This window comes from Amphiura filiformis, chromosome 9 (assembly GCF_039555335.1).
Source record: "Amphiura filiformis chromosome 9, Afil_fr2py, whole genome shotgun sequence".
NCBI classification, from domain to species: Eukaryota; Metazoa; Echinodermata; class Ophiuroidea; order Amphilepidida; family Amphiuridae; genus Amphiura; species Amphiura filiformis.
Genome location: NC_092636.1, coordinates 26,362,037 through 26,619,910, shown reverse-complemented (window position 1 = coordinate 26,619,910; position 257,874 = coordinate 26,362,037). Strand labels below are relative to the sequence as shown.

Sequence of the window (257,874 nt, the reverse complement as noted above, 5' to 3'; positions counted from 1 at the left end):
GCAGTATGCGCGCAAATTATGGCAATTTCCATTGTTCTTTGCCCTGCAGTATGCGTACGCATCGTAGTTTGCTCAGGGCATGTGTATTTTAAATTTCCCACCACATTTCAACTGTTGCCCCCAGAAAAAACCCAAAATGACGAAAATTTCCACTTTTTGTTGATTTTGTCCCCCCTGAAATTCACTTTGCCCCCCTAGTGTCCCCCGAAAAAAAATTCTGGCGACACCACTACAGTGTAGTGGTTGCATGGGGTTCACTCAAGCATATCGATATACCAGTCCCTTGCCTTTGTTGATAAACATTGAGGTCAACTCATCTATATAGGATAGACATAAAATTTGGATTGCATCATTTATAGACATTGTGTATGTCATATGGTACTTACATAAGAATTATGTATAAGAAAAATAAGTGTGATAAGTATGACTATTGTTCATCGTACTGATTGCCATTATAATGGAAGCATTTTTGACAATTGAGTTACTGATCCTGTGTCATATACTGGGGTACCCAAAAAGGTGGTTTTGTTACATTTTGATGTGCAGCTTGGATTTCAAAACACTGTCTCTTGAGTATTCCTTCACTTAGAAGATTCAATTAGGTCTTAAATTGAGGCTAATTTATTCTATATTACTCATGTTGTTATCCTGTTTTAAAATATTTTAAAATAATTTTCTTATGACGTTTGGCATGAAATGTGCCAAGGGTGGCTGAGGATTAGGGGGAGGGATTCATATCGTAAATTTGATTTTAAACCCCCATTAAAAATTTGAATCTAGTAAAAAAATGTCTAAATGAACTCCCAGACATCTAAGCCAAGTAAATAAATACAGAAGTTCATTTAAAAGACCAATACTTGCTCAGAATGATTGTAAATGTGGCAAAAAGAAGTGGGGATACATTCTCCCTGCTTTGTGATTGTTTTTGCCCGCACTCTCTCATTTTTTGACCGAATTCCATAAAAAAAGGTGTCAAAATGCTCAGGAGGATGAACCACTTCAAATGAGATGTGTAGGTAAAATGTTTGAACCATTTCATTTTTTTACTATGTAACACAAAGGTACCCCAGGTTGTGACACAGGACCTACTATAATTATTACCTTGTAACCATTAGGCTATCACTACTGATAACACCAATGGGTCAGCATACTTGGTTCTAAAGTTATGAAGTTTTGTGATATGTATTTTGACTAGATTCTTATGTATTTTATTGTTTTTTTACTCCATACTTTTGCCTTTATCTCAATTTCAAATTTGCTGCCTTTGGCCCCCATGGACCAGATCTTGAGATAGTGTCACATATCATATTGAAAGAAAAATCAGGTATTTCTTTTCTAGCAGGCAAATGCAATTTTGTGTGTGTAACCGTAAGTGTGTGGGTGAGTCAGACCCATCATGCTATATTTTCCAGATTTTGTAATTCTGCAAGGTTAAATTGTTTATTCTTTGGTTCACCTCAAGTTCGGTAGTGATGTCAATGCTTTTTTGCGGTTGCGCTGCAAGCGTGCCAACAAGCTGCCCTGGTACAGGTGCATGTACGCTCTGCGTGATCAACTTTACGTGCATGAATCAATACTGCAATCAGCGAACTTCACTACCAAACTCGAGGCTATTATGTATATTTAACAAGTACTGCCTTATGAAGTGAGGCAAAGAGCTGTAAAAAGCTCTAAAAAGCTCTCCTAATATAATGTTCTTTAGGAGAGTTTTAGAAAAACTATCAGACAATGGTGGACACCAGGGATGTAAGTTTTCTGTATTTTTACAGAATTCTGGTTTTTTGTCTCACCTGAACATGTTCAGGGAGAGACTTAGTAATCAGTATGGTGGGGGTGTGTTTGTGCGGGTGTGTGTGGGGTTGTGTGCGCTTGTAAAACCCTACGAATGAGGATTTTTTTTGTGGTTTTCCCACTAACTGGGGACTTCGCGCAAAGCGGGGACGTCCCCAGTTGTAAAACTTGGGCTAGGGCTCCCCCTATGGGTGAAGATGTCAAAAATAGCATTACTCCAACTGGGTGAGGTCCCCGGTTGTACTAAACTTAAGAACACACAGGTCCCCGATTGGTAGGAGTTTGGCACATAAAAGTCCCCAGTCGACACACAACTCATAAAAAAGTCCCCAGTCCGCGGCACACATTACAAGTGGGGGTGCGTGTGTGTGTTCGGAAAAAGCTTGTGAACGCCTTATCTTGAGAACCGTAAGTGCTATGATGATGAAACTTTATAGGGGGTAGCATGACCAAAGGGTGTCGACCTGTTCAGATTTTGAGCGTAAAATATGGTAATTAAGTACCTAATTTGCATAATTTATGCGTTATAAGCAAAATACCTTGTGAACAGATTATCTGGAGATCCGTATGGGATACAGTGACGTAACTTGGTGGGGAATAGCGTGGCCAGATGTTCTCGACCTGATTAGATTTTCAGCGCAAAATATGCTAATTAAGTACCTAATTTGCATAATTTATGCGTAACAAGCAAAAATACCATTCTCTCAGAGACTAGGGGTCGCACGTTCCTCAAACTTGGTGGGTGGGTGCATCTTGACCCCAGACTGAACAAGTTTGTATTGGTTAGTGGGCCAAGGTCATCCAGGGGTCATCTGAGGTCAAATTAGCAAAAGCTGCTGTATGGGCATGAAACTGGGTGGGTACAGTCAACATTTAGAGCCAAATTTTGGACGGTCATTTTGGGGTCATCCGGGGTCACCTAGGGGTCATCTGAGGTCACCTAGGGGTCATCTGAGGTCAAACTACTAAAAACTGTCATATGGGCATGAAACATGGTGGGTTCAGTCAACATTTAGAGTCAAATTTTTGGAAGGTCATTTCGGGGTCACCAGGGGTCATCTGAGGTAAAATTAGTAAAAACTTGTATGGGCATGAAACTTGGTGGGTACAGTCAACATGCATTTAAAACCAAATTTTTGGAATATCATTTCGAGTCACCAGGGGTCATCTGAGGTCAAATTAGTAAAACTGTCGTATGGGCATGAAACTTGGTGGGTACAGTCAACATTTAAAGCCAAATTTTGGAAGATCATTTCAAGGCCACCAGGGGTCATCTGAGGTCAAATTAGTAAAAACTGTCGTATGGGCATGAAAGTTAGTGGGTACAGTCAACATTTAGAGCCAAATTTTGGAAGGTCATTTCAGGGTCACCAGGGTCATCTGAGGTCATATTAGTAAAAACTGTTGCATGGGCATGAAACTTGGTGGGTACAGTTACCATCAGCCAGATAATCGTGCCGAGCAGATAACTGCCAAATTCATTTACCTCTCTACCAAAAGTAATCGCAAAAGCAGGTGGTCACGAAAGCAGACGAGACTCGTTGTTCGAGAACCGCCTTGTTTGTAGTCCAGATTTACGCAATTTCTTTTATTTTCAGCCCGTTTTGGGGCTTTTTAGCCCGAATTTACATGATTTTTTTCAGGTTTTATTTTTTTTCTTCAGGCTTACTTACATCCCTGTGGACACGTGTCATGCGACATATGAGGCTGACAGACTAGGTGGCTATTAATTGAAAACGTATCTTCCGATCACTGTTTTAATGCAAATTTAATACGTGATCAACATGTATGCAGGATTACTTGCAGAGATTACGTCAGGGCTGTCAACTTTTTGGAATTGCTTGGTGTGAGCGGCATACCGGGATTTGCAGACTCCAATGTTCATTGTTGAGTCACGGCGCTCAAGAATGTGAAAAGCGGAGGGGGGGGGGGGAATAGGAACAACAAATTATTCATGACGATGCGTGAGATTTTACTCATTTTCCAGCTTTGTGTGTGAGAGTTACTACCTAGCCGTGAGATTATACTACCTTGCCATGAGACCGTGAGAAAGTGACCCAATGCGTGAGACTCACGCCCAATGCGTGAGAGTTGACAGCCCTGGATTACGTGTGCATGTTAAGAAACTATGTACGCAATCATGGGTTATGTGCAAGATTGGAACGACTACGCACTTTGCGTCCAATTGTGAATTACCGGTAATGACCTCCATTTGCATTTACATTTTTACAAATAATAAATATGATTGGATCGCACATTATTCATGAGGTTATGAATTGCTCTTCACTTTCCAAAATTGAAGACATCCCAAGCATATGCATGCATGTACATACCAATGTGCCTAACAATTTGTGATTTGTATAAAGCAGTCTGCGCCTTGTGCAATATATGAGAGTGGCAATGCTTAAAGGAGTATTTCGTGATCCTAGCATCCTCTATTTATGTCATTTTTCATTAGATATCCACGAAAAAAACCTATTCCCAAAATTTCAGTTGATTCCGATTTTGCGTTCGCGAGTTATGCATGATTATGTGTATGCTCCATAGACAATGCGTTGTAATTTCGTTTTGGTGCACCAGAACGAAATTCAAATTTCACGATATCTTTGCTAAACGAATTAATCTGCAAGAAATATTTTGTACATAAACATTATGTAGCCAGAGGTTTCCAGTGATATAAAAATCTCAACTTTTTTGAGAAAAGTTGGGGGATGAGGCTGTGGATCACGAAATGCCCTTTTAATATTATAATGTAATTTAATGTATTCATGTTTTATAATGTAAGACAAAAAGGTCTATCATTTAAGATTTAGGGTTATATTAATCCTAAACTATATATGGACTATAGTAGGAAATTATATAATAATATATATTTGAATTGCAAAATAAAGGAAAAAACAACAAATAACGGAACAAAAGTTACAAAATAAATTACAAAAGCAAGTAATTTAGGATGCAGTAAATGCCCACTCATCCTGCACATGAACACTTAAGAATAACAAAAATATCAAATTCAGATCAATATTTTTTTATAATACAGTAATCATTTAAGATAAGGATAATGAACTGAGTGCAATGCATTCGTCAAGATAATCGCACGCGCCGTGGAGTTATTGCATTTAGCTTGAGAGCCGATAGGCTCGAAAGCTAAATGCAATAACTCCATAACAAGTGCAATTATCTTGACGAATGCATTTGCACGAGTACATTATCCGTCATACACTTTGAGTGTAGGCCTATTAAAACAATAGGCAATATTAATTGCTGCATTCATTATATTAGTTTTAATATTAGGAAAATATCTTACATTTTAAAAACACCGTCAGGACATTGACCAGCTACGTAGCATTTAACTGGTAAAGAAAATCAATCCCTGTAATCAATGGTATCGATTAAGCCATACGTCATACTTAGGTAACTTATTCACGCATGGTTTAATTGACTTGACTTTATGTTGTGATCATTTAATATCGTGGTTTCGAACACAGAGAGCACTGAACCAGTTGGAAACGATCGATTTAGATGTCAGACTAGTACTACGGTGAATATCAACTGGACTTTATAGCTCTATAATTTGAACTACTTATATTAAAACACACGACATTGGGATTTAACAATTTGTTCAGTATTATCATAGGCCTTCAAACACATGTGTTTGAAGGCATATGGTATTATAAAGCATGATCATGATATGATGCGCTAGTGGGTGTTTCCCGGGCCCGGCTATGTTATTTTAGATATAGGCCTACATGTGTCTAATTTGTAAAATGCTGAATATTTTGCAATGGTGTCATCTTGTATAATTATGATCCACCTGTTTTTGGCCCTTTTTAATTAATAGAAGCTCGATTATTCTCATTTGATGTTTGATTTATTTGATGTCATTAATCATAATTTATGACAATGATATTTGCAAGGGTGCAACTCTACTAGTCTTATTACAAGACTGCCCTATCCCAACCCTAAACCCTAATCCTAAACTCCGTAAACGAGGACTGGACTCAAGTCTAGCGAGTTGCACCTTATTCGGTAATTGTACACTATTATAGAACACCGTTTGTAACTATACCATTTTAACACCACAGAATGTATATTCGTACTTTTTGTTGGTATATATATCGAACAGACAATTATATAGTTATGTGATCTCTGTGTCTAAAGCGCCACCTAACTCTACTTTATGGTTATGTGAAAGTAGTATTTCTAGTATTTGAGCGTGCACGTATTATCTAGAATCTATTGTTTAGCGTGCAGGTTTTAGATAATGCATTGTTTAGCGTGCAGGTTTATATAATTTGGGCTGTGAAGGGTAGTTCGCGAAAATAATGCACGGGAGAAGAATACATAACGATGAATAGAAACGGGCACTAGAAGTGTATGTTTGAATAAAAAGATATACCATTACATTTTGTTACCTGGAGAGATTTGATCATGTCTAACCTCCTTTTTCAACCAAATCAACAGTAATAACTCTTGTAGTGAGGGATCAACATTTAACCACAAATTGCCTCATGCAAAACTCACATTCTGGGAACCAAATACCACACATATATCGAATTGCATTTTGAATACGAAGAATGTCCTTCTGATATCAAATAATTTTGATTTTTTGAAATTCGCAATGTAATACACATTTTATGGCAAATGACTAAAAATTGATATTTTTGATATTTAACAGTACTCGAAGTAAACTTTAAAAATCTGATGATTTATACTTAAAGTGTATGTAGGTGGGATGAAAAGCCGACGATCAATTGAAAATTTTGAACTTTCATATTGAAGATATGGATTTTTTTCCCCAAACAAAAAAAATTACATGTAGGTCTTTTTGGGGAAAAAATCCATATCTTCAATATGAAAGGTCAACATTTTCAATTGATCTTCGGCTTTTCTTCCCAGCTACATACACTTTAAGAATATATCATTAGATTTATAAAATTTACTTTGAGGATTGTTATATATCAAAAATGTGAAAAATATCAAATTTTAATAATTTGTCATAAAATTTGTATTATATCGTGAATTTCAAAAACTATTTGATATCAGAAAGACATTTTTCGTTTTCAGAATGCAATTCGATATGTCTGATGTGCTCTCATTTCCCACAAAAAATACTGTCGAAACACTCAAAACGCTCATTCCAGATTCCTTAAAGCCATATTATAACATTTTCATACAAAATACAGGTTGAGTCAAAAAGAAGTAAACTCATGTTTGAGGGGCTGTAACTAAAGATCTGTAAGGAATCTGCTAAAAATGAAAATATCTTTGAAAAGAGTCAACTCAACACATCTAAATTAAAAAAAAATTTTGCAATTGCTCACACAAACTAAAGTTATACAAGCACCCATTTTTGTAGCTGCACACGGCTGACTGATTTCATCCATTTCAATTTCGACGAATTAACAAAGTGCTAACAGGATTTATTGTTGAAATGACAACTTTTGCTTTTAAATAATATTCAACAAACAATGCATATGACGGTACTGTAGTTTGTAGGGATACCAATTCAGGTCTTTATGAATGATCCGGCAGAAGCTTGATTGGGAAATGTTGGGTAAAGGATTGCATTTTGAGCTGATCTTTGGGTCTTGCTGTAACTCATGTCGAACTCTAGTAATGTTCACTTGTGATCTAGCAGTTTGTGATTTGCCTGCAGCTTCGGGCTGTCTGTTCCTATATAGTCTCCAATGCACATTGAGCTTGTTCACATTCTTATATACTGCTCCCTTACATGGAATCTGATGAGGTGTGGGAAATTGGAGACAAAAAAGACGCCAAACTTCAGTGGGACTCTTAGTTTCATTATATACTTCGTCGACAGAAACGTGCGGTAATGTGTGGTGCCATGTTGTCATTTGGCCCGTTTCATTATAATGTAGTGCAATGAGGTAAAATTCATATTGAAAAGAAACATGTAGGAATTATTGATCGAAACCGCATATTCCACGTAACTTTATTTGCATTTGAATATCGCGCCTTGCCAATCAATATAATAGCTATTTGGGAAGTGACACCGTGTGCAGCTAAAAATGGGTGGTTGTATTCAAACAGAGATTTTAAAATCTATGATTCAAATGAGTATAACTTGAGTTTGCTGTGAGCAATTGCAACAATTTATTTTTTATTTAGATGTGTAGAATTTGCTCTTTCCAATGATGTTTTCATTTTAAGCAGATTCCTTACAGATGTCTAGTTATAGCCCCTCAAACATGAGTTTACTTCTTTTTGACTCAGCCTGTAGATTATCATTTTTGCCATGAAATGTTAGCTTTTACTGTCAGATATATCCCCTTTTATTTTTGAGCCAAACAACTAAGGCAAAGCAAAGAAAATTGGAATTAATACTACTATCGCCGAAGTGTTATAGTACGATCCTTTATTATCATCATCCCGCACGCCATGTACGTACTGTGTTATGACATTCGTGTATGCGTTTGACTAATAATTCCATCGTAATAATAAAACAACGGTTCCTGCGTTTTATTCAAAATCTCGGATTTTGACAAAACTACAGCACCTGGAGTCTTGATTTTTGTAGGGTATGCTGATTTAATACAGTACATTATATTCTTGTAAAAAAATTTTTTGAAAAATATTGAGAGCGTCCTCCTTAGCAAATGTTATAATATGGCTTTAAGGTGTGGATATGTGTATTATTTCCACCTTGAAGTAAACAAATTATAAATTATTTGGGCAAAAAAAGTGACATTTTCTCTTTAAATCACACTGTTGTACTTAATGTAATAGAAAATAATGTGTGAGAGACGCATGTTATTTTACCTCTTTACTGCCTCGGACACATTTGGGTGTAAAGGGTACTACTATACATTACCCTTAATTTCATAAATATAAATATATATTTTTATAGTGATTTTGTATTCTTGCCAGCTAGTGTGTGTATAATCGTATTTCTGATTCTTGATATATTATTGATGATTGCTATGGTGATTCTGCAAGGTTAATATAATGTTCTTTAGGAGAGTTTTAGAAAAACTATCAGACAATGATGGACAGGACACATGTCATGCGACATATGAGGCTGCAGACTAGGTGGCTATTAATTGAAAATGTATCTTCCGATCACTGTTTTAATGCAAATTTAATACGTGATCAACATGTATGCAGGATTACTTGCATTGATTACGTGTGCATGTTAAGAAACAATACGCAAACATGGGTTATTTATGTGCAAGATTTGGAAGCGACTACGTACTTTGCGTCCAATTGTGAATTAATGACCTCCATTTGCATTCACATTTTTACAAATAATAAAATATGATTGGATCGCACATGTCGCACATTATTCATGAGGTTATGAATTGCTCTCACTCTCCTTGCAAAATAAGAGAGAGTGCATTTTCATTAATTCATGCTGCCTCGATCACACTGAGCATGAATGAATTCTTTAGGCATATGAACAAAACAAGTCTTATTTATTTATTTTATTTATTTATTTATTTATAACATTGGGCCGAAGCCAGGCAAAGCCCAATAGTGCTCAGAGGCTACTAAATTCAAGGGATGCCTACCAGACTTTACGGGACAGGGATATGGGAAGAGGTCTATTTTAGATAAAGGAGGAAAACCGGAGCTCCCGGAGAAAAGCTTGCGAGGACAAGCATGGATCGGCAACCAAACTCACATACATGTGGCACCACGGGAAATTGAACATGGGCCGCAGTGGTCGAGAAGCAAGTGAGAAGACCACTACACTAACCTAATGTTAGACCTGAAGTAACTATGGAGGTTAGACTTAGTAAGGGATCCTTTTACTCTATTCTTTTTGTCCTTTACTCCTAGTACATCAGTCCAAAAGTTAAACAGCAGTATTTTGAATCCCAGCCGCATAGCTGCACATCCCTATGACCTAATCCAAAATTGAAGACATCCCATGCATATGCATGCATGTACATACCAATGTGCCTAACAATTTGTGATTTGTAAGCAGTCTGCGCCTTGTGCAATATATGGGAGTGGCAATTATAATGTAATTTAATGTATTCATGTTTTATAATGTAAGACAAAAAGGTCTATCATTTAAGATTTAGGGTTATATTAATCCTAAACTATATATGGACTATAGTAGGAAATTATATAATAATATATATTTGAATTGCAAAATAAAGGAAAAAACAACAAATAACAGAACGAAAGTTAATACTTGTAATAAATTACAAAAGCAAGTAATTTAGGATGCAGTAAATGCCAGTGGCATGCGCAGCACATTGAAAGTGGGGGCCAGGTTGTTCAGTTCCCCCGAATGGAGTCTGATTAGTAGTGTAAGGTGTAAGAAATGACTGATTTCCCCCGAAAATGACTGATTTCCCCCGAATGACCAACAAATGTGAGGGGCCATTGCCCCCTCCCCCCTTTGCGCACACCACTGGTAAATGCCCACTCATCCTTCACATGAACACATAATTAAGAATAACAAAAAGATCAAATTCAGATCAATATTTTTTATCATACATATAGTCATAGCGTAAAATCCTGCAGTAATGAATGAAAAGATATACCATTTTGAATGAAAAGATATACCATTACATTTTGTTACCTGGAGAGATTTGATCATGTCTCACCTCCTTTTTCAACCAAATCAACAGTTATAACTCTTGTAGCGCCACCACTGCAAGATGTGGAAGGGAAACAAACATACAAATAAACATTGCTTCCAAGGTCCAAAAAATGTAATAAATCATGACACATTCTATGGAGAGTTAGCATGTGGACAATTTTTCCGTCACTTAAGGGATGGGGTATGAACGTTTGGACAATATTTATTGTGGGACATTAGAGCACATCAGACATATTGAATTGCATTCTGAATACGAAGAATGAAAGGTCAAAATTTTCAATTGATCGTCGGCTTTTCCTCCCAGCTACATACACTTTAAGAATATGTCATTAGATTTATAAAATTTACTTCGAGGACTGTTATTTGTCATAAAATTTGTATTATATCGTGAATTTCAAAAAATGAAAATTATTTGATATCAGAAAGACATTCTTCATATTCAGAATGCAATTTGATATGTCTGATGTGCTCTCATGTCCCACAAAAATATACTGTTGAAACGCTCATTCCAGATCCCTTAAAGCCATATTATAACATTTTCTTACAAAATACAGGTTGAGTCAAAAAGAAGTAAACTCATGTTTGAGGGGCTGTAACTAGAGATCTGTAAGGAATCTGCTATAAATGAAAATATCTTTGAAAAGAGTAAACTCAACACATCTAAATAAAAAAGGAATTATTGCAATTGCTCACACAAACTAAAGTTATACAAGCACCCATTTTTGTAGCTGCACACGGCTGACTGATTTCATCCATTTCAATTTCGACGAATAGCTAAGTGCTAACAGGATTTATTGTTGAAATGACAACTTTTGCTTTTAAATAATATTCAACAAACAATGCATATAAACTCAGGATGTAATCCATGATGGTACTGTAATTTGTAGGGGTACCAATTCAAGTCTTTATGAACGATCCGGCAGAAGCTTGATTGGGAAATGTTGGGTAAAGGATTGCATTTTGAGCTGATCTTTGGGTCTTGCTGTAACTCATGTCGAACTCTAGCAATGTAAATCTTGTAATCTAGCAGTTTGTGATTTGCCTGCAGCCTTCCGGCTGTCTGTTCCTTATCTCCCATGCACATTGAGCTTGTTCACATTCTTATAGACTGCTCCCTTACATGGAATCTGATGAGCTGTGGGAAATTGGAGACGAAAAAGACGCCAAACTTCAGTGGGACTCTTAGTTTCATTATACTTCGTCGACAGAAACGTGCGCTCGCGTGCGGTAATTTGTGGTGCCATGTTGTCATTTGGCCCGTTTCATTATAATGTAGTGCAATGAGGTAAAATTCATATTGAAAAGAAACATGTAGGAATTATTGATCGAAACCACATCTGCCACGGAACTTTATTTGCATTTGAATATCACGCCTTACCAATATAATAGCTACTTGGGAAGTGACATGTGTGCAGCTATTAAAATGGATGGTTGTATTCAAATGAGTATATTTTGAGTTTCCTGTGAGCAATTGCAACAATTTATTTTTTATTTAGACGTGTAGAATTTGCTCTTTCCAATGATGTTTTCATTTTAAGCAGATTCCTTACAGATGTCTAGTTACAGCCCCTCAAACACAAGTTTACTTCTTTTTGACTCAACCTAGATTAGCATTTTTTGCCATGAAATGTTAGCTTTTACTGTCAGATATATCCCCTTTAAGCAAAGAAAATTGGAATTTACTACTAGCGCCGAAGTGGCCAATACGTATTACTCTTCGGTCGTGTTATGGTACGATCCTTTGTTATGTACATCATCGTCCCGCACGCCATGTACGTACTGTGTTATGACTAATAATTCCATCGTAATAATAAAACAACGGTTCCTGCGTTTTATGCAAAATCTCGGATTTTGACAAAACTACAGCACCTGGAGTCTTGATTTTTGTAGGGTATGCTGATTTAATACAGTACATTATAATCTTGTAAAAAAAATTTTTTGAAAAATATTGAGAGCGTCCTCCTTAGCAAATGTTATAATATGGCTTTAAGGTGTGGATATGTGTATTATTTCCACCTTGAAGTAAACAAAATATAAATTATTTGGGCAAAAAAAGTGACATTTTCTCTTTAAATCACACTATGTTGTACTTAATCTAATAGAAAATAATGTGTGAGAGACACATGTTATTTTACCTCTTTACTGCCTCAGACACATTTGGGTGTAAAGGGTACTACTATACATTACCCTTAATTTCATAAATATAAATATATATTTTTATAGTGATTTTGTATTCTTGCCAGCTAGTGTGTGTATAATCGTACTTCGATTCTTAATATATTATTGATGATTGGTATGGTGATTTTAATGGTACATGCTATTTTTATCATTGCTATATACTAGTATATATATAATGTTCTATTGAGTGTCCTGAAATAAATGACAGTGATGATTATATTTTAAATTTACAGTATTTTGTTGATTGATTTTTCTCTTGTCTGAATAATTGCTAAACTAGAGCAATTTATACTGGTTGCAAAGAGCTGGCCTAGGCTCAGGGTCCCGGGCTCAGGGTATTAAAAAGGTCAGTTTACTTTGGACTAGGCATGTTAATGTTATTATCATCTATCGCAATAAATTTTCATTATCACGATCGCGATAATAGTTTGACATGCCACAATATTTTGATGGTAAAAATGTGTCTACTCTTCAATTTAAAACCGAAAAGCAGACAGAAGATAATACCTAGAGTGACCAACCCGACAATGGCGCCAATGACAATACCACTAGCAATAGCGCCACCCAACAAAGGAGCCAATGACAATACTACTAGCAATAGCGCCACCAGATACAGACTAACAATATTTTCCATGGTTTTTTTTTTTCGAAACAAACTTGACCAAATAAAATGTTTTTAAGCTCCCCTAATTATCGCTATTATCGATTATTGCGATATTTTGCTGGCGATATACGATATTGAAAATGGCGATGAACATGCCTAAATAGGATATATCTCATGAATCGATCATTATCACCTACAGAGGGAGTGGGAATTTCAAATGGGACTACTTGTGGGGGGACTCCATTTGAAATCTACATCCCTTTTATGGAAGATAAAGATCATGTCTGATTGTCTTCCAGAGGATGTATGGATTCAACTGGAATAACCCAATACTGATATGAGCATACTCGAAGAAACTAAATTTGAGACATAAAAATAAAATTATGATTAAGGTTTGTTTTTTTTTTTGCACAGGGGGCTGGCATTTTCTTCGGGAGGGGGGGTCCCAAAAATACTGGGGGGTCATAGAATTTTCAGACCAAAAATAGGGGGTTATAATTTTTTAACACCCAAAATAGGGGCTGGTGACTCAAAATTTTCACGCGCTACGCACGCATTCTTTAACTTTGCAATCGAAATGTGCATACAATCTATGCAAAATTTTTACACGCTCCGCACGCCTTCTTTACTCTTACAATAAAAAGTTTTAACGCGCTCCACACACTTTTTTCACTTTTAAGTTTTGACGCGCTCCGCGCCTTAGTTCCGGCAATGAATAATTTTTCTTGAGTCTGTAGTTGGAAGGGGTGGGGTCATAAAATTTTTTGACCCGCGATAGGGGGGGTCGTAAAAATTTTTTGCCCATTGATAGATAGGGGGTCATAAAAATTGACTCGGTCACTGACATATTTGTGACCCCCCCTCCGAAGAAAATGCCAGCCCCCCAAAAAGTATCCGTACACTTTAGCCTGCCTCAGGCAAAACTCACTTCCTGTGAACTATAAACCCGGCCCCCAACTCAACTCAAAAGTTGACAACCATGAGAGTTACCAAATTGCGCGGGAAAGGGGTTATTTTTTTACCTGTAGCAAGGACCGCGAAGTTGGCAAAATACAGGGTATTTAATTTGCACTGTCCATGAAATTTGACAGTGAAATCAGCAAATAGGGGTATTTAATTTGCACTGTCCGCGAAATTTGGATAAAAAGGGTACTTGAGAAAATCCAGAAATTTTATGTCAATATTTAGTGTCATTAATAAGGGGTATTTGAAATTCTAATCATTGAAAAGGGGGTTTGAAATTCTGGTCATTGAAAACCACAAAAAGGGGTTGTTTTTGGCCAAATTTTGTCCTCGATTTTGCATGAAAAAGGGGGGTAAATTTGATGAAAAATCATTGTAAAGGGGGCCTTTGAAAGATTTGTTAACTCTCATGGTTGTCAACTTTTGTGTTGAGTTGGGGGGGCGGACACCACACAAGGTCATTTTATGTAACTCATTAACACAGCTGCCTCTATTTATAATGACCTGCTGATTTTGTCAACTTGAGATGCTAACCTCAGCAGAGTTCTAATCAATTCTTTTCAGGCAGTGAAACCTAATGATTACCAAATAAATTAAAGTAATCAATGAGAATTTTGTTCTGCGTGATTGTGATGTCGGGTGTGATGTCTCATTTGGCATGATGTAATTTCCAAACTTGCCAATTTGAATGAAAATGATTTAATTATTGCACAACCCCTTACAAAGTGGTTGGAATTGCCCGAAGGAATCAAGAGATACCCTAAATGTGTCGCTTTTGAAATGCTGTTTTTCCATTCACATTGTTGTATATAACTGGAGAAAGAGCTGTCAAAATATGTAGAACAAAATTACGGGCTCAACTCTTACACATTTTGGCACTTTCTCATGCCAGGTTGTAAAATCTCAAGCATCATCAAAATAAACTGTTGTCCCACCCCTCCCCACTTTTAGATTCTTGAGCTCTCCGACTCATATAATCATGGGTTCATTGAATTATAGTTCATTGATTATAGTAACAATAATTCCTTCCTGCATTGTACATCAGTGGTCACTGGTGGTCTGTGGCGGTGCCAGGAGGGACAAAAAAACCCAGTTGCCCCCCCCCCTCCAGTAGAAACCCAAAAATGTCCACTTTTTGTGGCAATTTTGCACTAAATTTGTTGATTTAGCCCTCCCCCTGCCAAAAAAAATCACTTTGGCCTCCAATGCTCCCCACCTCCGAAAAAAATCCTATCTTCCAGGCCCGTAACCAGGATTTTTTTTTGGGGGGGGGGGCTGATTTTGAAAAAGTGGAGCTTTTTTTTAATTTAAAATTTGGACCTTTTTGGATGGGGGGGGGGGGTCAGATTTTGAAAAAGTGGACTTTTTTTTCCAAAATTTGGACCTTTTTTGACCAAAAAGGCATAAAAACCCACCCATATAAGTACCCATAAAAGCTAATTTTAATTGTGCACTAAAACTTATACAGATATCTTATTTAAAAAGTGTACCAAAGAATAGAATGTATTGAAAGTTTTAAAATCAACATGACAAATTTCGAGGGTGTTTAACTTTATGAACGATGACCTGAAAAGCACTTGAAGAGGTTGGTATAAAATGTATAGGCCCGGGGTATAGGCCCTATTTTTCCATTTAGGCCTATTGCAACAACAAAAGAACCTGTCAAAAGAATCACTCAAATTGAAGAAGTAGGCCTACTTCATGTTATCAAGAACAGCATTTAAAAAAAATGATGAAATAATTTTCATTTTGGTTACAAGTGGGAAATGTGCTATGCCAAAAATTTGCCCTTTTCTTATTTTCAAGAGGTTTTTCTTTATTTTTCTTTTTTCATTTCTGTTCCTTTCTTTCCTTCCTTCCTCCCTTTTTTAATTTATTCATTTATTAAATTAGCTTATAAACGTTAAATGAAATTACTAGCCTATAAAAGATGATTCAAGAAAACTTTTAAATTTATCATGATCCAATTTTAGTATTACAGTGAAGTTGAAATTCGTGTCTTGCTCCGGTCGGCTGATCCGAGGTCAAGTTAACCCGGAAGCTAAACAAGGTGAGGTCGCTTTAAATTTTCCCGCGGTTCTCGATTCGGTACGTGCACGTCGTCAATTCTGTCGATCTCTAGGGTATTTCGTTATAAAATTGGCCTTTTCTATTTGTATAATCAGTAAATATCGTTGATAGTTCATCATTTGACGAAGTGAGCCATAGGAAAGCAAGACGTATTTGTCAAAATGAATGGCAATGTGTAAGTAAGCTTAAAATATAAAATATTCACTGTCGATGTCGATGTTGTGTTGATCGAGAAATCTATCTACAATCCACGACGACACGATAGTTACTTTGTGGATAGAGAGTATAACACGTTCAGTTATCATATCGTCATAAGTTTTAAAACGCATAGCTGAAGTATTTGCTTACTTTTAACCTGAAACTGAAACACAAGCGCTGAACAGTACGGGCGCATAGAGTGTTTACGAGACATACTTACTTACTTGTCCCGCAATAACGGGAATTCCTTTACCAACCGGCCTTTGCTGTCCTGCAATAGCCATATGTTTTTATCATGCTCTGCGGGCTAAACAATTGAGTATCGCATGTTGTGAATAGCATCATCGTGTTCAGCGTGAAAAGAACCCCTAAGTCGACCACGGCAGGCCGGGGTTATGGTAAAATGGGATGATACTAGCTAGCCCTAGAACTCTGGCCATAGTATCCGTTTTTACTTCCACTAGGGCCAGAGGAACTTCCATTGAAAAAATTGTTGGAGATGGTTGAACGCAACAGAACAAATAAATGATGAAAATTGACCTTTTCATTGTGTTCCTGGGTCACTTGGCATGTGTCATACCATTAATACCGCAAGAGCTGTAAAATTCCATTTGAAAAAACATAGTTTTCACATTTATGCACACTTTCCCTACCGGTACCTATAGAAATGAACCTCTATATTGACCATCATATTGCACCAATTTGTGTTACCTTCAATTCGACGATCCCTGTTGATTTGCTGTGAAAACGCTTGCATTTACTTGGAGGGTATTGCTTGGTTCTACAGTTATTTACATCATTGACCTCTTGACCTGATGCGGCGAGGGCGCTTTGAATTTTTCCATTTGCAACAATCTTCCCTACCAAGAATGCTTTGCAGTCTATTACCATGATTACATGAGATTTTATGTGGTAGCTTGTGGGATACGATACATATTTATTTATTTATTCGTTATTTATTCAGGAAATTCCATCAATACAAAGGTACTGGTCTCCCTGGAAGACCTGATATGTATACATGATAAAGTGAAAACAATAGTAGATATAATTATACAAATAGCCCATCATACGCTTAGTATTATGGGTAGCCTGCAATCGCATCTGATTATATTTAGGGCCCGGCAAAAAACGCAATTTTTTGAAGTAAAAAACAAGATCCAAAGTATTGAAAAGCGAGAAAAGCGAGATTTCTCCCGGAAAATTGCACAAGAAGCTTTAAAAACGCCCCGAAAATACGAAAATCCGAAAAATAAAAAAAATAAAAATACTGTGGCCTGCCCTCTGTTGTTCAGATTCGGTCAATGTCAACAGAACTGAAGTGCGAGGATGTGCTTCCTTTACCGCCTTGTCGTCAGTCGGCAAAAAAGTGACACAAATTTGACCTTGAATTATGTTTTATAGTCAAAATATTCCAATAATTCAATAAATATAACAATATTTGGCCAAAACTTTTTATTAAGTAAAGCATGCCTTTTGCACAGGCAATGTGGTTGCAATGGTGTTGAATTCTGCACTCTTACCCGATGTTGAAGTTCATTTCGTGGAATTCAACGAACTTTTATGGCATAAAGCAACATTTTTATAGTAAGTATACTGCTTGGGAACTTTCTTAAAAAGCGAGATAATTGGTTAATAGCGAGAATCACAGCGTGAAAAGCGAGATCTCGTTTTTTGCCGGGCCTCAATTATATTTGACCTCGCGAGGTCCTCGCCTCATGTCCCGGGCTCGTCATGTCCATTTTACTTTAGGGTGAATAAATAACGGAGTGGATTAGGAATAGTAAATTAACATGAAACGTAAAACACCTGTATAAAACGAGAATAACTCACGCATGACCGACCGGCCGGCCGCCCGTTGGAATAAAAAATACACGCTGGATTGTCTTGGAACTCCAAATGCTTTAGTTACAAACAGAGATTGCGCTAGTAAAAAATGCATTTCAGCCCCTACCAAAGTTCATTTTCGGACTCCCCCGTAAAGTAGAATAGTCCAGATTTAATATCGTAACCTTTGACATTGCCAATATCACACAAATGTCGTCTATTTCATGCCGTAAAGATGTATGAGCAAGTTTCTGAAGAATATTGGTAAGTTTAAAGGCCAGATATCAGGCTAACGAATATGATCTGCATAGAAAGATCCGATCGTTGTCCGAACGTCAAAATTTGATAAATGTCAATGGTACAATTCTAAGCATGTGAAAGTCGTGGGGTCATTTCTCAACACAATACCTGTCAGAGGATAATTTACATAGGCACAAAAGACCGTGTTCATGTACCGTTACTCAGCCAAACATGGCAGAGTAGGTCCCCGATGGTCGGTACATGTTCCTATCTCCACAACGTTATACCTTTCCAACAAGGAAAGAGATACAAAAGGCGAACGTCTAGATGATACTGATATTTTGCTATTTCTTGTTTTCCATTGTAACATCCATAGACAATTTGCGATGCAATACGTTTTTAGCAACGTAATATAAACATTTTTTATTTAACTTATTTTAAACAAAATATATTTTATTTCTTCCAAGAAAGAATTTCCAACAACTGAGGAGTCAAATTTTACTACAGTTAATTTACCGACTGCAAACAAAATTTATAAAAGTCATTTTTTAACCACATTCCACTGCATACATTTTCAAAATATCGTGCTCACATTCGTGGAATTATTTATCGATAAGCTGTTCAAAAAAGTAGCTTAATTTGCTGAAAACTGAATCAATTCCCATCAAATGATCAAGTTTTCTTTCAGTGGGCACCATGATGAATGCCGACTGTTACGATGTTTGGATGGATTAGGGGGTTCAGCTGGGTTTTTGAAGTCAAATTGTGTGTTTAATAATACTTTGTGCTTGATAATGAAATACTCGATTAAAACAAAACCAAGGATTAAATGCCTTGTACTGTCCAAAAATTAGAACAACCATTTCATTAATCCAAGATTAGATGGAGATACAGTTAAAACAAGCATGTGACAGTTTGGGGGTCAGTCAATGTTTTTAGGATCAAATTTTGGACAGACAGGTTGGTGAAATGACGGGCACTTACACGTCAAATCCTAGCTAATACCCTGGTTTTATGTCTCCTATGTCCAGATCTGTTTATACACACATTCTATGGGATTAACAAGTATAATATAAATACACGTATTTTTACATTCAGTTACTACTCTGAGTTTCACGCCGCTCTAGTCTAGCAACGATCATCAGGTAACTGATGTGTACAACACTACACATTGATTATTTTTTCTTCTTTGCACGGCTTGGTGCTTTCTTTCTCTTGTTGCCATGACGGCATGTTGAAATCAGTTCGTTGCGCTTATTGATTATACCCTCCTTAAGATTGATTATTTCCAGTTTTTCTATACATAAATTGCATTGCCCTGATTCCCTTTTCATGGTGTTGGATTGTGTCAGAATTAACAAGTATGTATTCAAATTTTCAGTGAAAACAAAAGCAAATTTAGTGGATACAAATGTGCATGTAGTAACTGTTACTGTTTTCCGTCTTCACAGAGCTGCACCGGTTCGCGATATAAATACAAAGCGGGATGATTATATAGAATGGGATGACTATTTTATGTCTGTGGCATTCCTCTCTGCACAAAGAAGTAAAGATCCTAGTTCTCAGGTAAGATTCATTTCGTCATCTGCATCACATACTGTCGTATCCCAAAAGGCTGCCTTGTGTGATTTTTATTATAATTTTTGTATTTCATATTGTTATTTAGTATATTTTAGCATGCTTCTTTCTTTTATGAATGAACATGAGATATAATAATATTGTGGTCCATACTTAATATTGTTCCTATCCCCAAAACAGGAGATCTCAGTTCAGGAAACAACTATCGCGGTATCAGTCTAAGCTCCATCGTAGCCAAAACCTACAACAGAATGATACTAAATAGGATTAGACCTGAAATTGACCAGCATCTGAGAACAAATCAGAATGGTTTTAGAGTTGGTAGAACGACTGTTGGACATATCCTTGCACTACGTAGGCTGATTGAAGAGGTAAAGGCACATAACCTGCCAGCGATAATAACATTCATCGACTTCAAGAAAGCTTTCGACACCATCCATAGAGGCAAGATGTTGAAGATACTCCATGCCTCACGGTATTCGGAACTCATTGTTGAAGCTATTGGCAAAATGTACCAAAACACAAAAGCGAAAGTAATATCACCAGATGGCGAGACAGATTTGTTTGAAATCTTAGCAGGAGTACTTCAGGGGGATACCCTCGCCCCATACCTGTTTGTGATCGTCCTCGACTTTGCACTGAGAATAGCTATTGAAGGAAACGAAGAGGAGCTACATGTAGGATTCCATCTGGAAAAGAGGCGAAGTAGGAGGGTTGGTCCAGTCGTGGTGACAGACTTTGATTTTGCTGACGACATTGCACTGTTGTCTGAGGAAATACACCAAGCACACGAACTGCTTCATAGAGTTGAGACTTCAGCTGCTAAAGTGGGCCTGAAGATGAATGGAAGTAAAACAAAGTATATGTCCTACAATAACAGGAGAGAAAGCATCACAACAAATGAGGGTGTAGAACTAGAGGAGGTAGATGACTTCAAATACCTAGGCGCTTGGATGAAAAGTACAGAAAGGGATGTAAAGTTACGGAAAGCAGCAGCATGGAGGGCGTGCAGTAAACTAAAGAAAATCTGGAGGTCAACTCTTACCAGGAGTTTCAAACTTTGAATTTTTGCTGCAACAGTGGAGTCGGTGCTGCTTTATGGATGCGAAGCATGGACCATCACCCCTAAACTTGCAAAGGGTCTGGATGGCTGTTACACCCGTATGCTGAGAACTGTACTGAATGTGCACTGGAAGGAACATATGTCAAATGCAGGCCTATATGGAGATCTTCCCAAATTAAGCCACAAGATCAGGGAAAGAAGAACCCGGTTTGCTGGCCACTTCCAGAAGTGATGAGCCCGCATCAAAAATGGTTCATTGGACACCCAAGCATGGGAGGCGGAAACCTGGAAGACCTGCTCTGACCTACATTGACATTCTGAAAAATGACACTGGACTGGAGGCAGCAGACTTCAAGACAGCAATGGAGGACAGGAAGTTGTGGAAAGCCATCACAGTTCGAGGACACCACTCGAATTAAGTAAGTAAGTAATACCTCAAAATTAATATGAAGTTAATTTTACAGTCAAACTCATGATAATTGGATGATAATAATAACAGATTTCACACCAGGCAGCCTTTTGAGATACGACAGTATGTGATGCAGACGACGGTTTAAAAATTTCAGATGCAAAACCCAATATTGATTTTTCTTAATTTGAAATGTGGATAAACTATACGGAATGGCTTCTAGGAATACACGATTTTGGAGCGAAATACGCAAGAAAAAGAAAACACAAAAATATGTGATTTCCCACTAAAAACACCAACAAAAAAAACAGCAAAAATTTGTTGTCAAAAAATGCATTTGGAGTCAAATATATATGTGTGTACGATTTGCACAGCAAATAACACAATTTCGTATGTGTATTTGTAGCAGCCCTACTATAGACGAATCCAACGAGCCAAGTCATGGTCAGGATTTGGTCGGCTATCTTTGGGTAGCCGCTAGCACCAACCTGGTGTTTTGAGTGCCCTATTGTGCAAATAAAAGCCGCCTAACACCTAGAGAAGATGCAAGGACGAGGAGGGTTAATAGAATAATACAATAGAGATAATTCCGCAGGTAATCCTGTCGCATCTATTCATACATGGTCCTTTTATTCGCAAGTACATCCATTTGTAGCGTTTGATATGGTGTAGTTAATCCGATTATTATGTCACTTCAACAGCGAATAGACCATGTAGAAGCTGTGTGTTTTGCCGAAGGGATCTGTAGGGCCTATTGTGTTGTAAACTTTAATCATTCTTTTTGTCTACCTGTGTTTTCATGAAGATGTAAAACGGGTGATGGAATGCAGTTTAAAATTTCCGCCAAGGCGAATCATTTCACATGTTGGGTGCATTGTAGCTGACGGTATACCCAACTAAAGGCTGCTAGTCAGGTGTAGGAATGTGTGGATTTGGATTCGTCTATATGGTTCTCTAATCCTTTATTTATCTTCCTGTTTTTCTAGTGATCCCATGTTTTGTTCTATGTTGTGTCATTCCCAGGAGCATAGCAAGCAAGTGGACAGGGTGGATAAAGTCCAAGGGCCCCAAGGGTGCAGGGGCCCGAGCAAAAGCAGAAAATGAGCTGGGATAGGAATAGCGCTGATAAAGGAGATGTTGAAAGGCCCGCACTGCTCCTTGTCCATGGGCCCAAGGTTCTTGCTACGCCTTTCAATTGTAACTGTAAGCATATATATGACTTGGCCCCATTATATAATTGTTGGAATTATACATGTACATGAAACACTTCCCTTTTCAGAAAAAATTGTCTGACATACCCGGTACATAATGTTATCATACTTATTTATTGTTTATTAATTCTGTAATACAGAAAAGATTTTATGTTATTAACCCTAACACCCAAAAAATACCACAAAATACCACGATGAAAAATTCTGCACATGCATGAATCCCAGGGTCTGCGATGACGCAATCAAAATAAGTGTTATATGCTCACAGAATTGCTGGCCGGGCAGCGATAACCCGTGTAGCTACCGGTCCGTGATCGTGTGGTTAGCATGCGGGGGGTCAGAGGTTCAAATCCCAGGGGTGCCAAGTGAAAAATTCTTCTTCTCTCCTTTTTCGTATCTTCTTTGACTTCCGATATCAAAAACAGGGTTCAGTGTTAGGGTTAGATAAGATGTATTTTTCCAGATTAGAGCCTATGTTAACACAAACACCCAAAAATACCACAAAATACCACGATGAAAAATTCTGCGCATGCATGAATCCCAGGGACTGCGATGACGCAATCAAAATAAGTGTTATATGCTCACGGAATTGCTGGCCGGGCAGCGATAACCCGTGTAGCTACCAGTCTGTGATCGTGTGGTTGGCATGCGGGGGGTAAGAGGTTCAAATCCCAGGGGTGCCAAGTGAAAAATTCTTCTTCTCCTCTCCTTTTTTGTATCTTCTTTGACTTCCGATATCAAAAAGCAGGGTTCAGTGTTAGGGTTAATAGTTTTGTTTATTTTGTTGTTGTTCATTTCTTTACACCATGTTTACAGGTTGGAGCTTGCATCGTGAATGACGACAAAAAGATTGTTGGGATAGGCTATAATGGTATGCCTAATGGCTGTAGTGATAACACGCTACCATGGACAAAGGAACATGATGATCAATTAGAGACAAAATATCCATATGGTAAGAATGTGGGAGGTGGTTGTGTCCTTGTAAACACTAAATCGGTGGGATAGCATGTTGGGCGGGAAAAACCTCCTATGTGCTTATGGCCCCTGAACATGTTTAAAACAAAAATGCCAACAGGTTTACATAGGTGGTTTTGCTTTAAACATGTTCAGGGGCCAAGGACACATAGGAGGTTTTTCCTGTCCAGTGATGCTATAATGTACCTGCAAGTCCCTCCATGGGGGGCCAAAGGAGGCATTTTTGAAAATTGAGTTACTGTAATTATTACAATATATACCCATACAACAGGATATCATTTACTGAAAACACCAAAGGTCTAGCATACTTGGTTCTAAAGTTACGAAGTTTTTTGATGTCTATTTTCTTATGTATTTTATTGTTTTTTGCTCCATATTTTTACGTTTATCTCAGTTCTCAATTTGCCGCCTTTGGCCCCCATGGACCAGATCGTGTCACAATTACCCCTGTTCAATGTTGAAACCTGTTGATTTGGTCATGCATGCCCCTCTCCTTGATTGGTGAGAAAAAAGGGGTGTCGGAGTAGAATAAAAGGGTTTAGACTCCACACCAGAGAAAGCACAATTTTAGAATGTCCAATGTTTTTTTCACAGGTGTTCCTCCGCCTCACACCTCAGGAATTTTGATGAGGTTAACATTTATATGGTCGAATCCAACGAAAAGTGTACACGGCATGTTCAGAGCCATAACTTAAAAGTATTAATCAATTGGCATTCGCTTTTTGTATTGTGTTTATTCGCCTTGATCATACGCTTGGCGCCATATATAATAAGACCCCTTCTGTGAAAAACCTTAGACACAGAGACCCCAAAACATGCTATTTTTACCCATTTTTTCAAAATATTTCTTAAAGTATTTTTAAAAACATCTAAATCAGTTATGAAAAGAAGTCATTGGATTGAATCTAAATTGATTTCCTGAAAGGTGTGTATTCAAAGATTGCCTGTTCAATTTTTCACATATTTGTACATAATTATGAATTTTTTGTGATAATTTTTTTTTTTGGTATTTTTTTACATTACCTACTAATACAATTTTTCATAGTACTAGATATATCTTTAAAAAATGGAAATCACTAATAAATGCGCAATTGATACAAGCTTTGATATGTCCAATACTGAAATGCATTGCATTCGACATCTTTATTATTGTGTTTAGCTGCCAGAAATTCTAAATGGCACAAAGGTAGGTTTGGTAAAAAATATGCATTACCTCCAATACATGTTAAAAGCTGTGTCATTTCCACAAAGTGAGAGAATAGTAAACAATAGTTAAGCAATAGGTGCAGGGTAATACACTCTTTATTTCTACCAAGTTTCAATAGCCTGCGTTTAAATATTTCTGAGATGTCAACAATAAAAGCAAGTATCCGTAGGTAGATTTCGTTAACCGAATGTTACCTACGAATACAATATGACATCATGACAGTATTGTGAAACACCACCATTCATGCCAATGCCCATATTGGTACATAACGAAGGCCTGTATGTTTGCTATCAAATCATATGTCAATGAAAGTTGCGAATTCACATACATGCAGACCATGCAAAACTGAATACGGCTTAATTGTTGAAAAATATGTACTGAAATAGACGACGGTCTGCTCATTTGAAAGAAAAATCAGATTCAAAGAAGATTAGAAGGGGATAAATACTTGGATTTGTCAACTGTCATGTGTGCTTCATTTTAAATGTTTACCGACCTTCTGGTTTCTGAGTAATTTGTGTCCAAATTGATTTATTCAAGGTAACTTTTGACGTTTTCGCTAAGGTTACCTACGAATACCATGGAAAAAACGACTGTTCTCATTGTCTCATGATCTAGACAACACAGTGATGGGCCCTGGTATAAAGCTAATTGTAGTTGCCCTCAAACGAAAGGCCACAAGACGTAACTGACTCCAAGATGGACTTCACAAGTCTGCAATAACGGTTTTAAGCGATTTGTGTGCAATTAAGCAAATTAAATTCACTTTAGTCCCTTTGTTTCTTACTTCAATCCTCTTTCAACCGCTGTGAACCAACATTATTAATACATGATAGGGTCTAAAGTATCAATAAACGCATATAAAGAAAATAATACATTCAAAGTGCTTTATAAAATGAAGTTTTGATTACGATATCCACCAAAAGTCTAATTCTTACCTACAAATACTGAAATGTTACTTACGAATACAGCATAATACATGACATGTGTAATGAAGTGTCCCTATATGGAAATTAATTGTCAAAAACTTTAAGCGGTACTCCAGGACACTATTATTACCCATATACGGATTCATTCAACAATTATTTATTATGTAAAATTGCTGATTAACTACTTGTATATCAAAATGAAGTGGTCAAAATCTTGCTAAAAGCATCAAAATATTTTTGATCTAAGGTAATAGCATTTATTCATTTGGACGTAGCATCTGAAAGAGATCTAAAAACTACCATTTTATTTTAAAATTCATTACCATAATAGCAAAATTTAAACCTCTAAACTCAATATAGATATTGTTAAATCGCTCATGTTACCTACTTAATACCGGGTTTCTTCACCTTTTCATTGTATAAAGCGTTAGGTGTATGCGATAATTCCTAATATTCTTGAAAACATATATCCTACTCGTTCTTATACAATGTGTAAATTGATTCATACTCATTTGATAAATAAAATACAGAAACTGACCTAAACTTCATTTTCAAAAATAAACTAGCATAAATTGACTAAGATCATATTGATCGCATTATAAAAATAAAAACAAATATTTTCTGGCTGAGCTAGCATTTTCCTGACACACTGTGGTCTACATTACACGCAAAAAAGCGTTAATGGGAATATTCCATTTGTTTTAGGTTGATTAGTATTGCGATAGTGAAAGCATCCTAGTGGTATTCGTAGGTAACATTGGGTTTTGATATCACATTTACTATCACACGTCCTGGATTTATTTTTCAAGATTAGTAATGGCACTTTTGGTTCCTATAAGGCTAATATATCATCAATCAATCGGCAAAAGGAAAAAATTGTGGAGACATTTTTATTTCGGACTTTTATTTTTGGCCCGTGGACACTTTTGGTTGGATTCGACCATGTAGGCGCCAACCATCATCAGGTTTACCATAATGATATGAGCCTATGATTTTGTCTTGACATTAAAAAATGGGATTGTGGGTTTCCAGACTCTTGTCTATAGATCGCAAAATAGCATAAAAATGCATTTATTATTTTACATAATCTGCAGTTATGCTTGGTACCATTTGCTTGATCAAATCAAACATTGAATTGGATGCTCAAGGGGATATTCTAGTTGAAATGCATACACCCTCTATCAGTGGCGTAGCCAGGACTTTAGTGTGAGGGCAAAGCCAAATTGTTATCCCCATTTGTCCCATTTATAAGCTTTTTTAGTCATTTTAAGGACACTTGACTCTTTGCCGTTCCATTTTATCCCTGACAATTTTCCCCTATGGATATGATCTTATTCTTCCACACGGGTTGTAGATTTCAAAAGGAGTCGCCCAATCAGATAGCCCCATTTGAAATTCACACTCCCTGTGTTGAAGATTAAATAAGTCATGTCTTCCATAGGGGGTGTATGGATTTCAACTGGAATATCCCATTTTGGAGCAGACGACACTGAATGGGTGACTCGGGGGGTGACTCCATTTGAAATGCATACTCCCTGTGTGTCAGATTAAGGTCATGTCTTCCATTGGGGTGTACATGTATGGATTTCATCTGGAATAGCCCAATTTGCTTTTTCATTACATTTTGTACTTTGTTTGTAGTCTGCCACGCCGAGATGAATGCCATCATGAACAAGAATTCAGCAGATGTGAAGAACTGCACCTTGTACGTGGCCCTGTTCCCTTGTAACAATTGCGCCAAGCTCGTCATCCAGTCGGGGATTAAGAAAATCATGTATTTTTCGGACAAACATAAAGACAAACCAGAAACAAAGGCATCTAAGAGAATGATGGATCTAGCACAAATTCAGTACAAGTAAGTGTTCCTCCATAAAAAGTCCACTGTTCAGGGTAAAATAGGGTGAAAATGTCCAAGATGGACCAACTTAGAAAGAACCAGAAATGTCACAGCTTTCGATGCAAGGCGTCGTTTGGGATGCCTCCACCATAGGGCGATTTAATTTTGGAAATATATTTTAATAGCTGCATGTCATACTGTATGAGTGGCAAACAAACATAACCTCACATGACCTTTGACCTCTGTGTGTGACCTTGGATACTATCAATACTTTACAGGACCCATAATGCAGCTATGACCCAAGTTTGGTTGCATTAGAATTTAATCTGTTCATGTAAGACAAAATTTTAACCAAAAGTCTCAAATGACCTTTGACCTCAGTATATGACCTAGAGACATGTCTTGAGACATTCCACAATTGACCTTCACAACCAGGATCAGCTCCCCGAGTTTCGTACGGGTTACAACAAGACAATTAGCAGTAAGTTCCTTGTCCAGGGGAAATTGAGAAGCTAACTCAATTTTTCCATGAGAGCATAGTAAACCAACACCAGTTTCGAACTCGCAACATCTCGCACCATAGTCAAACGCCTTATTGATTGAGCTAATAAAATGTTTGTCTTATTTTGCAGACAATACATCCCAAAGACGAAGAAAGTGGTTATAGACTTCTCAGCAATCGACCAATCTGTGTTTGGACCGTCTTAATGTGGAGATGAGCAGTTAACTTATTTTAGGATGTTTTAAGTTTGCAGTTGATGGCATTATTATATTAGGGCTGAATCGATAATCTGATTGGTACCGATATGTGCGTCATTGGTAAAATATCGGATCGGTAAAAAAATGTATAACCGATATGTGCGTCATTGGTCAAATATCGGATCGGTAAAAAATGTATTAAAAAATTATTAAAAAAGTTGTAGACCATAAATGACTTATTATTCAACCTGAGGCTGGAAAGCGAAGAAATACTGCTACTACAAGAAAAAAAAGAGAAAGTTATTTTGAAAGTTGGATCAAGTTGTATGTGTTTTTTTGTAGTAGCATTATTTCTTTACTTTCTAACCTTGAATAACAAATATAGTTTAGGATCTATAACTTTCTTTTTTTGAATATCTGATTGGATCGGATATTGGGAACATCATTATGGGATATCTGATCAGAGGACAAAAGTCAATTCGGTTCAGCTCTAGATTATATATTTATATAAGTAATAAATTATTTTGAAGTAATCGGTCACATCAGAATCACAGCAGTTATCTTCACAAATGTAAATTAAAAGATTTGCATTTTTGCTCTAAAATGACACCTCAAATTTATTTGAACTTTCCTTAGGCAGGGTAGCTCCTTCAATGTCAAAACAGGCTGGTTATCATGGAGGCCCTACAAATATAAACATAAATATATTATGTCATTAAAGTTTGTTACAGAGCTGTAAAATAATCCAAAATGCAAATTATAGCTATAAACTCATGTCATTATGTATCAATGACACCAATGATATATTTAGAGATGATGTCATGAGCAGTGATATATTTAGAGATGATGTCATGAGCAGTGATATATTTAGAGATGATGTCATGAGCAGTGATATATTTAGAGATGATGTCATGAGCAGCCATCTTGGATACATGTAGTTAAGGTGAATTTACAAACTGTTTATGAGGAATAGTTGAGATGTTTATGAAGTAATTGTATTATACGTTTTCCCTCACAGGTTATTTCATCACTTAAAGGCCCATTCAGTGATTTGCTCATCCAGACGATCGTAAAAATAGTCATCAAAATTCAGATTTTGATACCTTTGTCATTGTCATAGATGTGCTAATAACATATAGCCTGCTAGTGGTTCAGCCAAAAGCCGTGTATTTGAGACAAAATAAGACATTTTACATGAATCTGTAATTTACATACTGACAGTATCTAAATTAGCTACATACATGTATTTGAATGGGGTTTCAACTTCGTCAATACTGCTGTTTTCTTGCGAAATTTGTCATTTCAAAAATACCAAATGACAATTTTAATGACTTTATCCTTTATCACTTTTAAGCAATTTATAAACAATTCTAATTTTTGTACACTTCCGCTGGGATCACTGAATGGGTCTTTAAGGTGAATTTACAAACTGTTTATAAGGAATAAGGAATAGTTTGAGATGTTTATGAAGTAATTGTATTATACGTTTTCCCTCACTTGCAATCTAAAATGGCTGCCACAGGTTGTTTCATTACTTAAAGGTATTGTTTATATCCTCTGTCATGCATCTGTCGTCTCATAAAAGTGCACTACCATTATTTTTTGCACCAGTCTTCGACTTAAAATAATGACATCACATGTATACGAGACGATAAATGCACAACAGATCGCAGAGGTTGGCAACAATACCTTTATTACAATACCTCTTAAGCTCTTGTCGTAAAACCAAGGCTGACAATTTTTACATGAATATAAAAAGAAAATGTTGTAATTTTAAGAATTTTACAAACTTTTGCTACAAAATGATGAAAAATTAGCACATTTTCCAGATTTTGTTCAAAAATAATTTAAAAAAAAAAAGCTGCTTGCCTACATCAGTGTTCTGCAATTTTGCAGCACATTAGTATAATAATGCTCTTAACCCTAACTCCCCAGGCCTATTTTGGCAAGCGGGAAGGAAGGATTGAAAGAAGGAAGAAAGAAGAAGAAGGGAAAACTTTTTTTCTCGGGTGCGGTTTTGAACCAGGGACCCCTCATATGGCACGTGGATCCTTGGTTTGTATACCGGAAGTCAGTTTAAGCGAAATTCTAACCGCAATACAAAATGTGTTTTGCTAACAGCTGGTCCGTTCCTGTGCAACGTACGCTATGGATAATTCCAGGATACGCATTGACAGGGTAATTTCGGTTAAACTAACTTCCAGTAGTGATCCACTGGTTAAACATCAAACCTTAAAAAGTGATCAGTACCAATAGTATTATTTTTGACACATCTAAGGTAAAGTAAAAAATAAAACATGTTTCTCGTCCAGGTTTTGGAAAAATGGGAGGAAGAGGGGCTTTTTATTTTTATTTTTTACTGGAAAAATGGCCATAAATTGCCCTATTTTGACCATGTTGAGGCTCTTTATCCCATTTCATAGCGTTCAGATCAGTTGCTGAAAAACAAAAGAGGCTCTTTTTATTTTGTTGTTTTGAGATATCAACCCCTCTTGTGATCATAAAACACTTCACAAATGCTTCTAATACAATTGCCAAAGCATCGTCACAAAAAAGTTATGACATGAAGATTGCAAAATAAAAAGAAAGATGCATAATCTTCAAAAAAGGGAAGCAGGAGGGGATGAGAAACATTTTTTTTTATTTACTCGGCCTAATGGCAAGGTAAAGCTTGTCATAATGTAATTTGAAAATCAAGGTGGAGACAATAAGTATTTGTTTGTGTTAACGGAAGTTCAAAAGTACAGTTATTTTTCTAACAATGTTCATATATTTTGTTTGTTATTGTCAACAATGTATAAATATATCTATAGTATTTGTTTACATGTTACCGGAAGTTATAGATCACAACAATCAGTGGACCATCAAGGACATGGATATGGTTCACCAGGTCTCTATCAAAATACATATTTGAACTTGTGAATGAGAGCAGAGCTGCTCTGCTCATGCTTCAAATTCAGTCAACTTGTAACCTTATTGTTCAGTTCGATATACGCTCAACTTTTGCTCGAGAAAATGGTAATCTCTTGTGTCAAATAAAAGAATGAACAGAAAGTGTACACTTTGATGCAAAGGTTAATTAGCCTTTTTGAAGAATGACAGACACAATAGGAGGGGGCTATTTAGCTTGGGTAAAGCCTTTAGAAATTCCTGCGCAATTCAAACTGAACAGCGCCCTCCTATTGTGTCAAACCAAAAGAATGAACAGAAAGTGTACACTTTGATGCAAAGGTTCATTAGCCTTTTTGAAGAATGACAGACACAATGGAGGGGGCTATTTAGCTTGGATAAACAGTTAGGACGCAGGACTACCGATTGTTATTGTTCTGCAAGACTCACTCAGTCATTTAATAAGGCAATACAAACGATCGAATTTGGTATTCAAATGAACAAAATTTTGAGTTACACCTTTTCAGTGTAAAAATTTCTCGGTCAAATGAAAAGCAATAATTTTCATTTTTTCAGTAAATGTCAGGAAAAACTGTAATGCTTGATACTGTATTTTTTTTTCAAATCTTAGTGTTAAACTTAGTCGTGAAATTCAGTCATTTAGTGTAAGATTTTCGATTTTGATAGGCTTCAACTCTGCCCATGAGCCTTTTTTTTTGGATCAATCTTTTAGCTTTTCAAAGTAATATAGTTCGCTGAAGAAGGATTTTTCCCAACTTTCTAACGCACATCACCGTGAGCGATATATCATAGTTTTGTCAGAATTTCCGTTTTGATTCCATAATTTTTGACTACCAGCTGAAAATTTTTCAAATCCACGCATGAAATCTTAGGCTAATACTAGCATTGTGGATCGATATCTCTGGGTGCCCGGCCTGGATACAGTGTTGCCAGAACTTCAATATAGCAAAGAAATTACCTAGTGTTCCAATTGTCATGAAGGTGACTGGGTATAGTGCCTTTTGTTTGTGTTTGAAATTGCTTAAACCCACCGAAAGTCATAATGAAGCAGCCAAAACAATACAAGGTTAAACATGGAAGTTTATAACAACCTATTATAATGACCTAAAGGAAAAATCATTTATGGCAACAATGAGCCTTGCATTGTAAGTCATGGTTAAAATGTGTTGAGTACCCACCCCACCCCCATAGGCCTACATAATATTACATACCGGTACCTTATAATATTTATATAGCACGGCTATAGCCTACATTTAGAAAGTAGGTCCTATAGCGCTAAATAATGAGAAATAGGCCTACACAAACCCGAACGCAAGTCTGAAGGGTGTAATGAAAATGCCAACCAGCGATGGGGGGGTCATTCAAAATTCACCTGGAGATAGGAGGGACAGAAAATTAAAATCCCGACCACGCAAATTTTTCTAGGTTTGGACAGTGGATTTTCCCAAGGACCTCATCCTAGGTAAATAAACAAACAGACAAAATGGTTTTCATAATCATGGAATCCATAGTCCCTATAAATTGAATTTGCAGGCTATCACGGGAGCAAATTTCCAAAATTCACCTCATTTACCAGAATTGGGGATTTGGGCTACCAAATCGCTGGTCAGACAATGCTGGTTTTCAATGGAAAAGGGACCTGGTTGACAACAATTGAAATATCGATTATTTCTGCTGGTTGTTCTCGAGATAAAGTACTGAGTTTGACATTTTCGGAGCATGAAGGGAAAAATGGTAAAATAAAACGGAAATTCTGACAAAACTATAATATATAGACCCACACGATGTGCTTTACAGAGGTGGGAAATATCTTTCTTTAGCAAACTATATTAGTTTGAGACGCTAAAATGAATTCCGTAAAACGCTCGCGTCCGCACTATCACACGAAAAGACAAAATATGATGCTTGAATTTTAACACCAGGATTTAAAAAAAATGTATATCCAAGCACTATGTTTTTAACTGACATTACTGAAGAAAAAAAAAAATATTGCTTTATATTTGACCGAGAAAATTAATTTCATAGCAAAAAGGTGTATCTTTGAATTGTGCTGATTTTAACATGTATCTATCGACTTTTAGCGACTATGCATTTCTAAAGAATTGGTAGTCCCGCGTCCTAACTGTAAAGCAGACCGGACGTCCGACTGACAGAATACATAAATCTTCCGGAAGAGTTACGATGGGTTGCTGATTAGTGGGATTATGATGCATCCTACTGTATTTGTTCCAATATTATGTGAAAGATTTCAAGCGCAAGTGTCTGTTGTATTTGAGAATGTTTTTGAAATAAATTCTGATGTTGTGAATGTTTTGTCCTAGTCATGTTCATTCCGCCTTGCATTAAATATTTAAATGGTAGCAAAGTATTTATTCTCCAAGTCAGGGTTTTGCTCATTGGAGGACTGTAAATATCATTCAATGATATTTAATGAACAGCCAATCCAGAGGGGTATGTAATTTAACTGGAACAGCCAATCCATAAGGGGAGTGTAAATTAACTGGAACAGCTGAGATGGGTATGTAATTAAACTGGAATAGCCTGTTCAGAGGGGCATGTAATTTACTGGGAACAGCCAAACCACTGGGGTATGTAATCCAGAGGAGAGTGTAAATTAACTGGAACTGCCCAGAGCAAAGGTGAGTGTAAATTAACTGGAACAGCCCATAGAAGAGGGAGAGTGTAAATTAACTGGAACAGCCTGGAAGGTATGTAAATTATCTGAAACAGCCAGCTATTCCGGTTAAATTACATACCCTTCTGGATAGGCCGTTCCAGTTAAATTTCATACCCCTCTGGGCTGTTCTAGTTAATTTACACCACCTCTGGATTGGCTGTTCCAGTAAGTTTACATACCCCCTCTGGATTGGCTTTTCCCAGTAAATTACATACCCTAGGTTGGCTGTTCCAATTAAATTAAAAAACCCTCCAATAATAATTAGTGACACGATCAATGGAATTGAGGGATGCTGCTGATATTGATTTTGAAATATTGGCAAAGAAAGTGTTTTCTTTGATTTATAAATTGACGTAACTTAAAGAAAAGTTTGGGTATTCAGTTTCAGAAGCTACTCTTTAGAAGGCCTACCATTACAACAATCTGTCTCAAAAATGTCAAGTTATATCAAAATGATCCCAACACAAATTCAATTAGTGACTAACAGGTGTGCTAACCAAGCATGAATCAGTAACAAAGCTATACATATTCACTTCAACGTCGAATACTGCTCTTAAATATTGTCTACTCTTCAAAATAATAACAGGCAAGAAACAAATGCTGTACTTTTCAGGCAAATATTATTACCATAAATTTATTAAAGAAAATATGCAAAGACAAGCCTTCCTGCAAAACAGTACAGAAAACAAACAATAGTATATCACATCTACAGAGAAGTCCAGTACCATAAAGATTTGCCTAATGGCGCATATGGGCTCCCTTGACATAAATGGAATATTCCAGGCACAAACTAAAAGTGCTCTTCAGTAGAAATCCTAGCAGCAAATTAGGGCAGTAAGGCATGTACCCTTAATTCTTGTTGGGCTTGTCAGAGAAGGGAGCTCTCTATTTGTACATGATATTTACGCTAAAGCAAGGGAGCCCGTGCATGTCAATAGCATTGGGCGAATCTCTACAGTACATAGATATATATATATATGGTATTAGAACATAAAAAGAGCTGTGTCATAACAAAATGATGCAAACAATGTGCATGTTGGACTTTCTTTTTTTTTATCCCACCCTCCCCACCCATCCACAGAGGACAACAACAGCAAGTAACTAATACAGGATCTCAAATATTTGACTGCTTAGTGCCAGAAGTGGGTAAGTATTATAGCTGCCATGTGTAGATCAGTACAATATACTGTGTGTAAATTGCCAAATGTTCACAGGGCAGCTATTGCACTTACCCACTTCTGGCACTGAGCAGTCAAATTGTGATCCCTGTTTCATTTTGTGGAAAAACACAATATTTACCTGAATATTGATCTGACCACTTATTTGCATCATAATCAACAGTTTTCAATAAATTAATATAATTTATTTTAATATTTCAACAATACATAATGGTGTTTTTATTTTATTTTACAATTTAATAACTTACTCTCATCTTAGTAGCCACTACTGTGTAATGACGAGTACTCCAACCACAATGCATTACATTGGTATCAGATTTCGCACTGTTAACATTTCCTTCGCTTGGAGTGCATAAATGCGACAACAGAAAAATTACACTCTTTCCTTGATCTGTGCTGATGGCACAAGTCTATGGTGGCCATCTTGGATGTTGTTGTTAGGCAGGAAAAACCTCCTCTGTGTCATTGGCCCCTGAACATGTTTAAATCAAAACCGCTTATGTAACCTGTAAGCAGTTTTGTTTTAAACACGTTCAGGGGCCAAAAGCACTAGGAGGTTTTTCCTGCCCAATGACGATGTGTGAGTGAGGGAAACATAGTTGCTACATAGTTACCTCCCCGCTCATCCAAGATGGCTGCCCATTTCATGGCGGCCATTTTGGATGTGCGAGGTAGGGAATATTACCATTTATGGGTTGTGCTCAGGAAGTGTCAAGAAGCAACATGGCATTTATGGATGTTATGGATGTGGCGTGCAGAGTGGTTGCAGTCATGCACTGTATCAACAGGTACTACTTTCTGTGCACAACAACTACTTTGTACTCCACAATGTAAACTAAACCTCTTTAATAAACAAGCTAGTGGTGTGGGTATTTCATCTTGGTCAGTTAGGACAATAATTTAGGTGTCTAAATATACTTAACAGAATTAGACATGTTTAGCAAACTGTCGCCACATAATATGCACAGTAGTGACCACATTTATGTACGCCATATATAGAGACTAAATGTGCACGTGCACCACATCAGCACTGATCATAGTACGACAAAACATTAAATTGTGTGCACTGATTTACACATAGACCTTTTGGGCAAATCAAGATATGGGCCAAGTTGTCCACAGTTGGACATGAATGGGTCACCGTGTTACAATGCATTTTTCATGGGTCAGTTTTACTATACATAACTGTAACTATGCAAGCAGTGGAATACTTGGTTTGTAAATAAATACAGCTTTCCATGAATACTATACTGATGAGGCACTTTTGTCATTATCACGATGTGTACACCTTTACATCAACAGGGGTATAGTAAAACATCACTGAACTGATGGATAATTTGAATACCAGTTTTATGACTGAATAACACTAAAATAAATATATCAGAAATGCTCATTTTGAACCGAGTTCTTGGTTTAGGACAAATTTATTGAATGTATATTTAGTGGCAGTTTGAATACCAGTTCATGACTGAATATCACTTAAAATAAATGTAAGAAATGCTTGTTTCGTACCAAGTTCAGGTGGTATGGTATAAAGTTATTGCATTTTAATTTGTGGGGAGTTTGAATGACAGATTATATGTGATGCGATCAAGCCAAATCAGTCGAACTCGGAAATATTGATTTTGAGATATAGCCAATTAAATGGAAAATTTCCTTTTGTTTCCTATTGTTTTGGAAACTCTTTAATTGCTTATATCTTTGGGATTGGTTGTTCAATTTTATTGGGTTTTCTGCAAAAACCAGCTTTGTTAATGCTTTTTCCTAACCTATAAGCAACTGAAAATTTATTATTGCCGAGTTCCGACTGATTTTGCTTGATCGCATCACATATAACTGAATACCACATAAAATACCGTAAATTCTTGCTTTGAATGAAATGAATTGGAGGCACAGAGTTACTTCTTAAAAAATAAATATCCGAAAATTCTTGTTATGTACCTATGTTCTGGAGTATAAAGTTGCTGGATTTTTAATTTCTATTAACAGTTTGAATACCAATATATGAATTGAATACCACTTTAATAAATACCAGAAATGCTTGTTTTGAACAATTTGAATTGGAGGCACAGAGTGACTTCTTAAAAAATAAAGGCAACATTTAAATTCTATCTGTACATGTGTGTCACCTCCTGATCCATAGTTGGTCACTTCAGGCCTAACAAAAAGTACTTTTCTTTCAAACTTGTTATTAACCCCCTGGGAACTGCCTGCCGATTGGCCAAAAAGAAGTTTACATTATCAATTGGACCAATCAGCAACATTGTTAGAATAATTTCATCACACAAAAAAATTGGGGTGAATTATTTACAAACCTCCATTCTGATTGGTGATCAAAGTGAAGATATCATGTAATTGACCAATCAGAGGCAATGTTAGATCGGCAGGTAGTGCTCAGGGGGTTAATGCAATATATACGGAACCAAACATCTGTACAAGTTTTGATTATCATTACATATTTTCATCACAATTCTCTGCATTACAATACATTATCAATAACAAAAAAAACACAATATTGATTAATGATCAATAATTGATATAATATATAATAGAAAGACCATACGTCATGTTTCATAATTATTTCTACAATTAATATAATTACACATGTATGTAAGTAAGTAAGGCAACAGTGGACTCACTTCAGCATACAGATAATAGGCACCACACTTTATATATAAACTTAATATAACAAATTATACAAATTGAGTTCTGGTTCATCAAGTAAACTGTCAAATAAAAACGGGCTTCATCAAGTAAACTGTCAAATCAAATCTTGTAATTTACTTTGAATTCAAAAGAGATGGACATTTGGAGAATTTAATCCATGCCCCCCTCCCCCAACTTATTAAAGCCATAATATGAGATTTGCTCCACAGCGACACCCTCAATTTTTCTTGAATTTCTACTTTTTGCATGATTGAATGCCCAATGGTGTACTAAAATACCATCTGAAAAACTAAACCTGAAGTGCTTTAATTACAGGAAAATTTTAGTTTTTATAGTGTACCCGGCCGGATTTAGACAGAGTTCACCGATCAAGTGATGGCTGACACATCTCACATTGAATCAGTGACATATAAACTCTGCATATTTGTGTTATGTCTTATTTATACGTCCCATCTGCGTGAAGCTCAATAACGATCAGTGAGCTAATACACATATTACAGGTGCTGGGAGTATGACATGCCAACCTCTATATCTTGAACAGCTGATTATTCAAGACCCATCTTTCTCCTGATTTAAACAGTTTACTCTATGAATCCTGTACAAATTACATCATCCATTGATCTTAAAAATTACAATTACTGAATAAAAAACATTTTTTATCAATGCTTGTTCTTACTGCTCAATACCATAGTTATAATCAAGTATCTCTATCAAACCATGCATTTTTGCATTGTTTTTTAAACAACTCACTTTGTGTCCCGACCGCCACACCCGCACAGTGAGATGCTTGTCATGTTTTTATGCTCGGTGAGCGAAAAAGAAAAACGAAGAAGAAAAAAAACATGCCTTTTTAACAAAGTGGAAAAAAAATATTACACAATTTTAAACACTGCGTTCAACAGTGTGCTTGGCACTACATTTAGTTTAAACAAATAACACACACACAGGTATTAAGACACATACATAATGCTCTTGGAGCCAGGTTTAAGGTTGTTCCAGCCTTTGTTTTGACATTAACCACCATGCTGTTGGTAAACCAGTATTGTTTTAAGTATTTACTGTCTAAGGCCATTGTTTTTGCATATTCAACATTGTCGGCACTTGACGAATGTAAAGCAAGGTGACAGTTTAAATTCAATCAATCAATCAATCAATTCACACAAAGATGTTTGACATGTGACCACAGCACCTGTCTGTTCAAAAAAACATGAAATGAAGAAACCAGAAGTGTACACCAATTGCAATTCTTGAATGCAGATGATTGGAATCCATGAGACATCTAGGTTGCCTTGAGGTCAAGCTGAGGTCAAGCTGATGATGACCTGGGGCCCATTTCACTAAACATTTAACCCATTCGTAACTCAAGTAACTATTCGTAAAGTTACGAATACCCAATACTAGACGTAACTTTAAGAAGGGTCCCTGTTACTTACGAAGGGTACCGTTCGTAAGTAAGTTTAGTGAAATGGAACTTACGACTCGTCTTAAGTTACGAACGATTTCGAGACTTACGAAGCTTCGTAAAGTTTAGTGAAATGGACCCCTGGTCAAGCAAGAAGCATGTTTTTACTGAATAAATGCCACTCTTTCCAGGTCTTCCATGTTCTAGTGGGTTGCAATTGATATGGCACAGCAAAGGGAAAATGAACAATACATTGGCATGTTATCAAGTTGATAGCATAAACTGAGGCTCGATGCATCAACTTTGACTCAAGTCCGTTTTTCTCAAACTGTCCGTTAACGCTTGCAGCTGCTCTTCACCTAATTGGATTTTATCGTCCAGTTCTTGGGCCATGATGTGTTGCCGTGGTGATTCACGGATGAAATGACAGAAGTCTTCGTATTCCTCTTCACCGAGGTATTTCTTGAGCATCTTGCTGATAGAATTGTGCCTCATATCTATGCTCTTTTTCAACATCTTAGCATCGTTGTATTTTCTCTCCAGGTTTTGCTTCATTGTTTGAAGATCGGCCTGCACATAAAGAATAAAACAAAGAGATAATGAATATATTTTCTAAATTCTAGTGTAATAACATGAACAATTAGTAATCGTTTGGGATTACTGCATTTTTACCATGTTACAAGAACAATTTGATTTTAAAATGATTTCATCCCTGTCAGTAGAACCCACCAGATCAGTTCTTCTGGGGTGAACCAAACCTGCCTGGTTATCAAATTAATCAGTGACAAGGTTATCTTTGACAAGTGTCGATTGATGTTTTAATGTTATTAAATCAATTAGCACCTGTAAATTCCTTCTAATTAATTTGATAACCAGGCAGGTTTGGTTCACCCCAGAACTACTCTGGCGGGGCTTCCCCTTTAAAAGTACATTATCAAACAACATTTCAACAGTTTTTCCTATCATGAAATTTGGCAAGTGGGCTTGGCTCACAAAAATTCAATTTCCCTCACATGTCAAAATTCATTTTAGTGACATCTATCCTATTTGTGCTCAATCATGTCGCATCTTCTGGATGCATCTTCCATATTTGGGATCATGTCTTCCGTATATATGTTTTGAATAAGGGACCATGTTTACCATATAAGGAATCCTACTTTCCATATAAGGAATCATGTCTACCATATAGACGAATCCAATTTCACGCATTCCTGCACCTCAATAGCAGCCATTAGCTGGGTCCACATCGGCTCTATCTCACCTAAAATGTGAAATGATGCGGCCTTGGAGGGTATTTTAAACTGCATTCTACCACCCGTGTTACATTTAAACAAAAGAATGATGACAGTTTACAACATAAAAGAATCTAACATCGAATTTTAAGCGGGTTTAATCCACCCAATTGGGCACTCACAACACCTGTTTGGTGCATGCGGGACCCAATAATGGCCGACCAAATCCTGACCATGACTTGGCTCGTTGGATTCGTCTATAAGGAATCCTATTTTCCATATAAGGAATCAAGTCTACCATATAAGGAATCATATTTTCCATATAAGGAACCCTGTCTACCATATAAGGAAATCTTACATTTTGTTCTTCGTCATGATTGTCTAGACTGCTCAACACACTGTCCACCTTGGTTAATCTTCTGGATAACGATAGGAGTAGCTTGGAGACTCTATCCACATCTTCCACATACATGGTGTACTTGTTGAACTCGCTAGCCTTGCAAGACTCCTTAGCTTGCTCGCTCACTTGCCTGTCAAATAAAAAACAAAGTTTATTGGAAAAATTAGAAAAATAGCTACTAAAAGTTAATTGAGTTAGCTTGAAATTCCCCTGGACAAGGAACTTACTGCTAATTGTCTCGTTGTAACCCGTACGGGAAACTCGGGGGAGCTGTTCCTGGCTGCGAAATTCAATAGTGCAATGTCACTGTGCTTTTTTTTCAACTTATGTCATTAAAAAATTTGATGAAAATGCAGGTTTTTAAAAGTTGGTTGGTGCAATTACAAGAATATGTATCAAATTTTAATGATAACAAGATTGCAATGCATTAGTAATCTATACAGACGATGCCGGTAATAGCGATCAGCCGGTAATGGCCACCAGCCGGTAATAGTGATCAGCTGAGTTAGCTATTCTATGCTCAGGATGTAGCCCATATTCAACATAGAAAATCAATATAACATCTGTTCATAAGTACTACAAACACTAGGGTCTCAAAAATGCTCATGTCAGGCAATTTTGAAAATGGGGGTTATTATCTTCATCAACATGCACAGTAACCAAATTATTGCTGAAATCCTTACACTTCTAGCATATTTAGCTGCAAAGTTACTGAGCTTTTACAAGGCACACAAGTGCAGATAGGTTCTGTCAAAGCCATAAGTATCATCATTGTTTCTTTCTCCTTATTTGCATATATCTCAATGTCACCATTCCCATTTTTTGAATCATTCAGCGAAATAACATCAAAATATCCTGGCACCAGAAAAGAAATGAATCAGAACCACTGAGCTGCCAGGGAGCTCTAAAATCACAGAAGAGCACTATCGCCAAAAGGTGCAGAGCTCCCAATTCTTTGGTCTATACCATTTTCAATGCTGATGTGGCAGTGATGTCAGTGCATGTTTCAGTGGACACAGCTTCAAATTGCTAAGTGTTCACTCGAAGCGCTGGTGTACACACGCACACGCTTAAATACGCCACATAGATACGGGCTCCAAATAGCTGCCTCATCGTGTTGACGTCACTGCCACATCAGGGTGAAAAATGCTTCAATTGCATCCCACTGTCTAATAATCTAATAATGCAATAAATATGACTTACTTTCCAATGCCTTCAATGGTTGTGATCTCCTCCTGTACTTCTTTGTGCATACTTTTCAATTCCTCTACTTTTCTTGTAATTCTGATCACTAACTCCTCCTGAAAATATTGATAAAAAATTTCAAAACGGTTACATTTTGTACATTTTACCAAGCAGATATTATTTTTTTCATCAAAAATAAACTTCATGATTCCTGTGGTTATCACCAACACATCAATATTGACTATGTTGATCAGTGACAGTGTTCTACTCTAGCAGAGTTATAGCTAGCCCAAGTTGAGACCGGCTAATTTTACTATCCAATTAAAGCGCTGGCTTGGGGCACAATCTTTTTAGCGAAAATGTGGGATGGCGGGAATATCACCCCTAAAATATTTTTGGTTTTTTACTCTTTTTATGATGAAAAAATCATTTAATTTTTTTTTTCAGGGCCGACCTGTGTAGCTATAATCCTGTACTCTAGTTCAGTCAGTGATAATGCTAGTGGGTATTTCATTGGGCAAAGCGTTCATACACAACAACACATGTGGCATAGATGAGGGTGCAAGCAAGCTGCTTCAACATCACTGACTCTACTAGGCTAATAGCACTGTAGTTCTACAGTAAGACCTCATTATAACGAAATCGGATACAAGAAAAATCCTGTTATAAAGAAGTATTTTTCCAGAACCAAGATACCAAATTCTTTTTGTTATTTATTGTTTTTACAACCCTGATATAACGAAATTTGGATATAAAGAACTAATTTCTTTGTCCCTGACAACTTCGTTATAATGAGTTTCCACTGTAATTTCAAACACCTTCATTCCAATCAAAATGGGGTTTTTGATACAATCACAAACAATCTAAACTGATCCCTGCAAAACTAACTATAGCTTAACTGATATCATGCATACTTCTGGAAAAATAACATTTCTCTTGATGTAGATAATTCCTAATTCTTCACTTCATTTGTAAAAATTACCTTTGTTTTCCTCAATTCAGCATTGTCTTCTCCAATCTCATTCTTATCGGTTCCCTGCATTCCTTTGGCTCTTGTGAGAAGCAATGCTTTGCCTGGTGAGAGTTGAAGATACAAGGAGCTGGGGATCACCGTCTGTATTGGTGGACCATCCACATGATCAGGCCTGTGTAAAGAATGAATATGCAATGATGAAAATAAATCTGCCATTTTGTTATGGTATTAATAGAAAATATTTATAGCAAAATCATAATGAGCTAATCAAGTCATGGTGCTAAGCTTTATCCATATGATTCTACATGTTCAAAGCTAGTAACAAGCTAAGCTTTTAACAAGCTAATTGCTTTTCCAGGTATAAAACAGAAGCACGGCTTTCAGTTAATTTGTGTCCCCGGTATGCTTTTAACTAAACCCAAATTACACTCAACCCCACACCCAAAGTTCACCAGTCTGTGCAATAGTGTGCATGCTTCGATTCCACCTCTGGTATAAGGGGTATGATGTTTAATACCCAAATACATCATGCTGATTGCTACGTCCCAGGTACTAACCCAGGTACTCAAAGAGCACTAAACTATGCCATATGGTATTGTGATGTGGTAGCACTCTGTGCAGCCGCTTTGGGTAAACGACTTAAAATCTTTGGTTTCCGGCTTTTTCTGACAGTCCACTCCCTTGCCATAATTGGAGTGTCATCATATTTAATTGTATCTGTTACAATATCACTTATCCATAGAGGTAATGATAAATATCCTACAATTTTGAAAGTTTGCAACATATGACCATGACTGCTGTATGACTTGCTATTGATTATAAAATGATTAAACATATCATCCAGGATTTAAGGCTCAAGTTATTATGGTAATTTGATAATGCTACTGTCCATGACAAGCACAACTTCCCATCGTTTTAACATCAATGCTCTGAGTGCTAGCCGTAAAAAGTCCAAAGTTTAAGATATTTTCCCAATATCAAGAGCTATCTCAAGAACCACTGAACCAATACTGGGCTTGTTTATACTCATTTTAATGCATTTTTCATGCTGATTCCAAATATGGTCATAAAAATGTACAATTCTGATATTTTTGATTTAAAAAACAAAATTGAAACTTGTCATCTGCAGTCGACACCTGCGTGGAGGAGTTAACCATGGTTCAGAATGGTTTTTATATTGGAATACAGTAACCATACTTGTTTTCATCATTACAGAACATCATATTAAAGTTTTAGAGGTCTGAAGCATATGGGTAACATGTTATAGAATAGCCTAGGGTAGACCGGAAGAATGAAAGGTCAACTTACTTTTTTGGTGTCTTCGAAATTGATTTCTCTCCTGCATTAGGCATCTTGTTCTTCTTTTCTGACTTTCTATCGCTCTCTGGAAACAAGTCTATTAAATCCCGAACATTCACAGGGTGTCAGTGATTTGATCACAAAGTCTACAATCCCTATACCACTATCACTGCTTGGCAAAGTGTCTCTTGGACTTCCCAATGAAGGTGATCTTTGTCTTGAATCATCTGGACTGTGCTCATTAGACAACTCCAAAGGTTCTGATGGCCTTCTGGGTGATGGCGTCAGAAGTGGTAGTTCTGTTGGTCTTTCAATGACCTGGACTTCATGTTTTGTTTCTGATACATCATCAGGGATAAAAATGGGACTAGCCGGTGACTCAGTTCTCTTAGGGGACGCTGTCCTCTCACCATCGACACCATTAACTAAGTCCACTGATTTTGATGCACTTTCCACAGTATCAGAGTCAATATCACTGTCCTCTTGTAAAGCATGGGGTGCATAGAACTCAGGCTTGTCTTCCTCCTTGGGTAACGCTGGTTCCCTGGACACTGATGAAATCACACTAGATTGCGGTGATGACGATGGCGTCAAATCTACCGATCTGGTGAGATGGCTGTTTGGCGTGCTCTCAAGTTTATCCGCTCTGAAACGACAAAAAAAGTTACGAAGTTCCGATTAGGCCAAGGTATTGATAATGAAGCACATACACTACAAATGATTCTCTTTTAACTGCATCCCTGCATCAATGTCTCCACTGATCGGATATAACCCGATCTGTAACCCTAATAAATACCTACCTATTAACAGGGACATCATCTATTATTTTAACCCGAGTCTTACACCCGCTTTCTAAATCACAGATACTGGTAGTCATTACCACAGTAGCTTGAACCCTTCTAAGTGCATGCAAACAATATGCTAGTGTGATATAACTCCCTCCATTTGTTGTTTTAGGTCATGGTGGAATTCCAAAATAAAACATGGCCTATTTTTGTACAAGGCAGTGCATGACCCATCTGTGATTTGCACAACCCATTACATTGTGTGATGCAAAGGTTACAATGAGCCCTGATCTTACAATGCTGTGAAACATACACATTTTGTCAGGAATGCAAAATATTATTAGAAAACATTTTGACAACATGTTGAAATATGATGCGCAGAAAATGGGTGGTCCATGTGAACTTGAATAGTGCAAATACCACTAGATTATGATTATTATGAAATATTATTTACACATGGAAACCTATTTTTATACAACGGTAGCATGCATTCATCATGTTATTAACCATAAATCACCATGAATGGTAGTATATGAGTTTACCAACCCACAATGGGTTTTGTTCTCAAATCAAACAATATTTTGCTACAACAAATGATTGATTGTTTAAACCAGACATCTATATTTACTCTACATATATCACATTGTTTTGAACTCTTCTAAATAGTTTTGATTGAAATTATGCAAAAAGAGATATTTATAAACTGTGCCGAGGCTGCAAAGTGCGCTGAGGCTTGTGGATAAACGTCTAGGCGTTGTTAGCGAAGTTGTTGCTAAATTTTAATCTTTCCCCAGTAGCCAGTGTACATAAACGTTGAAAAAAAACCACACCAAATAAACCAGTACATCTGGCTGGATTTGAACCGGTGACCTTCGTAATACTAGCACAACGCTTTAACCAACTGAGCTAAAGAGGCACGCTGGAGAAGAGCGGAAGATATAAATCTATAGGTATTTAGGTTCAAATGATGTTTGTCGCATTCCTAGCGTAAGGCATCAGAACTGCATTTTAAAATAAATACACAAAGTCACATAAGTATGAAAATTATTGTAAGTTAATTTGGTTCTCTTATTAACCCAGAGAACTAAGTATAATAATTTTCTACATCCAAAGGCTACACATTTCAAGAAAATCCTTGTTTTGACATAATATTTCGATCAAACCAGAGCGTTAATCCCATTACTTCCCGAGTCATCTACAATCAAAATATTTCTTGGTATCAGATTAACAGCTCATTATTTATGCTAGACATGATAGGCAACATATTATAGCACAGATTTCCTTCATAATCCAAATCAGTCCTATTTGTTGATTTTGGATTAAAATCATATTATTGTGATAGTTCTCTATTATATTCATTATTTTTGCATGGAGAGTTGTTAAACCATTTTGAACAAACCAACTTGCTTTGAATCTTTTTATAGAGCTGTTATGTCTTGATAATATTGTTCAATTAAAGAGTTGGTTATTTCCATCTCCAGATTCAATGGGGCAATTCCATTTAAAATCCACACTCCCCCTGTGGAATATTTTGGAATTTATATCTTCTGCAGGTGGAGTATGAATTTCAAATGGAATGAACACATTAGGCAACTCCATTTGAATTTCATCCACCCTCTGAGGGAGGATGAGTTTCAAATAGAGTTGGTAAAATGTGCTTATTCCATTTGAAATTCATACTCATTCTGTGGAAGATATTTCCACAATCTTCCACAGGAGGAGTGTAAACTGTAAGTGGATTCGCCAAATATAGTGCCTAAACAGGTAATCTGGTGTCTGATTTGATGATTTTATGTTTGATAGACAAGAGCACCCTTTTCACTTGAAAGAGGGGTCAGTGCTGAATACCAATTTGGTTATTTGCTAAGCAACATCATAATGATACCTTTTTGTCATATATTTTACTTACTCCTCCTCCTACAATCAAGACACTGAAAGTTATAGTGTCTATGTCTTGATTCAAGAGTCTCTACCTAAAGACTCATTTGGCTACCATCATTTAGTTTTAAAATTACATGTACATACCAGTAATACAATGTATGTAAGCCTACAGCATGGCCTACAGGATACTGCAATTAACTGCATCCCAAGTTTGAAGTATTCAATGAAGATATGAAGAACTATTAAATATCCATCAGACCGAAAGTCTTTTTCATTTCATTAGCACATAAATAACCAGGATATGATATACACAAGTCAAATGACACACTGAATCATTCTAGCATTTGATGCATATTTTCAATACAATTGCTCCTGATTTTTGTGCAGCTTTCACAATAGTATGCACCCATCCAAATCCTACTACATAACTTCAGAGTTGCCAGTGCTCCCAAAAAGTTAAAGCACTCATTTCCACATTCCACTTTCTAACAAGAAATGTTTGATTATATGTGTTCAGCAGAGTTAATACCATAGAGCAGACCTCTAAACTCTTCACAAAGTTTACATTACCAAAGCAAGTCTATTAAGTGGCTCAAATATGTCGAGGAGGCTCCTTCGGCTCCGATTTGCATTCTTGAAATCAACGATTAGGACTATATTTTTCTTGATGCTAGGCAATCCGGTTTTGATATCCAACATTTTTGCACAGAAATAAACACATCATATTTGTGCAAAGTGGAGTCACACAAACACTAGTCTTCATGAACTGTTCACTACGTTTTGCAAATCAAAGAAATTTCATTGTTCAACACCAGTTTGTATGTTACTAGCGACCATTTACGATTTCAAAACCTTCAGCAACCTCTACCCTGTAGCAGCCATATTGGTGAAATTAACATGATTTCAAAATCTAGCAATTTTCCAGTAATATAAGCACACCCACACACACAGCATCTAAAATCAACCCCATACCAGTGAATTTTACCCAATTCCAGGTACTATCGCAAAAGGGCAATATCAGTTGAGCAATGACAGTAAAGTGAATCCAATGCCCCATATCAAGATGATAATTTTATGTACTATCTTCTCCATGCTTTGCCAAAAATACTTGAAATAGTACTGCCCAAACTTTGAACTTCACCTAAATAAAAATCCTTCCAAGATTCCATCCAACCAGGTACCATAACCAGTGAGCTGTTCCAATTAAAATCCCTACACCTCCCTAATCTTCCACACAGTGTGAATTTCAAATGGGGTTACCTAGATGGGTGACTCCATTTTAAAGTCTAAACCCTCTGCATGGGAGATTACGGTTGTGTCTTCCATAGGGGGTGTACGGCTTTCAACTGGAATAGCACTTTGTTCTGTATAAGTGGTAATAGGTTCTATTTTCGCGAATTTCACGATTAGAGCTCCAACCGGGAAAATAACACCTCGCGAATATATGCAATAATGTATTACAAGTATAGGGGAGGACTGCAGGTAATCACGAAAATAACATTTGCGAAAATATGTCTCTCACTACAAATCGCGAAAATAACTGTACGCGAAAATTGCCACTTATACAGTACCCTCTGGCCTGTGAGCTGTACCATAATCAGGGTAATGAAACAAATTCATCTTGTCCTAAAGTTGTAATGAGGTCATATTGGACTTATTTGAGCAAAAAAACTAATCAAGAATCTAACAATTAACACTATTATTCTACTAAATTACCTGTATGTGACCATAAGAATTCCAATGTTTGCTAATTATGGAAATATACATGTATTCCTAAGGAGGGGCCAAGTGAAATTGTTTTCTTTTAAGCACAGGGTGGACCAACAACAAAGAAAAGTGCCAAATAAAACAAAACAAAAGCAGGTATGGTCAAACTTTAATACAGTCTATACACCAATCCGACTAGGCCATTCCTGCGGTGTCCCCGACGTAAAACTGCGGTGTCCCAAGGTCGGGGGTTCCATCAATTACTTGTTAGTGTGCTATACAGAATTGTACACAACAGTAATTTTCAATACACGACCATGAATTGATTGAACAAATTAAATCTCCCGCACTGGTACAATTGTGGTTCCGTCAATAGAGGGCCAAATACAGTAAACGCTTCTCGGATTGGTGTATACAAAGATGTATGTATGTGCATTCCTGAATAATATTGGTGTAATACCAGTAAGGGGTTGAATATCATGGTCAATTGTAACCACTTAGTCAAGGGCGAAAAGCTTGTCCAGTAACACAGTGGGCATAAATTACATTTATGCAATGCAAGGTGAAGAAAACATGGTATTTATTATTCCATCAGCTTGTGAAATGCAAAAACAAATTTGATGCATCCATCAAAACAATTGCAAACACTCTGTTTTGCTTGTCATGGGTGTTGTCTGGCTTTGAATTCTGAAGACAAAAATGTGAGTGTGCACTTTATGGAAGGTTGAAATACAAAAAGTGCAAAGCAAACTTTTATATGGGTCTCTCCAATGCTAAGACCCAATTGTATTAATTTATTCTATGCATATAGGGAGAGTTAATACACTAATATTACTAATATTAAGCCTATGATACTATTAGACAGGGTTTTCTGTCTGATATTAAGTCTGTTTTGAATATCACAAACTTAAATGACTATGATATTTTTATTGCTATTATGGGTGCTAAAGATAATGATATTTTACAAATTGTGTGTGCTTATATCAATGCAGCTTTTACTGTTCGTTCAGGTATTACATGTTAATGTTTATACATATATAGTAGTGTTTCTAGTTTTCATACTGTTCTTTGTATTTGTTTTCTGACTATACCTAGTTGTGTGGTAATTGTCAATAAAGACCGCATAGGTCATTGAATCTGAATATTATGTATCTTGGGATTGAAGCGGAGACAATTGCAGACTATACAGCAAAGGTCTAAATTGTCACGAAAATAAATTTGGCCCATCATGTCTGATTGGTACCAATATTGTACATATCGTAATATAGATCTGACAACTGTATGAACTACAGACATCCCAGTTAACACTAACACTCCCCACATACACACCCCACCCTCTATGCATACACATCAAACACACAAACACCCATGCCCCACCCTACCACCGCACACACATGCCTATGAAAGTGTGCCAGACAGATAAGCCTCTTGTTAGACCGTTGACAATAATTTACTTCAAATTACAAATTCACAACTGAATCAATGGTTAAAACTCACCTAGATCAAAAAGATAACATGTCCACAGACAGGTCGGCGTTATAATACAATGTTATTTTGTGCTAGCTGATGAATAAACTATGTGTCATCCATGTATCATCCTTTCACTACCAATCAATGTTGGAAAATGATCAGACAGATGGTACCATGATGACATACAATAACATCACAATACATCAGGTCATCATTTGGAATAATTAAAAGTCACCAGATACCAACCAACAGCATGCCATCACTAATTAACAAACATGCTAATTAAGCTGCCACACTTCCAATTGGAAGTCCGATCCGGTATTGATTTAGAAAAGACAATAGGACTGTATGGAAACCTTGTGTGTTTGGTCCATATGCCATGGTCAAGAACAAAGCTCAAAGGAGCATGGTGGTCTGTTAGAACATAATGGACAATGGTCATAATGAGGAGAGACAGGTGGGACAATAGTAGAACAAAGACATTGTTGCATTGACCTCATCAAAATGAACATAATCTACTAAAACTCTATCCAATTACCAAACAAAATTATTCATTTATTCCAGTTCCTACTTCCTTACACAATAAACTTTTCAAAATCATTTTCGTTTTTAACAATTATCTTTTTCCTGTCCTGCTTGGTTCGACTTCTAATGGAGCAGGCAAAAATTAAGAAAAAAGTTGAAATATTTTGCTTTTGCAGTGCATGTGAGATTGAAAAACGTGCATTACGAGAATTACAAAGAAATCTAATACTTTACTTGTAAACACCCACACAGCCCAGCTGAAATACACAATATATAAGTTGCACACTACAAATTACAAACGTCAAAAAATCAGAGTAAGTTTCTTTATAGTCCAACCTCTCTCTCCTTCGTCGTCTATAAGCGTGAGCACATTCCGCCAGGTTTGACTCCTTTGATCTCCTCCCTACCTTTGTGTCGGACAAATCTTTTGAAGAACCCTCAGGCATGTCAAGATATTAAAAACCCCAAATCCACCCAGCTCTAAGTTGAATTAAGTTCCTTATTTCACTAGCTCAGACAAAGAGTCTAACCCACGTTTATTGTGTCCAATAAAATTCTACATGCATGTAAATGGAAGACAAATGATAAAGAAATTCTACAGGTTTTAATAAAATCAATGTTATACTGTGAGAAATTTTGTTCTTGCAACAAGCATGCCTTGTTTGACTCTAGACCGGTTGGCTACTGCTTTTACAGTTAACTATTGGTATAACTAATACTATTTGATGTTATAGGCGACAAAAAAAACACCCTGTTCTACAGGCCCATCCGACCCAAAATTTATAGGTTATTGCTGAAATCGTGTAAAATCAGCCCTTTTGGGGCCAAAATTTATTAATTTGGGCTGAACATTAAGAAAATATGTTTGTAAAAAATCTTTTTTTTTTCAGCTTTTGGTAAAATTTTGGGCAATTTTAGCCTCCAGAAAAAGAAAGAAAAAAACCACCAAACCGACCGACCCTACTTGACAGGTCCGACCACCCGTAGAACAGGGTTATTTCCATCGCATGACACCATTTATTGATTGTGCAAGGATGTTTACGCCATGTTACTAACAAAAAAGCCGATTTCAATTGTAAAGTGATGATACCCTTTTAGGTACCCACCTTAATTTGTTAACTTTAACAAAGATTGTGACATACATGTACCACTTGAAACAATATCATTTTAACTTCTGATTTCTAGAAAAGGAAAGCAACAAGATACCTGGGCTGGCATCCTTTGTTCAATTTCTTGCTAAACAACATAGCCAACCGAGTCCCCATAACCTCAAAAAACATATCTACAATTCAAAAAATTTCTAAACCCACAAATTTCCATACCATAAGCCTCAAAATCCAAAATTATCCTCAGTCCTTCCTAACAATATAATATTGCAAAACACAATTAATATAATACCTGCAAAGTATTCAAAGAAAGTTTAAGGTGACCGGAAGGAATCATAATGGGGGAGTTTATAGTTCTGTGGCATTGTAGAAATCTAATTATGGTAACTTTAAGAGTGTGTTTGCCTCTGAGGCTACCTAGCTCTGCATTGTTAGGGATGTTACTGTGAAAAAACTCCAGGTATTTTTCCCTCCTAGTCAGATTTGTCACAAACATGCACATCTCGGCCTGTCACATGCTTCCCTTCTGTAATATAAATATAGGCAAATTTATTCTGTAAAATTTGGTGTTAATTCAAAATATTTGACGCAAAACAAGATGTAGGCTTTGTATAGCTACTAATTCATGCATTCACTTGTTAATGATTGATTGAATTTCTTTCTTGACCCAAATGAAGCTTATCTAATTAAACGCTTCCATTAATTAGTGCAATTAGTCATAGCTATATCATTATTACAGGTGCTTCATTCACTTTCTTATTCACTTCTGCATGATGTAACATAAGTCCAGTGTTTTACCAGTAACTTATGACCCCAATTAATTACAAGTTCACAAAGCTGCCAAAATTTCTAGGTCGATCCTAGAAGTTGTTATGTAACAGTCAGCTAAATGCCAAGACCTGGTGTATCAGAGCATAGATCATTGAGATCTGTGATCAGAGACTTGCATGTAATTGGTGCATAGATATATTCAAAAAAAATACGCTCAGCGTTCACTTTGGTATGAATCCAAACTTTATCAAGAGAACATTTTTGCTTAAAAAGTATGTAAATTACAGGCTTGTAATTGTTTGTGCTTTGCCAATTTGGAAGTTACAACTTTGCTTGTTTCGAAATTCACAATTTTGAGTTTTTGTACATGTATATTATAACCTAGAGATAAAATAGCATACTTGCACATTTATATTTTTACGGTGCCCAAAATAAACAGCATTCAGCACAAATTTCCACCTTTACAGTCTTACAGTCTAACCCATCACCACAATAATATCATCCTTATTGCTTTCATAGGGTGGTTTACCAAAACAATTTGCACCATTCAACCTAAACTTCCTACATACTGACACCATTCCACATCATGTATCACTTTTCCAAATTTCTTGTCTAAAAATTTGCCCAACAAATGTCACCAGAAAACTTCCAGTCTGTCAACTTCAAACCACAACATTCAACTGTGGTTTACCAAAACAATTTGCACCATCAACAAACTATGACACAATAAGTTTCATTCAGATTTCAAAATACTGGCATGCCCCTTTATATAGCACATGTGTTACCCATCTTGACCTGATGGGGACAGGACATGCCAAGTATAAAGGCCAGGGGCATGAGGGAGGAAACTCTATAAATATCTGTATCCCCTCAAGAACTGAGGTGGTGTCATATAGCAGAGGCTAGCTAGGTGTGGGGTGATGTTGAACACTAGTGTCCTCATCATGTCAAGGCTAACCACTAAAAGCCTAATTTATAGAATAATATTGGGATAATAGCTGTCAAATTTGTGCTTGCCTGGTCAGAGAGGGGAAACAGATCATGTGAAAGCAAAGCCTGGTTGACATGCAGAAAGCATTTGATCCCATTGATCACTCCCTGATCACACACTGTACACCAGGACAGGGGGCACAGGTACATTTTATACTTTTCTAGTGTACTATATGATATAACAGGATGATGTGAAAAGAGTGATGGGTAGGACCTGCATCTGTCAAAGTATAGGCCTACACGTTTCTATTTAAGAAAGACCTAAGCATCTGTCTTAGGGTCAAAGGGCAAAATTCAAAATATTATGATGTCATAAGAAAATGAGGTAAAATTGGCAATAGTTACAATTTCTCTTCGTTTTTGGGTAAAATCAATGGTCTTATACTGTATAGGGCTACATCAGTACATGAAAGAGCTTTTCTGTGTGATGCTGTGTTGGGGTACATATAAGAATAGCAATGCTGACCTGACATGAGTAGGCAATAGCAGATCCCAACATATCAGACACTTTACAGACAAGCATGTGGCAACCAATTCAAACAGGTCTCCAAAACCACAAAACCAAGGAAACTATTTTGGTTCTTGATGGTTTTCTAATCTACACCTTGCAGATTTTTTTGCACAAGAAAAAAAATACACCACACTAAATCTGGCAAATTAGTTGATATTAAGATGCAATCTTTCTTGCCAAAAATACTTTGCTATATAAAATTATACAGGAAGAAAATACATAACAAGGCATAATAAGGAAGTAAAATGACCTGCATATTAGAGCCTCATTATTGGCCAAGCTTAGTTGTAATGCAAGAAGTAAATGTTAGTTCAGCTTAAATCTATTATAAATTTGCACAAAAAAAAATACTATTTGACTTTTAAGTAACATTGGAGCCAGCTTGGCATGGATGCTTGTTTCCAAAATACAACTCAATTATGAACGCAATACCTTGATTTAATAGATATATATATACAAGCACCAACCTGTCATATCTGATTGACTACAACCTGCTTCCATAATTACACGCCAACAAAACCCGACTTCTTCCTCCTCTCAAAAGTGAACCAAAATCAATGTTTTATCCATTCAGTCAATCTAAATCCACAACAAAGTCAACTCAGTTTGAAGTAGCACGGACTTGAATTGTTTGCAAAAAAACAAGTTAGCTTTTCAGGTTCCCAAACACACTATGACAACTGGTGGATGTTTGCTAACTTTCTACTGGAGACAACACACTGGTTGCTGAATTGTGCTGAAGTACTGTCAGACACGGCGGTGGGAAATACCTTGCAACGGTGAATCAATTTGACTTGACTATTCTCTCCACATGTATACAAAAGTGCTTGCCTAGCCACTGCACAAAATGCATGACCTCTTACTGATTAGGGGCATGGCTTTGCATGGAAGATCGCATTGACTGGTATTTTTGCTGTGAGCAGTTTTGCCAGAAAGTCAGCACTCTGTGTTTTGATGTATACCAGCCCAAAGTGATCATGACAACTGTCTCTGAAGTTTTTCTTGTCCTTGCATGTGAAGTGTGCCAAGGTGTAACAAGTGTGTCTGTAAACATGGTAAAGTGTCTGACATCATCATGGTTATGATAAAAAGTCATTGTACTCATATAAAATCCTGCTGATGTGCCTTAGACGACCCCCCCCCCCCCACCCACGTCCTACGGGCCTGGCCAACCCAGAATTTGAGTTTTGGAGAATTTTTTTAAAAAATAAATTTGGCTGAAAATGTTTGCAAAGATTTTTTTCAGATTTGTCAGATTTTGGTGAAATTATAGGATAATTTTAGCCTCCAGAAAAAAACCCAGCCTAACCGACCAACCTAGGTCTGTCCACCCGCAAAACAGAGGGGTTTTTTGTCGCCTTATGGTTATATCTATATTCTGTGCAAATATGGTGAATTTAATAATTAACTGAATAACTAAAAGAGAAAAAAAATCAAAAACTATTTCCTATTTTCAATCATTCCCATAAAAGCAGAAAGCAAACAACACAATCAAAACAAATTTTCTGGAATGTACAGAATAGAAAGAAGATTATGTTTCCCATATCAGAGACCATGATCCGGATTAACTGGGTCAGAAATTAACTTCACATTATGTTTTTCACAACAGAAGAGACACTAATCTGGATTAAGGATGTTAGAAAGTAAATCACAACAGTAATAACAATACATTATGTTTATGATGAGCCTACGTCATTTCATTTATAATTATCTGAGAGAAAGTAATTTTTCAAAACATCCCTGATTCATGTGACTGTGTAAGTCTGTACAGCACAAAACTGGGTTAATTGGTTACAAACCAAAGCGTCAAATTATATACATTTTGTTACAAAATGTTCACAGGGAAGCTATTGCACTAGCTTGCACTTACCCACTTCTGGCACTGAGCTGTGGATAAGACACACTTAACCCACTTACAAATGACACAATTCAATTAAATGTTGAAGGTGAACATATAGGCTAATCACTTTCTTAGTTAATTGAGAAATATGTTTCAAGGAGAAAATGAAGTCATCTTCACACCTGTCAAGACAGTTGACGTCTTCTTATTTGTCAATAACTTTTTCTGTTTCCATTTCAAACCAAACTGTAATTTCTCTCACCATACATTTAGGGCTCAGTGCAACAAAGCCTCATCTCCATAGCTGCATTGGGTAACATTTATAAATGCAATTGTGCTTATGAAATAATACCCAGGGCAGCTAATGTTTGCTGCACTGAGCCCTCAACACACCTTCACCTTGCATAAAAGGACTTGTCAACATTTCCAAATAATCTTGCAGCCTATATGTCAACATTTCAAAATAATTGACAAGAAAACTTTAAAAAAATTTGACACCTGTCGAACATTGAGAATATTTTTATAATTCATGAATTTTGACATGCCAACATCTAGTAGTTGAACCTTGGACTATTTAATAAGTTTAATTTGTCTTAAATTTGATTCTCTTATTTATTCATTTATTGTTACTATTATTAAATTAATATTTTTATCACCATCATCATTATTACATTTGTGTTATTAATCATCTCTTTTAAAATAAACTAAAAACTACTAGTAATTAATTGATTAATTAAAAGGGAAAAGAAAGTTGGGGACACCAGGATATCACACCCACCCGGTACCCACTTAGATCTACTTCATATACATCATTATCGTCATTAATCATTCATTTATCTGGAAAAAGACACAAAGTCTAAGTACTTGATAATTTTACTATAATACCTATCTTCTGATAAGCACTAGATCCAATTCTGGTAAGTTGAAAAGGAAGTAAATTTCAGTTAGATTCCCATCATTAGCACCACCCATTGTCAGCCGATAACATTAAATGCGCAAACTTGCATTATGTAATCAATTTCCTGGATGTCATTGAAATAAAGACACAATTTTGAAAGGTACACAATGTCGAAAAGTGGACATTTCTTTTGGGGCAATAAGTTTGGAAAGTACACTTTGCTACCATTTTAAAACAGCGTTTTTGTGACTCTTTAGAATGTTTTTACATAAACAAATTGACTTGAATATTTCAGACACATACAACACTTATACTCAAGGAAGAGGATCTTTTGGTTGATTGGGCCCCTTGGCCTGATCATGAAAGAATGTTGAAACTATCTAATTGAACAAATATAATTAACTTTTTTATATATCATCTCTTCTATTTATATAGAGCTTCAGCATTTTGTATTTGATATTTTATACATGCTATCATCTAAAACTAAAATAACCTGAGTCAATTTGAGCCTATTCAACATCAACTGGAAAAAATGTGAATTTCTTGGGAATATGAACCCAAAATGTCACTAAAAAAGACATAATTGACCTTCAATTTGGTATGTATTTCTTTTCTTTTTTTTAACTTTAAATTCTCCTCTGAACACCAAATTTCCTGGAAACAGTATTCCCAAATTCACACTTTTTCCCGGCCTGCTGAGTCTTCAAAATCAAAGTGCCAATAATTCAGGCATATTTTCAAAAATTACAAGCACCTTCACCAAGCAAAGTTTTCTACACTATACCACTACATGTGTAAATGTATGAACAATAGGAGTGTATGACCTAAAAAGGGTGCAAGGGTAACAAAATACTCCCTATAAAAACACCCAAATATTGATTTGATTGTCATCACACCCATACGCACCCACTAGCCTGATCTATATATAAATAACCCACAACAATGCTTTTGTAAACTTGTTGCACAATTGTACGTCAGACTTGTTTGTTTTTTCATCAATTGTTTCACAAGCTTTGGCAAGTTGAACCGAAAAAACACCCAGTATAACAAAAGAATTTGCTAAATCACACCCGTCTTGGACTGGAAGCATGCGAATCTTGCGGTCAAGCGATTTCTATGCCGGGTAGGTCGGGCAGGGCAGGTATGATACGTCTTGCGTGGCAAGTAAATAGAGCTCAGGTGTGATAGTAGGGACAGGTGGGCTGTTTCGGATAACAGAAAAAGACAAAAGTAACATTCCCGATGTTCAGACTTGGAAACAATGAATGGTTGTAACCATAGGAACTATGGTCTGACTGGTATCAAAAGACAATGAAATTGAAAGTGTGAGAAAAACATTGAATTATATACTGAGATTACTGCGTTTGAGTTTTCGAACGTTTCTTTTAATTGACAATTATGGTAATCATTAGATTGGATGTATTTGATGCTCTTTACACAGTAGCATAGTCAGGACTTTTTCAGAGAGGTGGCAAAGGGGAGCGGGGGGCAGGGGAAAAAATTTGACACAAATTGTAAAAAGTACAAAAAAACACCTAAATATCTTACATATTTGGGAAGAGGGGGGGCAAAGCTCACATGGGGAAGCTTTGCCCCACCCCCTTTCCCCCTGGCTATGCCACTGTCTATACAACATAACACTTCATGTTAGAACATCAAGATGAAATCATTCTCATAATCTACCTGTAATAAATTATATGATGAAATCTACTGAAGATAGCACTAATATCGGGCATGAGAATGGCTTTTTTGAAAACTGCCTGGAAAAGCGCATTAATTCGGCCTTAATAGGCCTAAAACAGGATTTAAAAAAATAAAAACACATAAATTCGGACAACAAAACTGCCTGAATTCAGGCAAAAGCCTGAAAATTCTCATGCCTGTAATACTATTTAAATTGAAAAGTTTTAAATTCAAAATCTGTTACCAAATTGTATGTCAACACTAAAATGACAAACTCTTTGGATGGAATTAGCATACACACATACAAACAAACATAAATTAAGAAGTACACACAAGAAACAGGAACATACATCCCTACATATCGAAACAGAAACACACATATTACACACAACTTATCAATGTCTTACCCATGAAAATGAACTTGATGTAACAAAAATGGTCCAAAGACAGTCTCACTTGATACTGGGATGTATCGCAATGCAAGAGTCTCTAATTCCAGATTACAGAACAGTTTGGAATACTTCATCTTAACCGGCAACGGCATATCGTCACTCATCATGGTCCTCATCGTGTATGAATAAAAACAATCCTAGAAACTGCCTCAACTTATCCTCCGCAAATGTTGAATCAAGCACTATAAATACTAATCAGTTCGACTTCTCCTCCGATGAATCAAGTTTTTAATAAGTAAATCCACTCAGCTGGCTACTGGAGTGGTGTGTTGTCACGAGTGAGTCAAGAACTGAAATGATATGTGCTTATACCACTGAACCAAGTTTAGTCACTGGTGTGTTAACAGACAATGCTTGTACTTATCCAGCTGACTGCTTGCTTGCTTGGTTTAGTGACTACGATCTGAAGGCATTTTAAGTCACGGTTGGCAAGCCCTGACTACAGCCCTGACCACAAAAATATTCTAACAAACCAAATGACAGTTAATGAACAAACCCTGCTTGTGTTCACCTCTTCCTGTCGATTTCTTTACCATAAACTTGATTAGCCGACTTGCTCGTTCAGATAATCAGTACAGAATAGTAACAAGAATACAGCAATCAGAAACTTCCCTGTTTTTAATAGTGAATGAAAGAGCATGACAAGATAGTTAATGACATCATCACTCAACTGATGATGTCACAATATAGCCAGCCAATCACAAGTTCATAGAACCTTCTCTTGGTCAGGCTCAGCCCTGCTGGATGGCTTGATATTAGCAGGACAATTAGATAGAGGTGTATATTTAGAACGGATGATATTTTATCACTCAAGACCATGTTGTGAAAAGATGAGTAGTTAATAGATAGTAGCTGGAAATACTTAATGATTTGCACTCTGACATTTAGGACTTAATAATAATAATGATAAACAAAGGCAATCTACTGGTAGGCACCCAATTAAAGTTCCGCATTCATAAAATACTACAAAGTGTGATACTAAATTAAGTTTGATATATCTTGTGATCTGCAAATGTGACAGGCTTAGCCAGAAAAAATGCGCAAGTCATCTTATGACACTTTGACTTGGAAGAACTAAGTTACCAACAAACAAAATTAAATATTTAATTGCTTTAACAAATATTTATTCAAAAAAATAAAGAAAACAAAACAAAGTAATGCTTGTTTCGTTGTTACACTTTCGTTCTTACTTCTTGCATAGTTAATGGTCACAAATGTTGTGAAATAATCGCTCCAATATGAAATTAACTTGGAAGATTTCCAAATTTAGAATGTCAATTCTTGCAACAATTAACTGAGTCTGCAATTCCTGCTAACTCATCCAAACCGTCACAGATTTTGGTCTCATTCTAAACAAACGAATGCATTAATGACATCCAAAATTTATTTTAAAACCTAGTACTGCCTGGGTCAGTAGATTCGGTAGTAGAATTTGACACACTCTTCAGGTAAAAATATAGATAACGATGACCCCTAAAATGAGACAATGAAGCTACCAATACTTGAACTATATACAAAAGTCACACAGACAAAATTAATTAACTTGGCAGTCGGAATTGTATATTTACCAATATTATCCTTTACTACAAAATGGGACAAACAGTGGCCTCAATCTTTGGCCCACAATTACAGATTGTGAAATAACAAATGTTAACCCATGCCTGTTATTATCTTGCACCAGACTTGGTTATTAAAATCGGAAACATCTTCTTACAAAAATTTTCATTACATACATGATTACACAAAGCTATCTCCCGAAGCAAAAATGCTCTATCTACAAGTGAATCACATAGCATATACTGTGTTTTTCCTTAGTATTGCTGAATGTCTACTTCACACATTATTCTAATAGGATCAACATATATCTTTTCGAAAATGTCATAAAATTTGGATTAGTATTTTTTTGTTAATAATTTTTTTTTTCTATAAAAAAATTAATGCAAATAAGAAAGAGAACATGTCTAGGGTGATACCACTGGAGGATTATAGCAACTTAACATCTTTGGGGAGATTATAACCCACATATATGTGACAAACAGGATGGAGTTAGTGACTTCCGCTATGAAGCTAATACTCCCAAAAGGAGGAGAGACCGGAGGAGGATGGGATTGAGGAGGATGGGATGAAAAGTTAATTTGTTCTTAATATGTCATAGAATAAACCTCTTGGTTGGAGTTGTTGATGTTGATCCTACGGATCAGGCATTATAATGGAGACTTGAAGTGCAAATAAAGGAAATGAGAAAAAAAAAAATACACTTTTAGGTGAAAACATGTAGTACTATGTACTTCAAAATGTACTGGCCTACAAAAAACTGGTTTACTGGATTTTAAAATGATGTTGTTGAAATTATATGATAATGTCAACATTGATCAAACGGAACTAATATGAAAATCAATAAATTTATTGTATTGTTCAAACTGGTTGAAAAAACTAATGAATACTGTATGCAGACTAATTTTGGATGCACTCTCGGTTTCATAATAATGATAACAAGTATGAGTTCCAAGAAATAAACAAACACTTTCTATTAACAAAAAAATATTATAAATCAAATAATATAAAGTCTAGAGCATCATTTAATAATCATTGAACAAATATACATTTCTTTGAATACATTCCAACTGACCTGGCCCACCTGCAGAATGGTGGAATTGTAAACATAACTAGAGTGTTCCCCGAAATGAAACCTGAACAACAAACGTCTAGTTATATAGACCCTTGCAAAGCTCTGGTCAGCTCGCTGGTCAACTCATTGGTCAAACAAACTACAGAGTTCTCAACACTGGACATCAATAGAAAGCGACAAGGAAATAGGTGCAGATGTATCCCATCAAAATATCGAAATGACAAGATGGGATAATGATAACACAGCATCACTGCATCAGTTAGGAATGCCAACCACATCAGGCCTCAGGTCAATTACCTCATCAAGGTAATATCACCATACACAAAAAAAGTTAATTACAAGTAAGGTTACTTACTACTTACTACTTAACATACCACTTTATTATTTGGCTATTCAACAACTGATCAAAACACCTTTTTAAAGAAATCAACTGGTAATTTGGACCAATAAAAGGTGTTTTTCAGGTTTCATAGCCTGGTCAAACACCATAAAATTACCCACATACTTGTCCAAGTTAATATGGATGTTTTGAAACTGGCCAATTTCTCAATAACCCCATTATAAATTAATCTTATTACATCGCAGGACAAAATTGGTTATTGGGATTTGAAGAAAACTTTTACATAACTGGCATTGAAAAGTTTCAAGGCTGTTTCTGTTTTTATTGTGCTTGCAATATTTAAGCAAAACACAGATGAATTTTAAATTTTTGTCAACAACTTTTATTACAAATTTGTGTCGCAGACAAAATTATCCATTTTCAAAATCTAACATAAATAGTATTTTTATAGATCATTCTTTGGTCCTGGTTTTCAAAAATAAAATTTGGTAAAAAGTTTTGGTTAAAATTTTATTCATCTTAAGCTTTGCTTGTTTCAATGATGTCTTTAAATGACTTTGTTTTGAAAAAGAAAACTTTGCAAAATAAAACGTTAGTCCAGGAGGCATGCCATTGTTTGTAAAAATGTTAAATATGCAAAGAGCGCTTACATTATAAAATCGTACGAGTATTTTAATAAGAAATGCAAACTTGTTTTTTAATCAAAACATAATACCAAACTTAAGAGTACACTACTATAAGTAATACTAATAATAATCAGCAAACATATTAAACATTCCGAGGTAGGAATTATTTCCTTGTGTTTGGATCAAAAGTTTAAATCAAAATCATATTAAACATTTCTTTACTTATTCTACGTATCTCCTGGTTTCTAGGGAGGAGTGGGTAAAGATGTTTTGGCACGTGAGTGGTCTAAGGTCTATAATGTAACAGTCTAACAGAGGATCAAAATATAATGTACATGTTTGTTTGGTCAGACTGGTTACCACAAAAATATCCATCAGACATCTGTATTTACTATCATATAAGCAAAAATCCAAATCGGCAATCATATTAATACATTTTTTGTTCTTTTTCTTCTTTTCATGACATATTTTACTCTTATTTAGGATGAATTCTACGAATGGATATCCAGTCGATTACTTGATTCTCCAGTAGATTTAGGGATTCAATCATGATTCACCATTGTTCATCACTGATTAACAATCGCCGGACGCGAGTTGTTAATCAGTGAACAATGGTGAAACGTGCTTGAATCCCTTTCAACAACAAAAACAAGCTATAAGATCGTCTAATTCACATGATTCTTTCATTCTGAATATCTGTTTGTCATTGCCACTCAACCTTACAAAAAGATTGATGATTTCTCTGTTGATATCAGCAATAAATTTAAAGAAAAAAGCTTTAATGTTGAGCTGCTACCTCCAACATAAGTGAATGTTTACGCATAAGTTCCAAAGATAACAACTTTTACGCACAAACAACCTTAATGCATTCGCATATACGCTACTGGACTGTGGATTCATCATCGATTAACAACGCTTGGCTCCTGTACAAAGGTATAGGAAGAATTGTTGAATGGTATTTGATGGCAGCTACATACCACTTGTTCATTAACTAAGTTCAAGAAGTTCAAATCCACCCTTAATTGTTAAAGGTGATCAAATCAATTGGACAAATCAATCAATTTGATCAAGTTATAATTTAGATTGATAACCAGTTACACTATAGTTGCATCCCAACCACAAAACATACAACCTATAACAGCCTCCTTGCTTATTACACAGTTCGTTAACCCCAATTCAAAACTGATATATCAAAATATGACCTCAAGTTGTGGAGTATGATTTTCTGTAACCAAAATTCAAAGGTCATCCTGTGAGCACATAAACATAATGGAGTTGATGAACTGTGTCCTGATAGATGAGGCTGTTTCAGATCCTAGTGAAATAACACCGAGGTTATATCACAAAAATTGAGTTTTTTTTCCTTCCATTTTTATTTTTACTCAGATAAATAAGCATAGCCTTGATCAGCTTGAAGAACCATAGCATTCCCGATTTGGGTGAGTGGACAGTGGGAAGACAGCAAAAAAACATATAATGTGGTTGTTAACCTGCTGGGATTATGAGCTTAAATGGTCATAATTACTTTCAAATCTCATAATTCTATAGAACTGGATTGTTAATTACTCTCTCTTAAGCTCATAATGATAGGGTCAAATAATGAGCGATATTCCATCCATCCACTAGGTATTGTTACAAATCAGACAATTAAACAACCAATAAAATATCATCATGCCGATGATGATCGATTATTGAAGGGCACGGTTCGGCAAAGTATTACGAAAGAGAAGGCCAATAACCAACATGTCATTGACCCAAAAAAGTAGCATTTTTGAATCAGAATCACCTACTATGATCTCATCATTGTAGAATGTAGAAATATTTGCTCTTTTCTTAAGTGAAATGTGTTGAAATATGTAGAACTACCAGTGAGTAGGAAGCAAAATAAAATTAACATAAAATTAGTCGCTTCAAAATTTAAAATTCAGTGTTTGAAAATGGTGCTGCATGAAAAAGGAATCCCATCAAAAATTTTTATTTTTGAATTAACATCAATTTTATTGATTTTTTTTTACTTTGTGTTTGTAGACAGACATAAAAAAGTGCATTTTCTAAAAATAGATCTTAAAGGTGTATGACCCAATTAAAGGTGTATGTCCCAATTAAATATAAAGGTGTATGACCCAACTGATAACTTCATCCCCCACATATCCCATCAAAATGCAGATTTTGGTATCAAGTGAAAGTTATTGTTTTTCCTCATAACCCCAGTGAAAGTTTAAGATGTTTCCTTTAGGCCGTATTAACAAAAACATGGTAGTTTGGTAGTTACCGCCCCAGAAGTCAAGTAAGGTTTATGGGCCACTGCGATACACATAATTTCTTAGTGATCGAAAGAGCATGTTACAATCTAATCCTCTACCTTTAAAATCAATGCCACTTTTACATGTATTTCATTTCATTTTCAAAATGGTATTGGCTAAACCATACTTTGGCCAAACACTCAAATTATACATTGCTGAAAATAATGTAGCAATGAAAATGAGAGAGTTCAATTCATGGGTAGATGGTGAACAGAAGTTTAGCTGTCAAGCTCTAATGCCATGCCAAGAAGGAAATGATGACCACAGGAATGTTAACAAACAAAATGATGACAATAACAACAATAATATATGGACAACAACAACAATAATTGCACAAACAAACAAGAGTCAAAAGGTCATTTCAATCCTAAATTAGTGTAAATAAATAACTATTAATTTGAAAAGGAAAAAGAGGCATCAAGCTGGAAAAAAATGAAAGCAACATGGCCCTTGAATGCAAGATAACAATTTGAATATTAAGGTTATTAATTATTTTAAACTGTTGTGATTTGGTAGTTCACAGCATCTTACGAATGGTAGTGAGCTTTGGCAAAAAGTGCATTGCTCAATTCACAGCGAGTGTGTAGAAGAATGAAAATATCACAGATATACTTTTATAGGTGCTGCAGTTCTTTTAGTTACATTGTAAAGAGGGCTGAAACAACAACACTTTTGTAAAACGTAGGCCTACATAACTCATTTACAACAATAAATTAAGCAAGTTTGCAAAGTATACGAGTTGTAGAATGAACTTTTGCAAAACATCAAGGTGTTGTTTTTCAATAATATATTGATCTAGATAATGAAAATCAATTTTTAGGTTGCTTCGACCTACAATACCTCGTCTACCCTTAAGATAGTCAGTGGCGTAGCTAGGGGCAAGGGAGGGCATGTGTCCTGGGTGCCAACTAAGATCGACTTTGCACCCTTCCAAGTAGTCCAAATAGTTCTTTGAAAGACCGTTTTAAGACCAAAATTCAACTTCATTATAACCAAATTAGTGGTATTTGTGCACATTTTTGCATGTTGTTCCCAAGGCGTCATAACCCCTAGCTATGCTTATGAAGATAGTACTATATACCATCTACCCAGTTTAGCTGTTTTTCACGGATGCAAAGGGATGAAATCAACTAAGAACCAACAACCAAATTTAATTTTGTGATTTGTTATAAAGTGCAAGTTGAAACTTTGGATGTGGCACATATAAGCGTGACAATGCCTAACATTCCTCTGTACTGCATGATTGCATTTATCGGGTAATTTTCTCTATGTAAAACAAGTCTGGACAAAATCACACATTCTGCCATCACATTCTCGCAACATATCAACTGCTCAGTGCCAGAAGTGGGTAAGTGCAATATATTATAGCTGTCCTGTGAACATTTGGGAATTTACACACAGTATATTGTAACTCATCTACACATGGCAGCTATTGCACTTACCCACTTCTGGCACTGAGCAGATGATATCACACAACACTGCTTCGCACATGTACGTGCCTAATGTTCAAAACTGATGCAGACCACTGGACCTTATTATTGATTTTGATCATGTAATTGACTTTTATCACAATATTGCATCGATCGGCAACATTTGGAAGCAAGAATTTTCATCAAATTTCCGACAACAAAACACTCAGCTATTTAATATCTTCATGCACGTATAGCCTAATGCCGATGTTCAAAAGTGTTACAGACCACCAGACCTTATATCCCGCTGCGCTTGATAACCTCTACTTGACACTGTTATTGTTGTTGTTGTTGTTGTTGTTGTAAATGTTTGGTTACAATATTGCAATCCCACCATCTGGAAGTAACCACCTTGATCACATTCCCACAACATAGTTTTGCTTCATGCACGTACAGTGATGTTAGAAATTGCAGCAGTTCACTAGACCTTGTGGCATGCTATTCCCTTTCGCACATAATGAACCTTTTATTAAATACGCTTCAGAATCATATTAGTTACTATCGCCTAGAACTCACAACATTTTCATCACATTCTTCCAACATAGTACAAAATGAATCAAAAGTAACTTATCACCTCCCAAATGCCCTTTTATGCTCTTGTTTTATCCTAAAATCTAACCCTATACCCTCATTGTAACTTGATCTTCACAACACAACTCAAAATTAATCTCTACCTCAAAGGTGGGTGGTCTACTTTTAACATATATTTTTCTACTTTACATGATGGCTCAAAGTCGTAGGGTGCAAGGGGTGGAACGTACCCCCCAAATGGCAATCCCAATAAAAAGATCCACTATTTTCCTGTAGAAATGTCTTTTTTTTTTTATGGAAATTTTCACAAAAGGTCCACTTTTGAGCCTGCCGCACCCCGCACAAAAATAAATCCTGGCTACGGCCCTGTGGAAGCCCATCACTCTATTAAAAACATATAAATTTATTTCTGATTCCGCTTAACCAGTTTGGCATAATCTTTGGGTGGTACACATCCTTGTTCCCGGGTCTTTGCTACCATTTTTGTTCATACCATTGTTAAAACGTCTCTCAAGTCCTCTAAAAAATGTTATACCGGAGTTAATAAAAAATAAAAATGTCCAATTTTGATGGGGCAAGACTTTTAAGAGGAGTTGATGCTGTCAATTGGATCACCCTTTAATCTGAACCCTACCTTAACCTTAACTTTATAAACTTAATTGTAACCCTAACCCCAAATCTTACTCCTAACCCTAAAACATTACAACAAACTTCTGTTCATCATATTGCACAAGCATACCCCCCCAAGTTTCATGGATAAAATGTGGATGGTAAGACTAACATGTCCTTAATGTGTTTTTAAAATTACTAAAATTGCAAATGGGGACAAAATGACAGTCCATACATAAAACATTGAAGCACATAAAAGGTGCAGATGCTCAAAACTGCAACAGTTTTACCAGAGCTTGACCGATTCTATTTCCTGCTACACCCAATGACCTTTATTGTTTTTAAACTTTTTGTAAACTCCACAATTGTTCGCTGGACTGGTCGTCTTTGGGTGCAGACAATGAAAGAATTCAACCGCCCAAAATTCTGAAACAGTCTGCTGCTTTGCATGGCCAGTCACGCAATACCAACCAGGAATGCCAACAATTTCACTTCTTTGTACAGCGTTTGCAATCAAAGTGGGTTAAGGTTTGTGTTGTCTTAATTCAAAGGGAAATAATTAGAAATAATTGTTCATAATTAATTACAGGGGTACCAGTATATGTATAACCATCATCAAAACTATGAAAACTTTTGTTTACAATTTAGGTGTTCATAAATTTATGCTTGAGAGCCATTTGATTTCCTGTCAACAAATCCACCTATCATCAAAATTTCACTTTTGTTTTGAATTTATACTTTGCTTTTAAACGGAATTTCCAACATTACATCAGATACTCAATCCCCAGCCAATGAACATAATCAGAAGACATCTTACCCTTCCCAGAATCCTTTGCAACATGATGCATCACCTCATTACATCAAATGACACTCCCATTACTCTGTACAGGTTCCCTTTGCTTTCATGTTGAGATTAGTCTGCCTAAACATGTATCGATAGTCAAGAAATAACCACATTTTGCAAGATCTGGATGTGCTCTGTTCACTGAGGCACTTTTTGCCACAATGGAATGATGTACTAGATACAAATCCATACAGAAAGTTGAGATGGAAGAAATGCATTGTGGGAAGTGTACAATGTCTTCTCTGGACTGAGCATAATGATGTTTAATTTCACTGATGCTTGTTGGGTTACCATGGTTACATGATCAATTATTGAAATGTGATGACAATTAAAGGAATAATTGATGAAAATTATTTTTAAAAAACAGAATTTATTCTACAAAATAGAAAAAACTTTCTTTGTCAATAAAAGAAAAAGTTTTGCATTTCTCCACGAAAGAGAGATGTTGCAATGTTTACACTCTGTGCATTCCTGTCAATTCTGTAATACCACTAAAGAGAATGCAACCCACCAGATAGGTGACAAATCCACTCGTGATCATAATGTGACTAGATCATTCACAGTGAGACATATGACGAGCAAGCACATTTCCAGTTTATGATATCTGTAACTTCTACATTTTATCAAGCAAAATTTTCCAGAAAAAACACCAAAACTATATTTTAGCAAGTTACATTGCAAGCATTTTTAAGATATTTAATACAATCAAAGGACAAAAGAATCTGACGAATACTTCACAAATATTTCTCTCTTAAAGTTATACCTACAAGTGCCTTGTTCCATCCCTTCCTAATATATTTTCACTATGATCATACTCATCATCAGGACACAGTTCCTTACCTCCAATTTGCTTGCACTCTCATAACATGACCTTTGACTGTGTTGGGTACAAAAAACTCATCCCTACAATATGATGTCAAAGTTTGATCTTTAGTAGCTAAATAAAGCTCAATGAACTTTGGCATCGGAAAGGACACCATTTGTGCTCAAAGACGCCTATAGAGATGTGTAGAATTCAACAGCTGAGATGGGAGGCATCATCTTACTGGATCCAGTACACCTAACACCTCCTTTAATTGGATGTTACTAGTAGGCGTCTCGTAGGGTGAAATATTGGGAAGCAAAGACCGCTTGCATAGTAGCAGCTGGTTTGTTTTCACTAATCTCCAGTAGCTGATTTCTATTTAAGGCAATGTTGTTGTATATCGATATACTCTGTAATCAGTCTACACACCTACACATTCGCCCACCATTTTGCGCTTGTATCCTCCACACCCTCAACCCCACCCTCTCCAACATATTATTTGAACAAGCTTGTGAGATCTTACTCTTGTAAAGCTTCTTGATGAGGAAACCGGTGTCCAATGACTTCAAAAACAAATATTTCTCTGAAATTTAAGTATCAAACTCTTCTTTTTCTGCCAAAATTTTAGCTCTTACTCTAAGCCCTGGTGATATGACATAAGTCTAGTCTAGTCTACTGATTAGCGCACAAACCATGCACAACCCTTCTTTCTTTATCACTGAGTCTGAAGTCCAGAGACTGTCCCTACATGTACCCTCTGACTGCGAAATATTTAGTGACCGCTGCCAGCCGATTCACAGGCATATCTAGTACAAAAGCGTAAGTCATGGTTTGAACATTTGGTTTTTAAGATAACAACTTTTTTGAGGACTCATCTGATCAGAGCTCAGAAGCTGAGATACCAAAATTTAAGTTATTGATGATGCTGGGAGAAGAAACTTGTGCTGGTGGAATTTTTGAGGGTGTTTGGTGGGTTTCATTTGTGGACAAGGAACCACTTCTTGGCAGAATGTAACTCCTTGTTGGAAGCTGCTTAATTTGAGGATCATCAGTGTTACCATGGTTACTCAAAATATGGAATTGTACAGGGTGTATCAAAATGATTGGTACTCATCAATATCCAATGAGTATGCCACATCAAAATGCAGTTAAGCATTCACCTTTTTTGTCGACTTATGGCATTAAAAGTCATTAAACAATAAATTGTAGTCATTTCAAGAGGATCTAATGTTTAATTTCGTTGGAAGAAGCACATGTTTCATTAGTAAAAAAAAAAACTGATGAGTACCAATCATTTTGATACAGCCTGTAAAAGGTGTCCTTGTTGCTGCTGCTGTTGTTTTTTTACTTCACACACCGTCCACAATGTTGCAAGGATATAGATTTTCAATTTTTTAGTTCACAAGTAAACAGAAAATCTTGCATCCATCATAATAACAAGCTAGAGTTAAACAATGTTGGGCTCAAATTCACTCAATGCACTCTGAGACCCAAGTTTGATACATTCCTTTCCACAGGGTCTATTTAGTAGATTCTTCACAATGCCAAAAGCTAAATACACTAAAAATAAAAAACCTCACAAATTCAATTTATTTTTATCCCCTCCTTGTGTTTAGTTCTTGTTCATCTCACAGTCAATGTTATGAAATCAAATCTTGCAATTTGTTCACGATGGAATGTGCAGCGCTGAGCGGGCTAAACGAAGAATTACACTAGTTACCTTACCCGCTCCTTGAGGCAAGCGTGCTTTGCATGAAACAAAAAAGCCCACAAGACATTGAGTTGTTGAAATAACTGTCTTCTTTTCATAATAATTACAATTTACCTAGAAAAGGACATATCCAAACTATATAATGTTTGTTCTCTTTAAACCCCATGGGCAGAATTCTTACAGTGCATCTGATTGGTTCTTTACATTATGTAATCATCTCAGTGACCAATCAAAATAGAGATTATAGAACTCTTGGCACTTCTTAAGCTTAAATCCCATGAAGCCCAACTGACTAATCTTATCATATCTCGTACTTGCAGATCAAACTCATTCTTAAGAGGGCTAATTAGAAAGAGTTTGATAATTCAGTAGGGAGTGCATGACTCATGTGTTAGATAGATTTCAAATAACATCTTAAAAGATTTACCCTTAGTTTTGGGAGGGGAGTTCTTTAGAAAGGAGACTGAGAAGGGTTGTCTTTCCGCCCTGGTTGAAAGACAGGTTGCACAAAAACTCACAAATTACAGAATGTTGGTTAGAGGGGGCGTGCAATCCTTTTTCATAAATCATAACATTTTCAAAAAATTGGGAAAGTGATGATTTTTTAATATTTTGTAGCAATTGCAGATTTTTTCCCATTAAATGTTTAAAAAGAAGTTTAAGTTTGGTCAGAAATTGATTTAAGAATCTGGATCAGTTGTACAGCAAGTTTGCAGCATTCCCAACACACATCCAAACCCCTCCAGCTTCTTGTGGTGACCAACTTGTGGTGACCAAAATACATGTAGGGCCTAGGCTATATTGTTTGCCAACAAAGATCTTTCAGATTTTATGCAAGTCTTGCTATGATTGCAACATCAAACTACTTGAGGAGCGAGTATCAGTAACAAAAATATGTTGCATCAAAAAAACTTCAGCAATGACAGGAATGTTTCTTGGAATGTTCCATCTTGTCTGAAAAACATGAACCTGATCCCCTCCTGCTACACCCTACCCAGAATACCTAGTATCAAAATGTATTCACCCTAAGCTGACCTCTAGCCCTGTCACTGGTAATGTGATGGTAAATGATGTAGACACCAGTGAAGACTGAGGGAGAGGCCATAAATCTGTCAATTTTGAATAACATTGTAACAAGTTTATAAAGTTTATAGAGTTTGTTCCCCTGAACTTTATTGTTAAAACTTCATAACAGAAAATGTAGATGTAGCGTAAATGTAACACACTCTAGTTACTTACAGACAGCAAAAGAATTAAGGTACCAGTTTACCACTGTATATCCTAAACAAAGACAGATATGTCAAAATTTGTTGAAATCGACTGACAATAAAGAAATGGTGATCGAAAACCCAAGGAAGGAACAACATCAAATTCAAAAGTTGCACTTTTTCTGCAAAACAAAGCGCTAGTTCTCTTGTTTGAGAACGCTTTGTGTATAGGCCTAAATCAATAGGGCATCCAGTGGAGCAATCTGCAACTTTTGAATTTACATCTTCTTTGGGATTTTGGATCACAGTGTCTTTATTTCTTGAATGATTTCAAGAGGTCTTAAATTTGAGCTAAAGGAAGCTATTGGTTATCATGGTTACTGGTTCTAATTATGACTGCGGATACACAGGGGTGAAAATAACTGGTACCTTAATTCTTTGAAAGTTTCAACTTTCATGTTGGCAATTGCTTTTGTTGTTGTTATTGTTATTTTTTAGGGGGAGTGTTTATTATCCCTTGACAGTTGACACACTTAACCCTAACATTTTTTGGCAAGGGGGAAGGAAAGAAGTCAGGACAGAAGAAGAGCAAACATTTTTTCTCGGGTGCGGGTTTTAAACCACAGCCCCCCCTCGGTGCCAGGCACATGAGCAGGGGTATCTCCCCACAAGGGTGTACCCCACTCTCTGGCCAATCTTTCTGTGCCCATATGTGTGTTCGCATGATGACCCATTCAGACAGGGCCGTAGCAAGGTTGAAAAATGTGGGGCGGCCATCACAAATGTGGGGCGGCCAAATTATGGCCAAATTGAAATAAAGACATAAGAAAAACATAACAAATTTCACAAAAAGTGGGGCGGCCATGGCATCCCCGGCCGCCCGCTTGCTACGGCCCTGCATTCAGATCACATAGAATACCTCCATCTGCAGGTGCTTTGTGCATTGAGGCTTTTGATGTTTGGATCGGGTGGGGTTAATAGTAGATCAATTCTTGCTTTATATAAAGTTATTACACGAGCAGTTGTTGTTGTAGATCACAGATGGGAACATGGTATCACTGTTAATAACTTTTGGTCAGAGTTCCAGGTCAGTGCTTTCTTTCAATTACAGCAGAAATATTGAGGGCTACTCAGGTCAGAGGATAGCACTGCAGTACCTTGAATATTTCCGGTATCCCCTAAAGCTCCCTAACCTATCACATATGGAATAAATGGTCAATTCAGATCAATTCTAGGGGACAGGGGAAAGATGCTGGTTCTTGAGATGACAGTACTGTTTGCATGACACAGGTGTCTCTAATGACATCAGGTGTTTATGGGCATCCAATTTAGTCTACCCATTACATAGCAGACATGATGGCAGTGGCAAATGCCTATGCAAGTGGTTCTCCATATGGCTAATAGCAGGCTTGATTTACAGGCCTACAGGCTATGTGTCAACTTCATAATATAAACTCCTTGATTGCATGTAAGAAGGTTGTATAGTGCATGTTAATGACAGAGAACTTGTTACTTTCTTGGGCAGTTGAAGAAAGTTGTATTGAAAAGTTGACCATGTTTACCCCAGCACTAATTTCACAAAGTTTTGCATTTTGTCATCAAAGTGTGTATCTCCATTCTAGGCATTTTACCATAAACTTGCTATGATAAAATTTGGGGCATATGGGCTCCCTTGATAACTGAAATTCATAAAGGCACAAATTACAAGTGCCCTCAGTAAAAACCCCACCAGCAAATGAGGGCTCAAACCCTTGTTGGGATTGTTAGAGGAGAGAGCTCTCTATTTTCATGTGAAATTTATACTAAGGCAAATAACCAATTATAGCGAATCTTTATGGTTGTTAACTGTAAAACTTACAATGGCTAAGGTATCAAGAAAAGAAACAATGTTTTTAAGAATTTTCAGACAATCAGTTTGAAAAAAAAGAAAAGGGTATCTTGATTCTTGACCCAGTTAAGATGTCTTCAATCTTAAGACTATCTCACATAACTTTAATACTAAAAAGGGATTTGAAAGGTTACAATTATGACTTATGTGCTCCAAGCAAAATACATGAAGCATATTTCAAAGTTTGCTCTTCTGGTAAAGTTCAGAGCCCAAAGGCAAGCGGAAAGATACAACATATTACTTGATAACATATCTAATTGCTGCACCAGATGATAAAATGACAGCAGACAAAGACTATTAAGTACTTACTGTTTCCAATACACAGGCTCTTCAATCATCACTGCCTCCTGTGTGTGCTGCCCTAGTAGTGGTGGTGTAATCCTGCCCTCTGTTGGCGTGTATTGTGACATGTCTCCAAGTACCTCAGGTGGTGGCGGTGGAAAGTCTATATCCTGGTCTAAGTAAATGCTGCCCTCGCGTGATGGAGATGGGGGAGGTGGAAGCACAAAACTATCGACTTGACACAGTGCCTTTTTCTGTGCTGCTTGAAAGTTGTAGTGCGGCGGTTGCGGCGATGTTTTAGCGAGTTGAGTGGATGGTGGTGAGGGAGGCGGTGATGGTAATGATATGGGTTCCTTGTTTGATTCCACCGATCGTCTGTTTCTGCAGAGAAAAGTATCACAATCATTTAATCCTTTTTAGTAGATAGAAACATATCAAAAGTTAAATTCTTCAGGAATGTGTGTTTTAGAAATAAATATCAGAGAAAAGGGAGAGACTGGTAAGACTGCTGTTTTTGGACAGTGCAGCTCCCAAAGACCCCTGAATTTGACCAAAACAGAGTGCTAAAAGACCCTAGTTTTTGATCTTTTCAGCTCTAAAAACAACCCCTAAATTGCTCATTCCTCACATTCCTGGTTTTATCTAGGTATTTTCAACCAGCACGCTGTCAGCTCCCAAAGACCCACCACCCAAAATTCCAGGGGTGCATACCCACCAAAAAATTGATGATGTTTGAGTGTCATTGATAGAGATAAAATAGTGTACCTAAGGGGAGAGAGGTTAGGCAATGATAGTTTGAAATCCATCATATTTGCAGGTCGCTCATTATTTAGAGGAAAATACTAATATTAAATAGTATCCCTGCAATTTGTTTCACCATGCATGCACCTGGCAACTTTTGATTTCTACAGGGCCGTGACACTCGTTTTCAATCCCTGTACAAAAAGTGAAGTCACTTTACGGCAGTTTGATTGACATATCGGCAGTTTGAGTGACGGTTGTTAGGGAGTTTGGTACCAAGTTTGGTACCGTAGTAATTGATTGACAGTTTTGGTAGTTTGGTACCCTAAATTTTTCCAAGATGGCGCACATCGACTGCTAATTATTTGGACCCTTTCCAGCAAACATGCAGCTTATTTAGCCAGTCTCGTCATGGGGTCATCGAAGAAAATATTTTCCTAGCATATTGAGCTAACTCTTCAGCTATTTGGTTTTTCACAATATGATAGTAATGGAAAGATTCGACCAAATGTTCGCCGTTTTTCGCCATTTTTTTTTTTTTTTTTTTTTTTAAACAATGACGTAAACATGCATCATCTCTTCCACAGGTGATACACTCCTACACAGCTATGCCATCACATGCATGAAGGCGCATAGGCTGAATGACTGACTTCATTTGCGCAAACGAGTGGCTTATCCTATAGTATATTAGTACTCGAGAATCCTTGATTTCTAGTGCAGTCTTGTTTGTGACACACACGCTAAGCAATACACACACAAACCTTCTTACCCCCATGCTTTATGATCTCAATATCATTCAATAATTCAAACTTTGCTGCATAATGCTAATGTAGTCCATCTGGCATCCTCGAGACAGTAGCTTCTGCGTGTTATATACTTGCGATCAAAGTTGCATATCTGTAGGGTGCAGTATCTTTGCGCCGCATTTCACTGCGTTTGATCGCGTCTGTATCACATGCAGACGCTACTGTTTCAAGGAAGCCAAATGATTTTTTTGACAAAAGAGAAAATGCAGACGTCCTGCACAAAAATATTACAGATTGGTCTTACAACAATACATGTTTGTACAGCCACTTGTGTCAGTAATAAAAAAGTTGCTTAAAGAGGAAGCCCCGCCAGAGCAGTTCCTCTGGGGTGAACCAAACCTGCCTGGTTATCAAACTAATCAGTGGCAAGGTTATCTCTGAATTTGACAGGTGCTACTTGATGCAATAACATTAAAACATCAATTAGTACAAATTCAGAGATAGTCTTGTCACTGATTAATTTGATAACAGGCAGGTTTGGATCACCCCAGAAGAAATGGTTAAACTCCAAATAATGTTTTTGGGAGGGTGTCTGCCTGTTGTCCCTTTCGTCGAAAAACCTTTATTTAGATGCAAATATGCTTGAAGACGGAATTCTACAGCACATCAGTAGGTACTTAAGAATTCAAACTCACATCTTTATATAACCCTTAACTCTCTTTACGCGGGTGTCGACTGCAGACGACAAGTTTTTAAAAAAATTTAAAAATTCAAAAATTTCAGAAATGTAAATTTTCATGACCATATTTGGAGGTTCTTAAGATAGCTCTTGATATTTTGAGAAAATATTTCAAAACTTCAACTTTTTCCGTTGAAGCTTATGGCTAGCACGCAGAGCATTAAGCTTACCTCTCGGGTACTGGTGGCGGCGATGGAAACCTAAAGATGGGTGCCGGTTCCTCCTTTTTCCTTAGCAGCTCCATTGATGAGGATAATGAAGATGACAGTGGCACAGCTGCGTTCTGTTGAGATGCTTTCTGAGCGATGACACTCTCTTCCACCTGGACTAACTCCTCGTCATCTTCATCAAAGCGAAGAAGATCGCTTTGTCAACTGTGGAGATGGGTTTGCTTCAGCCTGCTGAACCTGGTGGTGGACCAATTCAAAGGGGGGGGGGTAAATAATGACAATTAGTAACACAAAGATGAGGAAAAACTTTGTAAAGGCACTCATAAATCGAAGCTGATAAAAATTTTCACTGCAACATTGCATTTGATGCACTGAACCCTATCATATCATGAAGAAAGTTAAGATATTTGGTAAAAGAAACTGCTCATGTAAACTGCCAAATTCTAAATTTTTATGAAAGTTAAACATGTTGTTTTGTTGTTGTTTCTTCTTGTCTTTCTTATACCAGAGTACCAGACTCTTGTTTCTTTGCACTCAAGAACTTGAAAAACCGCTAAAAGCACTAAAATGAAAATGATATATTTAGCCATCATCACGGTGCATTACCCATAACAGACGTTTATAATTATGCTACTGGCAGAATCCGACACATTCACCTTGTTCATATGTAACAATTTTGTATTTAGATGTAGTTTGCAAAATTAGAATTAACTTGCAGAATTTTACACCACACCAGGAGGTGCTTTGAAGAATCCAAATTAAGCAGAGAGATTTTAATGTCCAAAATACTTACTCTGATCGGGGGGGGGGGGGGGGGTGCGACCATTAAGTTTAGACTCATGGTGCATTTTCAGCCTTATTAAATATCAAATGGAAAATTTGGTTTTAAGAAAGGTTGTTTTTCCACAATTATCTCGGAAAAAAAATTCACTGTTTTTAGCAAAATTATCACAAAAATTGGTATATTTTTGGGTCTGAATCAAATTTGGTTTATTCAAATTTGGGTCATTATTCGGAGTCAGTTTTCAGTCATTGGCACACAGCCACATGAGATGGTATGATTGTGATACAATTCCTCTGTTGAATGCAAGAAATTCATACTTTCTTTGGTATCATCATGCACTTACGAACTTCTTGCATTCCAGCTAAAAAAATGATGTCATGCTCTCTTAAGTTGATTTTATAGTCAAATGTTCACATATAATGCTCACATAAGATTTTCAACAAAGAGGGGGGGTCTGACAAAAAAATTTTTTTTTGTGAATTTACATGAGCACAAGTTGGGACTTTTTTGACACGTGAAGTAACAAAAATCAAATAATTTTCGCCTAATATAAGCCAAACAAACTTTAGTCCCCTACTCCCCTGGTTCTGGTTAGGGATTTCAGATTTCTTTAAAAGTCAAAAGTAGTTACCTGTGTTTGAGTTTCACTGAGTGGTGGTTCTGTTTGGTCCTTGGTAGAGAAAGTAAGCGGACTCTGTTTTGGAGGTGTCCATTTTCGTATTGGTAATTCTTCGACAGTCTTCTCACTGGGTAGTCTTATGCGCTCCTCGCGTGAGTGCATCTCCTCACGAGATTTCCTCTCTTCTCGTGACCTCCTCTTACGTTTTTCTTGCTGACCATCCGACCCTGATCGAGCACGGTGACTGTCTGCGTTAGCAGATTCTGGACGGGTTTTGTAAGCAGTGAAACTATCCGTTCTTGATAGACCGACGTTTCCTTCGTAGCTCCTGCGCTGATCCAATTTTACACTCATGGAGGATGAGCGGGTTACAGGCGTGGACTTTCTCCCTTGTTGTAATTCATTGGACAGCCATGGTGGGTTCCTGTGATCATACTGACCATGGTGAGTATCGGGCAAGGCTGACGTACTGTATCTCATCGGAGGATGATGTCTATCATACTCGGGCGAAGGAATGTTTGCAATTTGTGGTGGCGAATGTTGCGCCCAGTTCGCCGGATTTGGAGAACTAATACCGGAGTCTCTGCAAATTGAAGATGTCGATGACAGCGATGTTTGACTAGAGAACACTGACTGTCGGTGATATTGACTGAGGGTGTCCGCCGGTACGGATCCTGGTCTTGTACTTGGTATAGAACTCATTGAGGAATAATGGTCACCATAGTCACAAATACTACTGGGTCTTGAACCACCAACACCACTATCTTGAGAACTTGTTTTCTCATGGTAAAATTTTCTCAGAGCCTCTTGCACTTTTCGTTTTTCATCGGGATCGGATACTTTGTGAGACTTACGAATGGCACCACTTGGATCTGACATTTTATGCCATGAATCGCTTGAGGATACCCTCTGATATTTTTCCGAGTCTGATTTTGAATACTGATGCTGAGCCCAGTACATCCTTGGATCGGAATGCCTACTACTACTACTTCGTCTTACAGATTCTGGTTGACGAGGATCTGACACACGTCGCTCGCGATCACTTCTGGCTTTTGAAAGTTCTTCCGTACTCCCGATCGATCGAACAACATCACTCGATCGTCTGTCGATATTCCTTGGAGGGAGTGGGGGAGGCACATCAGCTGCATCCGAAGTCTGCTCCTCCGGGATGCTAGTACAACGTGGTGGTTCTGAAGGCACGACTCCGTAAGGCGCAGGAGGATAATAACCAGAAGTAAATGAATGCGCTCTGGTATGATTACTAGTACTGTTACTTTCACTGGGTACATCTGCTCGCTTAGCAGGGAAACCCACTTTGTTATTTGTCCTTAGATCAAGATCATACGATTCAGAACGATAATGACCAGAATCCTTTAATTTAGGATGATAGAAAGCTTCGCTTGCAGCTTGCGATCTTGGTGGCAATTCAGGTGGCTTTGAAGATTCTTTCCGGACTGTTTGAGGACTGTGCTCTGCTGAACTTGTTAAACTTTTTGATGATGGCTTCTGTTCAGCTAAAGCATTTCTCTCCTTCTTGGGTATAACTGGTTCTCCGTTGACATATTTTGCACTGAATGGTGTTTGGTGACTATTGCGAAGTTGTGACATGATCGAGTTGCCCGATTCCATTTCGCTAATCTTTTTCCAATCTTCGGAAGAAAATGTGTCAGCTGTAAGTTTGGGTTTGTCAGAGTTTCTAAACGGGTTCTCAGAGTCTTTAGCATATTCATTAGACTTTCTGACATCTCGAGACTCCTTCTTTGTACTCACACCGTTCTCTTCCATCATTCTAGAAAAGCTCTTACCGGTAATGTCCTCTTTGCTTCCAACTGCTTCCACCAACATTTTATTGATTGGTGATCGCATACGGGGAGCATTCTCAGTCAATGATTTCTCATCAATTTCACTGAGTTCTCTTTTGTGGGTAAGACTTTGAGGATCATCTTTCTTCTGTTGCCTGCTTTCCCACTCTGAATCTGCTTTTTGCGCAAACCTCTTCCATTCTTCCTCTTTTTCGTCAACAGGTGGAGGAGCAGGAGGTTGTTGCACTTCTGGTACTTGATCAATACCATCGCTTTTCTTTTTAAAGTCATCTGGACTTTGCCACGTTCTTTCATTCATCTGCCCCATAAGGTTGTTCTTCTTATTTCTTTCTTCTGTCCACTGATTCGCAGATGACGTATTCACCGTCAAAGGCACGACAGCCTCTTGAGATAAAGCAGCAGTCCTGTTCAACCTTTCTTCCATGATAGGTTGCCTTCTTTGCTGCAGACCAAGTTGTGAAGGGGCCGTCTGGGAGAGCGGATCGGGCGAATGAGCTGTAGAAGAATGCCCTGAAGGTGGCGCTTGCTCTGACGGAGCAACGTCTTTAAGACACTCCTCCTGCTGCAGCATCTCTTCAAGGTACGACTGATAAGCTCCCGTCAAAGAATCTTTTGTGGTTCTCCTTTCCCTACGATTTGCATTTACAGGAGCTCTTTGCGGGTCAATGTCTCTAGTGGGTGGAGATGGCGGATTCTGATCTTTGCTGTAACTGTATCTCTGATTATGATCTTTGTCTTTATTAAACCAAGAGTCCATATCAGGAGTAGAATCTTCAATGTAGTAAGGTTTAGCCGTATATATCCCGGGATTTGGTGACGTAGGTCCCGAGTACTCCTCCCCGTGGTGATATTCCATTGGAATGGAGCTAACGGAGCTACTGGAATTGGAACTTGATTTTCGTTGCGGATATTCCTGCGAGGGAGACAGTTTAACAGGTGGTAGGTCTGTCGGGGAAATCACTGATGTCGGTTTTTCACTATTAAAAGTGTCCGAGCTCTCTGTCGTGGCGGGCCATGAAGACGATTTCATATGCTCGCTGATTTGTAATGTTCTACTACGGGACTCTCCTCGTGCCGGCAGGGAGGAGGCACTTTCTTATCCCTCCTTGTTCTTGAGGCGATGTTTGGCTTATGCTGTATGAGCTCGCTGTATGAGTTGGACTAAAAGGTGGCGATATAGCATAACCGGGATATTGCTGTTGGGGAGAGTTATTGTTATACTGAGGCTGCTGAAAATCAGCCGTACTTGCATACTGTCTTTGCGGCATTTGCACAGTGGCGTAGCTCACCGTCCGAGAAGTAGTGAATGTTTGCACATGTTTTTCCTGTGATTCTATCTCGCTTGCACTAGGCACACGTCCTATAAACGCCCTCTGCTGGGCATTTTGTAGTTGAGTTGCGACAGCAACTTTTGGATATGTTTCCGCGGGTGAAAGATCAACACGTCGAAATGCGGGATTCACCGACAAAAACGGCGCCCTCTTATCGCCATAGTAACTACTTGCAAATTCCCGCTCTTTGGTATAATAATTCATGTCCTGTGCCGAGCCAAATTCCGGCAGGCTCTTTTTCATATATTCCGGAGAATATTCTAATTTCTCCGTATAATGTAAACTCATCATAGATTGTGTATTTGGTCCACGTAACATTTTTGTAGGATATCCACCGCCCCCTTGTGTCATTAAACTGTCCATAGAGGGCGCTGTTTCTAGCCTCTGTTGGGCGGGGTAGCCGTACCCTTGAGGCATTGGTCTAGGCACTTGTTGCATTACTGGTTGTGGCTGCTGCTGCTGTTGGTTAAATTCTTGTTCCTTCCAATGTTGGCTAGCTTCTGCATTATGCCACGACTTTGGTCTTGGTGAGTTGGTTCTGAAATGACAAGCAACAAGAAAAGAATTCACCAATTAGTTCTGCATTTCTATTCTACATGTACATGGTTTTGTTAAATAACAATTTACGTTCTATGCCTGATTTACCCTTAATTCACCAAACTATTCAATGTATTTCAAATCTCTTCACTGAAGTTACATAAGACCCGATGACATGTAGTTGACATCAGCCTCTGATAGGCAATCTGTACACTGTAGCTCCATTTTTCATATTACTCAAAAGTGCAATTTCCAGGCATCAACCCAGATCATCGCACACATTTCTAACATTTCAGAATGCGGCATCCAATCCCCACCAGAGACACTTACAGAACTAGGACAAAATAGGACATGTTGGTAATCGGTGTGACATCAAGCGTTTTGTATTGATACCAGAGGCAACGTCCAGGTGACCATATACACATAGAATGGGCCACTTCAAAGCTGCCTTAGTAACCAAGGCACTGCTGTCGCATCAACATCCTCATTATGAGCAAACATTGCATCATACCCATGACAAAGTTCATTAACCTATATTCAACAATCAATAGCTCCAAAATTGACCTCAAGGTATAGAGTATGAGTTTTTGTACCCAACCAGTCAAAGGTCAATCTTACGAATGTACAAACATATTACTGTTATGGAACTCTGTCTGTACAGATGACAGTGTTAGAGATCCTACTGCCTAGTGCAAAAATGTAAGGCATGTCTTCTGCCCGACCATCATACCAACCAAAACCAAACTCTAGAAATAAACATCGCTGAAAGTAATACTACCGAATAGCCACCCAACATTGCTAACGAGATGACGAACTGAATGAAACTTAAGAAGCTCGTTACCATGATCAACATTTGTGTGATTATACACGGCCTGTTGCTGGGATGCGTTGTTTTTTGTCACAGAATTTTCTATTATAATGAGAGAATTGGGATGTATCTGTCCTTTGGGCTATTCCAATGAAACCCACACACCCCTATGGAGGACATGAGGGTAATCTTCCACAGGGGGTGTGAATTTCAAATGGAATCACCCATTTAGGTAAACCCAACCCCATTTGAAATTCACACACCCTGTGTGGAAGATTAAGCTCATGTCCTCTATATGGCGGGTGTGTCGATTTCAACTGGATTGGCCCAATTTGTCATCATCTCGCAGATGAAATTACACTCAGAATGGAAAAGTTTTACAGAATGGAAAACATTTCCTTACAAAGTTAGAAACAAAGTCATCAGATTATTGTCTCTGCCATCTTGAATACCACTTTATATAAATTAATTCTTTATTATTTTAACAAGAAAAGACGATCCTTAGCATGGTAAAAAAAACCCAGAAGTGAATCGGAAGTTGTCGTTCCTAAGTTCATAGTTTGTCATTTCAGCGTGAGTTTTAAGCTTACCTAACGATTTTAACAGGAATTATCATTCTAAAAATGACCTGTAATAAACGCCCCCTTTTGGAAGATGCAACGCCCCCGGGGCGGACTATTCAAGGATATATGGTATTGAAACTAACATTTGGGTAACCTCAATTTTATAGTGCAAAGACAGTTCATTTTAAGTTTAATTATCAACATTTTCACAAATTATACAATCATTAACTTATATTCAACATGATCCCTATATCGCTCAGATCTTCGGATAAGCAGAATATAAAGTCATAATGATGTCAAGTCTATTAATTGACAACAATATCATCGAAAAGAATAGATTATATCAAAACCAGCATTTATTGTTCCGTGACGACTGTCGTAACAATTGTTAGGCCATTCAGCCAAATTTAACAACAATACAAAGCTACCAAGAATATACCTGTCATAAATATCTGACAACAAATCAGTCACTGTGAAGCGTTTCCACAATGACTGAAAGTATACAAATATCCGACATGTGGTTCTCACGGTTACTATCAACGCATGAGAGACTCAGAGATCGCTTTCAATGGTGAACTCATCCAAAACCTTTTTCATTAATGTTTACAAGAAAAATAATGATCTCGCTATGTTGTTCATGGTCATGCCCACAGATCTTTCCAATTCATAGATCAGACATGACCACAACAAAGACCCTGTTCACATTAGGGAAATTTCTTCTTACGACGAAGATCGAACGAAAATTAAAAAGCATTTTTTCCTAATGTGTACGCACATGTCTTCGTTCGACCAAGATTAAAATTGCTTCATTCAACAAAGCTAAAAAGGTTGTTTCGACAAAGAAATACTTCATTCAATAAAGTTATTTTTGTAATGTGTACGCTCTCTTCATTCAATGAAGGAAAGTGGAAACATTTTACCCATTTAGAAATTGTTTTATTCTGTTATAATTAAGTTTGAAAAGCAACTCATTAGCCATGGCCGAGGCCTGAGTGAATGTGTTTATGGTCAACGGTACAGCTTGAAATATAGCTGTATTATAATAGGCCTATTGCCCCGTACATCGCTGCATGCTGTAGTAATAAGCTTCGTTCGATCTTCATTAATTTTCATGAAATGTGTACAGTGCACTGTCTTTGTTCGACCTTCGTTTAGCGTAATGTGTACACATCAAGATTTACTTATCTTCGTCGAAGCAAGAAATTTTCTAATGTGAACAGGGTCAAAGTTGATAATATCTTACTCCAGTTGTGGAAGATATAGATGAAAGTCATATACTGGGGGTAGTCCTATGACTGTCAAAATAATTAACCCTGGTCAATTCCATTTAAAAAACATACTCTCTCTCTCTGTGGAAGACATTTCTAAAATCGTCCATGGGGAAATGGTAGATTTCAAATAATATAGCCCAGTGCATGAAGAACTTGGAATAAGTTTGATTAAATTGATCTACTAATTTGATGCAGGGAAATTCTGATAATCAATATTCTAAGGTGGTAAATCAATGATAAATGCTCTGGCAATACTTAGGCCAAGGTTGCCTAATTGATAATCTAACCTAACCTATTTTAATCTTCAGGTCACAATCACAAACCAACAATATCAACCCTAAAAGGATATTGTGGGGCTTATGAGTGTTTCCAGTAACTTCCTAGGGCTTCCTACAGTCTGTCCACTTAGAAGTACAAACCAAATTTGTGGCATCGGGGTTGATGCTTTGCGTCACTGCCATGAGCCTGACGCGACAGCGTAAAGAGCATGGTGCACAAATCGTGCAGCAGTTGGTGCGCCCAAGAAGCATTGCACTGAAATATTTATTCTCATACCTCCAGTTTCCGAGGTCTATTTACTTTGTACTTCTATGTGGACAGACTATAGTGTAATTTTGTAGATTATGTATTATTATTACCAAAAATTGAGCAGGATTTTGTTTCATAACTTTCATAACAATAATCATTTCTGTAGCCTATAGGCATAGGCCTACAAAATGTATTTAAAAAAAAGGCACTTACGAAATATATTTTCCATTCTAAAATGTTGTGAACTACATTAATTAATTAAATTTGAATTATTATTTTTTCTTCCTCCAACTACATTTTTATTTTCATTTTCATCTTGGTCTTGAAACTGACCGGACATATCAGACATTACAATTTATTTATAAAGGCAAATGTGTAAACTGTAAACTTAACTTGGTGAGCAAGGTGGGTGTTTTATAATACTGCTCATAATATTATGAGAACCTAGTGTTACTTTATAATTTCCAAATAATGCTGCAAATTTTCCAGTAAAATAACTGAAACTCAAAACCTAAATGAAGTAACCCTCTGAAAATCCTATACTGATACTCAAAAGTTTGTGGCAAATTTAATATTAAACTCTCTCTACTGTAAAATTGCATGTGTAATTTTTCACACTTTGCCCATTTCTGAAGTTGCCCACATTCATTGTCTAGACTATCAAGAATGAGATAATGATACTCTTGGGAAAGACATTCTTCCTTCTCAGGGCTATGATTAATCTACACCTTGTTATCACATCAGGGTCAAGTTGAAATCACTTCATGTTGATAATAAACTTGTGATGGCCAGGCTATTCAAATGCAATTTCAGATGGCCTCAATGTTGTCATTAATATCTGATTGAACACTTTGGCAGTTGTTGAGCAGGTGTGCTAGTAATGATGTTCCACTAGAATATCAGTTGGTACAAGCACACATTCCAGGATCTGTGGTACAATTATTGATAGGACAATTTGATCACTGATTCTGATAATCTTCTGCCCTACAAATGCAAATTATTATGAATTTTTTTCATAGCATTGTTTTATCCAAAGGGATTAGGTAATGGATTGTCACATAGGCCTACATGAAAATTTACGACTTGAATTAATTTTATGATTTAATATCATGTTTCAAGCAGCTATTGCGAAAAAGTACCAATTTGTATTGGCCTATTATAGAGCATTATATGTAAGCTTTAGAATCACAAAAACAAGTAAAACTTTGGAAAAGCACAAAAAATTACACATGCAAAAATGTCCAATTTTACAGTTGAGGGTTTACAGGGTTTACAAATTTTTAAATTGTCCCAAACTTTTGAGTATCATTATAGGACTTGAACCAAAATAAAATTTTGATTTTATTTTCCAATGCAAGTCTTGACACAAACTTTCACAAGGTAAAAGGTGTTTATATTTACAACCACTATGAAAGTGTACATAAGCCTACCCGATAGAAATCTATGAACTATCGAAAATAACACCATCTATTATGCTTTCAGTTTACACAGTACTACATTGTACTGGCAATGACCTACCTTTAACTCTCAGCGACAATATATCCCTTCAATACACATTAGTACACAGACAGCATCATATAAATCCAAAGATCCAAATCATTTTAGAAATCCACAATCAAGCAACATATAATCCACAGATAACCACACACGATTATTATCAATAATATTATATCCACATTTGATCAATCAAACGTTCCCATACTATCACAACACATTCATGCCACCACACATTTTAACGCCATGTTGTCCAGACAAAAGTCTGATGCACGACTAAGATATGCTGGGAAATCCCAACCAAAACTCTCTTCTTGCCCGTGCTTGCTCCACCACCACAGCCCCAAGGCAGTGGTGTCGTGCAAAGGTGTGTTTGTATGTGACCTCAGCTATTCTCCCCACTCAACAGAACCAACTCCTGAGCCCTTTTTGATAGACTTCTAAAATTTCAGGTATTTTTCCCCCAATGGGACGTAACCATGGTTGGTATGAACCCAGGCAATAACATCAACCCAAACAGCATACCTTCCGTTGTAATTTGTATAAACTTTATAATACAGGACTTTATCTGGTATTCACCATGTTCATGCCCCAAATATCACTTTTCTTTTGCCTCAGTTAGACTACATGTACTACAACCTTTAACCCAGACAAGAGGACTGAAGAATACTGTAAATCCTACCACAATAAACCAAGCCAAGTGGACTAAAAATATACTGCCTTATCCAATTGAGAAATTAAGAGATCTGTTTTCTTCATTTAGAAAAGATAGTGAAATGTTCTTCTTTGTTCATTACAGGGTTTCCCATTGTCCCTGTTTAAAGTTAAAATATGACTTAATCCCATATGATTTGTTTTTAAATTCCACTTCATTTTCTATTCTAACAAATGAAATTTTATTCCTGGACAACAAGTAGGCCTATTGATCAATGTGTAAGATTTCAAAAGACCAGCTTATTTTATAAATCTATAACATAAGTATAAATTTGCAACTTTGGCAATCTGCTCAATGCTTAACAATTCTCAAACAAAGGGTTGACATTACTACTATGCTACATAGTATTAGTCAAGCTGACTTTTACTTCAGGTAATGTCAGCCTTGACAATGAGCGTGTTTCTACAGGCGCACCGCTAAGTTACCGCTAAATGGATAACGCTATCTTACCGTTATCTTACCGTTTAACCTGCTGTTTCCACAGACAGGTTTTTGCCGTTGGCGTGTTCATACCGTTTAATCTGAATGACAAACATGTTTTAAAAGTGTATTTTATGCGGTAGTATGGCCAGAATATTGCATCGTAGGCCTAGAATTAATGCTAGAATGGATTGTTTAATGGTTGATTATTGCTAAATAATCACTTTTTTTGTTATATTTTGCAAATCAAGAGGAAAGTTTTACATTTTACACAGTTTTTCACTATTTTGTAGCATTTACACATTTCCATGAGCAAACCCCGAATTCCGTGAGTTTTTCTGTTTTTCCGTATCACGGATAAATTGTGGCTTTACATAACAGTTTGGATTTGTTATGTTGCCCAGGCTGTTATTAACGGTTTTGTCATGTCGTCTGTCCAATTAACATGTTGATTAACAGCCATTTTGTTTGATTTTGCTCAATAATCGGCAAGTTACCGCTTCGGTCTGTTTCCACAGAAAATCTACCCGCTTCGTCAAAGAAAAAAACCTACTCCAACGAGGTTTCCGTTGGCGATGAAAGGCGCTACAAAAGGCGTTGGAGGCTGTTTCCACAGGAGTGATTAACGGTTCCATACCGTTTCCAAAGCGGTATTTGGCTCTGTAGAAACACGCTCAATATCTCACATAACTTATCAGTGGCGTCGCCTTTGTTGAAAGTGGGGGCCAGGTCGTTCAGTTCCCCGCATGGAGTCTGATTAGGAGCAAATTTTGGCGTTTTTAACGTTTCCCCGAATGACCAACAAATGTGGAAGGCCATGGCCCCTGCCCCCCTTTGCGCATGCGCCACTGTAACTTATCTGTTGAGACAAGATAATACCGGACAGAAATTGTCATCTTATATAGTTGACAGAAGACAACAGATGTCACTGATAAATTTATATGACAAGACTGACATCCTTTTTTCAAACTAGATACATCTTAGAGCAGGTGTTCTTTAGCATTTAGTTGTCATTTTACTATCAATGACGTAACCAGGCCTCAAAAAATAATTTTCCTGACTTGTGTCGCCAAATTGAACCGTACATTTAGCAGTACTATCGCGCTTTTTATTATGATACCCCGAGAATCGCTAAAACCCAGTATAGCGTTTTTGAAGGATTGCCACAGTCAAAAGACCATATAGTAGGGTAGAGTGGCAAGTTTTCAATGATTTAAAACACAGAATTCCACGATTTTCCGTGCGGGGTTTTAAATACTAAATTCCGTGATTTTCTGTGATGTAATTTCAATTCTGTGTTCACATTCAGGGGGAAAATGAAGTTACTTGCATTATCTTTTTAGTTGTTTAGTCTGATGTCTTTGAAGACGGACTTCATTTTCATTATTTTAACCTTATATCTCATTATTTTTCTTCATTTTTATTTTTATTTTTCTCAAGGAAAAAAACATGTTTTCCGTGAATGTCTGTGTTTTCTGTGAATTTGTCCGTTTTTCCGTGACACAGAAAATTTGCCACTCTATAGTAGGGCTACCTACTTCTGAACTGAAGTCAAGATGCAATGTCATTTCAAAATTAAAATTGGGAGTATAATCACTGGTACAAGGCAGTGCAGACCAATGCTCATTGTATCTTTTTCAGGTCTATCATTATTTTATGGCAAGAGGCAATTTTGAGGACAAATAGAGGCCGTCAGCCTTTCGCCATCTTGTGGGTACAAATGATACGCGTGTTCATGCGTCTGATACTACGCGCAGGTCGCAGCTTACCACGCAGTTGTTACCACGCATCAACGCGATGATTTTGCTGTTCACGCATGGAGATCGAACGACCATCGCAGCGTGTACCCACAAGATGGCGGCATATGACGTCACGCTGACGGCCTCTATTGCAATGTGATACACCTCAATTCATTAGTCTTTTCGAGGTATAGTGTAGACAATAGGAAGGTAGTATTTAATCTGGGTAAAACCCGGCAAATTCAAAAGTCTACCCACTTCATGCAGCACCCCGATTGTGTCTTCCATACTTCTGAAAGGTTGGTCTGGTTGAGACAATGGCAAGCTCCAGGTAGAACAGGCTATGTATTGGACTCTGATACCTGTAAAGTGTGCTGAGGCTTAGCGCTTGTGGATCAACATCTAGGCGTTGTGCCTGTGCGTAACGCACTATAAATCACTGAGCCTTTATTTATTTTTTATTCTTCATTCGCTGCTTACTTCGCTTGCTATTTGAGGGGCATCACAGTTTGTGAACGGGGCTAGTTCTAGCTCCAGGGGCAAGCTACTTTATGCCTTTTTATCATCAACCTTTTGGGATGTTTTGTCTTACCCTGTAAGAGAACCAGCAATTTCAATGTGACTTGGAGGACACTTTCTCATCAGAGTTAATGGCAATTTCAAGTAGTGCACTATATTGCCAAGTCACATTTTGTTACAGACGTCACACTTGTCATATTCAAAAACATTGTGTCATTTAAACATACTATTTTTGCTGTTGACCTTGTGATACTTCTGCTTATTCATGCTAAATACAAGTAGTGACTAAACTTATCCGAGCTTATAAATACCAGGATCTTCCCATATTTGAAACCTGCTATGAAATGCTTCATATTGTATACATGATATGGCAGATTGGATTTAAACTAGGGGTACCTACCATTGGCTTGCTTCTTACAAGGTCAATTCAGGACATGATTTAAGGCCCGTTTATACTACCACCGCATTTGCGATGCGTTGCTTTGCGATGCGGTGCGTTGCCGCACTGCATCGCTGCAAAGCAACGCATCGCAAATGCGGTGGTAGTATGAACGGACCTTTAGTTTGAAAGTTGCTCAGGACCTACTTAGTACTTACCCTAAATCACAACTAGTTCTATCACATGCCCTTAATTTTTTTTTTGTTCTCTTAACCTTAATACTAATAGTGTTCTTCTAACTATAAGTTGAATTATTAAGTATTAGGTTAACTTGTTCAGTTTAGTAACATAATCATAATCATAATGATACAAACCCTTCTTCCTATCGGAAATGTATCTAGGCCGACTTGTCAAATTCACTCTCAGATGGAAGTATTCATTCATTGTATGTCCTGTGCTTCCTTACAGTATGCTGATAGTGCATTTGTAACTTAGATGCTGTTCTTAACTCTTGCCTAAACTTCTGCAAATAAGGCCTAAAAGAAGAAAAGTTTGTATTGAACTTAAAACCCTTAGTCAGGGTTGGTCAGTCGGTCGGTAACTTTTTAAAAATATATTTTGTCACATACCAATATTGGAAGAAACACTTATTCCCACATAATATAATGCTAATGGTAAACAATGAATTATAAGGTTTAAACTTGTTTTTATGAATTGCAAACAGGCAAAATAAAAGTGGTGAATATCCAAATATTTTAGGCCTAAGTTTTATATCTTCTTATTATATAATGGATCTTGAAACTGTTGAGTAACCTCATTTCAAATGAATATTACAATGATTTTGTTCAAGTTTTGAGAACTACAATCAACGAAAAAAGTCTTGGAACGCTTGCGTGTAAATAACGGAAAACTGTCACCCCCTCTCCCCGTGCAATGTTGAGAAATGCCAATGTCTTCAGCGGTTACCCAATGTGCTCCAACATTGCATGATGGGGAGAGGGGAAGGGGAACTCATTGTTGTAGATGTCACGTTTTTTCCCAAACACAATATAGGTCATTTCCATGAACATAAGAAATTCTGCACGGAATCTTGACAGAGTGTGCCAAGCGTTCCAAGGACTTTTTTCGTTGATTGTCTCTACCGAATGCAAAATATTTCATCTAAATTTCGTTTTTGTGTCATAACTCAAAAACGGAATGTCGTGTGAGCTTCAAATTTCACACGATTTGAGAGTGGATTATATGCTTTGCAATCATAATAAAATTGTTGATAAAGAATTTGGTTTATTTAGGGAGTGGTCACCGAAAACACCCCATATGCTAAATTACGCACGTTTCATAATTATGGCTCTAAACTGCTCTAAAATGTCGTTTTTGTCCATAGCTCAAAAAGAGAATGTTGTATGAGCTTCATGTTGAACACAATTTGAGAGGGGGTTATATGCTTTGCAATCATAATAAAATTGTTGATACAGAATTTGATTTATTTAGGGAGTGGTCTCTGAAAACACCCCATATGCTAAATTACACACGTTTCATAGTTATGGCTTTAAACTGCTCTAAAATGTCGTTTTTGTCCATAACACAAAAACAGAATGTTGTATGAGCTTCATATTGCACACGATTAGGGAGTAGATAATATCCTTTTGAATCATAATAAAATTGTTGATAAAAATGTTGAGTTATTTAGGGAGTGGTCACTGACAACACCTCCTATGCTAAATGACACAAGTTTTGTAATTATGGCCCTCTTCTGTATGATACTGAGTCAATTTTCGTTTTTGTCTCATAACTCAAAAGCACTACAAATATCACAATGTTTTGCAACATGTTTTCCAAAATGTTTTTTTAATGTTATTAAAACGTTTTGCACCCTTTATGATATAACCTAACGTGTTAAATTTATGTTTTCACTAAAACTTGTGTTTGCTGAGTATAGGCACATCCGAGCGAATCAGAAAGATAATGATGTAACAATTTGAAACAACTCATTTCTGAATATTATTTATAACAAAATACGCTTTTGCGATGAGAAAAAAATAAAATAAAAAAAGAAACAACAATTTAATACACTTAAAGAAAAAAATATAGACCACCATTGGGCCTCGAACCACGCACATCAGTCAATAGCCAATAGGTTAACAGTCGGAGGACTAATCCACTACATGCGCTGTCATTGCACTGTCGAGTAACAAGTTTTGTTCTTTTATAGTAGTCAGGTATCGGGAAAGTGTAAACTTGTATAGTAGAAATGGCAAAGTGTATCAGTTTACCATAATGACAAAGTGGTCCAAAACCGACATTTTATGTTTTTCAGGCCGCATCTCATGAAGCGTCAAGTTCTTTTACATTTGCTATACCAATTGAGAAAGTTTTAATGCAAAAGGAATGACACATTGATCTCTTATATGAAAACACTTTACCATTTTGTTGAACACTTTACCATTTTTTCAATTGGTAAATAAAAATATATATAAATCAATGTTTAATTCTTTCATTATTCTCAATTGGTATAGGTAAACGAACGTGACGCTATGAGATGCGCCTGAAAAACATAAAATGTCTATTTTGGACCATTTTGTCATTATGGTAAACTGATACACTTTGCCATTTCTACTATACAAGTTTACACTTTCCCCGATACCTGACTACTATAAAAGAACAAAACTTGTTACTGGATTATAAATGGCAGCGTATGAACGGATTAGTCCTCAGACTGATAACCTTTTGACTATTGACCGATGTGGTTCGAATCCCATTGGTGGTCTTTTTAAAAAGTATATTCAATTGTTGTTTTTTTTTTTCTTTTCTTGTTTTTTTTTTTCTCATCGCAAAAGCGTATTTTAATATAAATAATATTCAGAAATGAGTTGTTTATGCGTATTTATTTCAATTCAAATTGGTAAACTTAACTGTTAACAAATTTCATATATGAAACGAATGTTTCATTCCTTTTGCAATAAAACATTTTCAATTGGTATAGCAAATGTAAACGAACGTGACGCCTTGTGAGATGCGGCCTAAAAACATAAAATGTCGCTTTTGGACCATTTTGTCATTATGGTAAACTGATACATTTTGCCGTTTCTACTATAGGGTGCTTGCATGGAAGATCATTAAGTTCAAACCATCCTAAAGACACGCTCCAGAGGACATGCAAATGCACGGAGTACAATACCAATCACCTGTTTAACTGGTTTTGATCGAAGTAATTCTTTGTACTCTATGCATTAGCATATCTTATGGAGCGTGTCTGGAGGATGATTTGAACCCATGACCTTCGTGCAAACACTCTATACAAGTTTACACTTTCCCGATACCTGACTACTATAAAAGAACAAAACTTGTTACTTGATTGCGAAATGGCAGCGTGGGCGTGAGCGGAATAGTCCTCAGACTGATAACCTTTTGACTATTGACCGATGTGAATGGTTCGAGTCCCAGTGGTGGTCTTTTTTAAAAATAGTATATTCAATTGTGTTTTTTTTTTTTCTTTTTTTTTTTTTTTTCTCATCTCAAAAGCGTGTTTTAATATAAATAATATTCAGAAATGAGTAGTTTCAAATTGTTATATCATAATCTTTCTGATTCGCTCGGATATGCCTATACTCAGCATACACAAGTTTTAGAGAAAACATTTACATGTTGGGTTATATCATAAAGGGTACAAAATGTTTTAAGTTTTAATAACATTGAAAATATTTTGGAAACATGCCCCAAAACATTGTGATATTGTAAAAAGTGTATTTGTAGTGTTTTTGAGTTACGAGACAAAAACGAAATTTGACTACAGTAGAGAGCATAATTACTGAAACTTGTGTAATTTAGCTTAGGGCGTGTTTTCAGTGACCACTCCCTGAATAACTCAACATTTTTATCAACAATTTTATTATGATTCAAAGGATATTATCTACTCTCAAATCTGGTGCAATATGAAACTCATACAACATTCTGTTTTTGAGTTATGGACAAAAACGACATTTTAGAGCATTTTAGAGCCATGATTAAGAAACGTGAGTAATTTAGCATAGGGGTGTTTCCAATGACCATTCCTAAATAAACCAAATTCTTTATCAACAATTTTATTATGATTACAAAGCATATAATCCACTCTCAAATCGTGTGCAATTTGAAGCTCATACGACATGCCGTTTTTGAGTTATGAGACAAAAACGAAATTTAGATGAAATATTTTGCATTCGGCAGAGACAATCAACGAAAAAGTCTTGGAGCGCTTGCGTGTAAATAACGGAAAACTGTCACCCCTCTCCCCCGTGCAATGTTGAGAAATGCCAATGTCTTCAGCGGTTCCCCAATGTGTTCCAACATTGCTTGATGGGGAGAGGGGAAGGGGAAATCATTGTTGTAGATGTCACGTTTCTTCCCAAACACAATATAGGTCATTTCCATGAACATAAGAAATTCTGCACGGAATCTTGACAGAGTGTGCCAAGCGTTCCAAGGACTTTTTTCGTTGATTGTAGGTCTTGATTGAACCCGAAGAAAAGGATATTCAATCTTTTGCCGACCTACATACTTCAGTATTCTGAATTACTAATTACTTGCTTTTCATCAGCATGATTCAAACTTCTAAACAAGCTGCAACTACTTTGCATACTGACAATTCTGTACAACAGACGATCATGTTACCATAGAAACCTACTGATTATAGTATAATTGATTGACAAGTGATAGTTCATTGGAATGTGGTTCTTTCATCTTTAGAACTTTCTCATACAATGGCTGATGATCTCAAGTTCATGATCACAAAAAAACTGCTTCGAGGTTTGGTCTTGACCCCAAGATTTGTATTTCAAAATGTGGCATAATGATGCTTACAAATATGTACTGGACATTGAAACCGACACCCACGATTTGCCGCTTAATAACACCACATTACACCAAAATGACCTAAAAAATTGCCAGTAAACATCAACTGTTTCACAAAATCCCCCACAACCTTGGTGGGAGAACATATTTTAGGACTTGTGGAACAATGAAATTCAGGTCATAAAACAAATTGAGCAAATCGGACCCCAAAGAGTGGAAAAACTACAACAGAACATTGTTAAGACAGAGAGAAATTAAGCCAACCGAAATGACCTGGCCTGTATTGTTTAATATATGGGTAAACATGTACATAATATATCGCTTACACTTAAGACGCTCAATCATGTGAAAAACTAGGGAAAAGTTGTAGCTTGAATGAATGCTATTGTCTGACACTCCCTGACAGTGAGATGTTTTCCCTAAAATCTGTGACAAACCCTCCTTTTGCTGGGGTTCACTGCGAACTCCCAATTCACCCTGAGCAAATATTTTCACTCATGCAACAAGGCAAGACAATGGGTAACGTTCTTGAACATAGAATTAAAGCCTGAAATAAACTTACACCGATTCCATAGTCCACAAAAAAGCTACAAAACAAAGCAATACTAGACTAAAAGATCATACAATTTGGAAACTGCTTATCAAATATGACCAAGTTTATAACACATGGTATTGGTTAACAAACATTTACATGCAAATATTCCAAACCAACAACATTTAATATTACAAATATCATTGGCGATTAAGTCAAACTACATTGAACAGTACATCACCTTTTTATAAAATAAAGTCATCCCAACAATTGGTCAGCTTTCATAATGCTGTCTGTTCTCCCGAGGTACTTTCTTGTAAAAATATTCCACTGAAGTTCATTCCGAATCAATGTAAACTACATAATCTATTCCATCAATATATTCCACAAGGCGAGAAGAACAAGGCATATATTCCATAAATATTCCAAGGAGAGTATCATACATTTCACACAAATTTCACCAAAATACTAAAGAGTATGATAATAACTGGGTACGCATGTCCAGTCCCTGCCGGCTTTCATATCCGATCGGCGAGGAAATGCAGACACAAACTCACAAACTTTCAAATTCAAACAATTTCACAAGAAGAACATTTCAAGCAGGAAGAACAATTGATTCATAATCTATTCCTAACTCACATTCTGAAATTCACATTGACCACATTAAACTCCGGAACACGATATAACATTAATTCCATCAGAGATAGCAGAAAACGCAGTAGGCCTATGACACGGCCATCCCTCCCTGCTGCCGGCACTTTTCATCAATAAGGATGCACAGACAAATTTGACAAGTTAGGTTATGACATGCCGGGATCTAATAAAAGCGCCTGTGACTCACCAACCTGACCAAATTTCCCTTTGTATTATACTCTAGATTATTTTTATATTAGGTCATCTCTCAGTATCATCTCTATAAAACCATAAAGCCGTTGGCCACATGATGACAGTGTTCGTAATGTTTACCTTAAGAGGGAAATAGTTATAATATAATTATTCCCAGTCAGGTGTTGCATGTTTTTAATTGTTTTATCCCCTGTAAGGATGCCCACGTTGATGATATGAAGAGGCAGCGTAATTCTGTGATTGATATTTAGAAGGAGAAGGTTGCATGATGATGTGTCAGACATAGGTGTGTATCAGCTAGACAATATGTCATATCAAAAGTAGCGGGACAGGCTTCCTGATTGTATACCGTAAAACCCCGTCTACAAGCATATATGGTGTTTTTTATGAAAGCTAAATTAATTCGAAGCAAGCGTAAATATACCAATACAATAGATTGGTCTTAAAATAATACTTGTTTGTATATGCTTGAATCTGTAATTTATTTGCTCAAACTCCATAATGGCGCCTGGATTAATGTAGCTTTCATCAGAAGCACTCTATATGCTTGTAGACGGGGTTTTACGGTATTTGTGGAAATTTGTGAATTTCCCATAATACGTTATTTTTACATTTTGAATTTTCTCTTAAAAACACGGTAAATACCTGTAACTTCTGAACTATGCACCCTATTAGAAAAATACCCATAACATAGTGTATTGATATAGAATGGCATGCACACAGGCACAGCACTAGTTGCGCATTACATAATACGTGACTGGTGCACACTATTTATATAAGCATAAGGGACGCACCATTAGATTCTCAGGGTGGAGGTAAAAAAAAAAAAAAAAAAAAAACTTCACCCACTACATGAGCAAAAAAAAAAAACTTTCCCCACCAACACTAAAAAAAAAAAAACTTTCCCCACCTAACTGTGTATAATGATTGGAATTTTTTTTAAAAACGGCGGCGAAAAAAAATTTCTTCCCCCGACCCCAACTTCCTACCCCCCCTCCCCTCCCCGAGTATCAAATGGTGCATCCCTAAGTTGGGCCTTTATTGACAGGGCGCAGTCACAAAAACCAGGGCCCCTGCAAAAACTAAATACACCAATTGTATAAAGCCGAACCAGTTGTTTCATATCCCTAGCCAATATCCCTGATAGAAGAAAGAAAGCAAAGTGTTCTCCGATCATGGGCCATCGAATGTTTTAAAGAAAATATGTGTGATGTTCAACATACACTGCACATGGGGTTATTTACATTTCCTGATGAAGGTATTCTGTGCTTTGTCAAAGGTCAGTCATCTCATCGCAGGTATATATCAAAATCAGGTGGAGGAAGATTCTCAGTACAAATGACCATACAGCGATGTGCTGCAAACTGCCGGCGGAAACATGGGTCAAATTTTCGGCCATTTTGGTTAACCAATAACCCCTTTTTTCTAAAGCCAATCTGTACATTCACTGCTCAGTGCCAGAAGTGGGTAAGTGCAACAAAAAGACATTAACTTTATGTCAAACATGACAGGTGCAAAGATGACTTCATTTCTCTTTAAAAGCGTGGGGGCCTATTTCTCAATTATAAGAAAGTGATTATATATGTTAATTGAATCATGTCATTTGTAAGTGGGTTAAGTATTGACTGCTCAGTGCCAGAAGTAGGCAAGTGCAATAGCTGCCATGTGTAGATTTGTGCAATATACTGTGTGTAAATTGTCAAATGTTCACAGGGCAGCTATTGCACTACTACTTCTGGCTCTGAGAAGTCAATGTAAACCAAAGGAAATAGCCTTGTGCCTCACTGTACTATAATAGAACAGTAGTTTCAAGGTTGAGCAATTTGGGGATGGCCATCTAAGGGGCAGCCAAACATGGAATAAAGCTATGAAGAAAAACATTTAAAAAATCTCAAAAAGTGGGGCAACCATGGCCTCCCCAGCAACTCCCCTTGCTACGACCCAGCCTCTTGCACATGGACAACATTCTTTCCATAGCAGATCATACCCAGGTGAATATGTTGTAATCCTATTCAAATCCAATGGGCTCTAAAATAACGAGGAGCTAAATACCTGTATTCCTACCTCTACCAGAAGACACGATGTACTTTTTCTCCACCTGAACTATGAAGTAAAATGATATGTATGACATGAATGTGGAACATATCACAACCAAACAGGGTCTATGCTCAAACAAACAACTCCAGGCTCGTACATACGCAACATATTTTTGCGGGGATGTGGAATTTCCAGAATGTGGATCTTCCCCCCCCCCAAAACAAATATTAAAATCACTTGCATGCAAAAAGTGGATTTCATGCCCCTAAAAATGACTTTTGGGGCTACCATGAAAAAGTGGTCCCTTTTTCTTTCTAATTTTGACATTTTATCTTGAAAAGTGGTGGACCTTCTTGGCGAGACTACTTTCTGTGTTATTTTGAGCAGTAGGCATGGCTGCATAACACCCAGTGCATATGGGTCTAAACGCCTCTGATACATGACCAAAACATAATAGTAAGAGATTTAACGGCCAGAAGGCCTTATCTGCAATAGCTGCTGTAAAGACATTTGACAAATTCTGCATTCTATACATGTGTATTGTACACCTTACACCTTCTTACCTTACACCCATGATATGGATCTATGCCACAGCAGCTTAAGGGAGTATCCCATCATGCATTGCAGTCTATCTGCTTGCAAATGTATACAAAATATAAAGAGCCTCTTTAGAGAGCTATGGAGAGTTTCACATTACTTTAGAGATCATATTTTTTGAAACAAAGTCTAAGCTCCCCGATATAAGCGAGTAATTGAAAGTGAGGGATTTTGTGTACAATTTCTATGCCATGTGCAGTTCTACTATGATACTGCAGAGCATGATGGGATACACCAATCAGCTGCTATGGCTCTATGCCAAACTTCGTAATTCATACTAAAACAAAGCATACAGAATGTCATGGTTGGAACATGTCGTCCTCTCCTCTCAGCAGAGACAAAAATACTCCTCTTCTATATTTTGTTCTTTTCCCAAAAGTAATCCAATGTTTTTCAAGAGTGCGACTCTTACTACTGCTTTTATGCTAACTGGCAGTTTCGGCACACTTAATGTACCCTTGATCACGTTCATGCATATTTTCTGGTAACTGGCAAAAATTGTGTACTACTATGTATAGCAAGCAAGAGTGTTTCTTAGAGAATAATGGATTAGCGTTACAGAAATGAATTTCAATACTTACGAATCTCGTTTCTTGAGTCTTCTCGTTCGCCTCCAGGCGGAGCGGTTTTGGTTGGTTCTGGTAGCATGTCTTGTTGTCCATGTTGAGGATGCATGTCTTTGCTACTGTATATATGGGCAGAAGAGTGGTAGTAATCGGCAGATTTTAACCCATGTTTATAATCATTGGGGCTCCCTCTGTAAGTGACAAGAAGAAAGAAAAGGAATATCTGATTAATAACAACATTAATGATACGATGAAATTTATTGGTGTAATTTAGAAGTGAAAATGTGGAATGGTTCCTACAGGCCACAGCACAAATAAATATGAGCGTCTTTGTGCGAGCTGCTTCTGTTGCCAGGTTTTCATGCCAAATGATGCCAGCTAGGCCTATATATTGGCATGCCTTATTACTACATGTAGTATTTGCACCTGGAAAACAATCAGATCTTAAATCATTGACTGGGTTAGCAGTTGAATTACAATCGACTGCTACCCCGCTGAATAATTTTTGCCTGGATTTTTGCTACGTGAAATTTGAATTCTATGTCGTACTTATAGTCAACCTCATATTCCCCTATTAATTAAAGTAGCATTGTCAATGGCAGCGCCAAGGGAGCATATATGCCCCCCCTCCCGATCAGAACTCTTGTGCCCCAGTTGTCCCCTCCAACAAAAAATGTCCACTTTTTGCGACAATTTTGCGCAAAATTTGTTGATTTTGCCCACCTCTCCCCAAAAAAAAAAAATTCCTATCGCCACCACTAAGCATTGCATCCTTTACCATAATTCTGAATATTAAAGTGCAACTTGGCAAAACAAGTTTGATCCAAACATAATACAGATCTAAGCCAAGAATGTATAAAATATCCGATATCGTAAGGAAACCAGAAACCACTGAACTTCCAACATTCAATTCAAGCCAACGAAGGCATTCATCATGTGCAAACGCACATAATTTGGAACATTAACAGAACTCTGTTTACAAATTGGATAAGGGTATTTTGCTTTGTAGTACTTTGCTCTACCACCACCCATCATAATGTTACGCTAAAAGGAAACAGAGAACAGCATAGTTCATGCGTAGAACCAATACTAATCTTCTGTATTTCCTGCACGAAATCATATCTTTAATCATGATATAAATCAAAAATCAAATATGTAGCACCCAAATGTAATATTTAAATATCATATTTGATAACAAAAGAAACGGAAGCATTAAAACTAAAAATATCTGGAACAAATTTAAGCAGCAGGATATGCCCCAGGGCCTTGCGTATAAACATGTCAACTTATACTTTACTGTAAATTAGGCGTCAAATTTGTTGAAGTATATTAATCAGCGAAAAAGTTTTCAACCATTTCTGTCAAAAGGGAGCAACTTCATAAAAAGGACATTACAAGCATAAGAGCTAAGCATATTTCCATTATAACTTTTAAGTATACGATGTTGCTAATGAGTCGCCACTTAAGAAACATGTCTACCACTAAATTGTAAGCAGTGGTGATGTTTGTTTTGGTGGACATCATCCAAGAAACACTCAAGAGTAGCTGAAGTAAACCGGATGTATTTGAGGATCTGTGTACCTAACTTCTTGAGTCTTTATCATGATCTAAGTAAATAACATTCCTTGTACAGGTATGTTGTCCAGGAAAGCAAAATGTTTTCAGTGTTGTGGATATTTATAGCATTTCAATCATGATAGCATTTCGTTCATGATAACACATAAAGTTTAATTTAAAAATGATGCAACAACAAGTGATAAAGACTTTTTAATCAATGGAGACCTGATATTTTTGTGATCCATTGCCTCTGCAAAAAATTGACCGACATTTAAACATAGAGATGCACTCTGAAACTCTATCAATCTTACACTATGGACCACTACCTCATCCCAATGGCATAGTCCAATAACCTCAATTACATAATCATAGTGCAAAATTTGACCTCAAGTTGCAGAACATGAGTTTTTGTACTCAAATCTTCAAAGGTTATTCAATGAATGTACAAATGTATTGGGGTTTAAGAACTGTGCCCCTGATAGATGAGCATGTTGTGGATCCTAGTGTTACTCTCAAAATACCAATAGCAACTATCCCCAGTCAACAGGTAAACTCCAAACTACGCAACCTGCAGCAGACAGTAAACATTACAATAGACTATAAAGCACTACCTGTATCGATGACCTCATTCTATGTGGCCCAAACAATGAATGAGTCAAGCTTTGGCAACTAGAGAAAACGTGAGAACTCAATAACATTTTGCTATTTGACCAAGTCTGAATTATTGCGATGTTTTCGCAACTTAACCTGCATTTAATGATACTGTCAATAGCATTTTTAACAACTTATATGTTATTGTTTACAATAACATAACCTGCTACCATGACTACTGTGCACTTAACATCATGATCATATGAGTTGTTCCAGTTAAAATCCATACACCCCCTACGGAAGGTACACAGGGAGTGTGAATTTCAAATGGGGTTACATGAATGGGAGACTCCATTTGAAATCTACAACCCCTTGCAAGAGATGATTCTTCTAATTCTTCCGAATTGGTGTCAACTTCATTGATGAAGGCTCAGACACGGAGTGTGTGCGGTGGGCTAACAAGTTGTTAAAAATGCTATTAAGGTCATGTCTTCCATAGGGTATATGGATTTCAACTGGAACAGCCCAGTTTCTGACTGGATGTTGCCAACACCCAATATGATATCTAAAATTGTTACTATCAATATTTTCCTGATACATCTATGTGTACTGGTACTGGTTTACCAAATCTGATAGATACATATAACTTGTTGCAGCGTAATGCTGAATCTATAAATCAAGTTACTAATTTTGGTTTAATTTGGCATAAAATTAAATCTACCATTTCCATCCTAAATGTCAAGTATGTTATCCTCTGGAAGCTTACCTGTGACTGTCTGAATGACACAACCAAATTTCATATTAAAAATAAATGTATGTTCCTCTTTATACTAGTGCTGGGGATAACTGAAAAGCATGAACGAAGCATGCCATACAGATGGGTGTGGTTTTTTTTTCAAATGAGTACAAACATCCCAAAGCTTGGGTGACTGGCTGTGATTAGCATATGAATACTTGAAACAGGCAACCTTTTCATTCTGAATAAAACTGTGTTGCCAAATGTAAGGGGTTACATTCTTACAAACAAATTGAGCAAATTACAAGATGTGATGCCACATGAATAAGTAACAGTTTACACCATAACATAAACCCTTTCTCCCATATCCCAGCAGGCACCATTCTAGAGGGTCGCACAGGGGCGTAGCCAGGGGGAAAACTACCCCACAGAAAATTTTCAGGGCTAAAATGGGGACGGCAAAGAGTAAAGTGTCCTTAAAATAACTAAAAATGGGACAACAAATTATTAAATGGGGACGAAATTGGGCTTTTCACCCCATACTTAAATCCTGGCTACGCTACTGGGGTCGCATCCCTGTACCAATTCTTGCGATGGTTAGAAGGCACAAAAGCTGCACAAAAGAAAGATAGAAATGCTTCAAGATTTCATAGTGGCGGCAGAAGAGGGATGCACAGAAAAAAGGTAAAGGTCTGATAAAATACGAAAAGAATAAGAACGGGAAGCACATACAGGTCAGGAAGGGTGGTCCATGCATAAATATCATATCAAATACCACCTAATATATAGAGGGTTGAGAACCAAAAAGCCTTAACACACAAAGGAATCATTTGCGAAGTTAAGACATTCTGGCTCTCAGCCCTCGATATGTCAACTGAACTATAAAACATTTGCAACCAAACTACTCCTTGATTCCATATTAAGATAAATTAAACAATCAATATATCCAATCTATGGAGGAAATTGAAGAATCGTATGATAAGGAACTGTGACGACAATATATTGCTTCATGCCTGGATTCGTATTCAAACCTTAAAATATTTAATATCAAAATTAAACTGCTTTAGAGAGACAGGAGCTTACTATTTAGTAAGTACCTTTTGTTTTTGTGTTCATGGCATTTTGCACAAAGTAACTCAACTAGTAAATTGTGAAATTTGCAACATTACCCAAAATATCATACATGCTAAAAGTTTCTGACAGGCAAGTTGTCACTTCCAAATTTCCCGTATCAAAAAGGTTTTCAACTTTTATTACTTGACGCATTGTGTAATGAACTGTTCTTGCCCTCTTAATAATACCAGAAATGGCTGCATGCCAGAAGTCGTCAAAAATAGCGATCCAGGAATCTAGTCCTATTACCGGTATAATTCTCCAGGCTCTCCAGTCGACTTGACAATTTGGCTCTGCTAGAAGAACTCTGCATCAGCATCAAAAAGAGTGGAACTGTTATTTTCTTGCTAGTTTACTTTTTATGGGGCTGAATGTCTATAAAGGGAATAAATGCTTTCATTCAAAGCTATATTGTATTCAGAAACTGGTCTCGTATGATTCCCAGGGCAAGGTATATGAACAGCAAGTCATTATACACTGATCAGAACTGGCAGTGAGGTCTTTGTCATCCCATGCACATACTGAAGGCAAGAGCCAATAATTATCAATGATTTCTTCCTCTCATTAGGAATCAAACCCAAGACCTCTTGCACCAGTGTCAAAGACCTTATCCATTCTGCCACCTGTTCTCTCTTACACTGCTGGCTCACAGCTCCCGCGCAGGTGAATAGTTCAAAAAGGCTTCAAATTTGCTGTGTACGCCCTTTTTTAAGTCAAGTATGGATCTCAAACTAATCTTTGTAAGTACACTTCTAACCGAAAAATAATAAAGAGTCAATAAAAACTCATCAGGAACAACATGATGACACAAATATGAGACCTATCCACTGCTCCTTTGACGTAAAACCATCGTCATCTCGGGATTTACTTTAAGAAGTGCGATAAGAAGTGGAAAAGTGACAAATTAATCCCGATGATGAGAGCCTATGACACAATCGTTTTTCTTGATCATTTTGTGAGTACCTTGGCCATATGTTCTTATTGGCGATTCTTGTACCAGGATTTACGTTCATCACCTTTTCATGGAACTATGATTACAAGACATACAGAGACGGTTTGTTCAAAAATAGCACCTGAGAAATCAAGAGTATATCAACAGGACCTGCATCAACTACATCCACTTCCTAAAGAAAATAAGTTCTTACACTTAAAAGTTCAGCTCCTAAGATAGTAAGAAAATGTAAAGTAAGGTAGAATTCCTTGCAAGAATGAGGTTATCTTGGCACATTTTGTTCTTAAAATAAAATGAATTGAAGCTTATCTTAACCAAAAACATGATGGAATTTCACAGAAAAAATATATACCAGGACTGACCACTATGATCACTGGTTGAAGTAAATTGTAAACATAATAATAATATTCTGTTTCCATTCCTTTGTCACTTATACCGTATTGGTCCGAGTATAGTCCCACCCGTTTTTTATGTGAAAATTTTTCACAATTGGGGGGTGGGATTATACTCGAATTTCAAAAAAAAGACATTGAATTTGAATGCATTTTGAAATCATTAATAGAGTATGACATGAAAACAAAGTATCAATTTTCATATTAAAAATACAAAATATCTTGAAATTTTTTTTTTTTTATTTTTTTTTTTTGGTCAACCCTGAATGATCCTAGCATCTAGGTCCAGGGACACTCCAAAACCGGAAAAAAAAAAAACTTAAAAAAAAAAAAAAAAAAAAAAAATTTTTTTTTTTTACAATTTCTGAAATTTTTCGAAAAATGGGGGGTGGGATTATACTCGAACATGGGACTATACTCGGACCATTACGGTATATATATCTCAGTTTCAGTATACTAATGCTCCTGGTTTAGTGAGTTTTAAGTAGGAGCAAGTTAGTAAAGCCAACATAACATGCAGATATTAAGACTATGACAAGGTTTTGGGTTCAGAAATAAAAATCCTTTTAAAAGGGATGTGCAGTGCCAAAGTATCAGGCTGTACACTATGTAGACAAGGCTCTTCACCTCCATTAATGCTCTCCACCCATGTGTATAAAAGGGCATCCCAGAACATATCGAGGAGTTTGGCCCAAATCCGAAAGAGACATGGTCACTCTGGACCACACTCCAGTCTGGGAATGCAGCAATAGTGGTCAATGGTCAAATACGCATTCGACTCATGACCACAAGGTTGTGGGTTCAAATCCCAGTATGGCCAACATGCTGTGTCCTTGGACAAGACACTTTATCTCACTTGTCCCACTCTACCCTGATGTAAAATGGGGAGCTGTTTGCTGAAAGTCATACGGGCACCATTATTGTTGCCTGTCAAATAGTGTGATATATCCTTATGGGAGCTGAATAAATGTAAAGCACTTTGATATCCGTTTAATTACCCCCCCCCCTGATATGTAAGATTTTTAGCCCTTTTCTGTACTTTTTACCCCCCGTAAAAGTTGGCTTGCCCACCCTCTGAAAAAGTGCTGGCTACACCACTGTTAGAAAGTGCAATACCCTATCTCTGCATTCAAAACTAGGTCCCCTATGAAATCTGGACACATAACAGCATATCTGTTAACAGACAATGGCATGGGAATTTCGATGTGGTGTGATGATGGGGGAAGGAGACAAGAGCTAGGATATTTCAATCCATATCTATTTCCGTTGCAATATTCAGGTTGATAAAGTATCAATTCAATCAAACTTCACCACACATGGGGTTTTCATACACTTTCCTTCATGGGCTATTCCATTTAAAACATGGCCGTAGCAAAGTTGTAAAATGTGGGACGGCCATGACAAATGTGGGCGGCCAAAATACAAATATATGCCCTAACTGAAATAAAGATATAAAGAAAAACATAAAAAAATTCTCAAAAAGTGGGGCGGCCATGGCATCCCCGGCCGCCCGCTTGCTACGGCCTTGATTTAAAATCCACACTCCCCCTGTGGAAGATTTTGGAAATATCCTCCACAGGGGGAGTATGATTTTCAAATGTAATTGGTAATCATTTTGAAACCCATACTCCCCCTGTATTATGGGCTTTACCTATATCTTCCACAACTGGAGTAAGTATTTCAAAATGGAAGTTATCCAATTGTGTATTCTATTCAAAATTGATACTCCCTCTGTGTCAGACTTTGCTCAATCTTCCACAGGGGTAGTGTGGATTTTAAATGGAATAGCGCAATTCCGACCATAATACAACTTGAAATGACCACAGGAAGCATAAAATTTCCACCACTGTTCTGAATTTAAATCGCTTTGTTAGTATTGAATGTAACTTACTGAATCAAATTTTTTTCCAGGGGGTATTTGTCTGGACAAAAATATACATCAATCACTGAAAGAGTTCAAATTGTGCCCATTTATTTTCAATTGTCCAATAAAATATACTGAATTAGCCGCAAGTTGCAATCAATTTAAGGCAGCACGCGCCGATCACATGTAAAACTGTTAAGTTTTCCCGGGGTGGGGCACTTGTATTTCAAGTTGTATTGTAGGCTATATCACCAGCGCGTACCAAAGGAACAAGTTGTACAGATGCTACCCGAAAAGTGTAGCTAAACTAAGCGTCAAGATGCTGACAAAAATCAGATGAAATGAAGGTAAAATTCTGGGTAAAATTGTACTCAAAAACTCCTCAAAACTTTTTTTGCTTTTTCGTTGGTTTTTTTCTTCAGGCCTCTTTTGCTTTTTCGTTGGTTTTTTCTACAGGCCTCTTTTACCCTTGGAAATTTGAAGCTGATCTTTATTAGAAGTCACCTTCATCACCTTGAAAATCTAGTAAACATGATAATGCCAAAAATATCAAATTTACTTGACCATCAGAGCTATCTTTGTATAGAACAATTCTTAACTTTAACTTCATAATACACTTGTAAGAGGGCCTCTTTTCCCCAAAGCCATGTCTTAGCGAAAGGAAGTCTTCAAAATATCGCGACTGCATAAATTTAAGGGGGAAGTGCTGATAGCTAGAGCGATACAGGTGGACCCTGGTTTCAATTCAAAATGGAAATTAACTATTACAAGGCACAATCTTTCTTTCTATTCAAGAAAGGAAAACCTGATAGGCCTGCGCACAACTGGGTTGATATTATCGTAAAATTCAATTTCAAAATATTGAAGTTTTACCAAGATTTATTTTTAGTGAACTTTTAATATTCCAGCATATATAAGTGTGCTCATATGGAAAGTGCAAAACAAAACAGTTTAAGGGCTTGACGTAAATAATGTAAATTGCATGTTAGCAAACACATAATCGCTCTTCTGAGGAAGTTCAGGAGAACTTTTAGAAGAATCATTGCTCTCACTCCCCTTCTTAACAATTCAAACATGAGACAAGACACTTTTTATGCATTTTTTTAAGTGAAAGAATTTGGCAAATTTCCATCAATTGCTAAGTTTTCATAAAGGACATGTAATGTATTATCATTTTTACCTACTCTTATTCCCAGCAAATTATTCCAGTTTTAACTTCATACATGCACAAAGCTGAACATCACAAAGGACAAAATAATGAGACATCTAAATTTACCAAAATATTTATTAATACATATTTTGGTACACCAGTTACACAACATATATACATATATGTTGTATAACTTACCACATAAATATATACTTTCATAACAGATATTCAACAAATATTTTTACAAACTTTCCCCAAATACCAAAATACTGATTCACACACATAAAGTTACTTCATTTGAAACCAGTCATCCATTCAAGTTCAGTTTAACAATAACTCTTTGTGATGCAATTATTTGACAAATCTAAAAAAACTTGTTTATTTTCTACATCTGTCACAATGAGAATTGTATATACAATTGTATATATTGTTCTGTTACGACCCGCTATTTGTACAAATGTGACTTATTGATAAAGGAAAAATCAGTTTGATTTTCTCACAAAATCAGTTTTTGATTTTTGTAACATTGTTTGTGAGTGACTAAAAATTTTATGATTCCATCAAATTTTCAATTATGGTTCCATAATAGTAAAAGTATTCTTTATACTGCTGGACAAAAATACAGTGATTTATAGTGCGCTACTTTAATGCACAGGTGTAAAACCACAAGCCTCAGCACACTGAGACACACCAATTAAACCATTTAGCAACAACCAGGGACTTGCAGCTAAAGAAGTGCAAACCCTATACATACCACAATAAACCATCACAGCCAGGATTCTTGTACCTGACACAATTATGCAGTTAGTTCCTTATTTTACAGTCTATGGTTCCTTGTCCAGGGGAGTTTCAAGTTAGCTCGAAAACAATGGAGTAAAAAAGAATGATCTTTCATTTTAGCTATTACATAAAAAAAAAACCTATAAATAATTCTTTTAATCATATATACAATATCTTTTCAAGTTATCTTCCAGCTTTTACATGTTTTTGTTTTTTATTCTATTTTTCCCTAGCCATGCTAACACTAACAGCCTAAATTAATTTTAACACGGCACCGAAGAACTGTTCTGGTTGCCTTCATTTCCCCCATTTCCCTTCAGTCCCCCTGACACCTTTTTCAAATTTCCAAATTGGTCAGTATGCCCCGAGATATCACTCACTGATTTTTAAAAGCAGTTCTTGATCAAAAAATATAACTGGCACACACAAGTTTCTTTCTATAGCGAACTAATGACCAAACATAATTGCACCTTTAAACAACAAACCTACATTTTCTCAAAGCATCTTTGATTTTCTTCAACATGACATTTTCCGGACTTGCAGACCAGTTTATTTTAACACCACAGCAGACAAACTCAACTTTCTTTCACCATACATCATATTATACATAGGAAGAATGGACTATTCCATTTAAAATCCACACTACCCCTGTGGAAGATTTCACAGGGGGAGTATGAATATCAAATGGAATAAACACACATGTCAACTCCATTTGAATTTCATACACCCTCTGAGAAAGATTCAATTTGAATCTTTCACTGAGGGAGGGCGAGTTTCAAATGGAACAGCCCATGTGTTCATTCCATTTGAAATTCATACTCCCCTTGTTGAAGATAGTTCCAAAATCTTCCACAGGGGCGTGTGAATTTTGAATGGAATAATAAATACATGCTTTGGCATACAGATCCACATTGAACAACCCATTGGCAAAGTTTTGATTTCATTTTCATTAACAAACACAAAAAGAAACAACTCAATAGATCTTAGACATGGTGCGCCATTGAAACGTGTGGATAACCCAACAACCAGATAATCCCTATTATTTTTACAGTATTATAAGTACACATTGCTTACGGCAGAGACATGCAAGAACAATGTTAAATTTCATGTCGGGAAAACCCACTTCATTAAACAGTCAATCCCTGGATTAAAAACGAAACAAAAGATTGGATGGCATTTCGTTTAAGTTCATCAGATTAGGATTAACGAATTACACTTTGAGAATTAATTAAACAAAGATGTGCTTGTACATTTGGTGTAAAATTTAAAAAAGATATGTTGTTAAAATCTGAAGTTTAAATAGCCATGAGGCTTAAGAAGGAACACTTGCCGACACAGTTCACAAGGATATAATGATGCAAGACTGGTTACGCTATTGAAATACAATCGATGTATAGTAGGCATATAGATTTTCGCCATCTGTCCGAGTCAATGGATGTTGTCAATATCGTATCACGTCAGAATCAATACAGGCACAAACTGACTCAAAGAACCAACAATGTCACTGGCAGACACGCTCTTTGATCACCTGCTATACATGTCTTCTCTATCATATTCATCATTATAATCTCTCACAACAATAATTGTGGGGAAAAAAACAGTTGATCAGTGGTGTAGCCAAGGGGGAAAAGGGGAAGATGCCCCATGTGACAAGTCTTGCCCCTCCTCACAGCCCCCACCCCCAATGCTAACTGTCTGATTTCAATATTTTTAGGCCTCTTTGCGCTTTTAGACCATTTTTGACCATTTTCGTCAAATTTTCCCTCTTTAAAGTTTCCTTATCCACCTCCATTTGCCCCTTTCAAAAAGTCCTTGCTACACCATGCACCACTGCAGTTGACTAATTATACATGTCCAATACCACAAACACCTTGAGTTTCCAAGAAATCAGGCAACCTTATAACAAACTGCCAAATTATGCTTCCTGTCATATCCTAAGACACTACATTCAGGAACAAGCACTCTTCAACAGGGGTGGAATTTCGTAAAGTGCCACAGGAGTCCAAGTGGATTCTCGCAAGAGCGTTTTGCGAGAGCCCATGGATTCCCGTAAATGGATTCTCGTTGTACAATCTTGCGGGAGTCCAAAAGGTATTATATGTAGGCCTATGTAAAATGCATTCAAACAAACAAACTAACAAATAAACTAACAAGTTAAGTTTTTAATATATGTGTCATCATTCTCTCACTTCCATATGTCATTGCATCTTTGGTGACTTTTCCTTTATATTTTGAAGGCTTTGAGTTTTAAGGCGTGTTGAACTTAAGCGTAAGTTCACTGAGCCGATCATTTCAGCGAGAGTCCACATGGACTCTCGCAACAGGACTTTTACGGGAGTCTCTGCGAGAGTCGACTCTTGGACTCCCGCAAAATTCCACCCCTGCTTCAAACTGCAGTGACACGCTTTTCTAATTCCAAATATGACAAAAAGTTGTCAAAATCTTACCTGTATTGGACTTAGTTCCCGCATTTATCTCGACTACATATCATTCCAAATTGCACACACTTCAAACATACAACATTACCAATGCAACCAGTGCAGTGAAATCAACTCCAATCCAAACCTTTTGTCTCTCACATTTCCTAAAACAATGCACTATAGGAATGGTGATGGCTTGAAATAGAATCTTGTAGTTTACTTTACAGATATTCCTGCAGAGGGTTGGATTTCAGCCTCGATTTCTTGGTGGTTTTCTACTCCAGGACACATGCTTACATGTATTTATCCTGATGCTTGTTAAATTGAGGGGGAGCAGTTAGCCACAGTTTGATAAATATTTGAATTTTTGGAATACTGTAAATTTCTAAGGTCCTCCAGGCTATCCCTTCCGCCCCCCACACCCAAAATAAATGAGGTATGTCTCAAAGCTTGTTTTTTTCCTCCTCCCCCATCCTCACTCTGTCAAAATAAGCTTGAGATGCTCTGTACTTTCATACCTTACATTCATTCTTATACACATAATGATATATTTTAACAAATTTTTAAAAATTCTACCAACAAATGCTTTCAAAACATATTTTTACCTACGTTTTGGGGTATTTTGTTAAAAAAGGCAGGAAAAGAAAAATTAAATTGATCAATTTCTCAAAGATAGATGAGCATCACCAAACAAACATGAATGGCAGGTTTGAGACATATTTTTTTGTGGCATATGTCTAAATATTTTTACCCCAAATCTGATCACCAATGACATCAACTTGTGTCATAAAACAACAGAGACAACAGGCTCTCAAAGTTTTCAACGGGTTTATCAAACCAAATTGATTTGCAAGAGTTTAGCTCTTCTTTCAAACAGGAACTGCTTCACATCCTGACAGTATCACAGTTAAAAATATTCATTTTACTTCTACAAATTGACAGTGGCGGGTGGGGGGGATGGGATGAAAAATTCCCCCAGTCAGAACTCTTTCCCCTGCAATTGCTCCCTTCCCCTATGGTAATTTTGCGACAAATTCATTGCTCCCCCTCCCCCTGAAATTCTCTTTGCCCTTCCCCTAATGTCCCCTCCCCAAAACAAATTCCTGGAGCTAAAACTGCAAATTGGGTGCTTTGAACTAAATTAGTGCAAAGTATAATTTCCAATTTAGAATAAAAAATCAATTAATGTGTCTGCACTGCAGTAATATCCAAGTTTAAAAATTTCCCATCAACTGAGGTACTACAAAGGGTACTTTTATTTAAACATGCTTATCTTCTGCAATGAGTAATGTCCAACAATCTTTTACGCATAAATGTCCAAATTGTCCGGTACAAACAAGTTTATGACACCCTAATCCATCCTTTGCAAACTCAAATCTTATCCATGTTCTATAAGCTGCATATCCTATCAACGACTGCTATACTTTATTTACGATTTTCAAAAGAAGTACCTGCATGTGCAACCATGACTGTTTCAAAACAGCCCGCCAAATTCATGCAAGTAACTCTGAGGTCGTGCATTGAATTGGTTTGAATGAGGAATACTGCGGGAACTAATGCCTATTGTTAGAAGTCACACATGAGTAATGTGGATAACCTCTATCTATGTTCAAAAGCAACCATGTCCAAAATCGGAGCAGAAAATGTGAAATTCAAAACAGAGAAACCCCACCCAAAAGTTTCATAAAAGCGCTCACTCTTTTTTATAGCATACACAATATCCTTTGAGTAAAATGAAATGCTATCCATGCTATATAGTTTCAGATGTTTGCCGGCTTTCTATATTCATGCCTCTGACACATAGTACATTTTGACCCAGATACTCTATGTACAAATGTTTAAATTATAGCATGTGGTAAAACACATTACACATTGACTCATACATGTACTCTATAGATAAAACAAGAAAAATAACTTCAAAAATATCAATAACATGTACTAAATATTTGTTACAGTTAATTTTTTTGAAATCATTAATGCTTTTTTTTTTACCTGTTGGAGTGCACTCCGGGATTTCCTGGCGGCATTTTGACAAATCCAAACGTACAATAATATCCAAGCATGGGTACGTAATCTCAACAAATTCACAGCAAAAAACAATCTACATGTAGTCCAAATTTCCACATCACACAAAACATCCAAAATAATGGCAAAATATTGTTCCAAGTTAACTTCAATAACTCTTTGAGTCTTGACTGAATGTATTTTCACTGAATATGTCTGCAATTAAACTTCCTGAATAGAACCCCTGTGAACTTCTAAACATTTCCATGATTTCCTAGCCAGACTTCAGTGAACCAGGATTGGCCATACTCATAAACCAATCACAGCGCCCGACCTGGCTTCCAAGTCTCCGCCTCTACATCATACATGTACAATGAAACTTATGTTGATTCTGGATAAACTTTGCCAAGTGTACCTGATAAGAAAAGCAGATTCCAGTATTCATATCATGTTTATAATCCCAAATCAGCTCAGAGTTCCAGTTAAAGAATTTCATAGTAATGACATAGATCTAACAGATGCAAATGCACTATTTTATATTGTTCATCAGACAGTGATGAACTTATGCCAATCATTTTCAAAGCTAATCAAAACATGGTAATGTCTGTCCTTGTGTTTGTATGTAAAATTTCCAAATGCATTATATTGGTTCATTAGTCATGGACAATGCACACTTCACCGAGTTCAAAGACCAGTCTAGAGTTTTTACAAAGGCAACTTCTTGCTGCTGTCATTTGTGTGCACCAACTATTTTTCTCAGAATCAAAATCCCCTTAAAAGATTTCAATTTTGGTACAAAAGGTACAAAAATAATAATGTAAACTTTATCCTATGATAACTTAATGGTGATCTGTTACTCTTACATAGTTTGTGGGTGAATCTACATACATTTGTTGTAAAGTTACAAAAAATAACTATTATTTCCTGATAAAACATTCTTATTTGTGATGTGCCATGTCAAAAGGAGATACTTTTGGGCAGGTTATTAATTTTGAGGTTTTTACATATCTTAACTATAGAGATATTTTGCTCCACAACACTGTTTTCCCCAATGAAATCGGACATTCCTAATTAAGCGAAGATATTGAGTTCATAAGTTATAATGATATTATAAAATTGGAAATTGAGATATCTGCCTTTAAAAATATTATTGACAATGTTCAGAGTAGGAATTACCTTGAAAAGAGTCTCAAAAAACACAAGATACCAGTTATATTCCGATCTGAAACTATCAGACAATATTGTAAACATTAATAACATCACAAATGTTCGCAACAAACCCAAATTGTGAAAGAATTAACCCGCAGGCAGATTTTTGGCTATTTCTCCATTTACGATCCTGCCCAAAAAAGTGTCTCCTTTTGACATGGGACGTCACATCTGCTCTTAGTTTTTGACAATACATTAGGATACATGTCATTTTTTTCAGTTTTAGCCACTTTATTAAAAAAAACAGGCAATAATTTACAAATATTGACCATTCTCATCAAATCTTGCCCCCTTGAAAGCCCCCTTCCCCCATCCCTGGGAAAATGTTGGCTATGCTACTGATATTACATACACTGAACTTATTTTCATTTCAGATAACCAAGTCAAGTTCTAAAATTAACCCAAGTTTTCAACTTACAGGTAGAATAACCTCTTGGGGCTACATTCACACATATCCTTCCAAATCAATCAGGAAGGCAGGCACCTTGACTTTGGCTGAGGTGACTGTGTCATGACAACACACATAGCTTAAGAAATGTTGCTATTTGATACAAAAATTAATAATATATTATGCTGATTCACTTTTGTAATGTAAAATACAGGGGTAATTCTAGTTTGCAGTTGCAGCACCAGGATTTGTTTTGTGGGGTGGAGGGGGATGTGGCTGAAGATGAAATGGGGAAGGGGCAAACATTTTTTTTATTTCATAAACTCGCATTTTTTACACAAAATAGTTGGATTTGCAGGGATTTTTTCCCGACCGGGAGGTAAGCAGAGGGAGAGGGATAAAGCCCAGATTTGAGAAAAACATGTCAGACTCTAGAATTGTTCAATTATGGAGTTCAATTTATATGTATGCCCTTATTGTACATGTATGCCGCCTAGCCAGTTTACACATTAATAGGCTCAATATTTCACTTTTTCTAAATTTCTGGTTTTGTACCATATCTGTCATTTTGTACACAGGATTAACATTCCAAACAGCAAAAGTGTGGACATTCTTGCTTTCAAGTTAATAATTTAAATTAGAGATAAGCCTACTAATCCCACTCAGATGGATGAAAATACTGTCCCAGTATTTACAAATCTGATCCATAAGTGTGCTTTTTTGGTAAAGTTCAATAATCGTAAAGCACAAAAATAAATAAGTCATTGAAGCCGTATTTTAAATTCCTACTACACTAAAAATACATTTTTAAAGTACATGTATACAACTCCCAAGCATCACAGAACTTAGGTAACAATAATTGTATAACTTGATAACTTAATTCAATAAAATCATTTTTGAGATGCACACAGTTGAAATGGTACATACCCAAAGTACACAATGCAAGTACATTTGTTTAAGCTTAATTAGTAAATAATTACACTATTAATTTAGTTTCACTACCTTTCTAATTTTTCAAATTCAAGCTGCATGTGGTACAAATTTCCCTGATATTCGTCATAAAGAAAACAATAATACACAGGGAAAAGGAGCGGTTATTTCTTGCGGTGTGTACATTCAATAGTTTTCACCTTTTCACCTAAAATGGTTCACTGAACATTGGTCACAAACCAATACGGCCAAATATTATACTGGACAGCATAATATTATTCTATGACGGGGGTCTGACCACCATTTTATGCTAGCAAATAAGAAATTGATAGTCGATAATTGTTTTAATTATACTTGGTTGCTATCAATTATACTCACAGACCAATTGGGGTCTATCAGTTACAAATATGTTTTAACTAATTAATTAAATTACCATCAAACAAATCATTGTGCCATGTAGTCAGATATAAACACGATATCGTTTACATGATACATGCACACTCACAACTACTAGTGCCAATAACCGCTGATTATAGTTTCCTAGTAACAATGAACGCACATGGGATGTTGATAAGATAAAAATGCAAATGATTTTTAATACCAATCCAATGACTTTATAATTCATGTTGTAATGTAATGTACTTTTCACATTGGTTTTACCAAATTTGAGTTCATTTTAAACTTTTTATTGTCCTGAAACGGGTTCAAAAGTGACGTATACTGACAACCATTTTGACAACTTGTGTAACAACCAAATCAACTTTTATCATGTTTATCACAATTATTTCACCATTCAAGGTAACTCCAATACAGTAGCCAAACACAATACATACTCAATAGGTCATTCGGATTTCAACTTATTGTCTAACCAAAAATCCATTTCACTCCAATTAAAAAAACACTGAAAAACAAACTAACCTTCGCTGATCTTCCCATGACAAAATCATATCTGCTTTCCTCCTTCAGTAATCAAAAATTGTCTCCACTAAAATGATACACAAAATATTTATTCCAATCGTAATATTATTAGTCCATGTATACTGTTTCAGCATGGTATAAATCTATGTATAAATCCACTGTATAAAATCCAAAGTTTCGTCACTACCGCCAAGTTCACAGATGCACTGCCACTGAGCATGGCACACACTTGTGTTGTGGTGGTACGGCAAGTACTTTCATTCAAGGAGTTTCATGATGAGTACACCCAGACAAAAATGGCCGTCTATCCCATTGTTGCTCATAGAACCAATCAAATAGTTTCTATTATTTACACTCTGGTATTTCATTCATTCATTCTCCCACAACGTAATTCCTTTCCAGTGCATGAATTGATGACGATGTACAATGATCAATTATTAATCATTAGAAGGTAAATTGGTTGAAAAGAGCAAGAACTCTTTAAAAGTTATGGGCCTGGGTTATGGGGTTATGCTATAAATGGCATCACCCAAAAATGTCAAAATACAAGTGACCGCATGTTTTTTAGTATTATTATGCAAATTAACTCAGCATGGGGATCTCTGAGTCACATTTTTGTAATCAATAATTGTCATTAAATTCAATATATCAACACTCAAATTTTGACATGATTTTACAACATCCTTAAAATACTTTGGATATTAAATAAAAACTGTATGATGTTAATCAATTTTCATTTTTATTGTAAAAATATGTAATCAATCAATTTCACACCCTATGTAAGACATAAATCTAACCATAGATATAACAAGTTAACCCTATGAGAACTACCTGCCGATTGGCTAAAAAGAAGTTTTCATTATCAATTGGACCAATCAGCAACATTGTTATAATAATTTCACCACACAAAAAAATGTGGGTTTGAATTATTTGCAAAGCTCCTTTCTGATTGGTGATTAAAGTGAAGATATCATCTAATTGACCAATCAGAGCCAATGTTAGATCGGCAGGTAGTGCTCAGGGGGTTAAAACTAATCCTTCAACTCAACTCAACCTTTTTAAAATCAATTATTTTTACCACCTAAAAGATAATACCTGCATCTCAAAATTAGACATGACTTCATCAATTATAATGCCTGACACCCTTGGAAGTAATTCCTTAAAATTCCGCTGCTCAAAGTTTTAAAAGTCTTTCAATTTACCTCATACTATGACCACAAGCTTCAATTAAACTTGAGGGTATGACCATGTTATGACCAAGCATATACCTAGATGATCTTAGGAAGTCATTAATATTAGACATATCATATTCAATTCATTGATAATCAACAAACAGTTCAATTTCTGATAGATTTGATACGGTGAAGATTATTTGATAAAGAGTATCATGGGTCAAGGGCCGGAAAACTTGCTTGAACTATAGGATTATGCAGGTATCGTAAACCTGAGACGACAAAGACACAACAGAAATTATGGACATCATAAAATGTTTACGTCATACTAACTTATTGTTGTTATGCAATGCATTCTGGGCTGGATTTCTAGCCCAAACCAATATTTCTTTCGTTGTTGTTGAAGAAGTCTAATTACCTGTAAATTTAATTTAATATTAATTTGATTAAATGTGTAAATGAATACTACTAGGTAAAACACTTATAGGTTACACCAAATAAATGAGTAAGTTACATAAATAGATGCATCAAACTAGGAATGAATTGAAGATTGAACAAACAAACAAATGAATGAATATTCATGTATCTATGATTGATTGAATGAATTATATGAGAATAGTGAACTAGACAAAACTAAGAATTAGGTTGATCCTTTTATTTTGTGTAAGATAATCCTAACCATTATATTCTAAATTAATTAAAGGAATAATAAACAAAGAAAGAAAGAAAGAAAGAAAGAAAGAAAGAAAGAAAGAAAGAAAGAAATAAATAAATAAATAAATAAATAAATAAATAAATAAATAAATAAATAAATAAATAAATAAATAAATAAATAAATAAATAAATAAATAAATAAATAAATAAATAAATAAAGAAATAAAGAAATAAAGAAATAAAGAAAGAAAGAAAGAAATAAAGAAATAAATAAATAAATAAATAAATAAATAAATAAATAAAAAATAAATAAATAAATAAATAAACAAATAAATAAACAAAAATATATGAAAAAATAATAACATAAAATCAAAATACACAAAAGAATTTCTCAATGCACCCTGCATAAAATTGTCCTCATGTAAAATTCATGGCTATAATCCTACCATTCACTTTTGTGTCTCGTACAACAAGCGACTATGTGCCAATAAAATATCAATATTTCTTGACTAGAAGCAGTATCAAAATTTATATCGATAACTTTTATAGACTGCAGGGTGTCAAAATGAACATTCTTTCAGAATCCATTATATTGGAGCTGCAAGCATATGCCAAAAGTATAATAGCCAGGAGGATGGGTTAGTGTAACGGTCATCTCACTCGCTTCTCACTGCTGCGGCCTAGGTTCAATTCCCCGCGTTGCCACATGTGAGTTTGGTTGCCGATCCATGCTAATCCACGCAGGTTTTTCTCCGGGTGCTCCGGTTTACCACCTGCATCTAAAATCGGACCTCACCCCATAATACTGTCCCGTAATATTCGGTTGACATTCGTTGAATTTAGTAGCCTCTGAGCACTATTAAGCTTAGCCTGGCTTCGGCCGAATGTTATAAATAAATAGTCCCAAACAAAAATGTTTGGTAGACTCATAACCGGTCGCGATCTTACCTTTCCGATGTTGATTAAGATACTTCTTGCATCGATCCCGAGATGCGGAAAAACCAATAGTCATTTTGTCCCACATAAATGAATAAATAACAAAAACCCCGATCCCCGGTGGACTCACCCAAAAGGTGACGTCACACCATATGATCGCCCCTGATCCGACTTGGGATCCCCTACTCGGACCAAACTTGTAGGGGGTGGCCGGGGTCCGGGATAATCAACATCGGAAAGGTAAGATCGCACCGGTTATGAGTCTACCAAACATTTTGTTTGGGACTAGACTCAGTACACGGTCGATCTTACCGTTCCGATGTTGATTAAGATACTTCTTGCATCAACATCTGAAAGATCGATCTAGCAAGTAACCGACGGATGGAGGTACAAGATTGGTCAGCATCTGATCAGGGATCGGGAGCGGTAGCGATGGTTTTCGCGAGGTCAGAAAATATTTTCCCCAGCGGTCGGGAAAACAAAAAGACCACGCGATCACAGACATAAACCTCCTTACTTAATAAGTTTGGTGGTTAAGAATAGCGACACTGGTTCTTACCATGCTGAGTATTCTGTATAGTCTGAAAACCTGGTACCCGTACACCACCGTATTATGATCGCCCGAACAATGTCGGTAAACCTCCGCCCGTCTCTGATTACTAACGTAAGCGGAAGTATCGTAGAGAAGGGCGAAGGTGGCTTCGGGACACCGCCTACTAGATCTCCTCAAGGGACAACCGAGCGGTATACCCAAGATGATGAGATAGCTTCGTGTCGAGTGGGTGGTGGGGCCTTGAAACCTTCGCGATCCCGGACCCCACCAACACCTGGACCAGCCATTGCGACAGCGGCTGGACCGAAAACTCTGTAAGGGTGATGAATGCGGTCGTGAGTCCCTCGCAAGGCTTGTGTTCGAAGAAATAGTGCTGCAGCGCCTTATCGGACACCCCAGCCTATCTTTGGCTTCAGCGAACCTTGCCCAACCCTGGGGATTGGAGAGGGGCGAATGTCGGTATGCACCGCGCCCGTTCGTAGTGAGAACAGAGCGCCCGAAACAGTGTCGCTCCAGTGTTTGTGAACACGGAAGCTAACCTCGAGACCGTGTGCAACTCAGCACCGCCGTCCCGAAGCCAACGCCAAACCGGAAAGCCATCTTGAGAGTTACGTATTTAAGCGTCGCTTTTGACGGAAGGTCAAAAGGGTGACCCTTAAAGTAATCTAAGACTGTGTTGGGATCCCTTAGGAGGATCACTTTCCTTTTTAGTAGACACTTTCGTTGAACATACCGTCGGCGTGAGACTAATAAGGTAACCATCGGCTATGATAGTCGACCCGTCTCGAAACCTCGGTGAATGGAGAGGACAGCTGACTTATAGCTGGCCCCAGTGGCTCGCTGAAGTCTTGCTTGGAACTTTTCTGTCAGAAACTCCGGAACTAGCAGCACAGAGGCTCTAGCGGGAGAGCTATTTGTCTCATTGCACCAAGCGTAGTATGGAGCCAGACTCTGGCTATACGTGCGGAGGGTAGACTTCCGTCTAGCCCGGCGATGAGAAAAACAGCTTCTGATGAAAAGTATCCCTCCTCTCAAGCGTTCCTGGTAAGGGCCATGCAGCTAACTGCAGGTGCTCTAGTGATAGACTGGGTACCTCCGCTCCGGGCATCCGGAGTAGATCTGGTACCTCGGGGAGTGCCAGCGGCCTTGCCGCTAGCAGAATGACAATGCAGTCTTCCTACCCGATCTTGGCCACCACCCTCAAGAGTAGTGAGATCGGAGGGACTGCATAAGCTGTCATCCCTCCCCAGTCTATGGACAGAGCGTCCACGGTGAATGCTTGGGGGTCCGCGACCCTTGAGCAGTACACCGGCAGTGGATGATTGCGATGAGATGCGAACAGATCTTTCGTGGGGTGGTACATCCCCTTGAAGATCGTCTGAGCGACCTGCGGGGCAAGGGACCATTCTGCTGGTCCCGACACCCTTCCTCGTGACAGATTGTGCGCGAGGATGCTGGTGACGCCCGCGATGTGTATCGCTCTCATCGTAATCTGCCTGAACTTGCACCACCCTATCAGGTGTCGTGCATGCAGGCTCAATCGTGGTGGCCCGAGTCCCCTTGTCTGTTGGGGTAGGCTACCACGGTTGTGTTATCCGTCAGGACAACGGTATGTGATTCCACGATCACCTCCTCGTGGCGAGGGAGGTTGATGTGAAACTCTGTCTCTATGGCCCCCATAGGCCCGAGGCGGAGTCTCCGTGGATGTGGACCCCCAGCCCGTTTTGGCGCTATGGTGCGTCACTACGTGACATACCGGGGTGCAGGAAACCTGACACCCTGGGTCAAATTGGGCTGATGGGTCCACCACCAGAGTTCCTCTCGCGCGATCTCCGACAACGGAACCGCGAGGGATATTGGTGACGACTGGGCCTGCAAGCAGGCTAGAAGGTGTAGTTGGGTAAGCCCTAACGTAGAAACGGCAGTACAGTACGAGGTCTACCATACTGGCCATTAGGCATACCACCTTCATCCATGCCACCACGGGTGTTGCACGAGACTAGGCAAAGAGGCAGGCAAACGGCAGCATGTTCGTAGACGGCGCGGATGACAGCACCGCGAACCCCTCCGTGAGAGGTGATCTGGGCCCCTACAAATAGTGGTGTCTGCGTCGGGACCACGCTGGACTTTTTGAGCTGATCAAAAATCCAGGGTCCCGCACCCTACGGACTATCAACCCCATGAGACCCGTAGTCTTCAGTGGAGTGCGTCCGTATATGAGCCAAACGTCCAGGTAGCAACTGATGTTGACACCCCTGTGCTTCAGGTACTCTCCCACCTCTCTGACCAAGAGTGTTAAACACCCTGGGAGAGATGGACAGGCGGATGGCGGTATCAAAACTGGTAATTTTGATCCTGTACCTAGAAGCGCAGATGCCTCCGATCTTGAGAGGCGATTGGCATATGCAGATAGGCGTCCGAGAGATCTAGCGATGCTGTTCCCATGCCCCTGATGGGGCAGGCTAGCACCGCGGCGAGAGTCCCCATTCTGAACCTCTTGGGCCTGAAGAACGTGTTCAACAGCCTGCGGTTCCGGATGGAGCTCCCGTCGCCGGTCTTCCTTGGAGCCAATGGCTCCAAGATCACCAGAGAACGGGGGTGACCAGGACAATCGCCCGCTTCAGCCATTGAGAAGCTGTGTGATCCCTGTCAGTAGTGCCCGGCGCTGGGGGCCGTCTGACGGCACTACTGTGGACCTCTGAAATGTGCAGGCAGAATGTGGGGAGACTGGGTTGCCAGTCTGTAACCCCCACTCACCACTGACCATACCCAGGCGCTCAAAGAGATGGTTTCCCACCTCTGGGTGAAAGCCATAAGCGGTCGTCCACTGGGAGATCCCTCTGTGGAAAAACCGCTGAGCCCCCCAGGAATGCTCTGCCTAGCTTCCCTTGGAAGAGCGCTTGCTCTTCTTCGGGGCTTGCCAGCTGTTCCTGTGCTACCCTTGCGCCTCCCAGAAATGGGTGCACGGCCTGCTGAAGTCGGAGCTCCTACCCATGGTAAGGGCAGTTTCCGACTTCTTCAGAGTGCTCCCGTTGGTAGCTTCTTTGCACGGTCCTCCACCGTGCGCAGAAGCATCCAAAGAGAAAAGGACCATGCCTTTCCATCGCGTTGAGCGATTGGAGTGGCAGGCCCCTCCCCCGGCGCTGAGTGGACACCCTATGGGCTAGGCCCATGGAGCTCTCGTTGAGGCTAGCTGTTAGCACCGCTAATAGGCTCACCTCGCGGAAGAGCTCAGATGTTGTCTGAGCGTCGCTTGACGACATCTGGGTCCCTCTCGGATCCCCTCAGGTAGGTCCCGTGGTCCTCCCGCGTTACACGCAGAGGAAGCGTGCAAGCACGCGGCGTCATAGCTCTACTGAGCTCGACAGCCGTCGATATCTACCCGTGAGGTTTGCGGGAATGAGAGTGCAGGCGTCCCCTGTGAGGAAGCAGCAGCTGAGCATCCTACTGAAAGGATCCCTGGTCCTCCTCCATGGACTCCCCCTTAGGGGTGTCCGGAGGAAGATCAGTGCTGTTGCTCCCCTCGCGGGGCAGCGGGAAGGAGATTGTAGTGATGTCACTACGGACTCAGCTTCCGACTCCTTTCCCTCGCCCACAGTATCCGTATCATGCTCCGATGATGACGGTAACTGAGGACGGGCATCTGAAAGCGGGTAAGAAGGCATAACCACTGTGTGGCTCGCCGACTACCTGCCAGCAGAAGAGGGAGTACTCCCGCAAGACCCTGAGGTATCCGCCATGGCACCACTGGGTCCGCATGCTCGCAGCCGTCGTCCTAGCGCTAGCAGCACGGGGCCTACCCTGATCAAGATCTGGGTTAGCCCCATGCCGGCTGGCCTGGTCAACAGCTGATGTTGGTACTGCGTAGCCATCGCTAGGCGACACTTGCCACGGTGCTAGGCCGTGGAAGAAACACCCTGCGGCGGGTACCACGGGGCATACCCAGCCGGCAGCTGACCCTGAAAGGATCCGCCACCAGGGTAACCCCATGGTACTGCAGTACCAGCACCGCCCCCCTTGTTGCCACAGAGACTGTGGCGACAAGGCGGGTGCTGCGGTACCGGTGCGGTATCAGCGTGGGTACCCGTGAGGGTTCCCGGCTGTGTACCGCTGTATGCGTGGTTCCAGCGTAGGTGCCCGTGAGGGCTCCCGGCTGTGTACCACTGTACCCATGCCTCACTGCGTTCCCCGCAAGGGGATCAAGCCGTGTGTATGGGTACCCCGCTATACCGGCTGTCCCTTGGCTAGAGGGAGCTTGCCTAGTACCACGGGTAGCTGAGCGTGCATGCCCCCGATCAATCACCTCGCCACCTGAATAGGCAGCGTCAATCAATGGAGCTATGCCCTGTTGATTTGACAGTGATCGATCAAGAGCGGGTAATTGACCCATTGACGATAATGGATCACCCACGCTCCGCTGGCTCTCGAGGACATAAGTGGGTTGTTGATCAGCTAGGCTGTTCAACTGTACCCTCTAGAGCTTCGCCCAAGGTCGCTGTGTGTGGCCGACCACTCACGGCAGCTATGGGCGGATGCATAGCGGCTACCACTGAAGTCAAGCCGTAGCTCGTCTTTGTAGCTGCCACCGAATGCACCTGGGTCGCTGTCCCGTGAGAGACTGCGAGCCCAACCCCTGAATAATCGCCAGCCAGTCCCTGTGGACAGCCAGCAGCTATTCTAGGGCCCAGGGTATCACTTTCGGCGGTCCCGCCATGGAACGCTGACAACCCCAGTTGGTTCTGCTAAGACTACACCCACAGCGTTAGCAGCGGTATCGTCTCTGCTGAACCCATGCATGCTAGGGTTCAACCCAGGCAAGCCCGGGTACCCTTGCATGCTGCCCGTCGCTGGCTACTACTGTGGCTGTTTGAGCCCGTAGATATGCCTGCAACAGACGGGTGTCCTCCTGCTAAAAACCCGTGAGGATTTTCGCTAGAGGACTGGTATCCTCCTGCTACAAAACCCGCTAGGGTTTTCGCTGGTGGTTACCGCTCTGCTGCCTGCTACTTTGCTCCGGCGTATAGTCAGTGCTTTACGCTGGCTGCTGAGCCTTTGGACGCTGCTTAGCAGTCCCGAAGGAACCGCCTGCTTGTCCGGGGACCGAGCCCCTTAAGCAGACCTGCCATGACCCATAGGGGCTGTCACAGCAGAATCTACCGTGTCGACTGGTATCCTCCTGCTGCAAAACCCGCTTAGGGTTTTCGCTGGTGGTTACCGCTCTGCTGCCTGCTACTTTGCTCCGGCGTATAGTCAGTGCTTTCGCTGGCTGCTGAGCATTTGGACGCGCTAGCAGTCCCCGAAGGAACCGCCTGCTTGTCCGGGACCGAGCCCCTTAAGCAGACCTGCCATGACCCATAGGGGCTGTCACAGCAGAATCCACCGTGTCGACCTTACCAGTGCCCTTGGTAGATTTCTTCTTCGTCTTATGGCGATGACGGAGCCTATCCCAATCGTCAAGCTGGAACTCGGAGAGTCCTAAGCAAAAGAAAGACATCTAGAAGATCGTGAGCACTCCCTGTGGGTGAAACAGAGCGGGTGGGGGTCCCGCTCCGTCACCAGGGAAGGGCAAGCCCGACAGGGCCGAGGCGAAGCGAGGAGAAAAGGGGAGGGGGCACTACCCCCCAACACGCGACTCAAGCCCAGTAAGCAAACCTGAGCACGGAGGCTGGTCGCTAACGTTAGTGGTAAAGTAAGGACTGGCTAACTTTATTACTAAAATGTCAGACGGGTCCCTACCAATCCCCACCGTATGAATATCTGATTAACTCGTCTTATCGGACGGTAATGAAGACATAACGATAGAGTAATCACCCTAACATAGCAACAATAACCTACCGTACATGAAATACAATGTGTATGTACAAACATCTATTGTAACTTACAGGCTGCAATGGTTGTTTTACGTGGGAAACAAAATGAATGGCGTCAACGAAGCGGCCATTTTGAATTGCTCGTGTGTCCCGTATACAAGCGGAGGCACGATATGTAGCTAAGTTTTGGATCGTTTTTGTCACTTTTTCGCCAGAAAATGCCGTCAAAACTATCCTCAGCCGAACAATACCGGTTTGGTTTTACCTAAGGTGTGAAACTACAACCAGTATATCTCGCCTTTGGTCGAGAAATTGATACACAGTGCTATGAACAATCGATAGGCACGTCTGTGTCAGTCGGAGACCAAGGAGGATAAGGGCGATCATATGGTGTGACGTCACCTGTTGGGAGAGTCCACCGGGGGATCGGAGGGTTTTTGTTATTTATTCATTTATGTGGGACAAAATGACTATTGGTTTTTCCGCATCTCGGGATCGATGCAAGAAGTATCTTAATCAACATCGGTAACGGTAAGCTCGACCGGTGTACTGAGTCTATTAATAATTATAAATAAAAATAAAGGGGAAATTAGGCTAAAAGATGCTTTTATCATCATGTGACGTTGTGTATAGGTCAAATTTTTAAATTCCTTGGTAGACCAAAATCAATAACACTTCTTTCTGATCTTTATACGTATCACAAAACTACAGATGATAAAGCGCATAAAAATATTTCTTTATTAGTATAATTATATACTTTTAGATAAAATAGCTTGTTCTAAACACTGAATTTATCAATTGCGGCATTCCATTCTAGACCAAGGCTGATGAGTCAACGTATAATTCTGCAATGTGAATGACGATTTTATCATTTTTATCAATGCTAAGCTATTTGGTTTAGTTTTGTTCTGAATCTGAAAAACACCTGTGTTTACAAATCCATACAGTAATCCTAATCTAATGATATCACAATTACATTGTTTAGCAACTATTCAAATTATTGTTTTCATTTCAAATTTATGCCATTTTTCAACAACTTTCTGTGCAACACTATTGGGAATGTTGAGAGTAATGCCATGTTGGATTTCGGAGTGGTAGATTCGAATCAGTGCATTTACGCGGTTGCATCGCCAGCATATGGACAAATCGCCTTTCTACACATGTGCATACATGATGTTACTCTCAACTTGAGATGAGACAGACAATATAGTACTTAACTCACAATGAAAATTGGATTCAGAATGCAAACAGATCCCATCACCTCCCATCCAAAACAAAAACAAACAAGAAATGTCTTTAAAAAAAAAGAGACAAAGTTCACAAATCAGGTGTATTTGTTCAACTTTTTCATATCATTACTTACTATGCACTAATTTGACAATGACAAGTGATTTGAGGCATAATGATGCATGCTTTGTTGTGTTGCGCTTTGTGAAATGATGTAGCTTAGGCATATTGGTGTTCAAAAAGGGACTGCAAAGTAGGCTAGATAACCGGCGGTAGATATTATCAAAATAATACATACCATTTCCATTAATCATGAAGCTCCATACCTCATTTCCCCGTCACTTTCAACCAAGCTGCTAGTATTAGATCCCCTCAACACCTATCAAGACTCCGGTCACACTTCCAAACAATCTCCTCACTTCCTCCTTCCAGAAATACACCTTAAGCCAACAATTAACCTCAAGTAGTCCTTAATTCATGTATACATCATCATGTTGCCATGTACAAACCATCATCAAGTACCATATAATGAGACTTATTTAACCAAACTTAACCTCAAAAACACATAGCCAAAAGATCAAGACAGCTGGCTCAAATTCCTCATCAATTTTGAGTTGCTCCTCACTCCCAATATTCACCACACAGTGTTGCCAACGAGTTTCGTCCAGAATAGTAGGTCAAAATAATCAAAAAGTCACCAAATTTTCACTTAACCATTGGTTTCTATGAGAAAGGAAAGCACCCAAAACCATGGTGGCAAATGTCAAAAAGGTCTTTAATTTGTTCTAAAATACCAGTTTGTATTGGACAAGAAATGGCCAAAAATAGTTGCGCAAGTCTTCAAAAGTTGCCAAAATAGGCTGCCAAATCTTCTGGACCAAAAAAAAAAAAGAACAATAAAAATTCCCATTAAAAGGGAAAGCCAGCTTCAATGTAGAAAAGGTCTTGTAATTAGTTCAAAAGTCACCCAATTGGGCTACCAAATCGCAAGTTTGGCAACTCTCTCTCTCTCTCTAGAGCCACTCGTGTATAGGTGTCTAAGTAGGCCACTTAGTTTTCTGAATTGCACATTATTTGACTGCATAAGTGGAATCAGCATACTGTTTAACAGTTACCACAAGGTTTTCCTATGTTTACCTATTTGTTCTTCATTATTCATGTCTTTTCATAAGGGTACTAGCCCTCGTAGGAAAAAAAATCTGGCCATTCCTATACTTTATATCCACAGTAGTAATGTCTACTCCTATGTATACAAGTAAAATACACAAATAAGTGCACTATGCAAATCCAAAGCTCTCCAGAAGACAAAATATTTTCTCAAGGACTGGGTGTCAGATATGTGTAACAATTAAATAGTTCACAAAGTTTTATAGGTGATGCTGCTTTTCCCTTTAAAGTTTTAGTTTTTATTTTTACGACACATTTTGTCAAAAATCTTGTTATCCATATTTTCAATTTTCTGGTTGTATAATTAATTCCTGTCCTTAGGCCTAATTGGAGCACTTAGTGGGATGTGCTTACCAACAGCCTCTGAAATAAATGTCAAGGAAGGGTGGAGGGGCATTTAAAATATTTTTCTTGCCCCCCCCCCCCCCTTTCAGCCTTAAAAAACCTAAATTACACAAATGTCAACTATTTGCGGCAATTTTACGCAAAATTTGTTGATTTTGAATATCGGATGCTTCTATGGGATACACTAACAAGTTCAACATGACATTTTACATTCAGCTTCATTCTTTTATAGCCTCAGGTGCAGCTAAAGAAAAAAGTTTGAAAAAGTTATAATACTTTCAAGATTACTAAAAGGAAATACAAACATATCCTTTCCTGAGGGAATATCGTACTAAATTAAGAAAAATATCAAAATGATCAATGAACGGAAAGGTTTCTTTTTACCCTCAAAACATGGCAGAGGGATTTCCTTCTTGCCAAAGGACAGATGGGGAGAAAAAAAGGTGAACTTTTAAAACAGAACCAGAAACAAGAATTGGAAAACGTGTCTGCTGACATGGTGGACAATCTATGTCACTTCCTTCAACTGGCTTTGATGATTTCATCGAAGATAACACTAGGCTGAGAATGCTTTACGTACTGGGCTAGCCATAGACTTCAATATAGAAAGTCCCAAGTTTTGGGATATTTTCTCAAAATATCAGGAGCTATCTCAAAAACTGGTAGGGTGAGGTTCTTCCTGGTTGATGGTACAGGGTACCTTTTCAGTAACTTCGGTATATCCATGGGTTGGTTTTCAGTGGTGACCACTGACCAATGCATCCAATTGGGTGCATTTGGTCGAAAGTACTCCTATAAGCACCCAATTAGGGCAAATTTCAGTACCAGTATACTGATTGGTGGCAAAAAATAGCAAAAAGTAGGTATAGGAAAAGTCAGAATCCGAAAGTCTGCATGGCACAACCTCGTACACACATTTTCACCCCCCAACCCAAACCCGGTCCAAAACCACAAGTACCAACAATGTTTGATGACCTTTAAATGAAGTCTTTTTGTTAGGGGGTCAAAATTTCCTTCAACATTTCAAACTTATATTTCAGGGAAGGCGGGAGGGGTAAGCCTCCTAAATGAAAGCACTTTCGTTTATCGGATGTTATCAAACTTTTCGTCTGTCCCTTTGGTAGTAGTAATAACTCAATTTTTAAAATGTCCGACTTTGGTCCGAGTCGATCAGATCATGTCATATAAATGGTCATTGGTCAGGTAGAGTATGTAAGTATTTGTTGACCACTTCAGTTCAATCATGTCAATTGGACATGAAGTGGACATGATTGGCACATTTCTTAGTAAACAATTACATCATTTGTGCAAAGATTGCTATCATAACCATGCAATATCATGATGCAGATCATGTTAGATATAAATGTTCAGGTAGAGTACATATAATATAAATACAAGAATTTGTCGACCACTTCAATTGAACATGAAGTGGACCAGATTGGCACATTTCTAAGTAAACAATTACATAGCAAATTATTAAAATGGAAGATTGTTATCCTCATGTTCGTGATGTGATTAAACTTGAGATAATTAATATCTATATATTTACATGTGCTATTTTCTTCTGGAAAATTATTACAACTTTGCTTCAACAATAGCAATCATTCATGGTTTATACAAAGGTAAGATGACTTGTTAATAAAAGGGCTAAAAACATTCAACTTGCTTAACTTTTATCCATAAAACGATACACCATAGCATAAATAATTACTTGAACAATACATGTATATTCTAATTTCGAAACAATAACATCAAGTGATAATTGCCCAACTTGCAGAATATTAAAGGAAGCTTACCGATATCGATATTTTTGCAGAAAGATTTCTTATTTAACGTCAATTACACATACGTACATCCATATATTTTATGTCCCAAATATAATTTCAGTCCATCTCATGCCATCAAAATAGTATGAAAGAAAAGAATATACATGTATCATAAGCATTTCTTATACTTCACATGGAATCAATACTGTCCCGGTCCATCCCTTTTTAAAGGGATTTTTTTTTTTTGTCAATTCAAAATTTGTTAGAACTATTGGTTCCACAGCCAAGTTCAGTGTTTTATACAACTTTATACTTCACCCAAGACCCATCTAATGTTTTTGAGCTGTCAGTTTCTGGTAACAATAACAACATCAAAACTGCTTCCAAGAAAACGATGAAGTATGTTGTTATTGTTTGATCAAGTCAATGTTACTTATTTATAACTGGTGGTGTCTTGCCAGAAAAACAATGCAAACATGAACACTGCATGTTTCAGCTATGACCAATCACATTTCATTGTTGTTTGTTTTGGCTTTTGAATATATGAGTATACACAATAGGACTACCAGTTGTACTGGGGGGGGGGGGGCATCACAAATTTTTGCTGAGTATGCTCCCCTGCAATTTTTAGGGTGTGGGTCTTTGGGAGCTGATGGCATACCGGTCAAAAGGGGTCTTTGGGAGCTACAAATGTGTAAAATGGGGTCTTGCAAGCTTCAAACAGTCAAAAACAAGGGTCTTTCTTGGGTTTCTGGTTGACTATCTCCTAAAAAAAAGATGTGAGGAATGAGCAATTTTAGGGTATTTTAGAGCTGAAATTATCAAAATCAAGGGTCTTCCAGTGCAAAATTCAGGCATCTGTGGGAGCTGCACCGTCCAAAAACAGGGGTCTCTTCGGGGAGCATACCCGTATGGTCATTTATGTTGAGTGCCTCCCCCGGGTGTACTAGTAGCATGCATACAAAGGTAGACTTGACCATTACTGAAGTGTTTGAACAAGATGTCTGAGAATTAGTGAAATAATAAACGTTCAACGAGACCACAAAATTGATTGAATCAGTCAGGATGTGATAACCAATCATTACTGTATTGACAGAGCAAATATTTTGCTCATAATTTACCACTTTTGTGGTCCACTTTGATTGTACCCATACAAACAAGGCAACAGATTACATCCAACGAAAACAGTGTTAATATTGGACAAAGTGCTCACAAAATTCTGTTGTTTGGTTTGCTTAGTTCTGTCTAATTAAAGGGGCGTGGTCCAATCTTTTCATGTTCTGTTTTTCATCTTATATTGAGGCTTACCATTAAAACAATACAGTTTGTCCACTCCTAAGTACAAAGTGACAACGCGCGCGTAAACAGCGTATAGTGCTGCGTCTCTGCTGCAGGTATTGAGGCTGAGATTATTCCACACTTTTTGCGTCCGCGTCGGTACTTTGTACTAGACTAGACTGACTGTACGTTTTCAAATTTTGAGTTGCTTTGCTCCAGTGGTTTTGATGTGAGAAGCAAAAACAGGTATAGCAGCACATACACTTCTGCGTGGTTACCACAATTCACCATTTGTCATTCAAACGAGTGTAGCTTAGTGGAATAAAATCGCATCATGCCGAATAAGGTATGAAAGTACCCAGAAGAAAATTCTCCATCTATCGACTACTTTATTTTGTAATAAAAATTTTCAAGATATTGCTTTTGTTTTAAGTGTTCAAATACTTTTTTGGTGCACTATAACATTGCATGTTAAAACCAATTAGGTAGGCCCTACATTATCACATATCTTCATAAAACTTGAGATAATTCTAACTTTATCATGGCCAAGTTTAAAGACTATACGAGGGGCAGTCAGTATGTTTTAAGAGTTGACTCGTAACGTCATATGTGGATTGTTTTCATGGCATTTCTCAATGATTACATAAACACTGTACCTTTGTCTTTCAAACAACACATGTAAAAATTATATCATACACATGATTACATAACAGCATTAGCATAAAATCAATATACTAGGGACACTGCCAAATCACGAAAAAGGCGGGCCTTTTAAATTACAGAAAAAACACGTGTTTACAATGTCCAAAAACAGCAAAAGTACAAGGTGCATATGGCTAGTTTTGGGCAGGAATAAACACTAGGTCCTCCGTTTGCATATGGTAAAATATGAGACTTGCCATTAAACTTTGGTGGAAATGGGACGTCTGCAAACTTCAACAACTTTAGGGCTTGAATGGATGCAAAATTATTCTGCAAAAATGGCGAAAATGAAAAAGCAGTTATTACAAATGACATTAATTATCTCCAAAATGAAACAGACTAAAATATAATGACTGGTCACGTGTGAGAGCTGATACTCAGTGCGATGATAACTGGTGCAAATGAAACAACAATCTGCGCATGTGCAGGTGGGATGACCGATACAACATGGTGGAAATGCACAGAAATTGCTAAATTCCATGTAAATAGGGCCTAAAATATTACAAAATGCTATGAAAATTGTAATTTAAATATTCATATGAATTTTTATGGATGATCTCAACCTGAAATGAACAGAAAAGTTTTAAAAATAAATTTCTCATTCAAACGATGGCCTCTCTCTTTGTACAACTACTTTTTGTATAAATGTAACAATGGTACAATAACAGTTATATTTTAATCACGGATTCAAATATTTTCTAGGGAGACTCCCGTTTAAATGTTTGGAGATTAGTCAACAGAACTGGCAAAAAAATTAAATTTCCACGTTTGCTATTTTTGGCAATATCAAGATTTTTAAAGAAAGAAAAGCCTTGTTTTTGTCAAAATAAGACATATTTGACCACGCATTTTAAATAAACTAAAACCTTTACAGCCCAACAAACATGGTTTAATGAACTGGTAGTTTGTGTTCTATTACTGTTCCAAAAGGCAGCATTCTCCATTCTTTAATTCCCGAGAAAATATAGAAAATACAACAATACCTCATTTCAGCATCTTATTTCCCTTAACAAAAACGCCTCAATTTCACCAGGTGACTCTAGACCATTGATGTTATGCTAATGCTGTTACGTAATCATGTGTGTGATAGAATTTTTACATGTGTTGTTTGAAAGACAAAGGTACAGTGTTTATGTAATCATTGAGAAATGCCATGAAAACGATCCACAAATGACGTCACGAGTCAACTCTTAAAACATACTGACTGCCCCTCGTAATTGAATTAATAATAGACAAATCAGCTGCACAATTGCATTTTAACTCTTCAGTCATCAGTAGAGCCTTGACTAAATACAGAAAGGTGATACAATGACTGACCAATGACACAGCAAATTTAGCACTAATTAATTTCAAGAACTTTTGAGTCCCAAGTTGTAGAGGCAAAATTGAAGTCCATTTTATGATGCAAAATAAACTTGGCAATGAACTGGTAAAAATGTGCTATTCCAGTTGAAATCCATACACCCCTATGGAAGGCATAACCTTAATCTTTCACACAGGGAGTGTAGATTTTCAATTAGAGTTACCAATTCAGGTAACTCAATTTGAAATATCTTCCACAGGGGGTGTATGGATTTTAAATGGAAGAGCCTTAATTTGGAGCTCAAGTTCAGGTGACAAAACAGAAGTTCATCCAGTAGCAAAACCGACTCATTGGCAAAAAGCAAAATCCCGTCCCAAGAACCGTATCACCTGAACGACAAGTCTGGGAAGGAAGCAAGCTTGATGGAGTGCAACACCTTGCAAGGAAGGAATCGAGAATTGACTACGTAGTACAGAAATGCAGCCCAGACACCAGGTAAAACAAAGTGTTCATGCATACCTCCCACTTCAGTTTAAAATAGACCTACATAGATTTCAAAATCAAAATGGGTAGCAACTTCAATGAATGCCCATATACATCTTTTAGCTCAAGGGGTTCAAATTTAGTATGTCTTGTGAAAATCAAATCTGAAACTTGAAAAAAATTGATCAGACGAACCTAATTTTATCCTTAACACTATTTCTGCTTTTAGCGGAATGAAAGGGAAGACGGAAAATGAAGAAAGAAAGAAAATGAAGAGGAAAGTTGCTTGCTTCAGTCAGATTAAGAACCAGAAACCCCTCGGGTGCCACTAACAAGACCGGGGATAGCAAGCCACGAATGAGTGTTGCGCTTGTCCGGCCAGCATTATCTTGTGTAGGGGTGTACTCGTAGGATTGTGCAATCGCGTCAGTTAAAAGTAGTTACGTACCTGTTTTGGTATGTATCACAATCAGGCATCGTGAAGACTTACGTAACTATCTTCTAAATCACAACAGAAAATTTGAAACACTATATTGATCTCATTCACACAGAAATTCTTGATATTAAGATTCAGTTCCCTTTGCATTGTGTAGTAAAATTGAGATTTTCATAAGCTTCCATTCATTAGTAGACGTAGCACTACTTTCGGGCTCTGTTGCTTTTATATACTATCCAGAGAGGCCTCGCGCTAAAGCGCTTCGGTTGCTCAGATTCTCGCGCTACGCGCTCACTAAGTCTGTGAGGGCCACAGACTGCGGCTATAATAGACGTTCATATCCCATATCCCTGGTTCATATCACTGTAGGTTCATATAGCTTTCACTCAAATTCACTGCCATGCCTGTAGTCACACTTCTTTGAGCTAGTAGCAGGCTGTAATTTGCTTCCAAGCTCGTTCCTCTTTTGTAGCTGGCTATACACTGTCCATCAACTTGCTACTCTAATCATCTTATTCCACCCTGACAATACAGTCCATGTTGCGGTATTTGCTCAGTGCTTTTGCATAAAAATTGAACAACTTCCAGCTGCAGTGATCACTGTAACGGTATAAGTCAGGCCAAGGTTGTACTTAACAAATTACAAGATTTTCTGCTTTTCTTAAACTTCAATCAGGATCAGTTTACACTTGTTAACAAACAATTGCACTTTTCAAGTCTGACTGATGGTCTGACAAGGTTTTGCCACCAGGAGTCACCTTCTCAGTGCCAGAAGAGGGTAAGTACAATAGCTGCCCTATGACATTTGGGATTTACACTAACTATATTTTGCTCACATACACATGGTAGCTACACATGGCAGCTATTGCACTTACCCACTTCTGGCACCAAGCAGTCGATGTACCCAATTTCAAATTCATATGATAGAAACACATTTACAAGATTACTTTTCCATTTATAAAATCATGTTAACAACAACTTGTACAGGATTTAGCGATGTGAAATGTGTCAGTTTTGTTCATTATAAACAAATTTACAGGTCAGAAGATTTGATTGAATTGCTAATGCTATGTTAATTATGTTGCCCTATGTTCCAAAATGGTCTCATGCCCCTAGTCATAGTTCAATTCAGTAGCCCAGGCCCTGCAGTAGTCTCTATTCAACGAACATTGCTTCCAATTCATAGGTCATTTCTGTAAATGTTCAAGCACATTAGGGTCAAATAACGACTTACGTGTGTCCTGACAGATGCAAATGTTTGACATACTGGCATAAACATAATTTTAAGCTTTCTTCATCAACATCAACTTTTGGGGATTCTGCTGTTGGCATTTTAACAGGTTAAATGTTTGGCATAGTTGTTAAATACCCAAAACAAATGTTGGCTGCAAACATCTTGAATAAAAACAAAACAATGCTGCAAATATCTTGAATAAAAACAAAACAATGCTTCATTTCCTGCTCTGACCAAGGAAACAAACAGTTCCACCATGTTTGCATTAATTCACCATGTTTGCATGTTCTCCATGGCAATGATCCCTATAGTATCTCTGTATTGTTTCGATCAACACACCTGCACCATGTTAACTTCATTTTCTATGCATGTTTGACAAAATCTATGTTATCATGGTAATATTACAGCATTCCACCCCACTTTTTGATTTTAGCACAATTAACCCATAATATAATGTCAAAGTTTTGTTTCTGCCTTGGCCAAAAACAGATGTCTAATTCTAAGGCACATTTTTAGGTGCTAAGAATGATAATCCAAGATGGATGACTTTCCAAAGCCTTTGCACAGAAACAAACAACTATGATAACTCTTCCATTTTAATGCCTTTGGTAGACCACATCAGGTTAGTCCAAGAAGTTCAAATCTTCAATGCTACAATAGCTGCTGGGTGTCATCAATATAGAATACAGCAATTTTCAAATGTCTAATAAGGCAGCTATTACACCCTCTTGCACTACCCGCTCAATATCTGGTTTATTCTCATTCAGATCTGAACCGAATTTGTTTATATCATTTTACATCATAGCCAGTTATTCAAAATCCCACTCGCAGCCAGCAAGCCTACCGAATTTCTGCAATTTGAAAAACAAATAAATAGAACACTTCAACTCTGCTTTGTAAACAATGCAATATGGCGCACACTACTGAAAATGAAATATATTTGTGTGTTCAATTTACCATGCAATGATTGTTGTGACATCAAAGATGATCTAGACTCAACCATATTTCAAAGTGGACAACACCCTAACACAATAACAATACCAGTTTACACCAACACAGTTCAACGACGCCCTAGTTTTAATTTTTGATTGCAGTTATTTTCTTCTTTTAGTAAATAATACACACAATATGGACCACAGCAACGTGGGAAAGGTGTTACTGCTCCTGTGGAGAGGTTTACATTGTATTGCTTTGTGTTGCTATGACAACTGTTTTCATCCTTGATTGGTGCCAATGACCGCTACTGTTCTTTCTCACCATAATTGTCCATGTACACAATGTATACTGTGCCAAAAAAGTATCTGAATGCTTAGAAAAAAATCCTAATTTTAAAATAAAACCATATTTTGGTGTTATTTTTTAAATAGATGCACTATCTAATCCTGCACATTATGACACCCCATTGAATCAAATGTGACCTGAAGAAGTAAAGTTACAAGCATTTTGATTCGACGAAGGTCCAGTTTTAAAAGTGACAAACATGCCTATAGGCCCCTACAAGGCAAAAAGATCCGAACAACCGCAACAAAGACAAAGCAATTTCTTCAGTCGAGCTTTATTTAATTTTTTTCTTCTCTATACTTTTCACAACTTTTATTTTATTTTTCAGCTCTTGTGTTTCAGTTTTCTTTTGTTCCTGTTGTTTTAATTTGAATAAAAAGAGGTGCACGTGAATTTGCCAGCCACCACTCTCAAACGAAAAGTCTAGTCTAATAATTTTGTGAACTTCGTGCCGCATATACCCAGACACACACCCATGACACATCCTACCAAATTACCATGTTTATTACATTTTGACAAGTTTTAAAAAGAACAATGATTCCAACCAAGGCCAAGGTGACATTAGATCCCCATCAGCACACAAAAGCCAGGGGAAATCCAACTCCTACGAGCCGATTAAGAGTGAATTTCCTAGCCAGTTGCTCATTGTCATGTACCGAGTCGGTAGAACAATACATCCAAGAGGCACGTTCATTTTCAAATACATTTATTGGTGTTCTTCATGTTACTCGATATCAAATAGGTCAATCAATTGAGGTTAACAACAAACATGAAACAGAGATGGATTGGAAAAAAACAAAAATAGGGAAGAAACAATCCAGCTTAAAATATGCATGCTGTCATACGTCGCCTATTCCGTCCTGACCAGCATGAAAAACACCCTGAGGATATCGCCTTAAATCCAAACCCTCATGTTAAGATTGTTAATTCTGTAAATGAAGTCTTTGCGGTTCTACTAATGAGAAAGGCTTTACATTTCTGATCAAGCGTGACTGGGCTAAGTTAGCCGTTTCGTTGAACCCTCGAGCCGAATGTTGATATTTTTGGTCACGTATCTGATGGTTAAACACTGGTCTGCAGGGGAGATAGGCCTAAACAATAGAGCAGACTGGCTCAGACCTGGAGCATAGAGTTACAACCACTATGAACCACCAGGTGGAAGATTTGGATAAACATGTCTGGATCAAAATACCATATTGGTGCCATACAAAAATGCAAAAAAAATGCACATTTGACGAAGTATTACTTTTGGTATAATTGCTAAATTTGTTATAAATTTCAAACATGTAGGAGAACAAGTAAATTCATAAATATGAAAATTTAGACCTGTACCATTTTATACCCTGATGTGGCAGTGACGTCAGTGCACATTTGAGCAACAACAAGAGCAACAACAACAACAACAAACAACAACAACAATTGGCCTGTAGGCCTAAGTAATTTCAACACCAACCAACAAAGAAAATATTCAAATTTGCATACATTTACAAACATCATTTTGTAAACAACATAGAAGTTCAATTCTAATGCTATAACTCACTGGTTTTCTCCAAGCAAATTCAAGCACCCTTCTGCCTCTATATTTCTGCAAAACCCAAATTCATTGTGATGATGCGCTTCAAATGAGCATATCAAATGATACTGATGATAACAATAATCAGACATAATCATCAGACCAAGCTCTACTTTTCCGTAAGTATTTGCAAGAATGTAGATGACAATGTAATACCAACAACTATAATCACAGTCAACCCATCGACCCTTCCTTCTAGCACCAGTAACCAACCTATTATAAAACCAAGATAGTGATCATTTTCACAGAAGAACCATAGACCCTAGAAAGAAAACAATCCCCTAAGTTTGCTTCTGTGTAGTTCTTACTCCATGGTAATTCCCATGGCCATTCTACCAAGTGGCCTAATGATTGCCCAGCAGGGTCTAATTACAATCCAATGTAATTAGATTAATTAGCACCAGCAGTGATTATGGTGCTGTTACCTTATTTAAGGACACGCACCTTTATGCATGGCACCATGGCACATTACTGTAATATATAGGCATAGGTGTAAATCCAGGGTTGGTAGAATGACCATTTAAAAAGAGATGCAGACCCCATCACATGCTTTTAAGCCATAGCAGCATCACGCAATGAAATTAAATGTATAAGCGAACTTGAAACAAAATCTGCATTAACACTGTAATGAAACCTCTACTTGACAACTTCTTTGTACAAACTATCAGCGAAAACATACTTGGTCCCCCTCCCCATTGAATAAAGAAATTCTTTTTATTGGATGAAGTAGTATTTGGCCCTCCTTTTGTGAGAATAATTCTTTGCTACTAAGTAGCCAACCAGGAGATGTTAATTGGCAATGCATGATACGTTGCAATTAGCATTGGTCAAATTCTTTTCAGTCTAAATTCATTATAAATCAAGTTGTTAAAGTATCACCTGCAAAGCAATAGGCCTACCCTAGAATTATTTGAAAAGTTTTTTGAAATTATAAAATAAGTTTTATGATTTAGGCCTTTAAAAAAAACCTGTTTGATTGGCGTAACATTTAAAAAAAATTAGGGTTGGTTGGGACGTCAATTTTTTTACACACATTTTAAACGGCAAACTTAACGACAAAGGCCTTAGACCTTTTTTGTCTCTTTTTTTTTAATTGAATTTTTTTTTCACTTTTTAAATTTTTTTTTTAAAAAAAAATAGGAAAAGAGTCCAGGGTCGGGCCTATTTTTAGGGTCGGTCGGATTACGCCTACAATTTTTTTAGGCCTTACTTTTGAGGTTAGAAATGTTCCCAGCTAATTTATGAATCAAATCAGGCACCAACACTAATATACAAGACCTCCTATAGCTACGATAAGTTGTGACACCTATGAACTCTCCGACAATGTTTAACTTCTATTCATTCTTCAGGGGAAAATAAACAATAACGAACCCTACATGAAAATATTTCCTTTTGATTTCACATCATACAAACATGACTGAATGTCCAACACATACCACCACACAGGCCCCAGGTACAGGTGTGTTTAATGTTGTACTCAAATCCCCCCTCAAGTTCAATTTATTTTTTCAGGTGTTTTATCCAGGCAAAAGCTAAGTAATATGACACAGTTTCGGTAAAGTACCGATTGTGCATACAATTTTAGGGAAGTAAAATATCATGAGATAGGCCAATAAGGAAAACAGTTAATTAAGCCTATTCTATTAACCTTGACCAACTGACCAAACCAAATTGATGAAAGTTGCGCTTTTTTGGTTAAATTATTGTTTCAAAGTATGAAATTCAGTTTCTTAAATAAAATGAAAATGAAAATGAAATGAAATGTTTGCCTCATCTCGATACCTGTTTGACCAAATTGTTATAAAGCAATTCACTAACTACTTGGTAATTTTGTTTAAATATTATTTTTATTTTATTTCTTACATAAAATTCTTTACAAGAAATTTTAATATATAACTATTGGTATATTTCCAAATGTCAGTTTTGGTACATCACATCTGTCAGCTCATCATCATCAAAAGAATACTGTGACCACATAAATTAATCACATTGATAAAAGTGCCTCAAATTATTGAACACTTCAGAAACAACATCCTCTATCGCTCGAAATATCTCGCACTTTTTGGATTAGGATGGCGAGTGCGGCCTCAGAGTTAGTCTCCTACGCAGCCAGTTTGGTTACGCTCCCTCCACATGTTCAGAGGAAGCGTAACCAAATGGTTTGGTAGGAGACTATGATTTGCAACCGTTCCGATATATTATCATAATCTGAAAAATTATGATAATATATCGGACCAACAGAAAATCATCATGTTTTACTACAAATAGGGCGAATTTGACAGTTTGCTTACCCGGGTTTGCTATAGATTTAAGTTGGAACATGTGCAAGTATAACAAATATGCCAAAAAATCGGTTTTGAAAAAAATAAAGGTATATTCTGAAAAAAGATTATACATTAAGGCTTTAAGTGATTTTACCCCCCCCACCGCTCCCGCCTCCTCCCACAGATTTTTCAAACTGGATGACTTTGATTATAGACCCTGGAAGATATGGAAACATTTTTAGGTTCTCTGCACTGTACATTTGAATTTATGTGCTGGGTGGCCCGGGGCCCCTCTGGTCTTCAGCAGCTAGAAAATGCAACATATAGCAGTGATGAAACCAAACTATGAGTTTCATTGAGAATGGAGATAAAAATTGATATTTTGTGACACAAAATAAAATCTATCGCTCATATTGGAATGATCACAATGTCTTTTACATGCTGTATTATTCCATTGTGTTTACTATAATTATTTAAGTCGTAATACTTCCTGTGCTGGGGTAGCAAGACTGTACAAATCAATGGGAAACAAACAAAACAAAACAATACAGATCAATAGTTGAGGGGGTACTGTATTGTCATGATTGTGATAGAGTATAATAAATGGCCTGTTTGTGTCTTGATGTTCAATTAAAAACGGCTAAGATTTAAAATTGCCTCTTGTTTCCTATGTACAATACTACATGTTTGAAACATGAGTGACGAAAGCTAGTGAGCGAGTCAGTTGGAGGAAGAAGATCCACGATGCGGAAGCAAAAGGAGAGAAGTACCTTGAAATATGGAGAAAGAGGCATCCACTCAGTTCGACAACTGTGCCTTCATCGACCTCGATGGGCAGCCGATGATGACTACATGATAGAAAACAAAATGCTCCCCAAGAGCAAGGGAGTATGACATGCAAGAAGTTCATTCCTGAAATTGTGGCACTTGGAATGAAACTTTGCCCCCTTCCCCACACAAAATCCAATGAATATCGATACATGGTAGAGCACATGAGGTCATGCATGAAAATAATTTGCCAATAACAGATCACCCCTACTCATTCAAATTTTTGGTTTGGGCTGGAGGGCTGGACTAGCACAGGCTCTGTGCTGTACTCTGATACCTATGATGATCCAAGATATTCCACCAATCCGTGCTCGCTTCGCTCGCTATTCGGCGGTTTGTGAACAGGCTAGTACTAGGCTGGACATACTATACATGGGGTAATTAAAAATATCCAATGCTAATTTGCATAATTTTGTAGAGATTCTTGGGAGGATTGAAGGCCCAAAGCTGTGTGCCCCTGAATATATACCACTGGCACCAACAAGAAAATTCTGCAGTACATCTCAATGAGAGTCAAAATGAAAACCAGGCAGGTTTTTTTGGGGGGATGGCATATTTTGCCCAGAATAGTCACCTTTCTATATTTGTTTTTTGTTCTGACTATGGGGAGGGGGGAACTAGAGAAAAACCCAAGTTTGGGGGGAAATGTTCCTTGTCCCCCATCCCCATTGCCCTTCGATGCTGCCAGTGGACTTCACTGAACCTGATGCAACAACTGTCATATTTCAATGACAATCCGATTCAGCTTTGTCAATCTAAAAATGCAATTATTACTATTATTAGCAGCAGCAATAATAGCACCTGCAATTTTGACATAAAATACCTGCCACACAAACTGCCAATCCTTTGTATACAACACTTGAGGACATCTCACCTTTACCATGCACCTGATTGCCAACAAAAACACTCACATTAGTTGAACAAACACCAGAAAGAAAGTACTACTAGCGCAATTTATTTCAGCGACAAATTCCTTCATGTAACTATGTGAACATTTAGGGCATTGTGCATGCCACAACATGCTACATTGATGGGCATTCACCACGCTTTAATTGTTTCTATAACCCAGAAACGATTTGCTGTTGAAAAATGATGTTAAAAAGTTCTTTCACTTCCAAAGCTTAGCTGCATGAAAAATGTTCCGGATCTTTAAAATCTGAACATATGGTACACATGGTCCCTATACAAAACATGACCACATTTTTCTATTGCTTTCTACAGTGAATTGGTTTCTAGTTTCACCCCCCTAGTCAGTAACATGGTATAATTCTAATTGTTTGGGACTTCCATGACGCAAGTCGCCATTTCAGCTTAAATTTAGCATGCCACCAGGATACTGTAGAATTCCACCTACAAGCATATAATGCCTCATATATAAAGTCAGAGGATGATTTAAGGAAGCCCCATCGTGCACTGCAAACGTGTTATCACCAGAGTTTCAACTGCCACTTTACTTTTCAAATCCCATTGAACTCTGTGCAAAAGATGTTGTTTAAGAATTGTGCGTGTGTCATTATTAGTTGGTCGATTTCAGATCTAAAGTGATGTATGCATGAAGGATAATTCACACCTTCTGTAGGTAACATAAAATGTGAAATCGACCAGCATTGTGAATGCGTTTTTTATTGTAAATATATCAGTCCAAATTCAAATTTAACCATGGCCGTCAATGCTATAAAAGCGAGCAGTGTGTGTCATGTTCACTCACACAGCTGTGCTAACCGCAAGTCAACACAGTGGCGTGGTGGGAAGTGCTTAAATCATCCTCTGATATAAAGTCATGTATATGCATCTAGAAAAGTAGAATGTTTCTTTGATAAAAGAGACTAAAGCAGTACAACAGATTGGTTATACAATAATACTTGTTTGTACAGCCACCTGTATCAGTAATAAAGTTGCTCAAACTTCAACGATATTTGTGGAGGATGTCTGCCTTTTGTGTCTTTCGTCAAAACAAAAGCACTCATTTAGTGGCATTTAAAACCATGTCAGTTATTTTATTTTCACTGCAGGCTTTAAGGTTACACGAAGAAACGTATAAAAACGATAAAAGGCGTATAAAGTTGTTCTCTAAAACCGCGTTTTCTCAGCAATCAAATGTCGCAGTGAGTCAAATGTTGGTGCATGGATGTATCTTTACATTATTTTTGTGTGTTGATAAAAAAATTTAGAATCCGTTTGAAAATCCTTCGTTTAAATCATTTTTACGCACCATGTTCACAAGATCAAAAACACGTTCCATGCAGTTTTTTTCAAATGTTAGCTCCGTATAAAACCACGCCGAGTGATTGTTTTCTCCTTTTTGTATTGTACTACAAATCGATTAAAGAAATAATGTTGCCATGGGGAAGAACCAAATACAGTACCGATTAAATTTAAAAAGCCCGTTTTTTGGGAACATTTTCGAGAATCTTGTCTGAGAAAAAACTGTTTTGTGAAATTATCGATATCTTGATAACGGGCGTTAATTTAGACATCTGAATACCTACATTATTTCTCAACATTCTGCCAATTGCTATCCCATTTGATTTTCACTCCAAATTGAAGCTAGTATTGCAAAAACGAGGTTTTTCCTCCATCACTTCGTTCAAAATTTCAGCGCCGACATGCGTGTTTATTCTAAGAGCCATTGTGCGGACGCGATTGTAATCATTAAGTAATTGCATCAATAGTTACATATCCGCTTCGAGAACAAGAAATTTCGTAAGCTGATGTATGGTCGAGTGGATAGGGCGTTGGACTGGGAATCTGTTATGAACAATTTTGTGGGTTCGAGTCCCGTGTGGCTGAATTTTTTCTCTTTTCTCTTTTTTACTTTCTTTCTTTCCTCTTTTCTTTCTCTTTTTCTTTTTTAATTTTTTAAAATTTCTTTCTCTCTTTCTTCCTTTCTTTGTCGTTCTTTTTCTTTCTCTCTCTCTCTTTCTTTCTCTTTTTCACTATTTCTTTATTCTTTCTTGCTCCTTTCTTTTTAGTTTTATTTGATTGATTCGCTGACTGCAGTGAATCGTGATTGATTGTTTTTCACTTTATATAATTCAGAAATTTGTAGGCCTGCTAAGTCTGTCTTTTTGAATATTCTTCCCAAATTCGATTTGCAAATAATTGCTTTTTGATACTGTTGTTGATGTTATATTTAAAATTTATAAAATCCTTATGAAAATTGCAAAAACGGCTTGTGCCCTCCCTCGGCATCCGACCCGGCATGCCGCCCTCATGACACCCCGCCCGCCCCCGACTCACGAGCTCCGGGCACGAGCTAAGCCAAGTTTCATGTCTTGACCGTGGATCAATATTCTATTGTAAAGTAGGCCTACGTCCCCAGCACGCTTGTTCATTTTCTGCATGGCTGTTTCTGTTTATGAACTTACGCCCCTCTGAAATCAAGCGCATGAAAAACTCTCGGCTAACCTTAAGATAAAACAATCAATGTACCATCCATCCAGCTATCATCAAATGTTTTAACTATTCACTGTTGGTACTTTTAATACTCCTGCCATCTTCTCTCATCTACTTCATAAAATGCCTTTAAGTGCTATCAATTTCCTTGGAGCCAAACAAACTGCACACTGCAAGCCTTTCTTCCATTATCTCCCATCCACCTGATCTGAAGAATTTCCTCCAAACCACCTGTCACTCTGTAAATGTCATGACACTGAATTTTCTCTTTTCGGTATCATCTAGTTTGCATCCACCAAGATAATCCAAACGCTGTATCAGTATTTCCTCACCTTTATATCTCATTTTTGGGCCATCAGAGACTGATCAAACATAATCCATAACACCCTTTCAATATTTCTAAACCACCCAAAATATCGCAATTCACTCCCCAACTGATAAGTGATATCCAAAAGTTTTATCAGTATTTCCTTAACTAAAATCTCCAATTTTGAGCCAAGAACACATTGACTGCTCAATGCCAGAAGTAGGTAAGTGCAATAGCTGTCTTGTGAACATTTGGCAATTTACGTAGTATATTGTACTCATCTTACACATGGCAGCTATTGCACTTACCCACTTCTGGCACTGAGCAGTCAACATCAAACGTAAAACCCAACACACTTTCAAGTCTTCAAACCCATCCAAACCATTCACAGGTTACCTCTGTATCTGATACCCAAAGCTTTATCAGTATTTCCTACCCTTTATATCTGAATTTTTTTTTGGCCAAGAACATATCAAACTTAATACCTAACACACTTGAAAGACTTTAAAGTTCCAACCCGCCCAAACCATCCACAAGTTATCTCTCTTTAACTGAAATCGGAAAACTGGTGTAAATGATAACCAGAGCCAACATTCAGTGCAAAGTTTTATTTTTAGAAAGTTTTGATGTGACATTTCTGGAGTAATGTATGAACTGAGAAAAAGAGGAACAGCGGGACATGGTAGACACAAAACTGGAACATAACAAACCTCAGAACAGTTCAGGGCTGGAGCAAGAACCCCCAATGATGTTACTTTATGTTGTTTCTTATACCCATAAGTGTAAAAATATCTAGACATTAGACCAGGTGATAAATAACAGCTATAACAACTGCTTAGAGTTACTTCAGATTTGGTATGTGCAGGAGAATGTAACATCCTGAATGTTCTAGCTGTAAACAGAATAAAATCTCAAGCTGGGGGAGAGAGAGGAGAGAAAATTTGCCAAGTTTTATGCATAATTTGGAACTTCCCATTCCAATTTCACACAGAAAGCTTAATATCAACAGCTGGAAAAATGTGAAAGCCGAGGCAATTTTCAGGATATGCCGAGTAAATAAAATTGTTCAATTCAGTGTCAATGTGTACAGGTAACCGTGACTCAATTGATGCAAATTTCCGAGCAAGGTATTTTGCAACTAAAAGGCTATTATTTTATTCACTCATTTAGCATTTCCAGTAAAGACTCAACATGCAAAATTATCCCACATTATTGTTAAGTACGTACATTTCCAACCATTCATTCCTTCGATAACAATAGGACCTGGTATGCTCACAGGTATGCAAAGTAAGCTTTTAGACTTTTCATTCACTAGAATTCACACACTCTACCTTGAACTAGAGACTGCAATTAAAGATTAACTTGTGACACTGGTACATGTACAATACTGCTGGTTGTTTCAATTTGGAATGAAACATTTCCAGTATATGTAATCCTTTCATTACAAAAGGACTTGGTAATTTGTCATTTGCGGGTAATGTGACTGGTGGTTGACATTGTATGATTGACAGGCATTGTTTTCTTCAAATCGGCTAATTAGTATTTTTGGGTAAAACAATAGGGTTACAGACTTGCATACTGAATATTTGATGCATGTCTTAATTCAAGTAACAATGAATACCGTATGCAACCAAATTAGTGCCCATCCCCTAATAAGTGCCCCTACAAAAATTTACTAATGACAACTGTTTGAGCATCCTCTTTTTATATGTACCTGTACAACTAAATTCTTTCAAATGGCTGAATAAATATATAGTGCACACTACATTTTGATCATGAATATCTGTTAACAAAATATTTTATTGTCTACGAGTACGATGTATGTATATACAGGGCAGGACTAATATTTAAGATTGAAACAATCCGATAATAATAAAAGTAGTCTATGTGGAAAACTATTGGAACTATAAGCAGTTAATCTTTACATCATAATACAGATGCAGAGCAACTTAGTGTCAAACTAATATTTCCGCTATTTAGCAAACAAAATATCAAAAGTATTTTATTGATTTGTTTTCTTAAAATCATCAGGCGGAAAAACAGTAAAAATATCAATGTTCTACCCTTTGCATTGGTCTGCATGCTTTGTTTGCATCTTAAGCCATAGTACCCCGTAATCGATGTGCATTTTAACACTTCAAATGAGGGGTTATGAAAAACAATATGCACGCCAGGATGGCATTAATAATCATATGTTTCCATTGGGCTATTCCAGAAATTAAAGGCACCCCCCCCCCCCTGACACTGGGGATTCCCAAAAATTTTCACCATTTATTGCTCTGGGAATTCCCCTCCCCCAAATGGTCATTATTTTCACAACCCTAAAGAAGACATGGGAATTCCCTAGAAAAAAAAAACCACCTTTTATTTTAGGCTTGGGACTTCCCAAAAATTTTTAACAAAAATTTGCCTGTCTTCTTTAGGGACACTGGGAATTCCCAATTTTTAATCATTTTATTGTCAAAATGGGAATTCACATTTTTTGGATAAAATTTTGATCTGGGAATTCCCAAAACTTTATGGTACAAATTTACATGTCTTCTTTAGGGGGGTTGCCATTAATTTCTGGAATAGCTCATTACAAGCCAAACGAACTGTTGGTTGGTTAAGTCAATGTACTTATTGGCTAAAACCACCTGTGAGAGAGCAAACTTTAAAATTATTAATAATAAAATTTCTATTAGTCTTTAAATTCAAACATTACTTACTATGGTGTTGAGAATGAATGTCTCTGCTTTGCCCCTCCCAACAAAGGCATTGTAGCACGTAATTCACCAAGTGCAATGGCTTTAAGATGTGATAGGGCTGAACAGGCTGATAGGGGTGTGTGCACATCTGTAGCATTGAAGAATTCAATCTTGCATTGTGGAACAATATTGTACTCTTTGCATTTGAAAATGCACTTTTTCAGATTTTGCTGGACTCCAGCCTATACTTACTGACCTTCTGGTCTCTAACCCTAAAGCCTGAATGGTTTTTTTTGGCACCTTGAAGGGAAAGAAGGAAGGAATAAAGAGAGAAAACAACCAAAGAAGTTGTTTGCTCTGGATGGGATTCGAACCCGAAACCCCTAGCATGCCAAGCACTAGGTCGGTGACACTTAGCCACAGGTCTTCGCTGGTCGCGCCAACGAAAGCGTGCCTATAGATCACTTAGGGTGCATGCGCAGTGCATATATCAAGTAGTATTTTGTACTACTCAGGCGTGTTAGGGACCGTTCACAAACACTTGTTGGGGTGGGGGGCTGATGCTGATGGGCCCTGAAAAAATTTACCACAAATTCTCCTGGAAAAATTAAGTTTATATGCTTTTCTATGGGGTTGACCTATAATTTTCATGTCAAAAAGGGGGGCCCTGAAATTTTTGAGGTCTGCAAAGGGGGGGCCCGAATAATTTTCGCCATCGGAAATTTTTTTGCATCAGGGCATAATGAACATATTTTGAAATTCCACAAAGGTATGACGCCTGAGTGATGTCAAATAAAAGAGAAAGAGTAAAGAATATAATAAAACTATTTGCCTACCTGGGGGGTGACACTCTTCACAAGACCCGGGTCATTTATTCATCTCCATCTCTAGTTAGCAGTTTTACCAGGGAAGCGCTACCAAATTTGTCATAGTAACCAGTGACCACCCAACCCACAAATGACTGCCATTGTTATCTGTTGTTGTTTATGCAACATTTTACCAAGAATCAGTTTACCACATTATGCGTAGGTCACCTTGCTATAAACTATGCTTCAATTAACACCACACCACCAACTTGAGATTGCGGAAACAATTGCTAGAAACTGACCAAACCCCTAAATAGCGCCATAGACCTGTGCGGATTTCATACCTCAAAATGTTTTTGATAGACAGATGAGCTATAAAAAATTATTGCTACATGTTGCTTGTACAGGATTGCCGATTTAACATTGTAAACTGCTTAGATTTCCCCACACTAATTTATTATCGAAAATCACACTGTGTTCCCAGATTTTACTATGAAAATTAAAATATCTATAGCGGAAAATGGAGGTTCACCCACAAATATTTTATTGGGATATCAGGGACTGTTCACAAACACTTGTTAGGAAGACCTGATGCAAAATGGGGGGCCCTTAAAAGTTTTGACTTAGACCTAGGGGGGCTGAAAAAATTGACCACAAATTTTCCCGGAAAAATTGAGTGTATATATGCTTTCCTATGGGGTTGACCCATAATTTTCATGTCAAAAATTGTGAAATTTTTGAGACCCAAAAAAGGGGGGGGCAAAAAAATTTTGCGATAAAATATTTTTGCATCAGGCCCCCCAACAAGTGTTTGTGAACGGTCCCTCACAATGCAGATTGTTGCACATTCTGTGTCCAGACAGTTTTGATCACAGTTTCGCTGTAACAAACTGTTGAGAACCAAACCTTTAGTGGTCTCCATAGCGCATTTGTACTTTGTAGGCATGCCTTGTAGATAAAAGCATTTAGAACTGAACACCACCAAGCACATTGAAATTTACTAACTCAACATAATTTACTACTAACTCAACATGGTGGTATGGTCCATAACCTCAAATTTCTCTCAATTTGGCCACAGCTTTTTTTGCAACCATCAACGTTTCTAAGCCCATTTTAATTGTTTATCTAACAGATTTTATTTTCTGAGGGTTTGTTTTCAACAATCCAGTCTTGTTTTGTAACATTAGCCAAAATGAATGGATAATTTATTCAATATGTTCCATTGACAGGGTGTGCACTGACCATTCTGCTATTGTATCCCAATTGTAATACAGATGGGGGAGTGGGAGATTTAGGTAGGGCAATGACACCTTGAAGGTGGCTGCAGGTCAGCAGAGGTCAGACTGGGGGAGACTGATAATGCTGCATGGTTCAAATAGGGGTAAAGACAGAGTGGAAAGTCATAAATTCTTAAGTGATTTTCTTGCTCTGATTTGTTTATGATGACGTTTATGATGATGATTGAACTCCAACTTGAAAAGGTGTAGAGAACACTGTTCCAACTCCCTAAATTGGCTCAGAAGGTTTGGAGACCAGACAAAGAAACGGATAGCAAAAGAGTGGTAGCACAGGCTCTGTGCTGTACTCTGATACCTATATGATGATCCAAGATATTCAACATCACTTCGCTTGCTATTCAAGAGGTGTCACGGTTTGTGAACGGGGCTAGTTCTAGTCAAGTTAAGAATTCTTAGAAGGAACATTGTTGGAGAATACCTTTTAAACCAAAAACTGATACCTACAAAATTCACTGCCGAAAAACATGCATATTGTTTTTAAGGTGAAAGGTTTGTCTCAGCGATTTCATTGAAATATTAACCATGCTACGGTGGTGGGGTCATGTTCCCCCACCCCAACTATTTAAAAAAAAACATACGTCCAGGTGTTTTGTGACACTTCCGTAAATCATTTTCTTTTGCCCTTGGTTTTCTTGGAAAATGTTCTCTTCTGGAGACATGTCAGGCATGTCAGTCAATGTGCTGGTAAATTCAGGAACACATGACAAACATTCCCTCAAGCTCCTGGTCTAATACAACATCTCATTCATCATGTTCATTAGACGTTCATACAAAGGTAAACAACATCCATCTCAAAATAGGTGCACATCAGAGCACAGATCCCGGAAAGTTTTTCAAGATCTATGACCAGTGGGCGGGCCAGTGGGGTACAAATGCACTAAACTAGAAATGTATACATCACACCACACACCTTAAATGTCTGGTCTATTATAGGCCTATCCACTAGTCCTAGTCCATATAATCAGTCCCAGAACAAAATATTAATTTCTGATATGATCGTGTTCTGGGTCTGAACTGTTTCCATTCGAAATCTTGATGGCAAATTGGACAAAAGAAGCACATGGTCCTACTTCACAGTTTTTAAATCCCCTATTCATGTTGCTTGAATCACTCTTTCCTGATAATTGAGTGTTTGGACAAGCGGACCAGTTTTGACAGGCCTTTTGTCTACCTCTGTTTGTAAACAGATGAATTGTCATCCTCGCCGAATAGGAAAGTCAGCGTAATAGTACGGCACTGCGCTAGTCCTAGAGGCCGCTATACTCTACTCCTAAAAGGTGGCTAGTCTGAAAGTTCTCTGGACTCTAATGTTAACATACAGATATTGGAACACATGTAGGCCCCTATTGTGTTCCAATATTTAAACCTAACCCTAACTTTCAGACTAGTAATCCTTTGGGGGGGGGGGGGCAGCTAGCAAACCTTAGAACTAGTCTAAGTCAGTCTCCAGAGTTCTGGTACTGTGATCACACCAAAATGGACAAGATCTAGAACTAGCCCCGTTCGCAAACCGTGACACCTCTCAAATATGGAGTGAAGGGAGCACCTTGAATCATCATAGGTATCAGAGATCAGCACAGAGCCTGTGCTACAAAGATCCAACATTCTATTTCTTATAGATGTGATTCCATTTCCTTTGTTGATGTTCTTGTTCCATGACATATGATTGTCTACAGTTTGGCAGCAAATGTGTCTCATGTTTACAACTAGTGTCCAGTCAATGAGTTTCACAGAAATCCTTGCTTGGTCATTGACCCTACAAACATACTGTTCAGAGGACACTTTCTTACTACCACACATTTTATTTAGTACGCTTTTTGCATTCCAAGCAGAACGTGCAAAAATAACAATGTGCAAAAATATTTTCATCATGTCTGACTTTAAAGCTTAAAATTAACCCAGCAAAAAATCTTTGGAAAATATCCACTACAGGGTTGGCACAATTTAAATCAATTGATAAAAGTCACGATTTAAATCAGATGATTTTACCGTTTTTGATAAATAAGTTTATTTCTTTATTAAATTTACTGTTTTACTCCATTCCTAATGCTTCTACAACTTTTGGATACAATTAAATATCTCTATGACGTCATTTTATCTATTGCTAAAAATTCATCTTCAAGGTACAGCCCAGAAATAATTCAACAGGTTTTTCCCTATGATTTTACCAAAATTTGTCTTTGAAATTTTCACATAAATCAAAATAATTGGATTTTGTTTTTCAAAATCAAGAAAATCGCTGACCCTGGTACACTACTAATTTATATCTGTAGATGTTGTTTGTTGATGTGGATGTCATATTGACAATACAAAAGAAAATAATAGGCCAATTTACAAACCAGTGCAATTAAAGTAAAAAGTGCAAATGTCCAGTTTCACAAAATGGACCGAAAGACCTTACTTGGTCGTTGAACTCACAATAACATCATAACAACTTATTTTTTCCATGAAAATATAATTTCAAACTTTACAAGATGTTTCACATTTTAATTTGGAAGATTTAATTTGTACTATTCAAAGGGTATTAATGAGCACTGATAGCCTATTACAATAGGCTTGAAAAATAATGACAGTAATTGATGACCAAATTAATCTGAAAATGTTTGACGAAACTTAGTTAAATTACACACCAAGGAGACAGCAGCATGATCCATAACAAACTTAAATCTAATATCAATATTCACACTATGAAGTCAATCATCATTTTCACAATTCAATTGATTATTAATTCTTTTGTAGGTCAAAGGTTTTCAACAGTTCTTGAGAGCAATAATCTAATAATTCTAGTGTCAAAAGAAGGACCTCGGTGTATCATCAGTATAACCAATGAGGAACTAGGCCTACTGGATTATTGTTATAACTTGCTCCATTGAATTTCCTGCTTCATTAAATACTCACAATTGACTTTGAATGATCTCAAGTTGTCTTTGTTAGGTCCTAACTAATTACTGTCATCCCCAGGGTACTCAGTCATCAGGAATACCTACAATAACTGCACGACTATCGTCATTCTCTCCCTCTCTCTCACATATAATGAGAGTAAAAGAAGCACCAGAGGATATGCAGCACAAAGGAAGAATCATCTAAACTATCTAAATAATCTTACGGATCATCTGAGATGATTACAAGATCATGTGAGATGATCACAAGATTGTCTGAGATGATCACAAGTTTGTCGGAGATCACAAGTTTGTCGGAGATGATCATGTAATCATGTGAGATGAGATGATCATCTGAGATGATCACAAGATCATCTGAGATGATTACAAGATCATCCGGGATGATCACAAGATCATCTTGGATGATCACAAGATCATCTGGGACGATCACAAGGTCTCCTATTACCATCTCCTTCTGAAGGTGCATTTCCCCCGATGTATTCTCTGTTTGAAGTTTAATCAAATAGTTTATATCATATGGAAGGCCTATTTATTTTGACATGGAATTTTTATCAAATTTTTCACAGGTTGAAGATCAGGGGAGTGCTAACTCACAGAAGCTCACCTTAAAAGCTACTCCAATGCAATGGTTGTCAATTTATGCATTTTGTGATTGAAAAAAACTCCTGTTTGGCATTTTGGCAATTTGCAAGTTATAGGAAAATGAGTATACAATTTCAATTGACTGCTCAAACCACTTCAAACATTTAGAGGTCTACTTCAACAAATTGAACAATAATTTTCCCCCTGCCAGTGCCACACACACATGTATTTATTACTTCAGGCATGCATTCAATATTATTATTATAGGACTAACTTCCAAATTGAACAATTTAGACAAATTCCATAATGTCAAAAAAGGTGAAACATTGGGGTCATAGACGGGTCAAGTTTAAGTGTTAGATGTAGACACATGAATCAGCTGGTATGTGTTTGGTGGTCAATCACCCCTGTGATTGACCTTGTCTACCAACTGGACTTGCATTTGACATGTGCTACTGCAACTGTGGATATACAGGGTGTCCCAGAATGATTTGTACCGTGTTTGCAAAAATAACTAAAAATAGAAGACGGGCAGTGTATCTATTTTTGATACCAGCATTATAATGCTGGACATGTCTCCTACATATTCTGTTAATTTCAGCACGCTACCTTTATTTGTTTTGGCGTGGCATGCAATAATGTAAAATCGATGAAAAACGACTCGCATACCTTTGAAAAATGGCACTATCTGATTAAATGAAGAACGTGGGATGTTTGGCACAGCATTTCGACGACAACTACTGTTGGGGTTGCGCCTTAAAGCTTGCCGGACAGCTGCAATGTTCGCTCTAGTTCTTACAGTCTTACGAGCACCTGAAGCTTCACTCTGCCGATTCCTGACAGTTCCGTGCTCGTCAAACTTCTTTACGTTATACACTATCGTCTAAGGAATCTTCTTTGCGTCTCAACATAGCTGCCGTTTGCCAGTAAGGTTTTGAAAGAAATCCACGCTGCTGTACAGTAAATTGAGGAGCCATCTTTTCTGTACCACAACCAGTTCGATCTCTGCAAGCATTTCAAATGACATGGACCTCACACCACAATAACTATATTTAAAACTACCGCCAAAGAGAGAATGGGATTAGGCCACAAATCCTTAATTCCACATAATGATTGCTTCGTAACATCATAAATAATAGATAGATATCGGCTATTTAGTGGAAATATGAACAGGGCACAACTAAAATACCTGCATAACTTTTTCCAAATAACTTTGTGCTGAACGGTTAGTAATGTTACAGATTTTCAAAATAGGTTGCGTTGTCAAAACTTAGAAGTCACCATTTTTACGCAATCTTCTATAACTTCTACTAGAAACGTACAATTTTTAAAATCTAAAAAATCTGAGAAAGCTAAATATATGTAGAACTTAAAATGCAAAACAATATGACCATTCAACATGCCCTTCATACCTAAAAAAATCCATCTTTCCCGGTATAGATCATTCTGGGACACCCTGTATAAAGGACATATAGGACATTGGAAGAAACTCAAAGAATAATGCAGAAATAAGTTCAGTATGAAATGACAGGTAGCAGCAGTTGTGGTGCCAGGGATGGGGTGGGGTGGGGGGGTCATGGGAGGCAAATGCCCCCCCCAATCAGAACTCTTACCCCCCCTCCAGTTGGTTGCCCAGTAAAAAACCCAAATTATCCCTGAAATTCACTTTGCTTCCCCAATGCCCCCTCCCCATGAAAAAAATTCCTGGTGCCACCTCTGGGTGGCAGATGAAATGAACGGAATAGAGCATTCACATTCATTTTTGATAATTCCACAAACCAAGCTCCTAATTTGACAGCCATTACAGTTACACCAAAGAGCTTATCGGAACAACACAAGATTTGAGCAACTATTTAATATGCAAATTTATGCATGTTGCATCAGAAGTACAAAAAATAACTGACAACAGGAATGTCTTCTGGTACCAAACTTCAAAGCCCAATCAATGAAAGGACCTTTCTTTGACCTCAAATTCAAATTGGTGATCACCCATGTAAGACATGTCTAAGGCCGTGTATTAATTAGCTCTGGTATAAATGTCACATTAATTGATTAGATTAACTAAATACCAGATGTACTTACCTATTTGTTTGTGACCGACAACGATTGCATTGATGTTCACATAGCACGGAATTGATGCATACAGTGGACGGGCGAAAGCATGTGTGAAAAGAAAAAGAAAAGAAGACGTTAGAATTGTCATTATGTAACCATAGCAAAACACCTCTCATCCTTCTACAAGGAATGGGACAGAACCAAGTTGCCAACTACCACAGTATCTCGCGATGCTGAAATAGACCTTTTCAAATCAACATTAGAAATGTTCAGAAAACCAGACCGTCATAAATACGATCATGTAAATTCACATAAGCGCTCACCAGTGACACACATTTACACAAAAGGCGACCATGGCAACTAGTGTAAGCCCTGTGTCCAACAGCTGCCCAATGACCCAGAATTATAAAGTGGGTCATCATAAACAAATGGATGTGTCTTCAGAAAACTTTGATTTGAAAAGGTCTGTTGCTTTTTTTCCATCTACATTATGCAATTGAAACACTCAATGTGAGGCCTACATCCCACAAGCTATCCAGAGGAAGATGCGACTATAATTTGTAACTTTTCTTTGTTGGTGTTTTAGATTTCCCAGCAGCCAATCAGAAGCATACAGCACTATGATATCACAACAAAGTTGAACATAATTGAACACTCTTAGCAATGACCACAATTCCATCGCGTGATGAGAATTGTCATTGCGAATGTCGTAAAAATCCGGTGTTAATTGGATGCAATATCCCTGCTGCATTTTGGAGCATGGACTTAATGTTTTGTTTTGAGGCATTTCCAGGGTACATGTACCCTAATTGGTTTAAGATATTCATGAGTAAGGCTAGTGTAAAGACTCCATTGAGGAATTAATCAGCTTTTACAGAATAAAACTGTATAATCTTTCAATATTATTAAGGCCAATTTCAATTGATCCTTAGTTTCCTGTTTCCCTCCCGCGTCCCAAATCAAGAATGGAAAAATATTTAATTATTTTATCTTTATTTAGGTATTTTCATCTTTTAATTGACTTTTTAATTACTTTCATTTGCTAATATCTGTTTTTGATCATCTCAACTTTGATTATGAATATAAAACAAGAACATTGTAGGGTCCTCTACTAATGTTAATGTAAAAAATCAATTATAAAGGTAAAATAATTAAATCCGTAGTCTTAGTCAAAATGACCAAATGGACTGTTGATAATAGTCACGACCACATTTTCAAAATAAAGAAAGTAATAGATAATTAATAATTAATAGATAATTAATAATTAATAATTAAAAGTCGCCTCGTCCTTTATTTTCAAACTTGAAACAGGAAACTAAGAATTAATTGTGAAGGGCCTAAAAGATTTCTATGCAATGAATTCCATGCAATTTTACACAAGGGATAAACCACATTTCCTATCATAACAGATCATGACAGATGGTTTCAAAATTAAGTGAAGTTCTCTTCTGAAGTTGACTGACAATTTGGGTTTTGAGGCAATTCCTGGTAAAATTGGTAAACAGCAGTAAAATTAACCACCAATTAATGTCAGTTGCTGACAGACAGTTATGTTTTATAGCAATTCTTAATTTAAAAAACACACAATATACACATATAGTACAGCCTACAGGACTGGAAAAGAGTTCAGTTTTGTTTTTAAATGTCTGTGACCCGATCAACAGCCTCATCCCCCATTTTTATTCATCAAAACACAGATTTTGGTATCAGAAGAAAGCGCACATTTTTCTCATTACTCCAGTAAAATTTAACACCCAAGATATGTTTCGTTTAAATGGTGCGAACAAAAACGTAGTGATTTGTGGTTACCACAATGGAAGTCCTATCCTATGGGGTATTGTTATACACATTTTCTGCTTCTGATATCAATACCGCTGCAGCAATGCAACTCAAAATATTATGCAATCGCATTGTTTTAAATGGTAGGCCTCAATCTAAAATAGAAAACAGAACATTAAAAATCGGACCATGCCTCTTTAAATAACACAAACATAATTTTGTGCTCATGAATATTAAATCTGATGAAAGAAACTTATGTCCTTTTTGTTCATTAATTCACATAGAATTAGGAACAGAAATCTAAAACAAAAATACTGTGTCAATGTTGAAAAAAAATCTATGCGAGAAGAAACAGTCAAAAGTTGTGGGGAAATTTTAACCATGGCCATCCATGTTAAATTATGTTCTATTCATGTGCAAGATATATCTTCATGTCTCAATATGAATGACTCAGTTTGACAACATTACACATACAGAAAGGAAGCAAACCTGTCTTCCCTTTTGAAATCCTACAGGAATCCTATAAATCCCATAGGATAAGTAGGAATATGCACATCCTGACATATGATAACATAAATGTCATTATGGGATCAGAGAGACAGACTTGAGTTTTAATCATCAAATTACATTCATGAGCACAACGCAACTTTTGTTATATTTATAAGGCCCAAAAAAAGGTTTGTCTCAAAGCTTGCGTGCCCAATTGTAAACTCATGAGATTTGAAAAAAAAAAAATGCAGACATTTTTTATTTCAAAATTTTTTTTTCCCAGAAAAATTCAGTGAAAATCAGGCTTTTTTTTCAAAATACCATGAAAATACCAAGTTGCATTTGTACTCAAACCACTTGTTAGCTTTGAGACAAACCTTTTTTTTTGGCCTAAAGTACTTTTTTAATTCCATTTTTATTCATCCCCTGTCATATTAGGCCATTTTAATCATAGTTTGACTCAAAATTTGTCAGAAAATGTAAACATAATATTAATAATTGCAAAATTGCAAATATAAGAATAAAATCAAATACCCCCCTAAATTTAGCAATTCCAGCCAAGTGAGCCAACCATCAGTTTTACTTTCCACAAAGCAGTTATTTTGGTGTGGAATTCTGCACCAACTTTAAACCATATCACTGTTTTATCTTATCTGAACAACCTGCGCAAACAAAAAAAACAACCAAAAATGGTTTGGAAACAGAAAAAACAACCAAAATGGCCACATTTTGCACATCTAAATATTCCTATAAATGATGTATAAAATGAAATAAAGTCCAATTAAATAAATGAAACTGTGTGCCCAACTTTTGAACTTTAAAATATTTGATCAAAATTCCATGTCTAAATAAATAAACATTTATTTTGATCTTTTGAACTTCAGATACAGAGAAATCAACTGAGGAAAATGTGCCATGTTCAACAGCCCATGGCTAAAGCACCGAGTTCATTGACCCAGTCAACATTCCATGATTTTTCGTTCAAATTTATTAAGAAAACATGTTTGTCCTGTTATTAAATTTGTCATGAATGTCTCTGGTTATAAGAATTTCCTATATGTCACACCATGGATATAGTTGGCTCATATCCCTGTTCACACATCATATTGTAGCACTAGTAAAGTGCAACTCCCCCTCCCCAGCCCTCGAATTGAGGATCTGAAGGGGCACGGCAACTTTTTTAGGGCAAGTTGATAATTGTCTTGGATTTTCACTGAAAAGGCAAGGCAGCACGGCAGTTTGTAATATTTCAAGAGGGCATCATGGTAACTGTTGAAAATTTGAGAAGGGCACCAAGGCAATTTCTGCAGAAATTGCCTCTGAAAAGTGATGAAAATACACACAAACATAGATAGATGATTTTATAATGGAGGGGCAGGGCTGGGGCACCGACCGCAACTTCATTAGAGGGCACAGCAAGTGACTGCCTTGGGTAAAGGACATATTTTGAGGGCATTATGGCAATGGGGATGGGCACCCACGGCAAAATGCCATGGGTGCCGTGGGTTAATTCGAGGGCTGCCCCTCCCTATATGGAAAGCATCATATTAAGAGCTTCAAAACTGATCTAAGCATAGAGCGTAAATGGAAGACACAATTTGTGTTACCAACTGGACTTCTTTAGTTTTAGGCCAAATTAATCATAATTAACAAAATGCAAATCGACTGATTTACAAATTTCATGAAAATCTAATTGATATAGGCATGATGCCTGATTGAAAAGAAAATAATTTTCCTGTAAAGAATCAGCAAGCCATGAAAATTTTCATATCCCATAAAAAGCCTTTCACAGAACAAGTCACAGTCATTTGGAATAGTCCAATCATGTAGGAATGGTCCAATGAAGAACTAGGAATATCACTCTTTCATCAATTACATCAGGCTTATAAGAGACATCCTTCCTGCATGTCCTCAATTGGCAGCCACAAGATGACCACAATAATGCGTCCTAATGAAAGATCTATACCTCAAGGAAGGTAAAGCAATACAGACCTATCTGTAATCTAATGGTTTATTTCAAACTATACTTCAGTTCAATTAAGTTTCATTGCAAGGTGTGAAAGTACAGACCTAGAACCCTGTACATTTCCCTTCCCTGGGGCATGACTCTTCACCCTATAGGTGTATGTCAAGGAGCGTTCTTGTGGGAAACATGTCCATGTATAAATAAAAATATTAATTTTCTAGAACATCTAGTAGCGTGTTTCTACTGAGCAACCGGTTGCGGGTGAATTCAAGTGAATTAGGGGTGATGCGAGGAATGCGCGGTAATGGCCTCAGCAGAAACAGATTGGGCGTAAGGTGAATGCGAGGTGATGCGAGTGAATCCGTCAACCACCTATTGAGGTGGTTAATAGTGGTGAATACCGGTAACGTTCGCAGTAGAAACAGTTTACTACAATACAGTGGGAGCATTCAAAATTTGACCTTGAAGGTCACAAAAACTAATTTCTGCACTTCCGCCCTCCCCACTAAATATGTGGGTAGTGAAATATTACCATGCATTTACAGCGCAGTAGAAACGACCCGATGCAGGTGAGAGAACTAAAATGTTGGTGATAGTGCAAGCGCTGTAATGTGAGGTGCTCAGTATAAACATGCTGTAGTTGTAACATTTGAGTAGCAAACATGAGCCCTTGAACTGAATCAAGAATGATGGCATAGCCAAAGAAGGAGTCAGGAGGAAGTGCACCCATGACCCAACTACTCACCCTGTGACCCATTCAACCTGCTAATGCACCTCCAACTTGTGAAGTACTATCTTGTTTTAGAAGAGTGAATGCCAAGGAGTGAATGTTCATGACAAATTCAAAAGACTCTCTTTTCCTCTTTTATGAGCAAATTTGACTCTGGCAAGAGTTACATTCACTCCAATCTCTTTCCATTTCATTTCATTCTATTGGAAAAACTGAGGAACCCTGGAAACTGAACCTCCCACAGAAATTTGGGCATTTGAATGAAGATTTTGATATTTAGTGGGAAATTTTCCCATTTGGAACTGTTTCCTCAAATAAAGAAATACAAAAGAAATTATGGGAAATATTGCTATTTTTGTGGGAAATTTGGCTTATCATATCTTCCTGAGAACTTTTTTTTTTTTTCAACGCCTATTGCATATATTTCATCACATGTTCATGCACGTGGAATATGGCTAACTTTCTCCTTGCTATTTGCACAAATTGATTTCTATACATACTTGAACGCAATGTTGCACCTCGTCTCAGGTCATGCATCACATTGCATGCGCAACAAGAATTCAATCAATTTATGATGTTCATAAGAATGTAAAATCTGGAGATAAATATGACACAATTGGGATCTAATTGACCAATCAATGGAAGCAATTTTGAAAAATGGTTATTTTATTAGTGCCTCATTTCAAAAGGCCAAAAACCAACTATTCTATAACTGAAATAATACCATTTTTGATTGGGAAAGCTGTGAGCTGTAAATACTGCCAATTTTCTCATGTATTTCATTATTTGCTCCCTCCCTATTTTGCCTTTAACATAACTTCGCAATCACTGCTTCAGAAAATTGGTCCTATCATCTCATATGCAAATGAGATAGGATATAACACACTGCTTGGATACATCAATTCTGACCTTGGTGACAAAATTAAATACCATTTATTATATTCCGCCAATTGGTCACCAATCAAAAGAATTATCTCCCATCCATGACAAAATATATTCATTATTAATTTGTCTCCCTTCCATACAAATTCAACCGACCTGCAAATTACCCAGACATATTTTTACTATATCTAGTCTCTATGGCAACAGGCAAAAAACACCAACTGTTTTAGGAGTGGATGGACTTGTCAAGTAGCATTGGTCTAGAACTGGCTCAGTTCCTCCGATCGCGACACTTTCGATAGCCAGCCTTGAAGCCTTGAGACTGAGCGCAAAGCGGTCATGTGGAGTTAGGAGTTGGATTGTCATCATGGTACAGTACTGAACACGTAATTAGTGCTACATTGGTCAGGATTTTGTTTTTTTATAGAAGATGCTACATACATTTTGAAAATTTTCCAATTTTTTCCCAAAAATTCCAGTCAAAATCAATCTGCTTCGGCCAATAAATGGCTGTTTGTAGGTGCATTACAGCTACAAAAGCCCCAAAACACAAACTCTGTGCCAGTCAGGTGTGTAGAACAGGGTTGTTGGTTTTTGTGTATTTTGTTGTTGCCTGACGCTATAATACTGAACAAAATACCGGTAATTAATTATTAACCAAAATAAATAAATATATGTATTTACTATTTGCAGTAAATAGTAAATCTATGTCAGGTTATTAAGATGACAGTGCCTCGTACTTGGAGAGGATATTAGATAAATATAAATGAAGACAATTTTCTATCAAAAATATGACTATGTAATGTGGAAATTGCTACTTCTTCCTGAAGTCTGTGATGCCAATGCCCTTTTCAAATGATTTTAAACTTAAGGCAAGTGGGATGATTTCAAGTGGGATGTCAGTTTTATGCATCTTAATATTAATACATTAATCTTATAGGAAATTAGTCAAGGAAGCCGATGCTTGCATTCATACTTTCATAGGTCTTGCGGTTCTTGAGTTGAGGCCAATAAAATATCAAATTGATAAAAAATTGTGCACATGGATTGGAAATAACACCCCTTATATTGAAGTTAAATGAAGTCTTTGGATCTACTATATACATTTGTATAAATATAAATAAATAAATAAATAAATAAATGTAGATATTTATATAGCGCTTTATGCCGTAAACAGCCTCAAAGCGCTTTACATTTATTCCGCCGTTATTAGAATATGTCGGAACCACGCTTGCTGCCTACAAATGGCGCGGGGTTCATCAGTACAACGACTGTGACTACCCCTAACAGCTTCCCATTGCACCTGGGTGGGGTGAGGCAAGCGTGACAAAGCGCCTTGCCCAAGGGCGCAACATGGTGGCCGGACGGGGACTCGAACCCACGCACGTCAAGCAAGCTCTCAGATTATGAGTCCAAGGCCGTAACCACTGAGCCACCGTGCCCTCTATAGAACCCATACCATTCCACTTGTGTGTCAGCTTTATTTGTCTCAATATTTGGGTGCAAACACCGCAATGTCGTGTTCCCCTCCAACCTGCCTTAAAAAATATACAAATTGCAGTAACGATGGGCATGTCAGGTCCCATCTTACCTGGCCACATTTTACCATGAACAGACATACTATTTTTGATAAGATCAGGACAAATTGTGCCCTAAAATAGATGTTTCAGTTTCAGGCAAAAGTGATGGCCAAATTCTTTTGTATTTCATTGTTTTCAGCAATGTGAAAATAATAATAATAATATCTTGGGAAATAAAATTCAAATTTGGATGAAATTTACACATACATGTATTGTCTATCACCTTTTAAGGGGGCAGGGAAAATCAGATTTTGTAATCGTGTCAATCGGGAGGGCTGGTTAGTGTAGTGGTCTTCTCACTCGCTTCTCACCACTGTGGCTGGGGTTCAATTCCCCGCGGTGCCACATGCGAGTTTGGTTGCCGATCCATGTTCGTCCTCGCAGGTTTTCCTCCGGGTGCTCCGGTTTTCCTCCGGGTGCTCCGGTTTTCCTCCTGCATCTAAAATCGGACCTCTTCCCATATCCCTGTCCCACCATATCGGGATGGCATTCCTTGAATTTATATAGTAGGCTCTGAAACTGAGCACTAATTGGGCTTAGCCTGGCTTTGGCCGAATGTTATAAAAATATAAATCATTTTCGTTGAACAGATCAGGTATATTGGATCAATAAAGTAGAGGTGGTTACAGAAAAATTATATTATTATTATGTCCAAGAAGAGTTTCATCTACTGTTTCAGAGATATGCCGAAGACCCTAATCACATGAACATACAACTGCACATTGGGGTTGACCTTTTACAGGAAACCAGAGGGGACAGTTCCCTGCAGCATGAGTGTTAAGTGTGGTATTAAAGGGACAGGTTTCTTTCAACATGTCATGGTCTAACCCTTAATTTTCCATATCGGTTTTAGGCTATCTAATATGTCACTGGTCTTTGTACAACATTAAGGCTAATGATCAGATACTTCACTTAGAACTACCAATTGTCTAATTTCAATTGACTCAATTCAATGACCCCAACTTAAAAATCATTGCTCAGAATTTGACCCCAATTTGTGGAGAATGAGTCTTTGTACCCTAAACATCAAAGGTCATTCTATGAAATGTACAAATGTATTGGGGTTAAAGAACTGTGTCCTAACAGATGAGCATATTGACTGCTCAACCAGAAATGTGTAAGTACAATAGCTGCCATGTGTAGATGAGTATAATATACTGTGTGTGAATTATCAAATGTTCACAGGGAAGCTATTGCACTTATCCACTTCTGGCACTGAGCATGGAAATAAGAATGCATTGAGCAATCAATGTTTGAGATGCTTTTGGCAAAGTGAGATGGCAGATTTCTTGTGTTTGCTTTCCATTATAAAATGGTCCCATTTGTGGTAGAAATGTCAGCCCAATATCCTGTGTGAGGGATAAAAGGATTTCCTTATTTTCTTAATATGAACTACAGGGCTGACATTACTAGGTGAATAATACTAAGACAGTAGTGCTCAAAAGTGACTCACAAAAGTCACAATTCAACCTGATTTTGACCCAATTTCAAGTTGATTTCAACCCAATTTCAAAATTACGTTGAATTGGGTGTAGATGGGTGTGTGGTGCGATGATATTGATAACATCTATTTATTTTGAGATAAAGTAATGTCGAAAACAGTCAAATGAAGCACTTCTTTTGGCCCGATTTCAAACCCCTTCAAGTGACATCTCCAACTCCATTATCTTGCTTACATCACATGATAATAATAATAATAAGGTTATACATGTTGCCTATCTAGTCAAAAAATATTGCCTGTTCTGTCTCCGGATTCTGCTGCATACATTGGGAACTTATTATCTGGGGTGTAAACATATGCATCACTTAGTTTATCACATACAAAAATGAATTGCAAATATATCACAATTAACATATCACACCCAGACATTTATAAATAAATATCAAATTCCCATTTTGATAATAATAGTAATACGCCTATATAGTAACCGAATATATCCGGCTCATGTTGTTCCAACCCTGAGATGTAAATGAGAGTTGAAGATACTGATCTATGTTCTGGCACCAGTCAGGAACGAGCCATAAACATCACGTAACATTGTGTGTAACATTGTACAACCCATTGATACACACAGCGTTGCCAATAAAATCAGTCTGGATTCACGGAGGCCTGTAGATCAAATCACCAATAAATTTGTTTCTTTACGATTTGCTTATACAGGACAGGATAATACAAATCATTAATGTGATACATGCCGATTACAAAAAATTTATGGTTCAAAAATTACGGCTAAAGTACCAATCATATTTTCGGATTGGACAGGTCAAGTCACGCAGGTCGCCATTGTTCACATGGATACGATTATTGGAACACCAAGAAGTCAGCACACAGGCATACACGCAAGCGGATACCTCTTCAGCATAGAGGGACACTTCTTCAGCATAGAGGGACACTTCTTCAGCATAAAGAGACACTTCTTCAGCATACAATGGCAACTTTCATAGTGATACCAAGGTGCTGAAACAACAACAGGAATCACTTGGAAAAATGGAATGGGAAATCATAGACCACCGATACTTGTGCATAGACCCAGGGTCTATGGGGAAATTGAATGTCAGTTTAATAATAGTTTAATAATAGTTTAAAAGCCACCCAATTGGGCTGCAATATCACAGGTTTGGCAACCCTTGAAATGCAGCCTTCATAACAATGATATCATCATTTGATATTTGTTTACCTTCAGAGATCACCACCATCATAATTAGCACATGGATCTGCATGAGACAATCACTATCTTTGCAACAACAAGAGTTATCAGTTCATATCTTGAGCTGAAATAACACTTCTGATGATGATGATCAAAACAGACTGAGGAAGACATCAATCAAATGGTCAGTGGTCATCCACATGATCAAGTCTTTGCTGGTGAAGGAAGCGATGAAGACACTATGGACAAGCCTTAATATTAATTTGAATTGAGCTTTTCCTTTAGATTTTGATCATGTTCAACTCACCATTTCCACCACAATACTTTTTTCTTTTCAAATCTTAATTTGCTAATTAATTTGTGAATTTCTTATTTTAAAATCAGCACACAATGTATTTGTGCATTTCAAATTTCAAATCAGCTCATACAAATTTTCTTCCATGACCTGAACAAGAATTGTAATTTAAAACATTTCAAGTTTGTTACATTGGAAAAAAATAAAAAAACCTTTAAAAAGGGATGTACCGGGACAGGAATGATTTCATGTGAAGATTATATAACAAAAAGTAGATCACAGTGATTCCTTTACAATGTAGGGGGGCCTACCCATTGCCAATAACTCATCCAAGTTTGTGCCATCAATTCACCTACACCTTTTATAACATTCCAGAAATATTTGTTTTATTGTATTTTCTTTTTTTAAATATAAAAAACATCTTTCATAACTTCACTGTAACACAGTTTTCTGTCCAAATCCCACTTAGCATTCAACCGATTTGACAACAAATTTAACAATAAATTTTGATCACATTTGCTGGATTTTGAAGTGCCATATAGCCAATTACTTCATTAGGCCATGATTAGGTCCAATAAAAAACATCAAAGTACAATTGTACCACCCAAATTTCAATCAGCAAACATTTCTCTGAAAGCCTATTTCCTTAGGCAATGTACAAATTGTGGTAACGGTAGCCAAGGGACATGATGACACTAGCACAGGTAAAACGCTAGGAGTCTATCACAGGTGCCAATTTAAGATTATCTAGAATTTAGTTATCCCAAGTTCATGGTGAGGTACTGTGTTCAGCAGGTGATGATGAACATTTAAACAACTATTTTATACTCATCTGAATGACCAACATTAACAGGCACTGTTCAGCAAATGGAAATTAATCCAATTATTTTATCACATTTTAGTATGTAGTAATTGTATGTTAAAAATCACAACATCATAAGAAAAATTAATGGAAGTTTTGGTATTATTATTAGATTGCACAATTAAAAGTTTACAAGTTCAAATGTTTCTAAAGTGCACATTTTACCTAGTTAGTCTTGTATTTTTTAATAATATTCAAAGAATGCAATAATTTTAGTCTGCTTCGACAATACACTTTGTTATTAAGAGTTATTTAACAACGTATACTTACAGTTATAGATGCAAAAAAAAGAAATATCAAAATTTGCATCTTCTTGTCTTCTGGTGACACTGTAGGCCTACCCAGGAAAGTTGACCTAACAATTAATGCAGGTGAACACAACTGGTATTGAAGGTTGCCATAATGTTCAGCCCAAATTACAGATCAAAGCACCTAAAAGTTCATCAATTTTCTCTTAACCATAATTAATGATTTCTGTAAGAAATTTGCAAAATCGCAGGTGCCAATGGCAAATTGATACACATTTATTCATTGGTGTTTCTATATGACAGGCAATGGTTAAAGGTCACAAGGATAACCAGAAAGTCACCCCCATTGGGCTTCAAACCACATGTTTGGCAACACTGATGGTCGCAAAATGACAACATGCTAAAATCCATATCTTGTATTGTATTTCATTCAAGTCTTCTTTTGTATCATCATCAATATCTGATATTGTATTTATTGATGTCCTGTATTGATTACTATTAGTTCTAGTAGTCCAGCCATAGATAATCTCTATTTTTCCTTCTATCTGGGTGTGAATCCCTCAGACATCGCCCTTCTTCTCAAGGACTGATGATAGCGATCTCCCGCTGGCAGATGTCTGTAATGTGGTGTGCCAAAATACCACAAAGCCTTTGTCATACTTGGCAGTTGAATTAAGATCGATAATTTGCAAAGAAATGGATGAAGAAACAAATCATTGTGCAAGAAGAATTTTGCAATAAATTCTATTTATAAGCTTATAAACAAGGTCTTTTCAGCAAATATCATAACAAACAAACAATTCAAAACATGAACCAGAATTTCTTCTACCCTCAAAATCCTAGGTGCGATTCCAGGGAGGGATCAATTTACAAAATTGTTGAAACCTTAAAATAATCTTGGATTTCAATATTCATGGCCATTCCTGGATTTTAATTATAGGTTAATAACTGTGCATCAGTTATTTGGAGGGCATTGTGAAAAATCTAAACAACTTATATTTCGCCCCTTTCAAAAAATTGAACAGGCTAAAACAGACTTACAGTAGTGCGCAATCACGCCATGTGCAAATATGGTAGTTGCGTACGCGTGAAGTGTTCCGGTACAACAGATGCGCACACGCGAAAGTCATGCTACCGCGTAATCACACACGAAGGTCATTGATGGATATCAATAACCTCCGCGCCGGTGTGTGTATATCATCTAACGAGCAATATGATTGGGACACACATATGGTGTGATATGCGGAGGTTATGAATATGCATTAATAGACAAGGGAAAAATACTAAAACTTTATTTCCCTGAAAATTTTTCAGATTTTTATTTTATACAAGTTAATATGATGATCCAATTTCAACAGCTCACTTTTGGGGGGATACGTCGGTTCGGTTAATTACTCTTATTCACAGGCCTCCGTATTAAAGTTAGATAATAATCTTCACAGTTTCCATCATTAAATTACTGTTCAATAACCCTTACATAATTATCGCATGCATCAATTTTTAAACCAATTTGACCACTTCTTAGGGCCGCAAAAAATCACTAGCATTCCATGTCTCCAGTGGAACAGAACTAACTTTTTGGGAGACATATGGTCTCAAAGGGTCTATCCGCCATTTCGGTTTGAAAACATACCCCTAAGATGGAAAAAAAAACTTGTTCTAGGGGCAAACAGGCTTTCCAAGTAGGGTCTTGTGTCAGGCTTTTTTTCCCTGAAAGAGGCTAACCTGAAAATCACTGAAACCTTGAACATTGTGAAAGCTTGCAAATTTTCTGATATTTTCCCGAAAATTTCAGTCAAAATAAATCCACTTTGGCCAAAAAACGCTATTTTTAAAGCTAAAAAAATAAGAAAATCGCCAAAACACAAAAGTTGGTCGTAGAACATGGTTTTTTTCCATATTGCCTAAACAAATTCTTAGTGAACCCAGTGTGCAACAGTGCCTTGAAAAACCAACAAATTATAAGTAAATTGGACAAATTTACCCAAAATTGCTGGAATTGAAGTTCAGTGACACCGTAATTTACACTAGTACACAAATGGGCCTTTCATTTATAGGGCGTTCACTGTTGATAACCCCAATGTTGATTTGTATCGCCATAGACCCTATGGTGGAACGCTAGATGACACAATCAGTGAATCAATCTGTTCTTATCAGTGGGATGTGACAAATTTGAAATTCACCCTATTTCATGGAGTTAATGATCCTTGGTATAAAACACCTTTTAAAGTGAAACACCTTTTAAAGTGAACATGAAAAGTATTACTTATTTTTTTCAAACTTTGGCAAATTTCACCCTCTTCCAAGCTATTTTGGAATCAAATTTCAATAATGAAAGCCTATTTGAGAAGCAGGCCAACATGGGATATTTACATTATGTACAACTAGGTTTTTAACAGCCAACACAATGTCATGACCCATGAACTAAAATTACATACAGGCCCACACATAACAACCTACCCATGCTATTAAATGGTACAATCAATGATTTAAAGGAGCACACCATAAAATTACATTTTGGCATTTTTGTAACAAACATATAGGCCCATGTTCTAACGTCAAAGGAATCTGCTAGTCCGACGAGTAGGACCTGTTTTTTTCTTAGTTATCAACTATACTCTAACTCTGATCGCTCAAGAAAGATTAACCACAAAAATACACTAACCGTCTCCTGAATTTTTTTTTTTTTTGGGTGGCGCGTCACTGGACTTTCATGATTCGTCTTTCTTACACCATGTCAGATAGTGATCATAGTGTGAAATGAGTATAGTCTGGTAACTTAGAAAAAAAGGTCCTACTCGTCGGACTAGAATCTGCTGGAGAAGGCATTCAACATAACAGTAGGGTATAAGTACCTACATACTTTTATGTTTGAATAAGTCAGTGAGATGTTGATAATCAGGAATATTGATTAACACTGTAGCTAGAGGGAATTGACTAACAGTTCAGGTGCATGGGCTCGCTCAGGTGGGTCCATATGGGCAACTCTGCAAAGGGGTCCATCCAGGCCCCCCCCCCCTCCCCCCGCCCACACACGAAAGCTCTTGAATTCTAGCCTCTTTATATGGCTTGGGATGGCTCTCCTTGGACATGATTTCTTGAAGGTACGGAAACAGCTTGCAAATTGTGGATTCTTGAACTAGACCAATCACAATCATTTCCCAAAGCAGGTGCCAGTTGTCCCAAACTATTGAAGTTGATCTTTCCTCTCAACAGTATGAATCAAGGTGTTCCGATTTCATAATAATGCCAGCCTTTGGGGGAAATTCCTGGATTAAAGTACATTTCCTCCTTTGTTTTCTTCCTATCATATTAAATGCCAATTCTGACTTTGACCTACTTTTGCAAATCATATTTTGCAAATCATTTTTGCTATGATTATTTTATAGGCAACAGGTGTGGGAGGGATTGAATCTCAAGAGTGAACAGGAGACTGCTGCATCCATATGGACAACAATGGCCTCATCCCAATGACATAGTTCAATAGCCTCAATTAAACACTCATAGTGCAAAATTTGACCTCAAGTTGCAGAGTATGAGTTTTTGTCCACAAATTTTCTAAGGTCATTCAATGAATGTACAAATGTATTAGGGTTAAAGAACTGTGCCCTGATGGATGAGCATGTTGTGGATCCTAGTGCACGGAGGAAACTAGACTCCCTTATTTCAAAGGACTTGCAAAAAGCCGATTGACAACAACACTGTTACAATTGTCCCAACTTTTACATTCAAACATAATGTTTTGATTATTGCATGTAGGCCCAGAGTAGGCCTATGTGTTCAAACTATAAACATGAACTAAGTGTCTACATTATAAAATATCGGGTGCTTTGGAGGGGGAGGAGGTGGTTGAAGAGAGGTACACACCCACCAACCCTACCCTACCCTAGCTCAACCCCAACCCCACAACTAGGGATACATATAGGTGAATGTGAAGCTTCAAGGAAGCAAGGAAACTCGGTCCTTCCACTTTTACTCCTTTGGCTTTAAACTGTGATCTAGGGATGTAGTCCAATTGTGTATTTGTTTTTTAATGGGTTCTTTCTTGCTGGAATCAACTTTTTCATCTACAATTAAGTACAAATGTGTAACTTAAATCAGAAAAATCAAGACCTATGGAAAAATACTTCTAAAAAAGTTACGAATTTCTATAAATTGCTGGTACTACAAATGAATGATGTATGTAAATATTTTCCAAATAAAACCAGGCTACAATATTCCCAGCCTAGTTCCATACAAGAATGCTGTATAACAACAGCTCTAGGGCTTCCATACAAGTTTGCAATGAACTTTACCATACAACACCAATGGGTGGGACGAACTTATAATGCCAACTTTTAACAGGGTCTCTGGTATCCTACATTTTAGGCAAAATTCCAAACCTGACTTGCCTTTTATTCTATGGATTGGTGGATTGTTAAGGCATAACTTTGAAAGCAAATTATAGCGGATATTGTGTAGGAAATTGTCACTGTATCAATGCTGGAACAGGGACTATACACAAGCAAAATAATAGAAAGGGTTCAACTGAATGCAAAGACTGGGTGATGTATAGGTAACAGTTTGTGTCTGTGTGCCAGAGTGCCCATCTCTCTTTCAAAGTGACGTAGGGGGAAGGGGACCACCACTCCTCCCACACAGAGAGTCTGATAACTCTGTCGCATTCTTACACAAGTGACGCAAACAGGATTAAGAGCCTTGCCCAAGCATGTTGGGCGCAATGCGACTCAAACCCACAACCTTGTGATCCACGAGTCTTATCAATTAATCTACGAAGCCACTGTGCTCCAACTGCTCCAAAGAAAAACCTTCCAATAACTTACATACATTAGGCACTCCATTAGTGCACATTCATGTCATAATCAAAGAAGGTGGTTTTTAACAGACAAAAATCACCAATCGTCTCAGGATGTCTCATGGTAGGAAACAATATTAATCTATGTTTATCTTTACGATGATAGAATCTCTAATAAGAGTCGGTATGCATCAAGAAAGTTGTCTCCTCTCGATTTACTAAGAATCCCACGTAACATATTCAGTCAATTCACAGCACAGCATCAATTAATTTCCATGTCACGTAGGCCTACACATCCCATCAATGTCATAATGTAAATAATAACTGTCTTCCAAATGCTAGTTCATTTCAAAATAAAATAAAACAATTTCTAGTTACAACTTTGTCACCACCCATAAATGATGGGATACCATTGTAGGGAAGTAACAGACTCCCATTTAGCATAACACACTATCCCATTAACATTATTCAGGGCGCCTACACAAACTACAACTGCTCAGTACCAGAAATGGGTAAGTACAACAGCTGCCATGTGTAGGCAAGTACAATATACTGTGTGTAAATTGCCAAATGTTCACAGGGCAGCTATTGCACTTACCCACTTCTGGCACTGAGCAGTCGACTTCATACGATCAGTCATCCTTGGTTTCCGGAAGTATCCATTCTTACCCAAATTGCGAAGAAAATTAAAGAAAAACACCAAGCTGTCTTTTATAATCTGTTTCAAAAATAGGAAGTCTTTTTTCGCACAGAATAGTAGTGAATTGATCGCAATAACCTTTTGCACTTGAACTGACTTTTATCTTCACCAGTTTTCACCATGTTAGTTTTCGTATTCAAAATTACATCAAGTAAAATCAGGCTTTGTCATTTGTTAAAGGCCATAGCAGGACGACAGGTATTGTTGCAGGTTGCTAACACAAAAGCAAATTATTTCGACCAAACTAAAGAAAACTGTACAAGGAGTACAAGGGTGTAATGAAGCAATGTACTATGGCATGGTGGCAAATTCCGCAAGTTTGATTTTACCCTCTGAATTCAGGGATATGAGACCCATCCCTGCTAAAACTTTCATAGTACTTTTTGATGCACCACTTAGATCATCAGGGCTATTGGGCAATCCTTATTCTCTTCTCTTTTTGATGTTAAAGAGAAGCCCTGTCAGAGCTGTTCCTCTGGGGTTAACAAAATCTGCCTGGTTATCAAATTAATCAGTGACAAGATTATCTCTGAATTTGACAGATGCTAATTGATGTTTTAATGATATTGTTTGGTTCAGCCCATAAGAACTTGGGCTTCCTCTTTAAGACGACAACAAAAAGCCTGTTCTATGTATGGAAGGCCTTGCCAAGTAGGGTCACTTGGTCTGGATTTTTTTCTGGGAGAGGCTAAATGACCCTAAAAAATCACAAAAAGCTTGACAAATCAGAAATTAGAAAGATTTTCAACATAAAAAATTTCAGTAAATCAAACACAAAATTTGGGTCGTTCGAGGCCATAGAACAGGGAATTTTTGAAGTCGCCTAAACCAGATGAACCTTCTTAGCAGGTGAATTAAGATTCATCTCATCTTATCATGCACTAAATGTGTAGGATCCCACAGGTTTGGTTTGGGGCCCATACTTTACCTTGCAGATTTGGATGCTGGTGGTACTTTTGTATGCAAAAGTTTGTGGTACTTTGTATGAAAAAGTTTGTCGATACTTATTTCCCTTAAAAGCTTTGGTGGTACACACTATGCGTGCAAGAGTTTGAGACCGTAGGCGTAGGCTTTGATTGCCCCCCAAAACTTTGGTGGGTACATTGCGTGCAAAAGTTTGAGAACTCCTAATGGATGTGGCTTAGAGCCTAAAGGTAAAACCCCACACTCCAGGAAGAAAAAAAACTTTTAAGACATGTCTTAACTTGTCTTTTCTTTACAGATTTTGGCCACATGAACAACAATAGTTCAGCCAAAGTTCATTTTCTATAACTTTTTTCTAAAGCTAGCATCGATGTATAAAGAAAATCAATATCACAATTTTGGAGGACAAAAATACACAATGTTGCATCACATTTTTGCAACTGATTTAGAATGTTAAAGTTTCCCCTTCTATTTTTAGTGCAGCACTATGAAAATTATGTAAATATCTTTTGTGCAAAATTAGGTCGAACTCAATGGTTTTCCTCTTATAAACAGCTTGAAACATGGAGTGTTTATTAGATTGAACAGTTTTCTTGTACAAATAATCACAATTCTTCTACTGGCTAATCTACAGCTCCAGAGGGCAGTATTGCATAGCAACACTCATCAACATTGCAATGCAATGTCTGAAATTCCCATTTTATACTGTAAAAGGTTGTTTAACATTCCTCTTTTTCAGAAAATAATTTGCAACCAAACTTGTTGTTTCTTGCTATGTGACCATCAATATGTTTCACCTTTGTTGCAAATTTGAATCCAATCAATTTTTGAGACCAAAATCAATTTCTTTAACAGCATGGAGTTGCGCTAGGTAAACAATGATTCATCTCGGCCTACATTTTCTAGACACAACAATAATTTGCACATGAATGCAGCTGTAACACTCCTTGATAAATCATGTTCCTTTCCAATAAGACGTTTGAACGTGAGGCATCATGAAAGAGCTGTACGGTATCTTGGTTAATGCATTAGTCTATCATTAGAATGGATATATAATGTGTGATCATAAATTATACAAAGACATGCACTTTAACATTTCTCACTAGTGATAATTAGTCTATACAACGCCTCTTTAGACAACGAAACAACTATAATCGTATCATCATTTGGACCTACATGTCAAATTAAAAAATCATTTTCAATCAAGTTCGCAAGACTTTTCAAAGACATTGAAACAAGAATTTGTCTTTAAAAAGACAAAGTTCACGGATCAGGTGTATAATAGTACTCTACTTTGGTCTAACTTTCAATATTATTATACTAACCCACAGATACTAACCTACTCTGCACTGATTTAACAATAAATAAGTGACTTGAGGCATAAATGATACTTGCATCTTGACTCTGGAAAATAATTTTCAAAAAACCTCATTTTGCATAAATTAAGTTTTTAAGCCACCTACAGGAAACAAACTTACATCAAAATGTCCACTGTATCAGCCCATCAGATGCTATTTCCCATTCGACACCCCATTCCTTTTTAAAGGGGGGGGCACTCACATAAATGGGGCTGTTCCATTTAAAATCCAGACCCCCCTGTGGGAAGATTTAGCTAAATTCTTCCACAGTGGGAGTATAAGTTTCGAATATGGAATAGACAATTGGGTAACTTCCATTTGAAATACTCGCTCCAGTTGTGAAAGATATATAGGTAAAACCATAATACAGGGGGAGTATTTGTTTCAAAATGATTAACTTTGACCAATTACATTTAAAAAACATACTCCCCCTGTGGAAGATATTTCCAAAATCTCCCACAGGGGTAGTGTGGATTTCAACTGGAATAGCCCATTGCTCTTCATCTTTATGTCTTTTCAGTGGCAGTATAAGAAAAAAAATTCAGGGGGGATGGGGATTATGGGTGAAATTTAAGGGGGAAAAGATCAACCAATATTGCCAAAAATTTCCACAAAAGTGGACATTTCAACTGTGGAGCATCCGGGGGGAAAGCATTCCGACCATATCCCCCCCCCCCTCCACACGGCTACTATGTCTTTCTGATGTTTATTATGCTTGACAGAAGTGACAGCACACAAGAAGCTAAGTACATGTATAAATTTACACAACATACATTTTCTAGGCCCTTCTACCGTCATCCATGAAATGTTAGGATTTGAGCACCCTATTTCATCTACTTCATCAGAAACATCTCACTACGATGTCATCTAGTGCTGTGAAGCATGCCAAAGAATTTGATCACCCATCAATTCAAATACCATTTGACATATTAAAACACAAAGTATTGGGCATCAATCTGGTAATCCGGTATAGGATGGAAATATTTGTATTTAATTAGTACATTTTCATGATGTTTATGACTCTTATCTTGGGAAAATGAAATGCGGGTAAAAGTCTATGAAGTATAGAAATTTGATATATAAGCTGAAATTGTTGCAGCTCAAAATACAATATTATCAGAACATCAAGATTTCTATATCATTTTATTTAGAGGTTAATAACTGTGCATCGGTTATTTGGAGGGCATTGTGAAAAATCTAAACATTTTGCCTTTGGAACCGAGGAATATTCCGAGGTCCATAAAGCAAAATGTTTAGATTTTTCACAATGCCCAACATATTACCGATGCAAAGTTATTAACCTCATTCATAACCGTCACTTTGATCTCTTAACTTAACAAAATAACACAAAATTTTCTCAAAAGTTTGTAAAATAAACAATTTTACATCTTCCCTTTCCCAAAATCGATCAGGCTAAAACAAGACGACCAATAACAAAAGTGCGTATCAGAATCTGTTCAAATATGGTAGCATGCAATCCATATACGGCAGCCCGCAGCGCACGCAGTTTGTTGGACGCACAATAAGGCGCACGCGGAGATCAATTGTGTGCGACATTGGAACAATTACACATTTTGCGGTCAATTGTGAGATATTAATGACCTCGATTTGCGTTCACGTTTTCACAAATGATAAAATATGATTGGATCGCATGCATCGCATGCATCGCGTTTATTAATGAGGTTATGAATTTTAAATAGTATTGTATCAATTGCATATATAATTGCATTATAAGCTATACATTACATAATCAAGACCTCTGTAATACATTTTATCTGATCTTATTGCCTTTTTTATGCATTTGCTTAGTGTATTTTTCTGTATTGGTTTGTTTAAAGAGGATGAATCTTTTCTCAACCTCTTGCCTTAGATCAGTAATGTAGCCAGGGAAAGCCGGGGGGCAAACTGCACCTCCCACATAAAATTTTCAGGGGGTAAAATGAGGACAGGAAAGAGTAAAGTGTCCTTGAAATGACTAAACATGGAGAGAAAAAAATTGACAAATGGGGAGGAAAACTTGACTTTGAAGCCTCACACTACTGCATTACCTCCATAATAATATATTTTGTGTGTTTGATGTTATTACATGTATATGGAAGTAAAATTATTTTAACCGAAAACAGAAAAAATTTACTTGTATACATTGATCAAAATGACAATGTATGTTGCCTCTATATTAATTAGCTCTAGTAGAAATAAAATCTTGTGGAAACAAATTCTTCTCGGTCTACATGTTTATTATACATTGTTTATAAAAGCTACGATTTGTGACTACATACCTATACTGTGAAGTCATTCGCATCTGTACTTCAGCCACTCTCTTTCTTACAAACCCTAATGATACCAATTCACATGCTGTTAATTCCGGCATCGTGGCAATGTGACTCCTCAATATACAAATCCACAACCATCAAATCAAATAAAACACATCAAAATAATGTAAACATCAACTTTCCGAATCGGTAGGCATTAGAAACTCAAGCAAACTAGATTTGTTTCATACAAAGTTTGTACAAACACATACTGAAGCGTAGATTTCCAGAATACACACACAAATAGTCGTTTTGAACTTGTGAGGAATCCAGAATTGTTCTTGCTAATGCAGTTAGACAGTGACTGTCAAGTATTGGTAGTATATCGGTCTAAACATCACTGCATTGAGCTTATACTAGGTAGGCAGGCAGACCCATGTGGGGTTCAGCATACTAGTATATTCGCTCAACTGGCTAAACCCCTGGAGCAAAAAACATCCTACTCTTGTAAGACTGAGAATCCCTTTGGTTGCCAAGTGATGTGTATAAATCTCATCAAGATATTGAACTCATACACATGTATCTGGATTATGACCAGCCAGAGTTGGACTGAAATATTCTTATGTTCGGTAAAAGTTGTGAAAAAGATTAGTTTAATTTCCTCAGCGACTAGGAGGAAACATTTGGATATCCTCTTCATAAATCTTCTTGGCTTTAATATAAACTGAGCCTGGTGATTGCAATGTTTTCATTCTGTCCAGACTAAGTATAGAAAAACTGAAATTATATTATTATTAAATGTTTCAAGTTCATTGACATAAATATGCTGATAGTAGGTCATCTTCTGGGCCAGTACCATATAAGCATTAATTTCATTTTAAACCTGAATTTTATGCAAATCGTTGGGATAGGTCCCCGGTCAGATCCGTCTCACCAGGGAAGTGGTCTCACAGACCAATGGTGGTCAGCCCTTGAGCATAAAGTAAACAAAGCAAAACAAAGTGTATTTGGATTTTATCCCTCAAAAAGCTGGCCAGTACACGGGAAAGGGGGTGCGGGCGGCACTCCCCTCAAATTTGTAAAAGTAGGCCTATACAAAAAGTTCCAAAAAATCACAATTTGCAATCATAGCGAACAAAAAAGGTCTTAATTTTTGGGAAGAAAGTCCACTTTTCACAAAATCCACCCCCCTTGGAAAAAACTCAACTTTTTCAAAATCAGCACCACTCCCCCCCCCCAAAAAAAAACTGCTTACGGGCCTGATTAGCATATCTTTGTAATTTGTTTGGCCATCCATGCACCGCAAGCTGGCCCGTAGCCAGAATTTTTTGTGGGGCTGCAGAAAGTTGATAATTTGGGGTATGTTTATCAAAAATGTTGACATTTTTGGCTTAATTTTGCGATTTTTACAGACAAAGTAGACCTTTTGCAGATTTTTTTTGGGGATGTATCGTCCCCACTGCACCCTCCACCCCCGCTATGGGCCTGCACGCTAGCAAATATATTAGCAAATCCCTGCCCTAACCAAGTTCAATCCTGAACATGAATGTCATATTTATGAATCTGAATGTTAAAGGCCCATTCAGTGATTTGCTCATCCGGACGATCGTAAAAGTCATCAAAATTCAGATTTTGGTACCTTTGTAATTGGCATAGATGTGCTAACATAGCCTGCTAGTGGTTCGGTCGAAAGCCGTGAATTTTAGACAAAATAAAGCATTTGCATGATTCTGGACTTTTGATACTTACAGTACAAAAAGTCCGACTCGAGATCGAAAGAAGCTCACTCTCCACGTACCAACACGCGTTGCGTATTGTTTCTACTACTTATTACATCAGTAGCTACTATTTTAAACAAAATACACAATTTTAACTGTTTTTCATATTTGAATTGACCGTTAGTTTGCCTGAATTGCCTCGGTGACCTTTAATTGCTTATTTTGTTTTCTACTACAAAAATTAAGCGTCTGTTTTAAATCAATTTAGACTCTACTTCCCCGTGTTAGAAACACTGGACTAGGAAGTTTTTCCAGTCGATTGGTGGCGCACTGTCACGAAAATCTCGATTTTCTCGAGTCGATCTGAGTTGAAGTAGAAAACCTTTCTAAAACTTCTGTTTTTTGACTAATTTGTCGATGTATTCAGGGGGAAAAGTGGTTTAATGAAATTCTGTAGACTTATTCTTTATTTCTAAGCAACTCTGACAAATTTCCATTTTTTTTTTGTTCCTGTGAAATCATTGAAAGGGCCTTTATCTAATGTTCTAGCCCACAGCCTATATCCATCACACATGTCTATTCCCTAAGTAAATATGCCAGAATCTTAATGTAATCTTATGTTTTATGGCATTATAATACACGTCCACCGCATTAAGTCTACCTCCATACAATGAGAACATTTTTGTCACATACACAGGATCAGGAAACATGATTTCTTTCAGTGACATAGGATCCTTATGCTAAGAACATGCACTTGGCCTGTTTCTGTAGAAACCACCAACCACCACTTATGATTCCATCACATACTAAACTGGATGGGGTCAACCACTTCTCATCCCATCACATGCCCATTGGCCCAAAGTGTACCATTGACCCCCTTAACCCCGGTCTCACCCTAACCCCTGGGGACTACATTTCATTTCAATAAATCCGCTAATGCACTTGGTGCAGAGCGCAAATTTTTTCTGCCGAAAGCAGTATGTATTCGAATTGGAACATGAAACACGACTATTGGGCGAAATAATGGCCGCATTGCCATGACAAATCATTCTGTCAAGTACATTTGGGCTACGTTTTCCATGTTGCCACGAAGTTCTTACAGTACAAAATGCTCAATGAGTCTGCATTTCGGGCTAATGAATTATGCATTAGAAAAAAAAAAAAATGACAGGGACGGTCATAAATTCTTTATCTGGGTTGTAGTAAAATGTTTGCCTTGAAGAGTGATTATAAAAATGTTTGACTTGATTCTGGACTTTGAAAAGAATATAAAGCTTTGAATGTGTAAAGTTTTTATTGTTTTAAAGAAGTTAATCTGAAATAAGGTATCTGTGAAGGATTTTAGGGATATTTAAAGGGCCTGCACCCCGTCTTACAAAAATGTCGAATTTTTTGTGAACGGTAGCTAAATAGTTCAGCCTGAGACGAATATTTAGGGAGATCGGGGCAAAGTGGAACACGGGCAAAGCGGAATCATCAGTCGGCTGCGGAGCAGGTGACTACAAGCTCCTATCTTTGGCTGCATCCTTTTTGTACTTTGTGTACTTAACCCTCTATCTTTTTAACCAAATATCCCACAGAGTCGTGCGATATGTCAAACTTTTCCTCTGGTCATAAAGAACAAAAAAGTCAGTGGTCACATCTCTGTAGGATCATTGGTTGATGAGATATAGTCATTTTTTTCTACTTTGTGCATTTAACCCTCTATCTTGTTAACCAAATATACCACAGAGTCGTGCGATATGTCATACTTTTCCTCTGGTCATAAGGAACAAAAAAGTCAGTGGTCGCATATCTGTAGGATCATTGGTTAACGAGATATAGTCACTTTTTCTACTTTGTGCATTTAACCCTCTATCTTTTTAACCAAATATACCACAGAGTCGTAAGCGATATGTCAAACTTTTCCTCTGGTCATAAGGAACAAAAAAGTCAGTGGTCGCATTTCTGTAGGATCATTGGTTTATGAGATATAGTCACTTTTTTCTACTTTGTGCATTTAGCCCTCTATCTTTTTAACCAAATATACCACAGAGTCGTGCGATATGTCATACTTTTCCTCTGGTCATAAGGAACAAAAAAAGTCAGTGGTCGCATATCTGTAGGATCATTGGTTAACGAGATATAGTCACTTTTTCTACTTTGTGCATTTAACCCTCTATCTTTTAACCAAATATACCACAGAGTCGTGCGATATGTCAAACTTTTCCTCTGGTCATAAGGAACAAAAAAGTCAGTGGTCGCATTTCTGTAGGATCATTGGTTTATGAGATATAGTCACTTTTTTCTACTTTGTGCATTTAGCCCTCTATCTTTTTAACCAAATATCCCACAGAGTCGTGCGATATGTCAAACTTTTCCTCTGGTCATAAGGAACAAAAAGTCAGTGGTCACATCTCTGTAGGATCATTGGTTAATGAGATATAGTCACTTTTTGTACTTTGTGTACTTAACCCTCTATCTTTTTAACCAAATATCCCACAGAGTCGTGCGATATGTCAAACTTTTCCTCTGGTCATAAGGAACAAAAAAGTCAGTGGTCACATCTCTGTAGGATCATTGGTTAATGAGATATAGTCACTTTTTTCTACTTTGTGTACTTAACCTCTATCTTTTAACCAAATATCCCACAGAGTCGTGCGATATGTCAAACTTTTTCTCTGGCCATAAGGAACAAATAAGTCAGCGGTGGCATATCTGTAGGATCATTGGTTAATGAGATAGAGCTGTTACACTTTTCCAATTTTGTGCATTTAACCCTCTATCTTTTTAACCAAATATTCTAGAGAGTCATGCGATATGTCAAACTTTTCGTCTGGTCATAAGGAACAAAAATTCAGTGGTCGCAGTATCTGTACGATCATTGGTTAATGAGATATAGTCACTTATTGTACTTTGTGCACTTAACTCTGTATCTTTTTAATCAAATATCCTAAAGAGTCGTGCGATATGTCGAACTTTTCCTCCGGTCATAAGGAACAAAAAGGTTGATTGGCGCGAGTTCATATTGGTGCGTATGCACCAAATATATATCTTGTAAACCTTACGTTTTGCCTTGCTTGCTCGTAATCCTGTTTGGGCTGGACAAAAATATGTTCCACTTTCCCCGATCTCCCTAGGTAATATCAGGGAAGTGCAATTTGCCCTTCCCTGGTAATATTCGTCTTAAGCGTACTGATTTTCTTTATTTTATTACTAGTATATTGTGAAAAACCATGTAGCTGTGGTGTTAGCTCAATATGCTAGGAAAATATTATAACCGATGACCCCATGTTGAATTTGGCTAAATCAGCTGTATTTTTTGCTGATAAAATAGCACGTACTCGATCGACATCCGCCATCTTGTATTTAAAATGCCTAGCAACTGTCACTCAAACTTACGATGTGTCAACTGCCGTTCACTTTTATACAGGGATTGAATACGAGTGTCACGGCCCGGGGTTTAGTGTGCATTCAAATCCTTACTAGCCGTCGGAAATGACTGCAAATTACACATTTGTAATCATTTTGACCACAAAATATGATGTGAAACACAGGTAAGCAATGAGAACAAATCCTACATTTGAAATTTGTAGCTTACTACAACCTGAGACTAGCATTGACTAGTCTCAGCTGCATGTACTCATCTGAATTCCTACTGACTGAAGACAGCCTGAAGACATAATCATAATTCATATACATGTCAGATGTATAATTGTATTGGCAAATATCCACAAAAGCGTTCATTATCAATTTATTTTGATAAATTGTCACATTTTATGCCATGTATTATATTCTTAAAACTAACCGGTGGATTTGCGAACAATTTGTCGCAATAAATGTCGTTCGCGGTGAAACGGTGGGCCAAAATGGGTTATCTTATTTGGTAATATGCACACGAATGGTCAAATTAATAGAAAAATACCTGTGATAAATTTATCTGTACACATTGTCGCACTCCGAGTGACGTATGGTATATTTGCAACCCTGTGGTGGATTTGCGAACAATTTGTCGACATAAATAACGTTCGTGGAGAAAGCGGTGCACGCCCAAAATGCATTATTTTTGGTAATATGCAGACGAATGGCCAAATTAATAGAAAAATACCTGTGATAAATTTATCTGTACAAATTGTCGCACTCCGAGTGACATATGGTATATTTGCAACCCTGCTGTGGATTTGCGAACAATTTGTTGACATAAATGACGCTTATGGAGAAATTATTAGAAAAAAAGCTTTTATTTTGCCTAGGCCTGTCCTCCATGCTAGGCAGGGTCTTAGGCAGGATCAGAAGGTTTGGGTATGAAAAATTAAAAAACTGGGGGTGTAAATTTAAAATTTATGTACAAAGTGGGCAAAAACTGGGTGTGTATATTCCTGCATTAAATACATCAGAATTATTACCATTGCAAGATGGCTTAAATAAAGCTAGTTCACCACGTAAACTTGTATGGCTCAAAATTGGGACCGCTTTCGCCATTAAGTTTACTGTCATTACGTATTTTGAAATTGTTGACGTTTTAATGATCCCCGATTTCAGGTTGATTATTTTAGCTGTGTCACGTCACGCGCATGACGCTGGTGGTAACCAGCCTAGCCTAACTTCAGTAAAAAAAAATACGATCGCCGATATCGATGTGATGGATGTGATGTGGGACTTGCATAGGATTACACAGAGATATTTCTTGCCAAAATTTGACCATTTGTAGGCAAGTTGGCCTTACTTTGTCTGCGTTGTGTGAAAAGGACAGTCTTAAGTATACGCCATAACGCTTTTGATGTTTTGGGAGACAGTGAGGGATCCGAAACAGCGGGTGGCGGAGCTTATTCTTGACTGTTCATTCAATACGCTGCCTTACGGTAATAGTCTTATACGATGGACAGATAGTATCAGTTTGTGAACACAAATAGTCGTTTTGAACTTGTGAGGAATCCAGAATTGTTCTTGCTAATGCAGTTAGACAGTGACTGTCAAGTATTGGTAGTATATCGGTCTAAACATCACTGCATTGAGCTTATACTAGGTAGGCAGGCAGACCCATGTGGGGTTCGCATACTAGTATATTCGCTCAACTGGCGAAACCCCCTGGAGCAAAAAACATCCTACTCTTGTAAGACTGAGAATCCCTTTGGTTGCCGAAGTGATGTGTATAAATCTCATCAAGATATTGAACTCATACACATGTATCTGGATTATGACCAGCCAGAGTTGGACTGAAATATTCTTATGTTCGGTAAAAGTTGTGAAAAAGATTAGTTTAATTTCCTCAGCGACTAGGAGGAAACATTTGGATATCCTCTTCATAAATCTTCTTGGCTTTAATATAAACTGAGCCTGGTGATTGCAATGTTTTCATTCTGTCCAGACTAAGTATAGAAAAACTGAAATTATATTATTATTAAATGTTTCAAGTTCATTGACATAAATATGCTGATAGTAGGTCATCTTCTGGGCCAGTACCATATAAGCATTAATTTCATTTTAAACCTGAATTTTATGCAAATCGTTGGGATAGGTCCCGGTCAGATCCGTCTCACCAGGGAAGTGGTCTCACAGACCAATGGTGGTCAGCCCTTGAGCATAAAGTAAACAAAGCAAAACAAAGTGTATTTGGATTTTATCCTCAAAAAGCTGGCCCATTACATCGGAAAGGGGGTGCGGCGGCACTCCCTCAAATTTGTAAAAGTAGGCCTATACAAAAAGTTCCAAAAAATCACAATTTGCAATCATAGCGAACAAAAAAGGTCTTAATTTTTGGGAAGAAAGTCCACTTTTCACAAAATCCACCCCCCTTGGAAAAAACTCAACTTTTTCAAAATCAGCACCACTCCCCCTCCCCCAAAAAAAAACCTGCTTACGGGCCTGATTAGCATATCTTTGTAATTTGTTTGGCCATCCATGCACATAAGCTAAGCTGGCCCGTAGCCAGAATTTTTTGTGGGGCTGCAGAAAGTTGATAATTTGGGGTATGTTTATCAAAAATGTTGACATTTTTGGCTTAATTTTGCGATTTTTACAGACAAAGTAGACCTTTTGCAGATTTTTTTTTGTTTTTTATCGTCCCCACTGCACCCTCCACCCCCGCTATGGGCCTGCACGCTAGCAAATATATTAGCAAATCCCTGCCCTAACCAAGTTCAATCCTGAACATGAATGTCATATTTATGAATCTGAATGTTAAAGGCCCATTCAGTGATTTGCTCATCCGACGATCGTAAAAGTCATCAAAATTCAGATTTTGGTACCTTTGTAATTGGCATAGATGTGCTAACATAGCCTGCTAGTGGTTCGGTCGAAAGCCGTGAATTTTAGACAAAATAAAGCATTTGCATGATTCTGGACTTTTGATACTTACAGTACAAAAAGTCCGACTCGAGATCGAAAGAAGCTCACTCTCCACGTACCAACACGCTGCGTTGCGTATTGTTTCTACTACTTATTACATCAGTAGCTACTATTTTAAACAAAATACACAATTTTAACTGTTTTTCATATTTGAATTGACCGTTAGTTTGCCTGAATTGCCTCGGTGACCTTTAATTGCTTATTTTGTTTTCTACTACAAAAATTAAGCGTCTGTTTTAAATCAATTTAGACTCTACTTCCCCGTGTTAGAAACACTGGACTAGGAAGTTTTTCCAGTCGATTGGTGGCGCACTGTCACGAAAATCTCGATTTTCTCGAGTCGATCTGAGTTGAAGTAGAAAACCTTTCTAAAACTTCTGTTTTTGACTAATTTGTCGATGTATTCAGGGAAAAGTGGTTTAATGAAATTCTGTAGACTTATTCTTTATTTCTAAGCAACTCTGACAAATTTCCATTTTTTTTTAATGTTCCTGTGAAATCATTGAAAGGGCCTTTATCTAATGTTCTAGCCCACAGCCTATATCCATCACACATGTCTATTCCCTAAGTAAATATGCCAGAATCTTAATGTAATCTTATGTTTTGCGGCATTATAATACACGTCACCGCATTAAGTCTACCTCCATACAATGAGAACATTTTTTGTCACATACACAGGATCAGGAAACATGATTTCTTTCAGTGACATAGGATCCTTATGCTAAGAACATGCACTTGGCCTGTTTCTGTAGAAACCACCAACCACCACTTATGATTCCATCACATACTAAACTGGATGGGGTCAACCACTTCTCATCCCATCACATGCCCATTGGCCCAAAGTGTACCATTGACCCCCTTAACCCCGGTCTCACCCTAACCCCTGGGGACTACATTTCATTTCAATAAATCCGCTAATGCACTTGGTGCAGAGCGCAAATTTTTTTGAGTCATTTTCTTTAAATAACATCTGCTGGAGTCTACAAAAAAAAATTGCTTTGAAAATGTGATTTTTATTTGTTGTGAAATGGGTTGGTGTGATGGTTTAGTATTTTGATAGATTTGTCCCAGTGGGAGACTTAGAAAAGATCATCATAATACCCAATAGCATAAACAAAGTAAGTTTCTCTTTTGTGTAAAGAAGGTGTGAACTTGGAAGTATATGAAATTAAGCATTTTTATGGTAAAAAAGGATTATACAAAATCTTGGTTATTTTGTGCTAGAAAGGTACTAGGTTGGTGTGGCTGGAGGAAGGGCAAGGGTCATTGGTCAATTGTTGTACATACAATGTGCACTTCTTTGTCCCCGCATTTACCCTTGCAAAAGGAGGAAAACATACCATAATTTCACATGATTGAAGCCGGGATTTTTTTTGGGGTGTATATTATGCGTACGGAAATAGAACAAATGATAAACAAATAAACACATGATTATTTATGTTGATCCTTCCATAATCCGTGTAATTAAAGTCCAGTTTTATGCTCCACCTCAGAACACAGCCGGAACTGATCATACAAACAGTAAAATGTATACATCAATTAAATGCTCCACCAGTCCAAAACAAACATATTTATGATTGAATGATACGTCATCTATGCAATTTACCTTTTTGTTTTTGACTTTTGATAATTTGCTGCATTACCTAATGAAATCAAGCAAAAACTAGTGCTATATTGAGAAAAAAAACCTAAATTTTAAGTTATGGCCAGAAATATACTCAAAATATTGTAAAAATGGTCCCATCTCAGGAACTGAAATCCAATTTTGAGGGGTCTTTGAGCATATAGTCACCTTTTATATGAAAAAGAATGGCAAGGCCACAGAAAAAAAACACCCCGTTTTACAGGCCCGGCTGACCCAGATTTTGTGTTTTGGGACAATTTTCTCTTTACTTTTTGCTAAAATCATGTAAAATCAGTCATTTGGGGGCTAAAATTTATTGACTTTGAAAATTTTTGAAAAAATCTAGAACATTTTCAAATATGTTTGTAAAAAATTTATCACATTTTTGCCAAATTTTCAAGCTTTTGGTGATATTTTAATTAGGGTCATTTTAGCCTCTGACACTACCTTAAACATGTTTTTTTGTTTTGTTTAATTTGCACAGCAAACAACTCATACTTTGTTATGGCCTGTGTCACAATTACATATCTGATATATGTATGAATACAGGTGGTCTTGTTGTCAATTTTAAATGCAATCAACCATAAAATTATCCAATTATTTAATTTCATAAAAACAAAAGACCAACAAAAATGGTTCTCAAGAAAAAAATAACATGATTTCCGGCATTGGCAATGATTCAGAGCTGGGAATTCCAACCAAAATATCAAAATGTCTGGCGGATAAATCTTTACTTGAAAAGGAGGTCACTCATTTCCGACTGATCTGTGTTGAAGTAGACAGAGACCCATCAGTTAGTTGATTTATTGGACCCTTCTGCAAACTTTAAAAAAACTTATTTTATTTTTCAAGCTTAAGCTCGATGTATACTCCACTTCGCGGCCGCAATTTCCCAGGCAGCGAAGAAATCCTAGGCGAAATGGTCAACCATGGTCAAAACATGGTTGACCATGGTTAACTATGGTCAGCGATGATCAGCCATGGTGGCTTGACCATGGTCAACCATGGTTGCCATGGTCACCATGGTATACCATGGTCGACCATGCTTTAGCATGGCCGAGCATGGTCAGCCATGGTCTTCACCTCACTTGACCATGGTTGACCATGGTCACTTTTAAGTATACCATGGTCAACCATGCTTTATCATGGGTGAGCATGGTCAGCCATGTTCATCACCTCACTTGACCATGGTTGACCATGGTCACTTCAAGTATACCATGGTCAATCATGCTTTAGCATGGGTGAGCATGGTCAGCCATGGTCATCACCTCACCTGACCATGGTCACTTCAAGTATACCATGGTCAACCATGCTTTAGCATGTGTGAGCATGGTCAGCCATGGTCATCACCTCACCTGACCATGGTTGACCATGGTTACTTCAAGTATACCATGGTCAACCATGCTTTAGCATGGCTGAGCATGGTCAGCCATGGTCATCACCTCACCTGACCATGGTTGACCATGGTCACTTTTAAGTATACCATGGTCGACCATGCTTTAGCATGGCTGAGCATTGTCAGCCATGGTCATCACCTCACCTGACCATGGTTGACTCTGGGTAGTGAATGAGAAAAAGCGCCCTCTGTTGTTATTAATCGTATTTAATGCGTATTTACAACGTTGTGAATAAATATTTGACACCATAGAATATAAAAACTAGTAATTTGATAAGTTAAAATAAGATTTTAACAGAATAAATCTAAATAATATGATTATGCAGTTTATTCTGTTAAATATTTACCCCATAATTTCCCTCATTCTTCAGGCCCTGCCCTCTATCGGGTGCTAATTTAAAGTTTAAGCTTGATTGCTATTGTTTCTTTCTATTGTTTCTTCCTTGATTGTTATTGTTTCTTAACCATGGTCAAACATGCAAATTTTTGACCATGGTTGACCATGGTCACTTTAGATAGACCATGGTTGACCATGGTCTCTGGACGTGGTGCCATTTTTCAAAAACATGGTTGACCATGGTCAAAAACATGGTTGACCATGGTCAAAAACATGGTTGACCATGGTCAAAACCCTGGTTGTTGAACTATGGTTGACAATGGTTCAACCATGGTCAAACATGCTAAGTTTTAACCATGGTTGACCATGGTCACTTTAGATAGACCATGGTCAAAAGGTTAACCATGGTTGACCATGGTCTCTGGCCGTGGTGCCATTTTTCAAAAGCATGGTTGACCATGGTTTGACCATGGTCAAAACCCATGGTTGAACCATGGTTGACCATGGTTAACAATTAGTTCAACCATGCCTTTTTCGCATAGGTTTTGAGCCAAAATTTTACGACTTCTGCGAAAGACTTTCCTTCGGAGCAGGCTTCTTCGCTTCGTTGAGAGTTGGATTTGGTTGAACTTTGGGGGAGTAGGCCAGCGTAGTTTCTACCAGAAAGCACAGGGAGGGCAACAATTCTTTGTGATACTCTGCAATATTTTAATGTAAGTATGGCCTATATATCAATGCCCAGTGGCGGATTTAGAGGGGGCGCACGCGGCGCGCGCCTCTATTTTGTGCAGATCGGCGCCTGACTCTGTGTATTTTTGCAGAGTGGCGCCTGACTTTGTGTGGGCGCCGAGCCGCGGCGGCGGTGGCGGTGGCTTGGCGCCCCCTTTATTGAAAATTCCTGGATCCGCCCTGATGCCTTCCCAAAAGCTGCAAATTATTTTTTCATCACATCTTCGTGCAAAGTGGAGTATACATCAAGCTTTACTCTACTCAGAAAGCCCAGGTCAGAAAGACCTCATTAATTTTATTCTTCCTTCTATTTATTAGCCATTCCCAATCAGACTTTGTAATGTAAGTGGCATGTTACACTTCCCTGGTTTAACCACCTAGATTTTCTCTGTGGCATAGGAAGTCACAAACAAATGGTGGCTCCCTTCCACAAAACTGTCAGAGCATACTTTGCAGTTTCAAGAAAATGGTCTCATCTCTGGAAGAACTCACTCTGCTCTCAAATGCCAAGCATTACAGACCGTGCAACTCTGTGAATCATGTCAATGGGATTCATATTTTGGCGGCAAACAAAATTTATCAAAGGAAGCTGGAGAAAATTGGTCATCTTTCAGTTGACTACTTTCTTATGTTGCCCTACAAAGAGATCAAAGAATCAGAGCCCACTGAATTAGGGATTTTACATGGTTTGTAGGCAGTTGAAGAATTGCTACAAGAGGCAACATGACAGATGTGTGTTTGGGCTATGAGAATTGATGGGTAAACATGGGATTTAGAAGATCAGTGTTTGGATCTAAATGTCAAAAGTGAAACATATTATCTGTATATAAAAGTAGTTCTAGACATTTGATCCAAATATGGGGAAATCAGGGTTGGATAAAAATTCCCTTTAAAAAGGACACTGGCCTCATTCAGTAGAGGTCTTATCCAAGTCTTAAGGCGGATCATGAGGATGATAAGGCATTTTAGCCAATCATGTATTAAACAGTTTAATTAAGTAGGGCAAAGTACACTGATCAATAATGCCTTTAATTTGAAGCAAATCGGACAAAAGGTATTAAGGGTTGGGAAAAAGTGGGGACCCAAAGAAGCTCCTTTTCATTACATGTTTGCATTTGGAGGAAAATTTTGCTTCCCAAAATAAAGCAATGCATGATTGTGGGAGATGATGTGATCTTTCAGGGAAATTGGATTTTATCTCCCAGTAGAGGGGTTATTTAAGTGGTTGCATGATAATGCTGAAGTGTTTATTATTATTTGAATTTGTTTTATTTCTCAACAAATACTTCAAGTGATAGTTAATAATTGCAATTATGTCACATGTAGAGGTTTCAGGGAATGCCTTTTATCAGAGGAGCAAGAGCCATCACTCCTCTACAGCTCTTCTTAAGTTTCATTTGCAAGAGCGATTTACAGCTCCTCTTAATGACTCCTTAAATTATTTACATTTTAATGGCCATGGGTGCAAACAGCTCTTAAAAGCTCCTCTTGAAGAGACCAGAAGAGCATTCTACATGTACAGTTCTTATCCCAATTTTCAAAAGACAGCTCCTGAGGTTTATGTAATAATGTCTATCTTGATACCTGTCCATATGCAATGTATGTCTAGAAACAATTGCAAATAACTTAATTAAAAAACACTTATGCACAAAAATATTACCATAATTACCTAGCCGGGACACCGGCTAGGTCTTGTGATGCTATCGGATCTTTCTTCTTCTTCTTCTTCTTTCTTCTGGCAGCAAATTTCAAAATGCTTCTTCTCCTACATGTTACATCCTACAATGGCGTCACTTGCACATATGCATCGGCTATATCCAGTGTCTATAGGATATTCACAAATTTGGGGTCAAAGGTCATTAAGGGTCATTTCGGTATAAAACCAAATATCTTCAAAATGCTTCTTCTCCTACATGTTACATCCTACAATGACGTCACTTGCACATATGCATCGGCTATATCCAGTGCCAATAAATTATTCACAGAATTTGGGTCAAAGGTCATGAAGGGGTCATTTCGGTCTGAAAGCTAAAAATATTCAAAAATCACTGTTTTTACAAATTACATAGCAGAGTGCTGTCATTAGCACACATGCATTGTTACCAACCAGGGTCTTTGGGGTGTCTACAGTATTGGGGTCAAAGGTCATTAAGGGGTCGCTTCCAGAAAAAAAAAAAAAAATCATCAAATATGTTCTTTTTTTTTTATCTCAAAACGTAACCAGACCAGAGTTGCATAAACTTCATATATGCATTAGTGTTACCCGATGTGTGCATGGTATTTTTATTTTTTTTGGTCAAAGGTCATTTAGACGTCATTTCCGGTTTTAAGCTAAATAACTTCAAGAATTTTTATCTCCATAATTAAGCATAGCAGATTTTTTTTATTTAAACTGTAACAATGCATTTTCGTGGTGTATGTTAGGTATTTTTTGTATTGGGGTCAAAGGTCATTAAGGAGGTCAAAACGTCAAATTTGCAAAAAATGTTTAAAATTACGAAAAAGTAGCTATATCTCAGCCTATGGAAGACGGATAAAGCCCCTACATGCTACAGTGATGCACCATTATTGGTATGAGATGTCCATCAACTTTACTACTGGCATTTCCGGCTCCGGCTAGGTCCAGATCTGTAACCAGATCTAGTATCCATTGCAATCATGAGGTTATAATAAATTTTCCACTTGATTTCAACCTAGATGCTCCTTATCGCTTACCAACACAGGTAATCTTTTCAAAAGTTATCAATCCACACTCGGAAGAAATAAAAACAATTCACCAGAATTTTTGCTGATGACTGTCAACTGTCAATATCTCATGTAATATCACACCAATACCTTTGCGCTATTTCTAGCAGCATTAAAACAGCAGATTTCATTATTTCACCCCACGTGTCATATGGTGTCATTGCGTAAACAAAATTACATGCAGCGAGCAAAGTCTGAAGATAGTACACACTGATCAGAATTAGATACACCAATTGATTACTCAGTGTGAACTGACAGACAGATATTGCGGAATGCAGAGTGATAAGTTTTGTTCGTATTTCACAACACCAAGAGTACTGTTTTGAAAATATTATGAAACTGAAACATTTCTTAACATTATTAAAAGTTTCTGAATTCCTTACCTACATATTTTGTGATAATTTCTGGCCAAATGATTCCAAGTACAGTGAAACACAGGTTTTCTTTGCATTTCATATCACATTTTTTGATTGAAAAAATATCATCAAACATTTTTGTTAATGATTGATTGCATGGTTGAGCCTTTCCCTAAGCAAAGTACAAGTTCACCCTAAAAAAGACAGGGAGTCACAGAATTTGTTGGGCGTCAATTGAACTACTCCCAATGTTCACACACGTGTCAAGTCGCAAAAGCAGCAAAAAAACTGAATTACAAATTTCAAAGACTCAGTGCAACAAAGCCACATCTCCGTGTCCATTAGCTTGATTGGGTAACGTTATTCAACAGCATGATTGCTTTATACACAGCTTTTTGCTCACCTATCCATGCAATTTTCAACATAACAAAATTAATGATTTGTGTCAGTCCTGTTTAATTAAAGAATATTACAAATGTGACCCAATCTGCTCCATGCTTGGGTAAAAGGAGGCATTTTACTGAAAAAACCAATGGTATAGCATACTTGGTTCTAAAATTTGTGATGAGCATTTTTGCCTTCTTTATCTCAATTTCATATTTGCCGCCTTTTGCACCCATGGACCAGATCGTGTCACAAATACTATCAAATAAAAAACAGAAATAAAAAAATAAAATGCAGATATTTATATAGCGCTTTATGCTGTAAACAACCTCAAAGTGCTTTACATTTATTCCACTATCATTAGAATATGTCGAAACCACGTTTGCTGCCTACAAATGGCGCCGGCGACTGTGACTACCCCTAACAGCTTCCTATTGCACATGGGGCAAGTGAGGCAAAGCGACTTGCCCAAGGGCGCAACATGGTGGTTGGATGGGGACTCGAACCCACGCACGTTGAGCAAGCTCACAGATTATGAGTCCAAGGCTGTAACCACTGCGCCACCGTGTCCTTAGCTAACGGAAGTAACAAAACCAACTGTTCTCGAGTTGCTAGACACACCAAAATGGTTTCATTGCTAATGATAATTGATAGTACATTGACCCGCATTCAACAATCATAGCTCAAAATTTGATCTCATGTTACTGAATACGAGTTTGTGTACCCAAAACATTCAGGTCATTCTATGCATGTGCAATCATATTGGGGTCATACAACTGTGCACTGAGAGATGAGCATATCGAGTATCCTTAGTGAGGACACCTGCTAAACAAAGACAATATATTTATATTTTACTTGGCCGTTACACAGTTTACCAGCAGCACACCTGACGGTTAGACAATAGAGATGCACACAAACGCTATTTGCAGAAGGTGGTATGTTATGGTGACAAAGACTTGATTGGAAGAGGTCCTCTAAAATCTCTTCATCTACATTTTGAACAGAGTAGATATCTTACCCTTCCCAGAATCCTTTGCAACATGATACATCACCTCATTACATCAAATGACATTTCTATTACTTTGTACCGGTTCACTTTGTTTTCATGTTGAGAATAGACTGGCTAAACATGGGTTGATAGTCAAACAATAAACATATTTTGCAAGATCTGGATTTGCTCTGTTCAATGACAGAGGATGATTTAAGGAAGCCCCATCATGCACTGTAAAAGTGTTATCACGCGAGTTTCAACTGCCACTTAACTTCTCAAATCCCATTGAAGTCTGTGCAAAAGATGTTGTTTTAGAATTGCCCGTGTGTCATTATTACTTGGTCGATTTCAGATCTAAAGTGATGTATGCATGAAGGATAATTCACACCTTCTGTAGATAACATAAAATGTGAAATCGACTGACATTTTGAATGTGTTTTTATTGTAAATATATCACGTTTATGCAGTGGTCCCGGGCAGTGGTGTCATGTTCACTCACACAGCTGCTAACCGCAAGTTGACCCCAGTGGAGTGCTGGAAAGTGCTTAAATCATCCTCTGGTTCAATGAGGTACTTTTTGTCACTATCACAATAGATAGCAAATCAGTACAGAAAAATGAAATGGAAGAAATGCATTGTGGGAAGTGTAAGATACCTACTCAGCATTTTGACAACTGTAATGAAAAACAAATAACTGGATTTAAACTTCTCCTCCGGAAAGGACACGTAAAGAGTTTCCTTGTTTTGTGCAGAAATGAAATAATTAGCAGCTATGGGTTTTGTTAATATATTATCTCATTTGTATCACACCAGCTGCTTAAGGGGTGGCCTATGTTTGTTTTTGACACAATCAAAATTTAAACGATTGAAGGCACAATATATTGTAAATAAATATGATTTCTAAAAAAAATTGTGTGTCCTTGCTCTGTTTACGTCAGGAAAGGGCAAAATCAATACTCCTATATTTATGTAGACACGTATCATGACTGCATGGACTTTTTTCTTTTTGGTAAATAAAGCATGGACAAATGGAATTCATTTGGCAAAATATGCATAAAAAGGGGTAATAGGGGGTAAGATTCACACCAAGAATTATGCCAAGGCATATGATATCAACCTCAAAACTGGGAAGTAACTCTCATCTCCTCTTTACTATACTGCATCACTGTGCAATTTTAATACCATTGATATATCACAATCATTTTGCTTCAACAAGGAGCTCCTCTCAACACTTGGATTGTAATTATCTCCTAACAACTTCCCATGACACCTGGGTGGGGTTAGGCAAGTCAGGTGAAGCACCTTGCCCCAGTGCACAACATGTTGGTGCTGCAGGGATTCGAAACCACAACCACATAAGCCTTTTGCGTGCTATGCCACTGTACTCTCTCAAACTTGCAACTAGACAACAGGGAAAGTCTCAGTGTACAACTTGCACAATATGATTCCAACTCTCAATTTTAAATTTCAAGTGACAAACTTCATCTCATGATGACAACAAGTTCACCTGTTCATCTGTTGTTTTTGACGATCATTTTATGATGATGATGATTCTCCATCATTCTGTCGTCATTAGTGGGGAATTCCTATTAATAGATGACAAATGCATAGCATTGTCATAATTACACATTAAACAACAGCTTGCGTCCACATCATAACCGATTGTGTAATTGACGATTAAAAAACTTTTCCTATACCTTAGTACAGGAGCCACCTCAGTACAGGAGCTGACCATTGTTAAACGGTGATAAATCCACAATTTAAAATAGCGTATACGCAACACAAGACGGAAGCACGCACACATGCAACTTCTGTGCTGCGTATATACACTCATTGCATTGCAGGAAGCATCTAAACTCTGCATCCAACGTGTCTGCATATTTTTATGCCATTCGGGCAGCTGAAGCTGTCCTCCGGATGTAAAAATATGCAGATGTGTGGCGCATCGCTGTTAATATCTGATGAACAACTGTGCATTAACATGATTGAATTCCTAATTATACAATGTAAGGCTATATTAGAGGTCAAAATCATTTTTTTCAACATGATATCAAAATTACATAACTTGGCCTCGACCACCACCAGCCTACTATAGACGTTATAGCCGTATTATATATATATACAGCAAGCTGCTCATTCGATTACAATGGCCTGGCGAAGGCCAATTTGATTGTAAATTATACAATAGGTCATCTGTAAGGCTGATTTGAAATAGAACAAAAACATTTTCCCTACACTAAACCGATTCCTAACCTGTGTCCGACAATCGATATCAATCAATCACATTTTACACATGTAGTAGTACTATAGTAGTAGGAAAACCTGTACACCAATTGCATATTATACAGATATATAGCTAGCAGGTTACTTCGCTATGCCTGTAAGCAATTTGTACCGCAGTACTTACATATACAAACTCTCTCTTACCTGCCGGACAGACTCGCCTGAATTCCCTGACAAAATTCCTTTGAAGATCTAATAATTTGATTTCTGATCTGCAAACTCTTAATCCATCGTGCAAGAACAGTTATCTACACAACTGGTAGGTTACCTGGTATAGTATTCCAGTAATATTTATATATATATATACACCAACGGTGTACTAATTAATAGCTAAGTACACTGCCACACGCAAAGGCAATACCCAATATAGGCAGGTAAAATAAAGTGACCCTTGACCATAACTAATGATATTTACAATGAAATAAAATGCAAAGATTGAAGCCCGGATAGCTGACAAAAGAAAGCAACTTATTGTGTCAGTAGCCATTATTCAAGTGGTCCATATTTTTTGCGACTTATTTTTTGCGTTGTAACAATTTCATACACTTTGCTTGCTTTTATTTTCCCTATTTTCAAGTTTTCCACACCAAGACATAAACACAGTATATTAACTTGTTTATTTTGATGCAAGCTGGTAAAAATGGTGAAAGAGCTCAAAATTAATGTGATGCAAAACAATCCACCTTCACAAGAATCAGTAGCCCATATATAAATAATTGAATTTCAAAATAACTGAATTAATTGCTTTGGTTGTGTAATATTCTGCATTTTTGCTCATAATTGCAAAGTATAAAATGCATGCACAGCAAAATTAGGGTGTGACAACATGCCAGCTGTCAAAATTAAGATATGAAATGAAAAAGAAAGATGGATCATCAAGTGACATAGACTGGCCCCCAGTCTCGGTTCGGTTCCACCTCTGGATAATGTAACAATAAATAATTACATAATGCCCTATGAAAAAAATATGAAAAGTCCTGTAACCCCCCCCCCCTTATTTTCATCAATGCCAAAAACCCATTCCTCTTCATCCACAAATCGACGCCACTAATTACACCCACCACAGTCAACCATGCAGCAATATAGAAATATACTCGTATTATAAGTGAATCACGAAAGTCCATTGAGCGCTGATTCGAGACTGGTCCAATCTGTTAGAGATCTCCTTCCAAATATTCGTTCAACGAAGCACGTTGTTTCGATGTCACTTACGAAAGCCCGCCCCAGTTTCAATTCAAATATGGTAGCACAAAGCTATGCCGCGGGATGTGGCCTTAAGATCGGATGGGACACTTGTCAACAACTGAGAGGTATTGAGCTAAAGTGGCACGCGTCTGATAGACCCATGGTACGCGCAATAATAAAAGGCAACCACTAGACTCGGACTTAGGCCTATTGTCCATATTATGTATATTATCGCGTGCGGATTGCAAATGTTTGCACATTATTTAGCTAGGAAGCCTTTTCAAATATCCCGATGCCAAGCTGCGTTGATTGGTCGGATACAATATCTTGTTTTAGTCGCTTACACAAACGTTAATGTAGTGAAAACATGGATGTGGTATATAGAAAGATTGCGTGACTCCAAATCCGTAAAAGTGAACTCCCAGCATTTTGTGGGAACTTGAAGGCAAATTGCTTACAGACTGGGAGGGTCCATGTATTGGGTTATTTTTAATGCTATGTAATCTACATTACCAGTCGTTCTCCATGGACCCGAGGGAGGGTCTACAAGTGACAATGACATACATCAATTAAACATTACAAATATAATATTAATGACTTCTTCTGTAAATGTACTTTAATGGGTCAAATAAATTATCATTACACTTGGAAAAATATTGAATTAATGAATCGGCAACATTGTATGAAAATTCAAATATGGAAAGAAATAAAAAAGTGACACTATTTTTTCAGATTTTTGGGTCAGTCGAAGGGGCAATACAATTACAAACTTTTTTAGGCCTAAGTTATAGCACAGATACGTGTCTAAGACAATGATATTGATTACTTTAGTTACAGATCTCAAAAATGATCTAAGCTATTATTTTAATATCTAGACATTACAGCAATCAATGGATCAAACTAAGACCCTGTTTACACAGATCCGGGTTAATATTCATATTTTGGGTCTTTTCTACATTAAATATCTCGAAAACAAAACAAAAGTGTGATCCCTGGGTGGTGTCACATGAAACAGGAAAAGTCCAAAACGTGTGACAGTAGTACACCACAAAATACTGTCGGAGCCCCATAGTTCAGCAGGTGTGGTAACCACTCTAGTTCAATTTTTATTTTGTTAAATACAATGTATGTCGACCCTGGGTTTCTCAACCGGAAGTCAGTTTGACCGAAATTACCCGGTACCCTGTCATTGCGTATCGTGGAATAACCCATAGCGTACGTCGCATGGGAACATGTACTGTACGCTCTGCTGATCACGTGTGTGGGGTGCAAATGGATGCACTGTCAGTAATTTTGGTCAAACTGAGAAACCCAGGATCCACATATTGATAAGGGACTTGATGTACATGTAAGCAAAGATGATGGTGCCAAAGTTCTCCCTCCAAGGGTTTGTATCTATACAATGTGGCCAATATTCCAATTTTGCATCTTCAGATCCTAGCTGCATGTAGCTGTAGCTCTGTGCCCAGTATTGTACCACTGATGACACTCAAACTCCCGCCACCGCTCGTCCTAGCGCAAGCAGTCGCAATCGCAATCTGGGTATCGCAATCAGAGGGAACTGAGCTAGTTTTAGACATTGCCCTGTCTGATTAGAAATTCTACTGCCTATATTTAGAACACTGACTGCTAACAAAATTAACTTCACAAATTATAGTTAGAAAGGAGCTGCTGGAAACAGCTTACCCACAAAAAAGCCTATGTAGTTAAATTAATTTAAAATTTGATTAATGCCCAGAGTTTTCGATCCTAGCAGGATCATTATCCTAGCAGGACTCTGCCAAAACATATGAAGATATCAAGCATCCAAATAGGTAGAAATATTCCACACAAACACGTACCTTTGTCGTGCATACTGCCTATAGTGGTTATTTCCAGAGAGTACAGACATGGACCTCGCCAACGGCCTACTCTTCTTCCATCCTGCCAGCTGATTCTGAGAGCCAAACGAGGCTCTCCTTCCCTCATCATACATCATCACTATTGTTGATATTAACAACCCATCGGTAACAAAAAAAATGTCACAAATTACGCCAAAATATAATCCTCAAATTTGGTTAAACGATCCACAAAATGTCAGTCACACAAACTGTTTTCATCGTCGATATGATGCAGTATGAATTTTTCATTATTATCATCTCATTGTTTGCACAGAACATCAGTTGTTAGTGTTATTTGCTTGCCTTACTGTTGGTCCATGTGTGGTGTGTGTTATAGTCCAGTGTGGAATGTAACAGAGACTGGGAATGTGCAATACTTCAATACTGGTATAGAAAAGCGGACTGCCTCAGTCAATATGCTAATTGTTAAATATTGAACTCCGCTCATGTCATATAGTCTGTGCTTAAGTCTTGTCTTTCTTATCATGTGATTGGAATTTAATGAAAATGAGGTGATTAGAATTATTATAGAATAAAACAAACAGAAATTATCAAAAATTTGAGGTATACATAGTTTTAACTGGCATTGAAAATTATGATGTGAAAACCATGGATGACAGGCCTGTGCAACCGATGTCGTATCGCAACGCCAATGTCAGTATTCAACATTATTTCCACCAACGATTTCATCAAAGTCTAAATAGTTTTCAATTGATGGGTATAGGGACCTGGTGGAGTTTTGCGCTTTTAGCGGCTACAAAATATGCAACTTTCACACATCTCCCAGACAAATGTTTAAATCCATGATGATGTTTTAAGGTTTTACACTTTGGGACAAAAGGAGCTGACAAGGGTGTTGAATTCCACCAACAAGAAATCACTAAGCCAAATAACACAATCGGAACCAATACTAAGTGTGTCAATGTTTCTTACTCTCCGTGTCCACAGGGTGGAGGGCATGGGGGAAAATGTCCCCCTGTCAGAACTCTTTCCCACAGTAAAAACCCAAAATTATGAAAATGTTAACTTTTTGCAGCAATTTTTCCCCCTCAATTCCCCCCGAAAAAAAAAAAAAAATTCCAGGTTTTTACTCATTAGTCCATTTATGGCCCTTTTATTCAAAAATGTCCTATACATAGAAATTCCTACTGCATCCAAACAAGTTCAAATGAAGTATATTTTGGTATATGGCCATCAAGCAAGCATGACCATCAGCATTTAAATGTTGTTTGCCGGAACAGGAGGAGCAAATTGCCCCCTCCCCATAAAATGGGGCGGCAAAGAGTAAAGTGTCCTTAAAATGACTAAAAAAGGACAAAAAAATTGACAAATGGGGACGAAAATTTGGCTTTGCCCCCTCACAATAAAATCCTGGCTACATTACTATGTGGGAAAAATGTTATTGTTAACTTTTGCTCTTAAATTGTCCATGATTGTTATTCCAACATATTTGAGATCATCACAGATAGTGCGAATTTGCACACCTCAGAAATTTGCAGAAACCAATTGCTCATGAAATTGGGTTTTAATTCACATGAACTTTCCAAAAATTTAACACCAACGAAAGACCATTGTATAACAGGGAACAGACCTCTGTTTGTGTCTCCCTTGCAGATACCCAGGTATTTGATTTAAATTTGGAGGGTTATCCAGACCATGAACATTCCATTAGAGTAATCAAGGGACAAACAGGTTTACAAAATTACAGACCGGAAAAATATGTCTGACGCAACTCGGCCTATCGGTATACAGGTAGTATCTAGCCAACTGTTTTGCTCATATTTAATAGACCTGGTTGAGTTCTTGCTAAATGAGGGCGTGCGCAAGGGAATCTCTGAGCACATCAGATGGCAATAAGCTGCTGCTTAAGTAACATCCAGGGGGAGACTTAACACAAATCATATGAGTATGCTCACTGGAAAGAACCCCTTTTTTGGATTTCAAAGCTCCTCAGAACCCTCTAAATTTGACCAAAATAAACTCTGAAAGACTCTTGCTTTTGATCATTTCAGCCCCTAAATTGCTCATTCCTCACATTTCTGGGGTTTTTTTCAGGCGATTTTCAAAAAGCAAAAAAAAAGACCCTCAATTTCTTGATGCCTGACATATTCTTATTTGCAGCTCTAAAAGACCCCCTTTTACCGGTACACTGTCAGCTCCCAAAGACCCACCACCTCAAATTCTGGGGAGATACAACCCCACCCCGACCCAAAATAATCTAGATGTATGAATTCTGTGATGATCAAAACAATATTAGGAATTACAATAAGAAATTTCAATCAGTGAAATTAAGAAAATAAGACTATAATTTTCTCTCCAGCTGGCCAAGGAAAAATTAGGATGACCAGGATCTGAACCTGGGACCTCTGGCACTATACTATCTTTTACCATTGAGCTACCATGAAAGCTTGCATCATTAAAACAGATTTATTATTATGTATACATAAAACATGTAAAGCTCCAATTAAGTCTGAAACATAATGGGAAAAATACCATTCCTATCAAAATGTTTTTGCCCAATATTTTGAAGTGAATAAAAAAATTTGTATTTCTTCCACGCTATATTCTCTAAATATGTTGCCAGCATCTAAAATGTCTGAGCCGAGTTATGGGCCTCATTCATGTCTACTACACTGTCACACAAGACAGTTTATTTGAACAAACATTTCTCTATTAATGATGAACAAACAAGCCCAACCTCTGCTCTCTAACTACTCTAGTTGTGTTCACATGTAGAATTACACCTGGCGTAAACTTACGCTAACATTGATAAAAATTCCACAAATATTTTCCCTACTCCTATCACGTGTCCACACCTAGCCTACTCCTAACACTACCCCAACCAGTTCTACAAAGCATTCACTTCTGGTCGGCGTAAACATCGGCTACCACTTCCGGTATTTCCGTGACCTTTTTCAACCAAGCAAAATGTAATTTCTTAATTCCAACCAAAAAAAGGTCAAACTTATACCAGGTGCCAGGCGTAGCAACATGCACATTGCAACATATGCCTGGTGGAGATTACACCTAGCTCGCTACTCCTGACTTTTGTCACGAGTAAATTGTCGGAACTTACGCCGACCATCGTTCATACTGCCACTACTCCTGGCATTGCCTACCACTACTCCTAGCAACTTGCGCCAACCAAGTTCCGCCGGACGTACATCAGAAAATGTGAACACAGCTATTGATTATGAGCAGCAAGCCAGGAGATGAGGTGAATAAAACGAGCACCAAGCATTGGTCTGGAAGCATTAAAAAATATTGACAAATCATTGATCTGAATTCTTCTTCATGTTTTGTCCAATGTGTTGATCTGCCGTCAATAGGACAAAGAAAAAGCACAAAGCAAAAATATGATTTATTCATAAGCAGGCGTGGATTACTAAATCCGCAATTTGGTCGCCCAATTGGGTGACTTTTTTAAGGTTTTCCGCTCGATCTTTGACCGTTTCTTGTCCCATAGAAATCATCAGTTATGAAAAAACTTAGTTATAGGCTCCCGATGACTTGCAGTAGTTTCTTTTCTCATACAAACTTGAATACGAGAAAGATTTGGTGACTTTTTCATGATATCACCCACATTTTGGGCTGAATTGTTGGCAATCTTGCTGTAAGGAGTCTCATTGGATCATTGGATGGGAGGGAGAGAAACATTAATGTTACGAAAACATTCCGCTCTGTGGAATTTCTCACAAGAAGGGGGTCAATTGATTTTTACCAGTAAATTTCAACAGTATGTTCTATGTACCGTTGTCACCTGACAAAACCGACCAATCGGCAAAATCGACCAATTGGCTCTTGCCTTATAGAAACAAAATGATGTTGTAACATGTGTGCGCGCCATGAATGATGCCAAATTTGAGCTCTCTGTTTTATCTCCTTGAAACTTGTTATATTAAGGTCATTCTTCGTTCACTCTTGCATCAACAAAAGAGATGTCTCCAATTGTATTTTTGAACAGTTTCTTTTTTTTAGATTTTGGCCTCTATGGTTCAAATCAGGGGTTGATGACCTACAACACAAATCACCCCCCACAAAAAAAAACCAGAATTCCCTCCAAAAAAGTCCACTTTTCACAGTTAAACTAAAAATATCCATAAGGGACCACTTTTCATGTTTTAACAAAAAAAAGTGGTCTCTTTGTTAAACTGTTCAAAATAGCCACAACCATTAGTGCCAATCCGGCTTGAAATGTGGAGGGGACATTCGACCTGAATTGTCCAAAAAAAGTGGCTGAAAAGAACAAAAAATGGGTCATTTTGCCAAAAGGAGGGGGGACACCCCCTCCCCCGGGATTGATGCCCAAGGCCACAACAAGCCCATTAGTCCACTTTTTGCATGCAAGCAATTTTTTAAGAGAAGAAGGGTCCACATTTTGGCAGTTCCTCACCCCCCAATATGGGCCTGATCCACAATGCAGTCTTGTGAGCAAAACAAACCCTCATGAGATGTTATAATTTGAAATTGCAAAAGCAAACCTAAGTTATACTACTGCAAGTTTCTTTTCACAGCATTGTTATTTGCATTCATTAAGCACTTAAATATATAGGTGTTGGGAAATCAATTAATGGTTCTGATATAGTTTAGGGTCTGCCTAAACCCCCTGATATTATTGACCTGTTTTCCGTTTCTCCCGCTGTCCATTCTTTTCACCTCGGTTGTATTGTGTGTGTTGTAAAGATTTGCAGGGAAAACAACTTGTGACTTCTACCATGTAAGCAATAGGTATATTGAACACAAAGACCTGTGCAAACCAGTGCCAGGTTGACAACACATTCAATTACGAAATTTGCAATTTTGAAAATGAGACATTATTTCACATTTTAAAGTCAAATGAAAATCAGTGCATTTGCAACATAAAAATTAGTGCATTTGAAATACCGCATTTGAATTATTTGTATCCTTGTTTTCATAAGAACCGCCCCCTGTAAACTTTCCCAACTTGTATATCCAGAAAAGAATCTGAACATTGAGTTGCACTGGCTGTAATAACTCAGTGCTCTGTTTCCATGTTCTTCATAAAACCAATAGCTGCTGTAGGTAAATTTATACACTATTTTGGTCCCATGCATTACAATCCAATATGGCAGAGTTACCAAAGACTGCTGCCCTCATTCGTCAACCGTCTGGATTGACGACTGAGAAAACTATGTGGAGAAAAAGTGGCAGACATTTGCAACCACATTCTAGTTGCAAAATTCTGTTGAACTGTAACTGAGACTGCGCAGTTGTGTCCAAATTGACATTTTGACTGAGTTGGTTGTTTTTAGAACTTCAGAGCGTGATCTTGTCACAACGGCACCGATAGTCAGTCGCGCTATGGCATATAACCAAAGTCGCAAGAGAATATTGCTTTCCATGGGACAAGTAACTACCAAAAATTGCAAGAGCTAATGTTGACAAATCACCCGATGCGTTCTTGGGTTTATATGGGACCCAAAACGGTCACTCTTCCAAAATTGCCCAATTGGGCCAGGCCATAGAAATAATTTAGCCTTTCTTGTAACTAACATTGTCAGAAATTTTCTGCAAGTTAAAACAGTTTGTTTAACCCCAAGAGCACTACCTGCCGATTGGCCAAAAAGAATTTATAATTATCAATTGGACCAATCAGCAACATTGTTAGAATAATTGAGTTATGTGAGCAAAGGAATTCCTCGATCTGAGAGTTGCTTTGAGAGCACTCAAATCGATGAAATGTCCAGTTTGAGAGTCTCTCAAATCCAGGAAAATCCTCATTTGAGAGTACTCACAGATCGAAGAATTGTCCAATATGAGAGCTCTCAAATCCATAAAATAGCTCGTTTGAGAGTACTCTCAGATCGAGGAATTCTGCCAAATGAGAGTGGTAGCGCCCTCACCATTACCGGCGACAATTCATCAATCATCATACGAGCTGAAAACAACGAGACGATTTCCGTATTTTTAAAGTTCAAATTTAAAAAATATCATATCAATTTATAATTACTCCTCAAGCCGAAGTTACCAGGTAAAATTAAATTGTATCATGATCACGGACGGTGTAGTACTATTGTCAAAAGGGAAGAAAAAGAATGCGGTTTCTTTATCGCGAGTTCCGTGTTTCAACAACCAACAAGGCGTCGTAAGCATGGTAAGCTTACTGAATGACCTACTCTCTCACACTCTGCAACATGCCAATGCTCTGCCGATGAGAACCCATGTCAACGACGACGTAAGTTCCGATATTTTTATGATCTAATTGAGTACTAATTCATAATTATGCAAAGTGAACCCAAACAGTAAAAATGTTATCCTTATCGAACAATTAAATATCAACTTTTAATATTTACTTAGTTTAATTTTTACAATTAACACTTCACGAGAATTTCGTGATCCTAGCATCCTCTTCTAAGTTATGATATTTTTCAGTAGATATCCACGAAAAAAATCTTATTCCCAAAAGTTTAGTTGATTCTGATTTTGCGTTTGCGAGTTAAACATGATTATGTGTATTACACTGACACTGTCACTGACACTGATCAGTCATGGCATAGGCCACTGTTGTAAAATTTTTGTTCTGGTATACCAGAACGAAATTCAAATTTGGCGATATTTTTGCTAAACGAATTAATCTGCAAGAAATATTCGGTACATAAACATTATGTAGCCAGAGGTATCCAGTGGTATAAAAATCTCAACTTTTTTTTAGTAAAGTGGGGGATGAGGCTGTACGTGGATCACAAAATGAGGCTGTGTGGTCCCCACAGGCACAGCACAGCATCATCACCCAACTTTTCTCAAAAAAAGTTGAGATTTATATATTATCACTGGAAACCTCTGGTTACATAATGTTTATGTACAAAATATTTCTTGCACTAGTTGCAGATTAATTTCAATTGAATTTCGTTCTGGTATTCCCGAACAAAATTACAACACATTGTCTATGGAGCAGTATAGGCCCCCTATACACATAATCATGCATAACTGGCAAATGCAAAATCGGAATCAACTGAAATTTTGGGAATAAGCTTTTTTCATGGATAGGCTATCTGCTTGAAAATGTCGTAAAAAGAGGATGCTAGGATCACGAAATCGGAAATACACCTTTAGGCCTAATGCTTAGGCCCTTCACAATTGATTCTGAGTTTAACTGTTCATGATTTTAAAAATAGGACGAGGTGACTTTTAATTATTAATTATCTATTATTTTCTTTATTTAGCATCACAACCAATTATCAACCCGTTTTGACGGGAGTCGGCATTCAATTATTTTATTAATTGCTTACTTTTACACATAGTATAAAGTGCAGTTATGCCGTTTGTTTATTCATCATTATTGTTGATATGATTCATGTTAGAAAGTAGCAAGTAGCAAGTCATTAAAAGTTATTTTTTAAAGGAGAAAATCCAAAATGAAAATAATATAATTAAATATAAATTTAGCAATTTTGTTGTGTCCGAGGGCGCAAGATGGAACAGCTAAATCCTGGCAAAAACAACCAATGAGATGAAGCGATCCATGATCGTGAGTGACGTCATGCCGACCAAGAAATTAAATAATTATTGTAATTTGTAAAACTCGCCCAAAGCTCGTTACTTTTGCAGACAGCTTAAAACAAGAAAAGTCTGTCGTGCCTGTAATAATTTGTCATTTACATTGAAGTACGGTATCAGTATCACACTACACAAAGAACCCTGACAAAGAAAATGTGTGAGCTTTACTTCCTTTTTACAGGCTCCCGGTTTTATAGTCATGATCAGTGCAAGCTTAAAGCTTCAATTTAAATATATGATATTTCTGTGTACAAAAAAATGTAATTATTCAAATGATGCTTTCTTCTGAAATTTGCCATTCTGAACTTGCTCGAGAAGTCTAGTCACAAATTTGCTCACCAATTTGGTTCACATTTGAGGCTAGAGAGTAGAGATCATTGCATTCAAAATCGAGTCGGATTCACTGAAGCATGACACCACTCACACCGCAGCTGATCGTGACACAAGTGGGTGTTTGTTTATATTATTATTTATTGTTCAGTGGTGATTTTACACAGCAGTTTGCTTGGCAAGAAGATACAGTACTAATTTATTCTTGTTTATGCCCGGGGTGTTTATGTTGTCTTTTGCAGACTTGCCGGTCAAGTGATAAGTCCTAGTTTACCTTCAAGTTATATGATGCATCTACTGTGTATGTATAGCAGTCAAAACACTACTATGAAGAAGGCCTACTTATACATGTGTTATGCAGACTGTGATTCTTCTACTGGACACCTTCTCAGCACCTATTTTATTGTGAAGAAGCTTCTCTTCAAGAGTCCAACATGAGGCAACCAAGGAGCTATATTTACATGTTTGTGTGGCCATGGTAAATACATATCGGTACCAGTATTTCGGTGTTTTTTTTCAGTTTCTTCATTTATTATCCTGCCTGAATGACATTGTCAGATGTAAATCACCTTCCCATATTATGTTGTCTATAAGTCATTCCAACAGGATAATAAAAGAAGTGGAAATACAAGTGTATATTCACATTCAAAAAGGTTTGAAAATCACAGACAACCGATTATGTAGCAGGAAACACTTGTATTTTTAACAATGTTATGTTGCACCAATAAATTTCAAGACAAAGCACAAATGCAATATACCTCTAAAATTATACAGTTATACTGTATAATGTAGGCATCAAACTTACATGCATATATATATTATATTATCAGAACAGACATCAAATTTATAATCTGAAATATTCTGAACTGATAATGTAATAAACACTTCAATGTGTATATAATACATGTTAATGATTTCTAAAATACATTTTGTCATATTCAGTTTTTTAGTGGCTTTTTAGTTTGACTTTTTCATTGTTTCTCAGCTGATCTATTTCTGCATTAATTTTGCTGAAAATTTAATGTTGTGAACTTCAAAAACTAAACATTTAAATTGTTTAAATCTGATCTTACTATAATGCTTCCCCAACTTTTGTTTCCATTCCAAAAAGTTTTATATACTTTGGACTTAAACTTGGGAAATAATGAAGCTGGAAAAGGGGCATGTTCTCTTCCATTACTCTGCCCGTAAAGTCATATTTTCGTAATTGTAAAATAAAATGAAAAAACCTTTTACACTGTCAATAAGTAATACAGAACTAAACATGATGTTATTTAATTTTTCAATTAATCCACAAATATTTGGATTTAATTCACTACCGGTAATGTGTGTAAATTCCAAATTCACAAGACATTTTAAGGAGACCCTGCACAAACACTAAAGGGTTACCTTCCAGTGCAAGTGCGAATGTACAAACGAATGAACAAACTGAAGGACACAAGTACCGGTACTGCTTGAGCTGGCTTTGTCACTGAAAATACCAGAAAACAAGTCATATTTATGATGAATTAATTTATTAATTCAGACTTGATTTGAAAAAATGAATGAAGTCTGCATGACGGTGAAGTTAAAGCAACAATGTTTGATTTGCATAAAGCTTAGATTCATATTTAAATGTTAGTTTTCGCTAATCACATTGTCCCCTTTTAGTTTCGAGCCAAACAAATGAGGTAAAACAAAGAAAATTGCTATTTCATTCTATAAGTGCCAACAATGTGTGTATTATAGCTCACCAACTTTATACAAAACCATGCCTAATTCAATTTAGCAACAAAATTGAGCATTTGCACCAATGTCTTGAATTGGTTGATGATTGTATTCATATAGTTATTAAATTTAAGAAGACCTAAGGTAAAGGTAAACATTCTAAATTTCTTTTTTTTTATTGACAGATGATCAATGCCATACAAACTATGGAGAAGCATTCCGCATTATATTGGATCGGAAAGGGAGACAAGGCGAAGTCTATTATCTTCATCAAAGAGGTTAGTACACCTGAGAATATTTGAAATGGTATCACATACCAAATTCCCTTGTTTCAAGTGAACTTCTGTGAATTGCATGTATTTTTGTAGTGCTGAAACAAAAAAATCTCAAACAGTGCATGCAATTTTGTGTGATACACTCAAAATACACTGTAAAACATGCACGATAAATGCGCATGTATGCGTCGCATCATACAAGTTGAATCCACGCAGAGCACCACAAACTTCCGACAATCATGCAAGATGCTAACTGCTGCTTGTCCGAGAATTTTTTGTACAACAATATATAATATATTTAGTATAAAATTGGCAAAATCCCTAAAATTAATACCATATTGAGGGTTTTTTAGCTAGTTATTTGCTATGCAATATTTCTTCACTAAAGTGTTACTATAAAATTCTCCAATAAAGTGTTACTATTTCAATGTGACCCCTGGGCCTCATGGAAGAACAGAGGATACCTTAAAACATCCACTGAATGAGTAATCCAGGCAAAAGAATAAATAAAACAAACAAAACAAAAACTATCTAGATGCACATGTCAAATCAGAAAGTGACTTGGAGCTTTTTGATAACTTAGACATGGACCAAACTGTGAATCAGGTGTCCTCTGCTCTCCTCTCTTCTCTCCCTTCCCTTTTCTTTGCCCACTCTATCCTCCCACTGTACAAGTTAATATCTTTTGCTCTGAAGTCTTAAAAGTCAATCAATTAATATTTAAAATATAATTTTGCAAGATAATAAAAAAGGAGATTTATTTAATTCCTATAACCTGGTTTTAAATATTTAGGCTACACATGAATTATAATGATTCCTTTTGTGTTTTTATGACAGGATGTGTCAAATATCAACGCTGCATTGAAGAGTGGCGAGCTGCCTCATCTTGTAATATTCAACGAAACCAACTACATTGTAGGAGATGGTGTGAACATACAGTGTATGGATAGCTCTGCAGGTGCCTTTCTCCAACTGATTGCCTTGTAAATGTATTTGTGTATATTCTCAGTCATCCAGGTATAAAAAATATCAAATAATTTAAATCTAGTCAACTGGAAATCTAGACAAAAATAGTAAGTCCAGTTGACTATATTTAAATTGTCAACTTGATATCTTGTATTATGTGTTTCAATTTGAGTACCTGTAATAGTCTGTAACCTGTTGTGTACTGCTGGGGACAGGGAGTGATAACCCTCTGAAAAAAATCAACATTGAACTTGAATAGTCTTGTGTGCATTTTTGCCTGAAATATGTGTAGTGTAAAATTTACAAATTTTGCATGCTCCGTGTCACCTGACTAAGAAAACGTCACTGAAAATTACCTATAATTTAGGGTTATAATATTGAGAAACCAAAACTTTGCATGATAATAAATTCCTCAACAAAAAAAAAGAAGAAAAATGGGTTCTCATTATTTATAGTCCTAAATCAAGATACAATTATCTACTTTTATTTAAATTGCACACAAAGCATGTGGTATTTAACAGTATTACAGGCAAAAATTGCACTGGGCTATGGAAGAACAAATTGAACATCATGAACAATGTCATACTTTTTTAATGGGGTGATTGTGTCCCCGCATGTACCCGACAGTCTAACATTCATCCCACCAATGGTTGATTTAAGTGACAATTACCAATAATTACAGAACAGTTTTCGAAATGGATTCAAAATTTCATGTCAGACATTTCAATAAGAACTTTTGGGTAATGATAGGGGTATGATGTTATAATTACATTTGGAACCTTTTTGGAAGTTATATAACATACGTTGCAATGGAAGATAGATGGCAGATTATTAGGTAAAAGTTGTAAATTGTAATTGAAGGGGTCAGTGCAATAACATGTTTTAAACCCTTGCACAGATATGTTATTGGTTTCAACCGGGGAGGGGGGGGGCAAGATTGACTGAATTTTGACGTCGTCATTGGTTTAACAAGTAAACACAAAAATGTCTCAAATAATTCCAAAAGTGTATGTATATTTTATCAGTCTAAATCCGTTGAGGTTCGACAGTGAACCTCATTGAAAGTACTGTTTTTTTATGAATAACGCATATTATTTTATGATATAATACTGAAAATTTCCCCAATCTGAACAATGTATATGTGGTGTAACGGTTGGTATCTTAGCCTGCCACGCGAGTGGTCTGAGTTTAATTCCCACTCCCGGCAATGGTAATTTTTTTCTTTACATTCATTTTGAATCCAAAATTATTTATTTTCATGTGAAAATGTAGACATTGCACTGGAAAATATATTTTGTGCATTTTTGTTCTGTAACGGGGCCAAATTCTGTTAAGGATCATTTTATCTTGTATATGGGCACAAAGTCTTTTAAAAATCATTTGAAATATTATTTTGTGAATACCAGTATTGAAGAGCAGGTCTCTTGTTTCAGTTTTCTGCTCGGTGACCTACCTCATCTGTTTGCACCTGTGTTGGGTGGGTGGACATGAGGTGTTGCAGGGTGTGTTGGTGTTCGCGTGTGCTAGGGGGAGGGTGGTAAATTTTCACGTCTGGCTGGTAGAGGTCACTGAGCAGTTTTCCATCTTATATATGTACATCCATACAATGGTGCAAAAAGTAGAAATTCAAAAAAATTGAGGGCGTTGCTGTAGAGCAAATCACACATTATGGCTTTAATAGTAATGTCTTTAAAGCTGGAATACGCTGAGAATAAACCGGGAATAACATGCATGGTTCAAATATATGTTTTGGGCATATGATTAAAAACACTATATAGATGAACCAGGGAAGATGTGAAAAGAAACATTACAACTGTCCAGGATACAGGAATAATTAAATAATTATTTGGACTTTAAAATGTCAAAACATTGTGTGTTGTAATGCAAGATATATTTTTAGAAGTTTCTAGATTTCAAAAAGTGTACCAAAAACAAATTTTGAGTTTCCAGTGTTTTTGAAAACTATATAATTGAGCCTATACCGGTATATAAACTATAAAAAGCCTGATTTTTTATGGTCTCAAAATCAATGTTTTTACCCCCCTAGTATTTTTGGATTACTTCTCCATTTACATTAACAATTGTAAACATCTTAAGGGGGTACTACACCCCTGCTCAATTTTTTGCCTATTTTTGTAAAAACAACAATGCAAAAACACTCGGGGATATCTTTACAGAGATTTCCATCCATTATACTGAATACAAATCAATAGAATTTACTGCAACTTTCAAATCTTGGGTTACATTGATTTAAATGTATGATATGATGTCAATATTTAGATAATTGCTACAAATGAGGTGTTAAAATGTGCAGAAATAAACACATTTTACAGATTTGTAATACAATTGCCCATTTTTGAGTAATGGCCGTTATTTAAGGGGGGGGGTTAGTTACTTTTTTGAGATGTTTATATATTTACTATAGTTTGCATGAATAATTAAGAAGTTTTGGCAACTCACAATTACAGTATTTCTGAGAGGTAGACTTGCCAAAACATTATAAAAACTGTTTCATTTATCACTCTGTAACATGTTTAGAAGGTAAACAATGTGTAAATTGCTAAACATATGTGTTTATATCATCCATCAATTTGATGTATTTGTATTAAAATGTTTAATAAGTCATATAGAAAGAAAAAATGTATTTAAATAAGTCCTAAACATTTTTTTTTTCAATGAACGTTGATACTGAAATAGCTAAACATTTAGTTATTGAAGTGTTTAGAGTATATACACAATGTGTGTACTTTGTACATGTGTTTAATTTCAACTGTATTCTCAACATTGTGTGTAGTATTGGTAAAGTAAATACCTTGCTGTGTTTAAAAATTGTTACAGCCTGATAAACACTTACATGTGTTTAATTAATAAATGCAATGTGTGTTTATATCAATAAACAAAGTGTTGATAACTTAAACAGAATGTTTGGTTTAGTGTCTATTTGTGTCTGAGTACAGTGTTAGTGATATTAAACATGTTTAATACTGCAACACTAAATGTGTTTATCCATTACGCAGAGTGTGTAGGTTGCAAACACACCATGGACCAGAAATAAACACATTTGTGTTTTAAAAGTGTTAAACCTTCATATCTGGGGTGATTAAATAAGTGCTTAAAACCTAAACGTTTGGATTTACATTGTAGGTGTTTGCTAGAAGTATATGATGTGCATGTATAAAAGGCTAAAAGCTATAGTTTAAAATTAAATCAATGCCCCTATATTATCGCACTCTTGTCATCACTTTGTAAACATGTTTAAATGTGAAACATGTTTGAGTATGAGGGTTAATGTTTATAGACCTTGAATGAATGATGAAAAAAACAAACATAGTTTTCCTATTCATTCTGCCTTCAAACAGATAATTAGCCCGATTTTATATGAAAAGAAAGGATGAAAAAAAACAAATGAAGGAAAGAAAATCAGTTCAAAACTATATATATCGGCCTATTATACAAAAACATCCAAAATGCAGGCTAAAATAGACAACTTGAAGCAATGGTTTGTGGAATTAAATTGAAAGAAAGTCACTGAAAGAGAGAAAACAAAACTAGAAGGCTATATATTTGTACACAAATTTCATTTAATGAGAAACAGCATGCTTTGTATTTTTACATTTGAGCCCCTGGGGCCTGTGACCTTTGACCTCTGGGGCCAAGATGTGCAAATGATAAATCTACGGGGTGGTGCCCATAAGTGTACCACATATGAGCCTTGGGGCCCTTGTAGTTTTAGCGCTAGCCCTGTCAATCTGTTGCCCCTTATTTTAACATTTGGGGCCCTGGGGCCCATAATATATGACATGTGGGGCTCATGTATACTTGTATATATAGAGTACCCCTGGGGCTATCATTGTACCAACATAGGGCCCTGAGGCTGCTTCATTTGATGAGAAACGGCATGCTTTGTATTTTTACATTTGGGCCCCTGGGGCCCGTGACCTTTGACCTCTGGGGCCAAAATGGGCAAAGGATAAATCTACGGGGTAGGGCCCATAAGTGTGCCACATATGGGCCCTGTGGCCTTTGTAGTTTTAGCGCTAGCCTTGACAGAATGATGTGTTTGATGGAGGAGGAAAAGGAGAAGAAGGAGGAGAAGAAACCATAGAATGGCAATATACCCGTTCATGCTTCGCATGCGGGTATAATAAGAAAGAAATATATTTTAATTTTGATACAGAAAGTTATCTCCTTTACAAAAATGTTTAATCTATGAAATGGCTACAGCCTGACTAGGCACACGGCACACGGCAAAAACCGACCCACTTTCTATGCTTCCAAATCTGGGTATTTGATATACCTAGATATGGAAGACCTATGTCTTGTGCGTGAATAGGAAAAATAACGAGTTATTTATATGAAGCTTAAAATTAAACCAGTTTGTGGAAAAAAATGCCTGAAATAATGTGTAAATTTAGATTTTAAAAAGTCCCCAAATGGGCTGAAGATGCCTAAAAGTGTGGAAAGTATGACTTTATAAAAGAAGGAATTCGGGCAAAAGAAGAAAAGGTGGCATCTCTGATATCGGAAATTACTGGGAAATACTTACATTGAAATTACTAGTATGGCAATTTAGAAATATCGTATAGTTAAGGGATCTAAAATGAGCGTTTATTGGGTTTCGACAGTATTTTTTGTGGGACCTGAGAGCACCCCAGACCTATCGAATTGCATTCTGAATACGAAGCATGTCTTGCTGATATCAAATAATTTTCATTTTTTGAAATTCACGATATAATACAAATTTTATGACAAATTATTAAAATTTGATATTTTTCACATTTTTGATATAATACAGTCCTCGAAGTAAATTATATAAATCTAATGATATATTCTTAAAGTGTATGTAGCAGGGAGGAAAAGCCGACGGTCAATTGAAAATTTTGACCTTTCATATTGAAGATATGGATTTTTTCCCAAAAAGACCTAATTTTTTTTGGTGTTTTGGGAAAAAAATCCATATCTTCAATACCAAAGGTCAAAATTTTCAATTGATCGTCGGCTTTTTCATCCCACCTAAATACACTTTAAGTATAAATCATCAGATTTATAAAGTTTACTTCAAGTACTGTTAAATATCAAAATATCAATTTTAATGATTTGCCATAAAATGTGTATTAAATTGCGAATTTCAAAAATCAAAATTATTTGATATCAGAATGACATTCTTCGTATTCATAATGCAATTCGATATGTCTGATGTGCTCTAATGTCCCAAAATAAATACTGTCCAAACGTTCATACCCCAGCCCTTAATTTGTTCGTGTTTTTCATATCAAATAATTTCAACACATTTAAAAAATGCCACTCATCCAAAACAGATTTAATTCAATTCATATTTCCTTAATCTGTGAGATGCGTTTGTGACAAGGGTTTACACAATATGAGTCAAAACATTATTTCACTATAATACCAAATAAAAATATTACAATATTAAAAGAAAGTCACTGAAAGAGAGAAAACAAATAAGAAAGAAATATATTTTATTTTTAAATTTGAAAAGAAAGTCACCCCCTTTACAAAGATCTTTTAAAATTATCTAACATGGATGCTATTAATATACAGTCTACAGCCTGACACGATATAACAAGATATGGAAGACCTATGAGCACGCGAGTTACTAGTATTATGAAGTTTAAATTAAACCAGGGAGGTAAATAATATGTTAACTGCGTGGGCTTTTGCTTTTGCCCACCCAGTAAATTATTTTGCCCATCCAGTAAATTCAACTTGCCCATTGCCCAAAAGTGCCCACACAGTAAATTATTTTGCCCACAAAACATTGGACACCATATAATAATTATCATAAAACTAGTACCATGGTGTACTTCTTTAAATCAACTTGCATTTTGAAAGTGATAAGGAAAATGCCTATTGAAAGTGATGTATCTTTTCTTAACATCTGCCAATTTATTCATTTACCATGTTTACAACTTAGAGTACGAATAATTTCGGAATAAATATCACTCGGGAGTCGGTACACAATGGTACTTTTTTTTAGGAAGCTAAAAATTAATATTATTTTGAGCAATTTTCACACAAAACCTGAAAGAATTCATTGAGCCCTATAAATTTGGATTCTTGAATGAGGCGTGATTTTAATAAACTTGAAACATTATTTGAAACTTCGCCCAGATATACATTGCTCATTTCAAGTCTATGAGCATGCACAAATAGGAATATTATCATCTTGAAAATAATTTTCTGCAATCAATCTAAACTTTAAATGTTGAAAGACATGTATACATGTTATTTTTTCATGTTACATTTTACATCTTTCGAATGTGATTCTTCATGCACGGGTCTTTATTATTTTGTGCAACATTAGGGCCTATGTTATTTACTTTAAATATAAAAATTGACAAAGTAAACATTTCAATAGAGATAGGAAATAGGCCTATATGATAATAATTCAGTGTTGACCATATATTGCCAAATACTATATGAAGAGCTCTGTTGCAAAAGCCCTTACATCCACCTCTGGCTGAAATTGAGTTATTGGCATGACATTATAGTGTGGGTAAAAATACACATTTTGGTGGTTGTTTTGATCTTCATACCACCTTCTGGAGATATCATATATTTCCGTTTGGGAAATCTTAAGGAATTTCCGGAAATCTGAACTTAAAATGAATATAAAATTTTAGGAAAATGATTTGTGATGTCTAATAGTAGGGTACCTGCAGATAATATGGGACCATTAAGGACGTTTAGCTTATGTGCATAAAAACTATAGAAGATAAGCCCAAAAGAGATTGTTATGATGAACAACCTGTCCTTTGAGATTAATAAAACAGGCAATGTTATCTTGTTTTTATGTTTGTTTGGGCGCTATGACGTCAAAATGACGTCATCGTCAAGTGTCCCATATTACCTGCATGTGCAGGTAATATGGGACACTGTGTTATCTCTATGGTGAAAATCAAAATGTTCAGAAAATCACTCTTTTGTTCTAAAAACATTTTTGTTACATGATTTTGAATGTTAAATGCAAATTTCAACAAGAAAATTCAATTTTCTAAATAGTTTTGCTTTTCGCATTGACAATGCACACAATTTCCTATGTGTCCCATATTACCTGCACCCATTCAGTTGAAAATCAGAGAAAATAATCATTTATAAAAGGAAAGTGCCACTTTTCAGTGGAATTTTACCGGCTGATAAGCTTAACCCATCACCTAAAGATCATAAAAAGTGACAAATGCACCCTCAGTACCAGAGTATTTGGATACACAATCATAAAATGTGGCGTCATTGATTTTATATCAGGCCAAAAAAAGCGACGTAAATTTTTGGGCAATTTCACTCTTTTGGCATTGATTTCCAAGAGTTTGATACACAGACTCCAAAACTGCATTTCTAGAAGCACAATTTGTAACGGGATCCGATACCCCTGGGTACGTTATAATAAATCACGCCCTCTTTGGGTCCTTTGAGTCTCCATCATGGCAGAATAGCAACTAAACCACGTCGTCTTTGCCTCCTGATTTATTGTAGTTTTATGAAGCGTTACATCACGCAACACAATTGATGTCTCTAAACACTTAACAAATCAACTTAAAGTGTGTACCTTCTCTAAGCTACTTTTTGTTAAAATGAAAACAGGTGTCCCATATTACCTGCTGTCCCATATTACCTGCACCTACCCTAGCCTTGAATGTTCTTTAACTATTATAACCAAATATAAGGAACTGTTTTTGGGTCACTATGTTTGAAAAATATCATTGTAATTAACAAAAGTTGTAGTTTCAGAAATGCTCATTTTGCCGGATTTAATTAAAAATTCATAATTAAAAAGGTAAATGAGATATTTCAATTTTTCTTTTTGATTTTGAAATCATTACTCAAGTTACATAATGTAGTGCAAACAAATGGGTACAAATTTGATTGGAAAGGTAAAAAACGATCCACTTCTATGCTTCCAAAATGTATTTGATACCCACATATGGAAGACCTATGTGCGCGCGTAAAATAACAAGTTATATGAAGTTTAAAATGAAATATATAGCCCTATATATCGCTAAACACATCATTGCAATCACTTTTTAAACATGTGCTGAACATGTTTGAGTACATTGATAGTGTTTAGAAAGAAAGACAAAAACATGCTAAAAAGACAAAGCAACTGTTTTGTTAAAATGTGGAATCAAATTAAAAGAAAGTTACTGAAAGAGAGAAAGAAATATATTATATTTTTGATTTGAAAAGAAAGTCATCTTACTTTATGTAAGAAATAGGTGCTATTATTTCTGTCGACAGCCTGACCATGCACACGGCATAAAACCGATCCACTATTAATGCTTCCAAATCTGGGTGTTTGATATACCTAGATATGGACGGATGACATGTTTGAATGCTGAAAATGTTTGAGTATTGAGGAATAGTGTTTAGAAAGAAAGACAAAAACATGCTAAAAAGACAAAGCAATGTTTTGTTAAAATGTGGAATAAAATTAAAAGAAAGTTACTGAAAGAGAGAAAGAAATATATTACATTTTTAATTTGAAAAAGAAAGTCATCTTACTTTATGTAAGAAATAGGTGCTATTATTTCTGTCGACAGCCTGACCATGCACACGGCATAAAACCGATCCACTATTAATGCTTCCAAATCTGGGTGTTTGATATACCTAGATATGGACGGATGGTGTTTGATATACCTAGATATGGACGGATGACATGTTTGAATGCTGAACATGTTTGAGTATATTGATAGTGTTTAGAAAGAAAGACAAAAACATGCTAAAAAGACAAAGCAATGTTTTGTTAAAATGTGGAATAAAATTAAAAGAAAGTTACTGAAAGAGAGAAAGAAATATATTACATTTTTTTTTTGAAAAAGAAAGTCATCTTACTTTATGTAAGAAATAGGTGCTATTATTTCTGTCGACAGCCTGACCATGCACACGGCATAAAACCGATCCACTATTAATGCTTCCAAATCTGGGTGTTTGATATACCTAGATATGGACGGATGATGTTTGATATACCTAGATATGGACGGATGACATGTTTGAAATATGCTGAACATGTTTGAGTATATTGAGGGATAGTGTTTAGAAAGAAAGACAAAAACATGCTAAAAAGACAAAGCAATGTTTTGTTAAAATGTGGAATAAAATTAAAAGAAAGTTAAAGGGGGGTAACCCTATTGGTTTTGGATATGGATTGTCTTTAAAATTACATAATAATATCAAATATCGCCTCCTTTATGCTGCTTTGTGAAAAAAGCGAGAGCATTTTCAGCGTAAATGTGAATAAATAGCCAAATTTGCAATCCAATACCTTGGTATACGTGAATTGCATTCTGGGCAGGCAATGACGAATGCTGACATGCTGTACAATGCCCGCCCCGTATTGAACGGAAAATGGGTTTTTTCGTACCGTTTCAGAAAAAAAGGAAACAAAATATAATTACCCTTGCAATATGTACATTTCAAATGAATAGAAAAAAAGTTTAGGTAAAATGGAGAGGAAAAAACCCTTCCGAGACCGGGTTTTGAACCGGTACCTCTCGGTAAAAACAAACACGCTAGTCAATTGAGCTATTTAGCACACCACGCTTACGTTGCCGCTTTCATAACTATATACGGCGCACCGTCTTGCGGTGACTGATATATCGTTCATAATTCCCTCCCAGAATTCCAAAGTATTTACCATTGTTTACAAACTGGTATACCTGTAAAAACCGCTGTGATTCATGATTTCTCCGGAAATACATCGACTTGGAGCGTCAAATTTCAGGATAGTAATGAGAAAAATAGTATCTACATGTATTATGTGATACCAAAACCTCATCAACAATGAAAAAAAATCGGGGATCATCCGATGCTGTCGATCGGGTTACGGACCTTTAATGAAAGAGAGAAATAAATATATTATATTTTTTAATTTGAAAAAGAAAGTCATCTTACTTTATGTAAGAAATAGGTGCTATTATGTCGACAGCCTGACCATGCACACGGCATAAAACCGATCCACTATTATTAATGCTTCCAAATCTGGGTGTTTGATATACCTAGATATGGACGGATGATGTGGTGCGTGTGGACAGGAAAAGAACGAGCCGCATAAAATGTTTTCAATCATTTGATTTAGCCTATAGGAGAGGGAGGCATACCATATAAACATGAAATGTAGGTCTCATCATAAATAACCAGTGGTATATAGGCCCTACCAGCCTATTAATCTATTGGAGATACTCGAAGCAGGATTGCACCCTGTTCATTACAGAATGGTCATTAGAGTGATGGAAAAGGATATGAACCATGATGGAAAGTCCTCTAGGCGCTAAAATCATGAGGGGTCTTTTAAGACCCCTATTAAAATGGGGGAATGCTTCAGTTGTTATCCCTCTATGAAATGTTTGGTCTTATTTGTGAAAGATTTTGTTGGGGGGGAGGGTAAATCTATCAGAATTGTAGGCCTTTCCGATAGTAGGAATTTAGAGACAAAAATGCAGTCCGACTTTAAACCAAAATGGGTCTTTGGTGGGTAAATAAGAACTGAACTTTGGGACTTAATTATTGCGCAAAATATGCATCATGCATATAGCACATGTACATGAAGGGGGTGGGCACTCCAACTTTGGAGGTGACGCGTTACGCGTATTTATATATGTAGGGCTGTTAAGACCCCCTTTTCACATTGTTTCAGCATCGCTGTCACCCAAAGACCCCATATTTTTTTTTACTTAACACATGCTCTGTCACCCGAAGATCCCTTATTTTTCCATTTGATCTGTCACCCAAAGACCCTTACAAGTACAAGTTCAATTTGAACAGCAACTTGATTTATCTTTTGCTGCTTATTTTGAAAAATAAAGATATTTGAAGCCATTTAGAACTAGAAAATCGATTTTCGAGGTTTCTCGTGGCGCTGTTTTGGTTCTCACCCACTGAGATTCCATTTAAAAAAAGGTTATGTTCTCACCATTTTTTACATATTGCTCTCACCGAATGCTTAAAACCATGCTCTCACCCATATTGTTTACATTAAGTGCCTACACCTAAAAAGCTATATCCATTTCAAATTGAAGTGAATCCCCGGGATTCTTCCACTCCAATGTTCAGCTGAATATCATGAGTCGATCAGAGTCAATTTGTTTCAGCCCCGGTTTCAGCTCACCCTATGACCGTTAAAGATGGTCAAGATCCTAAAATGGGTTCAGTACTAGGGTCAGATGCTAAATATTGGGTCTTTTGGAGCAGTGTTGTAACAGTAGGGTATTGGGTGCAAAAATATGCATTTTTGGGAGGAATGACGAGGAATTATGGGGTCGGGGATTGCATGAATAGTCTCATAATAAGCTATAATATTAGAGCATTAATTGCCTTTTTGGAGGAGAGCAAGAAAAATATGGTGCTGGGGGATCTTGGGAAGGGCACTAGTAAAATAATGAGGTCTCATACGGTGGGGTAAACGGGCCAAAAACAAAAAACATATAGGCCTACACACAAAAAACAAAAATATCTAGCTCAGTTGACAAAGATTGTTTGCTCGTCCATCATGTCATTTTGTTTTCTCAAAAGGACCAGCATACCAACTTGATTCGGTCTGCAACTCGGTAGGCTATTAAGGACAGAGGCGCGATCTGATGACGCTTCAGTGTTAACAATGCACTATTTTGTTTGTACATACTTCTCAAATTCAGAAATCAAATATTTAGAGTTATATTATGCAGAAGAATGAAACTCGCAAGAGTGAAAGTCCGAAAAACCACATGCGAATTCCAAAACGACTGCAACGGAAGTCTATGAACAAGTTAGGCAACTCGCTATTAAGGACAGAGGCACGATCTGACGCCTCAATTCTGGTTAACAATGCATTATTTTGTTTGTATAAACTCTTTTCTTAAATTTCTCAAATTCGGAAATCAAATATTTCATCAAGGGTGGAATGACAAAAGACCGAAAAACCACATGCGAATTACAAAACGACTGCAACGGAAGTCTATGAAAAAATAATTATGATAAAAATATTATTATAAATATATATCGGGTTTTTTTTGTATGTCATTTTTGCATGTCTATAGGCTTATACAATGCTTCCAACAATTCAATGTTTGAAATTAGATGCAATAAATTTTCTTAATGCCTATTATTTATGCTATAAGCCTATAGGCTACCGGTACCTAATAATATCATTATTTTCTAATAAATACACGCCGGCAATGATATCAGTATTTCCGACGGGGGTATCATTTTTATGATAGGCCGATATCGTAAACACCAAAGAAAGTTTGGTCAAATCACACGTGCGAAATTTTAAACTACTACAACAGAAGTCTTATTGAACAAAAATTCAAATTAAAGTACTGAAAAATGCTCTGAAAACCATGAAAACTTTGCACCTAATTATTTTGAAATTTAATGTTTACTCGCAAGTCGCGATATGCTTTATTTAATACAGACCATTGATGTGGGCCATATCCGAGAGCAACGATCCGTTCGTTGCACTTCCAACCTCTAAAATCAATAACCCATTGAATCTGCAATACTCTCATATCGATGATTTAGCCGATTTGAGAGACTCTCAAATCGATGATTTAGCCGATTTGAGAGACTCTCAGATCGATGTTTTAGCGCATCTGAGAGACTCTCAAATCAATGATTTGGCCTATTTGTGTGCTCTCCTATTTACTCTCAGATCGTGGAATTCTACCTCGTTAGCTACCTGAATAATTTCACCACTCAAAAAATTGGGGTGAATTATTTGCAAATCATGTAATTGACCAATCAGAGGCAATGTCAGATAGGCAGGTAGTGCTCAGGGGGTTAACATTACCAATACCAGCAGTAATCTGCCTTTTGATGCACTAGTGAAGAATTCAGAGTCAGCAATCAATTAGACAATCCATTCTCTTAATTTTCTCAGATATATTTGATTCAATATGAATAGGTAGCATCATTGTAATAACAACATCAAAGATACCATCAAGAAATTGCATTTCAAAATCAATGTCTAAAATGTACCCAGGGGATGATAACTGCTGCAATGTATTGTTGTGGTTTGAATGGATTGGGATAAATACTTGAACCCATTGTTATCTGAATACAGTTATATTATAATGAATAGGCCACTTTTAAGAAGAGCACTTCACTTTTGAAATCAAAGAGCCTCTGACAAAAAAAATTGCTATCAAATTTTGTTTACATCCATCATGCAGATATAGTGTAATAGACCTTTACAAACCGAGTCATTCCGATAAAACCCGAAGCATGAAATAATTTCCCCTATTATGCCACAAGCATAAAAGTACCTCTTCAGCATCACATGTACAGTGCAAAGTTCCGATGTGTTACAGGCATCATAAACTGCGATGAACTTTCGAACCAAATAGCTGAGGTGTTGGCTCAATATGCTAGGAAAATATTTAAACCGATGACCGCAAAAGGGGTACTGTAATTCATGACATTTCTTGTACGCCAGTTTGGGTACAATTTTGACCCCCTAGCTTACTGAATAAATAGCGCGGTTTTCCCAACTTTTCCGATCTTGATATGAAATGGTCTATTAGAGCAGCGAAGGGGCTCGAGTCCTGTAAGTCATGATCTAATCCCCCAACCCCCGGCCCCTGGCACCGCATTTCCTAACTGCCCCCTCATATATGAAACTTCAGTTACATCACTGTATAAGTGCTAAACAATTGCTGAGCTTCTAACAGCCGGCAGAGGGTGGGTACTCAGTACGAGTGACCATACGGAGATCGAAAACATTTGGTATATCAATGACCCCTTTTTCTAAGTCAATTCAAAATTTGCCAAAGATATAGGCGAAAAAATGTACAAACTCCTGCAATGGGTGCAGATTCCTTGGGAAAATTGGTGCAGCAATCGGTCTACTTTCCGATTCTCAGCTGCACCTTACTAGCCCCCCCCCCTCCAGCTCCAACAATTTCAGACATCTTTTATGATAAATATTCACAACTTGACAAATTCACGGAATGGCTTCTGTACCAGGGCTCAAGTATAATGTTTACAGCTTTTGTTCTGCACAACATGACAATCGTTTGAATTAATTAGAATTGCATCTGCATAACCACTATCATTAAATTAAACACTGAGTGAAGGAAAAAAACATATTTTATTATGTGCTTTGCAAGGAATTTTTTTACATAAATCTTTCATAAAACTCTTCTCGGCTCTACTTTAAGCCCAGCTGATGGTAATTCTATGCAGGAAATTCAATAACAACTCACCTGGGCAGGTAAGCATTGTTACCATAGCAACTAGACTCAATTGTAATTTACCAGGTTGGGATCTCTGGCTGGGAGAGCGGCCAACATCCATGTAATTATAGATATTGAGGATATTCATGTACTCGGCTGCTCAGTGCCAGAAGTGAGTAAGTGCAATGGCTGCCCTGTGAACATTTGGCAATTTACACACAGTGTATTGTACTCATCTACACATGGCAGCTACATATGGCAGCTATTGCACTTGCAGCTATTGCACTTACTCACTTCTGGCATTGAGCAGTCATACTGTGCTCAAACACAATGTTACTTGCCTTTTTGAATTATTTTGAATTATTATAATGTTAGTTTTAAATATAATTACATGAATGAAAAGAGGTAAAAAAAATTTTTTTTGTATATTTCAATAAACACGTACATGTATATTGTGTGTTATGTCATCAACTCAGGGTATCAAGCAAAATTTCAAACATCAGATTTCAGCCATTTATCAACTTATTTATAAACATCCTAAAAGATATGTTTGTTTTGGAGAACCAATAAGACTTAACAGAAAATATCTTTAGATGTGACAGTATGTGCTTGTCAAATTGACCCCCTTGTTTGAAGTCGAATATACCCTATGATTCCCCGTTTTTTAGATCCCCTTTTTTCAAAATTGTATACCCAATGACCCCTTTCTTAATTTTTTTACCCCTTTTTTTAAAACAACATTTAATACTGAATTACCGATAGGCCCTACTTTCCGATGCTGGTAGGCAAATTTTCAACTTTTTCACAATTAGAAATTTGTTCACTTCTTCAGCTCAGATGCTGTGTGCCTGCTGGCTGACATTGGCGGTAGTGGAGTCACATGATCGATCATGTGATATTGATCCACGTAACTCCTCTTTGTTTGCCGATTTACAGTATTTACCACTAAACACAAAAGGTCTGATAACACCAGGATCTGTGATAAGCCCATGATAATGTTTGCAAATTGTGACTTCCAACACTGCAAGTTATCTTCAGAACAAATGTAACAAGTTTGATCAACTTTATGTTCCCTCTGACAAGTTACCTAGCAACACTATTAGAGGCACTCTTGATAAAATAGCTATGAGAATGAGGCATAGTAATTTTACTAAAGATACCATCTTCTGCTAAGGGAACAAACCAAAATTTTGATGACGTCCTACAAACTGTATTATATCACTCATACATAAATTCTAGACAGTTCATTGGTTGATTACCATTTGCTATTTTTACCATCACCCACTCTGTGTGATAGTCTTTACCATCATGTGCTTTGCCGTAGTGCGCCTGCGCCAAGCCGTGCGCTGACTCTTGGACTCGCCGATTTAGTTATGGGGTGGGTCCCAAAACATGGTGTTATGTTGATGAAAAAATGTATTTCCTACCTTAAATAGTATTTTAGTAATAGAATTTATGCATGAGTGATATAAAACAAATATTAACTGTCTTAAATTTGTGTAATGGTTGAAATATAATCACTCGGTGAAAGATGGATTGTTCCATTCCACTCGCCCTTCCGGCTCGTGGAATGGAACAATCCATCTTTCACCTCGTGATTATATTTCGACCATCACACTCATAGACAGTTAATATTTGTATAACATCAGCTGCCAGCTCCCTATTACACCTGGGTACCCATTAGGAGGCTGACCCCTCCCTCCCTCCATCCCTATAGTCTTTTACAAACATAATTATATCTTTGAAACCTCGTCTACCCTAACGAAAGGACTTTCGTTTCTAGCATGTCATCAAACCTGTTCCGTAAAGTGAGCTTTTTAGCATAGATCACAAGGAAATCAATAGGTGGGTAACTGGATGAGCAACATGAAGCCATTTTACTCTTTCTGAAGTTAACACATTTCTGAATGATGTTTGGTTGAGCTCAGTAAAAGAACACAACAAATTACATTTTTTTTTTTGCAATAGGCTGCTCCACATTCTGTTAATTTTGTCCGCCAAAAGGATGATCATAACATGACCATAGGCTACACAGCATGATCAGTAGTAGTAGGGTGCGGAAAAGGCACGTCGCAAGTGGGGCACCCATGGACGCTCCACTTTTTGGCACTTGTTTGCACTTTTTTCAGCTTCACTCACTCCGCTTTCCGGGACCGTAACTTCGGGCACTGCATTTTTTGTTACCTTGCTACACACTTGGTGCAGAAATCTTTGGACATACCATATTTCCCTTTAATATTTGCATGATTACGGGCACTTACCTGATAACTGAAAGATGTAAGGTATTAAAGGCACTCTTAACAAGTTGAATAGCTTCATGGTGAGAGTCGCATTGCACTTCATTGACAGCAAGAATCTGATCATCACATTGCAGATTTCCAGATTGGTAAGCTTTCCCTCCAGGTTCAATCTAAAAGAATAAACAATTCAATCATTTTTAGTATCACTTGTTGATCTGATCATGATCTGATGATATTTAAGGTGGTACTACACCCCCTGATAAATTTTGTGACTAATTTTGCATTCTATCTCAAAAAATAACTACACACTGGTAACAAAAAAGTTATATGTATATTATAGGGGCAAGGAATCTAATTACTTCACTAAAATTTCAGTGATTCAAGACAAGCGGTTCATTATATATGTTAAGAAATGAGGTACATTCTAGCGGCATCATGCTCGTTCGACATATTCACCAGGCTACATACTGTGGCTAACTCTGAGTATGCATACATGAAGAATATACCCATTTTTTCTGGTATTCCCACCTTATTCCCACACTAAAAAACACATAAATAGTCATTCAGTTTCCTATACTGCAACATAAGGGACCACTCACAAACACTTGTTAGGGGGCCTGATGCAAAAAGGGGGGCCTGAAAATTTTTACCCTCCTAAGGGGGGAGCCCTGAAAAAATGACCACAAATTTTCCTGGGAAAATTGAGTTTATATGCTTTTCTATGGGGTTGACCCATAATTTTGTCAAAATGGGGGGCCTGAAATTTTTGAGGTCTATAAAGGGGGACCCCTGCATCAGCCCCCCCCCCCACAAGTGTTTGTGAATGGTCCATAACTTGCAGACAAACAAGAATGAGGCTCCAAATTCATGACATTTATACTGTTGACACAAAACATACTATATCAACAGTTCATGACAGTTAATTGATGCAGAAAAAGTACATGCAACCATTCATTCCACAAAATGATGCTACAAAACGCTACCTTTATTTTATTGAATAATTCCCACACTATCAGATCGCAGAACTATGTTTTCTAAATAAATACGAGTTGCTCTGGACTACAAGTATTAACTATTATGTGATAATTTACACAATATTACTTGTTCATCACCAAACGGGCAAAAAAAATGTATTAGTAATTTGTTGTTGCACGTGTCACTAACAATGACATTTGCACTTTCTGTGTCTGTGAACAAATTGCTTGCATTTTTAACAGAAGAGCAAGCAATTTAGTCTCCATGTGTAAAGACGAGTGGGGTGACAGGAGCCATACACTATGGACCACAATAGCCTCATCCTAATGGCATAGTTCAATAACCTCAATTAAACCATCATAGCACAAAATTTGACCTCAAGTTGCAGAGTATGAGTTTTTGTACCCAAATTTTCACAGGTCATTCAATGAATGTACAAATATATTGGGGTTAAAGAACTGTGCCGCTGATGAGAATGTTATGGATCCTGGTGATATTATTCCAGTTATAGCCATTTAACTACAAACTGCAGTTGATAATATTCCTAAATACAAACTGAAGTGTACTTCTTAAATATTAATACATTAATATTAATGGAAATGAGTCGAGGAAGACAATAATTACCTAGCTGGGGGGTTTTCAACCCCCCCGAGCTAGGTACTGTTTTGCTATCGGATCTTTACCTAGCTGGGGTTTACAACCCCCAAGCTAGGTACTGTTTTATATCCGTTTTTCTTTATTTAGCTGGGGGTTTTCAACCCCGAGCTAGGTACTGTTTTGCTATCGATCTTTACCTAGCTGGGGGTTTACACCCCAGCTAGGTACTGTAATGCTATCCGATCTTTCTTCTTTCTTCTTTCTGGCAATAAATTTCAAAATGCTTCTCCTCCTACATGTTACACCCTACAGTTACGTAACTTGCACATATGTATCGGCTATATCCAGTGCCCATAGGGTCTAAACAGAATTGGGGTAAATAGTCATTAAGGGGCATTTCCGTATTTAACCAAATACCTTCAAAATGCTTCTCCTGCCACATATTATATAGTACAATGATGTCATTTGCATATATGCATCGGCTATACCCCACGCCTAGAACTTGCTTACAGAATTGGGGTCAAAGGTCATTAAAGGGCAAAATCTTACAATTGCATTATCTGAACATCTGTAAGGGTATGGGGCTCAAACTCGGTGACAACAAATCTCATGACCAGGGGAACAATTTGCACGGGTCAGGTCAAAGGTCATACAGAGGTCAAATTTTATAAATGAATTTCCTGGACATCTGTAAGGGATACGGGGCTCAGACTTGGTGACAACAAACTTAATGATCAGGGGGACATTTTGGAACACTTTGCAGGGGTCAGGTCAAAGGTTATATGGGGTCAAATCTTATAATTTCATTTTCTGGATATCTGTAAGGGGTATGTGGCCCAAACTCTGTGACAACAAATCTCATGATCAGGGGAACATTTTGCAGGGGTCAGGTCAAAGGTCATGCAGAGGTCAAATCTTATAAATGTAATATTTGGACATCTGTAAGGAATACAGGACTCAAACTCGGTGACAACAAACCTCATGACCAGGGGAACATTTTTGGAACATTTTGCAGGGGTCAAATACCTCCACAACACCAACACGCCCCAGCTAGGTTTGTGGTCTATGACCACCATTTGCCACTAGTTCTTCTTTCCTTCTTCTTCTTTCTGGCAATAAATTTCAAAATGCTTCTCCTCCTGCATGTTACACCCTACAATTACGCCACTTGCACATATGTATCGGCTATATCCAGCGCCCATAAGGTCTAAACAGAATTGGGGTAAATGGCCATTAAGGGGGCATTTCCTGTTTTTAACCAAATACCTTCAAAATGCTTCTTCTGCCACATATTATATAGTACAATGATGTCATTTGCATATATGCATCGGCTATACCCCACGCCTAGAACTTGCATACAGAATTGGGGTCAAAGGTCATTAAAGGGGCAAGATCTTACAATTGCATTATCCGGACATCTGTAAGGGGTATGGGGCTCAAACTCGGTGACAACAAATCTCATGACCGGGGAACAATTTGCACGGTCAGGTCAAAGGTCATGCAGAGGTCAAATTTTAGAAATGAATTTCCTGGACATCTGTAAGGGGTACGGGGCTCAGACTTGGTGATAACAACCTTAATGATCAGGGGGACATTTTGGAACACTTTGCAGGAGTCAGGTCAAAGGTTATCTGGGGTCAAATTTTATAACTTAATTTTCTGGATATCTGTAAGGGTTATGGGGCCCAAACTCTGTGACAACATATCTCATAATCAGGAGAACATTTTGCAGGGGTCAGGTCAAAGGTCATGCAGAGGTCAAATCGCATAAATGTATTTTCTGGACATCTGTAAGGGGTAATGGGGCTCAAATTTGGTGACAACAAACTTGATGACCAGGGGAACATATTTGGAACATTTTGCAGGGTCAGGTCAAAGGTCATCTGGGGTCAAATATCAAAATTGCACTTTCTGGACATCTGTAAGGAATACGGGACTCAAACTCGGTGACAACAAACCTCATGACCAGGGGAACATTTTTGGAACATTTTGCAGGGGTCAGATACCTCCACAATACCAACTAGAGCTACTGTGGCTCACGAGCCACGAATGTCAGGCGATGACTTCTGATTGACCTCATTTGACCTTTGACCTCGGGTAAACGTGAGTTGACTACTCATGCTATCTGAAATCAAGGATAATTTGCATCACATTTAAGCCCAATCGGGCCTATTTTAACATTTGACCTCATTTGACCTTTCCTGTCCTGTAACCTTGGATGACCTTTACGGTTTTATACTCCCCAAGTGTCAGGGATCATGGCGCAAGTTGTTACAGCCTGATCGGAGCAATATTTAATTTGACCTGACCTTTGACCTCAGATGACCTTTATGATTTCATACTCCCCAAGTGTCGAGGATCATTTTCCCTAAGTTACAGCCCAATCGGAGCAACTTAAAATTTGACCTGACCTTTGACCTCACACGACCTTTGCGGTTTTATACTCCCCAATTGTCAGGGATCATTTTTTCCAAGTTACAGCCCGATCGAGCAACTTTAAATTTGACCTGACCTTTGACCTCGCATGACCTTTGTGGTTTCATACTCCCCAATTGTCAGGGATCATTTTCCCCGACTTACAGCCTAATTGGAGCAACTTCAAATTGACCTGACCTTTGACCTCACATGACATTTGCGGTTTCATACTCCCCAATTGTCAGGGATCATTTTTTCCAAGTTACAGCCCGATCGGAGCAACTTTAAATTTGACCTGACCTTTGACCTCGCATGACCTTTGTGGTTTCATACTCCCCAATTGTCAGGGATCATTTTCCAGAAGTTACAGCACTATCGGAGCAACTTTAAATTTGACCTGACCTTTGACCTCACATGACCTTTGCGGTTACATACTCCCCAAGTGTCAGGGATCATTTCCCCAGAGTTACTGCCCCATCGAGCAGCTGTAACATTTGACCTTGGATGACCATAGCTGATGTTTCATGATCCCCTTATGATTATTATATATAAGTTTTAGCCCAATCGGACAAATTTCAAAATTTGCCCCCCCCCACAAACCCGAGTACTGGTATTCACCATTATTGCTATATAGCATTTACCATATAGCCTTAGTGTGTATGTATTGATTTTCATAAATGCATCATGGGAAGGAATATAATTTGACCACCATCCCCACCGCACAAGCAACTATATAGCATTTATCACATACCTTTAGTGTGTATTTTCATAAATGCATCTTGGGATAGCATCATTTCCAAACCATTAGTGTGTATTTTCATAAATGCATCATGGGATAGCATAATTTCCAAACCTAACAACTCTTACCTCTTATTATCAAAATAGCAGCACAATATTTACTGTTAATTTTCCTGGAAACTTAAAACCACACCAGTAGACATGCCCAAGCATGCAACGAAACTATATGCTTATCTCTTGTTATCAAATAGCTGTTTCCCTGCACAAGGTTGCTGCCTCTAATGATAGCTGCTTCATTACATTTCACGCAAATATTTTCACAAATGACCCTATTAAGCCTTACATGAACTTTGACCCCAATCTGTGGTACAACTTATTTGAAGCTTGGGCCAGCGGTTCTTGCTGACCATGTTTGGTGGTCATAGCATGTCATTTAAAGGAGCAGTAGCATTTTTAAGATTTTCACAAAATGACCCCTAATAACCCTTACATGACCTTTGACCCCTATCTGTGTAGAAGTTATATTTAGCTTGGGTCAGTGCTTCTTGTGGCCAAGTTTGATCAACATTGGTCCAAGCGTCTGGCACTAGTAGCAATTTTTGGTTCTACTAAAGAAGAAAGAAAGAAGAAGATTTAGGAGCTTCACAGTATATCAGGCGGATAAATCCGCCTGACATAACATGCCCCAGCTAGGTTTGTGGTCTATGACCACCATTTGCCACTAGTTCTTCTTCTTTCTGGCAATAAATTTCAAAATGCTTCTCCTCCTACATGTTACACCCTACAATTACGCAACTTGCACATATGTATTGGCTATATCCAGTGCCCATAGTGTCTAAACAGAATTGGGGTAAATGGTCATTAAGGGGGCATTTCCTGTATTTAACCAAATACCTTCAAAATGCTTCTTCTGCCACATATTATATAGTACAATGATGTCATTTGCATATATGCATCGGCTATACCCCACGCCAAGAACTTGCATACAGAATTGGGGTCAAAGGTCATTAAAGGGGCAAAATCTTACAATTGCATTATCTGGACATCTGTAAGGGGTATGGGGCTCAAACCCGGTGACAACAAATCTCATGACCAGGGGAACAATTTGCACGGGTCAGGTCAAAGATCATGCAGAGGTCAAATTTTAGAAATGAATTTCCTGGACATCTGTAAGGGGTACGGGGCTCGGACTTGGTGACAACAAACTTAATGATCAGGGGGACATTTTGGAACACTTTGCAGGGGTCAGGTCAAAGGTTATCTGGGGTCAAATCTTATAATTTCATTTTCTGGATATCTGTAAAGGGTATGGGGCCCAAACTCCGTGACAACAAATCTCATGATCAGGGGAAAATTTTGCAGGGGTCAGGCCAAAGGCCATGCAGAGGTCAAATCTTATAAATGTATTTTCTGGACTTGGTGACAACAAACTTGATGACCAGGGGAACATATTTGGAACATGCAGGGGTCAGGTCAAAGGTCATCTGGGGTCAAATCTCAAAATTGCATTTTCTGGACATATGTAAGGAATACGGGACTCCAACTCGGTGACAACAAACCTCATGACCAGGGGAACATTTTTTGAACATTTTGCAGGGGTCAGATACCTCCACAACACCAACACGCCCAGCTAGGTTTGTGGTCTATGACCACCATTTGCCACTAGTTACCTAGCTGGGGGGGTTTTCAACCCCCGAGCTAGGTACTGTTTTGCTATCGGATCTTTCTTCTTTCCTGCTTCTTCTTCTTTCTGGCAATAAATTTGAAAATGCTTCTCCTCCTGCATGTTACACCCTACAATTACGTAACTTGCACATATGTATTGGCTATATCCAGCGCCCACAGGGTCTAAACAGAATTGGGGTAAATGGTCATTAAGGGGGCATTTCCTGTATTTAACCAAATACCTTCAAAATGCTTCTTCTGCCACATATTATATAGTACAATGATGTCATTTGCATATATGCATCGGCTATACCCCACGCCTAGAACTTGCATACAGAATTGGGGTCAAAGGTCATTAAAGGGCAAAATCTTACAATTGCATTATCTGGACATCTGTAAGGGGTATGGGGCTCAAACTCGGTGACAACAAATCTCATGACCGGGGAACAATTTGCAGGTCAGGTCAAAGGTCATGCAGAGGTCAAATTTTAGAAATGAATTTCCTCCACATCTGTAAGGGGTACGGGGCTCAGACAACAACCTTAATGATCAGGGGGACATTTTGGAACACTTTGCAGGAGTCAGGTCAAAGGTTATCTGGGTTCAAATTTTATAATTTAATTTTCTGGATATCTGTAAGGGTTATGGGGCCCAAACTCTGTGACAACATATCTCACGATCAGGGGAACATTTTGCAGGGGTCAGGTCAAAGGTCATGCAGAGGTCAAATCGTATAAATGTATTTTCTGGACATCTGTAAGGGGTACGGGCTCATGAAACTTGGTGACAACAAACTTGATGACCAGGGGAACATATTTGGAACATTTTGCAGGGGTCAGGTCAAAGGTCATCTGGGGTCAAATATCAAAATTACACTTTCTGGACATCTGTAAGGAATACGGGACTCAAACTCGGTGACAACAAACCTCATGACCAGGGGAACATATTTGGAACATTTTGCAGGGGTCAGATACCGCCACAACACCAACACGCCCCAGCTAGGTTTGTGGTCTATGACCACCATTTGCCACTAGTTCTTCTTTCTTTCTTTCTTTCTTTCTGGCAATTAATTTCAAAATGCTTCTCCTCCTACATGTTACACCCTACAATTACGTAACTTGCACATATGTATCGGCTATATCCAATGCCCATAGGGTGCAAACAGAATTGGGGTCAAAGGTCATTAAGGGGCATTACCGTATATAATCAAATACCTTCAAAATGCTTCTTCTGCCACATATTACATAGCACAATGACGTCACTTACACATGTGCATCGGCTTTGCCCAGTACCCATACCTTGCACACAGAATTTGGGTCAAAGGTCATTAAGGGGTAAAATCTATTTTGCCTTATCTCGATATCTGTAAGGGGTGTAGGGGCTCACACTCAGTGACAACAAATCTCATTACCTGGGGAACATTTTACAGGGGTCAGGTCAAAGGTCATGCAGAGGTCAAATTTTAGAAGTGCATTTTCTGGACATCTGTAAGGGGTACAGTGCTCTAACTCTGTGACAACAAACTTAATGACCAGGGGAATATTTTGGAACACTTTGCAGGGGTCATGTCAAAGGTTAATTGGGGTCAAATCATATAATTTCATTTTCTGGATATCTGTATGGGGCTCAAACTCAGTGACAACAAATCTCATGAACATAGGAACAGTTTGAAGGGGTCAGGTCAAAGGTCATGCAGAGGTCAAATTTTGGAAATGCATTTTCTGGACATCTGTAAGGGGTACGGGGCTCAAACTCTGTGATAACAAATGTACTGGCCAGGGGAACACTTTGGAATGCTGTACAGGGGTCAGGTCAAAGGTCATCTGGGTCAAATCGTAAAATTTAACTTTCTGGGCATCTGCAAGTCGTATGGGACTCAAACTCGGTGACAACAAACCTCATGACCAGGGGAGCATTTTTGGAACATTTTGCAGGGGTCAGATACCTCCAAAACACCAACATGCCCCAGCTAGGTTTGTGGTCTATGACCACCATTTGCCACTAGTTGCATTTGTATTTCCACAGGTCTTGCAGTTCTTGTGTTAAAGCCAATACATATCAAAATAAAAGTGTCGGGTATTTTCCCCCTACCGAGAAAAATCATGCACATGGGGTAGAAATGACACCCCTTCTATCAAGTCTTTGGGATCTCCTTTATAGAACCCATACCATAGCCCTACTAGTAAAGGGCCTTTTGACTGTGGTGATCCAAAACCTGCTATATCATAAAACCTGGCTATATCCAGAGAACTGCTAAACCCTGTGACTGCTATTCCCCAGAACCCCGAGTGGAGCGGTTAGTGGGTTTTAGCGGTTCTCGGATATAGTGTGTTTAAAAGGCCCTATAGTAGGGCTACCCATAACATGCCTCTTGTTTGTCAGGTTAGTCTGTCTCAATATTGAGTGCAAACACTGGGATCCAAAACATTCTCATCTATTAGTGCACAGTTCTTTAACTCCAATACATTTCTACATTCATTGAATGACCTTTGAAAATTTGGGTACAAAAACTCATACTCCGCAACTTAAGGTTAAATTTTGCACTATGGTTGTTTAATTGAGGTTATTGGACTATGGCATTGGGATGAGGCCATTGTGGTTCATAGTGAAACACTGCTAGGTCGTGCTCCCCTCTGACCCACCTTAAAAAACATGGCAACATATGCACCTGTTACACAGATGAGGCCGAGATGATTCTAAATAAATTATTGCATTATGAATGGTGCGTCTTCCCCGGGGGCGTTTTCCTTCTCTCTTCCTTTTTATATCTTCCTCTCCAGTCTGCCTCTCTCTCTCTCACACTCTCGCCCCTCTCTTTCTTCTATCCTTCCATTTTCTGTTAATATTTAGAACACATTTTTGGTACAAAATTGGATATTATGTTGTTAATTCTAAACAATTTGGATCAATGCTAGAAATATTTCAGCACAAATTTCTGCGGGCCATTTGGGCCCTTCACCTTACACCTTTACAGGCCCTCACAAATTTTCAGAGATTTTGAAGTGGTTATTTGTAAAATTACAATGATACATCGGCGGTGGCTGGCCAGGCCAATATTGATAGGGATATTATGTAGGCCTAAATCAAATATGTCTTGCCGACTTGGGTGTCAATCCAGAAATGTGAAGAAAAAAATTTTAATATTTTTTTTTTTAACTTTTCCGGATTTTTTTTTGTGACAAATTTCCAGTTCTGGCAATTTCTGGAAGATCTACATTCCTGAAATAGGCAAAAATCTTTGAAGATTGTTTATCCAGAATACATATAGATTTGCAAGCAAACCAACTGCTAACAAACAAACAGTATACAACTTCCCCATAACAAAATTTCAAAGGGGCAATGCCCAATCACTCGCATGTCGGAACAGAGCTTGATGAATCAGTATATTTATTCAAATTCAATTTCCTCAAACCAAATTTTTAAGCTTGCTTGAAAAAATCTTAAATAGCTTCTTTCCTGATCACAAATATGTGTAGGATTATTCAAGGATGGCGACTACTTTTGCAGGGTGTTCTATTGAGTAAGATTTGGGATTGTCCTCAGATTTGGTGTGGTCAATTTATATCTCCCACTAAACATGCAAAATTATGAAATCCAGGTACATCAGCAGGAACCATAGCATACATATGATACATGAACTATTATTAGACATGACAAAAGTGGATGGTATTGTAAACACAACTTCCTTGAGCAAGACCAGTGGCAGAGCCAGGGAGGGTAATTCCCCGTGTCAGAACTCTTGCCATCCCCAGAATTCACACCCCCCAATAAAAACCCAAAATTAGGAAATTTTCCACTTTTTGGGACAATTTTGAGCCTAATTTGTTGATTTTGCACCCCCTGGTATTCACTTTCCCCAATGCCCCCCCAAAAAAATTCCTGGTGCCACCACTGAGCAAGACGTGTTGCTCTATTAGCTTCACTCTACCCAGGTGTAATAGGGAGCTGGCAGCTGATGTTACAATATTGCATGTCTAACCATATCCCTGGTCTAGGGTGCATGCATACTATACTGCATCACATTTTACATTAGTTTTGGCAGTGCACTCAATTTGTTTTTGTGAGCACTTGTCTAAAGCTAGCTTCTGCAATGTTATGTTATGTAGACAGCTTACATTAGGCCTAAATCTTTTTGGCAAATGTTCCGAGATATACTTCTTTTATTATTTTTCAGAGATATTTCTGAAAACAAAATGGCAACCTAATATGGTAGGCAGTATAATTCACAATATTGTAATACATAATCCTTTAAAAATAAATTCTAATTTTTAATTCTTTAGCACTGTCAAGTACGGTGTCACTGGTGTGCTCCATAAGTTAAATGATCTTGATGGGTTCAAATGACAACTGAATGATATTAACTAATTACTATCAAATGATAGGTGCACTCCAATTTAGTACAACAGCTTCTTTGACAACCTACCCTAAAACTTGACACTTCCCTCAAAGCTTCCATAGTAAAGTATTTCTTTCCCTTTCCTATTGTATATTATTGTTTTGATTCAGACAGTCTGAATACCTGGCGTGTGAGTAAGCATCTAAAAATAGTTAATGCTCAGGGAGGGAAGAAATTATTAGAGAACCATAGGCCTAAAGCCTACAGATGATTGATTGTGACAATTTCAAACTCATTTAATAGCATTTGATACCATATCTCACATTTCAGGCATCTTCTCACCACTGCAATACATTGATTTTTGGGACATGATCCAAATTGGTACTACCTGTTTCTTATATTTTCCTCGTGTAGTGGCAGCACACCACCAAATGGCTTCAATTGGGCCTTCATTTTGCAAAAGTTTATAAAGGGGGGGACATCCCCCACAAACACCCCCTACATATGCATAAAGAAGTGTTTCGCTTCTGCTTTGGACACCCAACACTTTGTTTAAAGCAATTAAATTTGTCCAAGCATGACTTCAATTAGGCCATCATTTCGCAAATTTTCGCCTTTTTCAAACTAAATTTTTATACAATAATACTTTTAAGAATTAAAAATAGTGCTATAATGGTCCACCAATGGCTTCAATTAGGTCTTCATTTTGCAAAAGTTTCTCACTTCAGAGGGGGGTACATTCCCCTGCGGACACCTCCATGTGTCGCGCAAGCGCGCCACGATAGCGGCTTCACAGCCATTTTTAATTTTTTTTATCAAATTGGGCCCCCTCTAGATCTGCCACTGTAAAGATATGTTATTTAATTTTCATTTAGAGCAATTATCAAAATGACCAGCTGTTTTCAACTTTTTACTCGATGTCTGCATGTTTGAAATGAAAATTGACAGCTCCGGAAATAACTCTTCAGCAGAATCATTTGCAAACCTATAGGCCTATATCTTTGCCTAATCACATTTGAAAGTAACCTGATCAGCAGTATTTAAAATTTGATTCTACTCTTCAATACATGAAACAATTCCGCTGCACAGATGTTCAAACAAACCCTTGCTTACCCACTGTCTGGGAAAATAAAAGCATAGACAACCTGGCCTTTATCAACAATGCTATGCAATTTCGATTCATATTTCATGATATTTTTTGAATAATATCGCGGATGAATTCCAAGTATGCTGTAGTTTGCATTGTTTGGTACCTGGTACCAAGGGTTAGGTTAGTTTAGTAATATTTATCTAGCACTCTCAGAGTAATCATACAAAATTCGAGGTTTGTTTGAAATATAGATTTAAACTACTGATAACTTGCTCAGGTCTCTTGGCCCTTCATAACTGAATAATTTGTACAAAATATGTGTTGTAGCAGCATGAAAAGGCACTTGATGAACAACTATGGTTGTAATGCCTGTATAAATCAGGTGACATATTTAGGACTTTTTTTAAATTAAAATGTTGAGCATATCTAGGCATTAACAGCTGAAATCTAGGAGACAACGCTGACAAATCTTTGGCCAGGCACAAGTGACCTGGTGAACAAAGAGGGTCGCCCGTAAATAGCTGGTCTTTTATCATGGGTCATCTGCCCCGCCTTTACCAGATGAGCCATGGGGAGAGCAGATAAGATTATTTTTTTTGGTCCTGCAGGGAATTGAACCCAGGACCTCTTGCCCCAAAGGCAAAGACCTTAACCAGCGTGCCATGCTGCTCCCAGCAAGGCAGGACTTTGTTCCCCTCCCTGCCATCTTAGCCATCCCCATTTTGAGTCCACTGTCAACCGAAGACCCCATGTTTTACAACTTGTCACTAAAAGACCAGTTTAATCAAATTTGTCACCCAAAGAGGCAATGTTTTTACAAAAAACCATCACCCAATGAGCCATTGTATAAATTTTATGTACTTACAACTTATGCTTATGTACTTACAACTTATAAACAAACCATTCATTTATTAATTATACCGTTATGTCTCAATGAAAAAGAATTTTACCAAAAGATCACTTTTTAGCATCTGACATCACTGAAAGAGTCCATCACCAAAATATTTTCAATGTAATTTATCACAGAAAGCATTAGCTAGTTAGTAAGTGCCCAAGACATTCAGTCAATATACCACTGTAACTCTAACAGATTTTCAATAAGAATAGGATTTAACAGGATGGTGTCAGTGACTAACTATTTATCATTGGTTATTGATAAGCTTAATTTGCAATTTCTCACCCTGAACTTTGATTGGCATAATATCTACACACAGTTGGGAAAAGTCAACACCAGGATACCCTTTGGACCAAAAACAGGGTCTACAGCACAGACTAGGCATAAGCAGGGACAGGCGATTTGCGCAAAAAAAAACCAGCAAATTGCGCGGAGATTGCGTAGAACTTTTTTCCAGTATAAATCATGTATCCCTGCCCATAGGAAAAAAAATAGCCAATTGCGCAGAAAAAAAGTTCCGCGCAAATCGCTTGTCCCTGGGCATAAGTCATGATACTTGTATCGTTTTGTTACTGAAATGTGTCCTCTCATTCTGAGAATAAATAATTTTATATAATAGTTTATAAAGCTACCCCTATCTTTGAAAACAAAGTCAGTCAGTTGGTGTTTTTATTTTTTAAGAATTTCAAAATTTAGTACTTTACCATACATGATTTCTTCATTTCGAAATTTAACTAATTTCTAGCGCACGTACAAAATAGAACTGTTGACTTGAAAAAGTATGCTATTTTTAGTATTTTTGTACAAATTAAATTCCATCACATACATATCATTCTTGAATTGATTACAAGTATTGCAAGTGACAACAGCCCGATTATGAAAAACGACTCTGCTGTGAAAATGATCTGAACAGACTTAAAGTGACAGCTTATACAAAGCTCTTAAAATGCAAAAAGGTGCAAAATGGCCGTAAACAGATCAATACATTATAGTTGGCTCTTGTTAATACTTATAGATCAATCATTGATCCATTATCCTGTTTGTGTGAAATATGGTCCGTTCAATGGTCATTATAATACAGGTATGCAAAACTTGGAATGTACAAGGCATACTGCCCTCTATCTGAAAATCATATATTTTACCAATTACTACATTTGATAGAGGGCTCACTACATCTTTTTGACAAACTCACAAGTGCTGAGTGCAGAGTGTACTCTGCGTCTGTCTGATTTAGAAGAGCTCACATCAAATGTTGGTCAAAATTAGCAGTGCCGCAGACTTAACTCGGGTGAACAACAATCAATGGAATTTCCGATTAGGCCAATAATAAGAAATTGTTTTGATTGTCCTTGTCCGTCCGCCCGACGGTCGTTATCGTCGAAAGCCTTCTGACCGTAAAACTTTATTTTGAAATAATACAATTTTATTGCTTTTCATGATATTCATTAGATATGATTTATACAAATTGGGTGTAAATATTAATAAGAAGCTTATTTAATATTTTGTTACATTTTTTTTTGGTGGCTATTTTTGGAATTTAGACCAATAATCACCAATGGAGCTACAAGATGAATATTGTTACAGTTAAGGAACATATTCCTAATGCTGCTGTGATGGACAAATATGTAAAATAAATTATACATACCAAATGGTATAGAATATTTCCTAAGTCAAATATATGGCACACTGCCCAATAATGAATCACTCTACCATAAGTCATCTATATTCCAATCAACTGTCATTTATTTTGTAGTTTTTACTGTCTACTGAAGATAAATTAATCACTACATACAATGTATGAAGTTAGCATAGTTAGTGACTGCATCGTGTACATGATGGAGAGGTGCCTTATTACCTTCCCATAATCTTGACTGCATCGTGTACATGATGGAGAGGTGCCTTATTACCTTCCCATAATCTTGACTGCATCATGTACATGATGGAGAGGTGCCTTATTACCTTCCCATAATCTTGACTGCATCGTGTACATGATGGAGAGGTGCCTTATTACCTTCCCATAATCTTGACTGCATCGTGTACATGATGGAGAGGTGCAATATTACCTTCCCATAATCTTGACTGCATCGTGTACATGATGGAGAGGTGCCTTATTACCTTCCCATAATCTTGACTGCATCGTGTACATGATGGAGAGGTGCCTTATTACCTTCCCATAATCTTGACTGCATCGTGTACATGATGGAGAGGTGCCTTATTACCTTCCCATAATCTTGTCTGCATCATGTACATGATGGAGAGGTGCCTTATTACCTTCCCATAATCTTGACTGCATCGTGTACATGATGGAGAGGTGCCTTATTACCTTCCCATAATCTTGACTGCATCATGTACATGATGGAGAGGTGCCTTATTACCTTCCCATAATCTTGACTGCATCGTGTACATGATGGAGAGGTGCCTTATTACCTTCCCATAATCTTGACTGCATCGTGTACATGATGGAGAGGTGCCTTATTACCTTCCCATAATCTTGACTGCATCATGTACATGATGGAGAGGTGCCTTATTACCTTCCCATAACCTTGACTGCATCGTGTACATGATGGAGAGGTGCCTTATTACCTTCCCATAACCTTGACTGCATCGTGTACATGATGGAGAGGTGCCTTATTACCTTCCCATAATCTTGACTGCATCGTGTACATGATGGAGAGGTGCCTTATTACCTTCCCATAATCTTGACTGCATCGTGTACATGATGGCGAGGTGCCTTATTACCTTCCCATAATCTTGACTGCATCGTGTACATGATGGAGAGGTGCCTTATTACCTTCCCATAATCTTGACTGCATCGTGTACATGATGGAGAGGTGCCTTATTACCTTCCCATAATCTTGACTGCATCGTGTACATGATGGAGAGGTGCCTTATTACCTTCCCATAATCTTGACTGCATCATGTACATGATGGAGAGGTGCCTTATTACCTTCCCATAATCTTGACTGCATCATGTACATGATGGAGAGGTGCCTTATTACCTTCCCATAATCTTGACTGCATCGTGTACATGATGGAGAGGTGCCTTATTACCTTCCCATAATCTTAATTTTGTACACCATTAGGATGTAGTCTAAATCAAGTACCGTATTAATTCCAATAAGCGCCCAGGGCGCTTAACAAAGTCATTTTGGGTGGGCGCTTATTTTTTACTTTGTTTACCTATTTTTTTTCGTAGGGGCGTTTATTAGAGACAAATTTACGTATGTTATAAAGGGTCCTGAAACATTCTAATAGCTTTTCTGATGCAGAAAATGTATTGCAAGTTTACGCAGGACTTGTAGTCCTGCAGCAAATTTCACTGTATCAACATCTATCTGTCACTTCAACATAAATGGCACCCTTTAACAAATTGAAAATACCCTGTGTGGGCGCTTATTGGGGCATGGGCGCTTATTGGAATGAATACGGTACTTCGCCAGATCATCTAATCAACACAAATGAGGCACATTGCATCGATTTTATATTCAGTAATTATGCAATTTTATACTCCGCCTTTTGTAAAACCTTTCTGCATTAGTCATCAAAACCTTAATTACAATAGTTTTTTAATGAATCCAAATTTCAGCAGCTTTATAAGATTTTACTTTTTCAAATGGGAAGTAAAAACTTATTTTGATTTAACAATACTTATTTAGTAATTGAATCCATCGGAACTGGAGCAGAGTCAACTGTGATGGAAAATCACTGCAACAGTGGCGGCGCAAGGGGGGCCTCGTTCACAAACCGCGACAACCCTTGAATAGCAAGTGAAGCATGCAGCGAGCATAGCGAGCTATCCATTGTTGGCCTATCTTAGATCATCATACAGGTATCAGAGTCCTGCAGGTGCTAGATATGTCTTGATTTTCAATTAAACTTGGAATTTTCATATAGTCGTCACTTTGGCCCTCGATGATTAGGACTTTTCTTTTTTCAATGGCATTTATTTACTTTATCTTTCAAAGCTTTAGCCTCGTATCTTAAATTTAAGACATCGAACCATAGCCAAAGCAGGAAGAGATTACACAAATCAATTATAACACTTTCAATTTCATCCCATATTATATGTAGCACCATCACCATCATCACCACCACCATCATCACCACCATCATCATCACCATCATCACCACCATCATCATCACCATCATCATCATCATCACCACCACCATCATCATCATCATCACTATCACCACCATCATCATCATCATCACCATCACCACCATCATCATCACCATCATCATCATCATCATCATCACCATCATCATCACCATCATCATCACCATCATCATCACCACCATCATCATCACCATCATCACCACCACCACCATCATCATCATCATCACCACCACCATCACCACCACCACCATCACCATCACCACCATCATCATCACCACACCACCACCACCATCATCATCATCATCACCATCATCACCATCATCATCATCACCATCATCACATCACCATCATCATCATCATCATCACCATCATCACCATCACCATCATCATCATCATCATCACCACCATCACAACCATCACCATCACAACCATCACCACCAGCACCATCATCATCAGATTATTTCAAAGGCATAATATAACACCAGAAGCTGGTATAAATCACTTCCCCTCAATTATTACATTTAATGCAATACAATACCCATATTGTAGCACCATGGATCTAATGATGGTTGACCTAGTTATCATCGTCATCATCATCATCATCAGATTCTTTGTAACACCAGAAGCTGGTATAAATCACTTCTCCTCATGTCATTAGAATTTCAACAGAGTAGTAATCATAGCATGATGAGTGTGACTATTGACGTAGTCTTACAAGAAAAAACAATCAACATGATCAACTTCATGGTTACCGACTTACGGTGCACTTGGCTTCAGAAATAATTTCATGAAGTATCAACCAAAACTAGTTATAATATCGGTCAAGTTAATCTTATCGGATTGGACTTTTCAGCATTTCAAACTTATGTTACAGGGATTGAGGGTCAGCCAGCTATGAGCGAAAGCACTTTCGCTTTACAGTAGGTAATCGAATGTTACTCCCTAATGGTATGGCAGTAGTCTAATATACCAAGATCAGATTTGTTTATGTTTATGTTGCACGCCAAAACGCCATCACCTTCTATGTTATATAATGGTATCCGATTCAAACCGCAGACTTTGAAATGAATGTGGTGCCCCAGCCGAAATAATTATAGTTGTATAAACAACCAGATATATGTCGATTCGAGTTAATGAGCAGAGCATCAGAGGGAATATCTTGCAGTAAGATAGATGCTAGTACTTTTAGTAGTACAATGATAACTGTTTACATAACTGGCATAACTTCTATCACTGGAGAAACAGTTTGTAAAAAGGTCCGAGGTAAAATTACATCCATAAAATGTTTGCACACACTTGAGTGTTTGTTGAGAAGCGGGTGTTCTAATGTTAGGGCTGCTAAGAATACGCGATTTTGGAGGCACAAAAATTCGTGATTTCCTGCCAAAAATGCAAAATCTATTTAAAAAAAAAAAAAAAATACACAAAAAGAATGAGTGAAAAGAGAAGAGGAAAGTAAGAAAGAAGGGCACATCATAATTTTTTTGGGAGCCAATTGTGTCACAGTGTATTGGTGAGGAATTAATAATTGGGGGGGCCTTTTAGAGCTGAAATGATCAAAATTAAGGGTCTTTCAGAGCTCTGTTTTGGTCCAATTTGGGGGTCTTTCAGAGCTGTGGGTCCAAAAATACAGATCTTTCATGGGGGGGGGGGGGGATACCAGTAAGACCAGTATAATGGAGCTCATGTAATGCACATAACCATGCGTAACTCCCAAATGCAAAATCGGAATTAACTAACATTTTGGGAATAAGATTTTTTGAGGATATCTAGGCTACAGACTCATACCATAAAATAGGATGTTAAAATCATGAAATACTCCTTTAATATCACATTATTTTTACATATAAATCTGCCTGGCCTTGTTACTAACATGTGGTGATAGTAGGCCTATAGAATGGACAGTTGATCCAACAGATAATACTGAAGAATGAAGACTAATCTATCTTATTGAAATCCTTGAACTGTCTCAGAATCATTGGACCTCATAATTGTTCTTTTTGGTGCAAAGCCTTGATTTGTAGCAATTTTGTTCCTGCATGCATTCTAATTAACTCCGTGTAGCTCATAATGTTCATTACATGTACATTGTACAATTTAATTCAGTAATCAAGACATATTGAGACCTTGGAATATGCAATTAAACACAATTTAAGCAAGGAAATTCTGTGCTTGATGATCATGTTTATGATTGTTATATTTTTAATCCATTCGAACTTCATCAGAAATATTTTAATCACAGGCATGGATCTGATATGGATACACGGATGTAAAATGGGCAACATAGGCCTATCCATTTTCTGATAATCCATCTGGTCCTATTGCCCCCTTATTTTTTCTATATTGAAAATTTAAAATAGCAGCTGCTACCCAACTCCCAAGATGCATGTATTGGTATTAGGGTTAGGAGTTTCATAGTTATGATAATGGTTCAAGATGGCGCCCCCACGGGCACTCAACTTTGGAAGTGACAGAGATATGCAGACACCAGTTCAAAACTAGGCATATTTTGGTGAGCGATTTACACAAAAAAAATTTTGAAAATATTTTTTTTAAAAAACAATGAATTTTTTTAATTTGAGAGAAAAAAACGGCTCAAATAACCATCGGTCAAAATTATCGTTGGCAAACAATAATTCCGTCCCGGTACGCCACTGTTCAACAGTATCTCAGCACACCACCAACAGCAGCAGCTTCACAATCACCCTAAAATCATCTATACACACAAATTTGTTGGCCAGGCCAGTGAAACAACTGTGGTTATCAGTCGGTGATGGAGTGCTTGGCACGCGTGGGGTCTGGGGTTCAAATCCTGTCAGTAACAAACAACTGCTCTGTTAATCATCTCTCTTTTTTCTTTCTATCTTTCCTTTCCGATAGCCAAAAACCACTTTTAGTACTTAGTTCTAGGGTTAAATAAAATGCCATTCAATACCAGGGCTGGAAAACATGAAAACTTCCCTGGAAGATGATCAAAATTTCCCTTCAAAAAGACAGATTTCCCTCCAAATTCTTATATATTTCTTTGTTTAAGGACCTTAATTTCCCTCCAAACCTCCAAATATCCTGGGAAGGAGCTTCCCACTTTCCACATTTTTTCCAGGCCTGTCAAATACCTTGGTCTATATATCATTACATTATGTTACCATGGATTATGTCATGGATCATGGATGAACAATACCTCTTTTCAGGAAGAGTCAATATAAATTATGCAAAGTTTCAATCATGATATTGATAAATAATAACAAGCAACATGAAAAGAAACTTTGGTATTTGTTATTCCCATGGATTGAACCACACGCAACGAAGAGTTTAGAATAAACTTACTACATGATGTTAACATGTAGGCCTCCAATCCCCAAAATAAGAAATTCTAGTGCTACTGAGAGGTAACACTTGTGCAGACATAAATTTTCCACAATAAGGCCAAAAAAAATATTGTTGTGTTGCCCTCAAGTGGGAAAATGGGAAATTTGGAACGGACGGTCGGATTTCCTTTTTTTTATATATTTTTTTTAAACCTTCGGTTTTTAAAAATCCCCTCAAATGTTAAATAATGCTTCTTCAATTAGGGGACATTTGTCAATTATGACTTCTGGATACCTGTTAGACATCAATTAAAGACTAGTCTTTCAATAAAATATTAATTTTCAAAGTGAAAAACATTGAGTTTTTGAACAAATCTGTAAAAATCATCATTCAAAAAAAAAAAAAAAAAATGCCGACCCTGATTTTTCAGGATTTAGGGTCGGACGGTTGAGGGCAACACAACAATTTTTTTTTTGGCCTAATCAAATCAGAATCAAATGTGGCCCTTTGTCGAACCTGTAACTAACTTCACATGTCTCAACATGCCAGCAAAAGTGTTTCAAAAGTTGTATGGTGTAGCCTTTTGTATATCAAGTTTGACTTTCAAAAGTTCTTTTAATCGTGGGAATTCTTTTAAGAATACTCCCCCTCACCTCTACTTTTACCATGGTAGCCTATTGGTAAACACACACAGAAAAGGTCCAAAAGTACACTACTGTATTTACCATGCTGACAGGCTTTAAAACAATTTATCCATATTTTAACAGTTCCCAAAAAAATAGATAACATGTATTTTTTTCCCATAAAATGTTAGCTTTTACTGTCCGATATGTCCCCATTTTAATTTTGAGCCAAACAAGTGAGGTAAAGCAAAGAAAATTGGAATTTACTACCTGCATCAATGATGCCAATGTGTGTCACTCCATCGGTTGTGTTATGACACGTTGTGTATGACCGTCCTGCACACCATGTATGTACTGTGTTATGAACATCGCGTACATGTTTGATTTATACTGCCATCATAATAATTAAACAACGGTTCCTGACCTTTATTAAAAATCGCAGATTTTCGACAAAACTACAGCAACTAAGTCTGATTTTTGCAGGGTCAATGTTAGTTAACAATCATGTAAAAAACAGAATTTTGACAAATATTGCGGGCATCCTCGTCAGCAAATGTTTCTAATAATTTCTTGCTAAAAACAATGTATGTATTGTTGTCTCAAGATATCAAATACTTATTTACACATGATCATACAGCGCATACTGTACATACCTCAGAATCAGAGAAAACAGCCTACACTTCCCACAATGCATTTCTTCCAGATACTGAGTTGCTATTCAGTGCAACATACATCAAAAGTGACAAATATTACCTCAATTGCAAGACCTGGATGAGCTCTGTCACTACTGTAAAAGGACATATGTTGCACTGAATAGTAAATTGGTAAGAAATGCATTATGGGAAGTGTAAGATATCTTCCCTGCATCAGTATGATATTTCATAAGATAAGGCGTAAAGATTAGCGTATAAGCCCGACCTACCCTAAAAATAGACCCAACCCCGACTTGATTTTTTGGATTTTTTTTTACCAAAAAGAGTAAAGTTCCAAGGCCTTTTTACAGCAATTTACAGCTTTAAAAAAAAGTCCCTACCTACCCTAATTTTTTTTTTATGTTACGCCAATCAAACAATTTTTTTAGGCCTAATGAATTATAATACTATATAACTGCCATAATACTATACATTTTGTATAAGTGCCTAATTTCTCTCGATCACCAAATGTGATGGGGAAACTTGAAATTAATCTTGCTATATATAATAGTCTGAGATTTACCAGAACAAGGGGTTTCACACAGGTAAACAGTGACTTTCCCCAATATTGCCATAAAAAAACAGTAGTGTGTTTGCACAGACAGTGGTTTCGGTTTGCACATTTTCCCAGATTAATCATGCAAGAACAACAAAAACACATCACATCACATGATTACATTGTCATTAGGTGTAACATACCGTTTTACACCTGTAACTAAGCTGAGAACCCTTTGTCTCAGTGTCATCAAAACAGATCATACAACTCAAAAATGTCACAGGCAATTATAATTTTGTGAATTTGAGTCATCACAAAATTAGATTGCTGCAAAAATTTGTATTTTGTATCATTGTATGGCCAGTGAAATTGGCAGCTATTTTAAAACTTAAACACTGCAGTGTATGGGGGCATAGAGTTTTGGACCTTTGATATAACGGACACCCATGATACATTGTAAAATGAGTGTATTTCATGTACAATCCAGTCATACAAAAACCTTGCCGTTCTTGAGTTAACTTAAGGCCAATAATATATCAAAACTAAAGTTTAGGTCATTCACGCTCCAAAGAAAAATTAAGAACATGCCAGCAGAACCCCCCCCAGCCTTGGGATCTTTTTTTATAGCACCCATAACATTCCTCTTGTGTGTCAGCTTTATTTGTCTCAATATTTTGTGCAAACACCCCTAGAATATGTCTGCTTCTTTCTGATCTGCCTACATGCATGGTAATGTTGATAGCACCCATGACATTCCTCTTGTGTCAGCTTTATTTGTCTCAATATTTTGTGCAAACACCCCCTAGTATAGGTCATGTTTCCTTCTGATCTGCCTACGAGTATGGTAATGTTGAAATGACAACAGTTGTGAACTTGTGAATAAATTTACTGCAAAACGGTGGAAATTTTAGCTATTGATGAAAAACAAATCACTAATAAAATAAACATAGCTTGTGTACCTTTACAATACGTTCATACGTCGCTCAGGTTAAGTTAAAATCTAGACTTTGACCAGCACATGAATATGTGTCATGATCAAACAATGGTTTATAAATTACAAGCAAGGGGTTTACGTATATGACTAGATTACATGATGTACACTCATTTTGCAACGTATGGGTGTCCGCTTTATCAAAGATCCAAAACTCCATTGCCCTCCGATCCATTTCCAGAAGTTGTGGACTTTTGCCAGAATTATGAATCTGATCATGTCGCATTCATTTAAAAATGTGAAAAAACAAAAACAAAAAACAACCTAAAAACAGCAAAAAAAAATTCCTGTTCTTATAATGTTTGTATCTCATTTTATGAGGGCCACCATTTTAAGCAGATAAACTGCTCTTCTTCTGTCCCTGAAGAAGTGCAATTTATCTGCTCGAAACGTCAGTTATTTTTTTGTCTGTTTGGTTTTGTTTATCTGCTATGTGCACATTGATTTTCATCACTTGGACACTTCCAGTGTACTTTCGTACTGTTTTCCTGAAACTTTTGTGCCTTTGTGGGCTCTGGAATTGGCCATTTTTGGCCATCAAACTTTGCCTGTTTTTGTGCCTACACTGATTGTTCGGTTTATCATGTCTGTTTATTATACACAGTGATTTTCATCGCTTGTTAAGTGCACTTTTGTATTCCCATCAATTGATCCTTGTTTTTGCAAGTTTAGCACTTATGTAGGCCTTGGAACTGGTAATTTTTGGCTATCGAACTTTGCCTACTTCTTATGCCTACATTTACTGTTTTTGCCCCCCTGCATACTGTCTAGTCTGTATTTTACTTGCCCCCCCACATCAAGTTCTGTACCTTGCTCTTTTTCTTTCCTATTTTTCAAGGTTTTCATAGCTAAACACATATTTTAAGTTGCATTTTAATACTATGACATGGAAAAATTATTGGTCCTCTATGATATTTTTATGACACATATTCATTTTATAAGGTGAGAAAGGTAACCTGGCCAGCTGACACCATCTTATATTATGCCATAGATATCTAATTTGAATGGCCCTTTTGATGGCAACCATTCAGACAATGTCTACCCAAGAAAATTACAATTGTATGATTAGCTAGATCTGATTATCAACTCAAACAAACCTTAAATCTCACTAAAAAACAGGATTAAATGTAAAATGCTGTCAATCGGCTTGTAAGAGGATTTATATTTGAGGGCTCAGACAGGGAGTATGTTACAGAGAGGTCATAGTTCGCAATGTACATGTACAATGCTATTGTACTATTATAGTGTACTTATAGCTGACAGACACTTGCTGCTTTGTGTGCTGAACCAAATACAAAATCTCATATGAAAGGAATGTTGTTTTCTGTGTCAATGGTTTGCAATGTAAATAGCATAAAATTTACTCTTTTGATCATTGCATTATAAAGTAGTTCTATTTGTATTATTACAACCAGGTGAACCAGAAGTACATTTTTCCATAAATTTTTAGAATTCTGTGTCAATTAGGCCAACAAGCTGCCTAACTAATTGAAAAGCTAAAACAAAGAACAGACATACTTTTTATTAGTGTAAAGAAATTTAGCATTAAATTTAATATTGACTCGATGTGGGAGGCTGAAATGAGGAAATGGTCTTCCAATAGATATAGGCTACCTGCCAGGGCTACCTGCGGACAGTAGGCCTACTAACAATCCAGTCGCATGTTCCCTTTTGCTGTCAACTATTTTACTAAAATTCATGTAGTGAAAATGGGACGATCCAGTGACTGAAAAATAATATAACACATTTACTGTGTTACTATTCTATTTTCTACCACCAATATATTTCCTAAATCTCTATATGATGTCGTCTACTTTTCTACTAGTACATGTAGTAGTACAAGAGCTTACAAGTACATTGTATTGCTACAAAAACTATTTTGAATGATGTGCAAAGGGGCAAGCAGTGCACACTTTTTGGCATGTCTAATGAAGGAGGGCAAGAATTGTTTTGGCATCTAGAATGAGGGCAATTAATTTTTGGTGGACCAGCGCGGAACAAGATATCATTGCACAGCCCAATAATATTCAGAATCATAGAGAATTCAAAAGTTTTGACTAAGTGCAAATTGTAGTTTGAGGCTTCTTCTCTGATTACCATGGTGCATCAGGACCCTAAAACATGTCTTAAAACATGCCATTGGTCAATATATTACCCCATACAGTGGCGTAGCATGGGTCATCACATTGGGGGAGGGGCGCCGACCATGATTGGGGGGGGGGCACAAGATATGATTGGGAGGGCACAAGCCATTTTCAGCAATTTTCCTATGGGATTTCCGAATTTTTGCAATAGATTGGGGGGCACGTGCCCTCCCCCCGGTGCCCCTATGACGTGCGCCACTGACCACATACCATTGGTTACTTTATGATGCTCATACATACATGTATAGCAGGATGGGCTTGGTTTCTTTAGACAAAAATAAGAAATTTTCTTGAATTTCAGCCCGGTTTTGAACCACAGACCCCTCTGGACAAGCCAGCATTTCCATTTGTAGATATGTGTGAAATGATTGGGGGTGTTTGCGCTTGTATTCACTTTGTTAACTGTGGTACTTGGTGAGATTCAATTTAATTTTTTCTGAAAGTATATTATCAAAAGATTGGTATCATCGTCTTTCAAATAGAGGAGTAGAGGACTTCAGACAGTATGGTTTGGCCAGCCAAGTTTTGCCTGTACAATACCTGTATTTTCACACAAAATTCATGCAATTTATAGCACAAAACTTTCCATTCTTTAGGTGAATACTGAATAGAATAGAATAGTTTGACAATTTATCTCTTGTAGAACAAATGAAGATTAATGTATTGACACATTAAATTCACAATTGGTTAAAATATTTATCTCTCAACTCAAGGACTCTTCAGTGATCAAATAAATGGAATGATCCATGTATAATAAAATGAAGAGATTACTTCAGATTTACTCCAATGTGATTTGTACGAGATGCATACAAAATACAATGTAGATCAGTGTCTGGGCCAGGCAGTGTGCAAATTAAGAAAAAAAAATCAGGTCATCCAGCGGATGACCAGGTCATGAAATCTGGTCATCCGCCAAAATTTTTGGTCATCTGAAGTTCCGTACATATATTTAAAATTTTAATTTTTTTAAAGTTAAAATAGAACTTTGCATATTAAAACCACATTTTTTTTAAAATCAACCATAAATGATCCTAGCAATTAGCTCTAGGTCAAGTAACACTCCAAAAGCAAAAATATTAAAAAATTTTTTTACAAAGTATGGGCATCCGACGGATAACCTGCAGTGAATTTCTGGTCTTCCGCCAGCAAATCTGGGCTTCAGGATGCCCGGATGACCACTTAATTAGTTTGCACACTGGGGCCAGGGATGTACTTAAACAACCCCCCCCCCCCGCCCCCGAATGCCAGGGGCTGGTGATTTTGCTATAGGGCAGGTAAATTTTCAAAAGTACCCGCCGCCGCCTGGCGCCCGCCTTGCGTAAACAATTCGCTAGCGAAATGTTAGTTGTGTAATCCGATTATCACCATGTCAACTGGATCACGCTTTTGAGTTCTGCACCATAATCGAAATGATCGCAACACAAAGTTTTTGGCATGTACTACCAATTCCAAAAGGTGCGTGATCCAGTTACCAGGGAGGTACCACTTCGCTGGCGAATACTGTCCAGGGTACAAAATACATTGCATTGGTTGCAAAGAGTGTTTGTGCGTATCGTGGTTTGTGGTTAGTGGAAAGAGAGTTTCATAGTGAATATCAGGGAAAAAATGAGACTGACAGTCAAATAATCAAAATAACTATCGGCGTGTTTATATTGTGCGTACAGCTTTTTTGACCCGCTATTTTATGGGTACAAAATACCGATCATAATCCGACCACCATTACCCAGCTTGTTTCTACTGAGACCAGAAAGCCGTGTCTCGCATGATGTACGGCATTTTTTTACTGTAAACCAGAACTACGGAAAACTGATTTCGGCGAGTGCAAGGCATGATGGACTGATGGTTCTATATCCTTCATTTAAATGTCTAAGCATGGCAGCTCATGGCGTAGGGCCTACAAGCACAATTTAGTGTTTTTGTTAATCCACATTGCATTAATTTACCAGCATCTCAAGCTGAATAGATCTCCAAAACAAAATCAGCGATTAGTTTGCAACACACATGCTATTTTCAAATCCCAACCACCTGTGGGGGGGGGGGGTACAAAAAACAAAATTACACTCTAACCCCCTCAAACGAAGCCTTATTATTTGCATCCGAACTAAATCCCCAACACCAGTTCAGACCAGTTGTGACTTTTATTTCACAAACAGTTTTAATAAGCGCTCTATCTGGGAGTGAATTTCTAATTACTCTAGTTCCAATACGGATTATACGGTATACTTTAAGATCTTAAAGCACTAATAAAACATTTGAACTGACCCTGCTCAAATCTGTCATATTCACACAAAAATTAATCTAGCTATAAAATATCTTTCCATTTTTAAGGAAAGATATTTTGGCTACATCTTCAATCACTATTTGTTTCGATCACTCAATGGGCAAATAAGGAAGTCATGCTCCCCAAATACTTCTGCATACAGTACTGTTTCCTACAATAACCTGTAACTTTTTATTCAACGTTACTTTCACTAAAGCCCAAAATTTTCCGCTTGTCAAATTCCGCTTTGTAATTTTTACGATGGAAAATTCCGATAAGGTTATTATGTACAATATCGCAAGACAGAGACTGGGTATGGTCGGGATTGGCGATTCTTAGATCGATATATAGAGCGTGCTGGTGAAATGATAGTTTATTACCTTTATTTCACTTTATTGTATTGAATTTTGAAGCCAATTTTATTATTTAGTTCATGAAAAAAAAAAAATTTTCATTGATATAGCTTTTTTAAGCTTTTTTAGTACATTTTTTTCTCTCATTAGCAATTAACTGCTTTTTCTGTTTCTTGCGGAATCAGTGTTGTAGATGTTGACGGCAAATTTTAAATCTGGACAAAGGAAAACTTTTAAATTTCTTCAGGCAAATCATGAGAACCCCCCGGTACAGTACATCCTTGAATAGTCGCTTCTAGGGGCGTTGCATTTTCCAAAGGGGGGATTACTTGATCACTGTAAAAAATGGATTTCTTTTGAGTATAAAATTATGTCCTTTTTATCAAAAAAATGGATTTCGTTTAAGTGTAAACTTAAGCGTCCTTTTTATTGAACCGTGAATTGCCGAGTGCACAAATGTAACTGGTATCAATTTGCATCATTTTGTTTAGAAAGACCTCTTTATTTTTGGCAAGCATTTTTGCATGGAGTTTTAGGGGAAAACAAAACAAACTTAATTCATCCAAAAACAATTCACCTAGTTTTGTTAATTCCCGAAATTAACTTTTTGATCTAATCAATATAAAGATGCACAACTTCTTATAGTAACGTATTTGTTCCAATAAGCGCCCATGCCCTAATAAGCGTCCACCCAGGGTATTTTCAATTTGCTAAAGGGTACCGTCAATGTTGAAGTGACAGATTATCAATACAGTGAAATAGCTGGAGGACTACAAGTCCTGTGTAAACTTGCAATACATTTTCTGCATCAGAAAAGCTACTAGAATGTCTCTAATAAACACCCCTTATGAAAAAAAAACCAGTTAGCAATAAACGGCCACCCAAAATGACTTTGTTAAGGGCCCTGGGCGCTTATTGGAATGAATACGGTACTTTCATGTTGCTTGCTGCCAAGCGGCAAGACACTTCATGCGCTATACATATATGTACATTTGTATGTCACAGCAGAAACGCTCCTGACTTGAACTTGAAGTTAACTCCAAGCAATTTGCTGCATGGAGTGATTGATACATGTATATCGGCTTGCCGCTTGAGTTTGTTGAGATTTTACATGTAACTGGCAAAAATTAATTGTTTTTTGTGCATGCCATCAATAGGCCTAAGCCCTTTCACAATTTTGAAAAACTCGGACTGCGCATCAACTGAACCAGGGTTGTAGCTGGAGAATTTTTAGTGCCGGGTGGTATTTGAGGGAATTTTTCGTGAAATTAACAGTTTGCTTGAAAATTGCCTAGATTTGGCCAAATTCTAATTTCTATGTGATTTTGCATTTTTGACACAAGAGTGCTGCTGGGTGCTAGAACTTAAATTGTTTATCAGTGGTCGGCTCTAAATCTGAGTGCCGGGCTCTGCCGCCACCGCCCGCAGTAGCTACATCCCTGATAAAAATCCAGGTTTTTAGAGAGATAGACAAACCAATTAGTCCATAAAATGATTTTACCTTCATGTTTTCACACTAGCAGTTTCTAGCTACATGGATCGAATCCATGGGTTCCTACAGTCACCCATGGAAAACAGGGTACTGAATAGCTGTACACCATGTCCATATTGGCCAAGGGATGGTTTGTTTACATGGCAATAATTCCTTCAGAATAGGCAATACCGATTCCAAACATATAAAACTTACCTCATATCAGTTTTAGTGGCCCCTAATAACTCCAAATTTGCTCAATTTCATACCAAAATCAAGGAAAACATGGTTTTGTTATTGCAAAATAACATGAAACTCAGAAAGGTTATATCTGGTTATTTGCAGTAGGCCACTTCAGATCAATTATATTGGTACTTGAATTGCGTGACTCAGTAACTTTCTGCTCATTGTAAGAGTGTGTGTTGTAAACTTGATTGCATAACCATGATAACATCAAGATATTCTTTGTATTTGAGTTGTCTGATGATGGTATTAGAACTGTCATGGATGTAAACATTACACAAAATGTCAACAAAACATGCTTCTGCAGAACTCTATGCCTGTCTGTATCAGTGTATGTGTGTCTGAGGGCCGATCTGAGCCTCAGAGCTGATGACACACATTCGATGGGTGTAGTTTCTAGCTAGCTCATCCATACTCTTCTTGTTTTCTGCAAGTGTTCAGAAGGCGTCAAGACCAAAAAATATGCAAAACACATAGCGTATTTCGTCAAATAAACGTCCCCGTTTTCCGTTTATGCAATGAAATATAATAATATTTATCTTCCATTTTATGAACATATTTTTGTAGACCTACCTTTGCAATAGTAATAGGACAACGTTGTTCTGAACCACCTTTGAGAGAAAATCCCCACGGTGCACCGCCTTTTAAAACCACCTCAAATATGACAAGTTTGTTATCTTCAGCACTATCAGTAGGTTCATCAAATTCAATGCCAGTAGCTCCTGTTGATGTTATTGGTATCTCGGCGGCTGCCGCGGTAGCACTAGCAGCTCCTTCCGATTCCATCCTCTCGCCTTCTCACTTCTCGATGTGATTATTTTTGAACATGAGTGCCTTAATTTTGTTGATTTACATTAATGCTCCCTTTTAAAATGCTGACAAATTGATCAAAATTGGCTACTTATCTAAAATTTGTAGCCTTTCAGATGCACGAAATCAGTAGTCAATCATCATTCATTTCGATTCATTCGCTCCTCTACCAGTAATGCTATATACTGTCAAACCAACATGTAAAATATTTTGAAAATATAAATTCAAACAAGTTAAAATTATGAAGTTACATAAATTTAAATCATCTGAGAATGTCTTATCTTCGGTATTTTATTCAGCAAGGGTCCCAAATAGAGTAACAATCTAAAGCTTTGAAACTTTAGAAAGCTATTATTTTCTTAATTTAAAACACATGTCCACAATAACTTCCGCCTCACAGGTGATTTCATCTCTTTGGAGTTTTCCAATTTTATTGGGTAAAGTTGATGAGCTACTTAGATGAACGTGGTATTTTTATTCAATATTTCCGCTAAATTATGCAGTAAAATATTTACTTGTAATATTTGATATGAACAATAAAAGTAATGCTTGAATATTTCTTGTCAAAATGTGTCAAATATAAGTGCTTTCCAAGGAGTTAAATATTTTGTCCCCTATTGCAAAGTTGACGAATCCAATCGATTAATTGGATGATCCAGACGGGTTCAGTCATGAACGGTAGTCATACTAGTCAGTCGATTCGGTGTTGAAATTATTAAAGCAAAATTTTCAGTTACACCTTTTTCACTTCATAATTAATTTTCTCGATCAACTGAAAAGCAACAATTTTCATTTCTTCGGTAAATGTCAGGAGAACATGATGTAGTAGGCCCTACGTTTTGTCCAAAAACGTTTTGTTCAAATGCATTTTGTCCAATACGGTATTATTTTGTCCAAATACACTTTGTCCAAATACATTTTGTCCAAAGTTATTGTGTGAGTGTCCAATTGTTATTCTGTCCCACCCATATTTTGTCCAATGACATTTTGTCCAAAGTTATTTTGTTCAATTGTTATTTTGTCTAACCCATATTTTGTCCAATTACATTTTGTCCAAAGTTGTTTGGGCCTATTTATATTTTGTCCTATAGGCCTACTGTGAGCTGTGATGATAATGATGGTGGTGGAGGTGATGGTGATGGTGGTGCGGGTGGTGGTGTCAGTGGTGCGCGGGTGGTGGTGGTGGCGATGATGATGGTGGTAGTGGTGGTGGTGATGACTGATGATGGTACGGTGGTGGTGGTGCGGGTGTTGGTGTTAGTACGTTTTGTCAAAACGTTTTGTCCAAATACATTTTGTCCAATATATTGTCCAAATACACTTTGTCCAAATACATTTTGTGATTGTCCAAAGTTATTTTGTCCAATTGTTATTTTGTCCCACCCATATTTTGTCCATTGTCCAAACTTGTTTGGTCCATTATATTTTGTCATGTGAGCTGTGATGATAATGATGGTGGTGGTGGTGG

General features: G+C 37.3%; 4 protein-coding genes across 7 annotated transcripts; 1 reads left to right on the top strand and 3 right to left on the bottom strand.

The window, feature by feature from the left end:
* Window positions 1-16,167: 16,167 nt before the first annotated feature.
* On the top strand, window positions 16,168-28,504 carry LOC140160808 (deoxycytidylate deaminase-like). 2 transcript variants are annotated; one of them, XM_072184116.1, is made up of 5 exons: window positions 16,168-16,359; window positions 19,898-20,012; window positions 23,524-23,659; window positions 27,460-27,673; window positions 28,288-28,504. In XM_072184116.1, the coding sequence occupies exons 1-5, from the start codon at window positions 16,346-16,348 to the stop codon at window positions 28,361-28,363; spliced, it is 555 nt and encodes a 184-aa protein (XP_072040217.1). In that variant the 5' UTR covers window positions 16,168-16,345; the 3' UTR covers window positions 28,364-28,504. The 2 variants fall into 2 exon arrangements, with proteins under 2 accessions (XP_072040217.1, XP_072040218.1); XM_072184117.1 differs by lacking the exon at window positions 16,168-16,359 and adding an exon at window positions 18,452-18,470.
* A 6,040-nt stretch (window positions 28,505-34,544) lies between these two features.
* Window positions 34,545-76,666, bottom strand: LOC140160805 (protein Shroom2-like). Of its 3 annotated transcripts, XM_072184114.1 has the most exons (5): window positions 44,287-44,475; window positions 42,988-43,150; window positions 42,024-42,121; window positions 40,779-40,950; window positions 34,545-39,758 (listed from the first exon to the last, which is right to left on the bottom strand). In XM_072184114.1, exons 1-5 carry the CDS (start codon window positions 44,328-44,330, stop codon window positions 39,486-39,488), a joined length of 750 nt encoding a protein of 249 aa, XP_072040215.1. In that variant the 5' UTR covers window positions 44,331-44,475; the 3' UTR covers window positions 34,545-39,485. The 3 variants fall into 3 exon arrangements, 1 of the variants encoding a protein (XP_072040215.1); XR_011860018.1 differs by lacking the exons at window positions 34,545-39,758; window positions 40,779-40,950; window positions 42,024-42,121 and adding exons at window positions 74,169-74,522; window positions 76,538-76,666 and having other exon boundaries at window positions 43,013-43,150; window positions 44,287-44,923; XR_011860019.1 differs by lacking the exons at window positions 34,545-39,758; window positions 40,779-40,950; window positions 42,024-42,121 and adding an exon at window positions 58,852-59,504 and having other exon boundaries at window positions 43,013-43,150; window positions 44,287-44,923.
* Window positions 76,638-81,523, bottom strand: LOC140160804 (uncharacterized). Its single transcript, XM_072184113.1, has 2 exons — window positions 77,953-81,523; window positions 76,638-76,774 (listed from the first exon to the last, which is right to left on the bottom strand). Exons 1-2 carry the CDS (start codon window positions 80,791-80,793, stop codon window positions 76,715-76,717), a joined length of 2,901 nt encoding a protein of 966 aa, XP_072040214.1. The 5' UTR covers window positions 80,794-81,523; the 3' UTR covers window positions 76,638-76,714.
* LOC140160807 (protein Shroom3-like) lies at window positions 81,516-256,613 on the bottom strand. Its single transcript, XM_072184115.1, has 4 exons — window positions 256,170-256,613; window positions 226,208-226,356; window positions 99,491-99,666; window positions 81,516-81,632 (listed from the first exon to the last, which is right to left on the bottom strand). The coding sequence occupies exons 1-4, from the start codon at window positions 256,380-256,382 to the stop codon at window positions 81,532-81,534; spliced, it is 639 nt and encodes a 212-aa protein (XP_072040216.1). The 5' UTR covers window positions 256,383-256,613; the 3' UTR covers window positions 81,516-81,531.
* Between the last annotated feature and the right edge of the window lie 1,261 nt (window positions 256,614-257,874).

Excerpts from the sequence above, each read along its gene's own strand:
- LOC140160808 (XM_072184116.1), top strand. Across the intron at positions 20,013-23,523 it reads GTAAAGATCCTAGTTCTCAG|GTTGGAGCTTGCATCGTGAA; the intron begins GTAAGATTCATT and ends CCATGTTTACAG. Across the intron at positions 23,660-27,459 it reads AGAGACAAAATATCCATATG|TCTGCCACGCCGAGATGAAT; the intron begins GTAAGAATGTGG and ends CTTTGTTTGTAG.
- LOC140160805 (XM_072184114.1), bottom strand. The coding sequence starts at position 44,330 with ATGCCTAATGCAGGAGAGAAATCAATTTCGAAGACACCAAAAAA. Across the intron at positions 43,151-44,286 it reads ATTTCGAAGACACCAAAAAA|GCCTGATCATGTGGATGGTC; the intron begins GTAAGTTGACCT and ends TTCTTTACACAG. Across the intron at positions 42,122-42,987 it reads CTGAATTGAGGAAAACAAAG|GAGGAGTTAGTGATCAGAAT; the intron begins GTAATTTTTACA and ends CAATATTTTCAG.
- LOC140160804 (XM_072184113.1), bottom strand. The coding sequence starts at position 80,793 with ATGAAATCGTCTTCATGGCCCGCCACGACAGAGAGCTCGGACACTTTT. Across the intron at positions 76,775-77,952 it reads TCAGTGAAACTCAAACACAG|GTTCAGCAGGCTGAAGCAAA; the intron begins GTAACTACTTTT and ends GTCCACCACCAG.
- LOC140160807 (XM_072184115.1), bottom strand. The coding sequence starts at position 256,382 with ATGGAATCGGAAGGAGCTGCTAGTGCTACCGCGGCAGCCGCCGAGATA. Across the intron at positions 99,667-226,207 it reads TTACATCTTTCAGTTATCAG|AGGGAGCCCCAATGATTATA; the intron begins GTAAGTGCCCGT and ends TGTCACTTACAG. Across the intron at positions 81,633-99,490 it reads AGACTCAAGAAACGAGATTC|AACCAACTCACCAAGACCAA; the intron begins GTAAGTATTGAA and ends TTGTCATTTCAG.